The sequence below is a fragment of the Oncorhynchus keta genome, chromosome 34 (genome assembly GCF_023373465.1).
Source record: "Oncorhynchus keta strain PuntledgeMale-10-30-2019 chromosome 34, Oket_V2, whole genome shotgun sequence".
NCBI classification, from domain to species: Eukaryota; Metazoa; Chordata; class Actinopteri; order Salmoniformes; family Salmonidae; genus Oncorhynchus; species Oncorhynchus keta.
In genome coordinates this window covers 68,490,214-68,778,571 of record NC_068454.1, presented here as the reverse complement: position 1 = coordinate 68,778,571, position 288,358 = coordinate 68,490,214, and the positions used below count along the sequence as shown (strand labels likewise).

The 288,358-nt window shown below is 43.5% G+C and overlaps 9 protein-coding genes, 1 non-coding gene and 1 pseudogene across 16 annotated transcripts in view; 4 read left to right on the top strand and 7 right to left on the bottom strand.

The window, feature by feature from the left end:
- LOC118372607 (E3 ubiquitin-protein ligase znrf2-like) overlaps nt 1-41,167 on the top strand; it is an 89,453-nt gene extending 48,286 nt beyond the window's left edge. The window contains exons 2-5 of one of the 2 annotated variants that reach the window (XM_035758540.2): nt 2,179-2,274; nt 26,897-27,002; nt 37,160-37,242; nt 37,573-41,167. In XM_035758540.2, the coding sequence (XP_035614433.1) occupies nt 2,179-2,274; nt 26,897-27,002; nt 37,160-37,217 (260 nt within the window). In that variant the 3' untranslated portion in view covers nt 37,218-37,242; nt 37,573-41,167. The remainder of the gene's footprint in view (nt 1-2,178; nt 2,275-26,896; nt 27,003-37,159; nt 37,243-37,572) is intronic. The other variant, XM_035758541.2, reaches the window with a different exon arrangement.
- Nucleotides 41,168-43,289: 2,122 nt separating this feature from the next.
- LOC118372609 (nucleotide-binding oligomerization domain-containing protein 1-like) lies at nt 43,290-50,247 on the bottom strand. Of its 2 annotated transcripts, XM_052494574.1 has the most exons (13): nt 49,609-50,247; nt 49,249-49,476; nt 48,680-48,854; nt 47,374-48,485; nt 46,664-47,292; nt 46,414-46,497; nt 46,220-46,303; nt 46,049-46,132; nt 45,893-45,976; nt 45,479-45,562; nt 45,281-45,364; nt 45,048-45,131; nt 43,290-44,845 (listed from the first exon to the last, which is right to left on the bottom strand). In XM_052494574.1, exons 2-13 carry the CDS (start codon nt 49,453-49,455, stop codon nt 44,773-44,775), a joined length of 2,784 nt encoding a protein of 927 aa, XP_052350534.1. In that variant the 5' UTR covers nt 49,456-49,476; nt 49,609-50,247; the 3' UTR covers nt 43,290-44,772. The 2 variants fall into 2 exon arrangements, with proteins under 2 accessions (XP_052350534.1, XP_052350532.1); XM_052494572.1 differs by having other exon boundaries at nt 46,664-48,485; nt 49,609-50,246.
- A 15,187-nt stretch (nt 50,248-65,434) lies between these two features.
- On the bottom strand, nt 65,435-75,250 carry LOC118372608 (nucleotide-binding oligomerization domain-containing protein 1-like). Its single transcript, XM_035758542.2, has 12 exons — nt 74,991-75,250; nt 74,537-74,764; nt 73,957-74,131; nt 71,941-73,762; nt 71,734-71,817; nt 71,540-71,623; nt 71,369-71,452; nt 71,213-71,296; nt 68,928-69,011; nt 68,732-68,815; nt 68,499-68,582; nt 65,435-68,271 (listed from the first exon to the last, which is right to left on the bottom strand). Exons 2-12 carry the CDS (start codon nt 74,741-74,743, stop codon nt 68,199-68,201), a joined length of 2,865 nt encoding a protein of 954 aa, XP_035614435.2. The 5' UTR covers nt 74,744-74,764; nt 74,991-75,250; the 3' UTR covers nt 65,435-68,198.
- A 7,887-nt stretch (nt 75,251-83,137) lies between these two features.
- On the bottom strand, nt 83,138-84,982 carry LOC118372610 (gamma-glutamylcyclotransferase-like). Of its 2 annotated transcripts, none has more exons than XM_035758545.2 (4): nt 84,642-84,982; nt 84,282-84,433; nt 83,772-83,904; nt 83,138-83,541 (listed from the first exon to the last, which is right to left on the bottom strand). In XM_035758545.2, exons 1-4 carry the CDS (start codon nt 84,855-84,857, stop codon nt 83,395-83,397), a joined length of 648 nt encoding a protein of 215 aa, XP_035614438.1. In that variant the 5' UTR covers nt 84,858-84,982; the 3' UTR covers nt 83,138-83,394. The 2 variants fall into 2 exon arrangements, with proteins under 2 accessions (XP_035614438.1, XP_035614439.1); XM_035758546.1 differs by lacking the exon at nt 84,642-84,982 and adding an exon at nt 84,584-84,631.
- Nucleotides 84,983-91,093: 6,111 nt separating this feature from the next.
- LOC118372611 (gamma-glutamylcyclotransferase-like) lies at nt 91,094-102,119 on the bottom strand. The gene is made up of 4 exons (XM_035758547.2): nt 101,978-102,119; nt 91,842-91,962; nt 91,609-91,754; nt 91,094-91,289 (listed from the first exon to the last, which is right to left on the bottom strand). The coding sequence occupies exons 1-4, from the start codon at nt 102,001-102,003 to the stop codon at nt 91,094-91,096; spliced, it is 489 nt and encodes a 162-aa protein (XP_035614440.2). The 5' UTR covers nt 102,004-102,119.
- LOC118364079 (sodium- and chloride-dependent transporter XTRP3A-like) lies at nt 102,058-133,257 on the top strand. Of its 3 annotated transcripts, XM_052494576.1 has the most exons (12): nt 102,058-102,184; nt 102,935-103,226; nt 109,552-109,692; nt 112,633-112,724; nt 113,020-113,247; nt 118,445-118,555; nt 120,944-121,185; nt 121,808-121,970; nt 122,641-122,845; nt 123,603-123,762; nt 124,532-124,697; nt 128,417-133,257. In XM_052494576.1, exons 2-12 carry the CDS (start codon nt 103,100-103,102, stop codon nt 128,582-128,584), a joined length of 1,803 nt encoding a protein of 600 aa, XP_052350536.1. In that variant the 5' UTR covers nt 102,058-102,184; nt 102,935-103,099; the 3' UTR covers nt 128,585-133,257. The 3 variants fall into 3 exon arrangements, with proteins under 3 accessions (XP_052350536.1, XP_052350537.1, XP_052350535.1); XM_052494577.1 differs by lacking the exon at nt 102,058-102,184 and having other exon boundaries at nt 102,843-103,226; nt 131,027-133,257; XM_052494575.1 differs by lacking the exon at nt 102,058-102,184 and having other exon boundaries at nt 102,843-103,226.
- A 9,854-nt stretch (nt 133,258-143,111) lies between these two features.
- Nucleotides 143,112-157,784, bottom strand: LOC118367729 (phosphatidylinositol-3-phosphatase SAC1-B). 2 transcript variants are annotated; one of them, XM_035751355.2, is made up of 18 exons: nt 157,654-157,784; nt 156,986-157,083; nt 156,212-156,286; nt 155,926-156,053; nt 155,089-155,238; nt 152,005-152,064; nt 151,855-151,888; nt 151,100-151,201; nt 149,420-149,592; nt 149,101-149,249; nt 148,806-148,904; nt 148,527-148,665; nt 147,495-147,564; nt 147,236-147,308; nt 146,691-146,784; nt 146,500-146,592; nt 146,308-146,365; nt 143,112-146,043 (listed from the first exon to the last, which is right to left on the bottom strand). In XM_035751355.2, the coding sequence occupies exons 1-18, from the start codon at nt 157,680-157,682 to the stop codon at nt 145,907-145,909; spliced, it is 1,761 nt and encodes a 586-aa protein (XP_035607248.1). In that variant the 5' UTR covers nt 157,683-157,784; the 3' UTR covers nt 143,112-145,906. The 2 variants fall into 2 exon arrangements, with proteins under 2 accessions (XP_035607248.1, XP_052350522.1); XM_052494562.1 differs by lacking the exon at nt 157,654-157,784 and adding an exon at nt 157,550-157,568.
- A 172-nt stretch (nt 157,785-157,956) lies between these two features.
- Nucleotides 157,957-158,029, top strand: trnar-acg (transfer RNA arginine (anticodon ACG)). Its single transcript has one exon. It is a non-coding gene; the product is annotated as a tRNA-Arg (tRNA).
- A 1,847-nt stretch (nt 158,030-159,876) lies between these two features.
- LOC118367638 (Wilms tumor protein 1-interacting protein-like) lies at nt 159,877-199,484 on the bottom strand. The gene is made up of 8 exons (XM_052494559.1): nt 197,359-199,484; nt 182,450-182,551; nt 171,032-171,099; nt 170,283-170,345; nt 169,255-169,385; nt 166,512-166,563; nt 162,263-162,331; nt 159,877-161,229 (listed from the first exon to the last, which is right to left on the bottom strand). The coding sequence occupies exons 1-8, from the start codon at nt 198,770-198,772 to the stop codon at nt 161,086-161,088; spliced, it is 2,043 nt and encodes a 680-aa protein (XP_052350519.1). The 5' UTR covers nt 198,773-199,484; the 3' UTR covers nt 159,877-161,085.
- A 9,874-nt stretch (nt 199,485-209,358) lies between these two features.
- On the bottom strand, nt 209,359-257,099 carry LOC118367637 (probable leucine--tRNA ligase, mitochondrial; annotated as a pseudogene).
- A 13,737-nt stretch (nt 257,100-270,836) lies between these two features.
- LOC118367742 (transmembrane protein 158-like) lies at nt 270,837-274,159 on the top strand. The gene has a single exon (XM_035751374.2). It carries the CDS (start codon nt 271,404-271,406, stop codon nt 272,097-272,099), a length of 696 nt encoding a protein of 231 aa, XP_035607267.1. The 5' UTR covers nt 270,837-271,403; the 3' UTR covers nt 272,100-274,159.
- Nucleotides 274,160-288,358: the final 14,199 nt, after the last annotated feature.

Sequence of the window (288,358 nt, the reverse complement as noted above, 5' to 3'; positions counted from 1 at the left end):
TTAAAGGTTTTGAGGCTGACGTTTGGCAACTCGTACCTTCAGCTCCCTCCACAGATTTTCTATGGGATTAAGGTCTGGAGACTGGCTAGGCCATTCCAGGACCTTAATGTGCTTCTTCTTGAGCCACTCTTTTGTTGCCTTGGCCGTGTGTTTTGGGTCATTGTCATGCTTGAATACCGATCCACGACCCATTTTCAATGCCCTGGCTGAGGGAAGGAGGTTCTCACCCAGGATTTGACTGTACATGGCCCCGTCCATCGTCCCTTTGATGCGGTGAAGTTGTCCTGTCCCCTTTGCAGAAAAACACCCCCAAAAGCATAATGTTTCCACCTCCATGTTTGACGGTGGGGGTGGTGTTCTTGGGGTCATAGGCAGCATTCCTCCTCCTTCAAACACAGCGAGTTGAGTTGAAGCCAAAGAGCTCCATTTTGGTCTCATTTGTCCTCAGTTGTTCTCTGAATCATTCAGATGTTCATTGGCAAACTTCAGACGGGCATGTATATGTGTTTTCTTGAGCAGGGGGACCTTGCGGGCGCTGCAGGATTTCAGTCCTTCACGGCGTAGTGTGTTATCAATTGTTTTCTTGGTGACTATGGTCCCAGCTGCCTTGAGATCATTGACAAGATCCTCCCGTGTAGTTCTGGGCTGATTCCTCACCGTTCTCATGATCATTGCAACTCCACGAGGTGAGATCTTGCATGGAGCCCCAGGCCGAGGGAGATTGACAGTTCATTTGTGTTTCTTCCATTTGCTAATAATCGCACCAACTGTTGTTACCTTCTCACCAAGCTGCTTGGCAATGGTCTTATAGCCCATTCCAGCCTTGTGTAGTTCTACAATCTTGTCCCTGACATCCTTGGAGAGCTCTTTGGTCTTGGCCATGGTGGAGAGTTTGGAATCAGATTGATTGATTGCTTCTGTGAACAGGTGTCTTTTATACAGGTAACGAACTGATATTAGGAGCACTCCCTTTAAGAGTGTGCTCCTATTCTCAGCTCGTTAACTGTATAAAATAAATCTTTCTGATTGAGAGGGGGTCAAATACTTATTTCCCTCGTTAAAATGCAAATAAATTTCTAACATTTTGACATACGTTTTTCTGGATTTTTTTGTTGTAATTCTGTCTCTCACTGTTCAAATAAATCTACCATTAAAATTATAGACTGATCATTTCTTTGTCAGTGGGCAAACGTACAAAATCAGCAGGGGATCAAATACTTTTTTCCCTCACTGTACACACACACACACACACACACACACACACACACACACACACACACACACACACACACACACACACACACACACACACACACACACACACACACACACACACACACACACACACACACACACACACACACACACACACACACACACACACACACACACACACACACACACACACACACACACACACACACACACACACACACACACACACACACACACATACATACATACATACATACATACATACATACATACATACATACATACATACATACATACATACATACATACATACATACATACATACATACATACATACATACATACATACATACATACATACATACATACATACATACATACATACATACACTCCCTCCCTCCCTCTGTGCCCACCCGAGGTGGTTGCCATAAACCCAGCTGCTAGTCCAGTCAAATGATAGATACCTCCTATACTACCCCTATCAGTCCTACACTAACCAGATGTTATCATACCACATCATCGATAACAACATTAAACCCTGTCTGTCAGTCTGTTTGGCTGTCTAGTTGTGTTAACTGTTTAGTGCAGAGTTACCAAACACGATCATTAATCATCTCAGTTTAAAGAGCGTCTCTGCCATCTGCTGCATCACAGTGATAATGTCAAGACAAGCTTTGCAATCAGTGTTAAATATCACCTCATTTTATCATCTTTGCTGTTAATATCACAGGGAGATTATTGAGTGTGACTCATAGAGCGTAATTACAGGAGAATGTAATAGGGAGAACTCAGTTTGTAATGTCAGAGAGAATGTTGTGGTGGCTGGGCGGAGGGGTTCAGGTGTGTGATGCTGTGTTATGGTAACAATATACGTAGGTACTTAATGATTTCCCTTTACAGAATTAGATTTCTGATATTTGCCACTTGGTCTTCCTTTCCTCCTCCCTTCTCCCTCCATGCAGGCTTCATGTGCCCTGTCTGCTCCAAGTTTGTCTCCACAGATGAGATGGATCTACACATCGTCATGTGCTTGACCAAACCCAGAGTGACCTATAATGGTAAGACGGCTTACTTTACTCCCCTACCCCTAGACTGTTCTCCTTTGCTGAACGGGTGTGAAGGGGAAGGGCTTAGTGTGTGTGGCCAGACAAGACGTTGCCATGGCTGTCTGTGAGTTAATTGACAAGCTAATTTATTGCAACATGGTTGCTGTCAGACAGTGTCTGAATGAGCTGCCTGATGTTTGGCAGTTACAATACCACTCCTCCTCCCCGTCAGTGACTAATGTGACTAGTGTCACGGCAGGTGTTAGCTCTGTGTCTGTGTAATCATAATGGCAAGACAAAGTGTTTTATGGCAGATCTGTTACAGAGGGGACTGTCACTGTCACCTGACTCCCTGGTCTGTCCAATACTGCCTGCCTAAATTGATCAAAATAACTCTCTCCTCTCTCTGCAGTTCAATTCAAACACAAACTCTCTCTCTATATCTTTCATTTGTCTCCCATTGTGTTGCCGCTTTAATGCCTTAATCAGCCTTTGCACGTTTTCAGTCATTGTCAGTCTATATAAACACCCAGTGGAATTACTACGGTGCCAACACACAGCTAAGTACATCATAACAGGCTGGGTAGGAGCTCAGTGGAAGAACAAGTCATATTACTATGGTTATGAGTGATCTAGTAATAATTGTAATCTAAGGTTCCTAATCAATTGCATCTCCCCCTGGTTTCTTAATATCTTTCTGATGACTGGTCCAATTGATTTATGGGCCATCTCTTCATAAACCAACTGAACAGGTCGCAAGTCTTAAGTGGACAGTGTTTATGTGAATGACAGTGAAAACATGTAATGTATTTGATACTGTAATCTCTGCAGGGGAGATGTAAACTAGGATACAGCAGTGAGAGGGGAAAGTTGGAGCCCCGAGCTTACTTTTAGCCCTGTTTACATTCCTGGTTGAGAAGAAACAGAGTTCTACACACACGCACGCACGCAAACACACACGCATGCACGCACGCACGTACGTACGTACGTACGTACGTACGTACATACATACATACATACATACATACACATACACACACACTCAGAGCTCAGCCCTCCATCTTATATTAAGAAAGGTCCAGTGGTGTTTGTTTTATTAAGAACTATCGCATCAGTCTTAAAGGGATGGCTAATTTCCTCTTGCTTCCTTAAGGGGATATGACCTCATGCTCACTGTGTGTTTCTGGAGCACAGAGTCGCACAGACCACACACACACACACACACACACACACACACACACACACACACACACACACACACACACACACACACACACACACACACACACACACACACACACACACACACACACAAACACACACACACACACACACACACACACACACACACACACACACACACACACACACACACACACACACATTTCTGCCTCCCACACTTGTATCTCCCTGCCTCTCTTTTCCATTCCAACTCTAGGTTTAAATACTTCCTACGATGGTCCCAGGCTCTGGAAGTCATTGCCTAATAGCTCTAATAAGGAGTTTGTAGTGGCCCCTTCTAAGCACTAAGTCAGCATGTAGGACTCAGTTAGTCAGAAAACAAATTACTGCATGTTGTCTGCATCCCAAATGGCACCTCATTCACTATACAGTGCACTAATTTTGACTAAAGCCCTATGTGACCTGGGCAAAAGTTATGCACTATGTAGGGAATAGAGGGCCATTTGGGTGAGGTTTTACAACACTGAGACATAGCGACTTTTGATGCAATAACATGTGTCTGTTTCTTTTCTCTGAGCAGTCCTCGCACATGTCTGGCAGCTCATGTAGCCAATATTATTTTTTTCAGCAGAGGTCAAATTCTGGACACTTCTATGAATGTTATATTATTGGATCATGGAGGAGCTTCAGTCCACAGTGACTTGCTGTAAAAGCCTAGTCAAACAGGCATTCACCTTGGCTCAGGAGTGGGTAAGAGTGGCAGCAGCAGTTTCTCTGTGTCTGCTTGTTTTTAGTGTGACCGTGATGGAACAGCATTGGGCTGATGATGGCTGAAGGACCTGCTTTCTCATACACTAACCCAGACTGAGGGAAAGGCATCCATCATCAAACACAGTGGGACGATGAATTAAGGGGTGGTAGCCGGTTGTGTGTGTGTGTGTGTGTGTGTGTGTGTGTGTGTGTGTGTGTGTGTGTGTGTGTGTGTGTGTGTGTGTGTGTGTGTGTGTGTGTGTGTGTGTGTGTGTGTGTGTGTGTGTGTGTGTGTGTGTGTGTGCGCTTCACTCCTGATATTGTGGTTGTCTGTGTTTATGTGCTATCTGTGACACAATCTCTCCCCTGCCTGCCTGCATCAGAGGAGACCAAGTATATGGTCAAGCCCCAGACGGATGTATCAGTCATGTGGACTTTAAACCGCTTGTTTCGTCTCCCTCAGCCTGAAGAAGGGCTTTTTAAACACACCCAGTTGACAGAGAGGACAAGTGCTGCTGTTTAAAGATAATTCCCAGGTTTTAAACAGCCCAACAGCGTTTAAACAAAACCTGCTGGTCATCAGAGATGTGTCACATTCTCCAGTAATGGAGGCCATTTTACTGGGTTAATAGAGCTTAGAGAAGACTGGCTGGGGTATGAGTGGTGAGTCATGACTCACTCTCTTTACTCCCCCCTCCCATCCTTCTCTGAATAGGTTTCTCCCCCTGTCCTGGCCTGCCCTGGTACCCCTGTAGACAGACTCTTTTCAGACAGTCATTCTCTTCCTGAGCACTGTGGCCTATGCTGTCCTCCAGGCTTTCTGCACTCTCCTCTCCTCTCTAGCTAATCTCTGTGTCCGGAGAGAGAGGGAGAGTATGAGAGAGACAGGGATAGAGGGGGTGGAGGGGGGAGAGAAAAGGAAAATAGAGAGGGAGAGACAGAAGGAGGGTGAGAGAGAGCGATACACTACAGTTTTAGTAAAGAGTGTGTATGTTTATGTGTCTGAATATGGAGAGAGAGATGATTGTTAGTGTTCCCTTTGTGCAGGTCTGGTATGGCTCATCAGTCATGTGAGGAGGAGTGTAATGGAGTTGGACAGGAGAGATTATCACTGATCCCTCTCCTCCCTCTTCTCCTCTCCTCCCTTCTCTCCTCCTCGCCTCTCTCAGCACCACTCTGACAGCCAGCTCTGTGTTTCTACCTCTCCTCTCCTCCTCTCTCCTCTCCTCTCTCAGCACCACTCTGACAGCTAGCTCTGTTTCTACCTCTCCTCTCCTCCTCTCTCCTCTCCTCTCTCAGCACCACTCTGACAGCTAGCTCTGTGTTTCTACCTCTCCTCTCCTCCTCTCTCCTCTCCTCTCTCAGCACCACTCTGACAGCTAGCTCTGTTTCTACCTCTCCTCTCCTCCTCTCTCCTCTCCTCTCAGCACCACTCTGACAGCTAGCTCTGTGATTCTACCTCTCCTCTCCTCCTCTCTTTTCTCCTCTCTCAGCACCACTCTGACAACCAGCTCTGTATTTCTACCTGTTCTATTGCTCTGCAGTATGGGACACGAGAGAGAAAGAGAGGATGAGAATGGAAGCTTCTTTTTCACACAACTGGCCCTACTCCCTAAGCGAATCCCATTACCTCTCTCACTTACCCTCTCTCTCTCGCTGTCTCCCTCTCTCTCCCTCTTTCTCAATCTCTCTTTCTCTCTCTCCCTCTCTGTACTCTCTCTCTCTCTTGCCCTCACGTCCATACATACACAATGTGATGCTGTATGTCCCCCACTGTACTGCAGACAGGAGGACCTAGCTGCATTCTGTTTGCACACACACACACACACACACACACACACACACACACACACACACACACACACACACACACACACACACACACACACACACACACACACACACACACACACACACACACACACACACACACACACACACACACACACACACACACACTTAGATAGGGGAGACATGCTAGGGGAAGGGTATGCTCAGAACTGCCGGGCTGCAGCAGGACATCCTATGGACCACTCTACAGCCCTGTCACATGACGTGACACCACGTCCTAGGAAATATCTACCTACTGTCGTGTCTTTGGCATCATTAACCTGTTGAGTGTAGGGAGCAGTATTTTGATGTTTGGATGAAAAACGTACCCAAATGAAACTACCTATTTCTCAGGCCCAGAATCTATAATATGCATATAATTGTCAGATTAGGATAGACAACACTCTAAAGTTTCCAAAACTGTCAAAATATTGTCTGTGAGTATAACAGAACTGATATTGCAGGTGAAAACCTGAGGAAAATCCAACCCGGAAGTGCTGTTCTGTTCCATTGCCTGCCTTCGCTCCATTTAAAGGGATATCAACCAGATTTCTTTTCCTATGGTTCCCCATGGTGTGAACAGTCTTTAGACATAGTTTCAGGCTTTTAATTTGAAAAATGAGCGAGAAAGATCACATTGCGTCATTGTATGGCTGGGTGCCTGCAGCGTTTTGCATGCGCAACAGCTTGGAGCAGACATTTTCTCTCTCTCCTATTGAAGAAGCCACAGTCCCGGTTTAAATATTATCGATTATATTTTGTAAAAACAACCTGAGGATTGATTATAAAAAACGTTTGACATGTTTCTACTAACTTTACGGATACTATTTGGAATTTTCGTCTGCCTGGTCGTGGCCGCCCTAGCCTGTGGATTTCTGAACATAACGCGCCAACTAAGTTATTGGTTGGATATAAGTTATTTTGGATATAAAAATAATCTTTATGGAACAAAAGGAACACTTTATTGTGTAACTGGGAGTCTCGTGAGTGCAAACATCCGAAGATCATCAAAGGTAAGCAATTCATTTTATTGCTTTTCTGACTTTCGTGACCAATCTACTTGGCTGCTAGCTGTTTAATGTTTTGTCTACTGAGAGAGATGTCCTTACATAAACGCTTGGTATGCTTTCGCCGAAAAGCTTTTTTGAAATCTGACACGTCAGGTGGATTAACAACAAGCTAAGCTGTGTTTTGCTATATTGCACTTGTGATTTCATGAAAATTAAATATTTTTAGTCATTTAATTTGAATTTGGTGCTCTGCAATTCAGCAGATGTTGACGAAAATGATCCCGGTAACGGGATTGGTGCATCAAGAAGTTTTAAAGTGAAGACTTGTTTTATCAAATCAATTCTCTGTAATTATTATTACGTATTTAAACTAATCATGTAAATGTAATTAACTAGGAAGTTGGGGTACCAAGGAAAATCTTCAGATTACGAAGTTATAATTTTCCTAATATAACTCTTCAGATATTTACATTTCTGATCAATTAGTCTTCTAATTAATGAATTATTCTTTACCTCACGTTAATCTCATTCCAAATGTCATAAATTGTTGGTTATCTGCACGAACCCAACCTTTCCTATGAATCATCCATACAATTGTCTTCATCATTTATTTACTAACTAACTAAATAATCACAGAAATGCATAAACAAACAAACAGTAGATATGGTTACAAGGAAATGATAGGGGAGGTTCCCTAACCATTTCCCACCGTGTAGCCAATACTCCACGTGGTATGGTTAGGAATTCATCAACCATTACAACCTGAGGTTTTTGTGGTCTCTACTCAAACCTTTGCCCCTCAGCTAACCGGGGTATGCATGGTCTGAAGAGGATTTCCCAAGGTGGGGGTTTTATTCGGAACAGTAGAAAAGGACTGTCCCATGAGCCAGATCATGTCTGTGTTCATGGGAGTGGGCCAATGACTTAGTTAAACTTGAAAGGGAATGCAATTCTCTCACATTAACAGCATTACATCATTTCACTAATAGTTTAATCTTTACTCATTCCATTTATACAATAATTAGACGCAAACCTCATAATGGAGGCACCTGTATAAACAGAGTTATGGTAATGTGGATGTATTGTCTTTCATGAGGTCACAAACATGAAACAAAACGGACCGGGTCGTAGCTGGCTTCTCCACCGACCGTTTACACATTCTCCAAAACATGGATATTGTTCAGTTCTCAAGTTCTGTGATGTAGAACAAATTCCTTTGTTCTCTCTATGTGTCTCTTTCTGCATGGCCATGGGGAGAGAGTTTCCTCCAGGAATGTACGACCTGAGATAACAGAACCTGGGTGTAGGAGAGGAGAGAGAGGGGGAAGGCACGCGCTATACCCAAAGAGGGCCATGTCATGACGCTACACTGTCTTGTTCCTGAGACACTCTGATTGGACCAGGAAACAGGAAGTAGCAGTAGGCCTGAGCAACCAATGATAGTGAGAGAGGGGACTCTCCCTCCACAGTCCAGGCACTCAAACTGGACACTCCAGATACTGCATTTACTGCCTAGCCCCCTTACTGTCTGTGTGTTACTGTATCATAGTCCTGTGTTGTGTGACACTGTCCTAATGAATCAGGGAGAAGACAGCACAAACCACACTCACATATAGACACAATACAGTAGCCTGTCAGATGTACTACTACAGAGGGCTATTGGTGTTGAACTCTGAGAACACTGCAGTACTGCTGTTAGTGCTGGAGACTGGTGTTGTGTCTGTCTGTCTGTCTGTCTGTCTGTCTGTCTGTCTGTCTGTCTGTCTGTCTGTCTGTCTGGCTGTCTGGCTGTCTGTCTGTCTTTGAGGACAAAGCAGAGGTTGGTTGTATTTGTGAGTGTGAGTTTGTGTCTGTCTGGTCTTGTCTTGGAGCAGATTGTGTGTGTGTGTGTGAAGATAGAGATATAGATCAGCATTAAATGTAGTTTCCCTGAAAATGGCGAATGTCGCCAATGTCTGTGCCTCCCCAAATCGCCAATGTCTGTGGCGAATGTCTGGGCTTGAGGGGGCAGGGGGACATGTCGTGTGTGTGTCTACCTAAGAGGGAAAGGCAGGGGTAGCCTAGCTAGTATAATACATTCCCTGCATCCTTTCTCTGTCCAGCTCATACACAGAGAGCACTAAACCAAGGCTAAAGTTGAATTTAGACGATACCACAGGATCAATGTTGAGCCTCCTCTCATTCTAAACAGTGAACACAACACACCACTGAGCCCTGAGTCTGATCCAACAGCACAGATCCTGGGTAACTCTAAAGCCACAAGGACTCCTTTTAGACCTGGAGGGCCACGCATACACACACACACCAAAGTCCTCTCTGTGTGGCATGGGCTGGGAAGGAAGCCCCTATAGGCTAATTACAGTAAGGACAGGGCGATAAGGCCATGATGATGAGTCATTGTGGACAGGTATCAATTAGTCCCTGCTTTTCAGGCTCTTCTGTTTTTGCTGAAAAGGAAGTTGGCAGTAAGTTGGAATGTGGAGAGTCCCAGTAGAGAACCCTGCTCTGACACTGAGCCAAGTGGAGCAGCTTTAACATGCAGGGCAGCAGACAGGCAGGCATACCCAGAGAGGGAAAAGAGAGGAGAGAGAGAAAGAGAAGGGGAGTGGAGAGAGAGAGAGAGAGAGAGAGAGAGAGAGAGAGAGAGAGAGCCAGACTGCCCATTTAATCAACCAGGCCAAAGCCAGCTGCACTTTCCCCCTCCACAGCCCTGTCAATGCCTGAAAAGAACCACAGGGCTGGAGTGTGGAGGCTGGAGACAGCCCTCTCTTGGCGGTGATCAGAGAGTCTATTGGTCTGACAGATAGAGATAGATAGGCCACATTTTCTATGGTTTGTTCCATGTTAGAATAGGGTTTCACCATTTGATTTATGGTAATATTGTACCATGATTGACACCTCCCACCACTCTTGTTTCTCTGTGTTATTCTTGGCTGGGACATGGTGGAAAAACAAAGTTACAAAAGGGCTTGAGAACCTGTGTTTTGATCTTCTTTGCTGATGGAAAACACACCTTTACTTGTGTGTGTGCATTTCCATGACGATAGAAATCCCCTGCTGAGAAGCCGTCTAGCAGTTCTGTGCTCACTAGTTTCCCTGTCCTAGCACTGTCTCCCTCTACAGTACTACAGTACACTTACACTATTCCCTAAAATACTAATACTAAATAGGATTCGTTATCTATCCTAATACAGTCACATTGGTGTAAATAAAGTGTTTTTGAGAGAAGTTGAATACGTTCTGAACATATTGATGATGATCTGTCGGCTACATTAGAGTGCATTCAGGTTAATAATACACTGTATTAATATGCCATTCCTTCTCTTGGTCAGCGCTCATGGTTTCAATTAGGAATAGGCTGCCATTTGGGGCGGACACTTAGTGTCATGTTTCCTTCCTCCCGTTTCTAGCTAGAGAGACAGTTTTTCCAAAGATTGTTTTGCTAATCATCCGTTCTGTGTCTGTCTGGTATATAGACGACCCATGACACACGCTAACGTCACCGACCCCATTACCACAGTAACATGGTCCTCCATCACGACACAGGCCTCTGACCTGTCGTTAGACTCAAAGATGGTGAATCAGCTGCACATGTTAACGAGGGTTTGTGTGTGTGTGTGTGTGTGTGTGTGTGTGTGTGTGTGTGTGTGTGTGTGTGTGTGTGTGTGTGTGTGTGTGTGTGTGTGTGTGTGTGTGTGTGTGTGTGTGTGTGTGTGTGTGTGTGTGTGTGTGTGTGTGTGAATGTGTGAGTGTGTGTAACTGCTTGCATGTGTCATGAAGTGATTGAAATGAATGGCCAGTGGTCTGTGTAGAGGGAGATGCTAACAATGTCTTTATGAGGCCTGTGTAGTCTAATGTTGATCGAGACTTTTCCCTGGGTCCCTAACTGTCCCTGTCTGTGTGCCCTGAGACTATGACGAGCTGAACTCAGTATAGACTGCCTGCATGTCTTGTCTTGTCTTGTCCAGGTATCCTACTGGCATCAACAGGCACAATAAAACAAGCATGACCCACACACAGGCTTTTCTAGGGCACACACAGCCACCCTCCCCATACAGACCCCACTCTCCCCATACAGACCCCACCCTCCCCATACAGACCCCTCCCTCCCCATACAGACCCCACCCTCCCCATACAGACCCCACCCTCCCCATACAGGCCCCACCCACCCCATACAGACCTCCCAACTTCAGAACCAGGGATAGAAGTGGTTTATGTAATTGGCACCTAAAATCAATCTCCATTCATTCGCATGGTGTGTCGTTTGTATACTGAACAAAAATATAAACGCAACATGTAAAGTGTTGGTCCCATGTTTCATGAGCTAAAAAATAGTATCACAGAAATGTTCCATACGCACAAAAGGCTTATTTCTCTAAAAATGTTGGTGCACAAATTTGTTTACGTCCCTGTTAGTGACCATTTCTCATTTGCCAAGATAATCTACCCTCCTGACAGTTGTGGCATAACAAGAAGCTGATTAAACAGCATGATCATTACACAGGCGCACCTTGTGCTGGGGATAATAAAAGGCCACTCTAAAATATGCAGTTTTGTCACACAACACAATGCCACAGATGTCTCAAGTTTTGACGGAATGTGCAATTGACATGCTGACTGCAGGAATGTCCACCAGAGCTGTTGCCAGAAAATTGAATGTGAGAGAATTTGGCAGTACGTCCAACGACCTCACAACCACAGACCACGTATAACCACGCCAGCCCAGGACCTTCACATCCGGCTTCTTCACCTGTGGGATCGTCTGAGACCAGCCACCCGGACAGCTGATGACACTGAGGAGTATTTCTGTCTGTAATAAAGCCCTTTTGTGGGGAAAAACTCATTCTGATTGGCTGGGGCTGGCTCCCCCATGGCTGCGCCCCTGCCCAGTGTGAAATCTTTAAATTAGGGCATAATGAATTTATTTAAATTGACTGATTTCCTCATATGAACTCTAACTCAGTAAAATCATTGAAATTGTTGCATGTTGCGTTTATATTTTTGTTCAGTATAAATGGGGGGCTGGGCTGTGGGTTGAAGTCTGGGCAGAGGAGAGGGAGAGAAAAGCACTCTATGTTATCATAAAAGGGAGGAGGACAGATGAAGGAGGAAACAGGTGGAGGAAAGAAGGCTTACCCTGCACACTCCCCCCTCCCACCCTGATGCTGAGGGAACCAGAGCAGGAAGGGAGCTGAGGAAGTCTTGACCTGGGTTGGGTCGGAAAGTGTCAGAGGTCATGTTGAGATATTGTCTGATACCCTGCTTGTGCTTTGGTCTGATCACTCCAAGGTCCTGCATTGGCTAGTCTGTTTCAAATCAAATGTTATTTGTCACATGCTGTGTAAACAACAGGTGTAGACTAACAGTAAAATGCTTAGTTACGGGCCCTTCCCTTCAAAGCAGAGAGAAAAATAAATGATAGAAAAATAATAACACAAGGAATAAATACACAGTGAGTAACGATAACTTGGCTGTGTACACGGGGTACCAGTACCAACAAGCTCTCACAGTCTCACGTCAGAGTTAGACATTCATCCATGTTTCTCAGGTGTCAAATTTCAAAGTCGTTCCAAATGTCAAATTTCTAAGTGTTTAGTTACTTCTCTGTATCGTTCCAAGGTTAAGTTTAGGCATTACCTCTGAATGGTTAAGGTTAGACATTAACTCTGAATGGTTAAGGTGAGGGTTAACTTTTGGAACCATAAGGGGCGGCAGGGTAGCCTAGTGGTTAGAGCATTGGACTTGAAATCGGAAGCTTGCAAGTTCAAACCCCCGAGCTGACAAGGTACAAATCTGTCGTTCTGCCCCTGAACAGGCAGTTAACCCACTGTTCCTAGGCCGTCATTGAAAATAAGAATTTGTTTTTAACTGACTTGCCTGGTTAAATAAAGGTAAAATAAAAAAATTAAAATAAGCAGATGTTTACACCTATCCGACAAACCCGTCCACAACGCCCTAGCAAAACTGAAACCTACTCCTCTCTAGGTTTCTTCCTAGGTGGTGGCCTTTCTTGGGAGTTTTTCCTAGCCACCGTGCATTTCTTGCTGTTTGGGGTTTTAGGCTGGGTTCCTGTACAGCACTTTGAGATATCAGCTGATATACGAAGGGCTATATAAATACATTTTATTTTATTTGATACTTGAAGGTAACAGCGATCATTGTTGCCCTAAGTAGCCGGTTTCCATGTCATCTCTCAACGTCCTCAGACATGGATGTACGTCGAATACTGACTTGAATCATGGGTGACCTGCCTGACCAGTACAGAGTGGATGTGCAGGGGTAAAAGGTAAATGAGGTAGATGTGTACATATAGGTAGGGATAAAGTGACATGGCAACAGGATAGATAATACACAGTAGCAGCACCGCGTATGTGATGAGTCAAAAGAGTTATTGCAAAAAGGGTCAATCAGATAGTCCGGGTAGCTATTGGTTAACTATTTAGCAGTCTTATGGCTTGGGGATATAAGCTGTTCAGGGTCCTGCTGGTTCCAGACTTGGTGTATCGGTACTGCTTGCCGTGCGGTAGCAGAGAGAACAGTCTATGACTTGGGTGGCTGGAGTCTTTGACAGTTTTTAGGGCCTTTCTCTTACACCGCCTGGTATAGTGGTCCTGGAAGGCAGGGAGCTCGAACACACTCTGCCTTGCGGTCAGATGCCAAGCAGTTACCATACCAAGTGGTGATGCAGCCAGTCAAGATGCTCTCAATGGTACAGCTGTAGAACTTTTTGAGGATCTCATAGGGCTTTGTACTGTTCACGCTACTACAGTGGATACAATATAAACAAAAGGAATGCGTTATCACGTGATGCTACCTTTGAATCCCCTCTCAAATAAGATTAATTTTCAGTTACCTTCTGACAAAAATGCTACCAACAAAGGTAGCTACCTTTGTAAGCCAAAAGGCTGCAGGCAGCTGCCTTTGGATTGGGACACAACAATGCCGTAACGTCATTCAGGGGTGGAAGAAGGATCGGACCAAAGCATAGCGTGGTAAGTGTTCATGATGAACACCCACCCAAGCCCCCCCCGAAAGGTGCAGAGTCCGGCCGCAAAACCTGAACCTATAGGGGAGGGTCTGGGTGGGCGTCTGTCCGCGGTGGCGGCTCTTGCGCGGGATGTGGACACCACTTCACCACAGTTTTTCTCCGCCTCATTGTCCGCCTCCGTGGCCTCTTAAACACGGCGACCCTCACCGCCAACCTCGGACTGGGGACCCTAGAAATGGATCCCGAATGGACGGGAGACACCGGCAGCGCCAGACAGGCGGGAGATTCTGGCAGCTCCGGAGGGAAGGGCAATTCTGGCAGCTCCTGGCTGACTGACGGCTCTGGCAGCTCCTGGCTGGCTGACGGCTCTGGCGGCTCATGGCTGGCTGGCGGCTCTGGCGGCTCCTGGCTGGCTGGCGGCTCTGGCGGCTCCTGGCTGGCTGACGGCTCTGGCGGCTCCTGGCTGGCTGACGGCTCTGGCGGCTCCTGGCTTGCTGACGGCTCTGGAGGCTCCTGGCTGGCTGGTGGCTCTGGCGGCTCCTGGCTGGCGACTTCTGGTTGGCTGGTGGCTCTGGTGGCTCCTGGCTGGCGACTTCTGGCTGGCTCCTGGCTGGCTGGCGGCTCCTGGCTGGCTGACGGCTCTGGCAGCTCCTGGCAGGCTGACGGCTCTGGCGGCTCCTGGCTGGCTGACGGCTCTGGCGGCTCCATGCGTAAGGCTGGTGCCATGTACGCCGGCCCAAGGAGACGCACTGGAGACCAGATGCGTAGAGCCGGCTTCATGGCACCTGGCTCGATGCCCACTCTAGCCCGGCTGATACTAGGAGCTGGAATGTACCGCACCGGGCTATGCACACGCACCGGGGACACCTTGCGCTCCACCGCATAACACGGTGCCTGCCCGGTCCCTCTCGCTCTCCAGTAAGCACAGGGAGTTGGCTCAGTTCTCCTACCTGACTTAGCCACACTCCCTGTGTGCCACCCCCAATAAATGTTTGGGGCTGCCTCTCGGGCTTCCTTGCCAGCCGTGTTAATATATATAATATAATAATATATGCCATTTATGCCATGTTCCCTCGTATCGCTGGCTCCTCTCTCCGGCTGCCTCTGCTCTCCTAGCTGCCTCCACCTGTTCTCATGGGAGGCGATCCCTTCCAGCCAGGATCTCCTCCCATGTGTAGCAACCCTTGCTGTCCAAAACGTCCTCCCATGTCCAGGTGTCCTGACATTGCTGCTGCTGCCCGTTACGACGCTGCTTGGTCCTTTTGTGGTGGGTGTTTCTGTAACGGCATTCAGAGGTGGAAGAAGGATCGGACCAAAGCGCAGCGTGGTAAAGCTAATCTGAAAACAAGACTCCCTAAATTTTATTATATCGATTGCGCTACCAGGGCTGGAAAAACCTTGGATCATTGCTATTCCAACTTCCGCGACGCATATAAGGCCCTGCCCCGCTCTCCATTCGGAAAAGCTGACCACGACTCCATTTTGTTGATACCTGCCTACAGACAGAAACTAAAACAAGAAGCTCCCGCGCTGAGGTCTGTTCAACGCTGGTCCGACCAATCTGATTCCACACTCCAAGACTGCTTCCATCACGTGGACTGGGATATGTTCCGTATTGCGTCAGACAACAACATTGACGAATACGCTGATTCGGTGAGCGAGTTCATTACAACGTGCGTTGAAGATGTCGTTCCCATAGCAACGATTAAAACATTCCCAAACCAGAAACCGTGGATTGATGGCAGCATTCGCGTGAAACTGAAAGCGCGAACCACTGCTTTTAATCAGGGCAAGGTGACTGGAAACATGACCGAATACAAACAGTGTAACTATTCCCTCCGCAAGGCAATCAAACAAGCTAAGCGTCAGTATAGAGACAAAGTAGAATCTCAATTCAACGGCTCAGACACAAGAGGTATGTGGCAGGGTCTGCAGTCAATCACGGATTACAAAAAGAAGACCAGCCCCGTCACGGACCAGGATGTCTTGCTCCCAGGCAGACTAAATAACTTTTTTGCACGCTTTGAGGACAATACAGTGCCACTGACACGGCCCGCAACTAAAACATGCGGACTCTCCTTCAATGCAGCCGACGTGAGGAAAACATTTAAACGTGTTAACCCTCGCAAGGCTGCAGGCCCAGACGGCATCCCCAGCCGCGCCCTCAGAGCATGCGCAGACCAGCTGGCTGGTGTGTTTACGGACATATTCAATCAATCCCTATCCCAGTCTGTTGCTCCCACATGCTTCAAGAGGGCCACCATTGTTCCTGTTCCCAAGAAAGCTAAGGTAACTGAGCTAAACGACTACCGCCCCGTAGCACTCACTTCCGTCATCATGAAGTGCTTTGAGAGACTAGTCAAGGACCATATCACCTCCACCCTACCTGACACCCTAGACCCACTCCAATTTGCTTACCGCCCAAATAGGTCCACAGACGATGCAATCTCAACCACACTGCACACTGCCCTAGCCCTTCTGGACAAGAGGAATACCTATGTGAGAATGCTGTTCATCGACTACAGCTCGGCATTTAACACCATAGTGCCCTCCAAGCTCGTCATCAAGCTCGAGACCCTGGGTCTCGACCCCACCCTGTGCAACTGGGTACTGGACTTCCTGACGGGCCGCCCCCAGGTGGAGAGGGTAGGCAACAACATCTCCACCCCGCTGATCCTCAACACTGGGGCCACACAAGGGTGCGTTCTGAGCCCTCTCCTGTACTCCCTGTTCACCCACGACTGCGTGGCCACGCACGCCCCAACTCAATCATCAAGTTTGCGGACGACACAACAGTGGTAGGCTTGATTACCAACAACGACGAGACGGCCTACAGGGAGGAGGTGAGGGCCCTCGGAGTGTGGTGTCAGGAAAATAAATCAAATCAAATCAAATCAAATCCAATTTTATTTGTCACATACACATGGTTAGCAGATGTTAATGCGAGTGTAGCGAAATGCTTGTGCTTCTAGTTCCGACAATGCAGTGATAATCAACAAGTAATCTAACTAACAATTCCAAAACTACTGTCTTATACACAGTGTAAGGGGATAAGGAATATGTACATAAGGATATATGAATGAGTGATGGTACAGAGCAGCATACAGTAGATGGTATCGAGTACAGTATATACATATGAGATGAGTGTGTAGACAAAGTAAACAAAGTGGCATAGTTAAAGTGGCTAGTGATACGTGTATTACATAAGGATGCAGTCGATGATGTAGAGTACAGTATATACATATGCATATGAGATGAATAATGTAGGGTAAGTAACATTATATAAGGTAGCATTGTTTAAAGTGGCTAGTGATATATTTACATCATTTCCCATCAATTCCCATTATTAAAATGGCTGGAGTTGGGTCAGTGTCAATGACAGTGTGTTGGCAGCAGCCACTCAATGTTAGTGGTGGCTGTTTAACAGTCTGATGGCCTTGAGATAGAAGCTGTTTTTCAGTCTCTCGGTCCCAGCTTTGATGCACCTGTACTGACCTCGCCTTCTGGATGATAGCGGGGTGAACAGGCAGTGGTTCGGGTGGTTGATGTCCTTGATGATCTTTATGGCCTTCCTGTAACAACGGGTGGTGAAGGTGTCCTGGAGGGCAGGTAGTTTGCCCCCGGTGATGCGTTGTGCAGTCCTCACTACCCTCTGGAGAGCCTTACGGTTGAGGGCGGAGCAGTTGCCGTACGAGGCGGTGATACAGCCCGCCAGGATGCTCTCGATTGTGCATCTGTAGAGGTTTGTGAGTGCTTTTGGTGACAAGCAGAATTTCTTCAGCCTCCTGAGGTTGAAGAGGCGCTGCTGCGCCTTCTTCACGACACTGTCAGTGTGAGTGGACCAATTCAGTTTGTCTGTGATGTGTATGCCGAGGAACTTAAAACTAGCTACCCTCTCCACTACTGTTCCATCGATGTGGATAGGGGGGTGTTCCCTCTGCTGTTTCCTGAAGTCCACAATCATCTCCTTAGTTTTGTTGACGTTGAGTGTGAGGTTATTTTCCTGACACCACACTCCGAGGGCCCTCACCTCCTCCCTGTAGGCCGTCTCGTCGTTGTTGGTAATCAAGCCTACCACTGTTGTGTCGTCCGCAAACTCGATGATTGAGTTGGAGGCGTGCGTGGCCACACAGTCGTGGGTGAACAGGGAGTACAGGAGAGGGCTCAGAACGCACCCTTGTGGGGCCCCCGTGTTGAGGATCAGCGGGGAGGAGATGTTGTTGCCTACCCTCACCACCTGGGGGCGGCCCGTCAGGAAGTCCAGTACCCAGTTGCACAGGGCGGGGTCGAGACCCAGGGTCTCGAGCTTGATGACGAGCTTGGAGGGTACTATGGTGTTGAATGCCGAGCTGTAGTCGATGAACAGCATTCTCACATAGGTATTCCTCTTGTCCAGGTGGGTTAGGGCAGTGTGCAGTGTGGTTGAGATTGCATCGTCTGTGTACCTATTTGGGCGGTAAGCAAATTGGAGTGGGTCTAGGGTGTCAGGTAGGGTGGAGGTGATATGGTCCTTGACTAGTCTCTCAAAGCACTTCATGATGACGGAAGTGAGTGCTACGGGGCGGTAGTCGTTTAGCTCAGTTACCTTAGCTTTCTTGGGAACAGGAACAATGGTGGCCCTCTTGAAGCATGTGGGAACAGCATGTGGGAACAGCAGACTGGTATAGGGATTGATTGAAATAACCTCACACTCAACGTCAACAAAACTAAGGAGATGATTGTGTTGACTTCAGGAAACAGCAGAGGGAACACCCCCCTATCCACATCGATGGAACAGTAGTGGAGAGGGTAGTAAGTTTTAAGTTCCTCGGCGTACACATCACAGACAAACTGAATTGGTCCACCCACACAGACAGCATCGTGAAGAAGGTGCAGCAGCGCCTCTTCAACCTCAGGAGGCTGAAGAAATTTGGCTTGTCACCAAAAGCACTCACAAACTTCTACAGATGCACAATCGAGAGCATCCTGTCGGGCTGTATCACCGCCTGGTACGGCAACTGCTCCGCCCACAACCGTAAGGCTCTCCAGAGGGTAGTGAGGTCTGCACAACGCATCACCGGCGGCAAACTACCTGCCCTCCAGGACACCTACACCACCCGATGTCACAGGAAGGCCATAAAGATCATCAAGGACAACAACCACCCGAACCACTGCCTGTTCACCCCGCTATCATCCAGAAGGCGAGGTCAGTACAGGTGCATCAAAGCTAGGACCGAGAGACTGAAAAACAGCTTCTATCTCAAGGCCATCAGACTGCTAAACAGCCACCACTAACATTGAGTGGCTGCTGCCAACACACTGACTCAACTCCAGCCACTTTGATGGGAAATTATGTAAAATATATCACCAGCCACTTTAAACAATGCTACCTAATATAATGTTTACATACCCTACATTATTCATCTCATATGTATATGTATATACTGTACTCTATATCATCTACTGCATCTTTATGTAATACATGTATCACTAGCCACCTTAACTATGCCACTTTGTTTACATACTCATCTCATATGTATATACTGCACTCAATACCATCTACTGTATCTTGCCTATGCCGCTCTGTACCATCACTCATTCATATATCTTTATGTACATATTCTTTATCCCCTTACACTTGTGTCTATAAGGTAGTAGTTTTGGAATTGTTAGCTAGATTACTTGTTGGTTATTACTGCATTGTCGGAACTAGAAGCACAAGCATTTCGCTACACTCGCATTAACATCTGCTAACCATGTGTATGTGACAAATACAATTTGATTTGATTTGATTTAAGTGTTCATGATGATTTATTCAAAACGAACTGAACACTGAAATACAAAACAATAAACAATGTGAACAAAACGAAAACCGAAACAGTACCGTGTGGACCAAACACTCACACGGAAAACAAACACCCACCACTCAAAAGTGAAACCCAGGCTACCTAAGTATGATTCTCAATCAGGGACAACAATTGACAGCTGCCTCTGATTGAGAACCATACTAGGCCGAACTCAAAACCCCAACATATAAAAACACACATAGACTGCCCACCCCAACTCACGCCCTGACCATACTAAATAAAGACAAAACAAAGGAAATAAAGGTCAGAACGTGACAAATGCTGTAAGCTGTTGCTGCATATATGATATACAAGTAACTGCCAAAATAATGACCTGCCCAGCATTTCATACATGACCTTAAGCATGATGGGATGTTAATTAAATCAGGAACCACACCTGTGTGGAAGCACCTGCTTTCAATATACTTTGTATCCCTCATTTACTCACGTGTTTCCATTATTTTGGCAGTTAACTGTACACACAATGTGTATGTGCGGTTACGTGTGTGTGTGGTGCTGTGCATAGTGTGTGTTCGCCCTCCCTCTATCTGTCAAGGTCACTGAGAGGATGTCATAAATCCAGTCTAAAGCACTGACCATCCCAGTCTCAGCTCTGTGCAGCCTGCTGCCTGCAGCCCAACACATACCCACCACTCCAATGTCATGTACACCAGAAACACTGCTGCTTAGCTCTGTTTACCGTGCACGTACACACACACACACACCTATAAACAGACAGTGCCAAATCTTTCTCTCTCTCTCTCTCTCTCTCACACACACACACACACACACACACACACACACACACACACACACACACACACACACACACACACACACACACACACACACACACACACACACACACACACACGCCTCTCTCACATGCACACACACAGTCAATACACCCAACGTCATAAACTATGTTATTCAGAAATGTTCAACGCAAGGTAGAGACACACACACAGCTGGTCTCCGGAGCTATGCAGCCCAGGTCTATTCCTGTAGCAGTGGAAACAGAGTCCAGGCTAAGCTGAACACATACACACCACAGCAGCTGCCCTGTCACTGGTCTCCAATTGGATGGAGTCTAGAACCCAACTGTTTGCAGCTCCAGCAGGCTTAAAGGTTACATCACACTCAGCTCTTGTCATGCCTGATGGCACCGATAAAGCACACACACACTGACAGTCAATAACGGTCAGCTATGGATTTAGGTTCAACTCCATTTAAGAACCAATGCCACCTCACATGCTCTCATATCAATGTCCCTGTAACAAATTGAAAACAATTTGATCAGAGAGAACATCGTATTGTAAAATAATTGTAATTTTATTGGTCACTTACATGTGTTTACCAGATGTTATTGCAGGTGTAGTGAAATGCCTGTGCTTCTAGCTCCGACAGTGCAGTAATATCTAACAAGTACTATCTAACAGTTTCACAACAAATACCCAATACATACAAATCTAAGTAAAGGCATGAAATTAAGAATCTGTAAATAGATGGACGGGCAATGTCAGAGCGGCATAGACTAAGATAATGAAGAACTATAGCTTCTGGTTACATCACAGCCTATTCAGATCATGAAGTACTGTAGCTTCTGGTTACATCACACCCTATTCAGATCATGAAGTACTGTAGCTTCTGGTTACATCACACCCTATTCAGATCATGAAGTACTGTAGCTTCTGGTTACATCACACCCTATTCAGATCATGAAGTACTGTAGCTTCTGGTTACATCACACCCTATTCAGATCATGAAGTACTGTAGCTTCTGGTTACATCACACCCTATTCAGATCATGAAGTACTGTAGCTTCTGGTTAGTACTGTAGCTTCTGGTTACATCACACCCTATTCAGATCATGAAGTACTGTAATTTCTGGTTACATCACACCCTATTCAGATCATGAAGTACTGTAGCTTCTGGTTACATCACACCCTATTCAGATCATGAAGTACTGTAGCTTCTGGTTACATCACACCCTATTCAGATCATGAAGTACTGTAATTTCTGGTTACATCACACCCTATTCAGATCATGAAGTACTGTAGCTTCTGGTTACATCACACCCTATTCAGATCATGAAGTACTGTAGCTTCTGGTTACATCACACCCTATTCAGATCATGAAGTACTGTAGCTTCTGGTTACATCACACCCTATTCCCTCTATAGTGCACTACTTTTGACGAGAGCCCATATACTGTAGAGCGAGCACTATATAGGAAATGTACTGTACATACTGCACTGCACATACTCTTGCTTGCACATATACTCTCTTTCACTCACTTACTCTCTCGTTGGCTCTCTCTTTCTTTCTTTTTCTTTTTCTTTCTCGCTCTCTCTTTCTCTCTCACTCTCTCTTTCTCTCTTTTTTTCTCTCTCTTTCTCTCTCATTGTATCTCTCTGTGTGTCTCTCTCATACACACACACAACCACACACTGTCTATCAGGTACCTGCCGTTCCCCTGGTACTGCTTATACATTAATTGTCTCTAGGAGATAATAAATATAAAGTGATGATGTCATCATGCCTCATTCTATCACTCTCTCTTGCTCCCTCGCTCCGCCATGCTGTTTGTCATCATAATTTTTCTACCCTCCTAATATGTTGTGCTTGTCGTGTCTCCTATGTCCTGTACTCTCTGTCTTTCCAAATATCCTGCTCTTCTCTCACTCACTCCCCTTCTCCCTCCCTCTCTCTCTCGCTCTCTTTCACTTCCCTTCTCCCTCTCCCCCCTCTCGCTCTCTCTCTCCCCTTCTCCCTCTCCCTTTCTCTTTCTCATATTATCTCAGTTTTGATGGTACTCCACTCAAATCAAATCAAATTGTATTTGTCACATGCACAGGATACAACAGGTGTAGGTAGACCTTACAGTGAAATGCTTACTTATAAGCCGTTAACCAACATTGGAGTTTTAAGAAAAATATCCCCCCAAAATAAATAAATCATTCAAGAGCAGCAGGAAAATAGCAATAGTGAGGCTACAGTATAAACAAGGGGTACTGGTACAGAGTCAATGTGTTAGTCGAGGAAGTTGAGGTAGTTGAGGTAAAATGTACATGTTGGAAGAGGTAATATGTACACCGGTTGGTTAGTCAAGGTAATTGAGGTAATATGTACATGTACGTAGAATTATTAAAGTGACTATGCATGGATAATAACAGAGAGTAGCAGCAGCAGGAGGGGGCAATGCAAATAGACTGGGAAGCCATTTGATTAGATGTTCAGGAGTCTTATGGCCTGGGGGTAGAAGCTGTTTAGAAGCCTCTTGGAACTAGACTTGGCGCTCCGGTACCGCTTGCTGTTCAGTGGCAGAGAGAACAGTCTATGACAGTTTTTAGGGCCTGGTATAGAGGTCCTGGATGGCAGGAAGCTTGGCCCGGTGATGTACTGTACCCTCTGTAGTGCCTTGCGGCCTGAGGCCGGGCAGTTTCCATACCAGGCAGTGATGCAACCAGTCAGGATGCTCTCGATAGTGCAGCTGTACAACCTTTTTAAGATCTGAGGACCCATGCCAAATATTTTCAGTCTCCTGGGGGAATAGGTTTTGTCGTGCCCTCTTCACAAATGTCTTGGTGTGCTTGGACCATGTTAGTTTGTTGGTGATGTGGACACCAAGGTACTTGAAGTTCTCAACCTGCTCCACTACAGCCCCGTCGATGAGAATGGGGGCGTGCTTAGTCCTCCTTTTCCTATAGTCCACAATCATCTCCTTTGTCTTGATCACATTGAGGGAGAGGTTGCTGTCCTTGCACCACACGGTCAGGTCTGTGACCTCCTCCCTATAGGCTGTCTCATCATTGTCGGTGATCAGGCCTACCACTGTTGTGTCATCGACAAACTTAATGATGGTTGTTGGAGTTGTGCCTGGCCGTGCAGTCATTAGTGAACAGGGAGTACAGGAGGGCACTGATCATGCACCCCTGAGGGGCCCCCATTTTAAGGATAAGCATGGCGGATGTGTTGTTACCTACCCTTACCACCTGGGAGCAGCCCGTCAGAAAGTCAAGGATCCACTTGCAGAGGGAGGTGTTTAGTCTCTGGGTCCTTAGCTTAGAGATGAGCTTTGAGGGCACTATGGTATTGAACGCTGAGCTGTAGTAAATGAATAGCATTCTTACATTGGTGTTCCTTTTGTCCAGGGCAAAAGGAACACCAATGTGAGATTGCATCATCGGTGGATCTGTTGGGGTGGTATGCACATTGAAGTAGGTCTAGGGTTTCTGGGATAATGGTGTTGTGAGCCATGACCAACCTTTCAAAGCACTTCATGGCTACAGACGGCTATGGTGGTCTGCTTGAAACATGTTGGTATTACAGACTCAACCAGGGACACATTGAAAATGTCAGTGAAGACACTTGCCAGTTGGTCAGCGCATGCTCGGAGTACATGTCCTGGTAATCCGTCTGGCCCTGCGGCCTTGTGAATGCTGACCTGTTTAAAGGTCTTACTCAAGCCCTGCCACATCCGAGGAACGTTGAAGCCGGTGTAGTACGATTCGAACTTAGTCCTGTATTGATGTTTTGCCTGTTTGATGGTTCGTCGGAGGCCATATCGGGATTTTTTACAAACTTCCAGGTTAGTCCTGCTCTTTGAAAGCGGCAGCTCTACCCTTTAGCTCAGTGCGGATGTTGCCTGTGATCCATGGCTTCTGTTTGGGGTATGTACGTACCGTCACTATGGGGACGACGTCATCGATGCACATATTGATGAAGCCAGTGACTGATGTAGTGTACTCCTCAATGCCATCGGAAGAGTCCCAGGAACATATTCCAGTCTGTGCTAGCAAAACAGCCCTGTAGCTTAGCATCTGCTTCATCTGACCACTTTTTTATATCCCGAAACACTGGTGCTTCCTGCTTTAATTTTTGCTTGTAAACAGGAATCAGGAGGATAGAATTATGGTCAGATTTGCCAAATGGAGGGCGAGGGAGAGCTTTATACGCGTCTCTGTGTGTGAAGACTCTCTTGTTCTTCTCTAATCGTCTGGAGTTAAGGAAGAATTGACAATTTAAATAGGAAACTAACATTGTGGGATAGAAGGTCAGATATCTCCAATACATAATTATTCTCGAAATTGCATCATATTCCAGGCCAAGACACCTCCTGCAGTGTGTGGGTTTGGGTGTGGGTGTGTGTACGTGTGTATTTGTGTACGTGTGTGTACTTGTGTATGTGCAAGGTCACCAACATCAAAAACCCACGTGGTAGTAGATTGTTTATAGAGGAATGCTCTCTCACTCTCTCTCTCCATCTCTCTCTCTTTCGCTCCCTCTCTCTCTCTCCCTCATTTCAATTCAAAGGGCTTTATTGGCATAGGAAACATATGTTTACATTGCCAAACAAGTTAAATAGATAATAAACAAAGGTAACATGAACAATCAAAATGTACAGTAAACATTATACTCACAAAAGAGGAATAGAGACATTTCAAATGTCATATTATGGCTATGTACAGTGTTACAACAATATACATAGCTACCCCTCTCTCTCTCTCTCTCTGCCTGCTGTCCTGCTCTCTGTTTAACACACACATAGTGTGTTGGTCAGTTTTTACAGGAACAGTAGCCTGGTGTTTTAATGAGGCTTTTAATAACCCTCCGGTGTGTGTGTGCATTTACATGTGTGCGTGTCCTTTTTCTGAGTCCCTTGCCCCCCATCTGTGTTTTCTGTAGCTGTCAGCTGAGCCAGTAACATGTGTTTCTATAACACATCAGATAAAAATAACCAACGAGAGAGAGAGAGAGAGAGAGAGAGAGAGAGAGAGAGAGAGAGAGAGAGAGAGAGAGAGAGAGAGAGAGAGAGAGAGAGAGAGAGAGAGAGAGAGAGAGAGAGAGAGAGAGAGAGAGAGAGAGAGAGAGACTGAGAGAGAGTCCTGGAGAGAAGTTTGATGATTTAAATAGATGTACACACACTGCAGAACTGCATGGGAGCAGTTTTCATTCTCACTTGCTTCCAGTATGAGTAAATAATCAATTATTGAAGCAGGATTTGGTCTGAGGGCTGCAGATAACATGACATACACAACCACAGAACCAACTGTTGAAATAAAGATAGTGCCTCTGTTTATGGGGAGATTGTTTGAGTTATGCAAATTATTAACCCAGGCAGACACAATGGCATAAGTATGCAAGGACTAGTGTGAGTCGGACATGGCACCCTATTCCCTATATAGTACACTACTTTTGACCAGGTCTCCTTTCTAATAGGGAATATGGTGGCATTTTGGACTCACCCTTGTGTTGTGTGAAGGCAGAATTAAATGAATTATTTTAGGCGACAGTTATTGGGAGTTATTGGGAATATCCCCTTTGCTCATTCTGAAACAGTCATTAACCACTAAACATTAACCTTGACTGACAATCCATTGATTTGGTTGTGCTAGACAGTGTAGTCTGACTGGGTGAATTATTCCCTGAGTAGAGTCAATAGATGAATATGGAGAATAGATGGATGTAATGCCGTTCTGTGACCTCAGAAGGGATCCTATGACAGAGAAGTGCTGTGTTGTCAGTCTGGAGTCATAATAGACACTGTAGTAGTGGGATTCCTCCTATCAATTCCACACTATGCAGAGCTTGATGCAGAACAGCACTTGCTTTAAACTATGTGTGTTGTTGTTTGTAAGGAAGAAAGACCAAATGCACCTCTCCATATCCTCTCAGCATCACATGTCCCACTGCATTAGAGCCTGCTCCTAATGCCAATTTGGTCCACGGGTTTAACCATGGATATAGAGCTCCCCCTTCAGGAAATGTAGTGTAAACGCAATCATTCTTAGCCAATCATGGCGGTATCATGTTGATGTGTGTTTTGATCCTCATAGGTGTTCTCTCTATCTTTCTCTCTCTCTCCAGCCTCCACGCAGAAGCCCTGTGGTTCTTTGCAGGCTGTGACTAGGGCTGTTTGCAGGCTTTGACAAGGCTGTGGTGGTGGAGAGTGCAGCTGGCTTTGGCCTGATTGATTAAATGGGCAATCTAGCTCTATTTCCTGTTACTCACTCACTCACTCACTCACTCACTCTCTCTCTCCCTCCAGAGGACGTCCTGAGTAAGGATGCAGGGGAATGTGCAATCTGTCTTGAGGAGCTGGTACAGGGGGACACCATTGCTCGCCTGCCCTGTCTCTGCATATACCACAAAGGGTAAGTCCCCCTCTCTCTCTCTCCCCTTCTTTCTATATACCTCTCTCCTTCTCTCCACCTCTATCACAAAATGTTTCTGTACAACCTAAGACAAGAGGGATCTCTCCTGTTTTCCTCAACCGGTACGTGTATGCATAATCTTTCCTGCTCTCTCTCTCTCTCTCTCTCTCTCTCTCTCTGTGTCTCCCTCCCCTTCCCTTCTTGTGTTCTGTATACAGTGCATTTACAAAGTATTCAGATCCCTTGACCTTTCCACATTTTATTACATTTTATTACAGCCTTATTCTAAAATGGATTCAATTGTTTTTTTCACCCTCATCAATCTACAAACAATACCCGTTAATGACAAACCATAAACAGGTTTTTGTTCATTGTTGCTTAAATATCACATTTACATAAGTATTCAGACCCTTTACTCAGTTCTTTATTGAAGCACCTTTGGCAGCGATTACAGCCTTGACTTTTCTTGGGTATGATGCTACATGCTTGGCACACCTGTATTTGGGGAGTTTCTCCTATTCCTCTCTACAGATCCTCTCAAGCTTTGTCAGGTTGGATGGGGAGTGTCACTGCACAGCTATTTTCAGGTCTCTCCATAAATGTTTGATCGGGTTCAAGTCCGGGCTCTGGCTGGGCCACTCAAGGACATTCAAAGACTTGTCCAGAAGCCAATCCTGCGTTGTCTTGGCTGTGTTCTTAGGCTCGTTGTCCTGTTGGAAGTTGTCCTGAGTGCTCTGGAGCAGGTTTTCATCCATGAATTCTCTGTACTTTGCTTCTCTCAGCTTTCCCTCAATCCCGACTAGTCTCCCAGTCCCTGCACCTGAAAAACATCCCCATGGCATGATGCTGCCACTACTATGCTTCACCGTAGGGATGCTGCCAGGTTTCCTCCAGATGTTACGCTTGGCATTCAGGCCAAATACTTCAATCTTGTTTTCATCAGACCAGAGAGTCTTGTTTCCCATGTGCCTTTTACTGAGGAGTGGCTTCCGTTTGGCCATTCTACCATAATTACCTGATTGGTGGAGTGCAGCACAGATGCTTGTCCTTCTGGAAGTTTCTTCCATCTCCACAGAGGAACTCTGGAGCTCTGTCAGAGTGACCATCGGGTTCTTGGTCACCTCCCTGACCAAGGCCTTTCTCCCCCAGTTGCTCAGTTTGGCCGGGCGGTCAGCTCTAAAAAGGAAGTGTCTTGGTGTTTCCAAACTTCTTCCATTTAAGAATGATAGAGGCCACTGTGTTCTTGGGGACCTTCAATGCTGAAGAAATGTTTTGGTACCCTTCCCCAGATCTGTGCCTCGACACAATCCTGTCTCAGAGTTCTACGGACAATTCTTTCGACCTCAAGGCTTGGTTTTTGCTCTGACATGAACTGTCAACTGGGACCTTATATAGACAGGTGGTTGTCTTTCCAAATCATGTAAAATCAATTGAATTTACCACAGGTGGACTCCAATCAAGTTGTAGAAACATCTCAAGGATGAACAATGGAAACAGGATGCACCTGAGCACAATTTTGAGTCTCATAGCAAAGGGTCTGAATACTTATGTAAATGGTATTTTTGTTAAAACCTCTCTGTGATAGGGTCTAGTTTCCTGAATTTCCACCTGACTGATGTGCCCAAAGTACGGCCTGTTACTCAGGCCCAGAAGCCAGGATATGCATCAAATTGGTTGCATTGGATAGAAAACACGTTGAAGTTTCTAAAATTGTTCAAATAATGTCTGAGACTATAACAGAATTGATATGGCAGGAAAAAAATCAGACGAAAAACCTAGATTTCTTTTCTTTTCTTTTTTAGGTCCCAGGCTCTTACAATAGAAAGCTAGGGGTCCTATGTAATTCCGGCTCCCAGATTGCAATTCCTATGGCTTCCACTAGATGTCAACAGTCTTTATTCAAGGTTTCAGGCTTGTTTCTTGAAAAACAAGCAGGAATGTGGAGTTTTGGTGAAGAGGGCACCGGAACAATATCAGTCTTTCGGCGCACGCGGAAGAAGGTGTGCGCTGACTCATTTTACTTTCCTTTTGAACACACTACTTTCTGTATGAAAAATTATTGTTTATTTACATTTTAGGGTACCTGAGGATTTAAATAGAAACATTGTTTAACTTGTTTGGACGAAGTTTAGAGGTAACTTTTTGGACTCCTTTGTCTGCATGTTGAACGAGTGGATTACTGAAATCGATGGTGCCATCTAAACAGACTGTTTGTAACAGTATTTTTTATTGGAATTTCACAATTTTCACCTATACTAAGAGATACAACAACAGAGACAAAGCAACAAATACAGCACTTTCTGTATGAAAATACATACATATACATGTTTATTTACATTTTGATTTTTCAACGCCGATACCGATTATTGGAGGATCAAAAAAGCCGATACCGATTAATCGGTCTATTTTTTTTATTTAATTTATTTGTAATAATGACAATTACAACCATACTGAATTAACACTTATTTTAACTTAATATAATACATCAATAAAATCAATTTAGCCTCAAATAAATAATGAAACATGTTCAATTTGGTTTAAATAATGCAAAAACAAAGTGTTGGAGAAAAAAGTAATATGTGCCATGTAAAAATGTGTGCCATGTAAAAAAGCTAACGTTTAAGTTCCTTGCTCAGAACATGAGAACATATGAAAGTTGGTGGTTCCTTTTAACATGAGACTTCAATATTCCAAGGTAAGAGGTTTTAGGTTGTAGTTAATATAGTGTTTATAAGACTATTTCTCTCTATACCATTTGTATTTCATATACCTTTGACTATTGGATGTTCTTATAGGCACTATAGTATTGCCAGTGTAACAGTATAGCTTCCATCCCCCTCCTCGCCCTTATCTTGGCTTCGACAACAGCCACACTCGACATGCCCATCGCTACAAAAGCCGCGGCCCTTGCAGCGCAAGGGGAATAACTACTCCAAATCTAAAAGCGAGTGACGTTTGAAACAGTATTAGCGCACACCCAGCTAACTAGCTAGCAATTTCACATTGGTTACACCAGCCATTAGGCTGATAGGCTTGAAGTCATAAACAGCGCTGTTTTTGCGAAGAGCTGCTGGCAAAATGCATGAAAGTGCTGTTTGAATGAATGATTACGGGCCTGTTGCTGCTCAGTCAGACTGCTCTATCAAATCAGACTTAATTATAACATAATAACACGCAGAAATACGAGCCTTTGGTCATTAATATGGTCGAATCTGGAAACTATCATTTCGAAAATCAAAACGTTTCTTATTTCAGTAAAATACGGAACCGTTCAGTATTTTATCTAACGGGTGGCATCCCTAAATCTAAATATTCTTGTTACATTGCACAACCTTCAATGTTATGTCATAATTACGTAACATTCTGGCAAATTAGTTCGCAATGAGCCAGGCAGCCCAAACTGTTGCATATACCCTGACTCTGCGTGCAATGAACGCAAGAGAAATTACACAATTTCACCTGGTTAATATTGCCTGGTAAACTGGATTAGTAGTTATAAAAAGTGATTAGGATTGATTGTTTTTTATAAGATAAGTTTAATACTAGCTAGCAATTTACCTTGACTTTTACTGCATTCGCATAATAGGCAGGCTACTCGTGGAGTGCAATGGTTAGAGCATTGGACTAGTTAACTGTATGGTTGCCAGATTGGATCCCCTGAGCTGACAAGGTGAAAATCTGTCATTCTGCCCCTGAACAAGGCAGTTAACCCACCGGTCCTAGGCCGTCATTGAAAATAAGAATGTGTTCTTTAAATGACTTGCCTAGTTAAATCACTTGAGTGGGTTGAGTCACTGATGTGATCTTCCTGTCTGGGTTGTGCCGTGGCGGAGATCTTTGTGGGCTATACTCGGCCTTGTCTCAGGATGGTAAGTTGGTGGTTGAAGATATCCCTCTAGTGGTGTGGGGGCTGTGCTTTGGCAAAGTGGGTGGGGTTATATCCTTCCTGTTTGGCCCTGTCCGGGGGTGTCCTCGGGTGGGGCCACAGTGTCTCCTGACCCCTCCTGTCTCAGCCTCCGGTATTTATGCTGCAGTAGTTTATGTGTCGGGGGGCTAGGGTCAGTTTGTTATATCTGGAGTACTTCTCCTGTCCTATTCGGTGTCCTGTGTGAATTTAAGCGTGCTCTCTCTAATTCTCTCTTTCTCTCTCTCGGAGGACCTTAGCCCTAGGACCATGCCTCAGGACTACCTGACATGATGACTCCTTGCTGTCCCCAGTCCACCTGGCCATGCTGCTGCTCCAGTTTCAACTGTTCTGCCTTATTATTATTTGACCATGCTGATCATTTATGAACATTTGAACATCTTGGCCATGTTCTGTTATAATCTCCACCCGGCAGAGCCAGAAGAGGACTGGCCACCCCACATAGCCTGGTTCCTCTCTAGGTTTCATCCTAGGTTTTGGCCTTTCTAGAGAGTTTTTCCTGGCCACTGTGCTTCTACACCTGCATGGCTTGCTGTTTGGGATTTTAGGCTGGGTTTCTGTACAGCACTTTGAGATATCAGCTGATGTACGAAGGGCTATATAAATACATCTGATTTGATTTTAAATAAAGGTATAAAAATAATAATAATAAAAAACGGAAATCGGCGCCCAAAAATACAGATTTACGATTGTCATGAAAACTTGAAATCGGCCCCAATTAATCGGCCATTCCGATTAATCGGTCGACTTCTAATACATACACACACATACATACACACCCATACATACGTACACCATTTTCCTCTTCCCGCTCGGCGCTTCTCTGACCCCATCCCCATCATTGCGTCTCTCAATACATACATTTTAAACAAACTTACAAACAGAAATTATACAAAAAAGCTCAGTTTAAACCGAGAAGTTAGGTTCCACACATGGAACGTACAGTGTAATTCTGAAATACATAGATCACCACCATTCTAACAGAATCCTTGCAGTATAATAGCTGATACCTCAGGTTCTAGGTAATTTAGATAAGGTTGCCATACTTTGTAGAACTGGTCTGTTTTAGAATGCAATGCACATGTCAGATATTCCAGAGGCACCCATTCAAATAGTATCTTATGCCAATCTTTAATAGAAGGAACCTTATCACTAATCCACTGTAAAGGGATGGTTTTCCTCTCTGCGAAGGTAAGGATGTTGTAAAGCCTCCTCTTACCGACAGAAGTAACATGCCTACTAGGGAGACACAACAGTGAAGAAACTGGGTCCAATTCTAGATCAACCCCTAGGTTCTTTTCAATTTCTTGCAGAACACCAGAACCAGTATCTTTGTATTTTGGTACATGACCATAAACAATGTGTTAGGGTGCCTGTATCAGTTTTGCATTTAAGACACGGAGGAGAAGAGGAAGAGGGGCTAAAAGCATGTCTGCGATTTGGGGATATATGCAATCTGTGTATTATTCTTAATTGGATTGCTCTAGTACGATTACATAAAGATATTGATTTTGCATATCTCCAAATGTCCTTCCACATCTCTTTGTCAATAGTAACAGACAATACTTTCTCCCACACTTGTTTCACCCTCTGTGTGTTGACAGCAGAAAAGGACCTTAAAGCATCATAAAACAGACTTACAGACATTTTCCTTTGTGGGAAAAAAAGCATTCTTTCAATGGCAGACATATCAGGGTTACCAATTAAGGTGATGCTCTTCAGAATATAATGTCTTACTTGTAGGAAGCGGAAAAAGTCCTGCTTTGGGAGTCGATATTTCTCGACCATCTGCTCAAATGACAATAAAATCTTATCGGCAAATAAATCATTTAGTCTGTGTATGCCCTTATTAAGCCAAAAGTTAAAGCCAGCATCCAGCAATCCTGGACTAAAATCTGGGTTGTTAAGAATTGGGGGAAGAGCAGAGGTTAGTTTGGACCTTCCCAGGAAGTGTTGAACTGACCTCCATACTTTGAGTGTGTTAAGTGTAATAGGATTATTGCAGTGATCTTCTACAGACTTGAAACTTCTGAAAAACTTCTGAACCTGATATTGGGCAGATCTAAGCCGCCCATAGAACTTGGCAGCGTTTACTCCATATAAAGGTACTTAGCCATCCATTTACATCCTTTATTACCTTATTGGATAGTAATACTGGGATCATTTGGATTGGGTAAAGTAGTCTAGGTAAAATGTTCATTTTCAAGAAGGATATTCTACCTAACCAAGAAATCGGGAGAGAGTTCCAGCGCTCCAGATCTTGTCTTATTGTATCAAACAAGGGAACAATATTGGCTTTGTACATTTGCTGGAATTTAGGAGTTACAAATATACCCAGATACATAAAGCCTGAGGGAGACCATTTAAAAGGGAAGGGGGGAGAAGTATTAGGTACAGAGTGAAGGTTACCAAGTGGCATAGCCTCTGATTTAGTTAAGTTAATCTTGTAGCCTGAGAATTCGCTGAATAATTCAATAATATTAATAAAATATGTAATTGAAGTCTCGGGACTAGAGATGAATATCAGCACATCATCAGCATACAAGCATATTTTATGGTGAACATCACCAATGAGCAGCCCCTGTATAGCAGGCGTTGCCCTGGTGGCCTCGGCCAGTGGTTCCATAACGAGTGCAAATAGGAGAGGGGACAAAGGACAGCCCTGTCTGGTACCTCTGTGTATAGAGAAGCTATTTGACCTTAGCCCATTAGTAAGGACAGCAGCCTGAGGATCATCATATAAAACTTTCACCCATTTTATAAAGTTGTCCCTTAGACCAAATTTATTTAGAGCAAAGAATGGGTAAGACCACTCCACACGATCAAATGCTTTCTCAGCATCTAGGGAGAGCACAAGACCATCCATAGCACTTTGTTGGTAGGCTTGAATTACATTAAGAAGCCGCCTGACATTGTTGCGTGATTTACGGCCCTTAATGAAGCCAGTTTGGTCTCCTTTCACAATTAGTGGCAGTGAGTCCTCTAGTCTTGTGGCTAGAATTTTAGAAAGCAAATTTCTATTCTAGAAAGGAAATTGGTCTGTACGAGGAACAAGACTATGGACATTTTCCCATTTTGAGAGTAAGTGATATTCTCTCAGCGTTTGAGGGAGCTGGTCATTTGAAAATGAGTGGTTAAACATATCACGCAATGGCTCAAGGAACAGGCCATGGAACTCTTTATAGATCTCACTACAAAACCCGTCTGGTCCTGGGGCGTTACCATTTTGCAGATTCTTAATTGCGAACATTATCTCTTCCTCGGTAATAGGGACATTAAGGAGAGACCTCTGTTCTTCGGAGATAGAAGGGAGCTCAATCTTAGAAAATAAGTTCTCCATTAATTTGGGTGCATCCTTTGGCAGTTCTGAGGCATAAAGTTTTGCATAAAATTTCTTAAATTAGTCATTTATCAATTTATTTTCATATAAATGATTGTCATCAGAATCAGTAATAGTAGCAATTGACTGAGTCAGCTCTCTTTTTAGCTATGTAGTCCTTCTCTTTAGTTCCTAATTCAACCTTTAACGTGTTTTGCTTTTCACGCTCTTTCCGTCTCTTAGTGGCTGTGTATGACATAATCAGACCCCTGGCGTACGCTTTACAGTTTTCCCAAAGGAGCGAGGGGTTATCTGTTGATTGAGAGTTAATAGAGAAAACGCTTTAAACTCTGTAATAAAATATGATGTGAATGTATGGTCTTTAAGAATGGTTGTATTCAACCTCCAATGTCTTGACCGATTGAATGCCCCGCTGAGTTTTATGTCCAGGATCACCTCTGCATGATCAGATATGACTATGCTTCCTATCCTAGTGGATAAAACAGACTGCAAAGATGTCCTGGGCATAAATAAGTAATCTATTCTAGTCTGACATTCTTGAGGTCCAGAGATTAAAGTGAACTCTCTGTTGGAGGGATGAAAAGTTCTCCAAACATCAGCATACCCCAGATCATCACAAATAGCTTTAAGTGACTTAGCTTGAGGAGAGAGTGAAGCTATACCGCATTCCTCAACAAAAATTTACTGAACGTGTCCCTTCAGAATTTTCCGGGAGTCCCACAACACGAATATTGCATCTGAGTCCTCGATTATCCAAGTCGTCAATGTGCTCCGCCATTTTGCGCACCTGTTTCTCAAGTGCTTTTATTTTAGTGTCCATAGATGTAGTTGAAGTTTACACTCTAGCAATTCTTCCTTCCGCCTCATCAACACGTTTGACAACCCTCTGTAGTTCAGCTTAATGGCCTGCTATTGCTTCCAAGACCGTTCTTATCTTAACATCAATCACTTTAGTAATGTTATCAGTCATCTTTTGAATCACCAGGTCCATTGTGCCTGGATCCGCAATGGTGCTAGCTTCGCTAACGTTAGCTAGCTCCTCCTGCACATCTACAAGGATGGTGGTTTTGGTCGAGTTCTTAGTAGTTCTGTTGGGCATGTTGTCTGAGATTTTTGATAAATAGCCGTCAAGACTCATTGTAGGATAACTTATTCTACAATTCTACCACTTTTTCAATCTAGCCTCTTAAGACTCTAGGGGCAGTATTGCATTTTTGGATAAAAAGACGTGCCCGTTTTAAGCGCGATATTTTGTCACGAAAAGATGCTCGACTATGCATGGAATTGATAGCTTTGGAAAGAAAACACTCTGACGTTTCCAGAACTGCAAAGATTTTCACTGCGAGTGCCCTAGAACACAAGCTTTAGGCAAAACCAAGATGTTACTGCAACCAGGAAATGAACAGGATTTCTGAAGCTACGTTTTGCATTGTCTCCTTATATGGCTGTGAATGCCCCAGGAATGAGCCTACCCTTTCTATCGTTTCCCCAAGGGGTCTGCAGCATTGTGACGTATTTGCAGGCATATCATTGGAAGATTGACCATAAGAGACTACATTTGCCAAGTGTCCGCACGGTGTCCTGCGTGGAAATTGGTGCGCAAAACTCAGCTGCTGGTATTTTTCCATGGGATTCAGAGAAAAACCATGCTTCCACGAACGGCATATCAATGAAAAGATATTTGACAAAACACCTTGAGGATTGATTCAAACAACGTTTGCCATTGTTTCGGTCGATATTATGGAGTTAATTCGGAAAAAAGTTTGACGTGTAGGTGACTGAATTTTCGGTTCGTTTCGGTAGCCAAATGTGATGTACAAAACGGAGCGATTTGTCCTACACAAAGAATCTTTCAGGAAAAACTGGACATTGCTATGTAACTGAGAGTCTCCTCATTGAAACATCTGAAGTTCTTCAAAGGTAAATTATTTTATTTGATTGCTTTGCTGGTTTTTGTGAATATGTTGCGTGCTAAATGCTACGCTAAATGCTAAGCTAGCTATCAACACTCTTACACAAATTATTGATTTTCTATGGTTCAAAAGCATATTTTGAAAATTTGAGATGACAGTGTTGTTAAGAAAAGGCTAAGCTTGAGAACAGGCATATTTATTTCATTTCATTTGCGATTTTCAGAAATCGTTAACGTTGCGTTATGGTAATGAGCTTGAGCAGTAGTCACGATCCCGGATCCGGGATGAGGGGTTCTATGAGGCTAGGAGATTAATGTAAAAATATAAATTAACGGATGCCACGGGAGCTCGCTGAAACACAGTGTTCTCTCTATGGCGTCAATTTGTCCCCCTAAACATACTTTTTGGGATATAAACAAGGATTTTATCTAACACAATGACCATTCATGTTGTAGCTGGGACCCTTGGGATTGCAAACAGAGAAGATCGTCAAGAGAAAGTTATTTAATCGCTATTTGTGATTTTAAGAAGACTGTGCTGTTTGGAAAATATGTTGATGTGGGGCGCCGTCCTCAGACAATTGCATGGCATGCTTTCGCTGTAAAGCCTATTGTAAGTCGGACAACGCAGTTGGATTAACAAGAATTTAATCTTTTAAATTATATAAGATACTTGTATGTTCACGAATGCTTAATATTAGGATTATTTATTTGAATTGTGCGCCCTCCAATTTCACCAGATGTCGTCGACTGGTGTACCGCTAGCGGGATGCCTATCCCTAAAAACCTTTTCCACTTTGTCATTATGGGTTATTGTGTGTAGATTGATGAAGAAAAAAATTATTTCATCCATTTTAGAATAAGGCTGTAACGTGGAATCGTTTTGGGGGGAAAAGGGGGTCTGAATACTTTCCCGAAAGCACTGTATGTAGTATGTGCTATGTTCTCCCTGACTGTGTCTCCTGTTCTCTCTCTGTCAGCTGTATTGATGAGTGGTTTGAGGTGAACAGATCGTGTCCAGAACATCCCTCAGACTAGAGGGCCTCGCTACTTTTCTCCACAGGTAAATTCTATATTAATATGTATTTTCTTCACAGGTAAATTCTATATTAATATGTATTTTCTCCGCAGGTAAATTCCACATTTCCTGAGTGTTGTTGATGTTGATGCATTATTGTGATAAGTCACTTTAATATTCTGTGGGAAACTTAAAAGTTTCTGCCGTAGAATTCCCCAAACAGAAATGCAGTACTGTATTGACACAAAACAGGAAAAATATGATACAGTATTATACCCTTTAGTTCAGTCGAGTTCTTTCTTTCTATTGTTCTGTTTCAGCATCCCGTGTTAGCCCTCAGGTTATTCAGATTTCTGTTGTTTTTCCTCGCTGCAGGTTTCTTACTTCCTCGATAAGAAGAGTGATCTGTTCCAATAACAACAGTCCTCAATGTGAATCCCATCCCCTTCCCTGTGACTCTGTGGCCAGTACAGAACTGACCCCTGACCCTACCCCTCTACCCCCACCACCTCCAGTATGTCTCAACAGCCCTCAACACCTCCACTCAAACCAGTCAAGAACCGCAGAGTGCCAAATCTCATTAAAAGCCATTTTCAGGGAAACTACATTTAATGCTGATCTATATCTCTATCTTCACACACACACACAATCTGCTCCAAGACAAGACCAGACAGACACAAACTCACACTCACAAATACAACCAACCTCTGCTTTGTCCTCAAAGACAGACAGACAGACAGACAGACAGACAGACAGACAGACAGACAGACAGACAGACAGACAGACAGACAGACAGACAGACAGACATGCTTATCCGACAGGCTGATGTTGAGGGAAGACACAACACCTCTTTTGCACAACTATCCAATCAGGAAAATCTGTTGCTCTCAACACGCCCTCTCACTCTCTGCTGCATCAATGGAACGGCTGTATATGCCACCCACAGACATTTTGCATTCCATCCCATTGGCCGTGCCTCAGTGATTGAGCTGCTGTGATTGGCTGAGCTCCATGGCTACTGTGACTTGGAATTCCCTCCTCCTGTGTTATTGGACAACAGATTCAAGTCTCCTCCCATCTGTTTGGTCTGAGTGATTGTACACCTGGACATTTCGGGGAGCAAGCTGAGGGGAGAGGGGGAAGTCAGTCCTCATCCCCCTCTCCCACTCTTTCCCCATCCTCACCAACTCTGTCTACCAGTGCCTTCACCTTCGGATCCTGGCCTACCAAGGCAGAGTCAGGACAACAGAACAGTGTGAATGGTGGGTGGGGGACAGAGGGGCGGGAGGTCAGGTATCAGTCTATACTAAATCCTCCCTCCCTAGCCCTTCCCCCCGTGTGTTGTTGACTGGATGACGACAGATGGAGAGAGACCCAGCAGAGAGCCAGACTCAGCTGAATGTGAAACTCTGCTTAACTCTAACCTTTACTCCACTGGGACATGCTGCTACCTGCTAGCCACACTGAAATTAGAAGTGCCCTGCTATATGCTGTCCCGCTCTCTGTTTCTCACGCTCTCCTTTCCCCTGACTAGCTATCAAACTCACAACCCTTCAATGCCTCTGTGGTAGCAACAAGACGTGAACTGGACTGTGCTACCAGAAGCGTGTGGCTCGGCTAGTGGCAACTACAACTCCCAGCAGGCACTTCTCTGGAGTGAGAACGTTAATCTTAGTTTTTGTAGCATTAATAGCTGTCTGACTGGGACATGAGGCCCTCTGTGCTTAGCCTGAATCCCAACTGAATTACTGTGTTTCACTGTGTTTTACTGTACATCTTCAGTTTGGCAATTGTAAAGAGGAGCACTTCAGTTGGGATCCAGGCTACAATGTGCTGACCCCAGATCAGATATCCCCCTCCCCCAGGGGCCCGTTGATATTATGTGGTGTATATACTCTAGCCTTCTACAGGGTTCACACACCCATCCTCTTCTCTCACTCACTCACTTTGACTTTTAATCTTTATTTATCATCATGAGACTTAGCAGTTATTATTATGCAAATTATTTTATTTTAAGTGTGCAGGTTTTGACATAATGGTGTAATTGCATATCTGTGTATGTATGTGTGAGTTGTAGTGAAACTAAGTCGGGCCTTAATGCAAAGAGAATGACATAAATAAATGTCTTCTATTCATGTTTGTCCATTTCAGTGCTGTTTCAAATAGCTGCCTGAGCTAGCACACCTTTTACCCAATCATAATCATCTACCAATCAATCTATCAGCCTATCACAGTAGAGGTGAGAGGGCGGGGCAGGAAGTAGACGATTGGTGGAGCTCCATGCCAAAGCCAATCAGAATAAGGGGATTACTGATGTCTTCAAAAAAGTTATCATTAGAATGATGGATCCCATGAAACTTTGTCAACATGTTTGAAGGTTTTACACATTTCCTATCTAATACATTTCAGCTTCCAGCAACCCTGTGTTGTAATATTTAAACAAGGCCTTGATGTTGATCTCTTTAATGTTTTGAGAGCTTTCCCAGGATGTGCTGCTAACGAGTACACAAGTATACTAGACCTCCATCTTCACCATTGGGTTGCGAATAAGGGCAGAGTAAGAAACTCATAGACAAATTCAATGAATAAGACAAAAGGCTTTATTGGCTATGCTTTTCACAATCATTGTGGAGGTTTTTCATCTCCACAGTTTAGGGATTTTAGATTATAGTATATTATTATGACATATCAAGGAATAAGATCAATAGTATTTATATTGGTTTCCCAATTCAAACTTATAACGACCAGTCAGACAAATTAACAAAGAGCATTAATAGGGGATCTGGGTATTATGGTATGGATATACTAAAGATAGTGTTACCATGGCTACTGGGTCAGTTACACCATATTAACTGTGGTTTCTCCAAAAGTGCCATCATCATGCCTCTAAAACATGCTGCTAACAATTTATTTTTCAAGAAGTACAGCGAGCACTTTGGAATTGGGACAATAAAAATCCCCCACCCAAATGGACTGTTTCCCCATTTGTCATCATGTACTATAGCTAATAAAGTTTCATCTAAATCCAGATTGAAGTTTCTCCTCATTGCACATCAGTGAGGGAGAAACTAGAATGTCTGGTCTAACTGCATGGTTTGTCCCATGGCTACTGTACTGTAAGTGTATTGAAATGTTGTCGAATGGCTCACGATTGTGAAGCATACTACTGTATGTGTACAATATGCCCTTATTGTCATGGGTATGTGTGTAGCACGAGGATCCTCCCTAGCTAGCCTACCAGAACAGCCTTATATGATCTACTGTAGCTAAAATCAGTTTTAAATCACATTTGACCCCCATTTCAGTTTTGTTAGTCTTTTATTTGGGATGTTTGAGTTTCTTTGGGGGGCGAGTGGGGAGGCAGCCTAGCACCTAAACTGATTTCGCTATATTTCACTGTAGAGATCTCCGTTTGGATGTCAGGCCAGTGGTAAAGGAGGGGGGTTATATGGTCATTTTGTGTAAATGTTTTGGTTTTGCTGCTTATGTTACAGTTGCCAATTTGAGCCCATATCAATCCAATCGGAACGATGTCTATCCACATCTACCGTGTTGAAAAGCGTCATATGGATGGACTTGTGAAGAAGCAGTATTTAAAACAGTCAACATATATGAATGTGAGATGTGTTAGAGAACACACATATGTCATCAGGTAGCAGCTATACTTGATGTTCTGTTCATGATACTATAATATACCATGACAGCAAAAATACTGTAGATGATTATTAGTTGGGGATGAGCTTGCTTGACTGAAGGTGGAGGTGTAGTAGGGCATTCATGTAATAGTTGAGAGGTGAAGGAAACTATTTTATTTGGGTTATACCTCCCAAGGTACTTCAGACAGGCCGACAGTACATACCTAGAAATGTTATTTTAGAAACTTTTTAGACATACAGTATGTTATAACATTCCATTTATGTAAAAATATGTACAGAATTTGAAATTAAAAGAGCAACATTTTTGGAGCACATTCTTTTAATTGTACTAGTGTGACTTACAGTGTGTATTGGTGGATGAGTGTTTCACTTTCAAATGCATTATGGCAGAAGCTTTCTCAACAGTCATTGAAAAGTTACATTACCGGTCCAACATTTTAGAACACCTACTCATTCAAGGCTTTTTCTTTATTTGTACTATTTTCTACATTGTAGAATAATAGTGAAGACATCAAAAATATGAAATAACACATATCATGTAGTAACCAAAAAAGTGTTAAAAAAATCAAACTACATTTTATATTTGTAATTCTTCAAATAGCCACCTTTTGTCTTGATGACAGCTTTGCACACTCTTGGCATTCTCTCAACCAGCTTCACCTGGAATGCTTTTCCAACAGTCTTGAAGGAGATCCCACATATGATGAGCACTTGTTGGCTGCTTTTCCTTCCCTCTGCGGTCCGACTCATCCCAAACCATCTCAATTTGGGTTGAGGTAGGGGGATTGTGGAAGCCAGGTCATCTGATGCAGCACCCCATCACTCTCCTTGGTAAAATAGCCCTTGCACTGCCTGTTGGGTCATTGTCCTGTTGAAAGGACAATTCCTGTGGCGGTCCTCATGAGAGCCAGTTTCATCATAGCGCTTGATGGTTTTTGCGACTGCACTTGATGAAACTTTAAAAGTTCTTTACATTTTACGTATTGACTGACCTTCATGTCTTAAAGTAATGATGGACTGTCGTTTCTCTTTGCTTATTTGAGCTGTTCTTGCCATAATATAGACTTGGTCTTTTACCAAATTGGGTTATGTTCTGTATACTCCCCCTAACTTGTCACAACACAACTGATTGGCTCAAATGCATTAAGAAGGATAGAAATTCCACAAATGTACTTTTAAGTTCTAGGTGACTACCTCATGAAGCTGGTTGAGAGAATGTCAAGCGTGTGCAAAGCTGTCATCGAAGGAAAAGGGTGGCTACTTTGAAGAATCTCAAATAAAAAATATATTTAGATTTGTTTAACACTTTTTTTGTTACTACATGATTCTATAGTTTTGATGTCTTCACTATTATTATATAATGTGGAAAATATTTTTTTTAAATAAAGAAAAAGCCTTGAATGAGTAGGTGTCCAAACTTTTGACTGGTACTGTGTATAAATATATATATATCTTTGGGATGGGGGGTTGCAGTAAAATCTCATACACCCAGTTACTTCTCTGCAGCAGCTACCACAACATCTATCCTATGTGATTTAGGTTCCATTTCTGCGGTACAATTGACAAAACCCTTGAATGAGTAGGTGTTCTAAAACGTTTGACCGGTAGTGTATATGGAAGTTGTGTAATGTCCTGTCTTCCTCTATTTGTTTGTTCCTTGTCATCGCCTGCTAACCTATATTCATTAGTCACCATCAACCACAAACTGACCATAACATGACTGTCTGTATGTGTCATACAGATACAGTGCTGGCCAATATACAAGAATAAGGGAATGAGGCAGAGAAATCAGAGGGGTGAGGGTTGATGATAAGGGAGGTTTGAGAGCAGTGGCCTAATCTCCAGTTAATTGCAGGCACCGCATAAAATTCAGTTTATTTACACTGGGCTCTGTTGTGGTGCAGGAGAAATTCAATACTGCAATTCAGCACCAGTAAAGTATTTCCTTTAGTCGACAAAAGCAGTTTCAAATCAAATCAAACTGTATTTGTCACATGACCCGAATACAACAAGTGTAGACCTTACTGTGAAATGCTTACTTACAAGCCCTTAACCAACAGTGCAGTTCAAGAAGAGTTAAGAAAATATTTGCCAAATAAACTAAAGTAAAAAAAAAAAAATTAAAGTAACACAATAACGAGGCTTTATACAAGGGGTACCGGTACCAAGTCAGTGTGCGGGGGTACAGGTTAGAGGTCATTTGTACATGTAGGTAGGGGTGAAATAGCTACGCATAGATCAGGGATGCAAACTGGTGAGGGCTGAAAAAGATGACTATTTTTTTGCACTGAAACATGCAAAAAAATCCCTGCTAGGGGGAAATGCAGGTTTTAACTAATTAAACAACAAAGAATAGGATTTACATTATCAGTCTCTGTGTGTAAAATATAAAGTGGTTCATGTGAACCTAACTCACGACTAAAAAATGTAAAGAAAGCAATTCAATGTTATTTATTGCCTAGACTTTACTGCAAACAACAAGTCTTGGGAAAAAAACAATACAATATTGCAGTTAGCCATGACAGCCTTTATAATAGAACACTTGTGACCTCACACACACACACACAGCTAAATATTGCACTTAAAAAAAAAAACATCTTCACGTAGAAATAGAATGAAACAAACAGGCATTCTATTATAGTGGCCACTATAGGAGACATTGATCAAGTGCACAAGGTTACACATTTGCAAAAATAATGTTCACTGAGTAAAAATGTTAATAATCCCCCCTCACTTACACACAAGTGTTACTGTCAAATTCAGCACAACATAAGCTAAATCTTTGGGCTACACTGCACATTATTACAATTGTACACTTTAAGCCTGTGGACATCTGTTCTACAATGTGCCAGCAGAGCATGATACCCTTTGTTGGCATAATTGATCTCTTTCAGGCAGACAGTACACCTGGCATAACCCTTTTTATCCACTGTATTGAAAAAGTGAGAAATAGGGAAAGTGTGTGGTGTTCCTTTCACCTCTATAGTGGCATCCAGCTTAAGCCAGGCCCAGCTACACTTGATCCCTGAATGGACTTGTTTAACAAGCAACACCTCATTTTCACTAAATTCTCTCATTCTGAAAATGAACCACATGCTGTAGAGGGAAAACATTAGTTCACAGATAGTAGTTCGTTCGTTAGCTAGTCAACATTTCACACAGATTGCCAGGGTCCAGTAAGCAACAAACGCGTTATTGAACGGCAAGGAGTCGTATACGGGTTAGTATTATAGCGAATTGGTTAGGTTAACGTTAGCTCATCTGATGTTGTCTGACTTTAGTAGCCAGCTAATTTTCACACCATAAACACAATTATTTGATCAGTTAAATTGGCAAATGTTGCTCAACATTTCTCTGGCTAGCTAACGGGAGAATTCGATCCAGATAGTAAGATACTTAACAATGCTAATACTTGTTCCATCACACTTTCTCCCTTACCTCAAACTTTCCAAATAACAGCTGTTTTTCTGTTACAGCTCATGAAGTACGCTTCATCACCTTATCACCCCCATCTCCGTCGTCAGGCTTCTCACCTAACTTGACCTCTTTATCGTCCAGGGGATGCGCTGCTGTAACTGACAAAAACTGCCTTTCTACTCTCCGCGGTCTTTCCGGGGCGTGCGTGCTGATACTGTCACTAGCAGGTTGGTTGTCTCTTCTCTCTTCAGTCGCGTGCTGCATTCTGTTGTTATGTGAACGATTGGCTGACCCTTGTATACAGCCAGTATTGCTCCAAACTCGCATCACTCATTCGCTTACAGCCACTAGTCAAGGCTTTTACCCATATGCCAGAATCACCTAGCTAATACAGTATGTTCAAATATTTACAAAATGCAGTATGCAAGAAAACACACAAAGAACTTCTAAGTTTCGGTAACAGACGTGACCAATCTACACACTCCAGCTCAGTTCTGTCTCCTCAGTGGAAGCGTAGCCTTCCCTCAGCCTCAAACAGCTTCTCTTCCTCTTCAGAAAGACAGTTTCCTTTCAAACTGTGGGTGAGTGATGACAGAGCACATCATAATCAGCAATACAATAAAAGACCCACAACCATTACAAAGTGGAAATGGTGAAAGATGTTTTGAAATACAAATGGGTCTAAGGAATATATCAAATACTATTATTAACCTGACACAAAAAAAAGAGTAATGTGCCTTTAAATGAGCGACATTGCGTCACATTGCGTACACTCACCAGATCTCTTTAAGTGATGTGTTGTGGGAGAGAGCCTCTGACAGCTGTCTGATTCCATCCACTGTCAGCTGATTATTGATTAACCTGTGCAGAATGGACCAGAGGGATCGCTAGGTTAACCAGCTAACTTTTATTCACATTCAGAAATAACTTTTGTTCACTTTCTGGTTAATTCCGAGGCTAAACTTCGTTATTGGTTGTTGGGAGTGTGTTGAGAATGGGACCTGCCTTACCAGAGGTGAGATAGACCCGTGTTGGATCTGATCAGCTCTGCCATGTCTGGTGCTACATCATCTGACAACTCGTTTTGCACCAACCTATAACACCACAACACACATTTAAACTGTGTTAACTCCAAAGCACAAATACACATTAAATATCAGAGACAAATACTGTCACAGGAATTTGATGTATGAATAAGATTGTCCTACCAGAAGATTCTGAGCGTAGTGTTGCATTTTAGTGCTTTGGCCAAGTGCCTCCCACCTTCTGAAGTGATGCCATTGGCTGAGAGGCTAAGGGAGAGAAGAGCATAGAAATATAATTACTTTTAGTAGTACATAAGTATACTGTATTACCTTAGGTAATGATATTACTATGAGGCAGAGTGATATGCTGTAAAATACATGTATAATAGACTGTAGTTTCAGTGTTTGTGAGTTAGGGAGTTCAGTAACCCATACTGTAGCTGAATGTGCATTAGGAAAATGACACACCAATGGGTTATACTTCCTTATTTCTGACCTCAACCGCAGTTGTGGGAGAACTGAAATACATGGCACAATCAGTGCCACATACTTATTAAGAGAAGTGATAACGATGACATATCTTGCCATCCATCTCACCTGAGGTTGGTAAGACTTGGATGATTCCTCAGGGCCTCTGCGAATGCTCCTGCTCCTTCATCACCAATACTGTTCCCCCACATTCTGAAAAACAGAAACAATCCATCCCATGCACTCTGTTAAATAAAATAAAAAATATTGTAATAGTGCACTTACCCCACGTCAAAGATAGATGTGCTCTTCTGAATGGCACTGGCCAGATACCTGCCACCCACACTGGTGAACTTGTTGCTGCCAACCCTTTGAACAAATCAAAGTGCCAAAAATAAACATTTTAATTCATACACAAGTAATTATATAATTGATTGGACATACTGATTTACATACTTGACGACTCTTAACTTTGGACATTCCTCAATGATATGAGCAATTAGCTTGGCTCCGATGTCCGTAATGAGATTATTGTAAAGTCTGTAAAATCAAGAAAGCAGAAATACAGTCACGTTATATGAATTTGTCATACAGCATAATACAGTACTAAAGTTCGACAGGCAAGTTGACCCTGATAGACACTGACTCACCCCAAAACCTCCACCACTCTGTGTTTGATAAGCTCCTCAGCCAATACTTCAACGCTGCTGTCTGAGATCTGATTGACACACAACCTGAAATGAAAAAAACTAATTTAGATGAAAAGTTAGAGTTTTACTCTTATTTTTTTATAGCAGAAAGAAATGATTTGTCTATGTTATTTGTAAACAAGTGCACCTTTCATGTAAACAGTGGCATAAAGTACAGTGTTTCCATCTGCATATATTCCTAATTCCTCACCTCACCACAGTCATTTTACTGAATGAAGGCCTGAGCTGCTTGACCCCATAGTCACTGATGTTGTTGTTGTCCATGTCCACCCCGAGCCTCTTCCGCCGGTGCTGCAGCACAAAGTTGAGGGCACTGCAGTCGCCAGAGGACACATTACAGTAGCCCAGCTTGATGTAGTCAGCTGTAATGCCCTTCGCAGTCAGCTGGGCCACCTCTTTACTTCCTGTCTCGAAAATGCAGCGCAGCATCCACAGGAAGTTGGGCAGGACATGCACCTTGCTGCCCTCCTGCTCTGTGCTGTGGAGTGGCAAGCCGCGGAGGTGGGACCTCACGCTGGTGGACAGGTAGGACTTGAGGACCGCCCGCTTCCTCTTCAGTAGCGCTGGAGGAACCATGTGCTCCAGCAGGCCGGCATTGGCCTTAGACAGCAGTCCACACAGGAAGAGGTTGGCGTACTGGAGATGCTCGTTGGTCTTGAACGGGTCCTTTCCCCTGGGTTTGGAGGAGCCACCGATGCAGGGGAAGACACATGATAAACAAGATGTGTTGTCCCTCCTGCTGCACTCGGTGAAGAACTTGAGGATGTTCCCTTCGCTGGCCTGTTCGTCCAGAACCAGGGAGAATGCAGCCAAGAAGGACTGTAGGGTGAGATGAAAGAACTCAAAGGTAGAAGGGTTTCCACAGGCATCGTAGTGGCTGACCGGTCGGAGGAAACCTACCTGAAGGTCGTCCTCAGTCAGGCCACAGGAGGTCACCTCCTCCTGGTCGAACACAAATCCTCCTCTCTCCATGCCCAGCAGAGCCAGCTTGGAGAAGGCTGTCAGTGGCCTCAACCCTGCCCTGAAGGTATCAGCGGGGCACCTGGTGTTTCTCGTCAGGAGGCCCGGTGGGGGAGCAGCCCCCCGGCTGAAGAAGACTTCAGAAAGCAGAAGGAATATGTTAGTGAGGGTCACGCAAGCCTCTGGCAACTCAAAGTCGTCGTAGACTGAGCTCAGGTGTTTAAAGCTCTTGAAGACGATCCAGCAGAAGAGGGGGATGGAGCAGAGGCCACAGAGGTGGGGGCTGGCATCCAGCTGGACTGAGACCAGGTCCCTGTGCTCCTGCTCTTTGAAGTGTAGGTTGGTGTAGGTTTGAAGGTGGGCCGGAGAGAACCCACGCAGTGCCACCCTCTTCCGAATCACCCTGCTCTGGACCTCGGTGCCTGTCCGAGCAGTAAGGACTTTCCGGGAACCATTGAGCAGCTTCCCACAGAGCAGGTTAATGAGCACCAGAAGGGGGTGAGTCCTCTCCTCTGGAGAAACCACCTCAGGCATGTTCTCCAGGTCCAGATCAGCATGGATCTCATCATAGCCGTCAAACGTAAAGAGAACCTTTTCGGGGAAGCGGAGGATGTAGCTAAACACCTCATTGTCTGCATCTTGGTCGGGGTAGCAGTTGTATTTGAAAAGCAGGTCCCTGAGTGAGATCTCGTCTGTCTCCTTGAATGTGCTGAACATCCTACAGCGGAACTTGAAGAAGAACATGGCGTCTGTCTGTTCCAGCTCCCTATTGGACCACAGCCTCTGGAGCTTCTGGAGGAGGATGGACTTGCCCACCCCAGCGTCCCCCGTGATGAGCACCGTCTCTGCCTGTGGGTTAAAGACACCCTGTTCTCCCAGGAGCTGCTCCAGACCCTCCAGGTGGCCCAGGCTCTCATTGCGATCATTCAGGAGCTCCATCAGGGTGCCTGTATAGAGCTCCTCCAGCTGGGTTTCCTCTCGCTTGGTGTAGGATGCAATGAAGCGTGTGTCTCGGCCCAGCTCGTGCCTCAGCTTCTCACAGTACCTACTAACTGAGAGGAGGGGGGTAGGGAGAATACACTGGAGTCTCATTCTCAACCACGGATATTCAGCCAAAATATACAGTAGTTTCCTCCGTGATTCTCTAATAGCTTACATTTTCAATGCACTGTATTTTTTTACTGTTAAGTAAAATTCCAATAACACATATGAAGTGCAGCACCATACAGTTTACTGACATACTTACTAGGGTCCGTGTTCTTCACTGGTATGTCCCGTATGAAGTCTGGTGGCTGGTAGTTGATCTCTTTAAGCCATGGTTGGAGGTCTATGTATGCATCATAAACTTTGTAGAGAATATATAGGAAATATTCACATGCCTGCTCCCCTTTGCTTTGGACCAATTCCAGGATTTTACGCACCTGCGCCATGTCAATCATAAGTAAATAATATTTACTTTACAGTGATTCAATATTTAATAATAATTTGACAGCTAACAGTTCCCCCCTTTTACACACCTGCACGATGCCAATCATATTTACTTACCAGTGATTCATATTTAATTAATTAATTTGATTAATGTGGCCAAACAGGATTTTTCACAGATAAGATTCTGGCAACATACCAAATACCATTGTATTGCAAAATCAAGTTTTTATATTTTCTCATCTTAAAATCAATTAGTCCATTTTAGTTTGGGCCTAGTAAGCTATTTGTGAATGCAAGAGCATGTCTTTGTGATGGGCACTTTGTCATTTAATGTGTGTTGTCCAAATGGACATGTATCCTCTCTGAAACCCTCCTATGGTAAATTACCTGGTCTGTCTTGGTGGCTGAGCGCTGGATGATTTCTGTATCCTCAATACACAGAAAGCCACTTTGTAGGAGGTTATCCAGAATGCACTGCGTGCTCTTCACTTGGGAAACTAGTAGCTCACGGTGCAAGGTGAGCATTTGGACAGTGGACACATGGCCCGTTAGTCCAGCACGAGCTTCTTCGGCACTGGAGCCCATAATATGCATGGCTTCAGCTGCCTGTATTTACTGGAAAATGTAAGAAGTAATTTTAGTCAGATAATCAGTTAGGAGAAAATGATCCAACAGTACGGATAAAATACATTATAGTAGTCTATGGCTATCGCGTACGGTATACGTATACGGGCTGCCTATACATACCGTCAGAACCTTTGATAACATGGTTCTTATCCGCGCTGTCCTAGTCCGCGGCGGAAAAACTCGGGAACTACGTCTCTCTTCAAAAACAAACTCCAGTCTTGGTTATTAAACCATTAAATAGCGTGCGACAGGATAATAACAAAACGTTTATCTATGACCGTTTGAATGGGAAATCTATCTTGTCTCAAACAATATCAGGAGGGAAAAAACACTCAACACAGTACTGGTTCTTTGAGGAAGTGAAACCAAAAACAGCCTCGGATGCGCGTAATTTCGCCTCGAATTGCGTCCGCGCTTTTGGCATGCTGATGTCTGCTTCTTTTTATACAGGGTTTTCGCCACTTGTAATTGCTCCACGGTAAATCAGGATTTCCAAAACATGTCCTAATAATTCGAAATATTGCTTATAAAACCAAGTGTTTTAATCAGCATATGCTTACTTCGATGTCACCTTTCGCCGATTAAAATAAGCAGAGTACGGTGTTTACATGACCGTTGCATAATATTGTCACAATCAGTTTCATATCAAATTATTACTGTGCATGTAAACTTACTCACTCGTAACCAAAGAAAAAATACGGTTTAGCTACCAGTGTGATGTGACACAAACCCATCGTAGCAAATGTATGTCAACTTGCTACTGAGACTAAATGTGTTTTATTTATAATCCGTTTTTTTCCTCAAGCATCCGCTCTATCGTGTTGCATTACTGTTGCCAATTTAACATGAATAGCCCATAGCCTACAGATGACTGTCTTGTCCACTGATTTAATGAAATAGAACCAATACAAATGTTTGTCAGTGTTGGTGTATTCATTTTATAGTTCAATGCACTTGGTAGAAATAAGTACAGCTTCAGAAATTCCCAGTTTAAACTTTACTCTCATTTAGATCTGTCATTGTAAAATAAGAATTTGTTCCTAACTGACTTGCCTAGTTAAATAAAATAAAGGTGAAATAAAATAGAAGATCAGCCTGGGGTCCCTCTTCATGGGCCCCTGAAGGACAGAATCTTCTGATCTGAAGGGTGGAGCCTTTGCTTACTTCACCACAGGTTGTGCAATTATTCCTTGTTTATTTGCTGAGAATCATTTTAGAATACAGAGAGAAAATCAAGTCAATGACATTGAGGAGGACTGCAGAGATTGTTAGTGTTGATGGTGGGTGAAGAGAGACTTGCACCAAAATGTTTGCAAGTCAAAGACACAATTTCCTTCACCCAAAGTACCCATTCATGTGCATTTTTACATGTCGGCCTATATATTTTATAGGAAGTCAGCTATAGTCATCACTGTCATGACACAGGTATAATGGAAGACCCATTAACTATAATATATAAGAATCATAATGTTAAAACACCATAATCCAATTGATAGCATATTACATGTTACAATTACATTACTGATCCTTGACTTTGGCGATGTCATTTACAAAATAGCCTCCAACACTCCACTCAGCAAATTGGATGCAGTCTATAACAGTGCCATCCGTTTCGTCACCAAAGCCCAATATACTACCCACCACTGCGACCTGTATGCTCTCGTTGGCTGGCCCTCGCTTCATATTCGTCGCCAAACCCACTGGCTCCAGGTCATCTACACATTTCTGCTAGGTAAAGTCCTGCCTTATCTCAGCTCACTGGTCACCATAGCAGCACCCACTCGTAGCACATGCTCCAGCAGGTATATTTCACTGGTCACCCCCTAAGCCAATTCATCCTTTGGCCACCTTTCCTTCCATTTCTCTGCTGCCAATGACTGGAACGAACTGCAAAATCACTGAATCTGGAGACTCATATCTCCCTCACTAACTTTAAACACCAGCTGTCAGAGCAGCTCACAGATCACTGCACCTGTACATAGCCCCTCTGTAAATAACCTATCCAACTACCTCCTCCCCATACTGTTTATTTGATTTATTTTGCTCCTTTGCACGCCAGTATCTCTACTTGCACACTCATCTTCTGCACGTCTTTCACTCCAGTGTTTAATTGCTATTAATTGCAATTATTTCGGCACTATGGCCTATTTATTGCCTTACCTCCCTTATCCTACCTCATTTGCACACACTGTATATAGACTTTTTCTATTGTATTATTGACTGTATGTTTGTTTATTCCATGGGTACCTCTGTGTTGTTGTTTGTGTCGCACTGCTTTGCTTTATTATGGCCAGGTCGCAGTTGTCAACGAGAACGTGTTCTCAACTAGCCTACCTGGTTAAATAAAGGTGAAATAAAAAAATAATTCAAGTTTACTGTATCATTTATAATGCTATTGTAGCAGTATAGCTTCCGTCCCTCTACTCGCCCCAACCTGGGCTCAAACCAGGGACCCTCTGCACACATCAACAGTCACCCTCGAAGCATCATTCATTACCCATCGCTCCACAAAAGCCACGGCCCTTGCAGAGCAAGGGGAACCACTACTTCAAGGTCTCAGAGCAAGTGACATCACCAATTGAAACGCTATTAACGCGCACCACCGCTGACTAGATAGCCATTTCACATCGGTTACACTCACTCCCCTTTTGACCTCCTCCTTTTCCACAGCAACCAGTGATCTGGGTCAACAGCATCAATGTAACAGTATAGCTTCTGTCCCTCTCCTCGCCCCAACCTGAGCTTGAACCAGGGACCCTCTGCACACATCAACAACTGACACCCACAAAGCATCGTTACCCATCACTCCACAAAAGCCGCGGCCCTTGCAGAGCAAGGGGAAACACTACTTCCATGTCTCAAAGCGAGTGACGTCACCGATTGAAACGCTTTTAGCGCGCACCACCGCTAATTAGCTAGCCATTTCACAGCGGTTACACTATAACGTGTCTGTCTCCCTCCAGCAGGTGGCGTTTTTTGGTTCTCAATCAGGGACAGCTGTCTATCGTTGTCTCTGATTGGAATCATACTTAGGTAGCCCTTTTTCCCTCCTTTCAGTGTGGGTAGTTGATTTTGTTAGTGGCACTATAGCCCTGTAAGCTTCACGGTTGTTTCTTCGTTTGTTGTTTTGTTGGTGACATATTCTAATAAAAAGGAAAATGGACGCTCATCACGCTGCACTTTGGTCCACTTCTTTCGACGGCCATGACAGTCACCACAGGCATCCTCCATTGCCTGAAGAAGGGCCATGGGGTTTGCAATCATACACCTTCCCCCGCCATGCAGAAAACAACTTCTCAACTGGGTTGAGAAATGGGTAATATGGTGGGAGATAGAGAATTGTAAACCTGGGATGGTCATGGAACCAGTCGCGGACCTCAGCAGACCTATGGAAACTCACGTTGTCCCAAATTAGAATATGGCCCTCACCTGGCCCTCTCTGCTCTGGCTGAAAAAGATTGTCATGTAAGGTGTTCAGGAAATTAAGGAGATGGGCAGTGTTGTATGGTCCAAGGGTGGCATGGCAGTGGTGGGCTCCATTGTGGCCCATAGCTATGACAATTCCCCCAATGTGTCCAGGTACCTCAATGAAGGTGCGTTGACCAATGATGTTCCTTCCTCTCCTCCTTGTCTTCGCTAAATTGAATCCAGCCTACTGTGAATATGAGTTCCTGGGGGATGGTACTCCACAAGTCTCTGAAATGACAATAAATACTGTAATTGCTGTATAGTAAAGTGCACTGGCAACATCAATGAATCTATAATGTTTTAAGAGTGTAATACTTACTTGCACATATTTGTACCGTTTATCCTTCACTCTTTGGGGAATTCCTTTCAAATGGGACTCTGTAGATTTGCTACATCCGTAAATTGATGTTTGATAATTTCACTAGGATGTTATGGAAGATGGCAGGGATTTCAATAATCTGTTGTTGGATTTCCTGTTGTTTTATGGCATTATTTTCAACCACTATTTGCACAATGGCAGCATCCTTTTTGTCTGCAAATTGACGTGTTCTACCACCTGGTTGTCTTTCAGTTCTACAAAAACAAAATAGCATACAGTACAGTAAACACTACAGTAATACAGTTGTCATGACGTTGGCCTGGGGGATAGGTTTATGACAGTCATAAATACCTCTTCCCCCCTTCTCCCTCTCTACCCTACTGAGGTTACATTTAAAAAAATGGTTAACATAGAGATTCTGGGAACATCAGTATGTGGTGGGAAATGAACTATATTCAACCCAAACCTTTTCCTTTGTGTAACAAGCTGTCATATCTGTTCGGCCCGCTAGGGACGTTTTCCTTTATGACGTAAAGAATTATCCAGGTATAATTCATTCTTTGTATATGTAGTTATGTGTGATTGGTTAGGTATTTAGTAAATAAATAATAATACACAATTTTGTATTGTTGATTCAAATTGTTAGCCAGGGTTCTTGCAGATAACCAAGAATTTACAACTTTCAGATTATGAGACTGAAGTAAGATGACGATTGATATTGACTGCTATTGATGTAAAATATTACTAGATTTGAAGAGTTTATTCAGAAGATAACAGCTCTATAAATATTATTTTGTGGTGCCCGACTCTCTAGTTAATTACATTTACATGATTAGCTCAATCAGGTGATATTAATTACGGATAAATTATTTTATAGAATAGCATGTTTTAGCAATTAATCCGGCATAGCAAAAGACACAACACAGTATAAAAGATAAACATGTTACAAAATAGTGTAGTTCCCAATTTCATATATACAGCAATACATTGATTTTGTATCCCGTTATAGTATGTATTGGAATCTACTATCTTTACTGTGCTTTATGTTGTACTATTGGCCTTGTAAGTAAGCATTTCAAGGTAAAGTCTATACCTGTTGTATTCGGCGCATGTGATGAATAACATTTTATTTGATTTCTTCCATCTCTACCTCTACCTCCACCTCTCCCTGCTAAGTTTACTTCCATTGGTCTCCAAACACAGGAGTACTAACCTGTAGACTTTTTATCCATACCAAATGTCTGATTTCAAAGTGAACATTTATGCAATTAGTGTTTGCACATGTGAAGAGAGAAAGTGATCCATTGGTAATTGAGCTCAGCTTGTTGAACAGTGTTGCTTTTCATTTGCACACAATAGATTTTAGTTGTGAATGTTGTGCCAAAGGTAGAGAATTGTGTGTTGTGTTAAAACAAATGTTTGTTATAGAGTTGCAATCTGAGTGTAAAGTAAAATATGTGCCAGTAGTATTGCAGATTTGGTGTATGGTTGTCACGTTGATATGAACAGATTTGGTGTATGGTTGTCGCGTTGATATGAACAGATTTGGTGTATGGTTGTCGCGTTGAGATGAACAGATTTGGTGTATGGTTGTCACGTTGATATGAACAGATTTGGTGTATGGTTGTCACGTTGATATGAACAGATTTGGTGTATGGTTGTCACGTTGATATGAACAGATTTGGTGTATGGTTGTCACGTTGATATGAACAGATTTGGTGTATGGTTGTCACGTTGATATGAACAGATTTGGTGTATAGTTGTCACGTTGATATGAACAGATTTGGTGTATAGTTGTCACGTTGATATGAACAGATTCGGGAGACAGGCGCAGAAATCCTTAATTGTTTTTTAAATTAAGCCCAAATTAAAAGGCACGGGGATGTGTAAAGGCACGGGGACGAAGGCCAAACAAACATGTAACAAAACACAGGGTAGAAAACCAAAACAAAAGACAGAGGAGTAAATAATAACACTTGCGCACAATGATTATTCGCCAAACCCACTGGCTACAGGTTATCTACAAGTCTCTGCTAGGTAAAGCCCCGCCCTATCTCAGCTCGCTGGTCACCATAGCAGCACCCACTCGTAGCACACGCTCCAGCAGGTATATCTCACTGGTCACCCCCAAAGCCAATTCCTCATTTGGTCGCCTTTCCTTCCAGTTCTCTGCTGCCATTCTACCATTCCAGTGTTTAATTGCCATATTGTAATGACTTCGCCACCATGGCTTATTTATTGCCTTAACTCCCTTATTTGACCTTATTTGCACTCACTGTATATAGACTTAGTTTTCTTTTTTTCTACTGTATTATTGACTGTATGTTTTGTTCATTCCATGTGTAACTCTGTGTTGTTGTATGTGTCAAACTGCTATGCTTTAGCTTGGCCAGGTCTCAGTTGCAAATGAGAACTTGTTCTCAAATAGCTTACCTGGTTAAATAAAGGTAAAATGTTAAAAATTATCACACGGGACAAGACCCGTAATCATCTGCGCAATCCACAATGGCACGAAAGCCAAAACACACAGCACAGGTACTCACACGCACCAACGGATATAGTAACAATAAATGACAGCTCAATGGAAACCAAAGGGCGCACTTATTCAAACACTAATCAGTGGGAATAGGGGACAGGTGTGCGTGATGAAAGTTCCGGAGGGATCCGTGACAATGGTTCTGCTAAATAAGTTACGGGTTTGAGTCATTGTGCCTCATTGGCCAGTTTTAGTGTATCAACAACTGGGAAAAATGGTAATGTTATGAGGCTAATAGGATAGCGTTTCTCTCCATTGAATACCGGCAGTTAACATCAACAACCCTCATCAAATATTCAATAAAGGATTGCAATAATGAGATGTATCCACCAATCCAAAGAAAGGATAGGTGGGAGCTAGACAGCCCGCCGTGCCGTTTTTTTGGATGTCTCCCATTGTTAGGGCGGAGAAACGTGTATATTGTCAGTATATCCATCATCTTTGGCAGAACTGAACTTTTTCCTACGCTCTGCTAGTAGGGTTCTCGCAGCACCTTTCCACAATCCCCTGCGCCTTTCCCCGCATGCCTCCGCTGAAAATGAATGGAGGCAGAACTTCGTCTGACTAATTCAGAAGTGTTGAAAACCCATTGCTGCCGCAACTTGAAGAATACACACTAGAACACATTATCAACCGAATCAAGTGCATGTGTGTCAGGCTTCCCAAGCAAAATGGAGAAACTTTGGTGAAACAAAATGCTATGCCAGGCAGGGAGACATGGTCATCCATTTGTCCTTTATTTGGTATCGCATCTAAAATAAATAGCTCACATTTATTACTAATACACTGAACACATGGGAGTGTTTACCAGTGTGCAGATGGTTTTAAACTCTAGTGCATTTTTACTCCAGCTGATTATGTTGCAAAAGGGTACAACAGGATAATTTCATGCGTCTTGGCATGCCCTCCACCAGTCTTTCACAAAGACAAATCTTCCCGATTCCAGCCTTGATGAAGCAACCTCAGATCATCACAGATCCCTCACCAAATTTCACAGTGGGTGCGAGACACTGTGGCTTGTCGGCCTCTCCAGGTCTCTCACCCAATGTGAAATTTGATGGAGAATCGGTGATGATCTGGGGGTGCTTCAGCAAGGATGGAATCGGGCAGATTTGACTTTGTGTAGGACGCATGAATCAAGCCATGTACAAGGTTGTCCTAGAAGAAAACTGGCTTCCTTCTGCTCTGACAATGTTCCCCAACTCTGAGAATAGTTTTTTCCAGCAGGACAATGCTCCATGCCACACAGCCAGGTCAATCAAGGTGTGGATGGAGGACCACCAGATCAAGACTCTGGCATGGCCAGCCCAATCTCCAGACCTGAAGCCCATTGAAAACCTATGGAATGTGATCAAGAGGAAGATGGATGGTCACAAGCCATCAAACAAAGCCGAGCTGCTTGAATTTTTGTGCCAGGAGTGGCATAAAGTTAGCCAACAACAATGTGAAAGACTGGTGGAGGGCATTTCAAGACACATGAAAGCTGTGATTGAAAACCAGCGTTATTCCACCAAATATTGATTTCTGAACTCTTCCTAAGTTACAACATTAGTATTGTGTTGTTTAAAAATGAATATGAACTTATTATTTGAGGTCTGACAACACTGCATATGTTTTGTTATTTTGACCAGTTGCCATTTGGAATTTGGGAGAAATGTTGTCAGTAGTCAAAGAAACAGATAATTTTGCAGTGGTCTCTTCATTTTTTCCAGAGCTGTATATATTCATTATACATGTAAAGTAATCAATCATTTATAGAATGGTAACATTAATAAATATATTTCAAGCTAGAATTCAACACCAGTGATTCCATGTCTCTGTACATGGTGCAGCAGCCTTTAATTGGCAGGGTTGAGCAACCGGGTGTTAGCCGGCTAGTGATGCCTATTTACCAGTCTGATGGCCTTAAGATTGAAGCTGTTTTTCAGTCTCTCGGTCCCAGCTTTGATGCACCTGTACTGACCTCAACTTCTGGATGATAGTGGGGTGAACAGGCCGTGGCTCAGGTGGTTGATGTCCTTGATGATCTTTTTGGCCATCCTGTGACATCAGGTGATGTAGGTGTCCTGGAGGACAGGCAGTGTGCCCCCGGTGAATGCGTCAGACAGACTGCACCACCCTCTAGAGAGCCCTGCAGTTGTGTGCAGTGCAGTTGCCGTACCAGGTGGTGATACAGCCCGAAAGGATTCTCTCAATTGTGCATCTGTAAAGGTTTCTGAGGGCCTTAGGGGCCAAGCCAAATTTCTTCAGCCTTCTGAGGTTGAAGAGGCGCTGTTGCACCTTCTTCACCACACTGTCTGTGGGTGAACCATTTCAGATTGTCAATGATGTGTAAGCCGAGGAACTTGAAGCTTTTCACCTTCTCCCTGCGGTACAGTCGATGTGGATGTGGGCGTGCTCCCTCTGCTGTCTCCTGAAGTCCACAATCAGCTCCTTCATTTTGTTGACATTGAAGGAGAGTTCATTTTCCTGGCACCACTCCACCAGGGCCCTCACCTCCTCCCTGTAGGCCGTCTCGTTGTTGTTGGTAATCAGGCCTACTACTGTTGAGTCGTCTGCAAACTTGATGATTGAGTTGGAGGCGTCCGTTGCCATGCAGTTATGGGTGAACAGGGAATACAGGAGGGGCTGAGCACTCACTCTTGTGAGGCCCCTGTGTTGAGGATCAGCGTAGTGGAGGTTTTGTTTCCTACCTTCACCATCTTGGGCGACCCGTCAGGCAGTCCAGGACCCAGTTGAAGAGGGTGGGGTTCTGACCCAGGGCCCCTAGCTTAATGATGTGTTGTTGTGTTGTTTATGTTGTTGAAGGCTGAGCTATAGGCGTAAAAAACATTCTTAAATCAAATCAAATCAAATGTATTTATATAGTCCTTCGTACATCAGCTGATATCTCAAAGTGCTGTACATAACATACCCAGCCTAAAACCCCAAACAGCAAGCAATGCAGGTGTAGAAGCACGGTGGCTAGGAAAAACTCCCAAGAAAATTCACACTGTTATACAAGCTGTACACTTACTGCTTTACATTGTAGCAAAGTGTCATTTCTTCAGTGTTGTCACATGAAAAGATATACTAAAATATTTACAAAAATGTGAGGGGTGTACACACTTTTGTGATATACTGTATATATCTGTAAACATTCCAGCCAGCTGGTCTGCACATGCTCTGAGGACGTGGCTAGGGATGCTGTCTGGGCCCGGCAGCCTTGCGAGGGTTAACACACTTAAATGTCTTACTCACTCAATTAAAATCGAATCAAACTTTATTTGTCACATGCGCCGAATACAACAAGTGTAAACCTTACCGTGAAATGCTTACTTACAAGCCCTTAACCAACAGTGCAATTCAAGAAGAGTTAAGAAAATATTTACCAAGTAAACTAAAGTAAGGCTATATACAGGGGGTACCAGTACTTAGTCAGTGTGTGGGGTAGAGGTTAGTTGAGGTAATTTGTACATGTAGGTAGGGGTGATGTGACTATGCATAGATAATAAACAGCGAGTAGCAGCAGTGTACAAAACAAATGGAGGGGGGGGGGGGTTGTCAATGTAAATAGTCCGGGGGCCATTTGATTAATTGTTCTGCAGTCTTATGACTTGGGGGTAGAAGCTGTTTGGTCCTAGACTTAGTGCTCCCGTACAAGCAAAGGTAGTCAGCTAATGTTTGCTAGCTACAGTGCTTAATTTAAGCAGGATCCTGCAACCCGTTTCGTTCCAGTACCCATTTGCCAGGATCCAATACCCTTCGTGGCATGAACAATTATTTTCACTGTTTGCAATGTAAAAATTATAGTAAAATCAATCAGAGTTAATTCAAGTTGCCGCTGTAGTTCTCCAGCCCCCTAAAAAACGTAATGTGAAAATGTGCCTGATATTCTAAGAATTGATTAGAGTTATGCCGGCCCGGGTTTACGGTTTGCACAACGTAAAGAGATCTCTTATGGCAGTCATTCATACGTCATCAGAGTGTGTAGCTGAATATTGTATGCTGGAAAACACTTGGTTTGCTATTTTTGATTGAAACAAAACCGCTATTCATTCAAATACAAATACCAAACTTGTTCTTGCATGGATTCCATGATGCGGTTAGCTTTTAATAGCTAGGACCGCTATTTCTTGTCTCGGAATCCCGCTTAGCAGACAGGTTGAGGCCTGCTTGACAGAGACGCTGTGCTGCTAGCCATCGAGCTAACGAAGTTGGTACCAGATGAGTTTTGCAATGGAGCCCTCTTTGTCTGGATGAATGAAAGGTTCCAACACTGTAGGAGCTGTATATACTGCGCTTTGTTTCGGGACAAACCGGATCACTCAGAGTTCCAATGCAGAAATTTCTATAGGCTTGAGGTGGCTTTCTTGATCATGAAGGTCACCAGCCTGCGTAAGACACTGGGGAAAACGTAGAGTAGAATGTTTACATTGTCATGACTGTCCTGATCAGGTCAGGTTACAGGAGACCACAACCCTACAGATTATCTCTCAACCCCAACAGAGGAGGAGATATCTAGGGGCCTGAAGATGTGGGGGGTTTTATGACACCTCACACCTCTGGTAAATCTCAGGCCACAGACAAATTCCTTTGCCCTGTTACTATAGAGAACCAGCCTCAGAACATTAAACATGAAATAAAGGGACTTTGGAACAATGGTTTCCATCAGCCACAATGGTGGTCATGACGATAGATGGAATATGAAAATGTATGTCATTTTTGTTTTGTTATTAAAGGTTAATAGATGACGTTATTATGAAAACATTGTAACGTGAAGAGTTTTCCTAGTAGATGTTTGATGTTTATACATTGTACGTTGTATGGAAAATATCCAAATCAAAGAGAATGTTTTGGGGAAGATGAAATGTTAAGTTAGTTGTCTAAAATTGGATTTGAATATTATCTAGACCTTGCCTCATTAACTTGGTACGCCCAGAGATCAATCCTGCCACTCACCTGTTCATAAAGAGTTCTCCGAATCCCGTGAAGAGTGGAAGTGGGCGGATTTCCAGGGCATTCTCGCCAGCCGTGACTTTGGGCAGCTTTTACAGCATTATAAGGCTGCGTTGAGACAATGATTTATCAATGGCCCAAGCCCAGCTCAGTTAATCCCTACCATTGTGACGCAGAGTTGTCATAATGCTTCAGCAAATGGACATTACACCAGGGGTGTTGGTAGACACAATGTAAATAACCCAATGTATGTTCTTCTAACTGTCCTGAATGCCTCTGCTGATCCTACAGCTATTGTATGCAGTAATCATGTGCCTATGAACCAGATTTATGCTCTTAGCACTGAGCCAGTGAGCCCTAGGAGGAAGTCCACTGTGTGCAGCTCACCCTGCACTAACATAAATAACACGAGCATATCTACTTCTGCTGAGCTTCCCAGTAAAGCAATAAAGATAAGTAAGTATCCCAGAAGACAATTGCTCAAAATATCCCATGTTAATAGCTTAAGAAACAAGGTTCATGAAGTCAATAATTTGCTAGTAACAGATGGCATTCATACTCTGACTATCTCTGAAACTCACTTAGATAATACCTTTGATGAAACAGTGGAAGCAATACAAGGTTATAACATTTACAGAAAATATATAAATGCTGTTTATATTCAGAACTACATTCCTGTAAAGATTAGAGAGGTTCTCATGTTAAATACTGTTGAAGTAATATGGCTACAGGTTCATCTGCCTCACCTAAAGCCCATTCTGGTGGGAAGCTGCTAACAGTCAGTATCTGGATAACATTTGTGAAATGCTTGATAATGTATGTGATATCAACAGAGGTATATTTTATGGGTGATTTAAATATTGACTGGCTTTCATCAAGTTGTCCACTCAAGAAAAAGCTTCAAACTGTAACCAGTGCCTGTAACCTGGTTCAGGTTATCAGTCAACCTACCAGGGTAGTTACCAATAGCACAGGAATCAAATCATCAACATGTTTTGATTACATCTTTACTAATGCTGCAAAAATGTGCTTGAAAGCAGTATCCATATCCATCGGATGTTGTGATCACAATATAGTAGCCATATCTAGGAAAACCAAAGTTCCAAAGGCTGGGCCTAATATAGTGTATAAGAGGTCATACAATAAGTTTTGTAGTGATTCCTATGTTGTTAACGTAAAGAATATTTGTTGGTCCGTGGTGTGTAATGAGAAGCAATCAGACACTGCACTTGACACATGTATGAAATTGCTAATAAGCATACACCTATTAAGACAATTACTGTAAACACTATTAAATCCCTGTGGATTGATGAGGAATTGAAAAATGGTATGGTTGAGAGGGATGAGGCAAAAGGAATGGCAAATAAATCTGTCTGCACAACCGATTGGCAAACATATTGCAAATTGAGAAATCATGTAACTAAACTGAATTAAAAAAATAACTACACTGTGAAACAAATATAAATTACATAAAGAATGACAGTAAAAAGCTTTGGAGCACCTTAAATGAAAGCTCCATCATTCATTGAATCAGATGGCTCATTCATCACAAAGCCAACTACTTTTGCCAACTACTTTAATGATTTTTTCAATGGCAAGATTAGCATTACATGCCAGCAAACAAACACTGACACTACACCTCCAAGTATATCTGACCATATAATGAAGGACAAGCATGGTCATTTTTAATTTTGTAAAGTGTGTGGAAGAGGTGAAAACATTATTGTTGTCTATCAACAATGACAAACCACCGGGGTCTGACAACCTGAATGGAAAATTACTGAGGATAATAGCGGACGATATTGTCGCTCCTATTTGCCATATTTTCAATTTCAGCCTACTAGAAAGTGTGTGCCCCCAGGCTTGAAGGGAAGCAAAAGTCATTCAAAAGTCATTACGAGGGCTGTTTTGTTAGACTTCAGTGTGACTTTTGACATTATCGATAATAGTCTGCTACAGGAAAAACATATATGTTATGGCTTTACACACCCTGCTATATTGTGGATAAAGAGTTACCAGTCTAACAGAACACAGAAGGTGTTCTTTAATGGAAGCCTCCCCAACATAATCCAGGTGGAATCAGGAATTTCCCAGGGCAGCTGTCTAGGCCCATTACTTTTTTCAATCTTTACTAATGACATGCCACTGGCTTTGAGTGTCTATGTATCCAGATTACTCAACACTATACATGTCAGCTACTATAGCAGCTAAAATAACTGCAACACTTAACAAAGAGTTGCAGTTAGTTTCAGTGGGTGTCAAGGAATAAGTTAGTCCTACCTATTTCTAAAACTAAATGCATTGTATTTGGGACAAATCATTCACTAAACCCTAAACCTCAACTAAATCTTGTAATAAATAATGTGGAAATTGAGCAAGTTGAGGTGACTAAACTGCTTGAAGTAACTCTAGATTGTAAAGTGCCATGGTCAAAACATATTGATACAACAGTAGCTAAGATGGGGAGTAGTATGTCCATAAAAAAGCTCTGCTCTACCTTCTAAACAAGGCAGGTCCTACAGGCCCTAGTTTTGTCGTACCTGGACTAATGTTCAGTCGTGTGGTCATCCAATGGCTGACCCTTGGATGTATACAGAGAGTTAATATTAATAATATGCATGTCAATCTCTCCTGGCTCAAAGTAGAGGAGAGATTGAATTCATTACTACGTGTATTTATGAGAGGTATTGACTTGTTGAATGCACCGAGCTGTCTGTTTGAACTACTGGCACACAGCTCAGACACCCATGCATACCCCACAAGACATGCCACAAGAGGTCTCCACAGTCCCCAAGTCCAGAACAGACTATGGGAGGCACACAGTACTACATATTCCACATCAAGTAACTGATGCAAGCAGTAAAATTAGATTTAAAAAACAGATAAAAATACACCTTATGGAACCGTGCAGACTGTGAAGCAACACAAACATAGGCACCGACACATGCATACATACACACACGATAACATATGCACTATACACACACGTACACATGTTTTGTACTGTAGATATGTGGAAGTGGTGGAATAGGGGCCTGAGGGCAAACAGTGTATTGTGAAATCTGTCAATGTATTGTAATGTTTTTAAAATTGTATAAACTGCCTTAATTTAGCTTGACCTCGGGAAGAGGAGCTGCTGCCTTGGCCATTGCTGTGGTGAGAGAAGCGTGCCTGTATCTCTTACATAACTAGAATGACATTCACTTTCTCTTGCTCTCTCTGCTCTGATAGACATGAGCTTGCAACTCTTATCGCTCCAGCGTTGCACATCATTCATTTCCTTACAGAATCATGGCCACGGGAAGGGTGCTGGAGGTACCACAGCACCCCTGATGAATTTAAATACATTTGCCAAAGTTATAGAATGACTGCTCTCTGTTTAGAGAGAAATGAAATCATTCAGAAGACTACACCAGGAGTATGCCTATAATTTAGCCACAGAGGATCAATAGATTATTTAAAAAAATATCCTAGCTGTGGATTGTGTGTATCCAATTCATAAGGCATGCCTACAGTTAGGAAAGTGTGGCAAATCTGTCAGTGAACAAGCACTGATCATATACGGATTCCCGTACTGCTGCTCATTCCGTTCACCAGCTCCGGAGGTCTACATCACCAGCCTTCTAGACGTCACTGAACTGGATTCATTACCACCAACCCCGGACTGTCTTGTCTCATTACACACACCTGGTTCCCATTCTCCCTGATTAGTATGTGTGTATATATGTGCCCTCTGTTCCCCATTGTCCATAGGTTATTTTGACCATGTCCGTTGGTCTTGTGAGCACCTGTGCTGTTGTATCGGCTTCCATGCTACCTGTTGTGCACTTGTTTTACGGCTCTCGTCCCGTGTATTATTTAGAGGTTTACACCTCGCTCTTTTGTTTGGGTGGAGAAAATAAACACCCCTATTACATATTCCTGCACTTGTTTCCTATCATTATACAGCGTGACACCTTTCGCAATATTTCAACAGCATTGTTTTACATAAGGGCATCAGCAATCACGGGTGAGTGAGCTGTGCATCATTGGGTGACTCAGTGAAAGTGGAAAGCTTTTTTACGACTCTAATTTCCTCCTCATATTGTATAATATGGGTGTGTCTCCACACACCTGGGCCTCGGTTAATGATGGATTCCAGACAGGGTCGTTTTTATTGAGCTCAGATTCTCAGCTTGTCAGGGTCAAAGTAGACTGTCATTGCAATCATTTGTGAGGTATAAAAAAAAATCTGCTAAATTATTCAGTCATCTAAAATGACGTAGAATTGCATGAAATGCCATTATAAAAGGCCAACATTTTCCCGGAACATAGGCTATACACTTTTCCCTCCATGTTTGCAACTTTTGCAAGGGCCTCTACTCTACTGCTCTATGCCAGTAGCAAAAGCTATGATAAGGCATGCAATGCTTTTTTATGTAATTGAGTAGGCCTATATATTTGTTTAATCAAATTATTTATCTAACAATAAAAATCCAATGGAATGTCATTTTACAAAACAGTACTAAAGTAGCTGCTCATCTTTACTTTGTAGGTATTTTCACTTGGTAATGAGTACTAAGTAATTTTATAGAAATTGCTCATAGGTAACTATAAAGTTACACTTCACGTTAAATAGCTAAATCCTGTGTAAGAACTAGCGGCAACCTTGTACTTACCCAGATATTACAGATATGTACTCTGTGGTGTATTAATGTGTTTATTTTCTCACTTGCATGGTGCTTTCAGAAGCTGACGATTAGATTGTCAGAATGGGTAACATACTTTGTAGGTACACAATAATTCAAAGTAAGTACACCTCACGATACCCTTCATAACTAAATCCTGTGTAACAACTAGTAATTACATTGTACATATGTAGATATTACATGTACTCTGTGGTGTGAAAGTGTTCTTCTTTTCTCACTTGGATGGTGCTTTCGGAAGCCTTACAATGAGGGCCCGGTTGTAAGGATGGATAATGTACTATATAGGTACACATTAATTACAAGTAAGTACCCCTCATGACACACTTAATTTTAAGTAGCTAGATATTGTGTAACCCCTAGTAGTTACATTTTACTTATGCAGATATTACATGTACTCTGAGGTGTACTTGTGGGTTTAACCTCTCACTTGGCTGGCAAGGAGGTTCTCACTTGGCTGGCAAGGAGTCTTACTGGGTAACGTACACATGAAGTATTTCATTTGTATTTAACCCTTATTTTACCAGGCAAAGTAACTGAGAACACATTCTCAATTACAGCAACAATCTGGGGAAAAGTTACAGGGGAGAGGAGGGGGATGAATGAGCCAAATGTAAGCTGGGGATGATTAGGTGGCCATAATAGTGATAATAGTGAGGGCCAGATTGGGAATTTAGCCAGGACACCGGGGTTAACACCCTTACTCTTACGATAAGTGCCATGGAATCTTTAGGCACCATAGAGAGTCAGGACACTTGTTTAACGTCCCATCTAAAAGTCGACACCCTAAACTTACAACAACAACAAAAATATTAGAATCTGGGATGGCACCCGTATGGCAGACCTTAGTCAGTGAAGTTGACATATGTCCAAGCTGTTATTGTAAACTCCACCAAGTTAACCCAGATGGTACACTTTTGGGGGGCAAGTGCAAGCAACAACATTGAGTGTAGATTTTGAAAAGTGCATATTCACAATAAGGTAATTCAAGTTTATTGAGCCTCCAATCTTTGTAATCTCGGACGCCCAGTGTCCTAAATCTTTCCACAGGATATTACAACCTTGTGACAGTTATTACTGAATCAGATGCAGCTAAGAATTTAGTGGAAACTTGCACCTATCAAGTGCACATGCACTTAGCCTACAGTGCATTCGGAAAGTATTCATACCCCTTCCTTTTTTCCACATTTGTTACGTTACAAACTTATTCTAAAACATTTAAATATGTTTTACACCTCGTCAAGCTAATGACAAAGTGATTTGCATACGTATTCAGACCCTTTGCTATGAGACTCTAAATTGAGCTCAAGTGCATCCTGTTTCCATTGATCATCCTTGAGATGTTTCTGTAACTTGATTGGAGTCCACCTGAGGTAAATTAAATTGAATGGACATTATTTGGAAAGGCACACACCTGTCTATATTAGGTCCCACAGTTGACAGTGCATATCAGAGCAAAAACCAAGCCATGATGTTGAAGGAATTATCCATGGAGCTCCGAGACAGGATTGTGTCGAGGCAAAGATCTGGGGAAGGGTACCAAAACATTTCTGCAGCATTGAAGGTCCCCAAGAACACAGTGGCCTCCATCATTCTTAAATTGAAGAAGTTTGAAACCACCACGACTCTTCTTAGAGCTGGCTGCCTGGGCAAACTGAGCAATCGGGGGAGAAGGGCCTTGGTCAGGGAAGTGACCAAGAACCTGATTGTCCCTCTGACATCAGCTCCAGAGTTCCTCTGTGGAGATGGGAGAACCTTCCAGAAGGACAACCATCTCTGCAGCACTCCACCAATCAGGCCTTTATGTTAGAGTCGCCAGACAGAAGCCACTCCCCAGAAAAAAGGCACATGACAGCCCGCTTGGAGTTTGCCAAAAGGCACCTTAAGGACTCTCAGACCATGAGAAACAAGATTCTCTGGTCTGATGAAAGCAAAATTGAACTCTTTGGCCTGAATGCCAAGCGTCATGTCTGGAGGAAACCTGGCACCATCCCTACAGTGAAGCATGGTGGTGGCAGTATCATAATGTGGGGATGTTTTTCAGCAGCAGGGACTCTGAGACTATTCAGGATCGAGGGAAAGACAAATGGAGCAAAGTACAGAGAGATCCTTGATGAAAACCTGCTCCAGAGCGCTCAGGACCTCAGACTGGGGCAAATGTTCACCTTTCAACAGGACAACGACCCTAAGCAAACAGCCAAGACAACACAGGAGGGGCTTCGGGGCAAGTCTCTTACTGTTCCTGGGTGGCTGAGCCTGAGCCTGGACTTGAAACCGATCGAACATCTCTGGAGAGACCTGAAAATAGCTGTGCAGCGACACTCCCCATCCAACCAGACAGAGCTTGAAAGAATCTGCAGAGAAGAATGGGATAATCTCTCCAAATACAGGTGTGCCAATCTTGTAACGTTCTACCCAAGAACACTTGAGGCTGTAATCGCTGCCAAAGGTGCTTCAACAAAGTACTGAGTACATTTTGTAAAAACCTGTTTTTGATTTATCATTAAAGAGTATTGTGTGTAGATTGAGGGGTGGGGGGGACTATTTAATCAGTTTTAGAATAAGGCTGTAAAGTAACAAAATGTGGAAAAAGTCAAGGGGTCTGAATACTTTCCGAATGCACTGTACATATACAGTATGTAAAAATATTGTAGTATAATGTAGTATGTGCAAAACAAACAAAGACCCTCTAAGACCAATGTACATGTGCGCACTCACACACACACACACACACACACACACGCTCCAGCTCAGTTCTGTCTCCTCAGTGGAAGCGTAGCCTTCCCTCAGCCTCAAACAGCTTCTCTTCCTCTTCAGAAAGACAGTTTCCTTTCAAACTGTGGGTGAGAGTGATGACAGAGCACATGATAATCATGAACCAGCAATGCATTCAAAGACTCACAGACAAAGTAGAAATGGTGAAAGATGTTTTGGAATAACAATTTATTAATATATAAAATACTATATTAATATATAAAATACTATTATTAACCTGGTTTAAAATAGAGGAATGTGCCTTTAAGCGAGCATGAGTGCGACATTGCGTCACATTGCGTACACTCACCAGATCTCTTTAAGTGATGTGTTGTGGGAGAGAGCCTCTGACAGCTGTCTGATTCCATCCACTGTCAGCTGATTATTGATTAACCTGCGCAGAATGGAACAGAGGGGTCACTAGGTTAACCGGCTAACTTTTATTCACATTCAGAAATACATTTTGTTCACTTTCTGGTTAATTCTAAAGCTAAACTTCGTTATTGGTTGTTGGGAGTGTGTTGAGACTGGGGCCTGCCTTACCAGAGGTGAGATAGACCCGTGTTGGATCTGATCAGCTCTGCCATGTCTGGTGCTACATCATCTGACAACTCGTTTTGCACCAACCTAGAACACCACAACACACATTTAAACTGTACTGTACTCCAAGACACAGATACACATTTTCAAGTCTTGTGAACATGAGACAGGCATACATGAAGGTTAATTCAAGTCCTACCAGAAAATTCGGAGCCCTCTATTGTCTTTCAGTGCTTTGGCCAAGCTCCGCCCACCTTCTGAAGTGATGCCATTGGCTGAGAGACTGAGGGAGAGAAGAGCAGAGTGACATAGTGTAAAACAGATACTGTAGTTTCTCTGTGTATCTAAAAGTAAGAGTTCAATAACCCATACTGTATAGCTGATTATACAACAGGTGAGTCTAATCCTGAATGCTGATTGGTTAAAACCCGCATTCCAGCCGGTGTCTATTCCACAAGTTACCACCGGCTAAATCTATCACATTAAAATGCCTAATTACTCTGTTCCACTGACTGCGCAATCCACTGTCTCATCAGCCCAGCTAGACAATATATAAACATGATCTCCACCATAAAAAGCATCTAGACATTATCTCACATTTCTGTTAACTAAATGTTAGTCTTTCATGTCCCATAGTAATGAATGTGTCGGGATTCGAAATCTTGAAATCATGAATCAGCATAATTTTTATGGATATATACAAAGAACTATCCCTAGAAAACAGGTCAAAACTAAACAAAGTGCAGCTAGTTTGCAGTCTTTCCAGCTTCAGTTTGATGTGATTGTGTTTGCTGTGTTGTTGGCTAGCTCCTCTGAACCACAGTGTCCTGAGTAGTGAGCACATTTTCTATGCCAGATGAAATCGTGCCTCATTAGCTCATGTGGAAGGACCAACCAGGCATGTGAGTCAATGAGTCAATGTGACCAGAGGCAATTAAGCACAGCTGACGGTACTAATGACTTATTATCTTTTCCCTACAAGAGGGAGGAGGGAAGATAAACTATCTCTGGAGGATGGCCACCAAGAGAGGGGAGCTATCCAAGAAGAACCATTAAGACGGTGACAAACCTGTGGTTTTTGTTATAGTTTAAAGATAATCTTCTTATGTTCCTGTTTCATCTAAAGGAGATGTTTATCCTTGGGAGATTCTCATTGATTGTGTTGGAGTGTTTGTACTGACAGAAATCCCTCAATAGAGAACTGTGTTCTATCAAGAAAACCTTCTCCTAACTCGTTTATTCCACCTTTCCGCTTTAGAGTGAAACCAAATTACTTGGTCCGCTAACACCCACTATTATGGATGTATCCAAATAAATGTCACTAGAAAACAGCTTAAGCAAATGCTGCTACTTTGTTGTTCTGGCTACACTGTTTGTCTACACTGTTTTGACTTGACTGTAAGTTAGCCATAGTTGGCTAGCTAGCAAGCAAGGGATAAGAACGGAACATTGGAACATAAATGGAACATTTAGGACGAACGACTGGGTCGCGTCCATAGATACGAACGACTGGGTCATGTGCCAATATATCCTCCAAGCACCGGCTTCTCACGCGTCATCACTTAAGTGTCCGTAAGTAAAATTTGCACCAATGGGTTATACAACCTCATTACTGACATCAACTGTCATGAACCACAGGTCTGGGATAACTGAGAATGGCATGGCACAATTAGTGCCACTCGCTAGGTTTCCATTCAATTGGCACAAAATGTGCATGTGAATATCCTAAAAATAAAATATTTTCCCAAAAGTGGTAGGTTTCCACCAAATGGACTTGTTGTGGATAAAAATTAATGCAAGTTGACAGCGCACACAATGTTATTTTTGTTGCTAAGTTTTCATGTACCAAATAAAATTTGAATATACCGATCACAAAAGCTGTTGCGTTAAATAGCCCAATCTAGTCTTGGCAAGTGCACTCTAGCATCAGTTCTCAGATACAGTGAAGGTAGACTAGTCTACATGATGAGATTATTAGGGATGTTTCTATTTGTCAAACGGCAGTCAAGCATCGATCATCATGTTACCAGAATAAGACAATATTTATTGGAAAGGATCATCTAGCTCATCACTGTTCACTTTCAGCACCCTGTGAAGTTCAAGATACTTACAGTATTTCATCTGTAGCCTAGTACACTGCATGGTCTCCCAAGTTGTAGTGGGAGGACCACATACCATATCAAAACACCACTCCAAGTTACTTCGATATGATGGTTATTATATCAATATTTGTGGCGTTTAAACAGCTATTTCTTGCATTATTAATTTTACCGACACTAAAAGATCCCACAATGTCCAACAAACCAATGATGTCTCTGCATTTATAAAGTTGTACCAAAACGTCCTGTTTCCATCACAGCTGTCATGATTGTTTTTATACGGTATGACTTCACCCGCATAAAAACTGTGGATGGGAATGTGGTTACTGTGCCAAATACTCAGTTAAATAAAAACAATAATGAGATATCTTGCCATCTATCTCACCAGAGGTTGGTAAGACTTGGGTGATTCATCAGGGCCTCTGCGAATGCTCTTGCTCCTTCATCACCAATACTGTTCTCCCACATTCTGAAAAACAGGAACAATCCATCCCATGCACTCTGTTAATTAAATAAAAAAATATTGTAATAGTGCACTTACCCCACATCAAAGATAGATGTGCTCTTCTGAATGGCACTGGCCAGATACCTGCCACCCACACTGGTGAACTTGTTGCTGCCAACCCTTTGAACAAATCAAAGTGCCAAAAATAAACATTTTAATTCATACACAAGTAATTATATAATTGATTGGACATACTGATTTACATACTTGACGACTCTTAACTTAGGACATTCCTCAATGATATGAGCAATTAGCTTGGCTCCGATGTCCGTAATGAGATTATTGTAAAGTCTGTAAAATCAAGAAAGCAGAAATACAGTCACGTTATATGAATTTGTCATACAGCATAATACAGTACTAAAGTTCGACAGGCAAGTTGACCCTGATAGACACTGACTCACCCCAAAACCTCCACCACTCTGTATTTGATAAGCTCCTCAGCCAGTACTTCAATGCTGCTGTCTGAGATCTGATTGACACATAACCTGAAATGGAGAAACAAATTTAGCTGAAAAGCTATACTTTATTTGTGAGTGCTGGTAGCCTTTTTTTAAACAGTGGCATAAAGTACATAGTGTTTCCATCTGCATATATTCCTAATTCCTCACCTCACCACGGTCATCTTACTGAATGAAGGCCTGAGCTGCTTGACCCCATAGTCACTGATGTTGTTGTTGTCCATGTCCACCCCGAGCCTCTTCCGCCGGTGCTGCAGCACAAAGTTAAGGGCACTGCAGTCGCCAGAGGACACATTACAGTAGCCCAGCTTGATGTAGTCAGCTGTGATTCCCTTCGCAGTCAGCTGGGCCACCTCTTTACTTCCTGTCTCGAAGATGCAGCGCAGCATCCACAGGAAGTTGGGCAGGACATGCACCTTGCTGCCCTCCTGCTCTGTGCTGTGGAGTGGCAGACCGCGGAGGTGGGACCTCACGCTGGTGAACAGGTAGGACTTGAGGACCGCCCGCTTCCTCTTCAGCTGCGCTGGAGGAACCATGTGCTCCAGCAGGCCGGCATTGGCCTTAGACAGCAGTCCACACAGGAAGAGGTTGGCGTACTGGAGATGCTCGTTGGTCTTGAACGGGTCCTTTCCCCTGGGTTTGGAGGAGCCACCGATGCAGGGGAAGACACATGATAAACAAGATGTGTTGTCCCTCCTGCTGCACTCAGTGAAGAACTTGAGGATGTTGCTGACGCTGGCCTGTTCATCCAGAACCAGGGAGAATGCAGCCAAGAAGGACTGTAGGGTGAGATGAAGGAACTCAAAGGTAGAAGGGTTTCCACAGGCATCGTAGCGGCTGACCGATCGGAGGAAACCCACCTGAAAGTCCTCCTCATTCAGGCCACAGGAGGTCACCTCCTCCTGGTCGAACACAAAGCCTCCTCTCTCCGTGCCCAGCAGAGCCAGCTTCGAGAAGGCTGTCAGTGGCCTCAAGCCTGCCCTGAAGGTATCAGCGGGGCACCTGGTGTTTCTCGTCAGGAGGCCCGGTGGGGGAGCAGCCCCCCGGCTGAAGAAGACTTCAGAAAGCAGAAGGAATATGTTAGTGAGGGTCACGCAAGCCTCTGGCAACTCAAAGTCATCGTAGACTGAGTGCAGGTGTTTAAAGCTCTTGAAGACGATCCAGCAGAAGAGGGGGATGGAGCAGAGGCCACAGAGGTCGGGGCTGGCATCCAGCTGGACTGAGACCAGGACCCTGTGCTCCTGCTCTTTGAAGTGTAGGTTGGTGTAGGTTTGAAGGTGGGCCGGAGAGAACCCACGCAGTGCCACCCTCTTCCGGATCACCCTGCTCTGGACCTCGGTGCCTGTCCGAGCAGTAAGGACCTTCCGGGAACCACTGAGCAGCTTCCCACAGAGCAGGTTAATGAGCACCAGAAGAGGGTGAATCTTCTCCTCTGGAGAAACCACCTCAGGCACGTTCCCCAGGTTCAGATCAGCCTGGATCTCATCATAGCCGTCAAATGTAAAGAGAACCTTTTCGGGGAAGCGGAGGATGTAGCTAAACACCTCATTGTCTGCATCTTGGTCGGGGTAGCAGTTGTATTTGAAAAGCAGGTCCCTCAGTGAGATCTCGTCTGTCTCCTTGAATGTGCTGAACATCCTACAGCGGAACTTGAAGAAGAACATGGCGTCTGTCTGTTCCAGCTCCCTATTGGACCACAGCCTCTGGAGCTTCTGGAGGAGGATGGACTTGCCCACCCCAGCGTCCCCCGTGATGAGCACCGTCTCTGCCTGTGGGTTAAAGACACCCTGCTCTCCCAGGAGCTGCTCCAGACCCTCCAGGTGGCCCAGGCTCTCATTGCGGTCATTCAGGAGCTCCATCAGGGTGTCTGTATAGAGCTCCTCCAGCTGGGTTTCTTCTTGCTGGGCGTAGGATGCAATGAAGAATGTGTCTCGGCCCAGCTCGTGCCTCAGCTTCTCACAGTACCTACTAACTGAGAGGAGGGGGGTAGGGAGAATAAACTGGAGTCTCATTCTCAACTGCTGATATTCAGCCAAAATATACAGTAGTTTCCCCTGTGATTCTCTAATAGCTTACATTTTCAATGCACTGTATTTTTTTATTGTTAAGTACAATTCCAATAACACATATGAAGTGCAGCACCATACAGTTTACTGACATACTTACTAGGGTCCGTGTTCTTCACTGGTATGTCCTGTATGAAGTCTGGTGGCTGGTAGTTGATCTCTTTAAGCCATGGTTGGAGGTCTATGTATGCATCATAAACTTTGTAGAGAATATATAGGAAGTATTCACATGCCTGCTCCCCTTTGCTTTGGACCAATTCCAAGATTTTACGCACCTGAGCCATGTCAATCATAATTAAATAATATTTACTTTACAGTGATTCAATATTTAATAATAATTTGACAGCTAACAGTTCCCCCCTTTTACACACCTACACGATGCCAATCATATTTACTTACCAGTGATTCATATTTAATTAATATTACTTCCCACATTTTGATTAATGTGGCCAAACAGGATTTTTCACAGATAAGATTCTGGCAACATACCAAATACCATTGTATTGCAAAATCAAGTCTTTATATTTTCTCATCTTAAAATCAATTAGTCCATTTTAGTTTGGGCCAAGTAAGCTATTTGTGAATGCAAGAGCATGTCTTTGTGATGGGCACTTTGTCATTTAATGTGTGTTGTCCAAATGGACATGTATCCTCTCTGAAACCCTCCTATGGTAAATTACCTGGTCTGTCTTGGTGGCTGAGCGCTGGATGATTTCTGTATCCTCAAAACACAGAAAGCCACTTTGTAGGAGGTTATCCAGAATGCACTGCGTGCTCTTCACCTGGGAGACCAGTAGCTCACGGTGCAAGGTGAACAGTTGGACAGTGGACACATGGCCCATTAGTCCAGCACAGACTTCTTCGGCACTGGAGCCCATAATATGCATGCAGCTGGACTTCAGCTTTTACTGGAAGAGAGTAGGGGGAATTCAATAGCGGAATGGTTTCATTTCAAGAGGATAAAGCAGAGATTTCACAATTGTCTCCTGTGTGCATATTTATCTCCTGTAGCAAATAACAGAGAATCATCAATTAGGAGAGAATTATGGATCCAACAAAATGGATAAAAGACATGTGAATGTGTAATGTACAGAATCACATACAGTATAATATGGGCTGGAACATTTAGCCTACCTTCAAAAACGCGTTGATTACATTGTTCTTATGGGCACTCTCCTAAAGCGCTGTCGAAAAACTTGGGAACCACAGCTCTCCATTAAAACAAACTCCTATTGCTTATGAAACTGTTGAAAATAGAGTACAACAGGATATTAATTAAACTTTTCTCTAAGACCAGGATATTAACCAAACGTGTCTCTCGGACTGTTAGAAGAGTGATCTAGTCTTGTCTCAAACAGTTTTCTGAAGAGAGGAAAAACACTGAACACTGTACTGGCTCGTTATCGGGTCTTTCCATGAGGAAGTGAAACCCAAAACAGCCTGGGATGCTTGTAATTTCACCTCAGATTGTGTAACTGCGCTTTTGGCATGCTGTGTTATCTGCCTCTTGCCATAACAGGAGCAAAGCATAATAGCAAACACATTATACAGGACCCGGCTCTAGCCTTTTGGGGGCCCTAAGCAAGATTTGGTTGGGGGAACCCGAGCTGGCGGTAAACATTTTTAGGGGCCCGCTCTTCACTGTGGAGAGACGTTTTTAAGGTTACTACAAGCTCCACTCCACTGATCTACGTGCTTGCGTGCACGTGGGCAGAGTGGAATTTTTGGAGTAGTCAACTCCTTTTGGTAAAATTATATCCTCACCGGTTCCACTCCCTTTCACAAGGGGGCAATAGAAAAGTATTTTATTTTTGTCTTTTCATTTTGTGAAAACATGAAGTTGCCTTCCCTTGCTAGTAGTAGCTAGCTGGCAGGCTGGCTAGCTGGCTTTAACCTGGCTAAAAACATAGAATACTAGCCAGTCTTTTTAGCTTCCCATATCTCCATGTGAAATAATCCGATTTATAATAGCAAAATATACCAGGAAAATGTTCTTATATTTGCCAGTGTAACCTAAAACATTATCCCAGTTTGAAATGCTGCTTGTGTATTCATTCCCATATCAGCTAAAAATAGAACCACGTGTTTTGGTTAGGGAGAAAAAAAGCACATACTGTATCTCGCAGCTGTTTTTACCAGTAGCCTGGAATCAGTAGTTATTGCTTCTAAACAAAATATATTTTGGGGGGAATTCAAATAATGTTTGGTTTATTGTTTGAACAATCACTGAGAATATATTTGCTTATCAATGCAAAATAGGCTACTTTGATGCATAGCCTATTAATAGTCTATAGAGAGAGAATAAAGTAGACGGCGCACGGCAAACGTCTTTTTATTTATTTATTTTTTTACCTTTATTTAACCAGGCAAGTCAGTTAAGAACATATTCTTATTTTCAATGACGGCCTGGGAACAGTGGGTTAACTGCCTGTTCAGGGGCAGTACGACAGAGTTGTACCTTGTCAGCTCGGGGGTTTGAACTCGCAACCTTCCGGTTACTAGTCCAACGCTCTAACCACTAGGCTACGCTGCCGCCCCGTCTGATTTATGACCCTATGTCCGGGTGACCCGAACATGCCCAAATATGGGCATCCTGTCAGGACCTCCTGGAGGGAAGGTGTCACGGTTATGGCCATATAAGTGCATCCTGTTGTCAGTGTTACAGTGTGCTTGTTATTTTATATCTATATTGCATCTATTCCTTTGAAGTTGTCATGATGATTGATGTGTAGGGACCTGGTTGAACTGGGTGGGATGTGTTTGAACATTTCAAAGAGGATGGCCCCACACCCACCATATTTTATTGCCCTTAGGGTTGTTGTCTATGAAACAGGAATGTCCGGTGAACACTAAACAAGATTTTAAAAATAAAACCCAGAACATTTAACAGAAAATTATGTCTCCTAGGCAAATTCTCAGGGTGCTATGCCTCTCTTGTCACGAACCCAATGATAAAAGCATCGAGGACGTTTTATATGAAGCCCCTGAATGTTTTAAAGGAGTTTTGGATACGAGTGATGGACATATGGCTTACATATTCCAACCTGAGGATTCTACTGTTAAGATTTTCACAGACAGCAGTCCCAAACCCCTTTATCATGCAAAACCTGGGAGTTTTTCTCCTGCGCTGCGTATGAGAGAATGGCTTAAGATAAGGCTAGTGCTCTGTCAAATTGAACAGGCCCTGAGTGGTACAAACATGCCTGGCTTTGCATTGGAAGAGCTTGTGTACGGGCGCAGTGATTTGAAAGCCATAAGGATCTCTTCGATGGCGTATAGCCCTGACTCCAAAGTGACAATTTTAGCATGTGAACAATTTGATAGTACAAATGCGACGAAGTCTGTCAGTTCATATGTATTTTCCAAAGCCTGCAAGGATGTAAACGTTTTTATGCCAGTGTTTAGCTTTAAATGGATTGATTACCCTAAATTCATAACATGGATGAATAAACTGGACAGTCTTTTCCAAAATCGTGTACAATTACTGGCCGCTTCTATCCTTAAGACATACCCAGCGTCTACATGCCAGACGTTTGATCTATCCCTGGAGTGAAAACATACCGAGCCTTGACGGAGCGTGTGTGGGATATCCTGCGATGAAGAGAGTCTGTCTTGACGATGGTGAATTGGAAACTGATGGCAGTATAAACATATAGCCGGAATAACCTGCCCCTTTATCTGTAATAAAGGAATAGTAAAAATGTTTAAGTAATTATAGCCTGTTTTAAAAGGTCTGTACTAAAGATTTAGAATTAAATGGTTTTAAAGCGGTATCTCACCTTTAGCGAAGGGGAATCTCTTGTTTTTTCTTTTCGTCCCAGTCTGTCGCGGAGAAATGCAATGTCTTATTTTATAGGAATACAGTCTTTCCTACAACGGTTTGTTATAAACATTAAAGGTTATTGAAAGTTTAGTACTGTCTGGTAATGATGTATAACTGTTGTACAACCAATGTTTATAATTAAAACATACATGCATGTTTCAATATTGCGCAGTAAAATTGTTTTGGATTCATTATAAGATGTTTTAAAGACGTCTGTACTAAACATTATGAATTAAATAAATGGTTTTAAATAGGTACAGTGGGGCAAAAAAGTATTTAGTCAGCCACCAATTGTGCAAGTTCTCCCACTTAAAAAGATGAGAGAGGCCTGTAATTTTCATCATAGGTACACATCAACTATGACAGACAAAATGAGAAAAATAAATCCAGAACATCACATTGTAGGATTTTTTATGAATTTATTTGCAAATTATGGTGGAAAATAAGTATTTGGTCACCTACAAACAAGCAAGATTTCTGGCTCTCACAGACCTATAACTTCTTCTTTAAGAGGCTCCTCTGTCCTCCACTCGTTACCTGTATTAATGGCACCTGTTTGAACTTGTTATCAGTATAAAATACACCTGTCTTTTGGGGCGTTTGAAACCAAAAAGGTATGTGAGGCTGTTTAGATTTGGATGTGCGTCTCTTAAAATGGGCACTTTCGATTCATTAACTCACATGCCTTTCAAATACGTATTTATCTCACCCCCAAGGACGTGGGGGGCTAAAAAGTCAAACAACCCCGGCAGAATATATCTTGTCTAGACAACCTCCTACGGTTTAAAATAGATGTTATTTCTAATCAGCCCATATACAAACGACCCCCCCACCCAGGTCTCTAAATTTATATCGGTGATAAGAGAATGATGTTCTCCAGGTACATCACCCAATTTAATTATATTACTCTCAGTCTGCAAACCAGAATGTGTAAGATCCTGGTCGAATGAAACAGATGGAGGCCCAGCTAAATAGTCAAAAAGGTTTATTCACGGGATGTTCTGAAGGCAATAATACAAATCAATTCATTTTATACTGACTTCTCACGCCCACACACACACACACACACACACACACACACACACACACACACACACACACACACACACACACACACACACACACACACACACACACACACACACACATACCCACACACACATGCACACAAACAGACGCACACACATGTCCTGCTACGCACACACTGTCTGTCTCACTACCCAGCCGACAGAGATAGTGAGTGACCTTGTCCTTGGCGTACTCCCCGTTCTCTCCCAAATCTCTAGTCAGGTCGGCACCAAGCTCAGACAGTCTGTGTTTAAAATACCATAAAGACATATTTGTTTTACCCTAATTCTGACTAGGACTACACATTTATTGATTATGATTTTATACTGTAATGACCTGACTAGATCATAAATGAACAATTGTCCAGACAGAGGCTTGAGTTTGCGAATTGACGGTTTATTAAACCAACTTTACACAGGCTACTGTTTGGGCCGTAGCACACGCCAAATAGATGACAGATAACCCACAAGCCAATCGTGACCTTCTCTTGTGAAGCCCAGACGTAAGAGAGAGAGAACAAAGGCTGAACTTGGTCTTAACTTCCAATGCTCCACCCCCCTGCCCAACCCCCCTCCACGCCACTCCGCCAACCACCAGGATGCCCGGCATCAGAACATTCCAGGCATTCCCGTGATTGGCAGATAGCAGGTTGATTGACATGTCGGACCCCGCGAACACCGGGTACTGGTCAGTACAACACAACCACCTCCTAGCCTAACACATAACACACTGTCTGTGCGGGTCGCTACAATACATTCTAATCAATTCCATACAATTATATGTTTCAGGGCGGAATATTCTAATTAAATCGGACCCCCCCAAGCTGCTACCCATGATGTAGGAAATCAAAAGGAAATACAGGCAGACAGAATAGAACCTGTGGTCTCTAAACATTCAGGGTTACTATATGGTATTTTTTTTTGCCGCCCGAAAAAACGTCACCCCCACTCTGTAAGATCCTTACAGAATATCTCTCCTTTGAGCCCCGACAGCAGCGCGAGTGACAACCGATCCACTCTGTATGAACGACCAAAAGCGCAACTCCAGACAAGGCCAGCAGCCCAGAACAGCTGAAAGACCATCTGTGAATCCGTCCTAATGGAGCTTTTGACGGCACTAGGTATTTTCAGGGAATGGTATGGATATTATTGATATTATTGTAATATTAAACAGGAGTTATATGTTTTTTTTAAACCAAAACAAACATTTTTTTAGGTAATATGTCAAATGCACGTATTCTTATAATTTAAAATGTATAGTATATATAGTGTATATGTTAATATTATCTAACGTTTGTAGGGTATCCGTCCTTTACGCAGTTGCTCCAATGAATAAATTATCTGGAACAGCCTTCGTTAGAAGGGGATTCAGCAAAACGTGTGCAACGTGTACATTAAAAACAAAACGTGTGCACCCTATATTAAAAGCTATTTTAATAGACGCGCGCCCTCTACTTTATTCTCTCTGTCTATATATAAGATCAACGAACCAGGCAAGCTTAATTTCCTACACAACACTACCTTCATGGCTACGGAAGGGATGATTACAATATTTTTATGTGGCACGGGAGTATGTCGAATGTCGGAGTGCACTACAAGGAGCCGTCCCTTTTATGACGAAAAATGACATTGCGACACTGCGCTACTCTATCGGCACAGTTTGCATATTCTGTGTGGACCCCTTTAAAGTTCATTTTTAAAGCTAATTTCCTGCAATTCTACACATTTTATAATGACTTATGCCATGTTAATGATATCTGAGTGAGAATAACTAACAAAATCTATGTGGGCCCCATGGAGGTCAGAGCCCCTTGGCACATGCCCTGTGTTCCGGTAGGTATCTGTGCATTAGAGACCTCCCTCTAACTCACAGAAAGCTCTGAATCAAACTCCCATTCGCCATACTTTTGTTACTCACTAAATTTGGAGTTTCGCTGAGCAACTATATCCATTTTCTCCCATTACCGCCAGTATGTATTTCCTAAAAATATCTAAATAAACATTTACAAGCAACCAAAAAGGAAATCCTCTTCGGCACCTCCATTGTATTGAGCTGTTGTAGACTTCCGACCTGTGGCATTAATGTGTGATGTATGGTCCCTTCATACCCCTTGACTTATTTCACATTTTGTTGTGTTACAGCCTGAATTCAAAATGGATTCTTTTTTTTCCCCTCACCCTGGTCTGATTCACCTGTCTTTGTGCTTGTTCCCACCCCCCTCCAGGTGTCACCCATCTTCCCATTATCTCCTGTGTATTTATACCTGTGTTTTTGTTTGTCTGTTGCCAGTTCGTCTTGTCTTGTCGGGTCTTACCAGCATTCTTTCCCACCTTCCTGTTGCTCTAGTTCTGTTTCCTAGTTTTTCCCAGTTCTGACCAGACTACCCGCCCTGAACCCGAGCCTGCCTGCTGTCCTGTGCCTGCCTGACTCTGACCTGATTACGAATCTCTGCCTGCCCTGACCCCGAGCCTGCCTGCCATCCTGTACCTGCCTGACCTTGACCTGATCACGAACCTCTGCCTGCCCTCAACCTGCCCTTTGCCTGCCCTGTGTTTCTACTAAATAATCTGAGAACTATACTATCCGCCTCCCAGTGTCTGCATCTGGGTCATATCCTGAGTCGTGATACACCCATCTACACACAATACCCCATAATGATAAAATTAAATAAATTATATAAATTAAGACATGTTTTGAGAAATGTTGGCAAATTTTTCAGAATGAAATACAGAAATATCTCATTTACATAAGTATTCACACCCTAGTCAATTTTTGTATAAGAACCTTTGGCAGCGATTAAGCTGCTGTCTTTCTGGGTAATCTCTAAGAACTTTCCACACCTGAATTGTCCGACATTTACAAAATTTACTATTTTCAAAATTCTTCAAGCTAGATTTTCAAGTAGATTTAAGTCAAAACTGTAACTCGGCCACTCAGGAACATTCACTGTCTTCTTGGTAAGTAACTCCAGTGTAGATTTAGCCTTTTGTTTTAGGTTATTGTCCTGCTGAAAGGTGAATTCATCTCACAGTGTCTGGTGGAAAGCTGACTGAACCCAGTTTTCCTCTAGAATTTTGCCTGTGGTTAGCTCCATTACATTACTTTTTGTGTCCTGAAAGAATCCCCAGTCCTTAACGATTATAAGCATACCCATAACATGATGCAGCCACCACTATCCTTGAAAATATGGACAGTGGTACACAGTAATGTGCTGTATTGTATTTGCCCCAAACCAAACATCTTGTATTCAGGCAAAAAAGTTAGATGCTTTGCCACATTTTTTGCAGTATTACTTTAGTGCCCTGTTGCAAAACATGATGCATGTTTTGGAATATTGTTTTATTCTGTACAGGCTAACTTCGTTTTACTATCATTTAGGTTAGTATTGTGGAGTAACTGCAATGTTGTTGATCCCATCCTCAGTTTTCTCCTATCATAGCCATTAAACTCTGTAACTGTTTTAAAGTCACCATTGGCGTCATGGTGAAATCACTGAGCAGTTTCCTTCCTCTCTGGCAACTGAGTTAGGAAGGATGCCTGTTTCTTTGTAGACACTGGGTGTATTGATACAACATCGACAGTGTAATTAATAATTTTACCATGCTCAAATGGATACTCAATGTCTAGGTGCCCTTCTTTGCCAGGCATTAGAAAACCTACCTGGTCTTTGTGGTTGAATCTGTTTGAAAATCTCTGCTCGACTGAGGACCTTACAATTATCTGTATGTGGGGTACAGAGTCAGTCTGTCCATGCAATTTATGTGACTTGTTGAGCAGATTTTTACTCATGAACTTATTCAGGCTTGCCATAACAAAGGGGTTGAATACCGTGCATTTGGAAAGTATTCAGAACCCTTGACTTTTTCCACATTTTGTTACATTACTTACTGCCTTATTCAAAAAACTGACTAAATAAAAAACAATCCTAATCAATCTACACACACAATACCCCATAATGACAAAGCAAAAACAGATTTCTTTATATATTTTCAAATGTATAAAAATTAAAAACTTAAGTACTGAGTGAAGGGTCAGAATACTTATGCAAAGTTGATATTTCATTTTTTACATTTGGCAACAATTCTAAACCTTTTTTGCTTTGTCATTATGGGGTATTGTGTGTAGATTGCTGAAGGGGGGAAAACGATATATATTTTAGAGTAAGGCTGTAAAGCAACTAATTTAGGAAAATGTCAAGGGGTCTGAAAACTTTCTGAATGCACTGTGTGTCTGGAACCGTCCCTGACATTGTACCCAATCAATCAAGTATGTGTGTGTGTGTATGTGTGTGTGTGTGTGAGAGAGAGAGATAGATAGAGTGTGTGTGTCTGTGTCACACTTCCCAAGCAAAATAGAGAAACTTTAGTAAAAGAAAATTCTATGCCAGACATTGTCATTCATTTTTCAATTTATTTGGTATCACATCTAAAATGACTGGCTCACATTTTACACAGAACATTTGGGAATATATACCAGTGTGCCACTTAGTTTTTTTTATTTACTCTAATGCATTTTTACTTAAGCTGATTGTTGCAACAAAAGTACAACAGGGACATTTGAACTTAGACAACTGAGTCTTATGTCAATTTCCCTCTAAGGTTGTTACATTAAGTGATTTCTCTTTCATCTTCTTTCCTCTGGTACCATCTACAAGCTTTTTCCTTTATCAGCAGGTTTCAACGCGGTGATGTCATCTAAAATGGACGGACCGCTGTAGCCATTGGTTTCCACTGCCTCCAGCTTCTTAATGTAATCCAGAGGTAAGCCGTTTTGTTTTGCTCCAAGACAAACAACCTGTAGGACAAAGTTAGTTGCTTTTGTTAATAACACGACCCATGGGTATTTGCATAAAACATTCTACTTCTGTATTGGGTTTCGACATTTTCCCATTAAATATAACACAAATGCATTGTTCGTGCATTTGGATATGGCCAATGGAGGCATCCTTCAAACTGGCTATCAAAACTATCCTTATTTGTGTATGATTAGGCTGCTTTATAGCAAAAGACAGACATATAGCGTACCTGTTTGTATGGAGGTGAGGTCTGGTGAACTGTGAAGTTGTTCATCTGGTAGGTGCGACAGAGGACCTCTCCCTCGTCTGTGTTAATGGTAACGTCTAGTGGACTGTAGAATCCTATTCCCACTCCTTCTTGCCTGGAGAACACACAGTTAAGAGCAGATATGAGTTGTTCATCCTTTGGAGATACTGTTGATTGAAGTTACAAATTCATGCCATTCTCTACAGTTTGTAAAACAATCCAGAATGTTATATATAAATGCCATAGACATCAGTTGTACCACTTTTTCCACTGGCACCAGAATTGTATTAGGACCTGCTTGAGGGAAGAGAACTAGGAGAACCAGGGGCTTATTTCCGTTGACTAAGCCTTCCGGGCAAATATGTACATTTGGAATATCCCACTACAGGTCCTAGGACATCATCTCAGCAACAATTCCTATTCAGGGCTGTTCAACTTCACAAATCGCACCCCATAGGGATAGGCCTATAACACTGTAAATGAGCCACCCACTTGTCTAAACTGATGAGGTTGTCCTTGTCCATCTTCCAGACCACTCCCCAGACCACATCTCCCTTGGACTCTTCTATAGTAGCAACACCACCATGCCAAGAGTTGGTGTTGTTGAACTCTTTCTTCCAGTATCCAAATTGAATCACATGATCCTGTCAAATAGAATATTCAAAAGCATACACAGTAACTTCATAATCACATGTACGTAGCCTAATCACAATTATTTGTTAAAGCATTGCTAACAGCATAATTAATAGCTTGCACACGTATCATGGCAAATGAAAACTCCGATGCCAACCTACAATGCTTGGTGCCAACTTCTCAGCATCTTCACAACAAAACATACGCACTGAAGCCTACCTTCAAACTGCCAGTTGTAACAAAAACCGCGGATGGATTCTTCAGCTGCAGTCTTTCCTTCAGCAGATTACTTCCATAAGCGAAATACATAAAGTAGTCAGACACGGATGAGTTTGAAACACTTGTTCCATTATTTTCAGCGGTGGCAGGAACCGCTTTTGACGCAATTTGTTGATGAAACAGTGCAAGTAAAATCGTGTAAGTAAGGTATGACATGGTCTATCCGCTTTGTGATGGTGAGTATGTTAACCAGTTGGTAATGTTGTTATTTTATTACTTGCTGTCTTTAGAGAAAGGGCTCGACCACTGTACCTCAGCGTGACGGCGCGCTGATTGGCTGAGCGCTAAACGAGGAGGGGCATGCATGAACAGACAAAACAGACAGAACACCCTGTCGTCCCCTTCAGTTGATAAGATGATCATTCTTTTTCATTACATTTCTAACATGATTCAGTTATCACAACAAAACATAGTATCCATTCTGGGTGAAATGAGAGAGTTTAAAAAAAATAAAAAAATAATGCAATTTAAACTAGTTTGTTAATAGTGCCACTTGAAGCCCAGTGGTATAAAGTACTTAAGTAAAAATACTTTAAAGTACTACTTAAGTCGTTTTTGGAGGTATCTGTACTTTACTTTATTAATTATATTTTTGACAACTTTTAGTTTTACTCCACTACATCCCTAAAGAAAATAATGTACTTTCTACTATTCCCTGACACCCAAAAGTATTTGTTACATTTGGAATATTTAGCAGGACAGGAAAATGGTCCAACAAACTTAAAGAGAAAATCCCTGGTCATCCCTACTGCATCTGATCTGGCAGACTCACTAAACACAAATGCTTTGTTTGTAAATTATGTGGGAGTGTGCTCAACTGAGTATTACAATTGTTGGGAAAATTACTTGTGTCATTCACAGAGTAGATGTCCTAACCGACTTCCTAAAACGATAGTTTGTTAACAAGAAATTTGTGGAGTGGTTGAAAAACAAGTTTTAATGACTCCAACCAAAGTGTATGTAAACTTCCGACTTCAACTGGACCTTTACTTTTGATACTTAAGTGTAGACTTTTAGACTTTTACTCAAGTAGTATTTTACTAGGTGACTTTCGCTTTTATTTTAGCAATTTTCTATTAAGGTATCTTTACTTTTACTCAAGTATGACAATTGGGTACTTTTTCTTCCAATGTTGAAACCAGACTTTTTTGCAGTGTTGTTGGGCTTATATTCACATCCGTAGCAACAGCCCCCTGTAAATCCTTTCTCAATAGAAGCATTCAGGGAATTGTAGCTTTAAGATTAAAGTTAATAAGTACGATTAGGAGATTAGGTTTATGTTAACTACTATATTTTCCAATACTATACACGTTTCACTTCCAAAAGGATTCTAAAGTTATATTCCACCAATACAGTCATTTTTTAAATGGAATTTGTGCAATACATTGAGTGGATGCATTAATGCATTATTTTGTGGAAAGGGAAGTTAGAAAGAGTGTTAGAGGAATTGAATTCCTCTTCATGCTGGTGGTGCTGCTCCATCAGCTTGCTTGGGAATACCTGCTGGCCTTATGCCACATCATCCTCACCTGGCTGGAGGAGGCTGTACGGAGGCTATTGCTATGATGCCTTTGTATTGTACAGTGGGAGAGAGGAGCGCTGGGTGGTGGAGCAGCTGCTTCCCGGCCTGGAGCAGAGGGGGTCTCTCTGTGTCTATGTCTGCATAGCAGGGACTTCCAATTGGGGAAGGACATTGTGGACTACATCACAGACAGCCTCTACGGTAGGTATCCTGGACCACTAGAAATACTATATACAGACGCACTGGTTAAAAATACCAAGCCTATGGCATTACCATCTAATGATCCTTCTTACTGGTCTGGTTCCAGGCAGTGGTGAGACGTAACAACCTGAACAGTAACTGGTCACACCCTCCGTCTGCTGGTGGAGCAAAGGGTCATCCTTATCTTCCTGGAGGAAATCCCCCCCAGCTGTCTGCCCACCACCGCCTGTCTAGGCTGGTCAATACCAGGTACGTACAGTATGTGGAGAGGGGGTTCTGTGAACTACACTCTATCATTTATTTAACTAGGAAACATCCTTGCGAAAACATACAGTGCGTTCGGAAAGCAATCAGACCATTTGAATTCTTCCACATTTTGTTACATGACAGCCTTATTCTAAGATGGATTCAACGTTTGTCTCTGTGGATGGTTTGTCCTCTGGCAAATTAACTGTACATTTTGGTGATGTTATTCAGAAACATAATGTTAACTTTCACTGCTATGCGGATGACACACAGCTGTACATTTCGATGAAACATGGTGAAGCCCCAAAATTGCCCTCGCTGGAAGCCTGTGTTTCAGACATAAGGAAGTTGATGGCTGTAAATGTTCTACTTTTAAACTTGGACAAAACAGAAATGCTTGTTCTAGGTCCCAAGAAACAAAGAGATCTTCTGTTGAATCTGACAATTAATCTTGATGGTTGTACAGTTGTCTCAAATAAAACTGTGAAGGACCTCGGTGTTACTCTGGACCCTGATCTCTCTTTTGACGAACATATCAAGACTGTTTCAAGGACAGCTTTTTTCCATTTACGTAACATTGCAAAAATCAGAAACTTTCTGTCCAAAATGTATGCAGAAAAATGTATCCATGGTTTTGTCACTTCTAGGTTAGAATACTGCAATGCTCTACTATCCAGCTACCTGGAAAAAGCACTAAATAAACTTCTGTTAGTGCTAAATACAGCTGCTAGAATCTTGACTAGAACCAAAAAATGTGATCATATTACTACATTGCCTCTCTACACTGGCTTCCTGTTAAGGCAAGGGCTGATTTCAAGGTTTTACTGCTATCCTACAAAGCATTACATGGGCTTGCACCTACCTATCTTTCCGATTTGGTCCTTCCGTGCAAACCTACACGTACACACTATGGTCACAATACGCAGGCCTCATAACTGTCCCTAGAATTTCTATACAAACAGCTGGAGGCAGGACTTTCTCCTATAGAGCTCCATTTTGGAATGGTCTACCTACCCATGTGAGAGATGCAGACTCGGTCTCAACCTTTAAGTCTTTATTGAAGACTCATCTCTTCAGTAGATCCTATGATTGAGTGTAGTCTGGCCCAGGAATGTGAAGGTGAACGGAAAGGCACTGGAGCAACTAACCGCCCTTGCTGTCTCTGCCTGGCCAGTTCCCCTCTCTCCACTGGGATTCTCTGCCTCTAACCCTATTATAGGGGCTGAGTCACTGGTGCACTGACGTGATCTTCCTGTCTGGGTTGCCCCCCCCTCTTGGGTTGTGCCGTGGCAAAGATCCTTGTGAGCTATACTCAGCCTTGTCTCAGGATGGTAAGTTGGTGGTTGAAGATATCCCGCTAGTGGTGTGGGCTGTGCTTCGGCAACATGGGTGGGGTTATATCCTGCCTGTTTGGCCCTGTCCGGGGGTATTGTCGGATGGGGCCAGAGTGTCTCCCGACCCCTCCTGGCTCAGCCTCCAGTATTTATGCTGCAGTAGTTTATGTGTCGGGGGGCTAGGGTCAGTCTGTTATATGTGGAGTATTTCTCCTGTCTTATCCGGTGTCCTGTGTGAATTTAAGTATGCTCTCACTAATTCTCTCTCTCTCTTTCTTTCTTTTTTTCTCTCTCTCGGAGGACCTGAGCTCTAGGACCATGACTCAGGACTACCTGGCCTGATGACTCCTTGCTGTCCCCAGTCCATCTGGCCGTGCTGCTGCTCTAGTTTCAACTCTTCTTCCTGCGACTATGGAACCCTGACCTGTTCACCGGATGTGCTACCTGTCCCAGACCTGCTGTTTTCAACACTCTAGAGACAACAGGAGCGGTAGAGATACTCTGAATGATCGGCTATGAAAAGCCAACTGACATTTACTCCTGAGGTGCTGACCTGTTGCACCCTTGACAACCACTGTGATTGTTATTATTATTTGACCCTGCTGGTAATCTATGAACATTTGAACATCTTGGCCATGTTCTGTTATAATCTCCACCCGGCATCACCAGAAGAGGACTGGCCACCCCACATAGCCTGGTTCCTCTCTAGGTTTCTTACTAGGTTCTGGCTTTTCTAGGGAGTTTTTCCTAGCCACTGTGCTTCTACACCTGCATTGCTTGCTGTTCTGGGTTTTAGGCTGGGTTTCTGTACAGCACTTTGAGATATCAGCTGATGTAAGAAGGAAATTTAAGAAGAAAAATAATATATATATTTTTTAAAATGTCAATCTACACACAATACCCCAAAATGACAAAACAAAAACAGGTTTTTAGACAATTTTGCAAATGTACTAAACATAAAAAAGATAAATACCTTATTTACGTAAGTATTCAGACCCTTTGCTATGAGACTCGAAATTGAGCACAGATCTGTGGAAGGGTACCAACAAATTCTGCAGCGTTGAAGGTCCCCAATAACACAATGGCCTCCATCATTGTAAAATGGAAGAAGTTTGGAACCACCAAGACTCTTCCTAGAGCTGGCGCCCAGCCAAACTGAGCAATCGAGTGAGAAGGGCCATGGTCAGGGAGGAGACCAAGAACACAATGGTCGCTCTGACAGAGCTCCAGAGTTCCTCTGTGGAGATGGGAGAACCTTCCAGAAGGACAACCATCTCTGCAGCACTCCACCAATCAGACAAAAGCCACTCCTCTATAAAAGGCACATGACAGCTCGATTGGACTTTGCCAAAGGGTTACCTAAAGGACTCTCAGACCATGAAAAACAAGATTCTCTGGTCTGATGAAACCAATATTGAACTCATTGGCCTGAATGGCAAACGTCATTTCTAGAGGAAACCTGGCACCATCCCTACGGTGAAGCATGGTGGTGGCAGCATCATGCTGTAACATAACAAAATGTGGGAATAGTGAAGTGGTCTGAATACTTTCCGAATGTATATATTTTCCATGACCTTGTGTGTTGAGGAACTTGACCTGAAGACCTGTCTTATAAATTCTATGTTCATTATGACTTGAGTATGTTGTCTTTCCTGTGTTGTATAATGCCTTGGGTGTGATAAAAACACTTTATTCTTTAATTCAAATAATCAGTTATTATTGTGATCCCCAGGACCTACCTGGACCAGGCCATGCAGCCTGCCTTCTGGGACCATCTGTTGACCAAACTGGTCCCTCCTGAACCACACCCTGGCCAGTGACCAGATTCAGTACTTCACTCTTTTAAAAAGGGTTCTAAAAGGAGTCTTTGTTGGGTGAAAAGGTTCTACCTGGAACCATAAAGGGTTCTCCTACAGGGATGAGCCAAATAACTATTTAAGGTTTAAGAAAGCACCTATTTAGTGTACATGTCTAAACAGTGGTATTCTGCTTTGTATGGAACTGTGTTGATACAACGACCAACCGTTATCAACAGCAGAGGGAGACAAAGACCTTCAATCACATACAAGTAAACAGACTTCCATTGTTCAAAATATGTTTTCAAGGAAACACATTCTCATCTAACAATGAAGTTTATGGATTTGCATACAAAGGGGGAGGGGAAGAAGAAGTGATCTTGAATGTAGCCTGGTCCCATATCTTTCTGTGCTGTCTTGACAACGTGGTCATGTCACTGACCCGTACGATTTGGAAAGACACCACAAACAGATCTGAGACCAGGCTATCTTGAATGAGGCTGATTTAATGCCTTTGTACACTATACAGATCAACACAGAACATCCAGGGAGGTTTTATTGTCTGCCGAAGTAGTACAAATACACATGATCTTATTCTACATTTAATCTCTATACAGTCTGAGGGATGCTCAGTGTCATCATCATCATTATTAGTCAGTAAATAACCATTCCTGAAGAGGACTTATAGATGTAATGTTGAGGGTTTCTTTAACCAGTGAGTTCGTGAACACAGTTCTCTCTCTAGGCAGGTTTGAGTTCCTAGAGAAAAATTATATGCTGTCGCTAACTTGCTTTCAAACCAAGGAGCATGAACAGTGGAGCAAACTGGAGATGAGAATATATTCAGCAACTCTTGGTAGGACAATGGAAGATGTTGAAGCAAACCTATATTGTCCTACCAGGAGTTGAGTTCCGAAACATGGCAGTTTGTTCCAGGTGTTGTCAAGCGTCAGATCGGTGGTTGGCTCTCTCTTTGTCTCTTTTCATAATCTGCTCCAGCTCAGCCATGACAGGCAGTGGGCCCTCATACTTGTAGGTCTAGATGGCCTTCAGCTTCTCCTTTGACAATATAGACTATATTGTTTTATTACAATTCATTTGAAAAAACATTTGTTGGTAAATACCTTTTCAGAGACAACTTTCTGCGTTTCTATTCATTGTCCCACTGTATATCCATGGAGAGCACCAGTTTCATTAACAACATTCCTCTCTACACTTTGTAAGGTATCTAACGTCTTACAGAGTTCAGTGTCAAGTCCATGTTCTTAAATGTATTTTGAATAAAAGAGATAACTAGATTGAGAAAGTAAGACAGTGTGTGATAGAGGGGGGAGCATGTAAAAGGAGTTGTGTCTCCTTGAGGTACTGTGGCGATGGTGGAGCATAAACACAGCTGTTCATGATGTAGGTGCGATAGATGAGCTCTTGGCCCCGAGTCTTCACATTCACCTCCACAGGGCTGTAGGCCCCTAGTCTCACGTTCACCTGGCTGCACACACACACACAAATATGAATACACCCAACCACAACTTTAGAACTAGACCACATCAACCACAATGAAGAAGCACTCAGAATGACACAACAGACCCAGTATTTTTTTTAATATTTTTTTTTAACTAGGCAAGTCAGTTACGAACAACTTATTATTTACAATGATGGCCTACACCGACCAAACCCTGGACGACGCTGGGCCAATAGTGCGCCGCCCTATGGGACTCCCAATCATGGCCGGTTGTGAAACAGCCTGGATACAGTAGACACAGTATGTGCCAACTAGGATAAGGTGAACTAGATAAAAGGTATCTTACCTGTCTAGAGACTTGAGGTCAGCCACGTTCATCCTCCATACCACTCCCCACATCTCGTCCCCTGGGCTGTTCTCGATGGTCGCCACACCCCCATGCCAGCGGTCACTGGCCAGACCCTTGTAGTTCCCAAATATCAGCTTGTTGTCCTGGAGAGAAGGAGAGATCGAGAGGGTCAGGTTAAGGTCAGGTTTCCTCCCAGGTCCTCCTTATAGTCAGGTCAGGTCAGGTCGTACCTTGAGCCTGGCCACACAGTGGATGGAAGCGGAGGGGTTCTTGAGCTGGAGCCTTTCCTTCAGTAGGTTGCTGCCGTAGGCAAAGTACAGGAAGATGTGGATTTCTATGTTGTCATCCTTTCTGACAGAGAGGAGGAGCAGGCGGAGGAGCAGGAAGGGCAGGGTGAGGTGGAGGAGGAGTCCAGGGAAGACAAGGAGTGGAGGAGAGAATAGAGAGAAACCACAGTCAGCAAGAGTGCTTGGAGCAGAGACACAAGGAGAGGTCAAGGAGAGGCGCTACTGTGACAGAGATTAAACTCTGCTTCCCCCTCTTTTATACCAGACCTCTCTCCACTCGCTGACTCCCCATTGTCATGCTAATCCAACAGGCCTGGCCTGTGCTGTATCCACCAATACACACAGCCTGCTGGTTGCTGAGCCTTATAGCCTGAGCTGGCTGAGCTCACAGTCACACCAGCATGTCATTCACAGTGTGCTGCAACAAGCCCGCATAGCACTGTCATGTGGGCAGAGAAGTTAGTGATGTGTTGCAGCTGATGCTTTGACAAATAGAACAGTCCATCACTCATGTTTGCTTGCATGCACATGGATTTAGGTTTCCACCGCCAATGGTAATCAGGCAAATCTCAATTATGTACAATGAAATATCATTTGAACTTTGCTTTGAAATTCTGACATTGGAAGGTAAATGCAGTTTACACACCCTTTTTTTTAACACCTTTTTTATTTTGTGCAAAGCTTTACCAATCTTTTGCAGAAAAATGCATTGAAAGTATAGGAAGCATTTACTGGTCACGGGAATGGAAGACTAAACATGGCTGGTCCATCAAGGTCCAGTAGATAACTTTGTGTGTGATCTGACCAAATTCACATAGAAAAGTGAGTTATAGATTGGTAATTCCTATTGAAAGCAAGTCTGATGCGCGGCATATCTCTATGCTTCCCGTCTTTAAGTTTAGCTTTTGCATCTTTTTACTTTTGGTTTTGTACAACAGCTTCAAACAGCTTAACATACTCTTTTGGGTTATTGAAAATAACTTTGCTGGAAACAGCAAAGTTCGTATAGTGATGCAGGTCTAGATGTTTTACACATGAAATTGTCATTCCGGAATGTATCTGCAACATTCTATTCCATTTTGTTGCCACTCTAGCAATACCTCTCCAGCCATTCTACAGGTAACTGCCAAACACTTGAGTAAATGAGGAATAACAAAGTATATTAAAAGCATGGAGTGCTTCCACACAGGAAGTTTCAGAAGCTTACAGAATCTATACCAAGGTGCATTGAAGCTGTTCTGACGGCTCCTGGTGGCCCAACACTGTATTAAGACACTATGTTGGCACTTCCTTTATTTTGGCAGTTACCTGTAGCAATATGTTACAATGACAATGGAACAGCTGGATAGGGGAAATGGCTTGAGTTTCACAAATGGGAATATAACATTGCAGATGTACACATGAAATTGTGTCAAACATCTAAAGACCTGTATTTGGGCTCACGAGTGGCACAGTGGTCTAAGGGACTGCATCTCAGTGTAAGAGGCATCACTACAGTCCGTGGTTCGAATCCAGGCTGTATTGTATCCTGCGGTAATTGGGAGTCCCAGAGGATGATGAATAATTGGCCCAGGGTAGGCAGTCATTTTAAATACAAATTTTTTCTTAACTTGCCTAGTTTAAAATTTAAAAAACACTATACTGAGATGTTTGACATTTCTAAAAGGACATACGTGGACATTTTTGGTGCCTTTGTTCATGGTTCTCTCTAGGCCCCCATACTACTCAATGAGGATGATGAAGTGATTTGCTATTTGGGGTAAGTTTCTCAAAAACATGAAACCGCAAAAAAGGTGGCTGGACCATTCTACAACATTCCATTTACATCAGAAATAAAGATCTGGTTGTAAAAATATATATTTGTCCTTTAACAGTGATCACCATGAAAACACAAGACTGATTGCTATGTTCAACAAGTATATTATTCTTCCTGCTTTATCTAGCTCTATTTGTGATATTTTACCTTGCTGGCTTGATCGGTAATCCATCTCAGATGACATGTCACAACCCGGTCCGAAGTCAGTCCCTCTCCTTGTTCGGGTGGCGTTCGGCGTCACCGGCCTTCTAGCCACCGCCGATCCACTTTTCATTTTCCATTTGTTCGGTCTTTGTCTTTCACACCTGGCATCACTCAACCAATTACTTGTTTATTATTTAACCCTCTGTTCCCCATGTTTTGTTTGTGAGTGATTATTCTTTGTACATCGGTCCGTTTTTGTGGGCTCGCTATGTTGTAGCGGTATTTATTAGAGAGGGGTAAAGAAAGATTTTGTTCGGGCGCCAGGCAGGTATTAACCATCCCAAAAGGAAAAAAAAAGAGTAGAATAGAGAGAGTATCACTACCAGACCCACACACATCAGCAGAAGAGACTGCCTAGAGTGTAGCCTGTTTACCAGATAGCCAGTGGAGAGAAAAGAGAATACACACCATATAAAACCCACATCACAGCACAGGGGTAACCCAAACAAGAATACCTCATACAATAATACTAATACTAATAATGGCAGAGCAATTCAACAGCAACTTCATACAAGAACGAACCCAGTCATCAACATAGGATTTGCAATAATCTGTATTATTTTCTAGTGGGTGAGTGCAGAGGGTACGAATGTGGGGGGTGTTCATCGACACAACAAAGGCCTTAAAATATTCCACAGTCTTCTCGGCCACATGTCATTAGTACACCCCACCTCAATACAGTTCACATAATATACAACTTGCAAGTAACCTACTAAAATGTCCATCCAAATACATTTGGCAGGGAAATAATAGTCCAGCTCTAATGAACTTCAATGGGAAGTGCATTTGAAAAATAGAGTCTGTTGCAGGGTAAAGCACTGGAACGAGAGGGAAGAGAAAGAGAGAGAAAAATATAAATCTTAGCTGTGGTCTTCAGGCCTGCCGGTGTCTGACTGTCCGATGGTTTGTTGGTTTGTTTGTTAAAGCTTCGCAACAACGTTGCTACTAATCCATGCGATCCATAACGGGCGCGGTCCCAAACAAAAACAACCACGATCTAAAGAGATCACACCGATGACTGAGTTAAATACTTTATAAACTACAAACGCTGAACACAAACAAAACTTCTGCAGCACACACAATCAAACTATCGCGCCACCCAAGAGTTCCTCCCCAAAGAGCTGAACGAGCTCTCTTTATTTCCTCCTTCCTTACTGCTCATGCGCTCTTAAAGTGGCAGCGCACCGTGAAGGCTCCGAGCAGATTTCGCCACAATGTGGCTTTGTATTTTTGTCATTTTGAGTAAGTACGTTGATTACTCATATCTGCTGTCCTGCGCCTGACTCTCTACACCAGCTACACACAGGACCATTACATGACATCTGTTATGTGATAAAGATGCAGTCTGGGGTCGTAAGCACTTACAAATGTAACATATTGTCTGAATAATTGGAATATATCTTAAAACACATTTTTTCAATTGGTTACATATATGAAATGTATGATTTTATTGTATTTTTATTTTATTGAACCTTTATTTAACTAATGATGTAGTACACAATCGAGTGTAACAGTATAATTTTAAACCGTCCCCTCGCCCATACCCGGGCGCGAACCAGGGACCTTCTGCACACAACGACAACAGTCACCCTCGAAGCATCGTTACCCATCGCTCCACAAAAGCCGCGGCCCTTGCAGAGCAAGGGGAATTACTACTTCAAGGTCTCAGAGCAAGTGACGTAACCGATTGAAACGCTATTTAGCGCGCACCGCTAACTAAGCTAGCCGTTTCACATCCGTTACACGAGCACAATTTTTTCCGTGACTGTTTATGGCAGGTGAGCACTACTTTACAAACCTCTGGTTGAAATGATAAAAAACCTTTGGAGCACCACTTTAATTTGCACAAACTGCATTTGAAGAGGCAAAGACGTTTCTGATGAACTGCATGCGCAACTTTTAATGACGTGGACAGAAAATTGGTCTAAATGGATGATGGTAATGACCCCGTTGTACTCATTGCTTGAGCCCATATGGATTGCATAGACTAGCCAAAGATAATGGAAGAATTTCTCTGAGCCAGCCTACTGGAATATTTTAACCGCACCCACTCAAAACAGCGTTTCGATCACTGATGGAGGGGGAGAAAGAACTAACCAATAGGAAGCAAGCGCCCAGACCACGTCGTACTCTCGCATCCATCCGCGGAGTGGAAAAATCCATCACAAACAGGAGGACCACAACCTGTAATTGTCTGTCTGCGAAGTCTGAAACAGAGCATGTTTCATACATAAACTAAATGTGCTTGAAGGAGAACATTTGATTACATACTGGAGTTGATTAAAGTAGATTTTTTTGTTTAATTCAAATAATGTTGTGTGCGCAGAACGCCTGATTTCTTTGTGCGATAAAAAGGTAGAATTATTAATAAAACCTATAATTTGCTTGTTTATCATTCAAGCAGATAGGAAGAGAACACTCCTGGCCAGCGTATACAAAGGTAATATCAATCAGATTTTTATTGTGATTTATCATTTTTAAACTTGAAGAATGCTTCTGTAACATTCACATATTGATCAAGAGCATTGTTGATCAATAACAATGATATTTTACAGAACTGAGCCTCGAGGCTAGAATATCTTCCAATTGTGTGTCGCTGGTGTTCTTTGATTTATTGTAGCATGTATAAGTGCATGTGAGGGACACATTGACAAGTGAGGGGGTACAATGAAAGAAACGTAATGTTGGTTACATTGTGGTGGTGGGTGTTTTAAAGTGGCAACTATCAGTTATAGCTGCTTCATTTAGCCATTTGAATGCATTCACTTATTTCTACATTTCTCTCCTTGTTTTATTTATCACGGTTTGTACACAGTATCATTTTTCTTTTACTGTCTGTCTCTGTCGGTCTGCATTAATTCATTCATCTCACCCTTGTTCCTTCCAACAACCTATTGATATATCCATTATATCCGGCATGGATAAAGCTAGAGACATAAGTATGGACAGCCATGGATGATGTTGCCGGGTTTACTGGAGAACATTCTCGGTCTCATACTCAGGCCCAATCATGTTTGTCCTGAGTTGGTGTGAAGAGGGGTGAGAGAGAGCCCCAGTATGGAGCCAGGGAGGGGTCCAGGGTCGGGGTCTGGAGCCCCTTCCTCCATTCATGTCCTCCAGCTCACAGGGGGGTACAACTTTTCACCAATAGAACTGTGGGATAGTGTGGGACTGCAAAGTGACTCAATAGTTCTGCTAGACATGTTTGCAAGATTTGACTGGGGTCTGGATGGAATAGCTAGATACTTAAGGAAGGATCCTGCTAAAGTTGTAGCTGGTAGGATATCCAAAGATCTTAAATGATGCTTAGAAACATTACAGCAGGTTTTGTTTCCAAATGTCAAGTCCATCAATAAACAAGTATAGGTTTATAACTGACCAAGCCTGTTCTTTTTCTATCAGTTGTTAAATGTTTCAGACTTGTACAGAAAGTCACCCTTTGTCTGCCCTATCTGTTTATTCCTGTAGATGGCAGTGTTGCGTTTGAAATGGTCACATACAGTTGATACAGTATCACATTCACCGTTGGATTCGATCAAATCCCCAATAAAATGAACAAGGGAAAAATAACTAATAAAGAAGATGCTGTTATGATTATAGAATTGTATTATTATTATGGAAATAAAACCTTCACCACAATCAGTCAAACTAGCTGACAAACTCTTACTAACTTAAATCCCTGGTATAGAGCTTTGGACATGCTAAGCCTTAGTGATGGCAGCCTCCTCATTGAAAAGCACTGTGTTTTCTGGTTGAGTTGAGCCATAAAACTTTTCATTTCTATATAAAGAGTTCGGCCAGGTTTTTAAAACGGCTGCCATGTTAGCGCCCAAATAGAACTTAATTCTTGACATTTTGATGATGCAACAATACGAGAGCGCCTCTGACAATTCCCTATGAAATTACCTGCTTTAAACAAGAAAAACATAGCAGTGAATTTGACAGGCGTTTTTTATTGATTAGCATTCAATGTGTATCCAAGTCTGTACTGTGTTGTGCTGTCAACAAATTGCATATTTGCTTTCAATGGAAATCTTCATAGGTTTTGAAAACGATCAGAAATAAACAGCACAATGCGGAAGTGTCAAATGATCACTTAGCAACAGCTATGGAGGAGAAAGTGGCGCTGTCGGAATGTTCAGATATATGGCTCTGGTATTTCCGTAGTCCAGTCTTTGCCTTGAAACATTGGTGAATGTGTCAGAACCCCATCCCAAAAACAAATAATGGAAACAAACAACAATATCTCAACACAAAGAGGGGAGCTGACATGGTTACCATGGCAAAGATCAGTTCCGGGTGTTTTGTCACCGAGCAGTAGTACCCCCTCTGGCCAGACTTTCCCACGCGGGGCGAGCCAAGAGTCATGCTGCCCTGATGGTGTTCCAGACCAATACCATTAGCAGCAGCAACACATGGGACTCAGGTACTATACTTGATCTTAGCAAAAAGGTCGATGCAGTAAGCAATTATATTTCATTGTAAATAAACAAGTGTCAAACAAGTGTCAAATTTGCATACACTCATTAAGTGTATGCAAATGCTCCCACCTGATGAACCCATCATGTGACCAGTGTACAAGATTTAAGAGCAGACTGGGCACATTGCTTGGAGAGACAGAACAGCCGTATGTCAAAAACCCATTGAGAGACAAAGACCCATTGAGAGAACTGTTATGTAACGGCGTCTTAACTTTTCAGACAGTCTGTACCGCAACAGTCACTAATTGTCCATTGTTGCCAGGGCTATGGGCCAGCGAGGAGTTGGCTCTCGTTCCTGTAGTGTTCCTGTACTGAGCAGGCATGGGGTCTCTGTTCCTCGCAGCCACAGCGATGCAATGTCAGGACCTGTTAAAGCATTTACCGTCAGAACCCTAACCCAGACGGACTGTGCCTCACTGTGGTGGACGTTTTGTCCAGATCTTTCCGGTCAGATCTGACCCAATCCCAGGCAGCCTCCAGTCTCTAGCCTTTCTGCTTTTTATTTGGAAGGATGTGACCAGTTGAAAGCTCACCATGGTGCATACAGACCAGTTCTGGGTTACAGACAAGAGGATATGATGTTGACATCCCACGAGCAGCTCTTGCTAAATTCCACATCTGTTGACAAAACATGTCCTCTCTCCCCCAACCCCTCTCTGATTGTAAATATGCAAGCTGGGTTGCTTTCCTCTACTGCATTCACTGTCCTTCAGACATTCTCCCTCCTCCCTCCACCCCAATGATCACGCCACACCAGTCCCGTGGGCGTCTTCCTTAACTGTTCAACTAGGACCATTATGAAATCCCAAATAAACACAGCTAATGCATCAGAGAGGGGGATGTCATCTGGGACAAATAGCAATGCATTTGTGTTATGTCAGTGGGGAGCAATGGAAAACAGAATTCAGCTCAATTGTACAGCTGCACCCCTCACTGTGAACCCCACTCTGACCCCCGCCCTCCACCGACCCCCAACCCGCCCATAACCAATCCTGCTGTTCCCTCATAGAGCTCCTCCAACATGGTCCCATGGCCTCCCTCCACGAGGCTCCAGTCCCAACTGGACAGCTCCGACCATTAACTCCTGTTGTGTCCCATTTAGGGCTGAGATGTGAGGTCTACACCTATCGCTGTTTGAGCAGAGCCCAGTCTCCCACCAAAAAGATGGCCACTGACTCCCTAACTTCCTTGACAAACTATTCCACCAGCCTCATCTGGGCCGGATTCAACAACAGTTAAGTGGGATGTGCAGCAAGCAGCAAACCGCACGTGCACCCTTCAGGCGACCATTGCACAACCAGTCTAACCCCCATCTGAGACCCTGGTTTGAAGTGGATGAGTGGAAGGATTGTCACAGTAGGGATTGGAAAATATATGGTGATAATTGTGTTAGACTTGTTCATAAGCTGTTTGTTTCAATTTCAAGTTTGTCACGTGCACAAGTACAGTGAAACTTATTTTTGCTAGCTCTAAACCCATCATTATCAATGTAGTACTAAAAAATAACATAAAGTAGAACAGAAACACAGATATATGTCATTCTGGAAGGTTCTCCCATCTCCACAGAGGAGCTCTAGAGCAGCCATCAAGTTCTTGGTCACCTACCTGACCAAGGCCCTTCTCCCCCATTTGCACAGTTTGGCCGGGCGGCCAGTTCTAGGAAGTCTTGGTGTTTCCAAACTTCTTCAATTTAAGAATGATGGAGACCACTATGTTCTTGGGGACCTTCAATGCTGCAATAATTTTTTTGATAACAGATCTGTGCCTCGACACAATTCTGTCTCGGGACTCTACGGACAATTCATTCAACCCCATGGCTTGCTTTTTGCTCTGACATGCATTGTCAACTGTGGGACCTTATATAGACAGGTGTCCAATCAATTGAATTTACCATAGGTAGACTCCAATGAAGTTGTAGAAACATCTCAAGGATGATCAATGGGAACAGGAGGCACCTGAGCTCAATTTCAAGTCTCATAACAAAGAGTCTGAATACTTATGTAAGTAAAGTATTTCTGTTTTTTATTTTGTATACATTTGTAAAAATGTTTTTTTTTTAAATCTGTTTTCACATTGTCATTATGGGGTATTGTGTGTAGTTTGCTGAGGGATTTTAAATTGTTTTAATCCATTTTAGAATAAGGCTGTAATTTAACAAAATGTGGAAAAAGTCAAGGGGTCTGAATACTTTCCGAAGGCACCATATGTATAGGGTTAAAGTGACTAGGCATCAGGATGTACAATAAACAGAGTAGCAGCAGCGTATATAAAGACTATATGTGGGGGTGTGTCCGTGTGTGTAGAGTCAGTATAAATGTGTGTACCTGTTGTGTGTATTGGAGTGTCAATGTGAGTGAATGTGTGAGTGTGCATAGAGACAGTACAAAAAAAAATACAAGGGTCAACTCAGATAGTCCTAGTAGCCATGTTGTTAGCTATTTAAAACCTCTTGCCACTCCGATCATTTTCGTCTACATACGGTGAATTGCCAAATTAAAATTAAATTACTAAAAATATTACATTTTCATGAAATCACAAGTGCAATACACCAAAACACAGCTTAACTTGTTGTTAATCCAGCCAGCGTGTCAGATTTAAAAAAGTCTTTATGGTGAAAGCAAACCATGCGATTATGTGAGGACAGCTCTCAGCAGACAAAACATTACAAACAGCTAGCAGCAAAGTAGATTGGTCACGAAAGTCAGAAAAGCAATAAAATGAATCACTTACCTTTGATGATCTTCGTATGTTTGCACTCACGAGACTCCCAGTTACACAATAAATGTTTGTTTTGTTCGATAAAGATTCTCTTTATATCCAAAAACCTCCATTTGGTTGGCGCGTTTTGTTCAGTAATCCACAGGCTCGTGTGGTCACGACGGGCAGAAGAAAATTCCAAATAGTATCCGTAAAGTTCTTAGAAACATGTCAAACGTTTTTTTTATAATCAATCCTCAGGTTGTTTTTACAATAAATAATCGATAATATTTCAACCGGACAGTAGCCTTTTCAATAGAAGAGAGAAAGAAAAGGTCTCGCTCCCGGCGTGCGTGCATGCACAAATCTGAGGACATCTGACGAGATGTGATCATTCTCGCTCATTTTTCAGAATAAAAGCCTGAAACTATGTCTAAAGACTGTTCACAGCTTGTGGAAGCCATAGGGAAAGGAATATGGTTGATATCCCTTTAAATGTAGGATAGGCTTGCAATGGAAATTAGTAGTTTCAGGAAAACAGCCCTTCCTTGATGGATTTTCCTCAGGTTTTTGTTTGCCATATCAGTTATGTTATACTCACAGACAATATTTTGACCATTTTGGAAACTTTAGAGTGTTTTCTATCCTAATTTGCCAATAATATGCATATTCTAGCTTCTGGGTCTGATAAATAGGCCTGAGAAATGGGCCTGAGAAATAGGCAGTTTACTTTGGCCACGTTTTTCATCCAAACATCAAAATACTGCCCCCTAGCCTAAAGAGCTATTTAACAGTCTTATGGCTTGGGGATAGAAGTGTTTTAAGGGCCTATTGTCACACCCTGATCTGTTTCACCTGTATTTGTGATTGTCTCCACCCACCTCCAAGTGTCAGCTGTTTTCCTCATTAGTCCCTGGGTACTTATTCCTGTGTTCCCTGCTTGTCTGTTGCAGGTTCGTCAAGTCAACCTGGGTGTTATTCCGTTTGCCTGCTTTTTCCTTCGCTCTGTTTTTGCTAGTCCTCCCGGTTGTGACCCTTGCCTATCTGGACTCTGAACCCACCTGCATCAGTGGATGCATGGTGATAAGGTGAGAGGGGGTTTCAGGGAAATCTGCAGATAAACACAAGGCCAGCGAGGACATACCCCTGGAGGACATTGTCTCCGTTCTCTGTTCTTTTGGTTCTATCTTTCATCCTTTATTTGTAATGTATCGTCACTGTGTGTATATTCACACATTTTGTTTGCTGTCTCTCATCTCTCACGGTTCTTTTTTTCCTTTGCTTTTTCATTTAAATGCAATAAAACTGTAATGGAAATGTCCCTTTTTAGGTAGAATAATGTGCCTTGACTTCTTACTGATTGACTTCTTACAGAAAACAGCTATTTGAATAATTGATACCTTAATACTGGTTGTGCTGTTTTTGCACATCTGTCTCCAGTATTATATTTCAAGTTGTATGAACAGTAAAAAGGAAAATAAATACATTATTTCCAGCACTGAATCTTGTACTGTGAAATCCATTGTACAAAAGCAAACACATGCTATCTGAAACCTACCCTAAGGAATATAAAAGGTATTGGCGATGGTCCACTATCTCTATGACAGGCTTATAAACTCTTGTTTTTAAGAAGAGCTTGGAAAATCAAACATTCACCTGGGTTATGTAAACTCTCTAGCCTATGCCTACATATTGAAACATTAGGCCCTCCCTCTCAAGTAGGGGTACCTCATTAGAATGGGCAAGCGTTCTATAAACTCCATGCTATTTCTTCAGCCATTGCAAATGTGTCTGACTCGAACAGCCTCCTGTTGACACACTTTCCCTGTTTTCCATAGGACGCTGATATTGGATTTGTTCTATTATCCAGACAGAAGTGCCATCCCTACTCCCAGTACTTCAGACTTAGTCTTGCTGACTGTCAAGGTTGTCCACCGGCACCGCACTGCCACCGACTCGACCGGACCTGAACATTGGCTTGATTGTGTGCTCAGGACTCAACAATGGGGAAGGACGCCGCAAGAGCAGAGTGGGACAATCCCATGCAATTTGTCCTGGCGTGTGTATCATACGCGGTTGGACTGGGAAATGTGTGGCGATTTCCATACTTGTGTCAAATGCATGGCGGGGGTAAGCACTATTTTTTTTTTTAGGTGCAGCGCATAGCCTAATTTAGGGTTTAATCCATAATATATTGTACATTTAGGCCTACGGTTATTTTTTATTAAATATCGAACTGCAATATTTGACACTGTGTAAAATGAATGAATACAATTAGTGTTTACTGATTAAAAGTGGTAATGTAGGCTATATGAATAGCCAGTCAGTGTCCAATTTATTCACCTTTATCCATGCGCAATGGCACACTGATCTTGTGCGATTGTAGAATGGGTTAGTTATTATTTTACCCTGGGTGAAACGTTATCAGTTTATTATTCATTTACAGGAAATCGGAACGATTACTATATTGGTTAGCGTCAGTCACCTTGTTAAACATTTCTAGTGAGTGATGGTGTTACTGTGCAGTCTTGTTTTCTTCCTCTAAAAGTTAGTGGTGCAGGAAATGTGCCATGTTTTTGAAACGATCTCATGTAGTTGTTAGTTCAATTCATATTTTTCATATTCCTCCCCATAAATTACTAAGAACAATTAGTCCACTCAAAAACAGAGGGTATGCATGCACCAAAGCGCATACATAAAGGAGCTTTCAAAAGCACGCGCATAAAAGTACTTTCCACTCTAAAATTTGGATTGATACGGAGCCAATTTTAACCCTTAACGCGCCCAGTTGTTTGTCACAGAATAACAATGGATCAACATTTGCTTTTGCATTTCGCTTTTAATGGTCTCAACTGATTGCAAAGTTGTACAATTAGTAGCCTAACAGTAAACAGGTGTTTATGTTGTGTTGTTCCATTCATAGATTCCTAGAAAATGTTCACATACAAGACTCGTTGATGCTTCGGTTGCTTTAAGGCCAATATGTCCAATCCATAAATACAGGTGTGGTATGCTAGTATAGTTGTTCTGTATTTATTATTGTAGAGTTTTTGCCTTAATGTAACTGTCCAGTAACAAAATAAATGTAAAAGTTAATATTCTGTTAACTCATACCCAAATAATATTGTCTCATCCTATACTCGTATTTGTGTCCAAAGCATACATTGAATAAAATACACTTCAAAAACCCAAACGTGTATCTCAAACAGACAGTTTAAAAAATGTTGGCTATTTCAAATCAATCAAATCAACAACAGAAAATGTCACATGCTTCGTAAACAACAGGTGTAGTCTAAAGGTGAAATATTTATGGGCCGTTCCCAACAATGCAGAGTAATAAACAAGGAATAAATACACAATGAATAACGATAACTTGGCTATATACACTAGGTACCAGTGCCGAGTCGATGTGCCGGGTTACGAGGTAATTACAATAGATACTGTATGTACATATAGGTAGGGGTAAAGTGACTAAGCAACAGGATATATCGTAAACAGTAGAAGCAGCGTATGTGATGAGTCAAAATAGTTAGTAAAAAGAGGGTCAGTGCAGATAGTCTGGGTAGCTATTTGGTTAACTATTTAGTAGTCCTATGGCTTGGGGTTCGAAGGAGGGTCTTGTTGGTTCTTGAGCATCGGTACTGCTAGCGGTGCAGTAGAAGGGAGAAGAGTCTGTGACTTGGGTGGCTGGAGTCTTTGACAATTTTGAAGGCGTTCTTCTGACACCACCTGGTATAGATGGCAAGAAGCTCGTCCCCAGTGATATACTGGGCCGTAAGCACTACCCTCTACAGGGCCTTGCGGTCAGATGCTAAGCAGTTGCCATACCAAATGGTGATGCAGCCAGTCAAGATGCTCTCAACTGTGCAGCTATAGAACCTTTTGAGGATCTGACGGCCCATGCCAAATCTTTTCAGACTTCTGAGGGGGAAGAGGCATTGTCTGCTGTGTTGAACCATGTTAATTCCCTAGTGATGTGGACACAGAGGAACTTGAAACTTTTGACCCATGTAACGGATGTGAAATAGCTAGCTAGTTAGCGGTGGTGCGCGCTAAATAGCGTTTCAATCTGTGACGTCACTTGTTCTGAGACCTTGAAGTAGTAGGTCCCCTTGCTCTGCAAGGGCCGTGGCTTTTGTGGAGCGATGGGTAACGATGCTTCGTGGGTGTCAGTTGTTGATGTGTGCAGAGGGTCCCTGGTTCGCGCCCGGGTATGGGCGAGGGGACGGTCTAAAGTTATACTGTTACATTGATGCTGTTGACCAGGGATCACTGGTTGTTGCGGAAAAGGAGGAGGTCAAAAGGGAGGTGAGTGTAACGGATGTGAAATAGCTAGCTAGTTAGCGATGCACGCTAAATAGTGTTTCAATCGGTGACGTCACTTGCTCTGAGATCTTGAAGTAGTGTTTCCCCTTGCTCTGCAAGGGCCGTGGCTTTTGTGGAGTGATGGGTGACGATGCCTCGTGGGTAACTGTTGTTGATGTGTGCAGGGGACGAGGGGACGGTCTAAAGTTATTCTGTTACACCCACTCCACTACAGCCACTTCGATGTGGATGGGGGCATGCTCAGCCCTACGTGTCCTGTAGTCCATGATCAGCTCATTTTTGAGGTTGTTGTCTTGGCACCATACTGCCAGGTCACTGACCTTATCTCTATAGGCAGTCTCATCCTTATTGGTGATCAGGCCTATCACCGTCGTGTCGTCAGCAAACTTAATGAAAGTGTGGTCGTGGGAGTACAGGAGCGGACTAAGGACTCACTCCTGAGGGGCCCCCGTGTTGAGGGTCAGTGTGGTGGATGTGTTGTTTGTTGCCTACCCTCACCACCTGGGGCCGGCCCGTCAGGAATTTCAGAGTCCAGTTTCAGAGGGAGGTGTTCAGTCCCAGGATCCTGAGCATATTGATGAGCTTGTTAAGGCTCTATGGTGTTGAACGCTGAGCTGTGGTCAATGAAAAACATTCTCACATAGGTTTTGCTCTTGTCCAGGTGGGAGAGGGCAGTGTGGAGTGGGTCTAGGGTGTCTGGGATAATGGTGTTGATGTGAGCCATTCAAAGCATTTCATGGCTACAGATATGAGTGCTACAGGGCAATAGTCATTTAGACACGTTTCCTTGGCGTTTTTGGGCACAGGGACTATGGTGCTCTGCTTGAAACATGTAGGTATTACAGACGGGGTCAGAGAGAGGTTGAAAATGTCTGTGAAGTCACCCGCCAGCTGGTCAGTGCATGCTCTGAGTAAGCGTCCTGGTAATCCTTTCTGGCCCTGCGGCTTTTTGAATGTTAGCTTGTTTAAAGGTCCTACTCACATCGCCTATGGAGAATGAGAAAACAGTGATGCTCTCATGACTGGTTCAGTGTTGCTTGCTTTGAAGTGAGCATAGAAGGCATTTAGCTTGCTGGTAGGCTCACGTCACTGGGCAGCTCACGGCGGCGTTTCACTTAGTAATCCTTGATCGTTTGCAAACCCTGCCACATCTGACGAGCATCAGAGCCAACGTAGTAGGATTTGATCTTAGTCCTGTATTGACACTTGGCCTATTTGATGGCTCAACAGATGTTGTAGTGGGATTTCTTATAAGGATAGTGTCCCGCTTCTTGAAAGCGACAGCTCTAGCCTTTAGCTCAGTGCGGATGTTGCCTGTTAGCCATGGATTTTGGTTGGGATATGTACCTACGGTCACTGTGGGGATGATGTTGTTGAAGCACTTATTTATGAAGCCAGTGACTGATGTGGTCTCCTCAATGTTATCGGATGAATCCTGGAACATATTCCAGTCTGTGCTTGCGAAGCAGCCCCTGTAGCTTAGCATCCGCTTCATCTGACCACTTCTCTATTGAGTGAATCACTGGTACTTCCTGTTTGAGTTTTCGCTTGTAAGCAGGAATACGGAGGATAGTGATGCGGTCAGATTTGCCATAGGGAGGGCAAGGGAGAGTCTTGAATGCGTTTCTGTGTGTGGAGTAAAAGTGACCTAGAGTTTTGTTGACTGTAGTTGCACAGGTTACATGATGGTAAAAACGAGTCAAAACTCTAGGTGTCCCTGCATTCAAATCCCCGGCCACGAGAAGCGCCCTTTCTGGATGTGGATTTTCTATACAGCGTGTTGAGTGCGTTTGAGTGCGATCTTAGTGCCATCATCAGTTTGTGGAGGGGCATGAGCTGGCCAATCAGTGATCTACTCGCATTAATATTTTGAATGACCGGTATACACCCACAACATTCTGTTGTTGGGGTATGCCCACACCACAGGAGGTTGGTGGCACCTTAATTGGGGAGGACTGGCTCGTGGTAATGGCTGGAGTGGAATAAGTGGACTGGTATCAAATGCCATTCCATTTGCTCCGTTCCAGCCATTATTATGAGCCGTCCTCCCCTCAGCAGCCTCCACTGGCCCACACCATTCCAACACAGAAAAGCTGCTTTTTATTAACATACAATTTTTGGTAGGAAAACTGTTTCACTCATATTGTAAGTAATTGAAGAGTTTCCTTCCAAAATGCTATATATATTTTTTCCAGAAATGTTGGTAAATTAGGTCTTATTGTTTAAAGAACTAATGAAAGAGATTAGTGTGTTATTTCACCATCTAATCAGGGCATGGGCTTGTTCATTGACAGACATGTATTTGTTTAAAATCACTTAATGGTTTCATTTCAGAGAAACAAATAATCATGTTTTTTTGAAAAACTTGAGAAATAAGTACTACTGCTGGGTTTTATACAGGTAAATGTGACAAATAACGAAAATTTTATTAAATAACTGTACAAATTATACATTTGTAAAATCAATATTATAATTTTTTTTATAAAAAATGAATCGCTATAGTAATGAGAGATCTGTATGTAAAATATTTACATTTGACGTTTTAGTCATTTAGCAGATGCTCTTATCTTATCCAGAGTGGCAGTTAGTGCATTAAGATAGGTGAGACAGCCATATATCACTGTCATATATACAGGATACGAACATTCCATTCCAGCTAAACAGTGGATACATGGTGTTTTGCAAAAAAACAAAAAGATTTGAATATACATGAAAAATCTATGAATAGAAAATCTGACAACAGTAATATTTTACACACGGATGAAGGTACCCATAAGCAATCATTTTTTGGTGAAAAAACACAAATATGAAAAATGTGGGGATATAGCCTTTTGGAACTAAAGTTCAATTATAGGTCATATTTAATTGAATTCTGGAAACACTGGACAGTAACATTAAGGCAATGCCCCCACCAACTTGACACTGACAGAGATAAGATGACGGAAGAAAAATACACTTGAATTACCTCATGAAATGGTATACCTTTGTTATTCTACCATATAAATTGCTCTACCCTTGCATATCCCTATGAGGCTCTGGTTTAGGAGAACCTATTCAATACTAATAATCTACAGCAAGCTTACAGCTAATGACAGGACTTCAAGCATACAGTAATCAATATGGCATGTAGGACAAACAGTACATAATGAGCGTAGACAAATGGAGGTCCCAAAAATCCTATATATGTATTTCTTGTGCAACAATTTGAGGAATCTGAGATTACAGTACAGGAAAAGCTATTTATTCCAATATATCCAACTATTTCAACTTCCGTCTAATCCTTATCCGATTATACATGCTGTTTCTGTGTGAACACTCATTCACAAGGGTTCATTACAGTCAAGGGAAGGTAGCATGAAGAATCTGAGAGCTAGAAGCATGGAATCTTCCATCTAACTGCTAAATTATGGACAATGACATGCTTTTTAATACCATTATGTTCACCCACTGAATTAATTCATTAATTTAAAATTGAATGGACGGATGGATGATTAAATGAATGAACGAGTGAATTAATGAATCCCAAAAGGGTTCCAGTGGCTGACCCTTCTCTAAACTCTCTTTGACTTTGTGTTTGTGTCACTGAGCATGTCCCCCTGCTCCCCTGTCCCTCCTCACCCCCTGCCCCCTTCACTCTCTGCCCCACTGCCTGCTTACTGTAATTACTGTCGACGACTCAGACTAGCAGACTGGAAATCACAGTAGACAGGTCCCTTTGCTTTCAGTCCCATGGGTCATGGGATGACCCAGACCAGACTGTTTTTTTGTGATTGTCATGAATACTGAGAAAGTCAGAGAGAACAGAACCCAGTAGAAACATGAATAAGGCTTTGTTTAGATTTTAGACCCTTGATCAAAGAATAATGAAGGAAGCACTGCACTGCACTGCACCCTTTCTTTCCATTAATATATAGGGAGAAGAAAAATGCAACAGAATACAAGGACCAAGGCCACATTCATTATGTAAATGAAATAGAACTATTAAGAATGAGAACACATTTTCTGGGTGTCATATGAATCTGAAACTCAGTGCATCACCTTATAGATCATGTGTGTGTTTTTGTCTCTGCAACTGCAGGTCTTTTGAATGGTCAAATATACTGTATGTGTGTCCTTTTTCTGTCCTCAGGTGGGTTCCTGATCCCATACCTGCTTATGCTGGTCCTGTTGGGGGTACCCCTGTTCTACATGGAGTTAGCCATTGGCCAGAAGATGCGTCTGGGCAGCATTGGAGCATGGAGAGCTATTAACCCCTATCTGGGGGGAGTGGGTGAGTACTAAATATACAGTACCAGTCTATAGTTTGGGCACACCTACTACTATTTTTACTATTTTCTACTGTAACGATGTGCGCTGAGAGTTGGGAAGCAAGTTCAGGGAGTGAGTGTTTTAATAAATAAACGCAACGTAAAACAAGTAACACGAACAACACACAGACATGACACTGGAACAGAATCAATGACGCCTGAGGAAGGAACCAAAGGGAGTGACATACGTATATATGGAAGGTAATAAGGGAGTTGATGGAGTCCAGGTGCGCGTAACGATGGTGACAAGTGTGCGTCATAACGAGCAGCCTGGTGACCTAGAGGCCGGAGAGGGAGCACACTAGTGAACACTATAATAGTGAAGACATCAAAACTATGAAATAACACATATGCAATCATGTAGTAACCAAAAACGTATGAAATAAAATATTGAAAGTAGCCAACCTTTGTCTTGATGACAACTTTGCACACTCTTGGCATTCTCTCAACTATCTTCACCTGGAATGCTTTTCCAACAGTCTTGAAGGAGTTCCCACATATGCTGAGCACTTGTTGGTTGCCTTTCCTTCACCCTGCAGTCCAACTCATCCCAAACCATCTCAATTGAGTTGAGGTCAGGTGATTGTGGAGACCAGGTCATCTGATGCATCACCCTGATGCATCAAATAGCCCTTACACAGCCTGGAGGTGTGTTTTGGGTCACTGTCCTGTTGAAAAACAAATGATAGTCCCACTAAGCGCAAACCAGATGGGAAGGCGATGCTGGTTAAGTGTGCCATGAATTCTAAATAAATCACACACAGTGTCACAAGCAAAGCACCCCCACACCTCCTCCTCCATGCTTCACGGTGGGAACCACACATGTGGAGATCATCCATTCCACAAAGAAATCCACAAATTAACTTTTAACAAGGCACACCTGTTAATTGAAATGCATTCCAGGTGACTACCTCATTAATCTGGTTGAGAGAATGTCAAGAGTCTACAAATGTGTCATCAAGGCAAAGGGTGGCCACTTTGAAGAATCTCAAAGCTCCTCGCACTTGCCGTGCAAAGTGTGTCATCGAACCGGTACAATTGATGCCAGCTATACTCACCAGGTCTCCAGTGCGCCTTCACAGCCCAGTACGTCCTGTGCCAGCTCCTCGCACCGCCCTGAAGTGCGTGTCACCAGTCCGGTGCCACCTGTGCCGGCTCCACGCACCAGGCCTCCAGTGCGCCTCCCCAGTCCGGTACGTCCTGTGCCAGTTCCACGCACTCACCTTGAAGTGCGTGTCACCAGTCCGGTGCCAACTTTTCCGGCTCCAAGCACTAGGGCTCCAGTGCATATTCCCAGTCCAGAGCTTCCGGCGGCGGTTCACATTCTAGAGCTTCTGGCGACGGTTCGCAGTCCAGAGCTTCCGGCGACGGTTCACAGTCCAGAGCTTCCGGCGACGGTTTCCAGTCCAGAGCTTCCTGCGACGGTTTCCAGTCCAGAGCTTCCGGCGACAGTTTCCAGTCCAGAGCTTCCTGCGACGGTCCACAGTCCGGAACCTCCTACGACGGTCCACAGTCCGGAACCTCCAGCGACGGTCTACAATCCGGAACCTCCTGCGACGTTCCAGAGTCAGGAACCTCCTGCGACGGTCCACAGTCCGGATCCTCCTGCGATGGTCCACAGTCCGGGACCTCCTGCGACAGTCCACAGTCCTTTTTCTTTTTCTTTTTTTTCTTTATTACTTTTAATAATATTTTTTGGGACAGTAGACACTGCACATAGAGTGCTACACATGTATGGGTGCACACTGCCATTGAATAAAGTACATACATTTGCCTTTAATTTATCACTGTAATGCTCCGGGTGTCGTGGGTGTGGAGTCAAATGCAGGAGACAGAGTTCAATGCTATGCGTCTTTTAATAGCACCAACGCACCACAGGGTGCTCACAAAAGTTACGTTCCCAACCACAGGGAATCAAAAAGTACAATGGAAAAAAATCACGACCAGGCACTAACACGTACCTCTAACACAGAGCCGAAGGTTACATTGAAATAATCCCGCACAACAACCAGGCGGGCCGGCTGTCTAATAAAGACAAACTAATTAACATGAACAAGTGCTACCAATAAACATACAAGGAGGGAGAGGAAAAACAATCAGTGGCAGCTAATAGGCCGGTGACGACGACCGCAGAGTGCCACTGGCCCGGGAAGGGGAAACACCCTCGGTCGGACTCGTGACAATCACATTACACACGTTTTAAAAAATGGCTTTGTTACATTTAGGCCAGTATTTTTGTGTAAAATGTACAGTATCGGGAAGCTACTCTAAAAATATAGTTTATAGTTTAAGCTACCAATTTCTTCACACTGGAAGAAAAATATAGTTTACTTAACTAAAGTTACTTTGAAAAAGTAGTTCACTACATACAAATTATCATACGTAAATCTAAAATGTCATTGACTTCAAATTGCAAGAACAGATCACTTTGGGGTCATATGTTAACAAAATGTGTAATTTAGCTTATTAAACACAAAAACTATGCTTCAAGTGAGAATTAGGCAGGTCTGACTGAAAAAGAAAGGAAAGTATTGCCTACATATTGTCTATTCTTTTTGCAAAAAACGTAGTATGTAGTTTGTGTAGTTAACTACACCTCTACATGGCAACAAAGTAATTAACTAGAGGGTTCTACATGGAACCCAAATGGGTTCTACCTGGAACTAAAAAGGGTTCAACCTGCAACCAAAAAGAGTTCTGCTATGGGGACATCCAAAGAACCCTAAAATGTAAGCTACTGTAAAATGTAATTAAATGAATAGTTGAAAAACATGTAGTTTACTTCTTCCCAACACTGCAAATGTATTTCAACAACCTAATAAAAGTATCCTTATCAAAGATGCAAATGAGATAATATCTGCTTATAGTTGAAATGTATCTGTTCCTCTCTCTGCTGGTTCCAGGTCTGGCCAGTGTTGTGACCTCTATGTACCTATGCCTCTATTACAATGTCATCAATGCATGGAGTTTCTGGTACCTCTTTCATTCATTCCAGGTTAGTTCCAGTCTCACAATGGCAAAATCATCTTTATTTTCAATAGAGCAATTCATAATATTTGACCTCCATTCAGATGTATGATGCGATCATAAAATGTAGACGATCTTCAATAACTTGTTACAATCTTATTACCAGATGTATAAACAGGCTCACTCAGCTTTGAGGACACACTATTGGTCCTGTGCAGACTGTTTTGTTTGGAATCTTAGAAGACGCAGTTCATTGCTCTAGTGCTATCTGTAACATCCTGTGCCTGACCTGACCTGTGGTGTTTCCTCCCACTCTGCCCCAGTCGATCCTGCCATGGGCAGAGTGCCCGGTTAACAGCAACCTGACTGGCCATGTGGAGGAGTGTGAGCGGGCCACGCCCACCCAGTACTTCTTCTACAGAGAGACCCTGGACATCTCCGGGTCCATTGAAGAGAACGGAGGGATTCACATGGGACAGGCGCTCTGCCTCCTGCTGGCCTGGATGATTGTCTACCTGTTTATCGTCAAGGGGGTCAAGTCCACCGGGAAGGTGAGAGGTCAGAGATCAGCTCGGTAATGATGGACAGGGTCAAGACAGTTATGGTACCCTTATGTCATGCTAGCTGAAGATCTAGTGGACATAGGTCACTATCGTCTCCTGTGTCATACAGGCAACTGCCAAAATAAAGGAAACACCAACATAAAGTGTCTTAATAGGTTATTGGGTCACCACGAGCCAGATCAGCGTCAATGCACCTTGACATAGATTCTATAAGTGTCTGGAACTCTATCGGAGGGATGCAACGCCATTCTTCCATGACAAATTCCATCATTTGGTGTTTTGTTGCTGGTGGTGAAAACGCTCTTGCAGGCACCGCTCCAGAATCTCCCATAAGTGTTAAATTGGGTTGAGATCTGGTGAATGAGATGGCCACAGTATATGGTTTACATCGTTTTCATGCTCATCAGACTATTCAGTGCCACCTCATGCCCTGTGAATGGGGGCATTGTCATCCTATGTGGGCATAGCCATGGTGGCCAAAATAATGGCCTGCCCAGCATTTTTATACATGACCCTAAGCATGATGGGATGTAAATTGCTTAATTAACTCAACTGCTTTCAGTATACGTACTTGTTTTAAAATAATCAAAAAAATCTAATATGGAAAAGTGGTGCGTGCGTATGTATTCACCCCCTTTGCTATGAAGTCCCTAAATAAGATCTGGTGCAACCAATTACCTTCAGAAGTCACACCATGAGTTAAAGAAAGTCCACCTGTGTGCAATCTAAGTGTCACATGATTTGTCACATGATCTCAGTATGTATACACCTGTTCTGAAAGGCCCCAGAGTCTGAAACACCGCTAAGCAAGGGGCACCACCAAGCAAGCGGCACCATGAAGACCAAGGAGCTCTCCAAACAGGTCAGGGACAAAGTTGTGGAGAAGTACAGATCATGGTTGGGTTATACAAACATATCAGAAACTTTGAACATCCCTCAGAGCACTGTTAAATCCATTATAAAAAAATTGAAAGAATATGGCACCACAACAAACCTGCCAAGAGAGGGCCGCCCACCAAAACACACGGACCAGACAAGGAGGGCATTAATCAGAGAGGCAACAACGAGGCCAAAGATAACCCTGAAGGAGCTGCAATGCACCACAGCGGAGATTGGAGTATCTGTCCATAGGATCACTTTAAGCCGTACACTCCACAGAGCTGGGCTTTACGGAAGAGTGGCCAGAAAAAGCCATTACTTAAAGAAAAAAATAAGTAAACACGTTTGGTGTTCACCAAAAGGCATGTGGAGACTCCCCAAACATATGGAAGAAGGTACTCTGGTCAGATGAGACTAAAACTGAGCTTTTTGCCCATCAAGGAAAATGCTATGTCTGGCGCAAACCCAACACCTCTCATCACCCTGAGAACACCATCCCCGGGGGATGTTTTTCATCGGCAGGGACTGGGAAACTGGTCAGAGTTGAAGGAATGATGGATGGTGCTAAATACAGGGAAATTATTGAGGGAAACTTGTTTCAGTCTTCCAGAGATTTGAGACTGGGACAGAGGTTCACATTCCAGCAGGACAATGACACTAATTATGCTGCTAAAGCAACACTCAAGTGGTTTAAGGGGAAACATTTAATTGTCTTGGAATGGCCTAGTCAAAGCCCAGACCTCAATACAATTGAAAATCTGTGGTACAACTTAAAGATTACTGTACACGAGCAGAACCCATCCAACCTGAAGGAGCTGGAGCCATTGGCAAAAATGCCAATGGCTAGATGTGCCAAGCTTATAGAGACATACCCCAAGAGACTTGCAGCTGTAGTTGCTGCAAAAGGTGGCTCTACAAAGTATTGACTTTGGGGAAGTGAATAGTTATACACACTCAAGTTCTGTTTTTTGTCTTATTTCTTGATTGTTTCACCCCAAAATATATATTGCATCTTCAAGGTGGTAGGCATGTTGTGTAAATAAAATGACACAAACATAAAAAATGAAAAATAAAAACTCCAGGTTGTAAAGGCAACAAAATAGGAAAAATGCCAAGGGGGTGAATACTTCCGCAGGCCTAACTGATTATTGAGTTGCATATGTCCGTGAAAAGCATCTAAAATGTGTGAAGATAATGTGTCTTGAGTATAATTGAAAATGTTGAGACAAGAATAAGGGAACGCGTGTGGTGAAAATATGTCTGCGTCTCTCTCCAGAATGCATGCACTCAGCTCTCAATAATGTGCTCCAATGTCTTCCAACAATTCTTGCACATTCATTGGTTTATTGTGTGAATTGTTTTCCCTTTGTTTATTTTTGATCAATTCCCCATTACAGTATGTAACATGTAAAGCCTTGTCAAGGTGTCGTTAATCCCCTGTCATTTGGTTATGAAAGGGGTTCACCTCGGGGTCATGATAGGGGCTGTACCAAATGTTTGATGTATTATAATAATTGATTAAACTTATGTTGTATTAAGAGAAGGGGAGGGGTTATAAGACCCCTCCCTCCTTACATTTATGGGGTCCAAGACTACAGATTAACAATATATATACATTATGAGGTTTAATATTGTTCCACAGTACTTTTCTAGGCTCTCTGCCTCTTATGAAGAAACTGTCTGAGAAATGTGTGACTGTGAAGACATAACTCTGCAGGGGAGTGTAAGAGATAAGAGATTAGTTAGACATTCCACTATAAATCAACTTGGACATTTACTGCAAAGCTTTTAGATAGCTATATAAACAAGCGTTTTAGTGATGAGTAGGCATGGTTTTGGTCTCGGGAGTAGAAGATAATGACGTAGGCAGTGACATCACTAGGGCTGGACTTCAGGTTTAATAAAATAACTTGGGACCTTTTATATTTTGCAGAACTTATTCAGGAACATGCGTGTTGTCAACATGTTCCTGTTGTCAACTTCTGTCTGCAATTGCATTAATAACGTTTTTTGAATGATTTCATTAAATATATTGTCATAATGCTAATTTCACCAATGAGCCAATGATTGACAAGTAACAAGGAAACAAACCCCAACAGTTACAGACATTTCTGTTAATTCATGTATTACAGTAATTTACTTTTCTCATTCTTGGGGTGGAAACATTGTTTGCAGAGTTCACAACCTGCTATACTTGTGAGAAACAAGTTTTGGTTTATTTAGGAGTTTTGCTAATTTTTTCTATGTATTTTGTTTGGAGTGCTCAATGTGAGAAATGAGCATGTGTATGGTTTCTCTGTCATAACATGGAGGGAGCGCACACATCTGAGCACGCCAACCTGCTGAGTTGATACAATGTCTCACTTCACCAGTGATAGCTCAAATCAAGACAGATAGAAAGGGAGGCAGACAGGCAGAGAGATTAATCCGATTGAAACAGTGTTTTTTATTTTACCTTTATTTAACTAGGCAAGTCAGTTAAGAACATATTCTTATTTTCAATGACGGCCTAGGAACAGTGGGTTAACTGCCTGTTCAGGGGCAGAGTGACAGATTTGTACCTTGTCAGCTCAGGGGTTTGAACTTGCAACCTAACCTTTCTGCTAGTCCACCGCTCTAACCACTAGGCTACCCTGCCACCCCAGTGTGTGCAAATGAGGTAAGATTAGTGGGGTAAGGCAATGAATAGGCCATAGTGGCGAAGTAATTGTCATGACTTCCGCCGAAGTTGGTCCCTCTCCGTGTTCGTGCGGTGTTCGGCGGTCGACGTCACCGACCTTCTAGCCATCGCTGATCCATTTTTCATTTTCCATTGGTTTTATCTTGTCTCCAATCACACCTGGTTCCAATCCCATCAATTACATGTTGTGTATTTAACACTCTGTTCCCCCTCATGTCCTGGTCGGTGATTGTTTATTGTAAGTATATGTCTATGTCTGTACTGGTGTGTGTCAGGTTATGTTACCCATTGATTTTTATATTTTTTTTGTAAGTAAACTGCGCCATTGGAAACACAGTTATTTCTCTCCTGCGTCTGACTTCTCTGCCACCAGTTCACACCCTTACAGTAATTACAATTTAATAATTAAACACTGGAGTGATAGATGTGCAGAAGATGAATGTGTAAGTAGAGATACTGGGGTGCAAGGGAGTAAAAATTAAATAAATAACAATATGGGGATGAGGTAGTTGGATGGGCTATTTACAGATGGGCTATGTACAGGTGCAATGATATGTGAGCTGATCTGACAGCTGATGCTTAAAGTTAGTGAGGGAGATATGAGTCTCCAGATTCAGTGATTTTTGCAATTCGTTCCAGGAATAGGAGGAATTGGCTTTGGAGGTGACCAGTGAAATGTTCCTACTGGAGCACGTGCTACGGGTGGGTGCTGTTATGGTGACCAGTGAGCTGAGATAAGGTGGGGCTTTACCTAGCAACGACTTATAGATGACCTGGAGCCAGGGGGTTTGGCCACAAATATGAAGCGAGGGCCAGCCAATGAGAGCATACAGGTTGCAGTGGTGGGTAGTATATGGGACTTTGGTGACAAAATGGATGGCACTGTGATAGACTGCATCCAATTTGCTGAGTAGAGTGTGGGAGGCTATTTTGTAAATGACATCGCCAAAGTCAAGGATCGGTAGGATAGTCAGTTTTACAAGGGTATGCATGAGTGAATGATGCTTTTTTGCTAAATAGGAAGCCGATTCTAGATGTATTTTTGGATTGGAGATGCTTAATGTGAGTCTGGAAGGAGATTTAAATGAAACTGTTCCATGAAGATAGGTAGAAATTGTGATAAATTGTAAGCTCCCCCAAACTTGAAACTCACGAGCTGCCTATGATGTTAATTATAACGTGCAAGCGCATGCACACGGTCCCTTTAAAACTGATTCGTTCTGAATCGTCCTGAATCGTTCTGATTCGTTCTGGCAAGGGGCTTTTGATTTTTATATGATCTCTCATCTAAAATGACCTAAAAGAGGTACATCAAAATAAATCAAATCACTTTTTAATAATCACATGCTTCGTAAGCAACATGTGTAGGTTAACAGTGAAATGGTTTCATACGGCCCTTCCCAACAATACAGAGAGAAATAATAGAAAAGTAATAACATCGTTATCAATTGATGGAAAGACATACACAAACAAGTTCACTTTCACCTACAACTTCACAGTAAATTCAGCGAGCAATGTTATAAAACCGTAGGACAAGTGGGCCAAATCTGTGTTAGAAAACAGGCAATCAGTGCAGCATAGTTGAACTTTGACCCTGAATCCCCCTGCTGTTTCTGCCCTCTCTAGGTGGTGTACTTCACAGCCACATTCCCCTACCTGGTCCTCATCATCTACCTCATCCGTGGGGTCACCCTTCACGGAGCCATCAACGGTGTGAAGTACATGTTCACGCCCAAGGTACGAATGATTAGATGAATGAAAGAACATTATTGATCAAATACAATACAATTTGATTGTTCACATACACATGGTTAGCAGATGTTATTGTGTAGTGAAATGCTTGTGCTTCTAGTTCCGGCAGTGCAACAATATCTAACAAGTAATTTAACAATTCTACAACAACTACCTAACACACAAATCTAAGTAAAATGATGGACTAAGAATATGAGCAAAGACAGAGCGGCATAGATGAGATGCAATAGATCTACGTTTTCACAGCCAAGGTATGGTAGCATTGTTCTGTTATGTTTATTCCTGCGGCAGCGTAGCCTAGTGGTTAGAGCGTTGGACTAGTAACTGGAAGGTTGTGAGTTCAAACCCCCGAGCTAACAAGGTACAAATCTGTTGTTCTGCCCCTGAACAGGCAGTTAACCCACTGTTCCCAGGCCATCATTGAAAATAAGAATGTGTTCTTAACTGACTTGCCTGGTTAAATAAAGGTAAAATAAAAAAAACATACAGTGGCAAGAAAAAGTACGTAAACCCTTTGGAATTATCTGCATTTATGCATAAATTGGTCATACAATTAGATCTGATCTTCACCTAAGTCACAACAACAGACAAAGTATTGTATTTTTCTTGTCTATATTGAACACATAATTTAGACATTCACAGTGTAGGTTGGGGAAAGTATGTGAACCCCTAGGCTAATGACTTCTCCAAAAGCTAATTGGAGTCAGCTAACCTTGAGTATAATCATTGAGATGAGATTGGAGATGTTGGTTAGAGCGGCCCTGCCCTATAAAAAAACACTCACAACATTTGAGTTTACTATTCACAAGAAGCATCTAGTTTAGTTGATTAATTCGACCATTTAAAAAAACAAGCACACATTAAACCTAAAAGCCATACATGCACATTAATAAAATCATAGAGGATAACACACCATAAAGTCTGGGACTTATTTCCATTGTGGTCCTCTTGAGACAAGATAGAACACAGTATGGCAGTGAAATAATAAAACCTAAACATAACAGAAGAACATCTATCTCATCATTCCAGTTACATCATAGGGGTTATTCATATGGGCACAGAGAACATCAAACATATTTGCCTGAATGAACCATGCCTCGAACAAAATAGATCTCAGAAGACCCAAGATTAAGAATTGTTGATTTGCATAAAGCTGGAAAGGGTTACAGAACTATCTTTAAAAGCCTTGGTGTTCATCAGTCCACGGTAAGACACATGGTCTATAAATGGAGAAAGTTCAGCACTGTTGCTACTCTCCCTAGGAGTGGACGTCCTGCAAAGATGAATGCAAGAGCACAGTGCAGAATGCTCAATGAGGTTAAGAAGAATCCTAGAGTGTCAGCTAAAGACTTACAGAAATCTCTGGAACATGCTAACATCTCTGTTAATGAGTCTACAATATGTAAAACACTACACAAGAATGGTGTTCATGGCAGGAAACCACGGAAGAAGCCACTCTGAAGTTCGCAAGAGAGCATCTGGATGTTTCACACCGCTACTGGCAAAATATCCTGTGGACCGATGAAACAACAGTTGAGTTGTTTGGAAGGAACACAACACTATGTGTGGAGAGAAAAAGGCACAGCACACCAACATCAAAACCTCATCCCAACTGTAAAGTACGGTGGAGGGAGCATCATGGTTTGGAGCTGCTTTGCTGCCTCAGAGCCTGGACAGTTTGCTATCAACAACGGAAAAATGAATTCCCAGGTTTATCAACACATTTTGCAGGACAATGTAAGGCTATCTGTCCGCCAATTGAAGCTCAACAGAAGTTGGGTGATGCAACAGGACAACGACCCAAAACACAGAAGTAAATCAACAACAGAATGGCTTCAACAGAAGATAATGCGCCTTCTGGAGTGGCCCAGTCAGAGTCCTGACCTCAACCCAATTGAGATGCCGTGGCATAACCCCAAGAGAGCAGTTCACACCAGACATCCCAAGAATATTGCTGAACTGAAACAGTTTTGTAAAGAGGAATGGTCAAAAATTCCTCCTGACCATTGTGCAGGTCTGATCCGCAACTACAGAAAATGTTTGGTTGAGGTTATTGCTGCCAAAGGAGGGTCAACCAGTTATTAAATCCAAGGGTTCACATACTTTTCCCAACCTGCTCTGTGAATGTTTACACAGTGTGTTCAATAAATACATTAAAACATATACAGTAATTGTTTGTGTGTTATTAGTTTAAGCAGACTGTGTTTGTCTATTGTTGTGACTTATATGAAGATCAGATCAAATTTTATGACAAATTTATGCAGAAGTCCAGGTCATTCCAAAGGGTTCACATACTGTTTCTTGCCACTGTATGTGTGTGTGCTGCTAATATGCTTTACTAATGTGTGTGTGTGTGTGTGTTTGCTGTCTCAGATGGAACAGCTGGCTAACCCCACTACATGGATCAACGCGGCCACTCAGATCTTCTTCTCTCTGGGCCTGGGCTTTGGATCCCTCATCGCCTTTGCCAGCTACAACCAGTACAACAACAACTTTGAGAAGCAGGCCATCGTCGTGTCCATGGTCAACAGTAGCACCTCCATCTTCGCCAGTATCGTCACCTTCTCCATCTATGGCTTTAAGGCCACCTTCAACTACGAGAGCTGCCTGGAGAGGTGAGGCCCTGGGTGGGGTCACGGTCTGGTTGGTTGTCTCATTGACTTTGGCATTGAACTTTCAACTCAGAGACGTAGGTGACACCAGTCAGCAGCACTAAGCCACTACAAACGTAAAAAATTCTAGGTCAAACATATACAATTAATTTAACGTCTGTAGACTGTAGCAGTTTCTGCAGGCATACAAATGGAAGAAATGGCAGGTGCTTGGACTTGGGAAGGCATTGAAATCTAGATCAGCAATGAGAGGAATTGTATAAGGGGCTAGATATACTGTATGATTCAGATCATAAATGCCCTTTCCAGTGACGTACCATGCAGCGACTGGAAAGGGCTGGGGCGTCCCAAACCAAAAATGTCTAAATGTCATAAGCCATGGCAAAACGTTTAGAATTACAGGAAATTAGCTATAAAACTGGTAAATCTTCTCTCAACCTCATGGCAAAATGCATAGAATAGCAGGAAATTTGCTTTAAAACTGCACACTTTTCTCTCTGCCCCATCTGTAGAATTGCAGGAAGTTACCTGGCCCCCTCCCCTCCCCCACCTAAAAAAAGTTTCAGAGAAACTGCACTACACCACTTGTCCTTTCATGACACTGACATTTCTCTTCTTCTCCCAGGGTGCGACTGCTGCTCCTGAACACCTTTGATCTAGCAGAGGACACCATCAGTCTGGAGAATGTCAACCACTGGATCACTGAGCTGAACAGGACACACCCAGAACAGTTTGCCAGTCTGGGAGGTAGGCTGGAGACCTGTAACCTAGAGGCTGAACTAGACACGGTAGGTCATGATGAGACACAACTCAAATGAACTAATAGGAAAACTTGTGCAAAATACTGATAAGACAACTTAATTTGCTACTTCTCTTAGGGCTCGATTCAATCTGAATCGCAGAAGTTCTGTGATATAGCGAGATTGAAATTGAAATGCATTGTTCCCGCGTTAACGGAGACAGCATTCAGGGTAAATGCTGCATAAGTCGTCTCAATCTGATCTTACCTTAACATTTTTGCGCTATAGCTCAGAATTTCCGCAATATGGATTGAATCGAGCCTTTAATCTAACAACACACCTCTGGTTTCCTGACAATATGTTATCATGTAGCAACAAAATAAATTGATTTTACCGTGAGGCAATAAAAACTTCACTCACCATTCTATAAATATTTAATATTTAATCATAGTTCAATGTCACCTATACAACTTTATTTGACTCTGTGGTGGTGGTAGTGAGATGTGGCAAATATCATGGGCTGTTGCAGTTACAATTAATGCTAATATTTCATTTTCAATGCTCTTCTGGATTTTCCATTTTGTCTTTAATAAACCATCCCACTTAAGTTTCCAATGGAGGAAAGCAAAAAATGTAATACTGACTTCAGAAACTTTTGCACTATGCAGGACTGAATATCCACTAAAGTCTCTCTCTCCATCTCTCTCCCTCCTCCCAGGCTGTTGAGGGTACAGGCCTGGCCTTCATAGTGTACAGTGAGGCCATTAAGAACATGCCCGTGTCTCAGCTGTGGTCTGTGCTCTACTTCATCATGCTGCTGCTGCTGGGCATGGGCAGTATGCTGGGCAACGTCATCGCCGTCATCACCCCCCTCAGTGACTTGAAGTTCATCAGCCGCTACATGAGCACCAAAACACTCAATGGTGAGAGAGAAGGGGTGATGAGGGGAAGGGGGGAAGAGGAGGTTAGGGTTGAGCTAAGGTGTGGTCGTGAAGCTAGGTTTATGGTTGTGGTTGAGGGTAAGAATTGAGCTAAGGTGTGAACATGAAACTAGGGTTAGGGTGGACCCGGGCATGTCTTGTCCTTAGGTTGGTGTGTCTGTTCTGCCTGCTGCTTGAGTTAGGTGTGTGTGTGTGTGTGTGTGTGTGTGTGTGTGTGTGTGTGTGTGTGTGTGTGTGTGTGTGTGTGTGTGTGTGTGTGTGTGTGTGTGTGTGTGTGTGTGCGTGTGCGTGTGCGTGTGCGTGTGCGTGTGCGTGTGTGTGTGTGAGAGAGACTAACAGGTGTGTTGTCCCATCCTAAATTTTACATTTTAGTCATTTAGCAGATGCTCTTATCCAGAGTGACTTACAGTTAGTGCATTCATCTTAAAATAGCTAGGTGAGATAACTACATAACACCATCGTAGTAAGTACGTTTTTCTTATGTCTTATTTGATGAGATAGGTTTTCAGAAGATGGGCAGGGACTCTGCTGTCCTAACTTCGGGGGAAGCTGGTTCAACCATTGGGTTGCCAGGACAGAGATAAGCTTGGAGTGGGCCAATACTCTAGGTTTGGTGTGTGTGTGACTAACATGTGTGTTGTCATAACCTGTAGGTCTGGTGTATGTGACTAACAGGTGTGTTGCCATATCCTGTAGGTCTGGTGTGTGTGACTAACAGGTGTGTTGTCATATCCTGTAGGTCTGGTGTGTCTATTCTGCCTGCTGCTTGGCCTGGGCTTCACCACCCGCTCTGGGAACTACTGGTTCACCATGTTCAACGACTATGGAGCCACTTTCTCTCTGCTCTTCATCGTCCTCATTGAAGTTATCACCGTCTGCTACATATATGGCATCAAAAGGTGTGTGTGTGTGTGTGTGTGTGTGTGTGTGTGTGTGTGTGTGTGTGTGTGTGTGTGTGTGTGTGTGTGTGTGTGTGTGTGTGTGTGTGTGTGTGTGTGTGTGTGTGTGTGTGTGTGTGTGTGTGTGTGTGTGTACAATACTGATAATGAAGAATTACTAATTTCAGAAGCTTTCTAAGCATCATCACCTTTGCTTTTCGAAATCAGAAAAACGAACACATCTTGTCATACAGAACCTTTTCTCCAAGAAACAATAGTTGAGCTGACATTATTTGAAACAGTTTCTACTGGAGAATGTGTAGCCCTACTTCAGTTGTGTTAGCAGCCAGTAGAGTTAAGTCTTTAAAGTACCTCATAAAAGCTGTATTGTGTCCAGTAATGCCAAACAACACTTAGCATAATCATCTACAAATACCTCACATTCCTTTCACTCTTCTCTCAGGATTTTGACTGAACTGCACTGTAGTTTTTTAAGTTGGGCTTGTACTGTTTATTAAAAGCAAAATGGCTTAAGAAGCATATAAGCAATTTCCTTTGAATGTTGAATGAATGTTTAAACTAAAATACCATGGTTGTCTTTTGCCCATACAAAATATATGAATGTATTTTAGGAAGGGAAAGGGGATACCTAGTCAGTTGCACAGCTGAATGTATTCAACCAAAATGTGTCTTTCATTCAACCCAACCCCTCTGAATCAGAGCGGTGCGGGGGGCTGCCTTAATCGACAGAGTCCTCATGTCAATGCTCCTACAACGTTTCCCTCTCCAGGTTTGAGAAGGATGTAGAAGACATGTTAGGTCATCGTCTTAACTGCTACTGGAAGATCATGTTGGCAGGAGTCAGTCCCATCCTCCTCATTGCCCTATTCATCTTCTACATCGTCAACTACATCCAGGGAGGAACGCCCACATACCAGGCCTGGAACAAAGAACTGGTAAGGCCTCTCTTTTTATCTCCAATATCTTATCAATAACCCTGTCATTACACTAACAAGCACTCGGCCCAAAAAACGGGTAAGATAAGGTATTACTTTATACATCCCCAAAGGGAGACTTGATTGTACCAGTCAAATGAAATCAAATCAAATCTAATTTTATTTGTCACATACACATGGTTAGCAGATGTTAATGCGAGTGTAGCGAAATGCTTGTGCTTCTAGTTCCGACAATGCAGTAATAACCAACAAGTAATCTAACTAACAATTCCTAAACTACTGTCTTATACACAGTGTAAGGGGATAAAGAATATGTACATAAGGATAAATGAATGAGTGATGGTACAGAGCAGCATAGGCAAGATACAGTAGATGGTATCGAGTACAGTATATACATATAAGATGAGTATGTAAACAAAGTGGCATAGTTAAAGTGGCTAGTGATACATGTATTACATAAGGATGCAGTCGATGATATAGAGTACAGTATATACGTATGCATATGAGATGAATAATGTAGGGTAAGTAACATTATATAAGGTAGCATTGTTTAAAGTGGCTCGTGATATATTTACATCATTCCCATCAATTCCCATTATTAAAGTGGCTGGAGTTGAGTCAGTGTCAGTGTGTTGGCAGCGGCCACTCAATGTTAATTGTGGCTGTTTAACAGTCTGATGGCCTTGAGATAGAAGCTGTTTTTCAGTCTCTCGGTCCCAGCTTTGATGCACCTGTACTGACCTCGCCTTCTGGATGATAGCGGGGTGAACAGGCAGTGGCTCGGGTGGTTGATGTCCTTGATGATCTTTATGGTCTTCCTGTAACATCGGGTGGTGTAGGTGTCCTGGAGGGCAGGTAGTTTGCCCCCGGTGATGCGTTGTGCAGACCTCACTACCCTCTGGAGAGCCTTACGGTTGAGGGCGGAGCAGTTGCCGTACCAGGCGGTGATACAGCCCGCCAGGATGCTCTCGATTGTGCATCTGTAGAAGTTTGTGGGTGCTTTTGGTGACAAGCCGAATTTCTTCAGCCTCCTGAGGTTGAAGAGGCGCTGCTGCGCCTTCTTCACGATGCTGTCTGTGTGAGTGGACCAATTCAGTTTGTCTGTGATGTGTATGCCGAGGAACTTAAAACTTGCTACCCTCTCCACTACTGTTCCATCGATGTGGATAGGGGTGTTCCCTCTGCTGTTTCCTGAAGTCCACAATCATCTCCTTAGTTTTGATGACGTTGAGTGTGAGGTTATTTTCCTGACACCACACTCCGAGGGCCCTCACCTCCTCCCTGTAGGCCGTCTCGTCGTTGTTGGTAATCAAGCCTACCACTGTTGTGTCGTCCGCAAACTTGATGATTGAGTTGGAGCGTGGAGCGTGGCCACGCAGTCGTGGGTGAACAGGGAGTACAGGAGAGGGCTCAGAACGCATCCTTGTGGGGCCCCAGTGTTGAGGATAAGAGGGGAGGAGATGTTGTTACCTACCCTCACCACCTGGGGGCGGCCCGTCAGGAAGTCCAGTACCCAGTTGCACAGGGCGGGGTCGAGACCCAGGGTCTCGAGCTTGATGACGAGCTTGGAGGGTACTATGGTGTTGAATGCCGAGCTGTAGTCGATGAACTGCATTCTCACATAGGTATTCCTCTTGTCCAGATGGGTTAGGGCAGTGTGCAGTGTGGTTGAGATTGCATCGTCTGTGGACCTATTTGGGCGGTAAGCAAATTGGAGTGGGTCTAGGGTGTCAGGTAGGGTGGAGGTGATATGGTCCTTGACTAGTCTCTCAAAGCACTTCATGATGACGGAAGTGAGTGCTACGGGGCGGTAGTCGTTTAGCTCAGTTACCTTAGCTTTCTTGGGAACAGGAACAATGGTGGCCCTCTTGAAGCATGTGGTAACAGCAGACTGGTATAGGGATTGATTGAATATGTCCGTAAACACACCGGCCAGCTGGTCTGCGCATGCTCTGAGGGCGCGGCTGGGGATGCCGTCTGGGCCTGCAGCCTTGCGAGGGTTAACACGTTTAAATGTCTTACTCACCTCACCTCGGCTGCAGTGAAGGAGAGACCGCATGTTTTCGTTGCAGGCCGTGTCAGTGGCACTGTATTGTCCTCAAAGCGGGCAAAAAAGTTATTTAGTCTGCCTGGGAGCAAGACATCCTGGTCCGTGACTGGGCTGGATTTCTTCCTGTAGTCCGTGATTGACTGTAGACTCTGCCACATGCCTCTTGTGTCTGAGTCGTTGAATTGAGATGCTACTTTGTCTCTGTACTGACGCTTAGCTTGTTTGATAGCCTTGCAGAGGGAATAGCTGCACTGTTTGTATTCGGTCATGTTACCAGACACCTTGCCCTGATTAAAAGCAGTGGTTCGCGCTTTCAGTTTCACGCGAATGCTGCCATCAATCCACGGTTTCTGATTAGGGAATGTTTTAATCGTTGCTATGGGAACGACATCTTCAACGCACGTTCTAATGAACTCGCACCCGGAATCAGCGTATTCATCAATGTTGTTATCTGACGCAATACGAAACATATCCCAGTCCACGTGATGGAAGCAGTCTTGGAGTGTGGAGTCAGCTTGGTCGGACCAGCGTTGGACAGACCTCAGCGTGGGAGCCTCTAGTTTTAGTTTCTGTCTGTAGGCAGGGATCAGCAAAATGGAGTCGTGGTCAGCTTTTCCGAAAGGGGGCGGGGCAGGGCCTTATATGCGTCGTGGAAGTTAGAGTAACAATGATCCAAGGTTTTTCCACCCCTGGTTGCGCAATCAATATGCTGATAAAATTTAGGGACTCTTGTTTTCAGACTAGCCTTGTTAAAATCCCCAGCTACAATGAATGCAGCCTCCGGATAAATTGTTTCCAGTTTGCAAAGAGTTAAATAAAGTTTGTTCAGAGCCATCGATGTGTCTGCTTGGGGGGGGATATATACGGCTGTGATTATAATCGAAGAGAATTCTCTTGTTAGATAATGCGGTCTACATTTGATTGTGAGGAATTCTAAATCAGGTGAACAGAAGGATTTGAGTTCCTGTATGTTTCTTTCATCACACCATGTCTCGTTAGCCATAAGGCATACGCCCCCGCCCCTCTTCTTACCAGAAAGGTGTTTGTTTCTGTCGGCGCGTGGAGAAACCCGTTGGCTGCACCGCTTCGGATAGCGTCTCTCCAGTGAGCCATGTTTCCGTGAAGCACAGAACGTTACAGTCTCTGATGTCCCTCTGGAATGCTACCCTTGCTCGGATTTCATCAACCTTGTTGTCTAGAGACTGGACATTGGCAAGAAGAATGCTAGGGAGTGGTTCACGGTGTGCCCGTCTCCGGAGTCTGACCAGAAGACCGCCGCGTTTCCCTCTTTTTCGGAGTCGTTTTTTTGGGTCGCTGCATGCGATCCATTCCGTTGTCCTGTTTGTAAGGCAGAACACAGGATCCGCGTCGCGAAAAACATATTCTTGGTCGTACTGATGGTGAGTTGACGCTGATCTTATATTCAGTAGTTCTTCTCGACTGTATGTAATGAAACCTAAGATGACCTGGGGTACTAATGTAAGAAATAACACGTAAAAAAAACAAGAAACTGCATAGTTTCCTAGGAACGCGAAGCGAGGCGGCCATCTCTGGCGGCCATCTCTGTCGGCGGCAGTCATACATGAATCAAAGAAAAGCACTGGAACAGAATATGCTGCACCCAAATACAATGTTGATCTCTGCCTGTCCTGTTGTCTTCCCTCTCCAGGGGAAGTCTGTGGTGACGGAGTATCCTCCCTACGCCCAAGCCTTCATCGGCCTCCTCCTAGCCTCCTCTGTCTGCTGTATCCCTTTGACGGCCCTCTACACCTACTGTAAGAAGAGGAACCTGGCCAGTGGGAAGAGAGAGCGCACTGTCAGCACTGTGTCAGCGTAAAGACCGACGTATTGGTTGACAGACAGAGTGACACAAGGCAGAGCTGCTACATTACGGCTCTGAGACTGACTGGACCCTCTAGTTATAGGATCGACTGATCGACAACCTACCGTCCGTATCATGGCTGTCTTAACAGAACAGTACCTCACTCTCCTGGTGCAGTGGTTCATGCCACACCACAAACCAAAGGCCCTCTTTCTCCCCCCGGGGCAGGCTGGCTCTGCCGCTGTGCTGCTGGTGGACAGACCGCCAGATCTGTACCTAGCATTAGCCCCCGTCGTCCTTTGGCATCTAATACTTACTGGGTGATAATAGTGAACTTTTGTATTTTGTATTTGTGGTTCTGAGCAGGGCTTAGAACTACATCCAAAATATTTCAGAAGTGAAAAACGAACAAATAATCTTGTGAATGGTTTATTGCATTGTTTAAAGGCCCAGTGCAGTGAGAAAAAAAACAACGATTTCCTGTGTTTTGTACATATTTCCAGGCTATGAGGTTGGAATAATAAAGTGAAATTGGGAACATTATTATAATCCCCTTTTAGTGTAAGAGCTGTTTGGTGGGATGGAGCATGGTAAATTAGTTAATAGACCAATAAGAAAGAGATCCAAACCTCTGCATATAACAGCTAGTTTTCCATTTTCCCTTCCCCACTCAGACCTCTACAAGACAGTCCTAGCAACATTTTTGCTTGAAAAATAGCTCTTTGCTAAGAAGCTATTTTGGTATCTTTTTGACCATTTTAAATGAAAACAATCACAGTAAGGTACTTAATTGTAACCCATCAATTGTATGATATTGAGATAAAAATGGCTGCATTGGACCTTTAATGTTTAGCTTTCAGTAGCAGATTCTTTGAGACACAGTGTGTCAACCCTCTTTATTTAAAGCGCCACAAAATGTTTAAGATATTTTTTCCCTTGAATGTCATTATGGTGAAGTATTTTGTATCCCATTGGTTTACTGTAGATATTCTGTAGATTACTCAATGAGTTGTGAGATATGTTGAGTGCCTGGATGTACAAGGTAGACCTTCGTCTGACTCGGTTATGACTGAATACAGTCTGACTGGTGTCAAATGACCAAGAACAACTTGTAGCAATAGCTGTATGTGATTTAGTGTTTGCAAACATACTGATAATTTCACATATAACGAACAAATCTCTATGAACAGGACCAAGACCATATCTATACCTATGGGCTTTGCTGTCAATTCACCATCAGTGACTTCTTACTTCTCATCAGTGACTTCTTACCAGATAGATATATATATTATGTAGAACAGACACTATTCTCTGTCATATAGAATAGGAAATCATGTTAGCTCTATAGGAAGCATTTCTTTCTGCAACATTCCAGAGCGTTTCACCTCCTGAACGTGTGAAAGATTGTGTGCTCTTCTAATTAGAAAGTATTGTAGTGTTGCACTGCTGTCATAGAATCCACATCAACTGGACTTAGGATACAGCCCAATGGTTATGTACCAATGTGCTGTGCATATTCACGAGCAAAAAATACAATGTAGACCTACTCTTTTTACAGGAAAATGTATGGGTTTGCACAGAAACAATTGCCAAACATGTTGTAATGCTGTGAGCATTTTTCATGTTAACAATTTGAAACCATCCATTTATAATAACAGGGGCGCAACCTTGACTGGGGATGGGGGGACAGGTCCCCCCCTACATTCTGAAATTGCATTTTTGTCCCCCGCTGATGTTATCATTGGAATGTGATTTTAAAAACGAGGCAATGGTGTGCTTTAGGACCATGCAGAAGCCTCCGAGCGGTCAGGTAGGCTGTTTGGAGTGTTTATCCGACTGGATTTAAAAAACATGTATGTCCCCCCACTTCTAAAATCAAAGTTGTTCTACTGTACAGTGATGGAAACACTGTGTAAATATATTTGTACAATGTTTAATACAGGTACTGCTGTACCACAATGATGTGTTCATGTTTTATAAGTAGTATTTTCTATGGTGAAATTATTAAAGACATGAAGACATTTGAACCATTGGTATTAGTGAACAAGATACAAGATACAGCCTGTTGCAAACCAGGCATTTAATTCAATCCAACTTGCTAGTAGCCAGCAAGGATGACACATTTCAATGTTATGAAATCTGGATTTTTTTTAAGTGTTTGGTTTGACAAGCTGTGTACTTTATAATACCATTAAATGTATAGACCACAAAAATATAAACACAACATGCAACAATTTCAATGATTTTACTGAGTTACAGTTCATATGAGGAAACCAGTCAATTGAAGTAAATAAATTAGGCTCTAATCTATGGTTTTCATATGACTGGGCAAGGACACAGCCATGGGTGGGCCTGGGAGGGTATAGGCTCACTGACTTGGGAGCCAGGCCCACTCACTGGAGAACCAGGCCCAGAAAATCAGAATGAGTTTTTCCCCACAATATGACTTTATTACAGACAGAAATACTCCTCAGCACCGCCTCAGACAATCCCGCAAGTGAAGAAGCTGGATGTGGAGGTCCTCGGCTGGCGCGGTTACAAGTGGTCTGTGGTTGTGAGGCCCATTGAACCTACGTGCCAAATTCTATAAAACGACATTGGATGCAGCTTATGGTAGAGAAATGGACATTAAATTCTCTGGCAACAACTTTGGTGGACATTCCTGCAAGCAGCATACCAATTTCATGCTCCCTCAAAACTTGAGACATCTGTGACATTGTGTTGTAAGACAAAACTGCACATTTTAGAGTGGCATTTTATTGTCCCAAGCACAAGGTCCACCTGTGTAATGATCATGCTGTTTAATCAGTTTATTGATGTGCCACACCTGTCAGGTGGGTGGATTATCTTGGAGATAAGGAGAGGAGAAAGGAGAAATTCTCACTAATAGTGATGTAAACTAATTTGAGCATAACATTTGAGAGAAATAAGCTTTTTGTGCATATGGAAAATATCTGGGATTGTTTATTTCAGCTCATGAAACATGGGACCAACACTTTACATGTTGCGTTTATATTTTCGTCCAGTATAGCATGAGATTTTATTTCTATGGGATAGACATGGGCCATCTAAGAACCACCTGCATTAAATAGCGTGTTTGTCTGAAGTTAAGCACTTTTTTTTCTCTGTCAAAGACTGGAATGTAGTTTTGTCTTCAGCCTAGTGAGCTGAGGTTTAGGGCTGAATATAACGGGGTCGTTCTTCAAATAGAGTGCCTTTTGCGTCTCTTTGATATTTTAAGTAGACATTTTAAAGCCTGATATATTAAATGAAGTGCCCTTTAATACAAACCACATGGAAAATGTAATATATCCTATTTTTTATATGAATAAAGATTCGTTAAGGTGCCAAAGCACTATATTTTGACATGTTTTTCTGACATATATATATATATTTTCTTGCATTAGTGATTAATTTACGTTTGTCCCACATTTTAAGGTCAAGCCTGTTATGTAAACTAGACAAATGTTAATATGCTGGAACTATTTCTAGTTGCGCAGCGGTCCCAAGTGGCACAGCGGTCCCCAAGTGGTGCGGCGGTCCCCGAGTGGCTCAGCGGTCTAAGGCACTGCATCTCAGTGCTAGAGGTGTCACTACAGACACACTGGTTTGAATCCAGGCTGTATCACAACTGGCTGTGATTGGGAGTCCCATAGGGCGGTGCACAGTTGGACCAGTGTCATCCGGGTTTGGCCGGTGTAGGCCATCATTGTAAATAAGAATTTGTTCTTAACTGATTTGTCTAGTTAAATAAAGGTTAAATAAAAAAATATTATAAGCTGGTTCTATGGTGTTTTTCTCTTGTTTTGTGGTAGAAAACTGTTAGCGTTGAGCATAACACTTCGAGCATAGATGGGCTAGAAATGTTTCAAGTTTTTTTTGTTGAGCTTGCAGGGGGTTATGGCTGATTTAAGATAAAATTGTCAACCCTGTTACTTTAATTGCCATTTTTTAAATTAATTTGACCTCTTGAATAGGGAATGTGAATGAATAGGGAATGTGAATGAATAGGGAATGTGAATGAATAGGGAATGTGAATGAATAGGGAATGTGAATGAATAGGGAATGTGAATGAATAGGGAATGTGAATGAATAGGGAATGTGAATGAATAGGGAATGTGAATGAATAGGGAATGTGAATGAATAGGGAATGTGAATGAATAGGGAATGTGAATGAATAGGGAATGTGAATGAATAGGGAATGTGAATGAATAGGGAATGTGAATGAATAGGGAATGTGAATGAATAGGGAATGTGAATGAATAGGGAATGTGAATGAATAGGGAATGTGAATGAATAGGGAATGTGAATGAATAGGGAATGTGAATGAATAGGGAATGTGAATGAATAGGGAATGTGAATGAATAGGGAATGTGAATGAATAGGGAATGTGAATGTGTGCTCCTTATGACAGAATGATAATATTAGGTGAAATATGTTTTTTTGACAAAATAACACTACGCAAAAGTCACTCTTTTTGTGGAACAATCCAAAGGGTAATATAACCAGGAAAATGTTCTCTCCCTAATCTCAATACCCAGTAATAGTTCCATACTTCCAATAGCAGGACCACCAAGGTCCACCTTTTCAGTAGAAATACATTTTGTGTATATGAGATTGAGTAGTTAAATTTGTAATATCTGTAGTCTGTTTCAATATCTGTATGGAAATAAAAGCATTTAGTACTATTTTGTGATGATGTGTCAACAATGTGACTCTGCAATATCAAAAATGTACTGACACAAGCTATGGAAATGTACTGACACAAGCTATGGAAATGTACTGACACAAGCTATGGAAATGTACTGACACAAGCTATGGAAATGTACTGACACAAGCTATGGAAATGTACTGACACGAGCTATGGAAATGTACTGACACAAGCTATGGAAATGTACTGACACAAGCTATGGAAATGTACTGACACAAGCTATGGAAATGTACTGACACAAGCTATGGAAATGTACTGACACAAGCTATGGAAATGTACTGACACAAGCTATGGAAATGTACTGACACAAGCTATGGAAATGTACTGACACTATGGAAATGTACTGACACAAGCTATGGAAATGTACTGACACAAGCTATGGAAATGTACTGACACAAGCTATGGAAATGTACTGACACAAGCTATGGATTTTTAAAATGTATTTGTTATTTATTTCACCTTTATTTAACCAGGTAGGCAAGTTGAGAACAAGTTCTCATTTACAATTGCGAACTGGCCAAGATAAAGCAAAGCAGTTCGACACATTTAACGACAGAGTTACACATGGAGTAAAACAAACATACAGTCAATAATACAGTATAAACAACTCTATATACGGTGTGAGCAAATGAGGTGAGATAAGGCAGGTAAAGGCAATAAAAGGCCATGGTGGCAAAGTAAATACAATATAGCAAGTAAAACACTGGAATGGTAGATTTGCAGTGGAAGAATGTGCAAAGTAGAAATACAAATAATTGGGTGCAAAGGAGCAAAATAAATAAATAAAATAAAATAAATACAGTAGGGAAAGAGGTAGTTGTTTGGGCTAAATTATAGGTGGGCTATGTACAGGTGCAGTAATCTGTGAGCTGCTCTGACAGTTTGTGCTTAAAGCTAGTGAGGGAGATAAGTGTTTCCAGTTTCAGAGATTTTTGTAGTTGGTTCCAGTCATTGGCAGCAGAGAACTGGAAGGAGAGGCGGCCAAAGAAATAATTGGTTTTGGGGATGACCAGAGAGATATACCTGCTGGAGCGCGTGCTACAGGTGGGTGATGCTATGGTGACCAGCGAGCTGAGATAAGGGGGGACTTTACCTAGCAGGGTCTTGTAGATGACATGGAGCCAGTGGGTTTGGCGACGAGTATGAAGCGAGGGCCAGCCAACGAGAGATATAAGCTATTTAAATGTACTGACACAAGCTATGGAAATGTACTGACACAAGCTATGGAAATGTACTGACACAAGCTATGGAAATGTACTGACACAAGCTATGGAAATGTACTGACACACGCTATGGAAATGTACTGACACAAGCTATGGAAATGTACTGACACACGCTATGGAAATGTACTGACACAAGCTATGGAAATGTACTGACACACGCTATGGAAATGTACTGACACAAGCTATGGAAATGTACTGACACACGCTATGGAAATGTACTGACACAAGCTATGGAAATGTACTGACACACTATGGAAATGTACTGACACAAGCTATGGAAATGTACTGACACACTCTATGGAAATGTACTGGGGTGCTGACTGACATGCACCTAACTTTCCCTTTGTGTAGCTCCCTGTCTCTCTTCCTCCTCAAATATTGATTCTTCACATCATTGGAAAGTGTGAAGTTAGTGAGGACATGCTCCAGACATATCGTACAAGTTTCATATTGGCTGCTGATTCAAGAGAGGAATAGCTGAGTATGCTAAATGTTTTTATTTTCTGAATATGGTCCAATAAGATAATGTTCCCAACATTTATTAGGGCTCAATTCAATCAGTAGCGCTGAAGAATTTCAATAGCACTATGGAGCTGACCTTCAGCATTATGGATTAAATCAAGCCCTTAATTAAAGTAAATTTTACCTGAAAACATTTCACAGCTTTGCACACTCCTCTTAAATGAAATGCATTCCAGGTGACTACCTCATGAAGCGGGTTTAGAGATTGCCAAGAGTGTGCAAAGCTGTCATCAAGGTAAAGGGTGGCTACTTTGAAATAATCTGTATTTGGCATTACTGCTATTAGCCCATACAAACACATTGAATAGCAGAATCATTACATAGAACAACAGATAGAAAAGGAAGTTTATTCTGAAGTGTTTGTCCTACATTTGAGTGATGTAAGAAAAATCAGGATTTATTTTTGATTTTTTTACATGCACCTCCATATGTACTTCCATAGATGTTTTCAACTTGTCACACCCTGATCTGGTTCACCTGTCCTTGTGATTGTCTCCACCCCCTCCAGTGTCGCTTATTATCCCCGGTGTATATATCTCTGTGTTTCCTGTCTCTCTGTGCCAGTTTGTCTTGTTTGCCAAGTCAACCAGCGGGTTTCCTTGCTCCTATTTCTTTCCCCCAGTCTCTGTTTGTTTTTAGTCCTCCTGGTTTCGACCCTTGCCTGTCCTGACTCCGAACCCGCCTGCCTGACCATTCTGCCTGTTCTGACTACCAGCCTGCCTATCCCCTTGTACTGTTTTGGACTCAGATCTGGTTTCTGACCCCTGCCTGGCTTGACCTCGAGACTGCCTATCGTCTGGTACTGTTTGGACTGGTTTATGAACTCTTGCCTGTTCCCGACCTGCCTTTGCCTACTCCCTTTGTTATAATAAATATCGGAGCGCTAACATCTGCCTCCTGTGTCTGCATTTGGGTCTCGCCTTGTGCCCTTATACAACTTGTACCGTGGACTTTCAGATGAGTCTTGTGAGGACATTGGGCATCCTAGAGCAAAACAACCAACATGTACTTGTTTGTGAGAGTCTCGCCTTTCAACAGATAGGTCATATTAGTGTGTAGCTTAAACTGTTCGGACACTACAGTTGGTGGATTGGCTGTACCAACTTCAGACGAGTCCCAAGACGCTTGTATGGGTAAAACAGAGAACACCATTGCATTCATGAGTCCCATCTTTCCATAGAGGAGGTAATAATTTTGTAGTCCAAACCGTTCGGATGCTACAGACTATTTTGTGAGAAGACCGATTTTCGTGATTTCTCATGGTCTGACAAACACCCCTCTAGCTCTACCACCTTTCACCGCAGAAGTGAGACATAGGCGGATATGGTGGATTAAACTGACATCTTTTTATGGGGATTAGGACATCGACTTTAGGTGTTTAAATTCACAATTAACCCTGTGTTGTCCGCTGAGCAGTATCCAATACCACACATCGACAACCTTTTCCCTGGCTTAGCTGGGGGTTATAAATTCAGCAAAATCGACCTCTGCCACACCTACTTGCAGATGCATGTGGATGAAAAGTCAAAGGAGCTGCTGACTGTCGTGACAGACAAGGGGCACTTCAGGCAATGGATCAGATCTTGAGTGGCTTGCCAGAAGTACATTGCTGCCTGTATGTCATCCTTGTTACTGGAAAGGACAAAGAGGACCGTCAATTGGATGCGACCTTACAGAGCTTGAACAATCTCTTGAACACCTTTGTTGGCACAGGGAAGAGAATAATCATTTCTGGCCCACTGCAGTGCTATCGAAGGGTTTAGAATGTTACAGCTGCCTCGCTGCCCTAAACAAGTTCCTGAAGAAACTGCAAAGACAAGAATGTCTTCTTTTGTGACAATTTTTCATTGCTGTGGGAGCAATCAACACTCTTTAAAACTCCTATTATGTTGCTGGTCAATTTGATCCATTTCTACTTTTGAGTTGTCTAAAACATTACTTAACCTCTCTTTTTCTCCATTAAATTAAATTACTTTTCCTCATTTAGGGTCATGAACCCAACTTCAAAATGTGGACACACTGATGTGTTGTGGAATGTTGTGGGTCATTTTGACCCGGAGGCTTTCACAGTGTATAGATATTTGCACCGGTCCAAAATAAACAAGTGTCTTCGATGCATTTTGTTTTGACTGGTTCTAGTTGCACTTTTTAAATTATGTTTGGGTGAAAAGGATCTTTCCCAAGCTTCTCCTTCTCAGAGCGAGAGCAGCAGATCTCTGAGCTCCAAACAGAAAATGCTTTGTTTGTGAGAGGAAATATGTTTAACAAATAGTTCTTAAATATAGAGTTTTTGAAATCAAATGTTCTTGTATTTCTTATTTATGACAGGTCTGACAAGACAAAAATAAAGTTCTGTCTGTTTTTACTTGATTCTTTGACTGTCTCTTACCCATCCCACAATGGACGTAATTGTTTTACAGAAAAAGCACAAGGGATGGGATTCACCCCAACCACAGGGGTTCCAGGATTATCTTCATCAACTGCTTAGAGACTGGGTTTCGTAGCACTCCGGTCCTCCCTGTCACAATTAGCAACAGAGGACATGTAAATCATATTATATCCTGGAGAAATAGAAGTGCAGGCAATGTAAGTAACCTAATCTATGTTCCTTCATGCAACAGGTGGGTCTAATCCTGAATGCTGATTGGTTAAAACCACATTCCAGCCCGTGTCTATTCCACAAGTTACCACCAGCTAAATCTATGACTTTAAAATGCCTGTTTACTCTATTCCATCTGCCTGCGCAATACAGTCTCCTTAAAATCAAATCAAACGTTGTCACATGCACCGAATACAAGTGTAGACCATACTGTGAAATGCTTACTTACAAGCCCTTAACCAACAGTGCAGTACAAGATTCAAGGAGAGTTAAGAAAATATTTACAAAAAAAACTAAAGTAAAAATAATAAAAAGTAACACAATAAAATAACGAGGGTATATTTGGGGCGGCAGGGTAGCCTAGTGGTTAGAGCGTTGGACTAGTAACTGGAAGGTTGGGGGAGCTGACAAGGTACAAATCTGTCGTTCTGCCCCTGAACAGGCAGTTAACCCACTGTTCCCAGGCTGTCATTGAAAATAAGAATTTGTTCTTAACTGACTTGCCTGGTTAAATAAAGGTTAAAAAAAAAATCAATAAAATATATACAGGGGGTACAGGTACAGGTACAGAGTCAGTGTGCAGGGGTAGAGGTTAGTTGAGGTAATTTGTACATGTAGGTAGGGGTGAAGTGACTATGCATAGATAATAAACAGCGAGTAGCAGCAGTGTACAAAACAAATGGAGGGGAGGGGTCAATGTAAATAGTCCGATGGGTATTTGATTAATTGTTCAGAAGTTTTATGACTTGGGGGTAGAAGCTGTTAAGGAGCCTTTTGGTCCTAGACCTGGCGCTCAGGTACCGCTTGCCATGCGGTAGCAGAGAAAACAGACTATGACTTTGGTGACTGGAGTCTCTGATGATATTATGGGCTTTCCTCCACTACCAACCTATTATATAGGTTCTGGATGGCAGGAAGCTTGGCCCCAGTGATGTAGCATGCTTCCCTACGTTGAAGTATGGTGGTGGCAGCAACATGCTGTGGGGATGTTTTTCAGCGGCAGGAACTGGGAGACTAGTCAGGATCAAGGGAAAGATTACCACAGCAAAGTACAGAGAGATCCTTGTTAACTTTATGACTTAAATGTAAATGTAAATGTACTAGGTCTGGTCTTCATAGCAGATTTTGAAAAGGCGTTTGATAAAGTACGATTAGAAATGATATATAAATGCTTGGAATACTTTAATTTTGGTGAATCTCTTATACAATGGGTTAAAGTTATGTACAGCAACCCCAGATGTAAAATAGTAAACAATGGTTACTTCTCAGAAAGGATTGAGCTTTTAAGAGGAGTAAAACAAGGCTGTCTGTTGTCTCCATATCTATTTATTGTGGCCATTGGAATGATAGCTATTACAATTAGATCCAAAAAGAACATCAAGGGGTTAGATATCCAGGGGATAAAAACAAAAGTGTCACTGTATGCTGATGACTCTAGTTTTTTCTTAAGTCTGCAATCTGGATCCCTGCATAGTCATCAAATCAAATCAAAACAAATGTATTTATATAGCCTTCTTATATCAGCTGATATCTCAAAGTGCTGTACAGAAACCCAGCCTAAAACCCCAAACAGCAAGCAATGCAGGTGTAGAAGCACCTGCATTGAGCATAGTCTCATTGAAGATCTTGATCACTTTTCTAGCCTCTCTGGATTAAAACCTAATTATGACAAGATTGCCATGTTGCATCGTAAAAAAATACAGTATTTACACTACCTTGTAGTTTACCAATAAAATGGGCGGATGGTGAAGTAGACATACTTGGTATTCACATCTCAAAAAATATAAATTAACTTAACACAATTAATTTCAATAGAAAGTTAGCAAAAATAGATAAGATTTTGCAACCTTGGAGAGGTAAATACCAAAACTTACATTGATTAACGCTTTGGTCCTATCACAGTTTACTTAGTTACTAATGGCATTGCCTACTCTCGATGATTCCTTTTTAAAATCATATGAGCAAAAAACATTTCATTTTATTTGGAATGCTAAGCCAGACAAAATTAACATGCCTATTAATGAGTTTGGGGGGCTAAAATTATTAAATATTAAAGCTTTAAACCTCTCACTAAAGCTTCACTCATACATAAATGATACTTAAACCCCAAATGGTTCTCCAGTAGATTATTAAGAAAAGCTCATCCTCTGTTCAAAAATGGCTTTTTTGCCATCATACAGATTACAACTTCTCATTTCCGACTAATTGAAAATGAAATTTTGTTTAAAGTATAGCTCTTTCTTAAACAAGCCACACAAAGCTGGTTACAATTTCAGTTTTAACCTCCAGAAAAGAGGACAAATATTACAACAAATGTTATGGTTAAACTCAAATATACCGATTAATAAAAAAACATTCTTATGGAATTATTACTTTTTAATTATTACTTATTAATAGAAATGGAGGAGTTATGCAATTATTGAATATATGGGAATATCTGCTCAATCCAAATTTACAACTAAAACTGATTGCAGCACTTCCACAAAAATGGAGGAGGCAAGTGGAAAAAGAAAAGGTAGGGAACTTGTTTGCCTGCAATATATTAAAGATACAAATTGGCTGAAAGGAATTGGCATAAATAGAAAAATATACCAGTTTAATCTGAGGACAAAAATGTTGACAGCTGCGCCATACAGGTTGAAAAATAAATGGGAGGAGATTTTCAATGTACCAATTCCATGGCACATGGTTTATGAACTGGTACAAAAAACTACACTTGACTCAACACTTAGAGTTTGTCTATTTAAATGATTATATACAATTCTTGCCACCAACAGAATACTATATATATATATATGGGCCATACAACAATCTCAGCTCTGTAGACTTTGTTGCGAAAAGACAGAATCTGTAGATCACTTATTCTGGTATTGCCCCTATGTAGCTTATTTCTGGTCACAGCTTCAGGAATGGTTTAAAAATCACAACATGCACTTAAAATGAACCTTACAAACAGCAGTGTTGGGCGACTTGGAAAGACATAGGCAGTCAATAAATAATATAATAATACTTGTAGGAAAGGTTTTCATCTTTAGCTCACAGTCTGTGGATAATATATGACTAGAAAGTTTCAAACATTTTGTGAAACATCACAGCGCAATTGAAAAATATATGGCACATGGAAACCAAACAAGGGCGGTCTATGGTGATAGGTGGGATGGGCTGAGAGTGGCTGAGGTCTATGGTGATAGGTGGGATGGGCTGAGAGTGGCTGAGGTCTATGGTGATAGGTGGGATGGGCTGAGAGTGGCTGAGGTCTATGGTGATAGGTGGGATGGGCTGAGAGTGGCTGAGGTCTATGGTGATAGGTGGGATGGGCTGAGAGTGGCTGAGGGTTGGGAGTAAAATGTTTGTTTGGTAATGTATTGTTGTTATATATAAAAGTACCATGTATGTAAAATGTCTATGTAAAATGTATAGATAAAATGTATGTATATTTAGCATAAAAGCTAAGATATTTGTCCTCCAAACGGGGTGCTGGAGATCTGTATCTTTGTAGTGACTGTGTGTATTGATACACCATCCAAAGTGCAAATGGCTTCACCATGCTCAAAAGAATATTCAGCAGTCAGCTGATCTGTAGCTCAGTTGGTAGAGCATGGCGCTTGTAACGCCAGGGTAGTGGGTTCGATCCCCGGGACCACCCATACGTATAATGTATGCACACATGAGACTGTAAGTCGCTTTGGATAAAAGCGTCTGCTAAATGGCATATATTATTATTATTATTATTAATATTCAATGTCTGTTTTTTTTACTCATCTACCAATAGGTGCACTTCTTATTTATTGGGCTATGTAAATATTAAACTGTGTAGTTTGCAGTACCATTGTTAAAAAATATATTTCTTTTAACCTTTATTTAACTAGGCAAGTCAGTTAAGAACACATTCTTATTTACAATGACAGCCTACCCAGCCAAACCCTAACCTGGACGACGCTGGGCTAATTGTGTGCCACCCTATGAAACTCCCAATAACGTCCGGTTGTGAAACAGTCGGGAATCGAACCAGAGTCTGTAGTGACGTCTCTAGCACTGAGAAGTAGTGCCTTAGACCCCACCCCTCAGGAGCCCCAATATGCATGTTTAGTTCTATTCTTCTATAGAAACCACAAAAATCACTGTGTGTGTGTGTGTGTGTGTGTGTGTGTGTGTGTGTGTGTGTGTGTGTGTGTGTGTGTGTGTTGACTAAGAGAATAAAACTCTGGACATGGACACATCTGCCTGGTTCTTTCCGGACATCTTGTAGTGTGTCAGACCAAAGTAGAATCAGCGGGTGAGGGCTCAGAAGCCAACTGCTCAGACGCTCCAGATGGCTGTTTTAACACAGGTACACAGCGGGAGCGACACCAGTAGCTAGCTAGCTAAGACAACGGGAGTGTCCTTCGCCCCCGCCTGCCGCACTCTGCTATCTAGCAGTTTAACGTTACGGCAAGGGCAGGTGCTCGGCAGGCGGGAGCAAATGACACTGTGCGCTAGCTAGTATTCCAGTAACGTTACACAGGCGTTCTGTTAACGTTACGGCGAGAGCATCTGTGTCTTGTTTATCACAGCTTTCATCACAGCTTGGATAAAGAGAAGGGTGAGGTGCCTGGTATATCTGTTACATCTGCTATCCTACTCCTCAGCAGATAAAACATTACACATTAAAGTTAGTCTCAGCAATGTGACATAGATGCAGAAAAATAAACAGCATAGTGGGTCAATTTCCGCAACAACTCAAAGAGAGTGTTGAAACGCAAGGCTCAACTCCCACGCTGCGAAGGGAACCTGTGCACATGCAGATACTGTGTGACTGTGTGAGAGCGATGTCTTGCATCTCACTATCTGCGGTCCTGCTAATGGCAAAATCATTTTCGCTGTCTACGTTTAATTATACTACAATGACCGCAACACTATTGACTCTGCAACACAGTATCACATATTGTGAAATATACAAATGACTTATTCAACATTTGTAACAGTCACACGAAAAAGTATAGCCCACTGCCTTTGAAATGCAATGAAAACTAAATTGTGTGGCGGACACAATGTTTTTCTTTTTAATAAAAAAATTATTTGTGATAGTTGGTTGACATTTCAAGTGAAAAGCACGTTAAAATTCAAGAGAACATTCTAATGAGATTGATCACTCAATATGAAAATGGACTGTTAAATGTGACCTTTCAGGTATTTTAAATGTCTCTAATTTGTACTTGTCAATGTCTAATGTCTTTTCTGTTAAGTGTCAGGGAATAACACCAAGAGCAGGCTGTATATGCACATCCTCAAACTAAAGTATGAACATTTTGTTCAAAAATTAAACTACTTTCTGTTGTGTACCAGCACTGGTAAGGGTGGGTACCACTTTGTGGCACTATGCCACCTAGGGAAAAACTTCCAAGAAAATAGTTAAGGGCAGTTCTGTTGTTTTCTGAAAAGAAATCAGACAATGATTAACCATTATCTAATAAAGAATACACTTGCTCAAATGGACTGCTAAACACATTCATAAACTACCCCCTAAAGGAAATTGATTTTTATTACAGTACCAATAGTATTTTCCATATTGTCACTTAAAACTTAACTAAACCAGAAAACACTATGGACAATAAATATGCTACATGTTGTGTAAAATAACAATTTCTATAGAACAATATTAGGAAATGGAACAGAATGACTGATACATTTATTACACATTCTTGGACACAATGTTTTAAGTGACAAAAAAAACACAATAACAAATTAAAATCCTGGAAAATAACACCCCCAAATTAAATCCTCTGATAAACAAAACAAGTGACAATAATATAGGCCTAGAAAACAATTAAAACTGGTCCAGCTTGTTTTCTTATTACTGCATTGAGCCAACAGTAGCAACCCATTTTCATTGGTAAAGCTGTCAAACCAAAAATATTTGTCTAAAACCGCTCAAACATGACTCAGCTTAAATAGCACATCATTCTTACAAGCATACAATGATTTGTCATTACATGAAATTGTATCTAGGTTAACATGGCACCTAAATCATCTGTTTAAAAACCCAGAACAGCAAGAGACACTATGCTGGCTGATTCTTGTATTTGATAGGCTTATGGCTGATAATGCACAGCGGAATGTACTGTTGTCCATTTGCATGGCATCCTATGTATACCAAGGGTTATAGCTACAGCAAATGAGCCATTTGAGAAGCATAATAACCAACTTATGCTTCATCATAGTAACCATACCCCGATGTATTATTGAACCACTACATTTAAAGTTGTAGGACATACATACTCTCATTGTCGTTTTGTACCACTACAGTTGAAGTGGAAAGACACATAAGCGGCAATATAATCAATTTAATATTACATACTTAAACATTCTCAGATCAGCAGGTGCCACTCTGACAGCAGGTAAGGTAAGTGTGATCCTGTAATGATTATGTACACTATACACCAGGGTTGGGCTCAATTTCATTTCAATTCAGGAAGTAAACTGAAATTCCTATTCCAATTAAACATGTTCTCAATGCTTTTCAATGAGAATACAATTGTGAATTGGATTTTACTTCCTGAATTGAATTTATATGGAATTGGCCCCAATCCTGCTACTAAACACCCCGTCTCTTACCTGTCGTAAGGCAGCATAATTTGACTTGGGGCTAGTGCTACAGAACAGCCAATAATCAAAGGATAAATAATATAAAGATTGTGTAAGAGAGAGCAACAGTTCACATTCCCATCCAGAGACACACTAAAACAAAGAAATTGTCATAGGGGACAAGTGGCATTTAAAATCCCCAATGCCCCATGAGACTTTGGTTTGTTTAAATGCCCAGTTCAGTCAAAAACTATATTTTCCCATGATTAATATATATTACCAGGTTGGAATAACACTGTGAAATAATAATGCTCTTCCTAGTGTTAGAAAAGACCGCCTGAAATTTCAGCCTGTTTTGGTGGGATGGAGTTTTGAACTGCCTGGTGACATCACCCGACGGTAAAAATGAGTTAATAAATGAATAAGAAAGATTTCCAAACCTCTGCCAATAACATCTTAGTTCAGTTTACCCCTCCCCTAAAACCATTCCCAGACAATTATTTTCTTTTCGACCATTTTAATTGAAAACAATAACAGTAAGGTACTTAGCGGTTACCCAGAAATGATTTGATATGGATATAAAAATGGCCGCATTTGGACCTTTAAATCCATGCTTCATTATTAGCCTAGGTCTGGGCCTCGCAGTCTACTGGTCAAAGACAGATCCTACTCACTATAGTATATAGTTTGATGCTCTCTCACACCTTTTAGTTGTCAGAAACTAATGAGGATTTGTCTTTCCAGCTGTTTCATGAAGCTTTCCATCCCTGGGAAGACTAGACAGCCAGAAAGACAAACATTCCTCTCGTCACATCTCAGAGGAATCCTCATGTGAAACCCTTTGAGGGTCTGTCTGTGCACTCAGAAGTGCAGTGATTGAGAATAGTATGGCCAGTTACAATGGTATTAATGGTGGTGGGACACCATAACTAAAGTTCCCTATTAAAACAGTTCGGCCCATTCTCTCCCCAACTATTGGCCAGCTAGAAAATTCTCTCCCCAATCACTGGCCAGCTAGCACGTTCTCTTCCTGCCTATTGGGCAGCTAGCACATTCTCTCCATGACTATTGGTGAGCTAGTTTTGGGATCATGGCTTGGGCTGGGCCGTCAGACAGCTGACATATTGGGTGCCAGTGGCTATCACACTAAGACACCACGTTCAGATCGACCCTTCAGGGGCAATGACACAAACAATATGGCAACCAACAGAGAAAATATGACATGATGTAGCTAGAAGGCGACAAATCAACAAAAACAACGGCAAAAAGGGCAAGATTTTTGAGAAAGTAGTTCCTGTGTCAAGGTTGCTATGGCAACAACAGCAGTGCCCGTGTCCGTTCATATGCATTCCGTGCAGAGGGGTAACTGTGTTACCGTAGTGGGGTATTGTATCATAAAATCAGACAGTTTTCAGCTTATACAGTCAGTCTATGGACAAGATTAGGGATCTTCCCCAGCCCCAGCCCAAACAACCTGCTTAGTGGTGTGGACAGCAGCAGGCCAGTGCAGAGCGAGTCCCTGTATGCTTCACAGCCCTACATCATACACCTGGCCTTTCTCTCACCCCATCCTCCTCCTCCTCTTCCTCATGCCGTTGGCTCAGTAATCAGTACAGGCTCCAGGCCCGCTGATCCTGAGGGTACGATGATGAAGAAGAGTGGGATGAAGAGGAAGAGGAGAAGTCTGTGGGGCGTAGCTGCTTTCCACACGCACACATTCAGTCCATCTTCTCCTTCTGGACCAGCTTGGGCGAGTCTACAAACTCCCGACCGTTGAAGAGGATGACGCCAGCCGTCACGAAGCTAGCTGTGCCCCAGAACAGCACATACGCCAGGGTCTCCGTCCACGTGTCACCTGAGGGGGGGAGACACACACTGAGGGTCACTACGGGTAATAACTAAGTACCGAAAAAGTTCCCATTGATAGCACATACTTGCCTAGTCAGTACCAGTTCAGTACAAGTAGAAACAGTATTGTAAAATTAAGTACTGCAAAATGTGTTTATGGACCAAATCTTAACTTGAGATCGGTGCAGGTGTAACTACAATTTTCAAATAAATTCCATGCCCCTATTAGGATTCAATGCAGAATTGACAAGGGAGTCCACTGCTGTCTTACCAGCCATGAGGAGGCAGATGATACACATGGAGAATGCCACAACCATGATAATGGGCAACTAGAGGGGGAGAGGGGAAACAGGAGTTAAATAAGATAACGGAATCTCAATCTACCGCTTGTGACTGAAACCAACACATATTGTAGCCTATCAGTATACATAGCACTGATCAAGCCTAGCCAATCAGATCTCACCGTGAGGAACTTCCAGTCTTTGGTCTCGTGAAGGGGTGTGGTCATATCTGCCTCATCAATGGCATAGTTACCCAGGAACAGATCAATAGAGTCCTGATGATCAGGAGAGATGTCTCAATTATCAGTTACCACACACGTCAAGAATTTACAAAACATGACTAATAACTGGCGCACACGCACACTAGACACACCTGTCTGAAGCCGTCTGAGAAGTTGTTCTTATAGTATCTGATCATGGAGTTCCAGCCGTCCATCACCAGCCCCCATTGTGTCCTTTTCCCTGTTCTGAGACATGAGCAACGCTTCAGTCATCCCTGTCATAATCAACTCTCACACATACTACAAATAATCATCATCATCCTCCACCCTTTCATTGAGCACAATCTTACTCAGAGTTGTCTTCCTGGTTATCACAAAAATCACAAGCAGAACATCCCTGTTCTTAGGGCACCAACATCCAGTAGGATGTTTTGATGTAGTTCATAGCCAATAATGCATGGCCAACTTCCTGGGTGTGACTGACAGTGGGATGGTACTGTGACAGCAGAAAGACAACTAGTTCTCTGTCATTGTAGAATGGACAAGTTCTATTGGAATCCATAATATCCTCCTAAAGCCAGGTGAACTCAGTGACTTCCTGATGGAATGGAGTACGTTTCTATGAAGAGAGCTAGTCCTGTGCCTTAGTTTGCTAATCACCAGAATAGCAAGAAACACATGAGCCCTTCTCTCTCACCTTGTGAAGTCTGTCTTCAAGGCCCCTGTGCCAGCATACTGCTTGGCACACGCATTGGCATTGTCTGCCCACGCTGCAGCGAGCAAGGGTGAAAGAGGGAGAGGAAGAAAGAGAAGAAAAAACAGATTTAGTCAGTGGAAAAGGGGGAGGATTTCAATCATGTTAAACCAAAGTGTTGGAATAATCTCATAAGGAAGACAATGCTGTGCTCGTGCTGGCAGAGGGGTACGAAAGTGTGCAGATTTCAGCTGAGGATCACCATTTTTGTAGATCTTCTCGAAGTCGGCCTGATCTTCAATCCTCTGGCCCATGTGGAGAACTCCCAGTCGCTGCAGATAAACAAAGATGTGTGGTGAGATACTGCAGTGGCCTGACTACAGGGGACAAGGTGGAACCAAGATGGTCGCCATCAGATTCAGCACTGTTGTTTACCCGAAAGACCTTGATGCAACTTCACCTTCGTCACCCTGTGGGTCAACTAGCAGCCTTACTACACTATTAATACATGTTTCAATGACAGTTTAACCCACAGTGCTAAAACAGTTTAGGAAAAAACACAATGGTACCTGAAGTATTTATTGTACCTGGGTGAGATGAGACCTGACCTTTTCACAGCCCACATAGGGTCAGATAACTAAACAGCCCACAGTCAAAGTCCACAGAGACAGCAGTCAGAGGCCTTCAACATAGAGTTTGGGTTTTCCCCGTCTGTTATGTCTGTTTGTTGCTCATTTGCAAATATGGGTCAAGTGAGTCAAGGTAATGTAAGTTGTGAAACGTATGACTTTGTCAAGTGAAAAGGTCTATGTTAGGTCAAAATGGACGAGCTCTTCATAAAATGTAGTTTCCATTAAGATTTTTACCATTGTTTTTACAGAATGTAAAAGGGGAGGCTAGGTCTACACCTTTATTGAACAGTAAAACTAAAACTCCTGAGGTAGAACACGGAGGAACATGACATTACTCATTATGTCAAAGACACAGAGAGAGTGAGTCTAGATGTGGTGAACGTTTATAGATCAGGAATGTGAAACTCATTCCATGGACAGCCTAGTGTCTGCTGGTTTTTGGTTTTTCCTTTCAATTAAGACCTAGACAACCAGGTGAGGGGGAGTTCATTACTAATCAGAGACCTAAATTCATCAATCAAGTATAAGGGATTAGAGAACCCGCTGACACTTGGCCCTCCGTGGAATGAGTTTGACACCTGTAGTTAAGATGGAAGTGGTAGAAGTGTCTAGAACTAGTGGGAGTGTCTATATATCGGACATGTCGGATTGGTGGTTCCCACCTCCAGCTGTGACTGCAGTGAGCGTCGTGCCAGCAGACTCTGGATGACGTTGGTACGGTCCAGACAGTCCATGCAGTTACTGCGGAACATCCCTTCCTGTTGCACCAGAACGTTCCCATCCACATCAACCAGGAAGTACCTGACCAACCAATCAAACTATTTGATTCCTATTTGATTTTACAATAACATTTGTCCCAAAACAAAATCAGCAAACCACAGACGGAGATGAACACAAAGTACACAAACTCATCTCACCGGCCATGCAGACTAAATACCTACCCATACTCGTCCTGCATCTCTGTCACCATATCGACTAAGATCTGCAGGCGATGCCACCTCATCCGACTGCATTCCTTGTGGAAGTCAAACGCTATGTACCTAGAGGTGCACGGTACAGGGAGAAAGGTATGTCAAATCCAATTAAATCATTTTCTTTAAGGGGTTATTTGGAGTTATATGGCTTTAGACAGAATGTTCACCCCTAAAAATATATATATATATACATGAATGACGTTAGAAGAAGACGGGCATAGTGGGATCAGAATGAATGATGGGGAAAAGCTGTAGTCCTTACTTGACCATGCCGTTGCCCAAGCTGGACACCATTTTGTCAAAGGCCTGTTCCAATTGTTTCTCTGAGCCTTTCTGGTCGATCAGATTTAAAATCACTTGCTTTCCATAAATGATGATCTGCGAGTCAAAATGCCTTTGGAAGCCATCCAGCTGTGAAAGCAGGACAAGAAAGGTAAGAAAGACTTGACTCCGTATAGTAATACTCAATATCACATACCTCTACTGTATTTAAATGACAACTACTACTCTACATTAAAATGTTTTTTACATTTAAACATTGAATATGAAAAATGATATGAATATTTTAACAGGTAGCTTACATGGTTGATGGTTTTGCTGATCTGAGGTTTTGGTTTGTACTTGAGGTTGGGTCTTTGGGACCAGTAGAAGGGGATGGAGCCTCGGGTCTGTACGAATGAGGCCTTGCCCCCGCTGTACTGGACAATCTGCTCTGTCTCCACAAAGTTAGCTGCATGACCCTCTGAGTCAATGCCTGATGGACCAAATAGACATTATGTAATGATCCGTCTGAACGAGGAGTGTTTGACAGTAAAAATATAAAAGAAGTGGACAGGCCAATATTATCTGCAAAGGGCTGGAGTGTGTGCAGGGTTTTGTTCCAACCCAGCTGTAAAAAAAACGGATTCCACTAATCAAAATATTGATTGAAGACCCAGTTAGCATATAATATTCTGAGAACCATATGTTTCTTGAAGCTTAACGAGAGTGTGGATGTCCTATGGTTATTTAGCAAAACATCTTCCCACAACTATCTGGGAATGGTGCAGGATAGTTCATTGCTTTGGAACATTCTCAGCACATTTAAGATATATATATATAAAATAATGTTATTTACTTGGTATTTCATTACCTTAACAGAACATTTACTAAAAGTTCAAACATGGTTACATTGACTTTCAATGTTTGTAATGTTCTAGGAATGTTCTCCAAGTGGTTTGACATTGGGAATAATTTGAAACTCAAATGAACAATTTTGTATTTGTTAGAAAAATATATGGCATGCTAGCTCCATCCTGGTGGCGCAGTGGACTAATTCCATGGATCGAGACCAGAAGAGCATAGGTTTGAATCTCACTGACGCCATGCCACAATAAAAAATATAAAAAAGTTTGAATGATTAATGCCTAAGCATATGAATTTCCATGTGTCGCATCTGTGCACAAAACAGTTAACCCAAACTAAGATAGCAGTGTTAAAAGCCCTATTGAAATATTTGCTCAGGACATTAATAAAACCTAACAAGAAAACTTTCATGCGTGGTTCCCACCATGAAGCATGGAGGTGTGATGGTGCTTTGCTGGTGACATGGTCTGTGATTTAATTAGTATTCAAGGCACACTTAACCAGCATGGCTACCACAGCATTCTGCAGCGATACGCCACGCCATCCCATCTGGTTTGCGCTTAGTGGGACTATAATTTGTTTTTCAACAGGACAATGACCCAACACACACCTCCAGGCTGAGTAAGGGCTATTCGACCAAGAAGGAGAGTGATGGAGTGCTGCATCAGATGACCTGGCCTCCACAATCACCCGACCTCAACCCAATTGAGATGAGTTGGACCGCAGAGTGAAGGAAAAGCATCCAACAAGTGCTCAGCATATGTGGGAACTCCTTCAAGACTGTTGGAAAAGCATTCCTCATGAAGCTGGTTGAGAGAATGCCAAGAGCGTGCAAAGCTGTCATCAAGGCAAAGGGTGGCTACTTTGAAGAATCTAAAATATATTTTTTTTGGTTACTACATGATTCCATGTGTGTTATTTCATAGTTCTGATGTCTTCACTATTATTCCACAATAAGGAAACCCCTTGAAAGAGTAGACGTGTCCAAACATTTGACTGGTACTGTATGTATTACTGTTTGGCTGGAACAAAACCCCCTGCACCCACACCGGTGCACTGTGGAAAAGATTGTCCATCATCCCTGCTCTAGTCAGAAAGCTCCAGTTAGACGTGCTGGTGGATGTGGAGTCAGTCACCTCTGACGTAGTAACGTACTCCAGCCCTGAAGCAGCTCCGCCTGGAGATGATGTTCCAGTCAAAGATCTTCCCATTGATGCAGCAGGACTTCATAACGACGACTGGACAACACATGGTTAGGGATAATACAGTCTTAACCTTTAAAGCCTAACTTTACCTCCTGAATTCAACCTTTCTCTGCCTCCTTTTCAGAAAATGTTTTGGAGTTGGGCCTGCTGTGATGCTTAGAAATGTGGGCTCCATCACAATATGTCAATGGATCCACTTTCCATTCATTGTCTGTGAATACAATATCCCTAATTTCCCAATTATTATGCGACGTATATGAATCTCTAGCTCCCCCTTGTGGCTAAAGGAGAAAACCGCAAGTTGAACTTCTATTGATATTCATGGTCTGTCAAAAAGTTTTTCTCAGGGAAAAGAATGACTAATCCAGAGTAATGGGCTTTACATCCAGTCACTCAGACCACCAAACCTCGTGGAAAATATGAACGTAAAAATGACCATGTGATGTAGTGTGCTCCCATCACAGAGGGTAGATTTCCAACCAATGACAGATTACAGGGTTTAAACTGCAATGCTGTTTAACAGTTCATTCACTCCAAACAACCGCCCCGTGAATGACATCTCACATGGGTAATATCTGTTATCTTACAGGAAGTGATAATGAGGTCTTCCTGTTTATGAGAATTGAAAATGAGGGAAAAAGTCTTCATCTGGAGTTTGTAACAAATAAAAAAACCTGAAAGGATACAGCCGTGGACAACAGGGAAAGCAAACCTGTGCAGCTGTCAAGAGAAGAACAGAGACAATGCAGTTTAGAAAGATCATAAGATCTGTACTGGAACATATTCATTTTATACTTACCACAAGTGGTTTTAACATGTGTCAGCTCTGTCCTTACCTCTGGCTGTGGCATGAATTCTCTCAACAGGTGACCATTCCACACAAACCGCTGATCTGCCTAAAATGAGGGCAAGAAAACAACACATCTTTATCATACCATTCAACTTGTTTCCACATGCCCTGCATAGGAAATGTCTGCATCTGGACAGGACACACGTACAAACACATTACTCGTGTTTTCATGACTGTATCTCCAAATGGAAACATGTTTTTACATTATTTTCCTCCCTCATACAGTTGAAGTCAGAAGTTTACATAAACTTAGGTTGGAGTCATTAAAACTAGTTTTTTTCAACCACTCCATGAATTTCTTGTTAACAAACAAAAGTTTTGGCAAGTCAGGTAGGACATCTACTTTGTGCATGAAACAAGTAATTTTTCCAATAATTCTTTACAGACAGATTACTTCACTGTATCACAATTCCAGTGGGTCAGAAGTTTACATACACTAAGTTGACTTTGCCTTTAAACAGCTTGGAGAATTCCAGAAAGTGATGTTGTGGCTTTAGAAGCTTCTGATAGGCTAATTGACATCATTTGAGTCAGTTGGAGGTGTACCTGTGGATGTATTTCAAGGCCTACCTTCAAACTCAGTGCCTTTGTTTGACATCATGGGAAAATCAAAAGAAATCAGCCAAGACCTCAGAAAAAAAAAAATGTAGACCTCGACAAGTCTGGTTCATCCTTGGGAGCAATTTCCAAATGCCTGAAGGTACCACGTTCATCTGTACAAACAATAGTACGCAAGTATAAACACCATGGGACCACGCAGCAGTCAAACTGCTCAGGAAGGAGACGCGTTCTGTCTCCTAGAGATGAACGTACTTTGGTGCGAAAAGTGCAAATCAATCCCAGGACAACAGCAAAGGACCTTGTGAAGATGCTGGAGGAAACGGGTACAAAAGTATGTATATCCACAGTAAAACGAGTCCTATAGACATAACCTGAATCACCGCTCAGCAAGGAAGAAGCCACTGCTCCAAAACCTCCATAAAAAAGACAGACTACGGTTTGCAACTGCACATGGGGACAAAGATTGTACTTTTTGGAGAAATGTCCTCTGGTCGAATGAAACAAATTATAACTGTTTGGCCATTACGACCATCGTTATGTTTGGAGGAAAATAGGGAGAGGCTTGCAAGCCGAAGAACACCATCCCAACCTTAAAGCACGGGGGTGGCAGCATCATGTTGTGGGAGTGCTTTGCTGCAGGAGGGACTGGTGCACTTCACAAAATAGATGGCATCATGAGGTAGGAAAATTATGTGGATATTGGAAGCAACATCTCAAGACTTCAGGAAGTTAAAGCTTGGTCAGAAATGGGTTTTCCAAATGGACAATGACCCCAAGCATACTTCCAAAGTTGTGGTAAAATGGCTTAAGGACAACAAAGTCAAGGTATTGGAGTGGCCATCACAAAGCCCTGACCTCAATCCCATATAAAATGTGTGGGCACAACTGAAAAAGCGTGTGTGAACAAGGAGGCCTACAAACCTGACTCAGTTACACCAGCTCTGTCAGGAGGAATGGGACGAAATTCACCCAACTGATTGTGGGAAGCTTGTGGAAGGCTACTCGAAACGTTTGACCCAAGTTAAACAATTTAAAGGCAATGGTATCAAATACAAATTGAGTGTATGTAAACTTCTGACCCACTGGGAATGTGATGAAAGAAATAAAATCAGAAATAAAATCTGAAATAAGTCACTATTATTCTGACATTTCACATTCTTAAAATAAAGTGGTGGTCCTAACTGACCTAAGACAGAATTTTTACTTGGATTAAATGTCAGGAATTGTGAAAAACTGAGTTTAAAATGTATTTGGGTAACGTGTATGTAAACTTCCAACTTCAACTGTATATATGTGTGTGTGTGTGTGTTTTTGCCCCACACACACAGTGGGGCAAAATAGTATTTAGTCAGCCACCAATTGTGCAAGTTCTCCCACTTAAAAAGATGAGGCCTGTAATTTTCATCATAGGTACACTTCAACTATGACAGACAAAATAAGAAAAAGAAATCCAGAAATTCACATTGTAGGATTTAATTTATTTGCAAATTATGGTTGAAAATAAGTATTGGGTCAATAACAAAAGTTTCTCAATACTTTGGTATATACCCTTTGTTGGCAATGACAGAGGTCAAACGTTTTCTGTAAGTCTTCACAAGGTTTTCACACACTGTTGCTGGTATTTTTGCCTATTGATGTTTTGGGACTTAACTCCCTCCAAAGATTTTCTATGGGGTTGAGATCTGGAGACTGGCTAGGCCACTCCAGGACCTTGAAATGCTTCTTACGAAGCCCGGGCGGTGTGTTTGGGATCATTGTCATGCTGAAAGACCCAGCCACGTTTCATCTTCAATGCCCTTGCTGATGATAGGCTTTGTTACTTTGGTCCCAGCTCTCTGCAGGTCATTCACTAGGTCCCCCCCATGTGGTTTTGTGATTTTTGCTCACCGTTCTTGTGATCATTTTGACCCCACGGGGTGAGATATTGCATGGAGCCCCAGATCAAGGGAGATTATCAGTGGTCTTGTACGTCTTCCATTTCCTAATAATTGCTCCCACAGTTGATTTCTTCAAACCAAGCTGCTTACCTATTGCAGATTCAGTCTTCCCAGCCTGGTGCAGGTCTACAATTTTGTTTCTGGTGTCCTTTGACAGCTCTTTGGTCTTGGCCATAGTGGAGTTTGGAGTGTGACTGTTTGAGGTTGTGGACAGGTGTCTTTTATACTGATAACAAGTTCAAACAGGTGCCATTAATACAGGTAACGAGTGGAGGACAGAGGAGCCTCTTAAAGAAGAAGTTACAGGTCTGTGAGAGCCAGAAATCTTGCTGGTTGTGGGTGACCAAATACTTATTTTCCACCATAATTTGCAAATAATTCATTAAAAAATCCTACAATGTGATTTTCTGGATTTTTTTTCTTTTTTCTTCATTTTGTCTGTCATAGTTGAAGTGTACCGATGATGAAAATTACAGGCCTCTCTCATCGTTTTAAGTGGGAGAACTTACACAATTGGTGGCTGACTAAATACTTTTTTGCCCCACTGTATATCCATCCCCTCATTCTCTCACCCTTTCCAGCAGGCTCATCTCCTGGAACTCAGGACTGGTGTTGGCAAGTCTCTGCAGAGTGTGGGTCAGGTCGTAGTCTGTAGCAAAGTAGAAGCCGTCTGTGAGCAGAACACTGTTGATCATGGACAGGAAGGCTTTGTTGTCCTGCATCTGATGGGGTCAGAGGTTAAAGATGGGTCAGGAGGCAGGTTGAACAAGGAAAGCAAAACAAAAGTTAGGTGGAACGGTGGTTAGAAAGTATCAGATGACCACTATATTTCTAAAATAATATATACAAGGAATCTAAACTGAAATACTATAAATAACATTTCCTCCAACAGTAATTCAACTTGAATCCAACATAGAGATGCCAACTAATAGAGAAACACTTGTCTAGACTTGGGGACAGAACAGAGTGTTCTTGTAACAGCTACATGATGATGATACAGTCTGAAAGCAGTACTTGTTCTGTCTGTGAGAAGGGGTCTCGTTCTCTGACTGATAGACAGCTTTGCCCTTCACATACACTCGACTGTCTACAGACACACTGTCTGTCGTTGACCGGCTCCATAGCCAATTCAACACAGGGCATCTATGTCAGCGCAGACGCCTAGCATTCTCTGTCCAATATGCTGCTTTCCTATTGGTCACATACAGTGGTGAAGGAAAGTGACTTCTGCCGCTAGCAAATAACCCAGAGTATCAGGCTAGGCTTTTTGACATCCACATCAAAACAACCCACTGTCATTAACAAGGAATCATTGTGAAACACTCTCTTCTTGGCCTGAAACATTCACAGTCATGTTGAGCTTGGGTGCTGGTGGGCTGGCACTGGGGCCCCAACTCACACCTTCCTACCTGGTTGTCTGTCAGGTGCAGCACAGTCTTCTTGTAAGAGATAACGTCAAAGTCCATAGCCTTCCACACGGCATGGCCCAACAGGTCACCCACCTTCTTCTTCTTTGTGATAACGATGAGGTACGTGCCTGTGGAGGGTAGGCAGAGGAGCACAGGTGTCGCTAAAGTAAACACTCACCCTGTTGAGAACATTTGTGTGTAATGCACAGGTAAAGTCTTCTCAGTGGATAATTTTACTGGAGAGTCTGAACTGACTCACGTTGAAAGAGTGCAAGATTGAACCTACCTGCCACCAGACGGATAGTTCCCATGATCCCACATATTGGCCTGGTGACCGCATGGGGAGGAATGTCCTTCCTCACTAGAGGGACAGAGACAAATAATCATTTTTTAATTAAAAAACAACAACATTTTAGTCATTTAGCAGACATGCTTATCCAGAGCGACTTATGAGTGCATATATTTTCATTTTTTTTTTGTACTGGTCTCCCATGGGGATCAAACCTACAACTCTGCTGTTGCGAGTACAGTGATCTACCAACTGAGCCACATCATCTTTTCATTGCCTTTATGATCACAAACCACCATTTGCTGATCTTTTCAGTCCGCTGCAGCTAGCGACTGGAACAAGCTGCAACAAACACTCAAACTGGACAGTTATCTTAATCTCTTCATTCAAAGACTCAATCATGGACACTTACTGACAGTTGTGGCTGCTGTATATTGTTTTCTCTACCTTCTTGCCCTTTGTGCGGTTGTCTGTGCCCAACAATGTTTGTACCCTGCTTTGTGCTGCTACCATGTTGTGTTGCTATCATGCTGTGTGTCATCTTAGGTCTCTCTTTATGTAGTGTTGACTCTCTCGTTGTGATGTGTGTTTTGGCGTGTATATTTTTATTAAATGTAATTTTAATCTCATCCCCACAGGAGGCCTTTTGGTAGGCCGCCATTGTAAATACGAATTTGTTCTTACCTGACATGCCTAGTTAAATCAAATATAATGTGGACTTTGGTCATCATGTCATGATGAACGCGCACAAACACAGAGTACTCAACATACCGGTGAGGATCATTTCTGTGGACACCCTGTCAATGGACAATACATCATTGGAGCCGTCATCACATGCCTCAATGTAAAACTTCTCTGGGGTAGTGTGCCTATGGGGGGAGAGTAGGCACAGAGGAGAGAGATACAAAATCAGTGACCTTGGTAGACGAACATCTGGCATGGTGAATCCCGCCTTATACAAAGGGAAACAAACCATTGGCTTGATTTAGCAAAGCTCAACATAGTGGCTAACGTCACCACAAGCTAGCTCACACATACTAGCTGGCTCAATGGGCTAACTAACGTTAACAGCTAAGCTAACTCTATTTTTTAGCGAGCTAGCTGCTTCATCAACAAGATCGATTGAATTCTACCACTCAATTAAATCGAAAGGGAGATGGCTAAATAAGTACTGTTAAGGACAACACAACTACACATCATTGACATAACTGTAAACTATCTACAATACTGTAAACTGAAACAAATCCCGCATACGAATGACTGCAGCCTGTAATTGCAGTTGAACGTTCGCGAAATAGCTTATAATCTGCTAGCTAGCTCTAGACGTACACCTACGGCAATTTTCTCTCATCAGAATATGGCAATTTTTTTCAGAAAAGTTGTACTCGCTAGCTTCTGAAAATAAAAGACTGAAAACGATATATATTTTCAAGACTTACAGGTTGAATTTCTCGTAGGCGGTCGCCATCTTTAGAGGAGGTCTGACATAGTGACGTGCCAATGAATGCGCACATTGTATATTATGGCTGACAGGGATTCGCGTCCAGGGTCAGACATTTAGCGTCGTAGTTGCAAACTATGATAAAGTACAGGCAGCTACTTATTATGTAGCACACATAAATACATTATTTGATCAAAGTTACAGTTTAGTAATCGCACTATTACTCTACGAATCCTCATTTCAGACCATGAAATCCATCATCATAACCTTATAAGGCAACACTTCCTAAACCAATTTCAGCGGGCTAGTGGCGCAATGGATAACGCGTCTGACTACGGATCAGAAGATTCTAGGTTCGACTCCTGGCTAGCTCGTTCTTTTTTCTTTCCGGATCTTCTCTGATCTTTTTATTCTACGAAGATTAAGCTATTGGTTTTTTGTTGTCATGATGAAGGAAGACTTTATTCTTGTTTCGATGCTATCATGAGTTGTTTGATTGAGTTCGACTCTTGGCTGACTCGGATCCTCTGATTCGGACCTTTTCCTCGCCAATGGGCTACTGCATATTTGATTCTGCACTGCCGCGAGTTTGTTGAAAAAACAGCGCTGTCTGGTCAAACGTTACTGCTCATATTACAGTTGATCAAACTATTGTATTCATATGTTTTTGTGTCCCAATAGCCTTAAAATGACAATCAGCAGTTGTTATATCCATACTGCCAAGCTTACCCTAGTAAAACTGACTATCCTACCAACTACAAAATTGCTTCCAACACTCTACTCAGCAAACTGGATGCAGTTTATCACAGTGCCATCCGTTTTGTCACTAAAGCACCTTATACTACCCACCACTGCGACTTGTATGCTCTAGTCCGCTGGCCCTCACTACATATTTGTCGCCAGACCCACTGGCTCCAGGTCATCTACAAGGCCATGCTAGGTAAAGCTCCGCCTTATCTCAGTTCACTGGTCACGATGGCAACACCCATCCGTAGCACGCGCTCCAGCAGGTTTATCTCACTGATCATCCCTAAAGCCAACACCTCATTCGGCTGCCTTTCGTTCCAGTACTCTGCTGCCTGTGACTGGAACGAATTGCAAAAATCGCTGAAGTTGGAGACTTTTATCTCCCTCACCAACTTCAAACATCAGCTATCTGAGCAGCTAACCGATCGCTGCAGATGTACATAGTCTATTGGTAAATAGCCCACCCATTTTCACCTACCTCATCCCTACAGTTTTTATTTATTTACTTTTCTGCTCTTTTGCACACCAATATCTCTACCTGTACATGATCATCTGATCATTTATCACTCCAGTGTTAATCTGCAATATTGTAATTATTCCCCTACCTCCTCATGCCTTTTGCACACATTGTATATAGACTCCCCTTTTTTTCTACTGTGTTATTGACTTGTTAATTACATTTACATTTACATTTAACTTGTTAATTGTTTACTCCATGTGTAACTCTGTGTTGTCTGTTCACACTGCTATGCTTTATCTTGGCCAGGTCGCAGTTGCAAATGAGAACTTGTTCTCAACTAGCCTACCTGGTTAAATAAAGGTGAAAAAAAATAAATACATTAATGCTCTGTACTCCTTGATTATTGAAGAATATCATTTATAAATGCCTCATAAATGTATTTTAACTGTCGTACCCCATCAGAACCAAAATATTTTTAAAAATTACCTTTATTTTAAGTGAGTTCAGAACAAATTCTTATTTTCAATGACGACCTAGGAACAGTGGGTTAACTGCCTGTTTGGGGGCAGAACGAAAGATATGTAACTTGTCAGCTGGGGGATTTGAACTTGCAACCTTTCGGTTACTAGTCCAACTAGAGGCCAACGCTCTAACCACTAGGCTACCCTGCCGCCCCCCAAAATAAATAAACTTGTTTTACGTAATGTAAAAATAAAATAAAAATTAAATGTGAATAAACACTGTATAACCTCAAAACATGGAAAAAAACAATTTTGCATCCATAGCTATGTCTATGGATAGGAATTACATTTCTCCAGCCCAATCCATCAATGTTTTACTGAAACAGTGGTGGAGAGGGCTTTGTTTTCGTTGCAACTGCTGATTGCCCCTTTAGGCCTACATTTATTTGGATTATCCTAAATACCCGTGTAAAGATATACCCACTACAGGTGTGCAAAAGCTTTTGTTTTATATAGGCTACTTGTTCATGAAGAAGAAACAGACAATTTGACAGGCTATTACAATGCATTTATATTTATATATATATATATATTTCTTATGGACATCTCTCAAATCATTTTTAAATATAGTAAGCCACTGGAATACAAATGATTAATGATCATGGGAATTGTTTTAAACAAGCATAAATACTGTATAATAAATCATGAAATATGATAGACTAAGCTTACTAAAACAGAATCATTTAGAGTCACTTTTTTAACACTGCAAACCAAAATGGGTTCAGGGCATTCGGGGGTTTATTGGAATAGAATAAACCTAGTTATCTATTTTGGAAACATTGTTGACCCGGACATAACATAACTGCCATATTTGGGTTAATAATGCAATAGAAAGTATATGCTAGGGGTGGTGTGTGACAGAGGACAGTGGGAATATTAGCCAATATTATCAGTGTTGGGAACAGAACATCCAGGGTTCATTTAACAATAGAAATGTAATACTAATTCAACATGATTCCCATTGACATGGAATAATACAGGACCATGTACAGTTTGTGTATTAAATTGCTAACTTTGACTTTCTAGACACTGCCTGCATATTAGCTAAAATGAGCAATTCATGTATTTCTAGTATAAAATGTAATGGAAACACACCTTCATAACCCACACACGGAGACATACAACAAAACGGGGCAATTTCTCTATTAAGCCATGCAAACTATTTCTACTGTATCAGTATCTACAAATACATTGATTCAAACTGAGCAAATGAAATTGGTGGCACACAAAGGGGAAAATGAAGATCAAGATATTTACACATAAGCACATGAAGTATAATTAATTCAAATATAACTGCTTTGGCATTGGTATTTAAATATATATATATATATATATATATATATATATATATTTAAAATAAAACGTTTGTTATTTCCAGATTATTAACATTCGTGTCAGATGAAAGTTCAACACTTTACAACTAATAAACAATGTCTTCAATAGAGAAATAGATTTTTACATAAAAAATAATAACAGGTCATTTACAAGCACACTCCCACACACGCAATCAATCAATCAATCAATCAACAAATAGCACAATTAACCCTAACAGAGACCACACTTACATCAGAGATGTACAGTAAAGGCACACATTATCATCCAAACCATTATAGACAGATTTATTTTGGCAGATTGGTTGTGGTTGGTTATTGGCAGTTAGTTCAGAGGGCCACCTGATGGCACCATGCACTAGATCCTAAAACTAGAACTGGTGCTGGTAGGAGGCAGCGGTGGGCGAGGCGCAGCCCGGCTCGATGTGCTTCAGGTGGCAGGCGTGGCAGAGGAGGTGGCCGTCCAGCGGGTAGCAGCGGTGCCCCTCCTCGTCGTTCAGCTCCATCTGACAGTCCTACAGACCAACACAGAGGGATGAGGAAGATAAAAGGGAAAAGCCTATAAAATAAATAGAATAACACTTGAACATTACCCCAAAAGTGATTGTGATTCCATCGACCCGATTCTATGGGATCTGAACGGCAAAATGTGCATTCAAAACGCTGGTTTAAAATACACATTTGTCTATATCCCAGAGGTATAGCGATCAATGACAGCAAGGTGAATTGTGGGCCATTCTATCCCCCAATGTAAACATATTTGAGAACAAAACCTTGTCAAAGGCGAAATAACTTGATAAGATTCTTAAATCCCCTTGAATTGCCCAGCAGGCTTGACAGACTATGAGAAGGGCAGTTGAGAAGGGCAATTGTTTAACTGGTTTCCACAGTGGAGCAATTCAGAGAGACAGATCCTCAAAAGCTCTCGTCTCCACACGGCTCACTGCTGTTTGTTTTCAAGTGCTCTCAGAACTCCATATGTCAATCAAATGCTGTTGAGGCGGGAGTCAGGAGAAAAGGCACTTGAGGAGAATCAGACAGTGTTGTTGAGCAAAGCAAATTAACATGTGCTTGAGCTCCTCTTTCTAGCTCGCAATTAGGACCAAAGACTGTAATTAAGTACTGGGACCACCTTGTCTATGATCTGTGTGCAGTAAATAGCTTTCCAGAATATGTGACCAAACGAAGTGAGACTATTCTCCTGACACTTTGTTTTTCCTTTAAAATTCTGTTTACTTTATGACGACTAATCTCAGAGGCCATAACCAAATCTCTCTAACGTTTATTTTAAAAGACTAAATGATGACTGAAATATGGAGTTCATGATATGATGAGAAGGCTGACATATGGTATAGGATCTAATTCCTGGTATTTAAGCATATTCATGTGGAGAAATAATGAGGCATTTTATAGTGGATATACTTACTAAGATGACAACTTTAACATTTAGTCTTGTCACCAACAACACAGAACATCCAGTCTCTACAAGGATATAGGGAAAACATCAAGGAAATAGAAAAGGGAATTTGTATCTTAATGTTTACCCACTTCACAGTGATAGCACTCCACGTGGTAGTCTTTATCCATGGATACCACTCGGATGGTTTCATCAGAGCCCTGTGGAGACAGACAGACTTTTCAGTGTCCACTGAACCCGAGTAGCTATCAGTATAGGCTGGATCGGTTCATTTAAAGCAGTTAAACATGGCATGCATGGCCAGGACAACTCTGTTCAGTGGACTTTTAAAATTCTATTTAAAAAATTTTGACATTTAGCAGTCCCCCTGATCCAGAGCGATTGACAGGTAGTGCATCCTAAAATAGTTGAGACCATAGAGATCCAATTAAATGATTCTATGGCTGTGACAACCACTTATCACAATCATAGTATGTACATTTTTCCTCAATAGTTATCAGCAAATATGTTTTGTTTGTTTGTTTAATGGACAAAACCACAAGTAGATGTTGGCAGTAACAGAGTACATTCAATTCAGAGCACTTCTCATCTTCTGTAGGTGCAGGTGACAGTGGGAAATGCATCAGCCAATCAGAGGCCTGTAACCAAAGAGATCCTATTCAAATGGGATTCCATAGGTCGTTATCAGTATAAAAAAAAAGTCACAATAAGGTTCAGAGCGTTTTTTATGTCACCTTTATTTAACCAGGTAGGCTAGTTGAGAACATTTTGATTCGGCTGCTGGGGGGCAAGGAGTCACCCAGCTCCACTAAAAGCATTGACAACTACTGTACATGGTGTTTTTAATGGATTGTTAAATACATGTTATAACTACTTGGTTTTAATATCATCACCTTGAAGAGTATAGTGAGAACTACACATTTCAGATGATTCCACATTTAGCTCTATCATCAGAGTTATGTTTGTCATGATAAAGAAACATCAATTGATCATGTATTTTCAGATTCGTGAGGATAGCCTATCCATTTGGCATGTAGCTAGTTGTTGAAAAGGGTTCATGTTAGCTAACTGGTAGCTTGCAAAGTAAACATTATCAGCTAACAGAACATCGGCAAATGAGCCCTTCTGGTACCTCTCATTCCTGTAAGGTATAATTCACTTATATTTTAGATCACTCAAATATCCAATTAATGGTGGCCAATATTGAGAGATATCATGAGGCTTCCCTCTTTGCCCCCCAGCAGACAAATCAATCGCTCTGCACCTTATTGTGACATTTCATTGATAACGACCTACAGTATTGAGATGCTGAGATCCTTAGATAGCCTACAGTACATGTGTTTTTTAATGCTGAGCATCCATGGATAAAAATATCCCTTTGCGTTATATGCCTCTGTCCATTGCCTTTTCATTTAGCCTGATTCTTTTTCGGCTATAGTTAGCCGTGATTGCTAACAGGTACAGTAAGCTAATTACTGATGATATATCAACCAAGCTAATTAGGCTTTGTCCTGACATCCATATATGTCCTTATTCATCCAACCTTTACAAACTACAGCATTTGAAATAGGACTACACATAGGCCAAGATTGGCAAGATGGTAGTTGTGTAGAAACTTGTCCTTTGGCCAATACCAGCATTCTGAACAGTACTGTGGACCTTCACCTGAGAAAACAGCCAGGTGTCAAAGACCAAGGCTAAACCAACAGTCAGCTTCTGACAGACAGTCTGGGTTCAGCCTGCGACAGCTTCAGAGGGCAGGTACTACAGCTGGAATGTTCCGTATATATTAGACTTGAACTAATTATTACTGTCATCACGCAAGCTATTCATCATGGTCATGTGGTTATATACCATTGTTATGTGATAGTGAAGTAAGGCTGGTCAGAAATGACATTATGATAGAATTAACTATTCAGCCAACTGACTTCTTATATTCTACATCAGCCAGACACACTCTGGAGGGTACATGGAAGACTTTCAACTATCTATCAACTCATTTAAAACCAGTTATACACATTAAATAAAACCTATTCTAAACTCTCCCCCTTGTACTGTAGTGGTCCTACAAACCACCTGCTAGTAGGCATGAATTTATCTGGCCTTTTTCATGACAAAGTACATGCACGTCCAACACAAACTGCCCCCCCCCCCCAGCTCTGAATTCTACCCTTATAGCCTCAGTGAGGAGGGGCCACATTCCTGTAGAGTCAACTCTAATTTTGGACATTTTTTTAAGAGGGAGGGATAACGTTTAGGGTAACAGTCATGCACTGAGTGAGGCATTAGGGTGCAGTGCCTGCATCTGAACCACACACCAAAAGATGCAAACAACACCCCTCCCAAAACCACCCCACGTAGGCCTACACACAGAGGTCTCCAATAGAAGCCCAGCCCTGAATCTACACCACAGTGGATGGTGTCCTAGTAGGGCCTCTGGTTCAAATAGCACTCTTTCAGATACATTGATAGTTTTATTGAGCCTGAATGGAGTGCCAGATCCTCTGGGTTTGCTCTTTTGGGACTATTCCATTGGTTCCATTTGCACCAGCTCAATCAACCACTAAATAAATAAATAAAATGTTTGGGGGGGATGTCTGCTGACCTGCATGTAACTATGGCAGCCATTACAACAAGAGATGTTCCCAGGTCTGTTATCAGGTTGGTTTATTGGTTCAGCCCAGACCTTAGACTGAGTAAATAGCTGTGAAAATTGATGTCTTCCTGAATCCTGACTGCAGCTTGCTTGGCTCAGGAGAGAGCCTGCAATGTCTGGTTCCAACTCACACTCTCAAACACGTAGATCCCCTGAATGCCGCTCACTTTCCAGCCCACTTTCCAGCTCACACTCTCAAACACATAGATCCCCTGAACGCAGCTCACTCTCCAGATCCCAATCACCTGAATTCTGATCACCTGTTCACACACCTGTATGTCATTATCACACACTATTTAATTAAGTTCTCTGCACCCCATCATTGTGAGGTATTGTTTGTTTTGTGACACACTTCTATTCGGAGCACTGGGTTTCCCCTTAATTTACTCCTCCCGTGTATGATAGTTTTTGCCTATTCCCTGCCTGTACTTAGCCTATCGGACCTATTGCCTGATCTCATGGACGACGTTACTATCCTATTCCCTGCCTGTACTGTTGCCTTTTTGGAACCCCTGTGTATGACCTTCTGCCTGCCCCTGGACCCAGCTACCTGCCTCCTCCTGTGGTCTTTTACAAATAAACACCTGCTGCTCCCTGCGCTTGAAACCAGCTCTCTGTCTCCCATTGTGTTCATTACAGAGCGAGACTTCAGAGACAAGTTCCAAATGTTTAAAGAGGGAAAGCTGATCATCATGCCTGAGATCCCTTTCAAGTCCCTCTACATCCAAACAACTGCTTAAAGGGATACCTGCTCATGTGCAACATGTTAAAACACAGCACACCCCTTCCTCCTTCTCCGACACTAGAGCCTGACCTAGGATAGTAGCATACTTGATCGTTTGCTATTTCCCCAGTAGGATCCTGAATCGTTTTCTACTGCCTCAGTAGAATACTTGATCGTTTCCTTCTGCCTCAGTAGGATACTTGATCGTTTGCTTCTGCTTCAGTAGAATACTTGATCATTTGCTTCTGCCTCAGTAGAATACTTGATTGTTTGCTTCTGCCTCAGTAGGATACTTGATCGTTTCCTTCTGCCTCAGTAGAATACTTGATCGTTTGCTTCTGCCTCAGTAGGATACTTGATCGTTTGCTTCTGCCTCAGTAGAATACTTGATCGTTTGCTTCTGCCTCAGTAGAATACTTGATCGTTTGCTTCTGCCTCAGTAGAATACTTGATCGTTTGCTTCTGCCTCTGTAGGATACTTGATCGTTTCCTTCTGCCTCAGTAGGATACTTGATCGTTTGCTTCTGCCTCAGGATACTTGATTGTTTCCTACTGCCTCAGTAGGATTCTTGATCGTTTTCTACTGCCTCAGTAGGATACTTGATCGTTTGCTATGCCAGAGAAACTCTCTCCTGGCTCATGTCTCAGGTTCAACACTGGGGTTGGTTATCAATCTTTACCCTGAGGGACTCAGGTCAGGGGTTGCAATGTGACTGTCTATATTGACATGGGATGGGACTGGAAATGTTTGCATCGTAAACCATAATATATGCCTGAACATTTTGATTATCATTCATCATTACTACAGACAGGAGTTCTTCCTGTTGAAATCACTTTGCAGACAGGAACCATTCCGGAACCATTCTAGTAGTCAACCGATCAATTTGGTATTTTTATCATACATGACATGAAGATGATCAGAAAAACACCTATTTTATGGCTGTATACATGTAAGTCCTTAGGCTATTACTTGAAGATGTTGTGTTCAAAGAGAGCTTACCTCTGAAGGCAGAATGGGCTGGTTACATGCTGCACATTTGGGGGCCAAGACCCTGGGAAAACGAGGGAACAACGAAGATAAATCAATCGATAAAAATAACAGTTTCAGACTGAAAATATATGTCTGGTTTATACTGGTTCCCTACAGAAACAACACCAGGCTTGATATAGATACAGCACTTGTATCTGTTACTCTTTTTTCTGGTTAATACTCCTAACCCTTTTTCCTCTTTCACCAGTCCCCCCTTTGCCCCTTCCCTCCTCCTTTGCCCCGTCTCTCCTCCTTTCCCCCGTCTCTCCTCCTTTGCCCCTTCCCTCCTCCTTTGCCCCGTCTCTCCTCCTTTGCCCCGTCTCTCCTCCTTTGCCCCTTCCCTCCTCCTTTGCCCAGTCCCTCCTCCTTTGCCCAGTCCCTCCTCCTTTGTCCCTTCCCTCCTCCTTTGCCCCTTCCCTCCTCCTTTGCCCCTTCCCTCCTCCTTTGCCCCTTCCCTCCTCCTTTGCCCCGTCTCTCCTCCATTGCCCCTTCCCTCCTCCATTGCCCCTTCCCTCCTCCATTGCCCCTTCCCTCCTCTTTTGCCCCTTCCCTCCTCCTTTGCCCCTTCTCTCCTCCTTTGCCCCTTCCCTCCTCCTTTGCCCCTTCCCTCCTCCTTTGCCCCTTCCCTCCTCCTTTGCCCCTTCCCTCCTCCTTTGCCCCTTCCCTCCTCCTTTGCCCCTTCTCTCCTCCTTTGCCCCTTCCCTCCTCCTTTGCCCCTTCCCTCCTCCATTGCCCCTTCTCTCCTCCTTTGCCCCGTCTCTCCTCTTTTGCCCCTTCTCTCCTCCTTTGCCCAGTCTCTCCTCCTTTGCCCCTTTCCTCCTCCTTTGCCCCTTCCCTCCTCCTTTGCCCCGTCTCTCCTCTTTTGCCCCGTCTCTCTCCTCCTTTCCCCGTCTCTCCTCCTTTGCCCCTTCCCTCCTCCTTTGCCCCTTCCCTCCTCCTTTGCCCCTTCCCTCCTCCTTTGCCCCTTCCCTCCTCCTTTGCCCCGTCTCTCCTCTTTTGCCCCTTCCCTCCTCCTTTGCCCCGTCTCTCTCCTCCTTTCCCCCGTCTCTCCCCTTCAGTGTGTGTGTGTGTGTGTGTGTGTGTGTGTATGAGAGCGTTGAGACTGCTAAGGAAAGGTGGTGAGTCTCCAGATGTGCTGGCTCAGCCTCACACGTGATTCAACCAATCCAGAAAAATACATTCATTCTTTCCCCACACAAACAGACGCACACACCGTGTGCAGCTGGCTGGCACCTGAATGTCTGAGTCTGTAAAACAAAGGCCCTCTCAGTGTAGTGGGCATGACTAGGTCTGATTGAGAAACCACACACATTTCTTGTCCTAGATATATGCGTAAATTCCTGTTTTTCCTGGACTCTGTGCAGTATTTATAAGAGTATTATTGTGTTAATAGCCCAGTGTAATACCACGGACTTTGATTTGCGTTTAAAGGATATTTTACCCAAATTACAAAATTACACATAGTTTCCTTATCCTGTAAGCAGTCTATTGTCAAGGTATAACAGCAATCCATGCTTTGGTTTAGTTTCATTGGCACTGTTTCCACATGCTAACATTTTAGCATTTGTGGCACAAATACCATTCAAGTCATGTGACCAATTAGCATTAGCATTTTTTGGGCATCATGTTCACAGCATCTATAAGTTACTTTGTTGAGGATGCTGGTTCGAATCCCCGAGCCGACTAGGTGAAAAATCTGGTGGTGTGACCTTGAGCAAGGCACTTAAACCTAATTTCTCTTGTAAGTCGCTAAAATATAAATGTAAATGTTGAGCTTCACAACCACTTTTTTATTTTACATTTTTATTGAACCTTTATTTAATTGGGCAAATCAGTTAAGAACAAATTCTTCTTTACAATGACGGCCTACCCCTTCCAAACCCGGGCGACGCTGGGCCAATTGTGCGCCACCCTACGGGACTTCCAATCACGGCCGGTTGTGATCAGTCGGGAATCGAACCACGGTCTGTAGTGATGCCTCTAGCCCTGAGATGCAGTACCTTAGACTGATGCGCCACTCGGGAGTCAAATGATGATTTGGACTTTCGGATGATTTGGACATGATGCCCGAAAAATGCAAATATCGGTTTCATGACTTCAATGGGATTGGCGCCATGAATGCTAAAATGTTAGCATGTGGAAGCAGTGCCAGGGAAACTAAACAAAAGCATTGATTGATGTCATTCCTTGTCCATAGACTGCCTATAGATTGAGGAAACCAATGTGTAATTTTGTAATTTGGGTGAACTATCCCTTTAATCAAAGCAACAGTATGCTAGAGAATGAATGCTAGTGACAATTCACCATGAATAGGCGGGAAAATACATCTGGTGGCTTCAGTACAGTGAGCTCTGATTGCTCTAACATAAGGCCCATGGCTCTTAGTTTCCTGGGTGGTTGCCCTGGTCTGGCCTGGCCGGCTGCTGTGGATTCCATTGTGACCAGATTCCTGATTCAGTGTGTCTGTTGTGCTTGGCTGAGGTGACCCCATGCTGCTACTCCCTTTGCTCTTCCACAGGCGACTCAGCTCTTCCTACCTAACATCTCCCCTCTCCCCCTTCCTCTCCACGTGGCAAAAATCTGATCCTGCTATGTCCAAATGGAACTGCCGCTGACTTCTGTTATAGCAACATGACTTCTGGCCGTATTGTTAGCGCCAGTTAACCTAATATGTTTATGTTTTGCAGTGTTCATAACGGCTGTACCCACATACCTGTGGTAGTCTTTGACACAGTAAATCTTGTTCTCTGTGTCCACAGTGAAGGGCACTCCGTCCAGACTGTCATTACAGATGACACAACGGAAACAGCCAGGGTGGTAGGACCTCCCAAGGGCCTGCAGGATCTATAGAGGTGGAGGGGGAGAGATAGAAAGGGAGAGGAGAGGGAGAGATAGAAAGGGAGAGGAGAGAGAGAGAGAAAGAGAAGGGGAGAGAGAAAGAGAGGAGAGGGAGAAAGACAGAAAGAGAGAAGGGCAGAGGGAGAGAGAGAGAGAGAGAGAGAGAGAGAGAGAGAGAGAGAGAGAGAGAGAGAGAGAGAGAGAGAGAGAGAGAGAGAGAGAGAAGGGGCAACGGAGAAAGGCACAGAGAGAGGAGGGGATAGAGAGAGCAACAGAAGGGGAGTAAGTGCGAGAGAGAGAGAATTTCAATGCTTTATCATATCGAACAAGTAGTGGATCGCTGATCACTCATCCATGGAGCATAGAGTTGATTGTCTTACAGTTAGTAGCTGAGGGAAGCAGTGTGTTGGAGAGAGAGACAGTGATATTAGGAAAACAGATCTGTCCGCCCTGCTACAGCTATGTATGGTTAACATGTGTAAAGCCATGTCATGGTAAATCCTTCATGTGTTACTATACCTGCTGATGACTACTGGCCTTGGGTTTTATATTCTCTCTATGTGTCCTGGTTTTACCCTAGAGTGTGTGTTTGTGTGTGCGTGTGTGTGTGTGTGTGTTTGTGCGTGCGTGTGTGTGCGTGTCCTGAAACCACCACTTCCTCCTAAGCTTTCTCCAGATGTAACCACAGGAAGTTCCCTGAAGGAGGAGTGACTCTATGTTTCTGCTGCCCAACACACTGATGGAAGGCACACACACACACACACACACACACACACACACACACACACACACACACACACACACACACACACACACACACACACACACACACACACACACACACACACACACACACACACACACACACACACACACACACACACAGGCAGCAGAAACACTCACCATATCCATGATCAGATGTCCGCATGCGTTACACTTGTCTGCAGACTGCTGGAATCCAGAATACTGGAACAGGCAGAGGAGAGGGGAGGACAGTGAGGTTACGGCTGCTACATCATCTCATAGGAAACTGCTGGCATCTTAGACTGACTCTTAGTCTTCTTCTCATATGAGCCCAGTCCACCTCATATGATACATGAGGGAATTCTCCCACATCAACTTAATGTTTAATTAGGGATAAACACAACCATGTCCAGAAATAGTCCTCTCTAATACCAGGTGAGATACAGTAAGTTAGACTCATTAGCAGCACAGAGACAGTAGGACAACTGATTGAATCGACTAGTAACAGACAAACTGTAATGTAATGGAGCGTGTTGTTGTGAGAGGGCAGCTGAGTTAAACATGGGTCCTCCTGCTTGTCCTTCTTTATACAAGGTGTCACTGTGTAATGCCCAGGGCCGTATGCCTCTAAAACATGGATAAGTACAAGCTCCAGTTACCCAACTCCCCTCCCCTCCCTAATGCCCCTACAGGAGTAAACTGATCCAGAATTTCTTAGAAACTTGAACCTGGGCCACGAGGTGAAGAAATCAAATTTAAACTATAATCTGGAGTCCACAGGTCACGGTCACATATAGTCACAGTAGCACACGGTGGAAGACATATCTGTCGTCAGAAAGATAATACCCTATTCACATACTGCTAAACTATGCAGGGTTCTAGATACAGTATCCAGACGGACTACTTACCAGGAAGTCCTCTTCACAGAACACCTTCCCACCGACGTAGTAAAATGCTTTCCCCCGTAGCCTTCTGCCTGGGACGAAGAACAGAGAGATGGGCTTTTAGAGTATAGACTTCACTGAAACAACACTGAACAATTTGGGCTGGGCCCAACCATGAGATCAAACTGTCTGACCATGATTAGACCAAATATTACTTTTTCCAAATTGCAGCAGATCACACGGGAGGAATCTGGGAGTATTCGGAGAGATGTGTGAACTCCATATGAAATCCTAGCCTGGTCTCAGATCTATTTGACCGCACAAACTGATCTGGGACCAGGCTAATGAGCCCTATACATCTCTCCTAAGCGCTGTGGTAACTTATTTCAGTTCAAAGGCTCCAGAACGTCAGACAGAATCCATTAAGTCTTGCTAATTCCCAGACACCAACTCAAATAAACACTGAGTCTAATACTGTAGCAGCCTCTTGATTTAATCTGCTTCAGAGAGAGACGGGCCTGGTTGGACAGCTTTCTGCTGCACTGGGAACTACTGGGAACACATCTGGGGCCTCGCTGAGACAATCACTAGCACATGAGGGGAAAATGGTGTGATTGAATACAATGACTAAACAGAGCGTAACTGATTAAAACAGAGTTCTCTAATGGTTTGCTTCACGTGGCAAAGAGAGAGAGAGAGACAGAGACTTATTTATTTTCCCTTGTGTACTTTAACCATTTGTGCATTGTTACAACACTGTATATATATATATATATATAATATGACATTTATAATAATAATAATAATATATGCCATTTAGCAGACGCTTTTATCCAAAGCGACTTACAGTCATGTGTGCATACATTCTACGTATGGGTGGTCCCGGGAATCGAACCCACTACCCTGGCGTTACAAGCGCCATGCTCTACCAACTGAGCTACAGAATGTACATTTGTTATATCTTTATTGTTTTGAAACTTCTGTATGTGTAATGTTTACTGTTAATTTTTATTGTTTATTTCACTTTTGTATATTATCTACCTCACTTGCTTTCGCAATGTTAACACATGTTTCCCATGCCAATAAAGCCCCCTGAATTGAATTGAGACCCAGGCCTCAGGCCCAGAGGCAGTGCTAGCTCTTCTTCTTTCCTGCTTTCTGTCTGTTCTCTCCAAGATCGCTCCACACACCAAGAACACTTCCTGTCTGTCTGTCTGAATCCCCCATAATATACCCCCTTCTCCCCTCCCCTCCCTCCATCCCACAGGAAGGGGAAACATTCCACACATTTTCAGGGAGGAGGTGAAGGAGGGACGGGGGAGGGGTTAACACTAGTGAATGGTAGCCTTAATCTCCTGTCTGCCACAGAGCCATTAGCTACACACGTTAGACTAATCAAAAATGTTGAAAGGCGAGTAGAGAGATGGTGCTAAAACAATCAATAACTGCTAAAATAATCACTAACCGATTAGGAACTGATATGTTTTATTCACAGGTCTCAATGTCAGAAAATGGCTGAGGGAATGGGGGTCTTAGCACAACAGGCCTGGGATGGAGAGAAGAGCAGAGCACCGATTGCAATGATACCAGTGGTGACCTGATCATGGCATTGAGGAGGCAGCAGAGTTCAGACAAACAGCTTGGGCACACTGTAGCGAAACCTTTTGCAATGGAAAACGGACATGTGTGTTCTTACTGACAGTTCAGGTAGTTTTGTCCAATAAGAACGCTGAAGTTCAGGTAGTACCTTCCTGTTTCCCTGAGTTAAGGTTTTCTCCCCTACAGAACATGACCCTAATGACCCCTCCCCCCAGGGAAAATAATGAAAAATAAGACTTTCCACAGATTCCTCCTCTCTGGTACTTTAACTCTAAATCCGTGATAAACCTACATTATCCTAAAAACATCTAACACCATGTTGGACCCTCTCAGGGGTAACAACAATAGACACTAAATCACAGTAGAGCTCCTGAAAGCCCACAGCAGCCATCTGAAAGGGTTTGATCCTCTTACGGACATGGATAGAGCCAAACAATGAGACATCCTACTTCTATCAAGGCTTTGAACCTGCGCATTCAGTAGCATTATGAAACTGGCCAAGTTTCCTGACAAAACTCGGAACTAACGGTCTTATCATGTACAAACTTTAATTGAATTACATTGAACTGATTTAAATGGAATGTAACATTCCTTTGTAATAAGTGCCATATGACATGCCTATCCTGCCTGGGGCGGCAGGCAGGATAGGCATGAGCATTGGACTAGTAACCAAAAGGTTGCAAGTTCAAATCCCCGAGCTGACAATCTGTCGTTCTGCCCCTGAACAGGCAGTTAACCCACTGTTCCTAGGCCGTCATTGAAAATAAGAATTTGTTCTTAACTGACTTGCCTAGTAAAATAAAGGTAAAATAAAAATAAAATAAAAAACTTCAGAGGGATAAACTGACAATATCAAGGTCAGAAAGGCAATCGTTACAACAACAAGACAACCATCTCTGCATCAGGAAAAGGTGCAAAACTGTCCCTTGAATAATCATAATTTAATAACCCTATTTCCCCCTTCATTTCCCTCAGGAACGAAGAAAAGCGTGATGGATGGAATGGGGGGATGAACACTTCCTCACATTCCTGCCTTTTTTAGAGAAAGAGAGAGAGGGAGAGAGACAGAGTGAGAGAGAGAGAGAAAAGGCAGGGAGGGAGCCTTGCGAGAAGATAAGATGAATGAATGGCAGAAGAAGACTGTGCAATGAGTAATGACAGAGTTCCAGAAGAATGATGACTCTGTCCCCCCCCAAATATAAATAATAAATGCCTCAGAGACAGAAAACGCACACAGGCCTGGGCTGTTTTCTAGTGAAAACGTTCTTTAATATGTCAAGGTTGATTCTAAGATCTATATGTCCACTTCTCTAACACCTTTCATGAATTATTTATAAGCCTGTCTATTACTGTACTATAAGCACTAGTACATTCATAATACCCATAACCAACCCCTCCTTAGAAAAGCTGTAATGGTTCACAAAAAGCATGTGAATGAAGGTTCATTTAGTTGAATCCTCTCTAATACTTATTTCCCAGCACAACATCATGTGTCCAATAGGGCCTAGAAGTGTTTATTTGGAGGACATTTTTACTCACAGCAAACTCCTCCCTTACCTCAATCACATTCATCAGATGTAGAGTGTAGGGACACAGGGACAGGGTAGGGTGTTTCAGCTTCACAAACTATCCACCATCTAAGAGTGCCAGCATTCAAACCGCAGCAGTTTTCCGATCACTAACGTCACCTCCAATCCATGTTTGTGTTCTATAACGGCAGAAGATTAATTGGAGAGGCTGATGTTGTAAGTTGGGTTGGGATTGGTTGGGCTCAGGACACAACAATTACACTTCTGTTCCCACAAAAAACCACATCCCCCCCCATTCCCACCTCAGCCAGATGCTCGAGTCCACACACGCACTATGCTTCTCTCCGCTTGATCAAATCATGCCGAATCAAGTTCCACTGGGAAAAGCTGGGCGATGACTGCCTAACTGTGTGTCGTGAGGGCAGATTTAGACTCTACGTTTGTGAGAACAGGGCCTCTTTATTGAGGGAGACAAAGACAACACTTACTGAAACGCAAATATCTCTAGTCGTGCTGGTATTAAAGGTGTTCCATTCTCTCTGGTCCAAAGTTGTGAGCAAGATGAGTATTTGAATGAGAATGAAAGTGCAAAATAAATAAAAGTCTTAAACAGAAAGTAAAACATTACAATTCATGGTGGCAAAAATATTTTAGACGTCACGGCGACCAAAACCACTTCCTGCCCATGTAATTTCCCGTCCAGTGCACTTCCCAGCCGTCCAGTCTGCTGATCTGCTCCTGAGATGTGTAATATCATACAAACCTTCACTCTCATTCTCACCTACTCTGGTCTTTAGCGGCCTGCTGTAGCTTTGCTGTCTCTGCTCACCTTCTGGTTTTGTTGCTCCTTCTAACAGCCCTTTGTCTTGACCAACAGATTATTGTCATAGACTACCTGGAAGCCCACTCTATAGCCAACTTTAATAGACCTGGAAGCCCACTCTATAGCCAACTTTAATAGACCTGGAAGCCCACTCTATAGCCAACTTCAATAGACCTGGAAGCCCACTCTATAGCCACTCTGGAAGCCCACTCTATAGCCAACTTTAATAGACCTGGAAGCCCACTCTATAGCCAACTTTAATAGACCTGGAAGCCCACTCTATAGCCAACTTTAATAGACCTGGAAGCCCACTCTATAGCCAACTTTAATAGACCTGGAAGCCCACTCTATAGCCAACTTTAATAGACCTGGAAGCCCACTCTATAGCCAACTTTAATAGACCTGGAAGCCCACTCTATAGCCAACTTTAATAGACCTGGAAGCCCACTCTATAGCCAACTTTAATAGACCTGGAAGTCCACTCTATAGCCAACTTTAATAGACCTGGAAGCCCACTCTATAGCCAACTTTAATAGACCTGGAAGCCCACTCTATAGCCAACTTTAATAGACCTGGAAGCCCACTCTATAGCCAACTTTAATAGACCTGGAAGCCCACTCTATAGCCAACTTTAATAGACCTGGAAGCCCACTCTATAGCCACTCTGGAAGCCCACTCTATAGCCAACTTTAATAGACATGGAAGCCCACTCTATAGCCAACTTTAATAGACATGGAAGCCCACTCTATAGCCAACTTTAATAGACCTGGAAGCCCACTCTATAGCCAACTTTAACAGACCTGGAAGCCCACTCTAAAGCCAACTTTAATAGACATGGAAGCCCACTCTATAGCCAACTTTAATAGACATGGAAGCCCACTCTATAGCCAACTTTAATAGACATGGAAGCCCACTCTATAGCCAACCTTAATAGACCTGGAAGCCCACTCTATAGCCAACTTTAATAGACCTGGAAGCCCACTCTAAAGCCAACTTTAATAGACCTGGAAGCCCACTCTATAGCCAACTTTAATAGACCTGGAAGCCCACTCTATAGCCAACTTTAATAGACCTGGAAGCCCACTCTATAGCCAACTTTAATACCTTCCCCTTTAAGTATTCTAAGTTCAGGGTAATAAAGATTATGTTATGCAACAAAATAACCATGAAGGTGGTAGAGGGGTGAAGGGGGAGGGAGAGTCTGCTTAACAAGACCGTTGTTGTTGTGTGTGTGTGTGTGTGTGTGTGTGTGTGTGTGTGTGTGTGTGTGTGTGTGTGTGTGTGTGTGTGTGTGTGTGTGTGTGTGTGTGTGTGTGTGTGTGTGTGTGTTCCGGCGTAGGTGGAACTTGACAGTGGGTGGTAGGTAGTTCTGAATGGTCTTCCTGTCCTGCCCCGTGCACCCCTACCTCCCTGGGTCCAGCTGGCATAACACCAGTCTGTGTCCTCTCCTCGGATTCCCACTCGGAGGCCCCCTACGCATGCATTCCTCCCCGGCCCGGTCCCTCTCCCTGTGGAGCCGGCCACAGCCTCTGTGCCCTCAGATGGAGAAGGGTATGGGCGGTATGTAGTCAGTGTGTATCTACCTAACTCCCCCCAGTTTAGACACTACCAGCCTCCCTAACTCTGTCCATTCCATGGCTCTTCTTTTTAGTGCCTCACACAGTCACACACACACGCACACACACACACGTCACCTAGTCAAGGGTTTCCCAAACTCGGTCCTAGGTGACACTGAGTGCACATTTAGTTTTTTTGCCCTAGCACTACACAGCTGATTGAAATCATCAAAACGTAATGATCAGTTGGTAGTTTGAATCAGCTGTGTAGTGCTAGGGCAAAAACCACAACGTGCACCCAGATGTGGGGGCCCCAGGGCTGAGTTTGGGAATCCCTGACCTAGTCCACCCAGTGTGTTGAACAGGCACCCATGCAGCTCATGTTGCTATGAGTTGTATTGTATGCTGAGTTCCTGTTCTACTAAATGGAACTGTCACATCATCTCTCCGACACTCATCCCCCGCCCCAGGCACACACACACACACACACACACACACACACACACACACACACACACACACACACACACACACACACACACACACACACACACACACACACACACACACACACACACACATATACACACACCATCAGCTCCATGATTATAACCCAGGAACTGTGGTGTTTAGTTTCAGGGTGTGTCAGTCTCTCCTTCAGCCCACACAAAGAGAAGAGCATGCCACATCAGAACACACAGACCCTGGGACATGAAGCTAGAACACCACAGCTGCAGTTTAGTGGCTCATTAATTCATCAAATCAATCGATGTGATTCAGTTACTCAGGGATTCTTAGAATCAGTGATTCAGTAGTTCACCAACTTTATGGTTCAGTGTCTCACTGATTTAGTGATGTTCAGCTTGGATGGTTCCCTGGCTGCACCAAATTGGCTTCCCCATGCCCTTGCCTGTCTGTCTCCTCACCTCCCATGACCTTGGCTTCTCTCATAGATGAGCTTGTGTTTTCACTGTGATCTCCTTACTAGAACTTCAGAGGGATTCCAGAGCCATCCTGTCCAGATGGTCGCTGCTCTGGTATCTATAGATGAGTCGACCAATTAAAATCCCCCTGTGGAGATGATCTCTGACCTCTGCCCATGCCCATTAGAGGGCAATGTGAGGCCTCCTGACCCCTGACCTGAAAGCTCATGCTCTACCTTCGCTGATTAACACACCCTGTGTTGTCCTTTATCTGCCCAACCGTGTGTCTGTGTGTGTTTGTTAGTGCGTGTGTGTGTGTGTGCGCATGCACGTGCTTACATGCATGTACACAGAAGGTGAGGAAAGAGTGAGTGAGGCAGGTTGGGTTTGTGTATATAGATCAGTAGGTTTGGGGGAAGGCCGGCGTGGTCATAGTAGCGGTCGTAGTAGTGGTAGTGGTCATAGTAGTGGTAGTGGTCGTGGTAGTAGTAGTGGTAGTGGTCGTAGTAGTGGTCATGGTCGTAGTAGTGGTAGTGGTCATAGTAGCGGTTGTAGTAGTGGTCGTGGTCATAGTAGTGGTCATGGTAGTGGTTGTAGTAGTGATAGTGGTCGTAGTAGAGGTAGTGGTCGAAGTAGCGGTAGTGGTCGTAGTAGTGGAAGTTGTCGTAGTAGTGGAAGTTGTCGTAGTAGTGTTTGCGGTCGTAGTAGGTGGTGGTGGTAGTGGTCGTGGTAGTGGTCGTGATCGTAGTAGTAGTTGTGGAAGTAGTAGTGGTCATAGTAGTGTCAGTGGTCATAGTAGTGGTAGTGGTCATAGTAGTGGTAGTAGTAGTGGTAGTGGTCGTAGTAGTGGAAGTGGTCGTAGTGGTGGTAGTGGTAGTAGTAGTGGTAGTGGCCATGGTAGTGGTTGTAGTAGTGGTAGTGGTCGTAGTAGTGGTCGTAGTAGTGGAAGTGGTCGTAGTAGTGGAAGTGGTCGTAGTAGTGGTTGTAGTAGTGGAAGTGGTCGTAGTAGTTGAAGTGGTCGTAGTAGTGGTCGTAGTAGTGGAATTGGTCGTAGTAGTGGCAGTGGTCGTAGTAGTGGTCGTAGTAAGTGGTAATGGTCGTAGTATTGGTAGTGGTCGTAGTAGTGGTAGTGGCCGTGGTCGTAGTTGTGTTGTCGTAGTTGTGGTAGTGGTAGTGGTCATGATAGTGGTCGTACTAGTGGTGGTGGTAGTGATCGTAGTAGTGGTAGTGGTCGTAGTAGTGGTCGTGATAATGGTCGTACTGGTGGTGGTGGTAGTGGTCGTAGTAGTGGTCGTAGTAGTGGTAGTGGTTGTGATAATGGTCGTACTGGTGGTGGTGGTAGTGGTCGTAGTAGTGGCAGTGGTAGTGGTCATTGTGGTGGTAGTGGTCGTGGTAGTGGTCGGTAGTGGTCGTAGTAGTGGTAACGGTCGTAGTAGTGGTGGTAATGGTCGTAGTATTGGTAGTGGTCGTAGTAGTGCTAGTGGAGGTGGTCGTAGTAGTGGTAGTGGTCGTAGTAGTGGTAGTGGCCGTGGTTGTGGTAGTGGTCGTGGCCATGATAGTGTCATAGTGGTGGTAGTGGTCGTGGTAGTGTCCGTGGTCCTGGTAGTGGTCTTGGTAGTGGCCGAATAGTGTTGTAGTAGTGGTCGTGGTAGTGGCCGTGGTCCTGGCAGTGGCCATGATAGTGTCGTAGTAGTGGTAGTCGTCGTAGTGGTAGTGTTCGTATTAGTGGCCGTGGTCGTAGTAGTGGAAGTGGTCGTAGTAGTGGCAGTGGTAGTGGTCATAGTGGTAGTGGTCGTAGTAGTGGCAGTGGTAGTGGTCATTGTGGTGGTAGTGGTCGTAGTAGTGGCAGTGGTAGTGGTCATTGTGGTGGTAGTGGTCGTAGTAGTGGAATTGGTCGTAGTAGTGGCAGTGGTCCTGGTAGTGGTCGTGTAGTGGTCGTGTAAGTGGTAACGGTGTAGTGGTAATGGTCGTAGTATTGGTAGTGGTCGTGGTAGTGCTAGTGGAGGTGGCCAGTGGTAGTGGTCGTAGTAGTGGTAGTGGCCGTGGTTGTGGTAGTGGTCGTAGTAGTGGCAGTGGTCGTAGTAGTGGCAGTGGTCGTAGTAGTGGCAGTGGTCGTAGTAGTGGCAGTGGTCGTAGTAGTGGTAGTGGTCGTAGTAGTGGAAGTGGTCGTAGTAGTGGCAGTGGTAGTGGTCATAGTGGTAGTGGTCGTAGTAGTGGCAGTGGTAGTGGTCATTGTGGTGGTAGTGGTCGTAGTAGTGGAATTGGTCGTAGTAGTGGCAGTGGTCGTGGTAGTGGTCGTAGTAGTGGTCGTAGTAAGTGGTAACGGTCGTAGTAAGTGGTAACGGTCGTAGTATTGGTAGTGGTCGTAGTAGTGCTAGTGGAGGTGGTCGTAGTAGTGGTAGTGGTCGTAGTAGTGGTAGTGGCCGTGGTTGTGGTAGTGGTCGTGGCCATGATAGTGTCATAGTGGTGGTAGTGGTCGTGGTAGTGTCCGTGGTCCTGGTAGTGGTCTTGGTAGTGGCCGTGATAGTGTTGTAGTAGTGGTCGTGGTAGTGGCCGTGGTCCTGGCAGTGGCCATGATAGTGTCGTAGTAGTGGTAGTCGTCGTAGTGGTAGTGTTCGTATTAGTGGCCGTGGTCGTGGTCGTGGTCGTGGTAGTGGTAGTGGTCGTAGTAGTGGCAGTGGTCATAGTGGTGGTAGTGGTCGTAGTAGTGGAATTGGTCGTAGTAGTGGCAGTGGTCGTAGTAGTGGCAGTGGTCGTAGTAGTGGTAGTGGTCGTAGTAGTGGAAGTGGTCGTAGTAGTGGCAGTGGTAGTGGTCATAGTGGTGGTAGTGGTCGTAGTAGTGGAATTGGTCGTGGTAGTGGTCGTAGTAGTGGTCGTAGTAAGTGGTAATGGTCGTAGTATTGGTAGTGGTCATAGTAGTGATAGTGGAGGTGATCGTAGTAGTGGTAGTGGTCGTAGTAGTGGTAGTGGCCGTGGTTGTGGTAGTGGTCGTGGCCATGATAGTGTCATAGTGGTGGTAGTGGTCGTGGTAGTGTCCGTGGTCCTGGTAGTGGTCTTGGTAGTGGCCGTGATAGTGTTGTAGTAGTGGTCGTGGTAGTGGCCGTGGTCCTGGCAGTGGCCGTGATAGTGTCGTAGTGGTGGTAGTCGTCGTAGTGGTAGTGTTCGTATTAGTGGCCGTGGTAGTGGTCGTAGTAGTGGTAGTGGTCGTGATAGTGGTCGTACTGGTGGTGGTGGTAGTGGTTGTAGTAGTGGTAGTGGTTGTAGTAGTGGTAGTGGTCGTAGTAGTGGTAGTGGTCGTGATAATGGTCGTACTGGTGGTGGTGGTAGTGGTTGTAGTAGTGGTAGTGGTTGTAGTAGTGGTAGTGGTCGTGATAATGGTGTTCCTAGTGGTGGTGGCAGTGGTCGTAGTAGTGGTAGTGGTCGTGATAGTGGTCGCATTAGTGGTGGTGGTAGTGGTCTTGGTAGTGGCCGTGATAGTGTTGTAGTAGTGGTCGTGGTAGTGGCCGTGGTCCTGGCAGTGACCGTGATAGTGTCGTAGTAGTGGTAGTCGTCGTAGTGGTAGTGTTCGTATTAGTGGCCGTGGTCGTGGTAGTGGTCGTAGTAGTGGTAGTGGTCGTGATAGTGGTCGTACTAGTGGTGGTGGTAGTGGTCGTAGTAGTGGTAGTGGTCGTAGTAGTGGTAGTGGTCGTGATAATGGTCGTACTGGTGGTGGTGGTAGTGGTCGTAGTAGTAGTAGTGGTTGTAGTAGTGGTAGTGGTCGTGATAATGGTCGTCCTAGTGGTGGTGGTAGTGGTCGTAGTAGTGGTAGTGGTCGTAGTAGTGGTAGTGGTCGTGATAGTGGTCGTACTAGTGGTGGTGGTAGTGGTCGTAGTAGTGGTAGTGGTCGTGATAATGGTCGTACTAGTGGTGGTGGTAGTGGTCGTAGTAGTGGTAGTGATAGTGGTAGTGGTCGTACTAGTGGTGGTGGTAGTGGTCGTAGTAGTGGTAGTGGTCGTGATAGTGGTCGTACTAGTGGTGGTGGTAGTGGTCGTAGTAGTGGTAGTGGTCGTAGTAGTGGTAGTGGTCGTAGTGGTGGTGGTAGTGGTCGTAGTAGTGGTAGTGGTCGTAGTAGTGGTAGTGGTCGTGATAGTGGTCGTACTAGTGGTGGTGGTAGTGGTCGTAGTAGTGGTAGTGGTCGTAGTAGTGGTAGTGGTCGTACTAGTGGTGGTGGTAGTGGTCGTAGTAGTGGTAGTGGTCGTAGTAGTGGTAGTGGTCGTGATAGTGGTCGAACTAGTGGTGGTGGTAGTGGTCGTAGTAGTGGTAGTGGTCGATGCCAATGGCGCGGTATACGTAGATCCGAATTTCAGATGCTGTCCTCTTGGCCGCAGAGACAACATGTTGCTGTTTTTTGCTCATTTCCTGCCATTCTACACATTATGTCATGGGAAAGGGGGATACCTCGTCAGTTGCACAACTGAATACATTCAACTGAAATGTGTCTTTCACATTTAACCCAACCCCTCTGAATCAGAGAGGTGCGGAGGGCTCCCTTAATCAAAATGCTGAGAGACAAATGTGCAATTTTAAAGCTAATTTCCTAGCTAAGTTCTTATGCTATCTGAGTAACTATAACGTTATAACGAAATCAATGGGGGCCCCATGCCATGACATTTTTAGAATTTTAGGCTTTCCCTGTCTAGTTTTATTTTGGTGATTGTTAGTTCTAAAATGTTTAGTTCTCAAAAGATGATCATATAAAAATATATATAGCTCCATTATATTTCCTACATACTTTATATCTGGTTTAAGTCGTTTAAATTAACACGATTTACCATCCATTAAAAAAATATACAAAATAGTTTTAATAATTATAAAATGTTAAGTATATATATATATTTTTAAATATATATTTTATACATATATATTAATATAGGGGGGAAAGTGGTAGGTTACTTACTTCAGGTGAAGTATGTCATGTTAGAGGTAAGGAGAGAGTAGGTGAGGTAGACAGGGTTTACTGTAGTAGTACTTACTGCAGGCGCTGCAGGTGAAGCAGACATCATGATAGAGGCTTCCCATAGCCTGGCAGGCCTCAGTGGCTCCGTACACCGCCTTGTTACACTTCACACAGCTCCCTGGAACACAACACAACAGCCAGGTCAGAGACATGAACACACACTGTGCCACCATCATGTACTTTGGCACCACTACTGTCTCAGTCTTAAGCAGTTGTCCTGTTAGAATAGAACGTTAGAATTGTACACATTCCATAACATGAATAAAGAGGCTGGATCCATAACAAGCAGCCTGACAAAACCAGACACAAACAATGGAATGAAAAAGGCCTAACAACAGTCAAAGGAAATGAGTTAGCCATGCTGTATCATTGAAAGGGGAAATATATTCCAATCTGCTTGTTTGGTTTGGCTCTGGGTTAGAGGGGTCTGTCACATAAAAGACCTGTTCCTACCAAATGCTGCTCCCTGCACACACTGCAGCTAGACAGACGGCACGCACACACACACACACACACACACACACACACACACACACACACACACACACACACACACACACACACACACACACACACACACACACACACACACACACACACACACACACACACACACACACACACACACACCTCTTTCGCCTCCCCTTTATAGACCACCAGTCAGACAGGACAGGAAGTGAGAGGTTGGTAGTAGAGACAGACAAGAGAAGGAAAAAGAGCGAAAGGGGTGAGAGAAAGAGGACAGAGGAGAAAGGGATAGAAAAGTAAGAGACTGTAATGCAAGTTGGAGAGCTGTCCAAGCATACCTGTGGAGGGTGAGGTTCAGTAGTTCATATGGGCCAACTGTTATTGGGTTGTCACCCAGAACATGCCATGTCTTGATCAATGTATCTATCATGTTGGGTCTTCACAGCCAGTGGTTTGTTCTGTCACCCTCTTCAATCATGCATGTGCATACTGCAGTGCATAGCAACGTACACACACACACACATAGCTAATCATGCAGTATAATCTAGTCAGCTGACAGGCAGCAGAGGTGGAAAGTTCCATAGACTGATAGAGAGTGTGAGAGTGAGAGAAAGAAAGACAGAAAGAGTGAGAGAAAGAAAGACAGAAAGAGAGTGAAAGAGAGTCCAGTGAAAATAGAAAGAGCTCTTGTGTCATGTGTCCTCTGAGGTGTTTTGAGTGCTGAGATCTTCTGACTGAGCTGAGAGGTTGGCAGTGTGCTGAGAGAGATGTGGTAACAGAACAACATGAGCCCACAGCAGCATGGCGTGGCACTGTGCTGAAACAACAGTGTGTTACACACACAACATTCCCCAGGGGGACGAAGACCACGCCAGGGACAGTACCGCCTCGCCTGGCCACTCACAAAGAACCTTCTGTCTCTGGCCTGCTCTCCTGCAGACAGACATCACCAGGCACTACGTCTGTACACCTCCCCTAACCCACTGGCAGCATCCCCAATGCTCCTCTACTCCCTACATTGGGAATAGGGGACCATTTGCAACGCATCCACTGTCAGCCACAGACAAGAGACAACATTAAGTTTCAACTCTTCATACTTGTAACACAATATAGAGCTTTACACACAATATAGAGCTATACACACAATATAGAGCTTTACACACAATATAGAGCTATACACACAATATAGAGCTATACATACAATATAGAGCTATACACACAATATAGAGCTATACACACAATATAGAGCTTTACACACAATATAGAGCTATACATACAATATAGAGCTATACACACAATATAGAGCTATACACACAATATAGAGCTTTACACACAATATAGAGCTTTACACACAATATAGAGCTATACACACAATATAGAGCTATACACACAATATAGAGCTATACACACAGTATAGAGCTATACATGCAATATTGAGCTTTACACACAATATAGAGCTATACACAGTTTATTATGTACACCACCATGTTCACAAAAATGGATTGCTCCTACAGACAGTGAGTCACGTGGCTGTGGCTTGCTATATAAAGCAGGCAGACAGGCATTCAGTTACTGTTTGATCGAATGGGCAAAACGAGGGATCTAAGCGACTTTGAGCATGTTATGATCATCGAAGCCAGGCGCGCCGGTTCCAGTACTTCAGAACGGCCGGTCTCCTGGGCTTTTCACGCAGGACAGTCTCTAGGGTTTACCGAGAATGGTGCGACAAACAGTCAGCGACAGTCCTGTGGGAGAAAACAGCTCGTTGATGAAAGGTCGAAGAAGGATGGCAAGAATTGTGCAAGCAAAGAGGCGGGCCACAAATAGCGGCGCAGTACAACAGTGGTGTGCAGAACGGCATCTCGCAACGCACAATTCGTCGGTCCTTGTCATGGATGGGCTAATGCAGCAGACGACCACACGGGCTTCCTCTCCTATCAGCTAAAAACAAGAATAAGCGGCGGCTCCAGTGGGCACACGATCACCAACTCTAGACAATTGAGGAGTGAAAAACATGAATCCCGGTTCCTGTTGCGTCATGCTGGTGGCAGTCAGGATTTGGTGTCAGCAGCATGACTCCATGGCCCCATCCAGCCTGGTGTTAATGGTACAGGCTGGTGATGTAATGGTGTGGGGAATGTTTTCCTGGCACACGAGTAGGTCCCTTGAAATCAATTGAGCAATGTTTCCATGCCCGAAGAATTCAGGCTGTTCTGGAGGCAAAGGGGAGTCTGACCCGGTACTAGATGGGTGTACCCAATAAACTGAATGTACACAACACATTAGGAACACCTGCTCTTTCCATTACATAGACTGACCAGGGGAATCCAGGTAAAAACTATGATCCCTTAATGATGTCACTTATTAAATCCACTTCAATCAGTTTAGATGAAGGGGAGGAGACAGGTTACACAAGGATTTTTGAGACACGGATTGTGTATGTGTGCCATTCAGAGGGTGAATGTGTCACGGCCTGATCTGTTTCACCTGTCCCTGTCCTTGTGACAGTCCGTCCTGTTTGTCAAGCTTAACAGCATTCGTCCTGTCAGCTTCTGTCTTTTCCCAGCCTCTCTTTTTCTCTTCCTCCTAGTTTTTGACCCTTGCCTGTCCTGACCCTGTACCCACCCACCTGACCACTCCTCCCATCACCGAGCCTACCTGCCGTCCTGTACCTTTGCTCCTACTCTGGATTTTCGACCTCTGCCTACCTTGACCTGTCGTTTGTCTGCCCCTGTTGTTACAATAAACATTGTTACTTCAACACAGTCTGCACTTGGGTCTTACCTTGATACCTGATAGAATGGGCAAGACAGAAGATTGAAGTGCCTTTGAACAGGGTATGGTAGTAGGTGCCAGGCACATCGGTTTGTGTCAATAACTACAACACTGCTGGGTTTTTCCATGCTCAAGAATAGTCCACCACCGAAAGGACATCAAGCCAACTTGACACAACTGTAGGAAGCATTTGAGTCAACATGGGCCAGCATCCCTGTGGAATGCTTTCAACACCTTGTAGAGTCCATGCCCCAACGAATTGAGGCTGTTTTAAGTGTATATACTTAATTGAATCAACATCTCCTGTTAACTACAACACAGTCCTCTAGTCTGGCCTTATAACCTATGACTGGCTTTAAGACATTTGTCCTGTCTATCATGACTCTCAGATACTGTAAAACAATATAGGAATACCTCTGATACTGTAACACAATACAGGAATACCTCTGATACTGTAACACAATACAGGAATACCTCTGATACTGTAACACAATACAGGAATACCTCTGATACTGTAACACAATACAGGAATACCTCTGATACTGTAACACAATACAGGAATACCTCTGATACTGTAACACAATACAGGAATACCTCTGATACTGTAACACAATACAGGAATACCTCTGATACTGTAACACAATACAGGAATACCTCTGATACTGTAACACAATACAGGAATACCTCTGATACTGTAACACAATACAGGAATACCTCTGATACTGTAACACAATACAGGAATACCTCTGATACTGTAACACAATACAGGAATACCTCTGATACTGTAACACAATACAGGAATACCTCTGATACTGTAACACAATACAGGAATACCTCTGATACTGTAACACAATACAGGAATACCTCTGATACTGTAACACAATACAGGAATACCTCTGATACTGTAACACAACATAGGAATACCTCTGATACTGTAACTGATACTTTAAAACAATACAGGAATACCTCTGATACTGTAACACAATACAGGAATACCTCTGATACTGTAACTGATACTTTAAAACAATACAGGAATACGTCTGATACTGTAAAACAATATAGGAATGAGCTATATACACACCTTATTGAATTAACCCTCCCCTCAAAATTACAATAAACCACTGTAGCCTACAGCACAGCCGCATCTACCTTATCCCCTTATATAACAATGTCTGGAGATTGCAGGCTTGTTTTCGAGTTGCTGTGTGTTTTGTTGCCAACCTATTTTGCTACCTGACAACTTTACGGTTTTCACTTTTTAATTACCGTTCATATATTTATTTATTTTTTCCTCAACTTTTTCACTCCGGACGCTTTACCTGGACACGATTCGTCAGGACCTCCAACAGCCGAAACTAAGTAGTAACATTAACATGATGCCTTCTAATTGCAGTCGCTGTACTCGCCTTACGGCGAGGATAGCTGTGCTACAAGCCCAGCTTCAGACACAATCGTTAGGCAAGGGTAATTTCAGTTTAGGAAAGGAAGAAACAGTGTCTGTGCCACCAGTACAGATAGTAGTATAAATCCCCTGGCACAGTCCCCGCAGCCGGACAACTTTCTCACGGTTTCTGGAAGGAAATGCTGTAGGAACGCTCAACCGGTGTCGCTCACTCAGCTGACAGAAACTTTCAACCGGTTTTCCCCATTAAGCAGCGGGTCGGGGTCAGCGGCCGAGTCTTCTCTGGTCTCTACTCCTCCCATTACGGGGTCTGAGACGCCGAAGCTTCCCACCATTAGCTCTGACAAATTGAAAACTAGTCATTGGTGACTCCATTACCCGCAGTATTAGACTTAAAACGAATCATCCAGCGATCATACACTGTTTACCAGGGGGCAGGGCTACCGACGTTAAGGCTAATCTGAAGATGGTGCTGGCTAAAGCTAAAACTGGCGAGTGTAGAGAGTATAGAAATATTGTTATCCACGTCGGCACCAACGATGTTAGGATGAAACAGTCAGAGATCACCAAGCGCAACATAGCTTCTGCGTGCATATCAGCTAGAAAGATGTGTCGGCATCGAGTAATTGTCTCTGGCCCCCTCCCAGTTAGGGGGAGTGATGAGCTCTACAGCAGAGTCTCACAACTCAATCGCTGGTTGAAAACTGTTTTCTGCCCCTCCCAAAAGATAGAATTTGTAGATAATTGGCCCTCTTTCTGGGACTCACCCACAAACAGGACCAAGCCTGACCTGCTGAGGAGTGACGGACTCCATCCTAGCTGGAGGGGTACTCTCATCTTATCTACCAACATAGACAGGGCTCTAACTCCTCTAGCTCCACAATGAAATAGGGTGCAGGCCAGGCAGCAGGCTGTTAGCCAGCCTGCCAGCATAGTGGAGTCTGCCACTAGCACAGTCAGTGTAGTCAGCTCAGATATCACCATTGAGACCGTGTCTGTGCCTCGACCTAGGTTGGGCAAAATTAAACATGGCGGTGTTCGCCTTAGCAATCTCACTAGGATAAAGACCACCTCCATTCCTGTCATTACTGAAAGAGATCATGATACCTCACATCTCAAAATAGGGCTACTTAATGTTAGATCCCTTACTTCAAAGGCAATTAATAGTCAATGAACTAATCACTGATCATAATCTTGATGTGATTGGCCTGACTGAAACATGGCTTAAGCCTGATGAATTTACTGTTTTAAATGAGGCCTCACCTCCTGGCTACACTAGTGATCATATCCCCCGTGCATCCCGCAAAGGCGGAGGTGTTGCTAACATTTACGATAGCAAATTTTAATTTACAAAAAAAAAATGACGTTTTCGTCTTTTGAGCTTCTAGTCATGAAATCTATGCAGCCAACTCAATCACTTTTTATAGCTACTGTTTACAGGCCTCCTGGGCCATATACAGCGTTTCTCACTGAGTTCCCTGAATTCCTATCGGACCTTGTAGTCATAGCAGATAATATTCTAATCTTTGGTGACTTTAATATTCACATGGAAAAGTCCACAGACCCACTCCAAAAGGCTTTCGGAGCCATCATCGACTCAGTGGGTTTTGTCCAACATGTCTCTGGACCCACTCACTGTCACAGTCATACGCTGGACCTAGTTTTGTCCCATGGAATAAATGTTGTGGATCTTAATGTTTTTCCTCATAATCCTGGACTATCGGACCACCATTTTATTACGTTTGCAATTGCAACAAATAATCTGCTCAGACCCCAACCAAGGAGCATCAAAAGTCCTGCTATGAATTCACAGACAACACAAAGATTCCTTGATGCCCTTGCAGACTCCCTCTGCCTACCCAAGGACGCCAGAGGACAAAAATCAGTTAACCACCTAACTGAGGATCTCAATTTAACCTTGCGCAATACCCTAGATGCAGTTGCACCCCTAAAAACTAAAAACATTTCTCATAAGAAACTAGCTCCCTGGTATACAGAAAATACCCGAGCTCTGAAGCAAGCTACCAGAAAATTGGAACGGAAATGGCGCCACACCAAACTGGAAGTCTTCCGACTAGCTTGGAAAGACGGTACCGTGCAGTACCGAAGAGCCCTTACTGCTGCTCGATCATCCTATTTTTCTAACTTAATTGAGGAAAATAAGAACAATCCGAAATTCCTTTTTGATACTGTCGCAAAGCTAACTAAAAAGCAGCATTCCCCAAGAGAGGATGACTTTCACTTTAGCAGTGATAAATTCATGAACTTCTTTGAGGAAAAGATTATGATTATTAGAAAGCAAATTACGGACTCCTCTTTAAACCTGCGTATTCCTCCAAACCTCAGTTGTCCTGAGTCTGCACAACTCTGCCAGGACCTAGGATCAAGAGAGACGCTCAAGTGTTTTAGTACTATATCTCTTGACACAATGATGAAAATAATCATGGCCTCTAAACCTTCATGCTGCATACTGGACCCTATTCCAACTAAACTACTGAAAGAGCTGCTTCCTGTGCTTGGCCCTCCTATTGTTGAACATAATAAACGGCTCTCTATCCACTGGATGTGTACCAAACTCACTAAAAGTGGCAGTAATAAAGCCTCTCTTGAAAAAACCAAACCTTGACCCAGAAAATATAAAAAACTATCGGCCTATATCGAATCTTCCATTCCTCTCAAAAAATTTAGAGAAGGCTGTTGCGCAGCAACTCACTGCCTTCCTGAAGACAAACAATGTATACGAAATGCTTCAGTTTGGTTTTAGACCCCATCAAAGCACTGAGACGGCACTTGTGAAGGTGGTAAATGACATTTTAATGGCATCGGACCGAGGCTCTGCATCTGTCCTCGTGCTCCTAGACCTTAGTGCTGCTTTTGATACCATCGATCACCACATTCTTTTGGAGAGATTGGAAACCCAAATTGGTCTACACGGACATGTTCTGGCCTGGTTTAGATCTTATCTGTCGGAAAGATATCAGTTTGTCTCTGTGAATGGTTTGTCCTCTGACAAATCAACTGTAAATTTCGGTGTTCCTCAAGGTTCCGTTTTAGGACCACAATTGTTTTCACTATATATTTTACCTCTTGGGGATGTTATTCGAAAACATAATGTTAACTTTCACTGCTATGCGGATGACACACAGCTGTACATTTCAATGAAACATGGTGAAGCCCTAAAATTGCCCTCGCTAGAAGCATGTGTTTCAGAGATAAGGAAGTGGATGGCTGCAAACATTCTACTATTAAACTCGGACAAAACAGAGATGCTTGTTCTAGGTCCCAAGAAACAAAGAGATCTTCTGTTGAATCTGACAATTAATCTTAATGGTTGTACAGTCGTCTCAAATAAAACTGTGAAGGACCTCGGCGTTACTCTGGACCCTGATCTCTCTTTTGAAGAACATATCAAGACCATTTCGAGGACAGCTTTTTTCCATCTACGTAATATTGCAAAAATCAGAAACTTTCTGTCCAAAAATGATGCAGAAAAATTAATCCATGCTTTTGTCACTTCTAGGTTAGACTACTGCAATGCTCTACTTTCCGGCTACCCGGATAAAGCACTAAATAAACTTCAGTTAGTGCTAAATACAGCTGCTAGAATCCTGACTAGAACCAAACAATTTGATCATATTACTCCAGTGCTAGCCTCTCTACACTGGCTTCCTGTCAAAGCAAGGGCTGATTTCAAGGTTTTACTGATAACCTACAAAGCATTACATGGGCTTGCTCCTACCTATCTCTCTGATTTGGTCCTGCCGTACATACCTACACGTACGCTACGGTCACAAGACGCAGGCCTTCTAATTGTCCCTAGAATTTCTAAGCAAACAGCTGGAGGCAGGGCTTTCTCCTATAGAGCTCCATTTTTATGGAACGGTCTGCCTACCCATGTCAGAGACGCAAACTCGGTCTCAACCTTTAAGTCTTTACTGAAGACTCATCTCTTCAGTGGGTCATATGATTGAGTGTAGTCTGGCCCAGGAGTGGGAAGGTGAACGGAAAGGCTCTGGAGCAACGAACCGCCCTTGCTGTCTCTGCCTGGTCGGTTCCTCTCTTTCCACTGGGATTCTCTGCCTCTAACCCTATCACAGGGGCTGAGTCACTGGCTTACTGGGGCTCTCTCATGCCGTCCCTGGAGGGGGTGTGTCACCTGAATGGGTTGATTCACTGTTGTGGTCATCCTGTCTGGGTTGGCGCCCCCCTTGGGTTGTGCCGTGGCGGAGATCTTTGTGGGCTATACTCAGCCTTGTCTCAGGATGGTAAGTTGGTGGTTGAAGATATCCCTCTAGTGGTGTGGGGGCTGTGCTTTGGCAAAGTGGGTGGGGTTATATCCTTCCTGTTTGGCCCTGTCCGGGGGTGTCCTCGGATGGGGCCACAGTGTCTCCTGACCCCTCCTGTCTCAGCCTCCAGTATTTATGCTGCAGTAGTTTGTGTCGGGGGGCTAGGGTCAGTTTATTATATCTGGAGTACTTCTCCTGTCCTATTCGGTGTCCTGTGCGTTCTCTAATTCTCTCCTTCTTTCTTTCTCTCTCTCGGAGGACCTGAGCCCTAGGACCATGCCCCAGGACTACTTGACATGATGACTCCTTGCTGTCCCCAGTCCACCTGGCCATGCCTGCCCCGTTTCAACTGACCTGAGCCCTAGGACCATGCCCCAGGACTACCTGACATGATGACTCATTGCTGTCCCCAGTCCACCTGGCCATGCTGCTGCTCCAGTTTCAACTGTTCTGCCTTACTATTATTCGACCATGCTGGTCATTTATGAACATTTGAACATCTTGGCCATGTTCTGTTATAATTTCCACCCGGCACAGCCAGAAGAGGACTGGCCACCCCACATATGCTCTCTCTAATTCTCTCTTTCTTTCTCTCTCTCGGAGGACCTGAGCCCTAGGACCGTGCCCCAGGACTACCTGACATGATGACTCCTTGCTGTCCCCAGTCCACCTGGCCATGCTGCTGCTCCAGTTTCAACTGTTCTGCCTTATTATTATTTATTTACTCCTGAGGTGCTGACCTGTTGCACCCTTGACAACTACTGGTCCATTTGTCATTTATGAACATTTGAACATCTTGGCCATGTTCTGTTATAATCTCCACCCGGCACAGCCAGAAGAGGACTGGCCACCCCACATAGCCTGGTTCCTCTCTAGGTTTCTTCCTAGGTTTTGGCCTTTCTAGGGAGTTTTTCCTAGCCACCGTGCTTCTACACCTGCATTGCTTGCTGTTTGGGGTTTTAGGCTGGGTTTCTGTATAGCACTTTGAGATATCAGCTGATGTACGAAGGGCTATATACATACATTTGATTTGATTTTGATTTGATTTGGAGATTAAGGGCCTACTCCTCTCATGTGTTCCTCCCTCTTCATCTATCCCTCCTCTACCCCTCCTCTATCCCTCCTCTACCCCTCCTCTTCCTCTATCCCTCCTCTCCTCTCCTCCAAAATCTGGCCTCAACCCTGGAATTCTAGGTTTAATCCATCATTAGACTGACTGACAGACAGTCAGTTCTACTATATGGACTCAACAGGTTGGGTTTGTTTAGCTCAACTTTTCGTCTTACTTGGTTGACTTTTCAAAACTGAGAATTGCGTGATTTTCCACCAGAGTTGAAAGTCACAGCTGGTGTTTGTAATGCACATGCCATTGAAACTATAAAATGCACTCAAAAGTAAGAGGGATACATAAAACAACCAAACAAACTGGTTCCTGTTTGGGACAAACATTCTTAGGTAAAGAAGCAACATTTTTCTCCCTGATTACAGTCCCATATTCCAAAATCCCTGTGATTTTATAGGGGAGTGCTTTCTTTATCGGTTATGAGGGCATGGGTGAGGGGGGAATGGAATCAAAACACAGAGCCAAAACTTCACCCCCCATCCTCCCCCTCACCTCACCCCCCAAACACCAGCCCAGTTGTCAAAACGTCTGCCTCTACTGCTTCCCAATGGCTCACAACAAGCCTCTTCATAAACCTCCACAATCTCTGACAGGAACTTGATATTATGGTAGTTGACTTGTCATGTTAGAAGCCAAATAAGACTACTGCACTTAGTAATATCCATATGGTAGTTATTATTTTGTGTGTGTATCATATGGAAGTATTAGAATCCAAGGCTAGGACATTATGAAATCACATCAACACTGGTCCCACCCAAAACAACAGCCTAAAATCACAAAAACATTCTCTCACTACACTCACACACATTTACTAATACAACCAATCAAACACTGAAGCAAGGCCCCAGGCCCAGACACAGAGAGAGATAAAGAGGGAGGAGAGAGAGAGAGAGATGCACACACACACACACAAAGGCTTCCTGCAGGACTTGTCAGGGGTACAGATTGAGTGCCAAAGCAGAAGCCAAGACACCCTGGGAAGAGTTAAGGTAAAGTGTCCAGTCAACAGACAGACTACAGCCTGATAGGAGAAAGCCATCCTTAATCACAACACAATACAAAGCACTCAACCTCTACTATCTGTGTGTGTGTGTGGCGACAGTGATCCCCTCCTCCCTCTGTCCTGTCCCACCACTCACCCTTCCTGTCTGACCTCCCACCCATAAATCTGCTCTCCACTCTGCCTCTCTTTCCCTGCTCTACCTCCCTCCCTCTCTCTCTCACAGCCAAAGACGCACCAAAAGGTTCTATAAATTAACCCGAAGTACCTTCTGCTAATCTAATCATTTATGAAACTAAGTGAGCTCCCCACCCACTCTTTATATTCCTCAGCCCCGTCCCGTCCTCCAGACATTCCTCTGTGTTCCCCTGGTGCAGCCGTTTGGCACGACACTCAGTTTCCCAGAACATCCAGCTACAGCTCTGCCAATCAGAGCAGAGAGTATATGATATGAGAGACCCCAGCCCTAGCTGGCTGGAACTCACTCGGCATGGGTCTGAAATGGCACCCTATACCCTATACAGTGCACTACTATATGGGCCCTGGTCACAAGTAGTGCACTAAATAGGCAACAGGGTATCATTTTAGAGGTGGCCCATATGAGCCTTTAGGATGGCCACACTAATCTCCCTTTTACATGAACCTACTACATCGCTAGGTATATGCCCCCAGTGTAAATATGACTTACATACTTCATACTCTATAGTCACACTGGTCAATAATATACTGTATCATACAAATGAGGCAATCCTTTAATAAATTACATATTGAACTGATAACCCTGGAATAGAACATCATTCCCATAGTATTATGGTTCTTCATTTAGCCATAGTTTGCTTGTTAAAGAGGAGTAACTCAACACAATCTGGCCTTAATGACCATATACTCTTATAAACTTTACCCGACACAGCCACCCCTCGGAGCCTGGTTCCTCTCTAGGTTTCTTCCTATGACCCTGGCTTTCTAGGGAGTTTCTCCTAGCCACTGTGCTTGCTCTTTGAGTATCCAGACCTATGGTTCAGGCTGAAAGAATACTCCTCTCCTTTCAGTGGAAAAAGCAGGTCAGGGATGGATCTTCTCTTTCAGTTCAGTATGTAGACCAGGCCAGGAACTGCATCTGGCCGTCACGCAGGCTATTTTATGGCACGACAGCATAACGCAGAACATTAGTGTGTGCTGGGTGTGTGTGCTGTGAGCGTGTCAGCGTTACAGTATTGTCATACACAAAGGTTCTACCATCTTCCACTGCGGCCCCCCACAGGAATCTCTATAACATGTGTGCTTATGAATCTGTGTGGATGTGTTCAGCATGACAGCGACATACCCCAGAACATCTTCCCTTACATACTGAATGAGTGGACCTCTGGGGGTCTGGGACGGGGTTCTCTCTCTCTCTCTCTCTGGCCTTGCCTCAACATGCCAAACACATCTGGATGAGGAGGAAAAACTCTGGGCCTTACCTTCAGGACATAGTATACTGTACACATATTCTCCACCAGGACTAGCCTGGAACTGGGCTCTCAGAGCAGAGTAATAAACACCTTGTCAGCAGTTTATAACTGCAGCACACAGAGTACAGGTCTGGTACGGTACAGCAGTATAGCTGGGGGAAAGACAGCCAAGCACTTATTTTCTCCCCGTTTTTTCCAAATAACAATTTCCTGAGAGCACGCAAACTGGGTGCTGCGTGGCACTAGCTTAAAAAAAGGAGCAGAAAGCCATGCTCTTGGGCCTTTTATAAATCTGTTTCTGCTGACCAGTTGAATTCCTCCTCCTTCCTCCCTTCTCCTCCTGCCCTACCTCTTTCTCTCTTCTCCTCCTGCCCTACCTCTTTCTCTCTTCTCCTCCTGCCCTACCTCTTTCTCTCTTCTCCTCCTGCCCTACCTCTTTCTCTCTTCTCCTCCTGCCCTACCTCTTTCTCTCTTCTCCTCCTGCCCTACCTCTTTCTCTCTTCTCCTCCTGCCCTACCTCTTTCTCTCTTCTCCTCCTGCCCTACCTCTTTCTCTCTTCTCCTCCTGCCCTACCTCTTTCTCTCTTCTCCTCCTGCCCTACCTCTTTCTTTCTTCTCCTCCTGCCCTACCTCTCTCTCACTCTCTCCTTTTCCTCTTTCTTTCTTCCTCAAAGCTTTTCACATCTGTTGATCAGCCCCACCAAACATGTGCTCTTTCACTTCCACTTCTCCTGTTGCACACATTGGGAACAAATGTTATATTCAATAGTTATTTCTGCATTAAAAGGGAAAAGTGAAAATTTACTCGTAACCAGTTATATATTAATCTGTACTTAAACTAAAGAGACTAATGTCATGTATCCTAGGGCAGCTACAGGCTACATGGAAAAACACTAACAGGTGCTGTTATTCAGTTGTCATTGTCTGTATTCCCCAGACTGTGGCTGCGTACAAAAGGTGTGTGTGTGTGTGCCTTTGTGTGTATATGGATGCATGTGTGTGTATGTGTGTGTGTGTGTGTGTGTGTGCCTTTGTGTGTATATGGATGCATGTGTGTGTGTGTGTGCCTTTGTGTGTATATGGATGCATGTGTGTGTGTGTGTGCCTTTGTGTGTATATGGATGCATGTGTGTGTGTGTGTGCCTTTGTGTGTATATGGATGCATGTGTGTGTGTGTGTGCCTTTGTGTGTATATGGATGCATGTGTGTGTGCGAGCATGCACATGGTGGTTTAGAGCAAGAATTTTCAAGTCCGGGTCTGTGCTCGGCCATGTGATGATGTTATTTGGAAAGACTGAGTCAAACACATGACAAGAGAACGGATGTGATTGGGGAGACAACGGATGTGATCGGGGAGAGAACGGATGTGATCGGGGAGAGAACGGATGTGATCGGGGAGAGAACGGATGTGATCGGGGAGAGAACGGATGTGATCGGGGAGAGAACGGATGTGATCGGGGAGAGAACGGATGTGATCGGGGAGAGAACGGATGTGATCGGGGAGAGAACGGATGTGATCGGGGAGAGAACGGGTGTGATCGGGGAGAGAACGGATGTGATCGGGGAGAGAACGGATGTGATCGGGGAGAGAACGGATGTGATCGGGGAGAGAACGGATGTGATCGGGGAGAGAACGGATGTGATCGGGGAGAAAACGGATGTGATCGGGAGAGAACGGATGTGATCGGGGAGAGAACGGATGTGATCGGGGAGAGAACGGGTGTGATCGGGGAGAGAACGGATAGAGAACGGATGTGATCGGGGAGAGAACGGATGTGATCGGGGAGAGAACGGATGTGATCGGGGAGAGAACGGATGTGATCGGGGAGAGAACGGATGTTTTACAAACAATGTCAAACGCGCAGCGCTGATCTAAAAAAAAAAGCAGCCAATATCCTGTTACGAATTAATTTAGTTATTGATGTGTCCTCCACTTAATCCACCAGGCTTATTATATCTGAGAGGAGAAGACAACCTTCTCCTGGTTGGCCCTGGGCCCAGCCTGAGAGGTAGGTGGGCTGGTGGCCGTCAGTGACATACCCAGACGGGAGGATTTAAGGAGAACGAGAAGAAACAAATTAGACAATTATTCATTCTAGACTAAAAGACGAAGAAGAGAATAGAAGAGGCCTCTGGCTAAACGCTTTGTCTGTCGAGTTCAATACTGAACAACAGTATGAGCCACGATGATCAGAAACATACACAGACAGAATGGCCGCTAGGACGCCTTCACAACTATTCCACTTGATCCGGCACGAGCAAACCAAAACATACACACGCATACACAAAGACAAGGTTAAATGAACGAGGTGAAAAGTTTTGAACAGTGGGCCATTTTCGAACTCAGTGACCCACACAGAGAAATAGTGAATTTGATTAAAGAGAGACACCAGGTCGATCAAAATGTTAAACTAAGCTTACCGAAGTAGTCTGCCTTGGGCTGGGCGTCCATCTCCTTCTCCAGACGCTTGGTCAGGGCTTCTAATTTGATCTCGGCCGCAGACGGCCCCTGCTCCGGCTGGACATGGAGAGTCTGGCTGGGCAGTTTGAGAGCTCTGGGGGTGCTGGGGGCTTCAGACTGGGGCTGGGGTTGGCATGCCTCACCACCAGAGGACAGCTGGCTGTCTAGGCCAGAGGGCACATCCACCCCCATGGCCACTTGCCTGCCCTGCGCCTGGCCTACACCTTGACCCTGGCCAAAGCTTCTAGAGACACTGATTCCAGAGGGAGAGGCAGAGGCAGGGAAGTAAGCTCCAGCTGTGGCTTTGGGCTGGGCTGCCTCAGATGGGGGTGCAGGTGGGGCTGGGACAGCCACTTGAGCAAGGGTGGGGCTGGGGGTGAGAACCACAGGACTCTGAGAGAGCCCGTTCTGGCCTAGATTTCCATGGTTGGCTGTTGATCTTGGGCTCATAGAGGATGCTGCTGAGTAAGGGCCTGTTGGCGGTGTAACAGTGGCAAGTTGGGGAGACAGCTGCTGGTACAGGTCAGCTCCGCCAGTGAAGGCACTCAGAGGGAGCGGTGCTAACAGGTCTGGGTGCCCCAAGCTCCGCATCCAGTCTGCTGCAGCCCCAGCATCAGCCAACACGGGGGGTCTCTGCTGCACCAGTAGGGTGGCAGCCTTGCTCTGGTGCAGCATAGTGGGGCTCGGAGACTGTAGGCTGTCAGAGAAGGGGGGAGATGGTGAGTGGTGTGGGGGCTGCTGAGATGGGCTGCACATAAGGCCTGATGATCCAGCAGGGCTGGAGGATCCTGAGGAGGCCTGGCCACCCCTGGAGGAGTAAGAGGCCGAAGTGCCCGAGGGACTGGCAGGGTGACCAGAAGCATGTGTGTGTGCGTTCCCAGGGCTGGTGGGACTCAAGGCGTGGTGGTAAGAATGCGGCTCAAAACGCTCCTTGTTATCGTAATTGTTTCCGTAGCCATATGACTGTTGACTGGGTGAATGGTGTTTCAGAGCGTCATAGGGCGCGTACTGACTCGCGCCACTGGCGGTGCCTGGCAAAGGGCCAGAGAGTATGGGAGGCTTGGCTGCAGCTTCCCCTGCCGGTCTGTAGCTATTGATAGGCGGCCTGTCTTTGGTGTAAAACGTGCTGTCTGCCGCTCTGTTTTGACCCCCGTTCATTCTCACTACCAAATTGCTTTTGGCAATTTCCTCTTGCTGTTTCTGTATGTGGATTTTTGTCATTTTGGAGGCAAAAACTCTCCTGGTTTCTTCAAAGTCGGAGTTGTTCCGTGCATCCTTCTTCATTCGGAATAGCCCGTCCCTAGATGCCTCATACATATTGAGGTCTTCTAAAAACTTACTTGCCTCAAGATCCAAATCGTCGTATTTATCCATCTTGAAGTGAATTACAAAATGTGTATAAACTATGATCTGATTTAAGGTTCGAGCCACAACTTTCACAAAAAAATGTTCTGTCCAATTTATTTAAAAGTAGGCTAGCCAATAAAAACAACGTTCAACACAGTAAACAATTGAAACGAAAATATGAAATCCAAACTCTCGTTACTCCCAAAGTAAAATATTACCGCAGTCTACTGTCCAGTCAGCGGAGAGAGAGCACTGTCACGCGGTATTCTGACGTGGAGATCCCAACCCGAAGTTATAGTACAGTTTCTCCCGTAGTGTGTCAGCTATCCCGCGGAAGCAATTATACCTAGGTCTACTCCGGAATGGACAAAGATCCGAATAATAGCGAGAATAAGCTCCGTCCTCTCCTCGGTGAGCCAGCTGACTCTGCTCGCAACAGGATACTGTCTGATTATAACGTCAGATCAGATAGCCTACCACCCCAGCCTGCGCCCCCTCTCCGAACTTCACTATGGCTCTCACAGCCGAAGCCTCCATTCAAAAAACGTTGTTTGCAACTTTGTAGCGAGTGCATGTGTTCCAAACTTGTTGCTGAACAAATTCCTCTGTGGTCCTCTCACAACGCCAATTTAGCTCGCCTATAATTAAACGGTTATTACAAGTGGGTTAGCAAAACACTGAACTAAAGCAAACCTCTTGATCCGAATGTGGATAGTGTGAAGTCGACCGTGGGATTAGGGTGCGCTGTTGGATTTTAAAGGCGCAGTGTTCACTTCATTCTGGGGTAGATTTTTTCATGATATCCGGACCACCAGATAACTCAAGACACATAGCATAACAAACATTTACCTTTAGGCTATGTTCTTTTTTTTATCACACATTGTTTATTGATAAGTTTACTTTATACCCACAATCTCTTTGGCTACGTTGTTGGTACAGGATCAACTGAATTCAAGTTCATTATGAATCAACACAGTGTAATAGCTTAGGAATCATGTAGGGCTACAAAGTGTGATTTGCAATCTAAATGAGTATTATAGTCCCTATAAAAATAATTGGCCACACATGGGTAATGTGGATTTATACCTTCAGATGTCTCAAGTTCATATGATGTGCTGACAGATGCATATCGGCTGCTTCGACATGTTCACGTGCATGGTTTTAACAGATGTTATTGCCGGTGTTGCGAAATGCTTGTTTCTAGCTCCAACAGTAAAGGAATGGAATTAAGAAAATATTCATGTTTGGATGAGCAATGTCAGAGCGGCATAGACTAAAATACAGGAGAATATAATAAAATACAGTATATACATATGAGATGAGTAATGCAAAATATGTAAATATTACTAACTGTGTGTGGAAAAGGAGGGGGGGGGGGGTCTTTCTCAAACGGACAAGTTGGGATACATCTGTATTTTTCTGTGTCCTTGGTGGGGAGTTAAAGTACTGTGTATGAATCCCAATGTCTGTGGAGCCGAGCTGTATACATACAGTGGGGAGAACAAGTATTTGACACACTGCCGATTTTGCAGGTTTTCCTACTTACAAAGCATGTAGAGGTCTGAAATTTTTATCATAGGTACACTTCAACTGTGAGAGACGGAATCTAAAACAAAAATCCAGAAAATCACATTGTATGCTTTTTAAGTAATTCATTTGCCTATTATTGCATGCAATAAGTATTTGATACACCAGAAAAGCAGAACTTAATATTTGGTATAGAAACCTTCGTTTGCAATTACAGAGATCATACGTTTCCTGTAGTTCTTGACCAGGTTTGCACACACTGCAGCAGGGATTTTGGCCCACTACTCCATACAGACCTTCTCCAGATCCTTCAGGTTTCGGGGCTGTCACTGGGCAATACAGACTTTCAGCTCCCTCCAAAGATTTTCTATTGGGTTCAGGTCTGGAAACTGGCTAGGCCACTCCAGGACCTTGAGATGCTTCTTACTCCTTAGGCTGTGTGTTTCGGGTTGTTGTCATGCTGGAAGACGAAGCCACGACCCATCTTCAATGCTCTTACTGAGGGAAGAAGGTTGTTGGCCAAGATCTCGCGATACATGGCCCCATCCATCCTCCCCTCAATACGGTGCAGTCGTCCTGTCCCCTTTGCATAAAAGCATCCTGTAACGGTTTTCTTCTGGTGAAAGAGAGGCGGACCAAAATGCAGAGTGGTGGTTATTCATGTTTTTAATAAAGACGACTATACATGAACAGACTAAACAAAACAAGAAACGTTAAAACCTAAACAGTCCTATCTGGTGCAAACACAGAGACAGGAACAATCACCCACAAAACCCAACACAAAACAGGATACCTAAATATGGTTCCCAATCAGAGACAATGACTAACACCTGCCTCTGATTGAGAACCATATCAGGCCAAACATAGAAATAGAAAAACCAGACACACAACATAGAATGCCCACCCAGCTCACGTCCTGACCAACACTAAAACAAGGAAAACACATACGAACGATGGACAGAACGTGACACATCCCCAAAGAATGATGTTTCCACCTCCATGCTTCACGGTTGGGTTGGCGTTCTTGGGGTTGTATTCATCCTTCTTCTTCCTCCAAACACGGCGAGTGGAGTTTAGACCAAAAAGCTCAATTTTTGTCTCATCAGACCACATGACCTTCTCCCATTCCTCCTCTGGATCATCCAGATGGACATTGGTAAACTTCAGACGGGCCTGGACATGCGCTGGCTTGAGCAGGGGGACCTTGCGTGCGTTGCAGGATTTTAATCCATGACGGCGTAGTGTGTTACTAATGGTTTTCTTTGAGACTGTGGTCCCAGCTCTCTTCAGGTCATTGACCAGGTCGTGCCGTGTAGTTCTGGGCTGATCCCTCACCTTCCTCATGATCATTGATGCCCCACGAGGTGAGATCTTGCATGGAGCATTTTCTAATAATTGTGCCAACAGTTGTTGCCTTCTCACCAAGCTGCTTGCCTATTGTCCTGTAGCCCATTCCAGCCTTGTGCAGGTCTACAATTTTATCCCTGATGTCCTTACACAGCTGTCTGGTCTTGGCCATTGTGGAGAGGTTGGAGTCTGTGATTGAGTGTGTGGACAGGTGTCTTTTATACAGGTAACGAGTTCAAACAGGTGCAGTTAATACAGGTAATGAGTGGAGGAGCCTCTTAAAGAAAAACTAACAGGTCTGTGAGAGCCGGAATTCTTATTGGTTGGTAGGTGATCAAATACTTATTGCATGTCATAAAATGCAAATTAATTACTTAAAAATCATACAATGTGATTTTCTGGATTTTTGTTTTAGATTCCGTCTCTCACAGTTGATGTGTACCTATGATAAAAATTACAGACCTCTACATGCTTTGTAAGTAGGAAAACCTGCAAAATCGTCAGTGTATCAAATACTTGTTCTCCCCACTGTAGAAGCATGGAGACTGTGAGAGGGGTGGTTGGCTGTGATGTAATCAAAATAGACTGTTTATAAGGCACAGTCAGTAACTATCTGTACACTAATTAGGAAACAGTCACCACAATCAGCCATCCTCAAAAAGGAGCTCATTACACTTGTTTATAACGTTCTCATGCAAATACCCACCAACAACAGGCAGGCACTACTTTGAGCTCATTAAGATTGTGATGGAAATATTGTTGGAGAAAATCATGTTGTTTTACTGCTCGGATTAATCAGCTCTAACAATTAGAATATGGATATTTATTAAGGCAGAGCTCTCCCTTCCCAGCAAATGGAACAGTTTCTGGCAACAACCATTAGCGGTGCGTGGGTAAAATCACTGGGAAAGCCATAATAGGTTGTTTGCTCTATAACCTGTTAGTTCATATGCCTTGACACTGTGAAATATATGCCTAAGGCCGAGAAAATAAGAAGACACAATGGCAAAATCAATTCAACAACACATTTGTTTCATCACAAAACCAGAGAGCAACATCTGTCCGGTGAAGTCCACAAAGCATATTGCGTGGAACAAACAGTTACATGACCTACAGCATGGTCAAGCAAGTTCATGCTTCCAAAATTTTCTTACCACTAAACAACCATTGATTTAGAACACCAGATAGTTACCGGAAGTCGCAAAGAAAACAGGAGCTGCCTCCATTTTTCCAGCACCATTTTAACATCAAATCACCTATGCTTAGTCTAATACAGTGACATCTAAAAGATACCAAACACAATTTAGTTCAATCAGTGTAAGGTAAATATGATTTAGCTGTCCATGGTTCTGATTTCTGTGTGTGTGTGTGTGTGTGTGTGTGCGTGCATTCGTGCAAATAGAAAAAACATGTTGACAAAATGGTCTATGACTCCATCGTACAGTACACGGTTTTAGTTTTTGTTGTCCTAGACAACCTGGCTAAAATGCTTGGTCACGAGCCTAACTTCCTTTCATGGAGAACGAAAGGGCCAGCTAGTTAACATTAGCCTACTACATCTAGCTACATATTCAACTTCCATCGTCTCAGGCCAGGGGCACAATGTATGAACTTTTGGTTGGATCAGAATTACCGTTATAATCATTGGCCAGTATGGAGAAATAAGTAAAACCTCAAGTCCAAATCGCTATCTCCATCCATGGCTATTTTAGGAAAGGGACAATTTTATCTACAGTACCTAGCTAGCCATCAGGACAAAAACACAAAGAGATACATACATTTAAGTTGTTTCTGTCAATTACATTTTGCTATCAATGTGATGTGATTAGTTGAAGCCAAATCCAAACTGGCTTCACTTGACACTTCTTTTTGGTGCGCCAGGACCATTCACAGTTGAGCTCAACTCTGATTGGCTCTATTCTTTGTCATACTATTTTTGACCAGACAGCATCAGATAGATGAGTTACGCATACAGAGACAAAGGGGGACTGTTTCGGATGCTTTCTCCAGTGAGATACAGTACATTCAGCCTCTTGCGAATTTAAACCTGGCGTCCCTTGGCTTTCATGAATACACGCCACTAGCAACAACAGAGATGTTACATTTTCATTTGGAAAAGGTGAAATTAGCAATAGAACTGAGACCTAATTTCATAATGTATGTACATTTAAACATATGAAATACCAATGTACAGTTAAAAACATGAAATTGTAATGTAAAAGAATTTGAGACAACCTGCTCACAAGTGATGTGTTGCTATGGAGAGGTAAAACAACAAAATAACTGTGGCTTAATGTGGTCCTTTACCATACACACCAATGCTTTAGCTTTACCATCAAAACAATTCAATACAACAAACAAACCTCCTTGGATGACCAAATTACAAGCTACAAGACCGGGGCAGGGACACTTTCAAACCCATTAAAGACTATGTTAATGTAGGCCTTCTGTAAGTCTCTGGAGAGGGCCTGCTGCTAGGATTGTGGTCTTCCTCTGGTAGTTGAGTCACAGTGGAATATTGTTGCCTATTTAATGACTTACAGTAGCCATGGAAACAGCTGCGCTGATGAAAGTGCCAAATGTCTCCGGGGCTGTTGCTAACACAATTAAATGTGTGTTCAGGGGAATTTCGGTCTGAACTGTGTCAATATACTGTATGATAACTGGGCAATGAAATGTATTTATGTGAGCATAAAGTAATACCTGACTTTTAAAAAAAAATCACTAATGACTATCACAAGCCTTCCTCTGAGACACTAGCTCTGTCTCCATTAAATTATCTAGAGATTGTTTTTGTCGACATTTAGAAAGTTTGCATAGAAAATAGACGCGACAATTGCCTGCTATGGTGCTTTTCCATTTAACTATCTTGTGTGTCGATAAAAACAGCTGGACGTAATGACGTCATACCTATAAAAAAAAGTGTTTCCATTGCCCATTTAGGCAAATTGCGCATTAATAAATTGCCACAGCCCATATGTCCTGACACCTATTGTCTAGGTAGACTGCGAAAGTCAGCATGGATAGAATGCAATAATTGACTATATTTGACATATTCTAATGTCTCATGTGCTCACATATTGCAATGGCCCGTGCCATTGTGTAACTTGCAGATCTGAAATAATTGGATGGTGAAACTTCCCGGCCAACCAGAAAAGCAAAGCGAAGCAATTCAGGCAGTCTTGAAAGTCAGGACAATTCTTGTCAGGCAAAGAAAATGTGTTTAGCAAGCAGTAGACTAGGCATTTAGAAATAAATGTGGAGTGGAGTTTATAATTAGGCTACCTGACATCACGTGCCCCGCGTACCTTTAGAATTATTCGTCAATCATCATGTATTCTAAAAACAGCGTTTTCATCGTAATTTGTTTTTAAAAAGTTAGACAAAATAAATCCACCCGTCGAACGTATAAAACTGTTTTCGATCTTTAAATATTTATATATCTGCCGTTTCCATTAGATGGCGCAATGATTATTATTTATTTTTTGCAACGCTTTTGTCGAATAAACCTGGGTCAATGGAAACCTGCTTAGTGTCTTTCTCCTCCACGAAAGCAGTGTGCAAGGAGCTCAAAAACACCATGAGAAAGCTACTGAAGTTGGCTAGCAAGTGTGTCCATTTCACTACATTTGTGTGATATTCAGTGTGGATTCCCGGCTAGAACACTTGTGGATCCAGAGAGAGAATGTAACGGCGAATGAGCAATAACAACACAGAGAGAGGAAGGGGAGGGAATCAGGTGGCTGATAACGATTCACAACCATCTCCCTCATATCCCACACAGCCTTGAGTCATGCCTCAGCAGTGTGAAACAAAACACACCACATGTGCCAAAAGAGAAACACTGATGAGAGTAGCTAGAATGTATATTTCTCTCCTTCCCTATCTCTCTTTCCTTCCTCTCCATTTTGTTCTCTCTGGTGGCATCACCAGTAAAGAGAGTACTAGTCAGGTTGGGTTCTGTTATTTCACTTGTAACACTATGAGAATAAAACATGTTTGTACCTTCTCATAAAACAGCTATGGTGTCTGTCAACTAAAAAATAAATCCTCAGTTCAGCTTGAGTCATTTTCAACAAGAGGTCATAACTGCTTATAACTGCTGATTACTGCTAGTCTGGCTGACACCTAACTCAAAGTCTTTTTCACATCAGTCTGGGAAGGCTCCATGATGTTGTAGGCAAAAGGAGTCGATAATGAAGGGGGCTGTGCCTTTTTACTGATTGGCTCGCCTTTGGGTTTCTCACTCAAACACCCAACATGGGCAGCAACACACAGCCCACGAGCCCCGCCCCCTTTCAATACAACTGTTGGATTTTCAAATCCAAACAATTAGATTTTTCAACCCCCCTGGGAAAAAAACTATGTTTGAGAGAACCAATCAAAGCTCAAGCCAACTTCTGCATTAATGACGGCTCTTGTCCTGTTCAGACCAGTGTGTCACAGCTCTCCCTCGCATCAACCTGACTACATTACTGCAACATTAGGATAACACCTGCTTATTACTGCTCGAAACTGCACCATTAGGGTATCTCAGCCAGTCATTATCAGCTAATAAGTATCCAACTTAAAATCGAGTGAATTGCAACTACTTCAAGGATTGTGGGGGAATTGTTTTCTAAAAGGGCTTTTGGTCCTTAGCTCATCCCTTAATTCCTGGTCATTTTTCTAACTTCCTGTTATTCTGTCTCTCCTGTCAGTAATTTCCTTTCCACCTGATGGTTAGAGATACACATGGAATGTCCAGGGGGTCTGGGTCAAAGGTCAGGTCACTGAGGCAGAAAGGCTTCCTATAGTACACCGCTCAGCCTCTGCTATTCTTTAAAAGCAACCATCTTCCCTCCTTCCCCTATATTAATCCGTCTCCCTTATTCCCTGTAATTTAAATGTTCCACCTGATCACACATCACACTGTCCGATCTTGTCAAATCTAAAACAACATCATAATAGAATGACAGACAGGCTTCTCCTTCTCTGAGCTGACCCAGAGTTTCAGACCATACATTATAAGGTCTGTTTATCAATTACATACATTCAATGTCACCTTGAACATTCACACAGTTTTGTCTCCACAGTAGGAGACAAAAGGAGTAACATCAAAACAGACATAAGGCTATACAATTCATATGAAAGGACCATAGAAGGTCAGGATGGAACAAGAGATGGGTACTGACAGACTGATCTTGAGACTGGCACATCACATAGAGTCCGGTAATCAAATGACAACTTCCTGATTGCTCAGAATGCATGTCTAATCCTGCTGATGGGAGCTGTCCATGTTGTGTTGGACCCTTTAAATTTCTACTGGAATAAAACGTCCTGCCAGCAACATGATCTGAGTGACTCACTTAGAACCAGTAATGGGTCTAGTCAGTAGATGTTAGACAGAGGACTCTGTGCTCAGTCACTGGGGTATCCACGACAGGGAAGGAGAGTCCCATTTACAAGCCATGAGGTGGCTCACTGATAGATGATGTTAATGACCGGCAATGAATGGGCTGTGGTAAGGGGTGACTGGATTCAAATATCTTGTGTCCTCTTCACTTCATGTACCTCTGTCCCATTCCTATGACCTCATCAATCGAACCCAGCCCCAACCTGTATCCATTGGCCAATACACTGATGACATCAGTCAGACCAGATTACCAGCTGTGATTCCAGACACCAGTCAAATTCCTCTGTTCTCAAACAACAGTTTCAGACTGGAATAAACACCTGTTCTGTCTGTTCTCTGGTCTGGCTGACTCACCCTGTCCTTTTGATTTATTTCACCTTTATTTAACCAGGTAGGCTAGTTGAGAACAAGTTCTCATTTACAACTGTGACATGGCCAAGATAAACCATAGCAGTGTGAACAGACAACAACACAAAGTTACACATGGAGTAAACAATTAACAAGTCAATAACACAGTAGAAAAAAGGAAAAAAAAGAGTCTATATACATTGTGTGCAAAATGCATGAGGAGGTAGGCGAATAATTACAATTTTGCAGATTAACACTGGAGTGATAAAAGATCAGATGGTCATGTACAGGTAGAGATATTGGTGTGCAAAAGAGCAGAAAAGTAAATAAATAAAAAAGGTATGGAGATGAGGTAGGTAAATTGGGTGGGCTATTTACCGATAGACTATGTACAGCTGCAGCGATCGGTTAGCTGCTCAGATGGCAGATGATTAAAGTTGGTGAGGGAGATAAAAGTCTCCAACTTCAGCGATTTTTGCAATTCGTTCCAGTCACAGGCAGCATAGAACTGGAAGGAAAGGTCAGCCAAATGAGGTGTTGGATTTAGGGATGATCAGTGAGATACACCTGCTGGAGCGCGTGCTACGGGTGGGTGTTGCCATCGTGGCCAGTGAACTGAGATAAGGCAGAGCTTTACCCAGCATGGACTTGTAGATGACCTGGAGCCAGTGGGTCTGGCGACGAATATGTAGCGAGGGCCAGCCGACTAGAGCATACAGGTCGCAGTGGTGGGTGGTATAAGGTGCTTTAGTAACAAAATGGATGGCACTGTGATTAATTGCATCCAGTTTGCTGAGTAGAGTATTGGAAGCTATTTTGTAGATGACATCGCCGAAGTCGAGGATCGGTAGGATAGTCAATTTTACTAGGGTAAGTTTGGCGGCGGGAATGAAGGAGGCTTTGTTGCGGAATAGAAAGCAGACTCTAGATTTGATTTTAGAATTGGAGATGTTTGATGTGAGTCTGGAAGGAGAGTTTGCAGTCTAGCCAGACACCTAGGTACTTATAGATGTCCACATAGTCTAGATCGGAACCATCCAGGGTGGTGATGCTAGTCGGGCGTGTGGGTGCAGGCAGCGAACGGTTGAAAAGCATGCATTTGGTTTTACTAGCGTTTAAGAGCAGTTGGAGGCCACGGAAGGAGTGTTGTATGGCATTGAAGCTTGTTTGGAGGTTAGTTAGCAATGTGTCCAAGGAAGGGCCAGAAGTATACAGAATGGTGTCAACTGCGTAGAGGTGGATCAGGGAATCGCCCGCAGCAAGAGCAACATCATTGATATATACAGAGAAAAGAGTCGGCCCGAGAATTGAACACTGTGGCACCCCCATAGAGACTGCCAGAGGACCGGACAACATGCCCTCCGATTTAACACACTGAACTGTCTGCAAAGCCCTGTCTTATCTGTCCCTGTCCCTTCTGCAGTCTGTCTCAACAACATACATGGAGTTCTGTGTGGTTATGGAATTAGTGTTCTGAATGGAACGTGATTGTGTTCCCACTGAGGCCAGAGGTCCTGGAATGTTCCTCAGCACTTTTGTTCAAACATGGATGCCACTGATGGAGAGGCCAACATGAGTGGCACCTAATCACACCACATTATCAGTGGACTCTATGTGGCTTAACCCTCACTCACCTGTTGAATAGCTGGGGAGAGATGTTAGAGACACACTGGAGCCATATCACCTCGTAACCATGCATGACTGTATGTTAACATGGTGACTTCAGATCGCAAAACAACTCTCTGCACTGGAGTAGGGTCTGGTGTCACCATGGTGACAAGGGAAAGTGATACACATGTCATCCAGTCTGAAAACACCAGTCTCAGTGTATGACTCCTGGGTTCACAACTGACAGACGCATGTTCTATTTCACTCATCAGCTTTTCATGATGCTAGTTTCAGCACTATGTTCTGTAGGTTCTATAGCACATACTGTGAGCACAAACACCACACGTTCCTCTTCAGCTTTATACATTTCATAAAAGATCAGACCAAATGCAAAATATATCATTTTATTCACAAAGATATTTGTTTGTATTTTTTTAAACAAAAATGTCTGTTGATACTACTTATTGTTTTAATTTACAAATAGTCTTTCATCCTTCCATTCACATGATGTCCCCGCCTTTAAGTCTGTGAGTGGCTGTGGTCTTCTGTTTGACATGACAGTCCACCAATCAGCATCCAGGATTGAATGGTCGCTCCTCTATGAGGAAGTTGATGAGGGCGGTCCTATGGAACAGAATGGCCTTCTTGATGGCCCGGTATCCTAGGAGATGCTGTCCCAGCTTGCTCCCCAGAACCAGTACCTACTCCGTATCCTGGGCCACCTGTTGAGGCACCAACACAGTCCCATACACCTTGTTGTTGATCTGAGAGGTGAAAGGGAGAGATGGAAGGGAGGAGAGAAAATCCAAAAGGTTAAGAGTACAAACCTGAATACTTTGACCTCCATCCCATTAAACACTCTAAATCGCTAGTTAACATTGAGTAAGAGCAAACTTTGGTCCAGACATATTAAATAATGTACACTGACTGAGACAACTCTTAGTGGAGGCTGTGGCTGCATCGAAAGCGCTCTGATTACATCAGGGACTATAGAACATGCATATGCCTTTCCTCCTCTCCTTTCAGTAACCTGAGCTGTCTAAAAACAGCCAGCTTGTGGTGAAAATGGGCTGGGCAGTCAGATCCTCTACAGCCGAGTAGGAGGAACCTTTATGATGACTGTGGAAAGGCAAATGGTTGTGTTTCCTTAATGAGTGTTTGAAAGGATTACAGCTCCCTCATGGGACAGGCCATGAGAGGAGGAAAACATCTACTTCAGATGAACGCAGGCTTTAGCTGGCCATTATCCATTATCGGAGTCAATGTTTCGAGATGTGTGTGTGAGGACTCTGATTCCCCCCAGCAGGGATCTCTCAGAGACTTTCATCTTTGTGACCCTGCCCACCACAGCTGGACTGCCTGCTGATTGCCTAGGCACCCTGGGCTGCACGCACGCACACACACACACACACTTTCCCTATCAAGCCATATGATCATAGGCTCTGTGTAAATTACAGAGAGTGAGCACATGAATGGGGCTACGGCTGTTTTGGTTCAAGGAAGTGTGAGTGCCATTTTGAGTATACACAAGAGTATGTCTGAGTGTGTGGCATTTTATTTCAGTCTGTATCATTTTCTGTAGGGGTGTGTGCCTTGGCATGTGTGTGAGTGAAAGGGGAGTGAGCGTGTGAGACGTGTGTGTGTGTGTGTGTGTGTGTGTGTGTGTGTGTGTGTGTGTGTGTGTGTGTGTGTGTGTGTGTGTGTGTGTGTGTGTGTGTGTGTGTGTGTGTGTGTGTGTGTGTGTGTGTGTGTGTGTGTGTGTCAAATCAAAACATTGTTTAGTTGTTGCGTACACAGATCAGCAGATGTGAAAGCAGGTGTGGGGAAATGCTTGTGTTTTAGCTCCAGCAGTGCAGTAAGTTTCTAACTGTACAATACTAACACACAAATAATCCCCCCCAACAAGAAGAAAAAGGTCCAGAATATAAACACGTGGTGTGCATAGACAGTATGAACAATATACAGTATATAAGTAGGAAGGTATTTTCAGCAGTAGTTATATGGATGAGATATGTTGAGAACACAGTATGTACTGATAAAGTCATCAACTAGCTTAATTTCCCAGCGATCAAAATAAATGATTTCGGAACAATACGATCTCAGAACAATACACATTATATAAAGATTATTTAAGTGACCACTGTTCAAGGACTATGTACACATAGGGCAGAAGTCTCTAAGGTGCTGGGTACAAATCTGTCATTCTTCCAAGGCAGTTAACCCACTGGTCCCCTGGTCCCCGGGCACCGAAGACGTAGTGTGCGTTTGACAGCCTCACCCGTACAACCAGCTCCAGGGTATCAGGGGTCTCCAGGTACAGAGGGTCTGGGGTGGGCCACGGCTGCTGCAGCTCGTCTCCTCCGCGGGAGAGGAGAGGGCTCAGGGGGTTCCTCACCTGGCTCAGCCCTGAATGGAGGGGAAGACAACAAGTCACAAACTAGCAATCAATCAACCAATCATATTTGATTTTTTATAGCCCTTTATAGTACTTTACAGACACTCAGCCTACACACAACTTCACCACACTGACTGACCATCTCACCACTGTGATCTCTATGGTCATGCCTCATGTAATAAGGGACCTTTATAACTTTTGAAAACTCTATGGAGCTTTACAGGAAAGCTTTCAAGAGCTCCCTACAGATTGAGGATTAACAACAGTCCTTCAGTTTGCCCACCCACCGCCTCCTTACGCTAATGTGGGGGGTCCACAGGGGCTTCCATGAAGGATATGAACTTACTCTAGTCCTTTCTGTCTATGAGGGAGAGGTGAAGAGAGAGAAAGTGAGCGAGCGAGAACCACACACAGTTTATCTTGTCCATGTTCATCCCTCAAATTCCCTGACTGTGGCTATCAGCAAGAGGATGTTGCCTTTTCCCAACAAGCCCCTACTCCCTATCCCTGCCCCCCACTCCTCCCAGCCCCCTAGCCCCTCCTCCCAGCCCCCTAGCCCCTCCTCCCAGCCCCTAGCCCCTCCTCCCAGCCCACTAGCCCCTCCTCCCAGCCCACCCCCTCCTCCCAGCCCCTCCTCCTAGCCCCTACTCCCAGCCCCCTAGCCCCTCCTCCCAGCCCCACTAGCCCCTCCCCCAGCCCCCTAGCCCCTAGCCCCCCCCACCCCTCCTCCCAGCCCCCTAGCCCCTCCTCCCAGCCCCCTAGCCCCTCCCCAGCCCACTCCCTCCTCCCAGCCCCCTAGCCCCTCCTCCCAGCCCCCTAGCCCCTCCTCCCAGCCCCCTAGCCCCTACTCCCAGCCCCCTAGCCCCTCCTCCCAGCCCCTCCCTCCCCTCCCTCCCAGCCCCCTCCCCCCCAGCCCCTCCTCCCAGCCCCCTAGCCCCTCCCCAGCTCCCCCCTAGCCCCCTAGCCCCTCCTCCCAGCCCCTAGCCCCTACTCCCAGCCCCTCCTCCCAGCCCCTCCTCCCGGCCCCCCAGCCCCCTCCCAGCCCCCACTAGCCCCTACTCCCGATCCCTGCCCCCCACTCCTCCCAGCCCCCTAGCCCCTACTCCCAGCTCCTAGCCCCTACTCCCAGCCCCCTAGCCCCTCCTCCCAGCCCACTAGCCCTTACTCCCAGCCCCCCTAGCCCCTCCTCCCAACCCCCCCCTACTCCCAGCCCCTACTCCCAGCCCACTCCCTGCCCCCCCCTAGCCCCTCCTCCCAGCCCTCTAGCCCCTACTCCCGATCCCCCCCCACTGCCCCCCCTACTCCTCCCAGCCCCCTAGCCCCTACTCCCGATCCCTGCCCCCCACTCCTCCCAGCCCCCTAGCTCCTACTCCCAGCCCACAAGCCCCTACTCCCAGCCCACTAGCCCCTACTCCCAGCCCCCTAGCCCAGATTTCCTTGTTTCTTGTTTCTGTGTGTTTGACAATAGGGGGATGTTCTACTGGAAAGTAGAGGGGACACTTCCTCTTCCGGCTATTTTTATACCATCAGGTCACATGGGTCAACCTTTGTCCTGACTCAGCATCAGCTACATTGTTCATGTGATAGGGCTGGGGATTCTCAGTTTGGGTCAGGGGATATTTGGTCACAACCACATTCTGGAGGAGATTCCTGTGAAATTATTGTATACTCAACTCGTAGACCTTGACCTTTGCATAGCTCTTCATGTCAATTTTGGTTCATCAGCTCATATTGTTGAAGTATTCACATGGGTACACCACACACAAACAAATTATCTCAATGGACTCTGATGACATCACCAGGGCGTTGCAGAGCATTTTGCGTGTTAGATAAGAGGCCCCATCAACATGACACCCTGAGGTAACTTCCTGTTGGATTCTTTCCAAACCCACATCATCATTCCAGACGGTCCTTTCATCTCCTCTCCAGTCGGTCTCTGTCTGGATAGGAGTGTAGCAGACTATTAGTTTTCCCTCTCTGGAATGGGATCGTCATAGCAACACATCATGTGACACATCATTCATCTTTTGATACAAACAAATATCATTCATATTATTGTCCATTATTTATTTATTAATTAATTCCCTCAATGTGGTGGCCCACCAGAGGCCATCACACACAGCGTGGACAGAGCTCTCTCTCTCTGCACGTCTGTCTGTTTGTCTGCCTGTGTCTCTCTCTCACACACACACACACACACACACACACACACACACACACACACACACACACACACACACACACACACACACACACACACACACACACACACACACACACACACACACACACACACACACACACACACACACACACACACACACACGGGAGGACCTCCCAGCTGCCTGTGATGGTTCATGGTGATGAATGGAAAACAACAATAGGACCAGAGGACAAAGCTTTTTCACCATGTCATCACTATACATGGTTCTGATTGGTTCTGAACTGGTTGGCTCACACTGTGTTTAAAAACAAGAAGGCTGTGCATGTGAACATTCCACAGCTAAGTATTCTGGGAAAGAGAACCCTTTTGGCACGGGCCTTTGGGAGAAGGTCAAAGACAGAGGGCGGATCAAAGGATGGCCGGTGCTTTGGGGGGGCTTAGGGTGGGCCGGGCCATACACACGCGCACACGCACAGGGCCCTTTAACAGCAAGGACTCTGAAGGGCGAGAAGAGAATCAAACCCCACCGACCACACTGAGGGAGTCGGAACAGAAGCCGGCTATTTATAGTGTGAAAGTGTGAAAGCGTCACTATTGGATATCAAATCAATTTCCATTCTCTGCTCCTCACACCCGCTAGGCTACTCTGGGCTGCCAGACCTGAGAGTGGTCTCAGGTTACCATATAGATCCCAGGATGACATGACAACAGCAGATTCTCCTGTTATGCAGCGCTGAGGCTAAAATGTATAGTGTGGATGTAGCCTATAATTCCTCATGCAATACGATAAGGTGCTATAGCTAGCATAGTGTCAATCTTTTCTTATTTTTATATTTATTTATAGAGAAAAAAAATCTCCCCTTTTTTGTGCTTTCCAATTGGTAGTTAAAATCTCATCACTGTAACTCCAGTACGGACTCGGGAGAGGCGAAGGTCGAGAGCTGTGTGTCCTCTGAAACACGGCCCAACCAAGCCATACTGCTTCTTGACACAATCCCTGTTTAACCCAGAAGCCAGCTGTACCAATGTGACGGAGGAAACACCGTACACCTGGCGACCAAGACAGCGTACATTGCGCCTGCCACAGCAGTTGCTAGAGTGCGATGGGACAAGAACATCCCTACCAGCAAAACACTCCCCTAACCCGAACGACGTTGGGCCAGCCCATGGGTCTCCCGGTCGCGGCCGGCTGCGACAGAGCCTGGATTCCAACCAGAATCTCTAGTGGCACAGCAACACTGCTCTACTCGGGAGGCCTCCACTGTCATATTCACACTTCAAGTGAAACCTGCAGCACTAATTGAACATTTGATGACAAGCTCCGCAGCGGGAACATAGAGAGACTAATACTGGTATGACAAACACCCATTTCAGATGTCACACGTAGGAAGACCCATATGATACAAATGTTCAATGCATTTACATGTTCAGGTATAAGGTCTGAGTATGATAAGGCAGTTTCAGTCATCTACAGTGACCGCAGTTAGTGACACCTACTGGTAAAGGTGGGTAGTACAAAACAAACAATAGAATAACGAAACCAGGACTTCTCTGTGTTTAGGAACACCCACAACATACAGTAATTTGACTGCAAAATCAATAATACTATGCCACACAGTCTATTGTTGGTTGGGTAGAGGTGGGGGGTCACAGGATGCGTGTAACTCACTCTTGACGTCCCAGAGGATGTCCTGTTCAGGGGGAGCAGTGTAGAGGATGTAAAGACGGACAGTGTCGATGCCATACTGCTGCTGAGGGTCCAGGCCGTTGTGTTTCCACTTGGATATCTTCTCCCATTCTCCCTTCCCACCTGCACCGGCTCCTCACCTGACACAGGAGACAAGGCAATGGTTAGCACTGGACACCTCTATATATCTACAGCAAACTGTCCATTGTCTGAAATGGCACCCTATATTGTGCACTAGAAAAGTAGTAATAGAGTGCCATTTCAGATTTGCCTGCAGGTACATGTAAAAAACAAATACTGACAGTAGAAGAAAAATAGTTTCAAAAAAAGCCTTCTGAGATACAGACAGATAGACATGAACGATCTTTCAGTCAATCCCTTGATCAGTCTGTTTACTCAGGGCTGGAACTAATTTGTGTGCGTGTCCAGTGTGGAAGCCCTCAGACAGAGTGATATAAAGCCTCACCTCCACGAACGGAGCCATTGTTCGTGTTTACCCAGTTGCCAAGCAACGGGAAGAGGAGGAGAAAAGCTACAAAACAAATCCAGAAAAACATTCAGAGGACAAGAATGAACAAATATGGTTTTTAACCCTCTATACCTCTCATCTTATCTATGAACATAGACAGGGCTCTAACTCCTCTAGCTCCACAATGAGATAGGGTGCAGGCCAGGCTGTTAGCCAGCCTGCCAGCTTAGTGGAGTCGGCCACTAGCACAGCCAGTGTAGTCAGCTCAGCTATCCCCATTGAGACCGTGTCTGTGCCTCGACCAAGGTTGGGAAAAACTAAACATGGCGGTTTTCGCCTTAGCAATCTCACTGGAATGAAGACCTTCTCCATTCCTGCCATTATTGAAAGATTGTGATACCTCACATCTCAAAATAGGGCTACTTAATGTTAGATCCCTCACTTCCAAGGCAGTTATAGTCAACGAACTAATCACTGATCTTGATGTGATTGGCATGACTGAAACATGGCTTAAGCCTGATGAATTTACTGTGTTAAATGAGGCCTCACCTCCTGGTTACACTTAGTGACCATATCCCCCGTGCATCCTGCAAAGGTGGAGATGTTGCTAACATTTATGATAGCAAATTTCAATTTACAAAACCCCCCCCAGATATTTTCATCTTTTGAGCTTCTAGCCATGAAATCTACGCAGCCTACTCAATCACTTTTTATAGCTACTGTTTACAGGCCTCCTGGGCCATATACAGCATTCCTCACAGAGTTTCATGGATTCCTATCGGACCTTGTAGTCATGGAAGATAATATTCACATTTCTGGTGACTTTAATATTCACATGGAAAAGTCCACAGACCCACTCCAAAAGGCTTTCGGACCCATCATCGACTCAGTGGGTTTTGTCCAACATGTCTCCGGACCTACTCACTGCCACAGTTATACTCTGGACCTAGTTTTGTCCAGTGGAATAAATGTTGTGGATCTTAATGTTTTTCCTAATAATCCTGGAGTATCGGACCACCATTTTATTACGTTTGCAATCGCAACAAATAATCTGCTCAGACCCCAACTAAGGATCATCAAAAGTCCTGCTATAAATTCTCAGACAACCCAAAGATTCCTAGATGCCCTTCCAGACTCCCTCCACCTACCCAAGGACGTCAGAGTACAAAAATCAGTTAACCACCTAACTGAGGAACTCAATTTAACCTTGCGCAATACCCTAGATGCAGTCGCACACCTAAAAACATTTGTCATTAGAAACTAGCTCCCTAGTATACAGAAAATACCTGAGTTTTGAAGAAAGCTTCCAGAAAATTGGAACGGAAATGCTGCTACTGGGGGAATTGTTTTAAGATACCATGGATCATTTAGCTATTTGATTCAGAATTTTAAGAAGGTATCAAAAAAATATATCAAAATATTATTTGATGAATCATTGAATTTGACATTACTGCTATAAGCAAATGTAGCGAATAACAGAGTCAATACCTGGAACAAGAGATAGAAAAAAAACTAAAAGTAAGTTTGTTCTGATGTGTCTGTCCTATATCTGAGAGATATAAGAACGATCAGGTATTTACAGTGCCTTCAGAAAGTATTCAGACCCCTTGACTTTTTCCACATTTTGTTAGGTTACAGCCTTATTCTAAAATGAATTCAAACATTTTTACCCCTCATCAATCTACACACAGTACCCCATAATGACAAAGCAAAAACAGGTTTTTAGAAATATGCCATTTACATAAGTATTCAGACCCTTTACCCAGGAATTTGTTAAAGCACCTTTGACAGCAATTACAGCCTCAAGTCTTCTTGGTTATGACACCACGCATGGCACACCTGTATTTGGGGAGTTTCTTCCATTTTTCCCTGCTGATGCTCTCAAGCTCTGTCAGGTTGGATGGGGAGCGTTGCTGCACAGCTATTGTCAGGTCTCTCCAGAGATGTGAGATCGGGTTCAAGTCCGGCCATTCAAAGCCATTGTCCCGAAGCTACTTCTGTGTTGTCTTGGCTGTGTGCCTTGGGTCGTTGTCCTGTTGGAAGGTGAACCTTCCTCCCAGTCTGAGGTCCTGAGAGCTCTGGAGCAGGTTTTTATCAAGAATCTCTCTGTACTTTGCTCCGTTCTGCTTTCCCTCGATCCTGACTAGTCTCCCAGTCCCTGCCGCTGAAAAAACACCCCCACAGCATGATGCTGACAACACCATGCTTCATCGTAAGGATGGTGCCAAGTTTCCTCCAGACGTGAGGTTTTGCATTCAGGCCAAAGAGTTCAATCCTTCGACCTCATGGCTTGGCATTTTCTCTGACATGCACTGTCAACGTTGGGACCTTATATAGACAGGTGTGTACCTTTCCAAATCATGTCCAATCAATTGCATCTACCACAGGTGGCCTTCAATCAAGTTGTAGAAACATCTAAAGGATGATCAATGGAAACAGGATGCACCGGAGCTCAATTTTGAGTCACATAGCAAAAGGTCTGAAAAGTTATGTATTCTGTTTTTTTATTTTTTACATTTGCTAACATTTCTAAAAACCTGGTCTCACTTTGTCATTATGCAGTATTGTGTGTAGATTGCTGAGGATTTTTATTAATTGAATACGTTTTAGAATAAGGCCGTTAACAAGATGTGGAAAAAGTCAAAGGGTCTGAATACTTTCCGAAGGCACTGTATCCCCTTATTTTAGCTACTACACGATCTCCATATACTGTACTTCCATAAATATCTTAAACTGGTACCGGGGACCTTCAGACAAGTCTTGTGAGGCTTATGGGCATCCTAGAGAAAAACGAAGAACACCATCATGTTCGTGAGAGTCTCAGCTTGTTAGCTTTCCTCACACATATTAGTGTGTAGCTAAAAGAGTTTTGGACGCTACAGACAGAAGTTGGCAGAGGAGGCTGTACCGACTTCAGACAAGTCTTGTGAGGCTTGTGGTCATCCTAGAGGAAAACACCACTGTGTTTGTGAGAATCTTAGAATGCTCATAATAGTTTGTAGGCTAAACTGTTCGGACGCTACAGACATTGGTGAGAAGACTGAATTTCGGGATGTCTCATGGTCTGACAAACACCGCTTTAGCTCTACCACCTTTCACCAGATGCAGAAGGGCGATATCTCTTGCTTAAACAGACATATTTTCATGGGTATTTTTTGATTATGTTTATTTGATTTCCGCAAGGACGCAGAAATTGTAGGCTAAGGGTTAAGACGGTGCTCCTCTATTCCTTCTTCTAGGACCTGACCAGGAAAAACTTCTGAGCAACCTCAGGAATCCATCTGTGAGGGATGTCTACTAACTCTAACCTGTGAATGCAGACGTGTAAAGTCGCCACCCTGCTGTGCCCACCTGTGAAGTCCATATGGTCTCTCTTCAGGTACTGTCCTCTGTCTGCAGCTCTAAACGTCTGGCCCTTGTTGAGGCCCTGCACCAGCAGCTTCTTGAAAGGCTCCCTGGAGTGGACATTCAAAGAGCTTATTTCATTTAGCCGTTTAAAAAAAAAAATTCTGCAGGGGATAATTACATAGACGTTACAAAGACGTGTTGCCAATGGTGCCTTCTTCAGTTAGCGTCCACTTACTTTTAAGTGAACATTTTCACTTGATGTCAATGGGAGACTAAGTGAAAATTCAGCTTCATTGGAAGTTAGAATTCACCCCTAAGTGGGTTCAACCTTCTGGCACAATGGTTCTATTGATATCGACTGGTGAACAATAGTTGCTGTACCTGTGTCCCACTAGGCCCTGATCCCTACAGAAGTGACTGAGGAAGCGTGCATAGTACAGGTGCATAACAGCATGATCCTTCCCCCCCCAATGTACACATCCACAGGAAGCCAGTGGTCTGACAGGGAGTGCTCAAAAGGCCTGGGGTGGAGAGAGGGGGGCACATGTTAGTTTGAGTGAAGTAAACTGTTATGACTCCAATTTATATGTGGTGTTTTCTGTCGATTTGTTCTTTTTTAAACTTCTTTTTAAAGTATAGTGAGAGAATAATAATAATAATGTGAAGGAATTCACCAATATAACAAGTAGCTCAACTATAGAAGCTGTTATAGTAAATATGTGTCAGGTGTCTGGTCTTTGATATTACAGTTGAAGTCAGAAGTTTACATACACCTTAGCCAAATACATTTAAACTCAGTTGTTCGCAATTACTGACATTTAATCCAAGTAAAAATTCCCTTCTTAGGTCAGTTAAGATCACCACTTTATTTTAAGAATATGAAATGTCAGAATAATAGTAGAGTGAATTATTTATTTAAGCTTTTATTTATTGTATCACATTCCCAGTGGGTCAGAGGTTTACATACACTCAATTAGTATTTGGTATTATTGCCTTTAAATTGTTAAACTTGGGTCAAACGTTTCGGGTAGCCCTCCACAAGCTTTCCACAATAAGTTGTCTCATTCCTCCTGACACAGCTGGTGTAACTGAGTCAGGTGTGTAGGCTCGCACATGCCTTTTCAGTTCTGCCCACAAATGTTCTATAGGATTGAGGTCAGAGATTTGTGATGGCCACTCCAATACCTTGACTTTGCTGTCCTTAAGCTATTTTGCCACAACTTTGGAAGTATGCTTGGGGTCATTGTCCATTTGGAAGACCCATTTGCAACCAAGCTTTAACTTTGTTTTGAGATGTTGCTCCAATATATCCACATCATTTTCCTACCTCATGATGCTATCTATTTTGTGAAGTGCACCAGTGCCTCCTGCAGAAAAGCACACCCACAACATGATGCTGCCACCCCTGTGCTTCACAGTTGGGATGGTGTTTTTCAGCTTGCAAGCCTCCCCTTTTTCCTCCAAACATAACAATGGTCATTATGGCCAAACAGTTATATTTTTGTTTCATCAGATCAGAGGACATTTCTCCAAAAAGTACGATCTTTGTCCCTATGTACAGTTGCAAACCATCGTCTGGCTTTTTTTATGGCAATTTTGGAGCAGTAGCTTCTTCCCTGCTGAGCGGTCTTTCAGGTTATGTCGACATAGGACTCGTTATACTGTGGATATACAGTAGATACCTGTTTTCTCCAGCATCTTCACAAGGTCCTTTGCTGTTGTTCTGGGATTGATTTGCACTTTTACGCTCTAGGAGACAGAACGTGCTTCCTTCCTGCACAGTATGACAGCTATGTGGTCCCATGGTATAATTGCGTACTATTGTTTGTACAGATGAACGTGGTACCTTCAGGCATTTGAAATTGCTCCCAAGGATGAACCAGACTTGTGGAGGTCTACAATGTGTTTTCTGAGCTTTTGGGAAAATTATTTTGATTTTCCCTTGATGTCAACAAAGAGGCACTGAGTTTGAAGGTAGACCTAGAGATAATTGCAGGTGTACCTGTGAAGTGACTCAAATGATGTCAATTAACCTATAAGAAGCTTCAAGCCATGACATAATTTTCTGGACTTTTCCAAGCTATTTAAAGGCACAGTCAACTTAGTGTATGTAAATTGCTGACCCACTGGAATTGTGATACAGTGAAAAATAAATGAAATAATCTGTCTATAAACAATTGTTGGAAAAATACTTGTGTCATGCACAAAGTAGATGTCGTAAACGACTTGCCAAAACTATAGTTTGTTAACAAGAAATTTGTGGAGTGGTTGAAAAACAACAAGTTAATGACTCCAACCTAAGTGTATGTAAACATCCGACTTCAACTGTATGTGTAGATATATCCTCTAGGGGGCAGCCTGGGCTTAATATCATCTATCCCACAAGTCAAGGAGCATCCTCCTGAAGGCACGCACACACACTCACAAATAAATGTATATCCTGATGATGAGTAATCAGAGCTCAGAGAGGAGAGGTGAGGTAACCCTCCCTCTCAGATAGATCCTTCAGATAGGAATTGTCTGGTTGTAGATCTGATCAAGTCACCAGACAACAATGAGGAAGAGAATGAAGACGTAAGTTTGGCTGGCTGGGAAAACACTGTACCTCGGCTCAAAACTCCCAATGCTCCTTAGATAATGCTATATCACATAATGCTAATCCTCTCTGCCAGTGGATGATGTCTCAGAATAATTGAACTGGCTAAATGAGTTAGACTCACTGGGCAGAAAATGACCTACCCTCCCTGTGTACTGGTGTCAGGCCAAAAACACATGCACACGCACACCCACGCACACAAACACACTAACCTCTTGGTGGCCCCCACCCAACCAAAACCTCAGCCCAGGCCACAGCAAGCCAACAGGATGCTCAAACAGTTTAATTCCTTTTTCAGTTCTGGCATAATCTGTCCAGCTAATACATAAAAGAGGGAGAGGCCAGCACCCTCTTAAAGCAGCTTTACAGCAGGGTAAATCCATTTGATTTCAATCCAATTTTGACAGCATCCATTTTGATGTGTTTCAAGCAGACCACCATAGTTCCTGTGCGCAAGAAAGCGAAGGTAACCTGCCTAAAATATTATCAAATGTTATAAGTCACATGCGCCATATACAACAGTGAAATTCTTACTTACAAGCCCCTAACCAACAATGCAGTTTAAAAAAATACGGATAAGAATAAGAAATAAAAGTAACAAGTAATTAACCAGCAGCAGTAAAATAACAATAGCGAGACTATATACTGAGGGGTACCGAAACAGAGTCAATGTGCGGGGGCACCGGTTAGTTGAGGTAATATGTACATGTAGGTATAGTTATTCAAGTGACTATGCATAGATGATAACAACAGAGAGTAGCAGTGGTGTAAAAGAGGGGGGCAATGCAAATAGTCTGGGTGGCCATTTGATTAGATGTTTAGGAGTCTTATGGCTTGTGGGTAGAAGCTGTTTAGAAGCTTCTTGGACCTAGACTTGGTGCTCCGGTACCGCTTGCCGTGCGGTAGCAGAGAGAACAGTCTAGGGTGGCTGGAGTCTTTGACAATTTTTAGGGCCTTCCTCTGACACCTTCTGGTATAGAGGTCCTGGATGGCAGAAAGCTTGGCTCCAGTGATGCACTGGGCCGTTCGCACTACACTCTGTAGTGCCTTGCGGTCAGAGGCTGAGCAGTTGCCATACCAGGCAGTGATGCAACCAGTCAGGATGCTCTCGATGGTGCAGCTGTAGAAACTTTTGAGGATCTGAGGATCCATGCCAAATCTTTTCAATCTCCTGAGTGGGAATAGATGTTGTCGTGCCCTCTTCACGTCAGTCTTAGTGTGCTTGGACCATGTTAGTTTGTTGGTGATGTGGACACCAAGGAACTTGAAGCTCTCAAACTGCTCCACTGCAGCCCTGTCGATGAGAATGGGGGCGTGCTCGGTCCTCTTTTTCCTGTAGTCCACAATCATCTCCTTTGTCTTGATCACATTGAGGGAGAGGTTGTTGTCCTGGCACCCCACGGCCAGGTCTCCGACCTCCTCCCTAAAGGCTGTCTCGTTGTTGATCAGGCCTACCACTGTTGTGTCATAGGAAAACTTAATGATGGTGTTGGAGTCAACACTGAGGGGCCCCTGTGTTGAGGATCAGCGTGGCAGATGTGTTGTTACCTACCCTTACCACCTGGAGATGGCCCATCAGGAAGTCCAGGATCCAGTTGCAGAGGGAGGTGTTTAGTCCCAGGGTCCTTAGCTTTTTGATGAGCTTTGAGGGCACTATGGTGTTGAACGCTGAGCTGTAGTCAATGAACAGGATTCTCACATAGGTGTTCCTTTTGTCCAGGTGGGAAAGGGCAGTGTGGAGTGCAATAGAGATTGCATCATCTGTGGATCTGTTGGGGTGGTATGCAAATTGGAGTGGGTATAGAGTTTCTGGGATAATGGTGTTAATGTGAGCCATGACCAGCCTTTCAAAGCACTTCATGGCTACAGACGTGAGTGCTACGGGTCGGTAGTCATTTAGGCAGGTTACCTTCGTGTTCTTGGGCACAGTTCTTACTCACATCGGCTGCGGAGAGAGTTATCACACAGTCTTCCAGAACAGCTGGTGCTCTCATGCATGTTTCAGTGTTATTTGCATTGAAGCGAGCATAGAAGTAGTTTAGCTCGTCTGGTAGGCTCGTGTCACTGGATAGCTCTTGGCTGTGCTTCCCTTTGTAACGGTTGGTCGGAACCGGTGTAGCACGATTCAATCTTAGTCCTGTATTGACACTTTGCCTGTTTGATGGTTCTTCGGAGGGCATAGCGGAATTTCCTATATGCTTCCGGGTTAAAGTCCTGCTCCTTGAAAGCGGCAGCTCTACCCTTTAGCTCAGTGTGGATGTTGCCTGTAATCCATGGCTTCTGGTTGGGGTATATGCATACAGTCACTGTGGGGACGACGTCATCGATGCACTTATTGATGAAGCCAATGACTGATGTGGTGTACTCCTCAATGCCATCGGAGGAATCCCGGAACATATTCTAGTCTGTGCTAGCAAAACAGCAGCTTAGCATCTGCTTCATCTGACCACTTTTTATTGATCTATACACTGGTGCATCCTGCTTTAATTTTTGCTTGTAAGCAGGAATCAGGAGGATAGAATTATGGTCAGATTTGCAAAATGGAGTGCGAGTGAGAGCTTTGTATGCGTCTCTGTGTGTGGAGTGAAGGTGGTCCAGGGTTTTTAGAAATTTGGGAAAACGTATTTAAGTTTCCCTGCATTTAAGTCCCTGGCTACTCGGAGTGCCGCCTCTGGGTGATCGTTTTCTTGTTTGCCTTTGGCAGAATACAGCTCATACAATGCTGTCTTAGTGCCGGCCTCTGACTGTGGTGGTATGTAAACAGCTACGAAAAATACAGATGAATACTCTAGGTAGGTAGTGTGGTCTACAGTTTATCATGAGATACTCTACCTCAGGCGAGCAATAGCTTGAGACTTCCTTAGAGATCGTGCACCTGCTGTTATGTATAAAAAAGCATAGACCACCGCCCCTTGTCTTACCAGACGCCGCTGTTCTATCCTGACGGTGCAAAGTATAACCAGCCAGCTGTATGTCGATAGTGTCTCCGTGAAGCATAAGATATTAAGGTTTTGAATGTCCCGTTGGTCGTTTAATCTTCCGCGTAGGTCATCTATTTTATTGTCCAAAGACTGCACGTTTGCTAGCAGAATGGAAAGAAGTGGGGGTTTATTCGATCGTCTACGAATTCTCAGAAGGCAGCACGCCCTCAGGCCCCTGTTTCTCCGCCTCCTCTTCACGTAAATCATAGGGATCTGGGCCTGTTCCTGAAAAGGCAGTATATTGTTTACGTCGGCCTCGTCAGACTCGTCAATGGGAAAAAAGGATTCTGCCAGTCTGTGTGAGTAATCGCAGTTCTGATGTCCCGAAGTTATTTTCGGCCATAAGAGACGGTAGTGGCAAAATTATGTACAAAATAAGTTTAAAAAAATAAGTTACAAACAAATGAAAAAACACAACACAAACGTCTGCCTTCTTCTCCGGCGCCATCTTACACATTACTGCCCCGTAGCACTCACGTCAGTAGCCTTGAAGTGATTTGAAAGGCTGGTCATAGCTCACATCAACACCATCATCCCAGAAACCAAAGACCCACCCCACTTCGTATACCACCCCAACAGATCCACAGATGACGCAAATCTCAATCACACTCCACACTACCCTTTCCATTCAGGCCAAAGAGTTCAATCTTGATTTCATCAGACCAGAGAATATGGTTTCACATGGTCTAAGAGTCCTTTAGGTGCCTTATGGTCAAATCCAAGCGGACTTTCATGTGCCATTTACTGAAGAGTGGCATCCTTCTCGCCACTCTACCATAAAGGCTTGATTGGTGGTGCTGCAGAAATGGTTATCCTTCTGGAAGTTTCTCCCATCTCCACAGAGGAACTCTGCATGACAACGACCCGAAACACACAGCCAGGGCAACTAAGGAGTGGCTCCAAGAAGCATCTCAAGGTCCTGGAGTGGCCTAGCCAGTCTCCAGACCTGAACCCAATAGTAAATCTTTGGGAGGGAGCTGAAAGTCCGTATTGCCCAGCGACAGCCCCGAAACCTGAAGGATCTGGAGAAGGTCTGTATGGAGGAGTGGGCCAAAATCCCTGCTGCAGTGTGTGCAACCCTGGTCAAGAACTACAGGAAACGTATGATCTCTGTAATTGTAAACAAAGGTTTCTGTACCAAATATTAAGTTCTGCTTTTCTGATGTATCAAATACTTATGTAATGCAATAAAATGCAAATGAATTACTTAAAAATCATACAATGTGATTTTCTGGATTTTTGTTTTAGATTCCGTCTCTCACAGTTGAAGTGTACCTATGATAAAGATTACAGACCTCTACATGCTTTGTAAGTAGGAAAACCTGCAAAATCGGCAGTGTATCAAATACATGTTCTCCCCACTGTATATACACACACACACACACACACACACACACACACACACACACACACACACACACACACACACACACACACACACACACACACACACACACACACACACACACACACACACACACACACACACACACACACACACACACACACACACACACACACACAGTTGAAGTCGGAAGTTTACATACACTTTTGTTGGAGTCATTAAAACCCATTTTTCAACCACTCCACAAATTTCTTGTTAATAAACTATAGTTTTGGCAAGTCGGTTAGGACATCTACTTTGTGCATGACACAAGTAATTTTCCAACAATTGTTTACAGACAGATTATTTCACTTAGAATTCACTGTATCACAATTCCCTTGGGTCGGACATTTACATACATTCACTTGACTGTGCCTTTAAACAGCTTGGAAAATTCCAGAAAATGATGTCATGGTGTTAGAAGCTTCTGATAGGTTAATTGACATAATTTGAGTCAATTGGAGGTGTACCTGTGGATGTATCTCTAGGCCTACCTTCAAACTCAGTGCCTCCTTGTTGACATCATGGGAAAACCAAAATAATTTCCCCAAAAGCTCAGAATTTATTTTGCAGACCTCCACAAGTCTGGTTCTTCCTTGGGAGCAATTTCCAAACACCTGAAGGTACCACGTTCATCTGTACAAACAATAGTACGCAAGTATAAACACCATTGGACCAGGCAGCTGTCATACTAATTGACCTAAGACAGGGAATTTTTACTCGGATTAGGAATTGTGAAAAACTGAGTTTAAATGTATTTGGCTAAAGTGTAACTTCAACTGATATATATAAAAAATTAAAATTCCATAAATTATTAAATAGTTTGACAACCCTGTTTATAAGCTTTGAAATGATATCAATCTCAACTGTTTATCTTTTCCAGTGATGAAGTCTTGGATGTATCCTGGTACTGTGCACTATCTTTATCTCTCGATTGTTTGGGCATTCAGGTCCAAAACGCCACTTTCTGAGCACTTCCACAAATGAGCAAATATGTATGTAAGGTTTCGTTCGAATCAAAAGGGGTGTTGTCAAAAAGTGATTGAATTGAAATGGATTTACCCAGCAAGGTCAGTGAAGGAAAGACAAGTCCTGCCTTTGGGGAAATGAATCTCTTTTGTTAAAGCTCTGGGTATCGCCACCGCCCCAGCAGCTAACGGCCAGGAGTTTATCATCTCCATCAGCAGGGAATACAAGTTAACGGTATGAGTGCTTGTTTGCGTGTGTACGAAATTAACTGTTTGAGAGGAAGTGTAAAATGGTGTGCTGATGTGTGGGTGGAAAAAACATTTGTCAGTGATTAAATGGACAATGCATATTACATTTGTAATATTTGTCTAGATTCTTGTTGTATACAAAACTTTTTACCGAAGGTGACTTTTGTCTCTACTTCTGTTTCATTTTGGAACAGTCCCAAAAAATATTATCTCTAATCTTCCCTTTTAAATCAGTCAGTACCAGGTCCTACAACACTCCCTCTCCCGCTCTCTATCCCTCTTTCATGTTGTAGGAACTGCTACTGCCTGATGTAAAAGTAGAGATTATATTTTGGGGGGGATAGGAAGATAGATAAGACAAACAGAGAGAGCGATACTACGGACAGAGGAAGGGAAAATCCCAGATCACCTGTCTTGGTTGTGGGGGTCAGTATCTGAAATAGTACCAGGATGAGTCCACAAACATGTCCATGGTGTCGGTCTGCCATCTGGCCGGCCCTTTACACCTGACAACACACAACAGGAGAGAGGGGTCAAATAGAACCAGAACAACATTTGTTTAATGTGCATTTAAAAGAACGCAACAAATGTAACAGTTAGCACCTCATTTCCAGCAGGAGGGAGATAGCGCTGGAGGGAGATATGACTCCAAATGTCAAACACAGTATAATGATTGAACATGACACGGCTCAAGTCTTCGTGGATATTTTGTCATGTAGCTAGCGAGCTGGTTTGAATCACCGTTTCTTATTTATAGTGACACATGAGAGGTAAAAGTGCAGTCATTTTAGAAATTATAAACATCTCCTCTATTGTCCTATTGTGAAATTACTTTTGTTAGTTTAGTTTGTAAGCATAAAGTGTCCAGAGGACTGGCCTGTGTAGTGTGTATCTAATGTGAGCTGGAACCATCTGTCTGTGGAGGTCATGTCCCGTAGGAGATGCCACAGTCAGGCTGGAACCACTACACTACACAGCCATCAGATCCCTGCTCCTGTGCCCTGACTAAATAGCACTGCCAGAGGGACACAGAACCGGCCAGCACCATGCCAGCTTGGTGGGTGGGTGGGTGTGTGTGTGCACCAGCTTGGTGTGTTTGTGTGTGTCTGTTGGAAGTGCCATCCCAGGCCCTTTTCATCCAATCCAAACAGAGCTCTATGTACACACTGCTCATCTGTCAGCCTCACAGAGAGCAACACATGACACTGGCAAGTGACAAAAACACTTTTTTTTGTACCTACTTTCAACATGCACATTGGAACTGAGAATGTGTCTCACTGTTTAATGAGTCTCCATAGAATAGAACCACCCAGTCAGAATCACCATGCCAGAAAGACCATCAGCAACACTAGAGAAGAACACTACAGCACCCAGTCAGTATCACCATGCCAGGAAGACCATCAGCAACACTGGAGAAGAACACTACAGCACCCAGTCAGTATCACCATGCCAGGAAGACCATCAGCAACACTAGAGAGGAACACTACAGCACCCAGTCAGTATCACCATGCCAGGAAGACCATCAGCAACACTAGAGAAGAACACTACAGCACCCAGTCAGTATCACCATGCCAGAAAGACCATCAGCAACACTGGAGAAGAACACTACAGCACCCAGTCAGTATCACCATGCCAGGAAGACCATCAGCAACACTAGAGAAGAACACTACAGCACCCAGTCAGTATCACCATGCCAGGAAGACCATCAGCAACACTAGAGAAGAACACTACAGCACCCAGTCAGTATCACCATGCCAGGAAGACCATCAGCAACACTAGAGAAGAACACTACAGCACCCAGTCAGTATCACCATGCCAGGAAGACCATCAGCAACACTAGAGAAGAACACTACAGCACCCAGTCAGTATCACCATGCCAGGAAGACCATCAGCAACACTAGAGAAGAACACTACAGCACCCAGTCAGTATCACCATGCCAGGAAGACCATCAGCAACACTGAGAAGAACACTACAGCACCCAGTCAGTATCACCATGCCAGGAAGACCATCAGCAACACTAGAGAAGAACACTACAGCACCCAGTCAGTATCACCATGCCAGGAAGACCATCAGCAACACTGGAGAGAAGAACACTACAGCACCCAGTCAGTATCACCATGCCAGGAAGACCATCAGCAACACTAGAGAAGAACACTACAGCACCCAGTCAGTATCACCATGCCAGGAAGACCATCAGCAACACTGGAGAAGAACACTACAGCACCCAGTCAGTATCACCATGCCAGGAAGACCATCAGCAACACTAGAGAAGAACACTACAGCACCCAGTCAGTATCACCATGCCAGGAAGACCATCAGCAACACTAGAGAAGAACACTACAGCACCCAGTCAGTATCACCATGCCAGGAAGACCATCAGCAACACTAGAGAAGAACACTACAGCACCCAGTCAGTATCACCATGCCAGGAAGACCATCAGCAACACTGGAGAAGAACACTACAGCACCCAGTCAGTATCACCATGCCAGGAAGACCATCAGCAACACTAGAGAAGAACACTACAGCACCCAGTCAGTATCACCATGCCAGGAAGACCATCAGCAACACTAGAGAAGAACACTACAGCACCCAGTCAGTATCACCATGCCAGGAAGACCATCAGCAACACTAGAGAAGAACACTACAGCACCCAGTCAGTATCACCATGCCAGGAAGACCATCAGCAACACTAGAGAAGAACACTACAGCACCCAGTCAGTATCACCATGCCAGGAAGACCATCAGCAACACTAGAGAAGAACACTACAGCACCCAGTCAGTATCACCATGCCAGGAAGACCATCAGCAACACTAGAGAAGAACACTACAGCACCCAGTCAGAATCACCATGCCAGGAAGACCATCAGCAACACTAGAGAAGAACACTACAGCACCCAGTCAGTATCACCATGCCAGGAAGACCATCAGCAGCACTAGAGAAGAACACTACAGCACCCAGTCAGTATCACCATGCCAGGAAGACCATCAGCAACACTAGAGAAGAACACTACAGCATCCAGTCAGTATCACCATGCCAGCAAGACCATCAGCAACACTAGAGAAGAACACTACAGCACCCAGTCAGTATCACCATGCCAGGAAGACCATCAGCAACACTGGAGAAGAACACTACAGCACCCAGTCAGTATCACCATGCCAGGAAGACCATCAGCAACACTAGAGAAGAACACTACAGCACCCAGTCAGTATCACCATGCCAGGAAGACCATCAGCAACACTAGAGAAGAACACTACAGCACCCAGTCAGTATCACCATGCCAGGAAGACCATCAGCAACACTAGAGAAGAACACTACAGCACCCAGTCAGTATCACCATGCCAGGAAGACCATCAGCAACACTGGAGAAGAACACTACAGCACCCAGTCAGTATCACCATGCCAGGAAGACCATCAGCAACACTAGAGAAGAACACTACAGCACCCAGTCAGTATCACCATGCCAGGAAGACCATCAGCAACACTAGAGAAGAACACTACAGCACCCAGTCAGTATCACCATGCCAGGAAGACCATCAGCAACACTGGAGAAGAACACTACAGCACCCAGTCAGTATCACCATGCCAGGAAGACCATCAGCAACACTAGAGAAGAACACTACAGCACCCAGTCAGTATCACCATGCCAGGAAGACCATCAGCAACACTCAGAGAAGAACACTACAGCACCCAGTCAGTATCACCATGCCAGGAAGACCATCAGCAACACTGAGAAGAACACTACAGCACCCAGTCAGTATCACCATGCCAGGAAGACCATCAGCAACACTAGAGAAGAACACTACAGCACCCAGTCAGTATCACCATGCCAGGAAGACCATCAGCAACACTAGAGAAGAACACTACAGCACCCAGTCAGTATCACCATGCCAGGAAGACCATCAGCAACACTAGAGAAGAACACTACAGCACCCAGTCAGTATCACCATGCCAGGAAGACCATCAGCAACACTAGAGAAGAACACTACAGCACCCAGTCAGTATCACCATGCCAGGAAGACCATCAGCAACACTAGAGAAGAACACTACAGCACCCAGTCAGTATCACCATGCCAGGAAGACCATCAGCAACACTAGAGAAGAACACTACAGCACCCAGTCAGTAATCACCATGCCAGGAAGACCATCAGCAACACTAGAGAAGAACACTACAGCACCCAGTCAGTATCACCATGCCAGGAAGACCATCAGCAGCACTAGCAACAAGAAAGAACACTACAGCACCCAGTCAGTATCACCATGCCAGGAAGACCATCAGCAACACTAGAGAAGAACACTACAGCACCCAGTCAGTATCACCATGCCAGGAAGACCATCAGCAACACTAGAGAAGAACTCTACAGCACCCAGTCAGTATCACCATGCCAGGAAGACCATCAGCAACACTAGAGAAGAACACTACAGCACCCAGTCAGTATCACCATGCCAGGAAGACCATCAGCAACACTAGAGAAGAACACTACAGCACCCAGTCAGTATCACCATGCCAGGAAGACCATCAGCAACACTAGAGAAGAACACTACAGCACCCAGTCAGAATCACCATGCCAGGAAGACCATCAGCAACACTAGAGAAGAACACTACAGCACCCAGTCAGTATCACCATGCCAGGAAGACCATCAGCAGCACTAGAGAAGAACACTACAGCACCCCGTCAGTATCACCATGCCAGGAAGACCATCAGCAACACTAGAGAAGAACACTACAGCATCCAGTCAGTATCACCATGCCAGCAAGACCATCAGCAACACTAGAGAAGAACACTACAGCACCCAGTCAGTATCACCATGCCAGGAAGACCATCAGCAACACTGGAGAAGAACACTACAGCACCCAGTCAGTATCACCATGCCAGGAAGACCATCAGCAACACTAAAGAAGAACACTACAGCACCCAGTCAGTATCACCATGCCAGGAAGACCATCAGCAACACTAGAGAAGAACACTACAGCACCCAGTCAGTATCACCATGCCAGGAAGACCATCAGCAACACTAGAGAAGAACACTACAGCACCCAGTCAGTATCACCATGCCAGAAAGACCATCAGCAACACTGGAGAAGAACACTACAGCACCCAGTCAGTATCACCATGCCAGGAAGACCATCAGCAGCACTAGAGAAGAACGCTACAGCACCCCGTCAGTATCACCATGCCAGGAAGACCATCAGCAACACTAGAGAAGAACACTACAGCACCCAGTCAGTATCACCATGCCAGGAAGACCATCAGCAACACTAGAGAAGAACACTACAGCACCCAGTCAGTATCACCATGCCAGGAAGACCATCAGCAACACTAGAGAAGAACACTACAGCACCCAGTCAGTATCACCATGCCAGGAAGACCATCAGCAACACTAGAGAGGAACACTACAGCACCCAGTCAGTATCACCATGCCAGGAAGACCATCAGCAACACTAGAGAAGAACACTACAGCACCCAGTCAGAATCACCATGCCAGGAAGACCATCAGCAACACTAGAGAAGAACACTACAGCACCCAGTCAGTATCACCATGCCAGGAAGACCATCAGCAGCACTAGAGAAGAACACTACAGCACCCAGTCAGTATCACCATGCCAGGAAGACCATCAGCAACACTAGAGAAGAACACTACAGCATCCCAGTCAGTATCACCATGCCAGCAAGACCATCAGCAACACTAGAGAAGAACACTACAGCACCCAGTCAGTATCACCATGCCAGGAAGACCATCAGCAACACTGGAGAAGAACACTACAGCACCCAGTCAGTATCACCATGCCAGGAAGACCATCAGCAACACTAGAGAAGAACACTACAGCACCCAGTCAGTATCACCATGCCAGGAAGACCATCAGCAACACTAGAGAAGAACACTACAGCACCCAGTCAGTATCACCATGCCAGGAAGACCATCAGCAACACTAGAGAAGAACACTACAGCACCCAGTCAGTATCACCATGCCAGGAAGACCATCAGCAACACTGGAGAAGAACACTACAGCACCCAGTCAGTATCACCATGCCAGGAAGACCATCAGCAACACTAGAGAAGAACACTACAGCACCCAGTCAGTATCACCATGCCAGGAAGACCATCAGCAACACTGGAGAAGAACACTACAGCACCCAGTCAGTATCACCATGCCAGGAAGACCATCAGCAACACTAGAGAAGAACACTACAGCACCCAGTCAGTATCACCATGCCAGGAAGACCATCAGCAACACTAGAGAAGAACACTACAGCACCCAGTCAGTATCACCATGCCAGGAAGACCATCAGCAACACTAGAGAAGAACACTACAGCACCCAGTCAGTATCACCATGCCAGGAAGACCATCAGCAACACTAGAGAAGAACACTACAGCACCCAGTCAGTATCACCATGCCAGGAAGACCATCAGCAACACTAGAGAAGAACACTACAGCACCCAGTCAGTATCACCATGCCAGGAAGACCATCAGCAACACTAGAGAAGAACACTACAGCACCCAGTCAGAATCACCATGCCAGGAAGACCATCAGCAACACTAGAGAAGAACACTACAGCACCCAGTCAGTATCACCATGCCAGGAAGACCATCAGCAGCACTAGAGAAGAACGCTACAGCACCCCGTCAGTATCACCATGCCAGGAAGACCATCAGCAACACTAGAGAAGAACACTACAGCACCCAGTCAGTATCACCATGCCAGGAAGACCATCAGCAACACTAGAGAAGAACACTACAGCACCCAGTCAGTATCACCATGCCAGGAAGACCATCAGCAACACTAGAGAAGAACACTACAGCACCCAGTCAGTATCACCATGCCAGGAAGACCATCAGCAACACTAGAGAGGAACACTACAGCACCCAGTCAGTATCACCATGCCAGGAAGACCATCAGCAACACTAGAGAAGAACACTACAGCACCCAGTCAGAATCACCATGCCAGGAAGACCATCAGCAACACTAGAGAAGAACACTACAGCACCCAGTCAGTATCACCATGCCAGGAAGACCATCAGCAGCACTAGAGAAGAACACTACAGCACCCCGTCAGTATCACCATGCCAGGAAGACCATCAGCAACACTAGAGAAGAACACTACAGCATCCAGTCAGTATCACCATGCCAGCAAGACCATCAGCAACACTAGAGAAGAACACTACAGCACCCAGTCAGTATCACCATGCCAGGAAGACCATCAGCAACACTGGAGAAGAACACTACAGCACCCAGTCAGTATCACCATGCCAGGAAGACCATCAGCAACACTAGAGAAGAACACTACAGCACCCAGTCAGTATCACCATGCCAGGAAGACCATCAGCAACACTAGAGAAGAACACTACAGCACCATACCTGGTCCCCTGTAGTATGGCACTTTTAATGGCACAAACAGGCAAAGGTTGTCACACACAAGCATATCAACACACCCTCACACTTTACTCCTAAAGTGAAAATACCCCTCTTCATCAACAATCTCTCTCTCTCACACACACACACACACACACACACACACACACACACACACACACACACACACACACACACACACACACACACACACACACACACACACATGCACTTTAATAAGGCAGAGGGGATGCTTAGCAACAAGGCTGAGGTGTAGCAGGTTAATACCCAGGTGCCATTTCATGAGTTCAAAATGCACCATCATACCAAAGAGCCTTTCATGACAAAATAGCTAAATAAAGAATAAAAAACCCACACAGAAGAGGCATTATATTATTCCAAGAATTCCATGCGGCTGCACACCACTCTCCTGTGGTTTTCCCTCTCTATGATCGACCATTCAGGGTACAGATTATTGTAATTTGACAGACATACAGTTTCAGACTCCTGGGGGGCTGTGATTGTTGGACACATGTGCTATCTATGACTATGGTTATTCCCTGTCCTGCTGTATATAGGCTGATTTCAGGAATGACAGAGTAGCGGAGCTACAATTCCAACCAGATAGCAAAAATCAACTGAAAGTGCATTGCGGGTGTGTGTGTGCCAGATTGGGGGAGAATCAGACAGATGTGGCATCAGAAGCAAGAACAATTTAGTTCCTTACTGTTAATAGTTTTGCATTAGAATGGTCAAAAATAAGAAAAATATATTTTTTTCCCCCAAGCAAGAATTTATCTACAACATAAGGGAGTGAGGGACCTAATTGAAGGGGGCCTGATGGGAGGGATGTTTAACCTGATAACTAGCTGTTATTGGCAGAGAGGTTTGGAACTTGCTTTGTTTTTGGTCTATTAACTTATACCGCCTGGTGATGTCACCAGGCAAGCCAAAACGGGAATCAGAAACACTATCCGGGTGTAGCAAGCTAGCTGGACTAATTACACACAGGGTTCAACTGAGGGGCCAATTCACAGCAGTAGGCAGACAGGGAGCAGAGACAATATCAGTGGTGGAGGAAATGACTTCTCAAGGACGAGACAGACAGATAAAGCTCCATCTCCCCCACCATCTCTCATCAAACACCTTCTGTACCCTCCACCCGACGGTTAATTGGACATGATTGTTGAGTTAAGAGAGTGAATTTCCTCAGACGCCGTCAACAAGAGATGTAGAGAAAATGAAGAGGAGGAGAACGTCTGGATATAGCCGTCAGACCAGACGACCCCATCTCTCTCTCTGTATGACTGTCTGACTGAGCTGTTGAAACAGCATTTCCTAGTTACTGTATCAAAATTTCACTTCCAATCATGGAACTATCATTTTTTTAAAGGAGGAATCTCCCCATGAAGAAATCCTATGTTGGTGAGGGTCTTGGTCATGAGAAGCTGGGTTTGCACGGTGGGCCTTGGTCAATAGTAGTGCACTATATAGGACATAGGGTGCCATCTGGGATGCAACTGCCGTTTAACAAGCAGCATTTCATTGACAGTCACCGTCTGCCTGTCTTTGTGTGGTGGGGGCATAGACATGCCCGGTATGTAGGCCTCAGCTGGTTTATATAACCACGGTGACATCTGTCACTCATTACATAACCCTGGTCCCTGTGTGAAAAACTAGCCGGTATTCATATCCTCAATACACAGTGGTTGAATCACTAATAGCACCTTATTCACTTTATAGTGCACTACCTTTGACCAGAATCCATATGGGATGCTTTCTGTATACCCTCTGAAATCACAGGGAGGGTGTCGGTACTCAAAGCTGATCTGGCCTTGGACTCATTTATCCTGACTTTTAGTACAGGCAAAAAGGGGAAACTGACGGAGTAGAAAACTGTAAGCATCAGAAATAATTGCCTGAACCTAAGAGCAAGAGAGCAAGTCGCTGACTAACCATTGAGAAAGATATACAACCTTGGAAAAATTATTTGGTTTTAATATAAGTAAGTGGAATAAAGGGAACTCCGTCACTTATGTTTGTGAACTAGCTATGAACTTCCAATCCAAATGACAGCACCAGCATTTATTTCCAAACTGGACATTTGACCAGATGGCATTAGATTCTGACCCAGGCTGATGGGTCCTGGTCAAGAGCAGTGTGCTACGTAGGGAATAGAGTGCCATTTGGTATGCAACTGAAGTGTTCTCACACCTCACTCAGAGTGTCAGTGTGTTCTCACCTGGGACAGGTACAGCTGATCCAATCATCAGCGTGCTCCAGAGGGGATACCCCCTTCCCCGTGAGGGACAGTAGTTTGGGGAGGGTGACTGGAAGTTGCTCCTCAGGGGCCGCCACAGGACCACAAGACCCACAATGCACCATGGGGATGGGCGTGCCCCAGTACCGCTGCCGGGAAATCAGCCAATCCCTGAGCTTGGTGCTGGTCAGGTGGCCACCCACTTTTCTCTCTGGCCTTCTGGGTAATGGAGTCAAATGCCTCCTCCCTGCTGAGGCCTGTGAACTACACAGAAGAGGGGGATGGTCGGAGAGAGAACAGGATGACAGCTTATGAGCTCAAACAGACACGAATTCACGAAAACAAAACAACTATTTGCCGATACTTAATTCAACCATAAATAAGGGTCTTCCATTAATAGCCATAAAAAAAAATTGGTAGAATGACTAAAAAGCTGGTTTACTGGTAACGTTGTGTAGAGTGACAGTGTGTGTTGCTGTGTGTCCAGAAAGACCTCAGCAGAGTTGAGCAGTGTGTGTCCTCCATCCTCCTGGCTCCAGCTCAGACCCAGAGCCCTGGCCACAGAAGCATCCTCTACACTCCTGTCGGCGATTCCTGCCAGGGACACACACACACAGTACATTTATCAAACCCAAACCCACTTGCTCCTGAGATGGCATAGCAGTTCAGACGTCTTTTGTCCTCGTCTTGTCGTGTCCTGTATATATATATATACAACTTTTTTTCACATACATTTTATTTTTAATCAACTCATCTTCAAAACACTCTCCTGCAACCCGCCTCACCAATTTATATTTATAAATAAGTATTATTTACCTCAAATCTGCAATCCTCCAAGAAGCTAGCCAGAAGCTCCAAGAAGCTAGCCAGAAACTAACCAGAAGCTAGCCAGGAGCTGCCTAGAAGCTAATCAGAAGCTAGTTCAGAAGCTACCGTTAGCTTCTTTACTGGCAAATCGTTAGTATTCAGCTAACCACGGTTTGTGGTCATCAGCTATCCTTTAGCTCATATCCTCAATACACAGAAAATCTATCGCCAGTTTTTTTGTTGCACAGGGAGAACGGAACATACCGGACCAATTTTTAAGAGCACTCCATGTCCATTGAGAAAGATTTACAACCTCTGGACAAATTATTTGGATCTCACAGCTGTCTGGCTGCTGTCCGTGTGTCTGTCTGCTAGCTATGATCTCAACCCCCCAAATAAATTCATTAAAAATCCTAAATGTGATTTTGACCAGATGGCATTTTTTTGACAGGCTGTGGGTCATAGTTGAAAGTGTGCCTATGATGAAAATAGAGGCCATTTGGTATCTTTTGAAGTGTTCTCAACTTCACTCAGAGTGTCAGTGGCTCACCTGGGAATACAGCTGCCCCACTGTAGCGTGCTCCAGAGATAACCCCTTCCCAACCTACATTTTTTTGGGGATGGGCTGATTGGAGTGACTGCTGATGCACAACCAAATTTCAAAATTGCACCTTGTGTATTCTATTATTCCATTAACAGTAAGTTGGACCAATTTCAACTCAGTCGGGGTCTCAAGGGCCTAAAAAAGAGGGGGCCGTGGGTTGCTGGGATATGGCTAGTTCCTCATGGGTATTGCCCTCCTTGTGGACTGGTCGTGGCTTAGTGAGAAAAACACCAAAAACAAAAACACCTAGCAGATACTTAATTCAACCATAAATAAGGGTCTTCCATTAATAGCCATAAAAAAAGTGTAGAATGACTACAAAGCTGGCTTACTGGACACACCGTACAGTGACAGTCTACAAACTGTGTGTCCAGGACACAGGAAAGGCTGAATGGGATTCATCCATCCTTTCCAGCTCAGACCAGAGCCCTGGCCACAGACATCTGTATTGCTCCTGTCGTTTCCTGGCAGGGACACTGTACAGTACATTTATCACAAACCCACTTGCTCCTGAGATGGCATTTATAAAGTTCAGATTATGTCCTCAATCAGAGAGACCTGAACAAAAGCTACAACCAATTTCACATACAGTGAGTACATACTGTATGTGCAAGCCATGTGGACGTTCAAACCCACACACACATCCACGTACCGATGACAGTGTCTAGATGACCTTCAAACTCCTGCTTGCTGAAGATCACCAGGGGAAGTTCCTGACCGGTAAATAGGTTGTGGGCTGTGACCTCTGTCAGGCAGTCTGGGGGTCAAAGGTCAGGAGTTAGCACTTCTCCCCTGGTGCCTCATTATCAACACACACACACAGAGACAGAGACAAGATAGTGAAAAGAGTGAGAGATGTGGGGGAGTGAGATAGAGAGAGAGAATAGTGTGTGAGAGAGAGAGAGAGAGAGAGAGAGAGAGGGAGAATAGACAGTGAAAGAGAGTGACAGAGTTGGGGGAGTGAGAAAGAGAGAGCGAGGGAAAGAGAGAGAAAGAGATAGATAAAGAGAGCGATTCAGGGGAATCCCAATAAATGGCAATTTGAATGCATAGAAATACCATGAAGTGATCCAGAGGCCCATTTTAATGTATCTGTGACCAACAGATGCATATCTGTATTCCCAGTCATGTGAAATCCATAAAATAGGGCCTAATAAATGTATTACAATTGACTGATTTCCTTATTTGAACTGTAAATCAGTAAAATCATTGAAATTGTTGCATGTTGAGTTTATATTTTTGTTCAGTAAAATGTGCCATTGCTCTGACAGAGTTACAATGGGCCACATATACTAAATATTTATTGTAAGCCACTTTAGATTAAAGCAGCACTTAAAAATGATCACAGACTACCAGGTCTGGACAGTGGTTCCTTCCTACCTCTGCCTGTCTGCAGGACTCTCTCCAGAGCTGAGCGGACTGGGCTGGTACCATGCAGCAGTCTGTGGGAGGAGACAATGGACAGGTAGGCAGCCCCAAACACTGCCTCTGGGCTGGAGGTGTAGCCTGCTAGTCTCCCCTGTCTACTCCCCATTCACCTTCATGGAGGGAAGGATAGAGAGACACACAGTTTATGGATAAATACATGGAAGGACAGTAACTTGGCTACATTTGTTGTTGATCAGGGTAAAGGAGAGTTAAAAAAACAAACATAACACTAGTTGGTAAGAAAAAAGAAAACACCATAGCAAGGTTTGTATGCAATATTTAGCAATTGATCATGTTTTAACGTTAATACGTTAACATGCTATCGCCTGACAGAAATCCCATTAAATTGGGAATACAGAATCATAATACAGACACTCTGGGAGTCATTTAGTACAGAACACCCTTGTCAATGTTAAATATGTAATGGGACTGGTTCCTGCTTCCCATCTACAAAACCACCGATGGCACTCATTTTAATTACCCACTCTGCCAGGATCTGACTGATTTATGAGAATCCCCCCCACTCACACACACACACACACACACACACACACACACACACACACACACACACACACACACACACACACACACACACACACACACACACACACACACACACACACACACACACACACACACAGTGAGAAAGAGTCACAACCCCCCTTACCATAAATATGATTACGATTTTAATAAGGAAGGAAGGCATCAACCTAATACATTTCCTCCGTCTGTTGCAAGGAATTCTGTGACTGGGGTGACTGGAGATCACAATAGGCTTTTAGCAAAACCATTTTAGAATGTCAATACTCTTTCAACATTCTAAAAGTTCATTGGATATTTCAATGGAAATAAACACAGAGTCACTATGTTTGATTAAATTGCTGGTTGCAGAGGGATGACTGGTGCTGCTAGCTGAATGAGAATGATGTAGCAGGTGAGAATCTATGCGCTAATCCTAGTGATAATCCTAGAATACCTTAAAATGTTTATACCTGGAAAACTAAGTAGTCTAAACTAAACCAGGATGGACTGACAAGAAGGAACAGATGAGACATGTGAGTCTAACCTTGAGGTGGAAGTCGAAGTAGCAGCCGGTGCAGTCTCCAATCCAGTTGGCCTGCACGGCCTTGACCCCGTAACACTCTGGCAGCTCCGCCAGGGCGTCCAGGAGGGGCTGGGAGAGAGAGAGATACATCATACTTTTTTACATTTATCATACTGATGCAAAATATATCCTAAAGATGTTCAATCATATTGTAATGTTAGATGAAGATACTGTGTACATTTGGGGAACACCCACTGGGTTCAAGTCCCAGATCAGCACATCATCGACTTTTCCTCTTTACCCCGAGAGGCTCTTCCAAAGCTCGGTCAATCTCCTGGCACAATACCACAGTCTACCTCGTCTCATATTATGTAGTCAAAGAGGGATTTTAGAAATCCTGACCTCCACAAGGCCTACTTTTGCATTTATCGCAAAGCAATCGCTCATGACTCAACAGTTTCATAATGAGAGGGAGATACAGATGTAGAGAGAAAGAGAGACACACACACACGCACACACACACATCTTTAAAAGGAAGCTATGCATAACAAAAAGGGACAGGCCAGAAAGACCCAGCTGCGTTCCTCTTCTGTCTGAATGGAGAATATAAAAAGGCAACAGCACCAATTTGATATACCTCTCCCCCACTGTCACAACCCATTACTAAACCACCCTCTGAGATCTCTACCCAACACACTGTAATAACACCAATAACAGCAATACAACCAATACTATTAATGGCGATAAGGATGATTGTAATTGCAGTGTGTATCAATGTTATTTCACCATTTCTAAAGCATGGATGGTGAGAGAGACAATCAGAGAGAGAGAGAGAAAGAGATTGGTGTCTTGCCATAAATGCTGGTGTCTGTGTGTCAGTCAAGCAGGCTAGCAACAATGCCAGTGAGAGCATACAGCCTGGCTGCCAGCAGGCTGTGGTGTCTGAGACACCCTGCCTTGAAGTGTCACAGCGATGTCACCAAGAACAAACGCCCGCTGAGGGGAACGGAGGTGAGGTGGTACTCTGCTCAAACCATGAGATGAAGAGAAAAAAACTAAACTAAATTGTGTCTTTGTCTCCAGAAAAGAAACAACATCATTGGAGCCACATAAACCCTCAGGTTTAACCAGAGATGTCGGCCTATGGCTGGGCCAATTCCAAGGGTTTCCATGGCAACCGAGTAAAGCTGTAAAATTCTATATCAATAAAGTGAGGGTGGCTAAGTTATTTTTGTGTGTCCGTGTCAATGTCCGTGCGAGTGTGTTTCCCTGCATCTTTTGTAGCATCTCTCCTACATGCGTTCATACATTAAATATTTGATCACCTTAACACATGCATGTGAATATATCTGAGGCTGCCTATGGAACAATCTAGCAAAGCTTAATAGAGCGTGTATGTTTGTATGCCTGTGTAAAATGATGAATCTATGTGTAGCCTGTGCGAGGCTGGTAATTGAAGTGAATGCCATGTTGTTGATTTACATGACACAACAGTGTGATGTGTTCAAATGAGAATCCCATCAGTGTGTGTGATTATGCACGAAATAGAAAACATCTATTGTCAATGTAAGTATTAATTGTGAGCGGACCAAGTAATTGGGCGTCACTCTAAAGCGGGAAGGTGGAATAAACGAGTCAGGAGTAGGTTTTCTTGATTGAACACAGTTCTCTATTGAGGGCATTTGGTCAACACAAACACTCCAACATAACCAATGAAAATCTTCCAAGGAACAACATACATCTTCTTCTCCAGATGAAACAGGAACACAATAGGCTTATCTTTAAACTACAACAAAAAGTCACGGGATTGTCACCATCTTAGTGGTTCTTCCTGGATAGCTCCTCTCTCTCTCGGTGGCCATCTTCCAGAGATAGTTTCCCCTTCTCTCTGCTGGTTCCATTCTCTCTCTTATAGGGGAAGGAGAGTATGTCATTAGTACCGTCAGCTGTGCTTAATTGCCTCTGGTTACCTTGTCTCCCATGCCTTGTTGGGCTACTATCCATGAGCCCAGCCTGCCCTCTGGTGGTCCTTCCACATAATTGTGTCCATCGTGTGTGTGTGTGTGTGAATCTCAGATGTAAAGTGCAGTGACAGGTAAGGTTGCACATTTTGGGGAATATTCAGAGGTGGAAACTTTCCGTGGGAATTAAAAGGAATATATGGGAAATAATGGGACTATATGGGAATTAATGGAAATATATACAAATTAATATTAATACCATTTAAATGTAGATGTTTTTTTGCATAGGATATATTTACCATACCATATGGAGACAGAAACATAAACCTTTTAACTTAAGTAGACATAACTGCAAATTATTCCAATTGAAATTTTAAAAAACTATTTAGTTATGAATTTAAATTTGATGAAACGAGTTCTGTTCACATGGGGTGATTTCACTGAACAACAAAAGAAAGGGAATATTGAATGATCTCCAATGATACATCGCATCTCCCAAAAACCTTTTCAACATACATCTGTAAAATGATAGTCTAGAAACAAAAGCTTTGGTTGTTTTTTTATTTAACCTTTAACTAGGCAAATCAGTTAAGAACAATTCTTATTTACAATGACGGGCCAGGAACAGTGGGTTAACTGCCTTGTTCAGGGGCAGGACGACAGATTCTTACCTTGACAGCTTGGGGATTTGATCTAGCAACCAATCTAGCAACCTGGCCCAACGCTCTAACCACTAGGCTACCTGCCGTCATCCTCTCAGGCTTCCATGTCTTCTCCCTGGACCTCCTCAATGTCCACCTCTTGAACATCAGGCTCTGAGACCTCATCTTCACTGTCACTTTCCAACCTTGTTGAGGATGGCTCATGGTCAGGCTCAAAAAGCTTCAAATTTGCCCAGATGGCCACCAATTTTTCAACCCTTGTATTGATCAGCCTGTTGCGTGCTCTGGTGTTCCCAAACAAGGATCAGTTGCACTCTGAGGCGGCTGATGTTGGTGGGATTTGGAGGAGGATGGAGGCAGCAGGGGAAAGAGCCTCAGAGCCACAAAGTCCCTATGACCAGGTGGCTGATGAGATATGTTGGCACGACTTCCATATTGCATCTCCATCCCAAAGCCCTTGCTTGGAAGTGAACTTCGCCAGCCTGCCAAGAACCTTGCCTTCATCCAGGCCAAGGTGGCGAGACACAGTAGTGATGACACCATAGTCCTTGTTGATCTCTGCACCAGACAGGATGCTCTTGCCAGCATACTTGGGGTCCAACATGTATGCTGCTGCGTGTATGGACTTCAGGCAGAAGTGTTCACACTTTTTGATGTATTTCAGAACTGCAGTTTCCTCTGCTTGGAGCAACAGTGAAGTGGGCAGGGCGGTATGGATTTCTTCTCTTACATCTGCAAGCAGAGTCTGAACATCAGACAGGATGGCATTGTCTCCCTCAATCCATGCAATGGCTACTGCTATAGGTTTCAGGAGTTTCAGGCTGCTTACCACTCACTCCCAAAATACATTATCCAGGAGGATCCTCTTGATGGGGCTGTCCATATCGGCAGACTGTGATATGGACCATTTCTTGGAGAGACTCCTACTCCTTGAGTAGATAAAGCATGTCTGGTTGGAGGGTTGTATGCTGGGCGAAGACCATTCAGAAATCTCTTCCAATACACATTGCCTGTGAGCAACAGAGGTGAACCAGTTGTATACACAGCTTGAGCAAGACATTCATCAGCATTTCTCTGACTACGTTACTCCATTACGTTAAAAAAAACTTCTGATTCCAGCCACCCGGGTGGCGCAGTGGTTAAGGGCGCTGTACTGCAGCTGTGCCACCAGAGACTCTGGGTTTGCGCCCAGGCTCTGTCGTAACCGGCCGCGACCGGGAGGTCTGTGGAGCGATGCACAGTTGGCCTAGGTTAGGGAGGGTTTGGCCGGTAGGGATATCCTTGTCTCATCGTGCACCAGTGACTCCTGTGGCGGGCTGGGCGCAGTGCATGCTAACCAAGGTTGCCAGGTGCACAGTGTTTCCTCTGACACATTGGTGCGGCTGGCTTCCGGGTTTGATGCGCACTGTGTTAAGAAACAGTATGGCTTGGTTGGGTGGTGTATTGGAGGACGCATGACTTTCAACATTCGTCTCTCCCGAGCCAGTACGGGAGTTGTAGCGATGAGACAAGATAGTAGCTACTAACAATTGGATACTGTGAAATTGGTGAGAAAAAAGGGTTAAAATTCAAACAACAAAAAAACCTCTGATTCCAGGAGGACCATGAGCTGTTGCTATCAATTTTTTAAAATTAATTTAAGAAAAATTCCCGGGCTTTACTTCCAATGGAAAAATTCTGACCATTTTACAACCCTAGTGACAGGGTCATACTGCTGAAGCCTGCTGGTTAATGTGTGAGTATGTCTTTACCAGGGGAAGTGGGGAAGCGGGAAATGTTACCAGCACGCACACATCAAGCAACCCTAACCAATCAAGGCTCTAGCAGCATAGGGAACCTGACCTTCTGGCCCACCAATCAGAGAAGTTTGGAAGGCTTCCACTCACAGCCTCTCAGTACCAACCATTCCTCATCTGGAGAGGTTTGAATCAGTGCACCTTCAGTTACTCTCACTCCATGTGCACAGGTTCAAGCTGCCTGTGTGTGTGTGTGTGTGAGTGATTGCATGTGTTCACGCTCTTCAGCCTGTGAGTGTGCCGCCTAACCCATGGGTGGAATAAATCTCCAGAGAGGGTCATTTCAACCACGGAGCGTAGCTGGTAGTGGCTGGTAGTGATTATGAGACCCTGCTGCTGGAGACATGGAGGTTTCTCATCAGTCAGACTGGCCAGGACCGGCGAGGCCAGCCTGGGAATGACACTCTCAGCAGGCTGCTGATTACACAGCCAGGGCTGGGTTCAAGTAGTATTTATTTTCTTTCAAATACTCTGAGCATTTGATTGACCCAGTCTAACATGCCAGTTGGGTGGGCTTTGCAGTTTGCACTTTTGGAGCTATTCCATTGGTTCCATTGTGCCAGGTAAGATCACTCAATCACAGCTAAAGTATTTGAAATAAAACAGATCCTACTTGAGCCCAGGTTTGTTCCACAGCCAGGGCTGAAGTGGCTGCCATGGTTTCTGCAGTGATTGATGTCAGAGGGCCCCCCCCCTCTTCCATTCTCACACAGCCTCTAATGTAGCCAGCGAATCAGATTATGCCAAAAGTCGCAGGTGGTGAGATTGATGTTATAGGACGCCCTTTGACCCTTGACGGGCTTATCACCAATACACCCTCCATGCGCACGAGACACACACACCTACCTTGGCGTAGTTGGTGGTCTTAATGAACCACTGCCTTAGTAATTTCTGCTCCACCAGAGCTCCAGACCTCCAGGAGCGCCCGTTGTCATCCACCTGCTCATCAGCCAACACCGTCTGGTCCACAGGGTCCCAGTTCACCACCGCCTGGAACACACACATGCACAGATTACAATTACTACAACTACACACAGACACAAAGACAGACATAAGCCAACATCACAGGAGCTGATCGAATCAGAGAAAGAGACAGATGTCTACTGATACAAGTGCCAAAATACCTTGCATCTGATTAAACTACATGACCTCTCCACTACAGCATAGATTTTCCGATTGTCTGTAATCTACTATACAGAATGTGTTTTCCTCACAAAGCCACAGGAGGCTCCATAGTTACTGAAGACTGTTCCCCAGGCCACTGAGCTTCTGTGGCCTGCCTGAGAGTCATCCTCCTGGGGTGTGTCTCCCTCATCCTGCCTCCCTGGAGCTCTTACACACAGCCCATGACAATACCAGGGGCATGACTGCATCACATTAGTTCAAAGTGTTGTCATCTCTTCGTCAGCAGAGATGGAAAGGAGATGAAGAGAGGAAACCACTTTGGAAAATTGAGACAGCCTATGACAAGGATTGGACAGACTCAGACTCAAGGACCCCGAACCTACCTCTTTCTGATAGGCCGAGCTTGACGAACAGCCACTGGGTCCACCTGTAATAGTCTGGCAGGCAGGTGGTCACCTCCTGGTCAGAGGAGAGGGAAGCAGAGGGATCCACAAGATGATTCATACACACACGCACACACACGAGAGAAAAGAGTCATCCACCCACACAGAGCCTCCCACCGGAAGGTTGGAGGTGGTGCTCAGCTCCTCCCATTACTCACCTTGTCCCAATTAAAGCAGAGCCCTAGGCTGTCGAGCTGCTCCCGCATGGACTGGATATTACTGGGGACGGAGACAGACAGGGGAGAGGAGGACGTTAGGGGGAATGAGAGCGAGAGCGAGAGAGAGAGAGGTGTTTGTGTCGTATCTTGTATTGTACCTCTTCGTCCATTCCTCCAGGTCAAGGCCTCTCTCGATGGCAGCGTTCTCTGCTGGGAGTCCATAGCATCCCAGCCCATCGGGTTTAGCACCTAAAAACAGCTACACAAAAATCAGTTACATATCACACCTGGCTGTTCTTCCCTGCCCATTGGGTTTCTACATGTTACACACAGCCCCCAAGACAACAGTTCAATTCAATTTAAAATACTTGATTTGTCCCCTTGGGCCGGGCAATTACTAACACAGCTATAGCTCTCTGTTCTATGCCAGAAGGCATGTAATATACGTAGAAGCTGTTAAACCCAACCAGAGTGTAAGGCAGAGAGGTGAGGGAACATAACATCTAATGCATGTAGAGTGGCTCTGCACAGGCCCATAAAGGCCTAATGTTGTAATGTGAGTTATACAGGGAACATACCGGCGCTGGTCTGATTGGATGTGTTAAATGGAGGATGGTAATAGGAACCAGGGCCTCTCTGTTTGTATCATCATCATCTATATTTCATTCACACTAGAATGGGGATGTCGTGTTGAAAGGCATTGTACTTTGCAGCACTGACAGATGTGATCAGAGGTTTACACAGGCTTCCAGCTTTTGCTTGCTGGCAGTCAGTCCAACCCTTCTCCTCATAATGTGTTTTCTCACTTACTTCCACTTCTTCATACCAGTGTCTCCCTCCTTCCCTCCGCTTCTCACAACACTATTAAGAATTGATAACCTCCTTTCACGCTTCTCTATTCCTTCTTCATGCTTCGCTTTCTCTTACTGAAGAGAAAGAAAACAGAGGAGAGGCAATAAAGGGAGGAGTGGAGAAGAGAAGAGAATGGAAGAGAAGTGGAAAGAGAGAGAGGTGAGGGGAACAGGAGAGGAGAGCAGGGAGCATCAACTAACGAGTCTGACGTTTCAGACAAAAATCGGTATCCTTGGTAACTGCCTGGGCCTAATTTGTAAAGCCGAGTGCTGGAAAATATCAGTCTAAGTGAGCGCCTTCGTGCCGAGGTAAAATATACAGACATTGACTAGAGAAATGAGTACCTGTCGATGTATAAATATAAAGAAGTCTCTACGGTCATTAAAATAGATGTGCTTGCTGTGTTAATACACCGTTTTATCAGTTTAAATGTGCCCATTATCTAATGTAGTGAGGAGGACCTTTAGCTGATCTGTTGTCGAGAAGAGATGAACTCCTGACAGACAGGGACAGGCTGTCTGCCTCGGTTCATTTCTCAAAGTTACATCAGCCCAAAGAGACTGTCAGAGGCAAACTATCATCCCTTTTTAACAGTCGATGCTCCACAACAACCCCAGGGCCAAAGTCAAGTCTCTAACTCCCCCACTATGACTGTATTGCCTACATTTAACCTATGGATATCCTATGGATAGAGGAGGAGCTAAGAGAGAAACCTGTCCACAGAGTGGAAGAATTAGATGTATATTAGGGAGTGACTTGTCCATCCAGGCCAGCAGGACAGCCAGGAGTCCCAGGGGAGGGGGCTGATTTTGGGCATGCAACACACTAGCACGGCTATGCTAAAGTGTATGTGTGTCCACCCACACACACATCCCAAAAGCTCTGGTTCCATCTGTGAAGAGACGAGCTGCAGGCTGAAAGCAGAGCAGAGCCACAGGCAGTATAACCACTAAACATCACACCACAACTAGGCTGCAGGGAAGGGATTTTGTCTCTACAAGTGTAATCTTGTTGAATGAATGAACTACGGTAGTTGAAGACAACTTGTTCTCTCTCTGGTGTGTCTGTGCTCGCATGTTTGTGTGTGTGGACAAAGTAAATGGATTATCTTTCTCTCTGACAGATGCTGACAGACAAATATACCCTTGGTCAGCAGCGTGTAGCTGTCTATCCATGACGGTCCATACGACAGCTGAAATAAAAGTGGTTAGGAAGACAGCATTACTACAGCCCTACTGCTGGTAGCCCAGATGCTACAGGCTAAGAAAAATAAAGTCCATATGAAGACAGAAATGTAGCCAACACTGTGACCCTTTGAGTGGATGAGGGCATTTGCTTAGTAAACAACCAGCTGGGCAAAGCTATGAGCAGCAAATACACAACAAACACACCTGCAGATATATTCAGTCACAGTCACAGCTGCATGACATACAGCAGGTTGTTAATGGATTAGTAAACCCTGAGGGCTTATTGAATCAAGTGTGATGGATGAAACATCAGGGTTGTGTTCATTAGGGCATGCAACGGAAAACAAAAATGTGTTATTGCACCAGTCACCTCCCTGCTTCAATATGAACACGACCCAGGCGATGGTGCTCAGAATTACTCTACTCCTCAGTCTCCTCTTTGCTTCTCCTGAACCTCAGTCTCTCTCCAACCCCTAGCCATCTCTCTCTGAGTGGGAGGAAACGAAACCCTGCTGCTTACAAAACAATGACAGGCCTGTTGTGCTACACTCACACAACATTGACAGCACTTTGTCAGGCTCCATTAAATCAAACCCTGAGGACTCATCCAAAATGGCACCCTATTCCCTATATATTGCACTGCTTTGGACCAGAGCCCTATGGACCCTGGTAAAAAAAAAAATCCCTATAAAAGGGAATCTGGTGCCATTTGGTACGTAGCCTGAGAGAGGAGGGCCTACAACACAACACACACCAAAGAGGTGCTGTCCGTCTCGCTAAGGAGCGGGAGTGGGTTGTTATTGTGACAAAGAGAAAAATGGCTGGAGTAATGGTTTAGAACAGTATACAGAGGGAGGGAGGGTAAGAGAGGAGGGAGAGAGAGAGGAGGGAGGGGAGGGGAGGATGAAGAGAGAGAGAAGGAAAGAGAGAAAGAGTGAGATGAGTGAGGGTCACAGTGAATTCTTTAGTAACCATTTCAAGCTGTGGGTGACTGGCTGCATTAGGGGACACAGTGACAAATCCGAATGGTGTCTCTGTGGAGTCATTTGTCACCAGTGGTTTGTAGGACACCAACAGTGTGATCATCATATCTCTTAAACACCAACACACATCTTTCACACTTTTCTATGAGGTGGAGAGTCATCAACACCTTAGAATGCATAGTGGGAGCATCCCTCCCTGTTTTACCCCTGCAGAAACACTTAAAGGCAGATGTCTTAGAGGGATTCACCAACTGAAAGAGTCATTGTTTTGACATGAAACCCTTTTATGCCGTAATCCCGTCTGGTAATGTGCCACGCGTAGGTAGTCCCACTGAAAAGTGGTCTTGTGGCAAAGAGCACTTAGGTAATTCGCACAGTTCGGATTACCACTTTATTTTAAGAATGTGAAATGTCTGAAAAATATTCGAGAGAATGATTTATTTCAGCTTTTATTTCTTTCATCACATTCCCAGTGGGTAAGAAGTTTACATACACTCAGTTAGTATTTGGTAGCATTGCCTTTAAATTGTTTAACTTGGGTCAAACGTTTCGGGTAGCCTTCAACAAGCTTCCCACAATAAGTTGGGTGAATTTTGTCCCATTACTCAAATCAAATCAAAGTTTTATTTGTCACATACACATGGTTAGCAGATGTTCATGCGAGTGTAGCGAAATGCTTGTGCTTCTAGTTCCGACAATGCAGTAATAACCAACAAGTAATCTAACCTAACAATTCCACAACTACTACCTTATACACACAAGTGTAAAGGGATAAAGAATATGTACATAAAGATTTATGAATGAGTGATGGTACAGAACGGCATAGGCAAGATGCAGTAGATGGTATCGAGTACAGTATATACATATGAGATGAGTCATGTAGGGTATGTCAACAAAGTGGCATAGTTTAAAGTGGCTAGTGATACACGTATTACATAAAGATGCATTAGATGATATAGAGTACAGTATATACATATGAGATGGGTAATGTAGGGTATGTAAACATTATACACTGCTCAAACAAATAAAGGGAACACTTAAACAACACAATGTAACTCCAAGTCAATCACACTTTTGTGAAATCAAACTGTCCACTTAGGAAGCAACACTGATTGACAATAAATGTCACATGCTGTTGTGCAAATGGAATAAACAGGTGGAAATTAGAGGCAATTAGCAAGACACCCCCAATAAAGGAGTGGTTCTGCAGGTGATAACCACAGACCACTTCTCAGTTCCTATGCTTCCTGGCTGATGTTTTGGTCACTTTTGAATGCTGGCGGTGCTTTCACTCTAGTGGTAGCATGAGACGGAGTCTACAACCCACACAAGTGGCTCAGGTAGTGCAGCTCATCCAGGATGGCACATCAATGCGAGCTGTGGCAAGAAGGTTTGCTGTGTCTGTCAGCGTAGTGTCCAGAGCATGGAGGTGCTACCAGGAGACAGGCCAGTACATCAGGAGACGTGGAGGAGGCCGTAGGAGGGCAACAACCCAGCAGCAGGACCGCTACCTCCGCCTTTGTGCGAGGAGGAGCAGGAGGAGCACTGCCAGAGCCCTGCAAAATTACCTCCAGCAGGCCACAAATGTGCATGTGTCTGCTCAAACGGTCAGAAACAGACTCCATGAGGGTGGTATGAGGGCCCGACATCCACAGGTGGGGGTTGTGCTTACAGCCCAACACCGTGCAGGACGTTTGGCATTTGCCAGAGAACACCAAGATTGGCAAATTCGCCACTGGAGCCCTGTCCTCTAAACAGATGAAAGCAGGTTCACACTGAGCACATGTGACAGACGTGACAGTCTGGAGACGCCGTGGAGAACGTTCTGCTGCCTGCAACATCCTCCAGCATGACCGGTTTGGCGGTGGGTCAGTCATGGTGTGGGGTGGCATTTCTTTGGGGGGCCATGTGCTCCCCAAAGGTACTGAGATGAGGTCCTCAGACCCCTTGTGAGACCATATGCTGGTGCGGTTGGCCCTGGGTTCCTCCTAATGCAAGACAATGCTAGACCTCATGTGGCTGGAGTGTGTCAGCAGTTCATACATCAATTTCCATTATTAAAGTGGCTGGAGTTGAGTCAGTATGTTGGCAGCAGCCACTCAATGTTAGTGGTGGCTGTTTAACAGTCTGATGCCCTTGAGATAGAAGCTGTTTTTCAGTCTCTCGGTCCCTGCTTTGATGCCCCTGTACTGACCTCGCCTTCAGGATGATAGCAGGGTCAACAGGCAGTGGCAAGGGTGGTTGTTGTCCTTGATAATCTTTATGGCCTTCCTGTGAGATCGGGTAGTTTTCCCCCGGGTATGCGTTGCGCAGACCTCACTACCCTCTGGAGAGCCTTATGGTTGTGGGAGGAGCAGTTGCCGGCCTAGGAACAATGACGGCCTAGGAAAAGTGGATTAACTGTCAAACATTGTTTATTTTTCATTTAACCTTTATTTAACTAGGCAAGTCAGTTAAGAACAATTTCTTATTTACAATGGCGGCCTAGGAACAGTGGGTTAACTGCCTTGTTCAAGGACAGAAAGACAGATTTTTACCTTGTCAGCTCGGGGATTCGATCTAGCAACTTTTCGGTTACTGGCCCAACGCTCTAACCACTAGGCTACCTGAAACCCCAAACATGATGACAACACCACCCCAGTGGGTGTTGCTGGGCAGCTTCAATGTAGTGCTCTTATTCTTCTCACTTTGCTTGGTGAGGTAGATTGCTGCTATAACTTGATAACCCTTCACATAAATAACCATTTCATTGGCTCTCTTGTAGAGTGTATGCATTGTTTTCAGTGCCATGATGTCCTTGAGGAGCAGATTCAATGCATGAGCAGCACAGCCAATAGGTGTGATGTGAGGGTAGGACTCCTCCACTTTAGACAAAGCAGCCTTCATGTTCACAGCATTGTCTGTCACCAGTGCAAATGCCTTCTGTGGTCCAAGTTCCTTGATGACTGCCTTCTGCTCATCTGCAATGTAGAGACCGGTGTGTCTGTTGTCCCTTGTGGCTGTACTCTTGTAGAATAGTGGTTGAGGGGTGGAAGTGATGGTTAATTATTCCTTACCCACGAACAGTCGACCACCCATCAGAGATGATTGCAATACAGTCTGCTTTCTCTATGATTTGCTAGACCTTCACTTCAACTCTGTTGAAATTTGCATCCAGAAAATGAGTAGATAAAGCATGTCTGGTTGGAGGAGTGTATGCTGGGTAAAGACCATTCAGAAATCTCTTCCAATACACATTGCCTGTGAGCATCAGAGGTGAACCAGTTGCATAAACAGCTTGAGCAAGACATTCATCAACATTTCTCTGACTACGTTCCTCCATTGAGTAAAAAAAATAATAATAATTACAGGAGGACCATGAGCTGTTGCTATCGATAAGGTGTACGATTAATCATTTTCACCTCGAATAGCAGTAGAGGGACTTTTGTCAGAGGTTGCTTGTTGTGAGTGCTGAGGGAACTTTATGCACTTGGCCAGATGATTCTGCATCTTTGCTGCATTCTTCACATATGATTTGGCACAGTATTTGCAAATGTACACAGCTTTTCCTTCTACATTAGCTGCAGTGAAATGTCTCCACACATCAGATGGTGCCCGTGGCATTTTCGTGTAATGATGATTTAAAAAATGAGTAAAAAAACAATACAATTCCAGGTACAGATAAATAGTTAAGCAGTTAGATTAAACAACTTCTTTGTAAGATAAATCTTTTTAAATGAAACAGGTGAATTAACACTCATCAGTTAGCAGGCTCAAGCAAGCTAAAACTCACATGGTAGCAAAGACTTACTAGCAGAAATTGTTAATAAGTTAGAAATATTTAAACACACTTTGCTGTAGGCTACTATTTACTAGTTAACAAAAAAATCATGTATGCCATATAAAATAGATTCACCCCGCCCAGTATCATAATCAAACCTTACCAGGAAGCATGTAGTCCTTGTCTCAGACAGTGTAGTAGTGTGGGCTCAATAGCATCTCATTCGTGTGAAAAATCTTGAGAATCAGCTGTACAGTCATGGCCAAAAGTTTTGAGAATGACACAAATATTATTTTCCACAAATTTTGCCGCTTCGGGGTCTTTAGATATTTTTGTCAGATGTTAATATGGAATACTGAAGTACAATTACAAGCAAGTGTCAAAGGCTTTTATTTACAATTACATGAAGTTTATGCAGAGTCAATATTTGCAGTGTTGACCTTTCTTTTCAAGACCTCTGCAATCCGCCCTGGCATGCTGTCAATTAACTTCTGGAACACATCCTGACTGATAGCAGCCCATTCTTGCATAATCAAAGATTGGAGTTTGTCAGAATTTGTGGGTTTTTGTTTGTCCACCCGCCTTGACCACAAGTTCTCAATGGGATTAAGGTCTGGGGAGTTTCCTGGCCATGGACCCAAAATATCAATGTTTTGTTCCCCCCAGCCACCTAGTTATCCCTTTTGCCTTATGGCAAGGTGCTCCATCATACTGGAAAAGGCATTGTTCATCACAAAACTGTTCCTGGATGGTTGGGAGAAGTTGCTCTCGGAGGATGTGTTGGTACCATTCTTTATTCATGTCTGTGTTCTTAGGCAAAATTGTGAGTGAGCCCACTCCATTGGCTGAGAAGCAACCCCACATGAATGGTCTCAGGATGCTTTACTATTGGCATGACACAGGAGTGATGGTAGCACTCACCTGGTCTTCTCCAGACAAGCTTTTTTCCGGATGCCCCAAACAATCGGAAAGGGGATTCGTCAGAGAAAATGACTTTACCCCAGTCCTCAGCAGTCCAATCCCTGTACCTTTTGCAGAATATCAGTCTGTCCCTGATGGTTTTTTCTGGAGAGAAGTGGCTTCTTTGCTGCCCTTCTTGACACCAGGCCATCCTCCAAAAGTCTTCGCCTCACTGTGCGCGGATATGCACTCACATCTGCCTGCTGCCATTCCTGAGCAAGCTCTGTACTGGTTGTGCCCCGATACCGCAGCTGAATCAACTCAGTCCTGGCACTTGCTGGACTTTCTTGGGCTCCCAGAAGCCTTCTTCACAACACAAGATCAATGATTCCAAGCACCACACTCCTGTTGAAGCTTCCAGTCTGTTATTTGAACTCAATCAGCATGACAGAGTGATCTCCAGCTTTGTCCTTGTCAACACTCACACCTGTGTTAAACGAGAGAATCACTGATGTTAGCTGGTCCTTTTGTGGCAGGGCTGAAATGCAGTGGAAATGTTTTTGGGGGATTCAGTTCAATTGCATGGCAAAGAGGGACTTTGCAATTAATTGCAAATTCACCTGATCACTCTTCAGAACATTCTGGAGTATATGCAAATTGCCATCATACAAACTGAGGCAGCAGACTTTGTTCAAATTAATATTTGTGTCATTCTCAAAACTTTTGGCCAAGACTGTACATGTGATAGAAAAGTGCACTGCACGTGATGGAAGAATGCACTGTGCATGTAGAGGGTTGCAATTCCATTGAATTGGGGATAGTTTAACCAAAATATGCCACAAGACCTAGAATTGCCTTATGTGTATCCCACAAAAAAAAGGTTCACTGTTATAAGCTAACTTTTTTTAATGAATTTTAGCAAAATTCCCCAAATTCCCAGACTTAAATTCTCATGGAACAATTATGGAAATTTCCCAGAAAGTTTCTGACCCTTTGTAACCCTAGTCTGTATGTCTGAGTGCAGCTGCAGCAGGTTTCCAGAGTGTGTGAGGCAGCAGTTCTTTAATGATTCCCAGTGTCTTTGAGAAAGGCCAGCCAGACCAGATAGATGGCAGAGTGAGGTGCTATCTGGACTACTCACAGCCTGCATTCTGAATGGCACCCTATTTCCTACGGTCCATGGTCAAAAGTACTGCGTTTTTCCTCATGAATCTTGTTCTGGAGGCAGCTCTGCATAGTGGTAACTAGCTGGCACAGACACACAGTCATAAAATCTGATTTTAAACTTAATCTTTACCCTAACCTCACCCACACGGCTAATCCTAATGCCTAACCCCAAATTAGGAACAAAAAGCACATTTTTGTTTTCATACGTTTTTACAAAATAGCCAATTTTGACTTTGCAGCTGGCCCATCTAAGGGGCAATCGCTCAGTTCTGCCTCCATGACAAAACTCATGACAATAAATGTCAACCTGCGCAATAAATAGGAAATAGGTTGGCATTTGGGACTTCCCTCTGTATGAATCACCCAAGGCCAAGAGGGGCCTGAATAACTCAATGAGCTCAGACTGACTAAACAACCTTTATATAGGCAAAAACAACAGTTTTGAAGGAGCTCATTGATGGTCTGAATACTTTTGTGTGGAAAGCTTGGGCTGAATCATGGCGCATTGTGGGTTTGTAACAATGTCGTAACACAAGGTTGGATGTCAGGGTCAGCTACAGTACTACTTGCCTTGGAGGATGGTCATGACAACAGTAACCAAAAAACAGAGACGGACAAACAGGAGACTGTGAATAGGTTACTTCATTACTAAGCATATTACACCTATGAGTCAAGAATATTAGACAGTAAGTTAATGATTTAATGAATGTTTTAGAGTCTATGCAAACCAGAAGGCCTCCCAAAGGGAACACTAAACAGGGTTCAACCAGACAGACACACACATATAAACATAGCAATAGGGCCAGGTACTAATGTCCCATGATGAGTATGGTTATTCTGAAGGATGCTTAATGACCAGAGTGTGGTTTAATATTAGGCTAGATTATAATTGGAACTAAAGCCAGGGGTGTTTTAAAATATTAATCTGACAATCTTTCCCAGAAGCCTCTACTAAGGGCCAACATAAAGCAAAGAGAGAACTTAAGAATTGCTGCCAACTCACCTCCTCCAGCGTATCCCTCTACCACTGCTCCATGATACGGGGGGTGCCACCAGCACTCCACCCTGTGTCTGGTGTCCGCTTTATAGTCCCTGTCCCAGACCACTGTCTCGCTGAACAGGGTCCGAGCCCTGACTCTGGGGCAGGGGGAGATGAGGTGGGTCATGGGGGCCATGAGGGCACAGTCAGGCCTGGACCTGGGTCTGCCCAATCCCAACCTGAACAGGCCACTGTCACGCGGGCAGAGAGACACATTGTACGCTGCCATCTGCATGGCTCTGTTACCTAGGCAACACAAGGACACAGTTCTATTAGTCAGTGCTCTGCTCACAAGAAAAGACAGCAGAGCACACAGTAGCTGCAGCCAAAGCCTCAGTCAGCTCGTACCCATTCTTAAAGAAAATAGGCTGCTAGGAACAGGATGAAAATAACAGTCTGGAGTTTGATTCTGGTTAACAATAGCTGGTGAGTAATACCTGTTCATTAACACAGTAATAGATGTTCATTAACACAGTAATACCTGTTCATTAACACAGTAATACCTGTTCATTAACACAGTAATACCTGTTCATTAACACAGTAATAGATGTTCAATAACACAGTAATACCTGTTCATTAACACAGTAATAGATGTTCATTAACACAGTAATACCTGTTCATTAACACAGTAATACCTGTTCATTAACACAGTAATACCTGTTCATTAACACAGTAATACCTGTTCATTAACACAGTAATAGATGTTCAATAACACAGTAATACCTGTTCATTAACACAGTAATAGATGTTCAATAACACAGTAATACCTGTTCATTAACACAGTAATAGATGTTCATTAACACAGTAATACCTGTTCATTAACACAGTAATAGATGTTCAATAACACAGTAATAGATGTTCAATAACACAGTAATACCTGTTCATTAACACAGTAATAGATGTTCAATAACACAGTAATAGATGTTCAATAACACAGTAATAGATGTTCAATAACACAGTAATAGATGTTCAATAACACCTGAAGGCATCAGATGGCATAAGGCAAAAACTTTGCTGCAAAAAGGCACACACATTCACACAGTCACCAAGGTAACACAAGAAGATATTTTTAGGGTAAATCCATTTGAATTCAATCACTTTTTGACAGCACTCCTTTTGATTTCAACTAAATCTTCCATACATATTTGCCCAATGTAAAAGTGCTCAGAAAGTGACCTTTTGTACACGAATGTGCTCACAGTTGACTCATTTTTCATACCCAATAACTCAATGTGTCACGATCGTCGTAGTGAGGAGACCAAAGTGCAGCGTGATATGAATACATGTTCTATATTTAATGAAGAAAGAACACTGAAACAAACTTACAAAACAACAAATAAACATGACGCTATATATATATATATATCAACAGTGCAGACACAGGTAACTAGACATAGACAATAACCCACGAACCACAATACAAAACAGGCAACCTAAATATGGTTCCCAATCAGAGACAACGACAAACACCTGCCTCTGATTGAGAACCATATCAGGCCAAAACACATAGAAACAGACTAACTAGACATGCAACATAGAATGCCCACTCATATCACACCCTGACCAAACAAAACATAGACACAAACAACGCAAAAAATGGTCAGAGTGTGACACAATGCCAAGAGTGTTCAAAGCTGTCATTAAGGCAAAGGGTGACTAGTTTGAAGAATCTCAAATATAAAATATACTTTGATTTGTTTAACACTATTTTGGTTTCTACAAAATTCCATATGTGTTATTTCATAGTTTTGATGTCTTCACTATTATTCTACAATGTAGAAAATGTAGAAACAAATGGAATGAGTAATTGTGTCCAAACTTTTGACTGGTACTGTATATATCTAAAAATAAACGTATATCCCACGGTGAGAGAACGATATGAAAATCTGGATACTGCCCATCCACTTCTTCCATGCCAGGCAAACAAGTATAGAAAGTTATTTAAATCAAAAAGGGATGCTGTCAAAAAGTGATTGAATTCAAATAGATTTAGCCTATATTATTATAACAACAACCTTGGGAACAGAGTACACACACATAGCCTCTCAAGTGACACCGATGCTGCTGACATGACACATCATGAAAATATTTACCAAGAAGTGTTCCATCCCACACAGCATATAAATCAAGGCCCTTGGTAACACAAGTGGGTCAGACGTGTCAACCTACAATTGCCCCTTGCAACTGCCTCTAGTAGTAGGGTATTTTCCTGGTCACTAAATCATCATTGCAAGACTGCCATAGAAGACAGTGAGTGGTTCTCACTTTATACAGTATGCTAGACTATATCCCTGAGCTGGTGGACTGGGCCTATGGAGGGACCCCCTGGGAACTTCTCTAAAGAGCCTATAGCCTAGTGGTAGTTAGCTCATCCATATATATACAGGTGACGACACACTCAATGAATCAGTAAGCCTACTGATATGGATAACTTGAAAGAGTTGTTTCACATAAGCTATCTGTCTTTGAGAATTCAACAAAATGTTTAGTACCTCCAAATATGACAAACAAATCACACACAAAAAATCACTAAATGCACAAACAGTAAATGTCAGTATCTTTCATGCACAACCAAGTCAATAATATTGAAACATTTCAAATGATGATTGCCTGCAGACTGTAGAGTAAGTGTCATTCTCCTCAAACACCCACTCAAACCATAGATAGAGACATCTTCTCTGCTGTAGCCTAGCTACTCTATAGTCTCTATGGGACATCAGTGGAATGCAACAAACACACTATCCTCCAGCTAGAGCAGAGAGAGAGAGAGATATAGTTAGAAAGAGATATAAACAACGTTGTGTCTATGCATATGATAGTGTGTAGGAGAGAGACAGATGGAGAATGAGATGTTTCTATGGTTACGTTGACCCTTGTGAATGCCATATCTTTACCATGGAGAGCCTTTCATAAACCTTGAGAGATTCAGGCGATGCAAATCACGTTGTTCCAAGTTCACATTGGGTAAACACATTAGTATTTGTGTAAGATAATAGTTTTATGTGCTTGTTAGTTATTCAAGAAATGAATCACGAATACCGTTAATAAGAATTAATAAGAAACATAGCTAGCTAGCTAAGTTAGATCGCGACTCAAGCTATCCATTCTTGACATGACACTGACAGCCACATTAACTAGCTAGTGACATTTGTAAGCTAGATGCATTGTTGAACGTCTGTTAAAAAAAAAAGCTTTGATCACAGGGTTTGAAGTTACTCACTGTGTCCAATTTCCAAATCCTTGCGTTAAGCTATATGGATTTTATCATGATCCATTATCTATATCAAATTCAAAATGTTCTTGTGCACGTAAAGTCGTTGTATTACCCCTGTTGTCATAGCTCACACATCCTCCATGTGTGCCGCTGTGTTTGTTTTTAGAAGCTTTATTGACAGCTTCCTCTTAGAACATTGTAACAGGGTGGATTCCAAAGTACTTTACTGATAAACACTAATGTTTTTCGTTTTTTGTTAATTACTATGAATTTTAAATTAAGAGGTTAAATATACGTTTGAGATATCATTTTCTACATGTAAGGGTTAATGGGTTCTTCAGCTGTCCCCATAAGATAACCCTTTGAAGAACCCTTTTTGGTTCCAGGTAGAACGCTTTTGGTATTAGGTCAAACTCTTTTGGGTTCCATGTAAAACCCTTTCCACAGAGGGTTCTACATGGGACCTAAAACGGTTCTACCTGGAATCAAAAAGTGTTATTAAAAGGACATCCAAAGAACCTTTTAAGAACCCTTTTTTTCTGAGTGTAACATGTTACATGTCATCTGTGTGGCACACTTTTGCAGGACCCTAGACATTATTTTATACCCAACAGTCATCCAAAACGGGTCTGGTCTGTTCCACAACTCAACTGTTTGGGCAGCCAGGGGAGTTAGGGGGTCTCTCCTACAGTGTGTGGCTATCTCTCTCTGCAGCTGTGCTCATATATTTATTTTGTGTGTGTGTGTGTGTGTGTGTGTGTGTGTGTGTGTGTGTGTGTGTGTGTGTGTGTGTGTGTGTGTGTGTGTGTGTGTGTGTGTGTGTGTGTGTGTGTGTGTGCGTGCGCGCACACACACAGGGCAGGCGGGCAGGCAGGCAGGCGGGCAGGCGGGCGGGCATGTGAGTTCATCTGAGTTCCTATGTGTGCCTACCAGACAAGACATCTTGTCATTATCCCCAAAATGAAAACAAATCAGTTAACTGAAACCAATCAAAACATGACAGATGAATGTATATGCAAATGTGGGCATTTTGGATACTAAGAAATAGAAAAGTCTATTTGAAGCTTTGGATGAAGTTAGATGGGATAGGATTGAGACTATTTTCTCAAGGTCAGCATGTCCTAGTTGCACAGTCAGCTCTACTTCTCGTTTGTTCATTGTTGTCGATGTGATGTGAATATATTTCAAACACCTCAACTTTTCTCTGTTTCACTGTCATAACAGACACCATGCCGACTGATACAAATTCAGTATAGTCATTCTCAGTGCCGCCTTGATGCAATTTGTCCCATAGTTGTGATCTGAAAGGGAAAAACTTGCAGTTGCATTCTAAAATGACATGGTTTCTGCCCACATTGTCAACCTGTTTTGTCACATGATGATATCCTCAGGCCACCAACTGAAAGAAATACAGTCACCTTGACAGGACCAGTTAGCAATGACCAAGATATACTGTGTAGTCAACCCCAACTTCTATCTTCTAATTCAGTCTGTATTACATTCAGTGAGTCTGTATTACATTCAGTAAGTCTGTATTACATTCAGTGAGTCTGTATTACATTCAGTGAGTCTGTATTACATTCAGTGAGTCTGTATTACATTCAGTAAGTCTGTATTACATTCAGTGAGTCTGTATTACATTTCAGTGAGTCTGTATTACATTCAGTAAGTCTGTATTACATTCAGTGAGTCTGTATTACATTTAGTGAGTCTGTATTACGTTCTGTGAGTTTGTATTACATTCAGTGAGTCTGTATTACATTCAGTGAGTCTGTATTGCATAGGTTATGGAGTGTTTGGTGTCAATAAAGGGAAATTGTTGACTTTAGGCTACACATAAGTTATTGTTCTCATTCAAATTAAATAACTTGGATCTAACAGCTAACTATTGAGCTATACATGTAAAAGGTTCAAACTTTACACCACAGCATTTGCTTTATTTTATTCATTGCAATGGCTGGCAGGCACGAGATGGTTCTGCTGGTTACCTTAGCAACCATTTTATCTCCACACCAGATTGTTTTCAGTTAAAGGATTTAGATTTGTGGAATGGGGAGTTAGGCGAACCAACACACACACACACACACACACACACACACACACACACACACACACACACACACACACACACACACACACACACACACACACACACACACACACACACACACACACACACACACACACACACACACACACACACACACACACACACACACACACACACACACACACACACACACACACACACACACACACAAAGGCTCTCCTTAAACTTGTTACAGAGCGAAAGTTATAAAATCACTAACTACTACACAAAAACAGAAAGGCCTTCTGTTATATCTTGCAGTAGCACGTGCCTCTTTGATGTCGACTTCCATGGTAATATGATGACTGTACAGAGTATAGACTAGTGTTTCCATGCACTCCATCTCCATTACAGAAGAGATAGATCCAACATGTAGGAGGATGCCTCGTCTAATCAGAGGCATTTCTCTATGAGAGATCCCCTGAGCATGCACCTTTGATCTGACTAACTAGCAGACAGAGGGAAGGAACACAGAAAAGGGGAAAATAGAAGTGAAAGATGGAGACGGGTGGGTGGTGGAGGTGTGGTGGGGTGGGAGGGATAGTGAGAGGCAAAGAAACAGCACAGAACAGAAAGTCTCTGTACTATCCATAGTCTGACGTCAGTGTACTAAACTAACCTGGGGTGCCGTGGCCGGTCTCCTGTCACGTTGTATATCACAGTCAAGCGGACCACGTCCCTGCCCAGGACACAACTCACAGGATGTGGTTATGAGGAGAAAAGTATGGAAGAGGAAAATGGGTTTTTGACACTATTTAGACAGTTTCCATCACCTGCCCTATTAAAGAATACACTTTCTTCAGCTGATCACTGATGAATGAATGAACGAACAGGACACTGGGCACATAAGTACAGTACTTATGTACTTGATACATTCATGAAGGTCAAAATTCTCCTTCGATTCAAGGTGGATTGAGTACTGTTCTATCATCTGATTTTAAAAATAAAGAAATAAGGCCAGTAGGAGGATTGTTATGAAACTATAAGGGCGGCAGGGTAGCCTAGTGGTTAGAGCATTGGACTAGTAACCGGAAGGTTGTGAGTTCAAACCCCCCAGCTGACAAGGTACAAATCTGTCGTTCTGCCCCTGGCAGTTAACCCACTGTTCCCAGGCCGTCATTGAAAATAAGAATTTGTTCTTAACTGACTTGCCTGGTTAAATAAAGGTAAAATAAAATAAAAAATAAAATAACAGGACTACATATGAGTTGTATAGATAGACAATGGATTGTAGTTAGAAATTTGAGAACAGGATGGGTTTGTCTGAGGGTCACTAATCCTAGTCAATTAGTCAATCTCCATTGATGTGCTTTGATGTTGTGGTTCAATACAGACCCTTAGCTAAAGACACAAGGTGAAACAGCCTGGGAATTCACTTCACAGTGTGAATTCTCTGTGTTCTCTGTGTGGACAAAGGATTTATCTTCCTGGACTCTGTACTGTTAAAATAGAACGACTCAAAACATTATCATTGTGTAGTGAAACCATAAATAGTGCACTTAAACTGAGATCTGGTGTTTGGATGTAAACGCAATGTAAGTGTTCTGATACAATTGATTTGATGGAAGCACCCTGAAACACCCAAAGTGGTTCTTCAATCTGAGTAATTGTGTTTTTAATAGGGTTTTGTTGTGTTTTTAAGAGTGTTGTGAAAACCCTTTTTGGTGTTTCAGTGCAGGTAGCATTAAAACACAAAAATAATGTTTTGTTAGACTGTGTCTCTCATTCAATCAAATAGTTTTACATGTTTAATTGGTTTATAGCATAAATATTGATGGATAATTACAGTCAATATTTTGTTAACATTTTAAAGAAGACTGTGAAATGAAATTTGTTCCTATATGGTAGACTTTGGGACTTGTTATAGGCAATAGTTGCCAGACCCATTGTGAGATTATAAATAATGTTACAATCAAAATGTTTAGGACTATGTAAGTTATAGCAGAGGTAACACTGGTATGCATGTGAGAAGGTAGATGCGGTAGACGGTAGAAACACCGCCTTAGTTAATTTTAACAGTGTGGGAGGTTATGTGAGATCAAAGCAGGAGGACTGTGGGTTATTTCAATGGCTGCAATGAACCAGGAATGTCATCTTATTGTGGTTGTTGGAAGGTTGTTTTTGGTTTGGAGGGAACACACAGGATAAGTTGCTCAGTGGTTGGGATAAGACTCTCTTTTACCCTTCATCTATTTTTCTCTCATTCTCTCCATCTTAGTTTCACAATTATTACATGATTCTACTTCTTTAATTTGCAATTTAAGTTATAGATCTCAAACCAATAAAGGAAAATAACACAGCCATCTATTCATCTACAATTACTCTGGGATGAGCTAATGACTGACAGATTTGATCAGCTCCCTCTTTGCCTTTGAATGTAATTTCAAACACTTTCTCTGATGCCTGTTTTCAAACTAAAGTAATCTATTCTGCAAGCAGAAGTCTACCTCCACCCACACCCCTCCTCCCTCCCTCCCACCTCTCAGGCTCAACCATGACAAACAACCCATGTTAATCACACCCTCTCGCCATGTTTCGGAGGGGGTTACAGTTCACACACACACACACACACACACACACACACACACACACACACACACACACACACACACACACACACACACACACACACACACACACACACACACACACACACACACACACACACACACACACACACACACACAGACAGAAGACAACCGATCACACAGCATCAGAGAGAGAACGTTCCTCCTCTGTGTGACTGGATAGAGGAGAGGATGCGGTGGGGTGGTGGGTGGAAGGTGATGTGGGGGACTGGTCGGTTCCCAACCATCAAAAGGTGACCTTTTGGAGGACGGCCATGTGATTCACGTCCACGTCAGCCGTGCTGAGAAGTGGCGGCATCGGCGCAGGCAAGAAGCAATCTCACACCATCTTGGCTCCCAGAGTCCAATGAGGAAGGGCCTGATCAGCCTCTGCCTGTGACCATTGTTCAGAGGGTCTGATAAGTGTGATGTTATTTCCAGGTCCTATTTCACGGCGACAACCACTCAGCATGGTCCCGGCCTCCTGTGCACTGTGTCCTTCATTGATCTTTTCCCAGAGAAGACAAAGATAGAAAAGGAGGAACACGGTGGTATGGTGAAGCCGGACGGTTCTGAAAGGCAGAAGGAGTAGAATTGTTAGTTAGAGACCATAGAAACGCCTGGACACCGACATCCAAGCTCATTAGCATGTCAACTGTAACATTTGCCTTGGTGTTCAAGCAAGTGTGTTAACTATGACCCTGGTGTTCTTATTTGTCAGATGGAACAGCAAGATCAGCTCTATTTTGAGAACGATTACTTCTCAGAAGCATTGTTTTACAGTTTCTTACTTTTCACTAACAGGGGTATGCATTCTGACAAACCATCATAGTACTGTAGTAAGAAACTGCATTACAATAAACTCAGATACATAACTTAACGAAAAAGTAGTTTGGTATTAGTGCCTATACCTCACGTGCCAATACATGAGTTTCTAATCAAATCCATAATTTGCCCCAAACTATATTGCCCCATACTAACCCATCCAGCCCACAACAACCACTGAATCTCCTGAGAGGGCCTCATTAAGAAACACAGAGACATTATAGTTGGTATCGTTCCTCTGATCTTTCCCATGCCATTATAACAGGTTGACATGGGAGTTCAGATTCACATCGTCTTGTTTTAATCAGTGTCTTGATGTTGTGTGTCTAATAAACTGTGCTGCTTTGCCTCATCAAGGCTGATAGTTCTGTTTCCTGTGAGAGAGATGAGCACTTCCACATACAGTACATAACAACACAGCGCTTCCTTCCTTCCTTCCTCCGCCCGCCATCCCGCCCGGCTCCTAACAGAACTCCTCGGTAGTTAACGCTACTAATTAGTGCTCCTCTCTCCTGTGGATCCCTCTGCAGTCTCACAGACATGGGGGGTAGGGGGAGGGAAGGTGGTGGGTACCCTGATCTCTGCCGATCGAAACATTTTGTTACTCACCAAAATCACAATATATGCTGGGTGCATTTGAGTCTGCCTGTCCAACACTCAATCTATATAGTAGTCCATTTGATTTGATTTGTTTATTTCAATCCCAATTAGTTTTCACAGGGGCAGCAGCTGTTCTTCCTGTGGTCCACATAAAACACAAAACATGATAAATAAGAAAACACTGCTACACTGATAGACAAGGACAGTCACACAAATGTAAAATACATTCATATACAAACAGTACAACAAGAACAACAAAAATAATGTATGTGTTAGTGTCTGTGTGTGTGTGTGTGTTGGTGTGTCAGTCCCCTCATTTGTGTTAGTTTTGTCGCTGTTGTAGTTTTTTAAGGCATATACAAATGTAATCATATCAAACTTCTCATTCACTGTATGAGTACACACGAAACCACTCCAGCCACATTGTCTCACGTCAGATGGCGTCACTTTTCCGCGATGCTCGTCCCTCAATCCGTGCAGGTGGAATCAACGTGCTATCTGATGTAAGTCAATGCACCAGCCTTGCAAGTAGCTATAGAAACTAACATAAACCCTAACCTGAACACACATCCTACCCAGAGGAACTTTTCACATTTCTCCTAAAAATGGACATTAATAATATAATTCCTCTCTAAATCTCTCCACTTCTAAATTGTCCCTCATCTCAACCAATAAGTAAAGGTCAGCTGGTTACCATGGTGATGGGTCAGGGGACTTGCCTTGCCATTGTTGGAATGAAAAGGAACAGCAGAAGTAAGAAGTATCAAGGGAGTCAGTCACAAGGCTCAGATCCACAGAAGGAGTGAGAGCACGGAGGATGTGAAAACAAATGTGTCCAATAGCCAATATCTAATTAAACAGGTTGTCTATGTGAGCAGCCGAGAGTACAGAGAAATAGTGCCTGTCTGCTCCTGCACAGTGAGGGTGGATGGAGGAGAGACCAGGAGCCACGAACAGGTCTCTTTTTAGCAAGGTCCCCGGTAAAAAGAGATACACTCTGAGAAAATGAATCTTTTATACATTCTCCTTTGGCACAAGAGAGACTTTTATCTCTGTCCCATTAGCATTTTTGGCGCTGAAGCAATTTACATTTTTATAGCATAATTAATGAACAAGAAAGTAATTTACATTTTCGCTCCATTCGCCGGGCACATTGTCTGGAGCATATTTGATATTTGGAGGGGGCCAGTATTTGGGAATGTGTGGGTGAGTTGGTGTGTCAGTGTCTCTGTAATTGTGTGTTTCGATCAGTGTGTCAAGCAGTGTGTGTGTGTGTAGTGGAGGAGTGTGTGTGGGAGTTTCCAAGGAAAAGATGGAACAGAATAGGACCTAATAAACAACAGGGGAGGAATAAAGGAGGAGAGGTGTTTTCAGGTGCAAATTGAGGCCAGAGGTGACCTGTCTTTTACTTCAGCTGGTGCTCACATCAAAAGGCTGGAGGCAGTCCTTCACAGCAAATTAAACCATTCAAGCAGCTCAAAGGGAAATATCATTCATACAAGTGTCATACATATTCCCGACAAATAAAAAGAGAAACTGTGTCATTATTGTTTTGCTTTTTTCACTCTCCAAGTTGATGACCCTTGTGACGGTTAACCCTGTAAAGCCTGGCTCTTATCTTTTGAAAAGGGCTCTCACGTTAATAGTGGTTTTCTGGCTTAAATATTAAAGGGCAGTCAGAATAAGGAATATCCCATATGACATTAGTGTATATCAGTGAAAGACAGTGATCCGGCTCCAAGTATTTTACTGGTTTGTGACTCAATGGCATCGCCCCCGGTTAGAGGGGAATAAAGCTGCCTAAGAGTTAACACACAGGAACTTTATTTAAACACACAGAGGAAGGTTAATATGGGGATGCACATAAGGTGGGAAAGATTGTGAAATGGTACACTCTTAGAAAAAAGGGTTCCAAAAGGGTTCTTCGGCTGTCCCCATAGGAGAACCCTTTTGGTTCCAGGAAGAACCGTTTTTGGGTTCCATGTAGAAACCTCTGTAGAAAGAGTTCTACATGGAACCCAAAAGGGTTCTACCTGAAACCAAAAAGGGTTCTTCAAAGGGTTTTCCTATGGGGACAGCCAAAGAACCCTTTAAGGTTCTAGATATCACATTTTTTCAATAGAGTGTAATGGTTCTGTAATGGACAGAAACAGAGGTAAATAATACACACATACCGAACGAATACATCAGGGCACAAATGCATAGATACAGAATCTTACAGAATATAGCAGTAGTAAATGTGAAAGGACTGTATAGTATCACACAGCACAGTAAACTCAGAGGAGTGACATACAATAAACAATCATAGCAACTAACTATGAAGAACAACATACAAATGTCAAACAACTCACTTTGGACACCCACACCATCCCACCGGTCCAGAGATATGAGTGAGTCCAGTTGTTGATGGTCAGAGACAGATGTTGCCACTGCTTGAGGGAGACTGACAGTATAGTGTAACCTGCAGAGTCAAGATGATGGGCAGATGTCCGGACCTCTAGTAACCTCCCTAGCGATCTATCAGGGCACAGGTCACACAGGTCATACAGGTCAGAGGGAGTTTGAGGGGCAGGTTTTTGTTACCCCCTAGAGTCTAGAATCTCAGGCTCCGGTCATGGGGGATGGGGAGTGGAGTGTGGAGCTTACAGTTGTGAGGTGCTGATAACAGTCACCTGCAGGGAATTCGTAACAATCATCTTTAGTTTATTTCACCCTGCAATGAATGTGATTTATGCATACCTGTGGTCTAAATGATGAAGTGTTTTGTGGGATAAATTCTCTGTTTTGAAACTGTCAACTACAACAAGACAAGCAGTCAGAATGTGTTTTTTTCTCTTCAGCCAGTCTTCAAGCCAGACATGTGATATAGACGTCCATGGGACGTCTTCCATTGAACTCTGTGACACAGCAATGTGTGTGAGCGTAATCTAGTCAAATCTATACAAAACCCGAAGGCACAGAACAGAACAATAGCCTACATGGTGGCAGATGAGAGGTTTCGGACATTGTCACATGCCAAAGTAGAACAGGTGTGTCAGTAAAATATGTAAACCTTGATTAAAGAGCCCTGCCAACACTGCAGCCAGCTCTGCCCCAGTACTGTGGCTGTAATTCTAATCAGGTTTCCCAACTCACAAAATGGAGGTGTTCCTAACACATTGAGGTTCTGTCAACGGTGGGTGTAGCTGGTGCATAGAAGTCAGGCGCAGGAGAGCAGAGATGAGTGAACACGAAGTACTTTACTGAGGCAAGTAGTAAGACCAGAACGCAACAGCGTCACCAATACCAAATGCCCAAAACAAGTAAGGCCGGTACAGTACCACAAACAAAGTACAAAGTACCGGCTGCCACAAAACACAGGTATACATAAAACCTGGCGCTAACCAGCCGGGAGCGTGCCAACCTCGACAATAAACAATACCCCACACAAACATGGAAAGAACAGAGGGCTAAATACACATAGTAATTATGAGGAGACGTAAACAAGGTGTGCAGGAAAACAAGACAAAACAAATGGAAAATAAAAGATGGAGCGGCGATGGCTAGAAGACCGGTGACGTCGACCGCCGAATGCCGCCCGAACAAGTAGAGGGACCGACTTCGGCAGAAGTCGTGACAGGTTCATTGTATTTTCCAACATTAAATACAGTCAAAGACTATTCCTATGTGTCACAGAACAGCTGAGTTACTCTCACAAGGTGCCCTACCGACACTTATAGAGAGAGACAGATGTTCACTGATGTGCCTGGCTATCCTTGATTGCACCATAGCTACTCCATAACGGCTGTCTGTCACAAACTCTATATAGCCTCGTTATTGTTATGTCATTTTGTTCTGTTACTTTTAGATGTACATTTTTTAAAACTTTAGTTTATTTAGTAAATATTTCTTGAACTGGAATTGGTTAAGGGCTTGTAAGTACGCATTTCACGGTAATGTTGTACATTCGGCGCATGTGGCAAATACAATTTGATTTGATCCCAACAAATGGCATTACTGAGTCTGCTGGTGGTAACACATCTAAACATGCACTCTAAGCAGTCTGACTGGGGCTGAAATATAATTAATTAAGACTAAATCCATTATCATAAAGAGAGATAATCTAACTTGATTACTTCCCCTTAAGGCAATTCATCTCCGGCACCTGCTTTGATTTGACATGCCTTGCTCCTGGCATCCCAGGGGGGATTTCATTGCCATCTTATGCTTGTGTAATTACCATCAACTGGTGTGCACACAGACTCACCCTGAAGAGTAATTTGAAGATAATCAATGGATTGACTGGTTCTGTTGAATGAGCACCAATTATGGGACTCTACCTTCTCATAGAAAGGATGAGGTAGCGACAGGCCAGGAATCACTGATGGTGTGGCTGGGATTTAAAACAAACAACATTTTTTGTTTATTTGCAGATTTATACCTTATTATTTACTATAATATAGGTTTATTGTTTTAAATATGGCTGAACAGTCTAGCATGGGAGCCTTCCCCTTCAGGACTTCTTCTTAGCAAGGCCTTCTGATTTGTAGGGCTTCTTGGAGTAGGGCGAAGACAAGTTGGTCCTTGACGCTGATCTGGGACAGTTTAGCATTTTCCCCATTAATGGAGTTGGGGGAGGGGAAGCTGATCCTAGGTCTGTACCAATGGGAAATGTCACCCTGGAAGGGAATTCTCCCAGTCCATTGTCCAGCGGTGCTGAACTGTGGAGTTCATGGGTTGCTGTCCGGTTTAATGGTGCTGAATCTCGCATCCGCTTTAGCACCATTGAACGTATTACTCTTTTGACAAAGTCAAAAATTTGAGGAGACATATTTTCCTGCATCACAATTCATATTAAGAGGCTTTGGGCATAGGGACTCAGTTGGCCAAATAGAAAGCAAGGAGCGAGGAAGAGGAGGGGGAATGCCTTGTATTTGCGCATATCATCTTCCACCCACCCTGTCCTTGAAGCCGCGTCACGCATTAACTAAAGAGAGGCGAGAGAGAGAGAGAGAGAGAGAGAGAGAGAGAGAGAGAGAGAGAGAGAGAGAGAGAGAGAGAGAGAGAGAGAGAGAGAAAGAGACTACCAGGGTCCTCGCAGCACACCACAGCCTATCTCTTGCAAAGTAGTGCCCAGTAGCAGTTTGGCAAGAAGCCAGTTACTTTCTTAACCAAATCGAGGGAGGGGGCGCGCACGGTGCGTGTTACGGGCAACTGACGTTCCCAACTGTTCTCTCCGGCAACGGAAGATGCACACTATGGATGTTTGTGTAATCGCTGGAGACCCCAGTTTTCTGCATTTTTTTAACGACGGACACGCCTCGTCAGTTGCCTTGCGTCCCCACGGAACATCATGCGAGTAGGAGCAACGCACCCAATGCCATGGTGAGCAACTCCCCGACTTTTCTGCTGGCTCTGACCACCGTAGCCGGACTACTCCAGCGGTGCCACGGCTGGAGCGACGAGGACCTCCTGTTACCCCCCATCAACTCCACCAACAGATTCTTGGCCAACTTGGAGGTAGACGTGCACTACTCGAAGAGATCCGTGGAGGAGAGCGAAGCCTCCTCGTCAGACACTTCGTTACAGCCGTTGCCACAGTGCAACGTCAGCGTGCAGAGCCTTTTTCCCACCTCGCTAGTGGCTCGTTGGGACAGCAACTTCGGTTTCCAGTGCGATGTGTTTATATATACCGCCAATAACCATGGAAGGGCTTTTTTCTCTGCTGCTATCAACAGAGCCATCTCACCTGTTCTCATCGAACACCTCGGAGTCACCGGCGGCCAGCAGGAGTTTAGACTGTGTGTTGGATGTGGCATGTCACGATACCGGCGATTCGGCAAGTCAAAGGCTCAGCAGACGGGGGATCCCATCAATTTCTGCTGTGTTGACTTCAGCCTTAACGAACTAAATGGGGACAAAAGTTGGAGATTGAACCGTAAACCTATCGAGTCAACTCTTGTGGCTTGTTTCATGACTCTAGTGATAATAGTGTGGAGTGTTGCTGCCCTCATATGGCCGGTGCCTATTATTGCAGGATTTCTGCCCAACGGAATGGAACAGAGAAGGCCGAGATAAAGAATTCTGGAGATAAGCCCCCAAGCCAAGAGGCAAAAAATACTGTAGAATACATATTTCAACGTTTTTTTCACATTCTACCCGTATGAAAGAATGCCCGTTTCCCAATTTTACCGTTTAGAATGAAAGAGTGCTTTTTGGTTTTGGTCTATTTCCTATTTATAGGCCTTTATAGTAAGAAGACCAATAGTTTTAAAGGTGGGCTGTGTTACTGTATTACATTGGCTGTAGAATAGGTGCATATGTAGAGTGTGTTAACAACATTTCACTGTAAACAGTGTTTGTATGGTTTTACATATTTCTAGGATTATTGCCTATAGGCAAGTGGTGTAGTGGTGCCTGAAGAATAGGTATACTCTTAATTTTGGAAAAAAATGTCCCAAACGGCCTGCCCGGTGAAGGAAAGGCGTTCTGTGTGGAAAATTCTATGCGAAACAGTGACATTCATTCTGTATTACCTAAAATGATAAATCCCATATTGGTCTTTCACAGACAGGACAACCCAAGCTGTACTGTGCAAGGAGGCTAATTGTAGGCGTACTATTGAAACAGATAAATTAGGCTGTCAACTAAATCAGACATTCAAAGGTTTCAGATGTATTTTTTCAGATTTTCACTCTCAAAATCACACTTTGTTTTATAGAAAAACAACACAATTGGATGTTCTAAGTCCATAAAAATGCTTAAACTACATCATGAGACCACTTTTGAGGTCTGGGAAAAATCTAAGATAAAACCATTTTTGTGTAGTTCAAATCAAAGTTTATTTGTCACGTGCGCCGAATACAACAGGTGTAGTAGACCTTACAGTGAAATGCTTACTTACAGACTCTAACCAATAGTGCGAAAGAAAAAGGTGTGTGTGTGTGTGTGTAGGTAAGTAAAGAACTAAAACAACAGTAAAAAGACATTTGAAAATAACAGTAGCAAGGCTATATACAGACACCGGTTAGTCAGGCTTATTGAGGTAGTATGTACATTTAGATATGGTTAAAGTGACAATGTATATATGATGAACAGAGAGTAGCAGTAGCGTAAAAGAGGGGTTGGCTGGTGGTGGGACACAATGCAGATAGCCCGGTTAGTCAATGTCCGGGAGCACTGGTTGGTCGGGCCAATTGAGGTAGTATGTACATGAGTGTATAGTTATAGTGACTATGCATATAAGATAAACAGAGTAGCAGCAGCGTAAAAGAGGGGTTACTCTTTAATTCAAGTGTGCAGGCACCTAGCACTATTGTTTTGTTAGTGGTGTTTGTGTAGCACATGAGATGGAGTTTGCAAGACAAATGGCCACTGGATTAATGCAAATAATCATGTTATCATTCTGCCAGGTAGGCGTAGGCTACTTTGTAGCTAGTTAACATTTAATAGGTTTTTGGGAAAGCCTTTCCATCTACCAGAAGACAGTTAGGCCTATCATTAGCATCGCTATAATTTTCCTGTTCCTTAATTGTTTGAAACCTGGACATTTTACTTCATATTATGAGGCATGTCTTACCATTGCATAGAAACATGGAGGTAATCATTTTATAAAGACTTCCTCATATGCGTTCTCCTGTTCTGCTGGTTTTCGTTCAACTTTATTTATTTGTCTAGCAGCCAAATGCATTATCCTAGTCATATTAGCAACGGATGAAGGTTGTTGCATCTTTAGATCTCCCTCATATCTCATTTTCTTATGGATATTTCAATCTCCATCCATCAAACCTCTCACATATGCTGTGCACATTTTAGAGTGGTGTTTTCTTGCTAATTGCATTTTGGAACATTCCCATGTAGGCCTACCGCCATGTGCCCATTGCCACATCTAAAATGTGAAGAAATAATAGTTTATCAACATTTAAGCGAAACATGAAGAAATATACGCATGCCCACTGAAAAATAAGTGGGTATACGGTGTAAACCTGCTCGTACCCTTAACTACACACACCACTGAGGCCTGTTATTTGTTGTGTTTATGTAGAGAGAAATTGCAGTTTTTCTCATGAACTTGAGTTAAAAAGTGTGTTGTAATACATGGTGGGTAGATCTTGTCAAGAATAAATGCATAAATGTCATAGGCCTACCTGAATTTATTTTGGATGTTGTATCAACTATTTTGACGTATTGGCAACCCCTCTCTGATATGGTTTAATATTATTTATAATGTTAGATTTATATATATAACACAACTAAAACTAAGCTGATAATATATTTGTATTTATTTGTATGAGATAACATGAATTAATAAATAAATCAAATGGATTTGTTTTATATAATACGGAGGTGAGGAGACCTATTTATTTTTAACTAACTGCTTAGTGACCGATTACGCAAATAGACTGGGTCGGTGAAATGTGCTATGGTCTGTAACTGAAAGAGAAACGACAATGCTCCATTCTCTGTTTGAGAGAGCTTCAGGGAATAGCAGCTGGGAATTTGCATTCATCTTTCAAATGTGAGTAGGCAATGAGAATATTTAGGTAAGCAAGTTGATGTGCTTATGTGTTTCTGAGTAACACACAATCTACTGTGCACAAACTGGTTGAATTTTTCAACATATGGTGACATGGAATCTACAGCTATTGTTTCAATTCAACCCAGGGTTCAACTAAAACTAGACCATACATATAGTCCTAGGGTTTCAAGCTTTGGTTGAGTTCAAATTTAATCTTCAAGTTAATCATTGAAATGTTGGAATCATGTCTACATCTCAACCAAAAATAATGGTTGAAGAACTAAATCAAACTAAACTTTATTTAAAGTGCATTTAAACTTTGATTAGATTAGGTCTTATTATTTAACTTAGATTTTTGTTTGAGATGGAGACATGAATCCAACATATAAATGATAAATGTTTCTACAAACTGGACATTGACTTGTGTTCGGTTGTCAACGCAACCAAATATCACCATTTGAAGGACATGTATCTTCTGCTTGGATAGTTCCGTCGTGCCACTGGATAAGTCTGCCTTTGATTCCAGTTTGTCTACAAATGTATCATTTATATGTTGGATTCAAATCGCCATCTCAACCAAGAAAAGTTCAAGAACAGGACAAAATCAAATCAAACATTAATTGCACTTTAAATTGTAACGGCTCTCTTCTATCTCCTCCTCTGACGAAGAGGTAGAACAAGGATCGGACCAAAATGCGGCGTGGTGGTTACTCATGTTCTTTAATGAAAATTGAACGATACATGAAATAACTAAATATACAAAACAACAAACGAAACGCGAAAACCTATACAGCCTATCTTGTGACAAACAACACAGAGACAGGAACAATCACCCACAAAACACACAGTGAAACCTAGGCTACCTAAATATGGTTCCCAATCAGAGACAACGAGAATCACCTGACTCTGATTGAGAACCGCCTCAGGCAGCCAAGCCTATGCTAGACACCCCTACTCAGCCGCAATCCCAATGCCTACAAAACCCCAATACGAAACACAACAAAATAAACCCATGTCACACCCTGGCCTGACCAAATATATAACGAAAACACAAAATACTAAGACCAAGGCGTGACATAAATAAAGTTTTATTTGATTTAGTCCTATTCTTTAACTTTGATTATTGGTTGAGGTGGAGACGTGAATCCAACATATCAATTATTAATTTGTAGACCAACTGTAATTAACAGCAGACTGTCAGGGGCACAAAATATAAATCTCCTTCAAATAGTGATATTTGGTTGCATTGACAACAAAATACAATTCAATATCACTTTTGTGATACAGTAAATAGCCTATTAACTTGTCTACAAATGACCAAATTGTTTGTTGGATTCCCGTCTCCAACTAAACCAAAATTAAACGTTAAAGAATAGGATTAAGCCAGTGGCTCAGATGAAACTATCAAAGCATTCGATATCCTTTAAATGTTGATATTTGGTTGCGTTGTCAACCAAACACAATTCAATATTACTTTTGTAATAGAGTAAATAGCCTAAAATTAAGTATATCTTACAAACTAATGGAATTCAACTTAAAATGAGTAACACATCCATGGTCGCAACGTGAGGTTAGCCTTGTCACGCTTGTCGAAATCGTGGAAATGACCGGACCAAGGTTCAGCGTGGTGAGCGTACATTTTTCTTTATTATAAATGTCGCCAACAAAACAAGAAACAACAAACACAAACGTGATGCTTACTAGGGCTTTACAGGCCACTAATAAAGACAACTACCCACAAAATACAAAAGGCTGCCTAAGTATGATTCCCAATCAGAGACAACGATACCCGGCCAAAACATAGAAACACAGAACATAGAGTTTCCCACCCGCGTCACACCAAACATAGAGAATAAAAAGATCTCTATGGTCAGGGTGTAACAAGCCTACTGTAATTATCAAATCAAATCAAATGTATTTGTCATATACACATGGTTAGCAGATGTTAATGCGAGTGTAGCGAAATGCTTGTGCTTCTAGTTCCGACAATGCAGTAATAACCAACTATAAATGTCTTCTTATGTAATCATAAGAAAGCGTGCATGTTCAAGATAGCATGCAAAGGATGCAGGTCTGTGGAGATCTTCACAATTGCTATAATAATCTGTGCAGATTCTCGAAAAGCATTGATCATTTGCACTATGTACTTTCATGTCATCTCAACTGCAATCCAGGTAATTTGGTTGTGCTATGAGATTAAGCATTTAAATGTGCTTTTAAATTGTTGAAAGTGCAGTGATAACACATTTAGATGACAACTCAATAAAAAATCTGACATTTTGTTTCATTGGAATTTGGTTGTGCTTATAAAATGGTTGAAAGCACAGTGATACATTGGGAATTCAAACAAATTATGGCTGTCATTTTGAGTGGGTCAACATCTCAAACGAATATTACCCACATTTCCACATTGAAATGATATGGTGTGCCCAGTGGGAAGCGTCCTTGTGTTAAATTATGTTTGTGAAAGGAGAGAAGAATCTCTCTCAACAAGCTCCTTGCACCCCCTTTTGTTGATCCTTCTTGCTGCTCCTGTTCACAGTCATTATCCCCGTCATCGCCTATACTCGCAGGGAACACTCCTGCATCTCAGGCCCTCACCACCATCTAACACTCTGGTGAATTCACGGATGGTCAATTACATTGTTTGTTCAATCTTTTTTCTTTCACTGTCAGTCCCAATCCCCAGAACTGTAGCTATTGCGTTGTCTAGGTGTGTGAGGTGAATTCAGCACATGGCTCTAATGCGTAGATGGTATGTGTGATATATTTGCCATGTGTGCTTGGGTGTTACATAAAAATGGCTTCTGCTCTGCTGTATAATCTAAAATGAGGTTAAATGGCATTATTGAGTTATTACGTAATAACAAGTAATTGATTTCGACTTTTGAGCACCAAGTAGTCTAATGATGATCACCCTATTTTCAGTTAAGTTGAACTTGTTTGGTAAAGAAAAACAACAGTTCATAGTATGGCCAAATGATATGTGCCATTGGTCCAGTGAAACTTGCTGCCGAGGTCTAAAAGGCCAGATTTGACTAAATACCTATAAGACCCCGGTCTGTTCATTTTGAATTACAGTAAAGCTTATTTTCCTAGAAACGTTTTAAAAAACGTCACCGAGTTCAAATATGTTGCAATTCTTCAAGCAACAACTGACCTGTCAAAATGACTTCGAACAGGAACGCCTTACCCGAGAAATGATGTCACACAGCAGGACATAAAATGTAGATGTCACCCATTTTACTCAAAGCGAAAGAACTACACGGAGGTCCGAGGCCATAAAGTTGAGCCCATTTGAGTTCCGTTAGCTTATCGTTTGAGATACAGACGCTGAAAATAAAGGTATGACTTTATCAACGGTCGGCTGTGCTCTGCAGCTTTTGGGGATTGCGTCCGCCGTTTTCGTGCTCTCAGGTTAGTCACTGCTTAGCCCTTGATCATGACTCTCAGTTCCATTACATTACACATAATAGGGGAGTTTTATTAATCAAGAGCCGCGATGCTCCATCTAAACATTAATAAGCGTCGCTTGCGGTACGGTTTTGGAAGCATAGACCTTGTCTTTCATTTCGGCTAAATTGATACACACCTTTATAGTGTTAGGATTCCCACACAGTCATACTTCCTTGTTATAGATTGAAGACATAGTGGACTACCTGAGCTAATTAACGTAAACTCGTACATCGCCTTGGTCCGTTCAATTGCCCTTATTTTAGCGCCCCAAAAACGTAATACTTCCAGACCAACTGTAATATCAATACCATTGCAAAGCACAATTCTTCCCTTTCCAAACGAATCAATTACATAACCTAAATGCTGCCCGTTTCTGCATAATTCAAGCAGGCAATGAGCCCCATCCGGTCTTTTTAAAAATGGCGGGTGGGGAAGTGAAACTAATGCGTGATAGTGAGAAGGAGAGATGTTGTGTGAGAAAATAGCTTTTTTTCACTCGATCTGTGATATTCCTACTGATATTTGGGGTGTCCCTGGGCACTTTCACATGGTTAATAGAACAACAAACACATACTAAAGCATCAACCCCTCTCACCCCAACCCCTATCCCTGATACATTCCTAGCACCACTCCCTTCAATCTCACACGCACCAAACGTAGCAATACACCTATAGACCCACCATGCACACCAGACAAGGTTAGGAGCACCACCTTATGTATACCCACGAATGCAACCACCACCATTGCACTATAGTTTTCACGTCTAATAAGACGTGAAGAGGGGGATTTGTTATATAAATATTCATACACATAGCTCATATATTATACAGCGCTAAGCTAATCCGCCTGACTCAAGTCATCTTATGTACCCCTGCTAAAACAGGAACTAGCTCACACAGCCAGCAATAAAACTATCCCCCCTAACACTATCTCCTCAGCTTTGTTGTCTCCCGACCCCAGGAAACAAAGACATTCCATCGCATGAACACATACACCCAGCCATAAAAACTGCCCCTCTACCTCACGAACCCCTGACACAAACATCTCCTAGAATAAACAGTCTTCTCCCCTTCTACTGGTCGGGTGCCCAGAACAGAAGACTGCTGTGCACCAATGGGGGCTTCTACTCTGGCTAGAGCGGGTCCGCCGCCAACCCTACGGGACCATTCAGAAGGCGTCACAACAAGACTCTACCTACTTTATTATTATTATTTATTCTATGTATAAAAATGAATGTAACCTTTGTATAAGTTCTCTTTTTCACCTGACTCCTTATCGGGTTATATGAACTAGATCCGTGCACGATGTAGAACAAGATATCTTTGACCAATAAACAGCCTTTTTGTTACAACTGAAATCCACTCTGTCCAGCGCCCATGATTTGGTCTCGACTCTCCACTATTTAAACACTAACAAATGTCAATACCATTGCAAAGCACAATTTCTCCCCTTTCCAAACGAATCAATTACATAACCTAAATGCTGCCCGTTTCTGCATAATTCAAGCAGGCAATGAGCCCCATCGGGTCTTTTTAAAAATGGCGGGTGGGGAAGTGAAACTAATGCGTGATAGTGAGAAGGAGAGATGTGTGAGAAAATAGCTTTTTTTCCACTCGATCTGTCCAACTTATCACCATATCATCTCTAAAATGTAAATAAAACACTATAAAGAGTTTATATAATGTGTCATTACATACCTATTTGAAGGTTTGTGTCGAATTTGAATCTGGTTTTTAGGGCGGTGCTAAAGTGATCTTCAGAAGTAAACAGCGGCTTTGAGAGTGATGATTGCATGCAATGATGACGAAAAAAATGACTAGGTATCCCCCCCTTACCCCGTCACTGTCCATTTCTTGTTTTTAAAGGATGATAGAAGTGCTACACCTGGTGGAGAGAGATTGTAAGACAGAAATAGTTGCTTTATGCGTGCGGTACGTTATGACATGACATGTCAAGATATAATGGAGGGTCAGTTTATTAAACTTTTCTCCAATACTATAGAGCCATTACCATGTCGAATAGAAACCTAGTTCACACCCCCGATTTTGACGTCAACACAGTCGCTACTGTCCCATTAGTTTTCTTTGTAGCCTCATTTGAATGTTGCGGTTGCGCACATTTGTACGGAATGGGGTGAGTTTACATTAACTAACTTCTCTGAACACCTGTGTGTAGATGGAAGACAGATGCCACACACATGTTGTCATTGAAAATGACTGTCTGCTGCAACAGTGTTTAAACCAATGAAAACTGTGTACAGTACATTAACTGTATTTTGCATTTGTGAAATTTTTTAATGTGATGTGAAATTAGAGGGATTTATGTTTCTAGAACCGTACCGTAATTGAGATTCGATTCACGTTTAGATGGAGTATTTGGTTGTTTTGGCTTCCAGAGCCAATTCACCCATTAAACAGAACATGTAAGGTTCTTGGGCTAGTCACTGCTGAGTGTCAGGAAACAGAATTATAATTTTGTCATGACTTCCACCAACGGTGGCGCCTCTCTCTGTTTGGGCGGTGCTCGGCGGTCGTCTCCGCCGGCCTACTAGCTGCCACCGATCCATTTTTCCTTTTCGTTTGTGTCTGTATGTTTTTGTTATCACCTGTGTCTGATTAGTTAATTTCGGTGGGTTTATTAACCTCCACTGCCTGCTAGTCTTTGTGCAGGATTATTTTGCTGTGTGAGCTCTGTTAGGGGTGCATGTTTGCGCCACAGGGTTTTTTTCCCCTCACAGTCGTTGTACCGTTGGTACTGTATTAGGAGTAGATGTTTCTCCTCCGTGTGTTTCGTGATTTTCCCCGCCTGTTGTTGGTGGGTTGGGACTTATAATAAACAACTGTGCCAACTGGAATTCCTTGCTCTCCTGCTCCTGACTCCTGCACCTACCTCTTCTTAGGAGGCACCTAACACATTTTAAGATTTTGGTAATTTGGTAATAGTTTTAAACATTTAGAAGTGAACCCTAATACATTTGTGATTATTTTGATTCTGTAAAAAACAACTGAAGAATAGGGAAATTATTTGAATTCCTTTATATTTCATGACTAGGTCATTGCAATTGTCCCTTTACTATATAGAATGAAATGTAGATATGTATACAATGATATGTTCTATGAAATGTTGCCCATGATAACACTAACAGTATTATGAAGTCGCAGGGATATTCTAGAATTGGAAGATGATGTATTCTACAGGTAGACAGACTATGCATGTCAGGATAGCTAGGAGTGGTGGGTGTGGAGTCAGGCGCAGAGAGCAAAGTTCCAAAGAAGAATGTTTATTCCAAATATGGGTCAAGCCAAAAACAACAGGCACACATGACCACAAAAAAACAGGACCAAAAACAAACCGTAAGCAATAAAACACGAACCTCCACTGACAGCAAAATAAACAAGCCTGCACAAAAGCAGGCTGGCCCTGAAGACTTAAATAGCCCGGAAAAAATGGTTAACAAGAAACAGCTGAAAACAATCAAGAAAGACAAAACCAACAGAAAAGGGAAAAATAATCGGTGGCAGCTAGTAGACCGGTGACGAAGACCGCCGAGTGCCTCCCAAACAGGGAGAGGACCCACCTTCGGTGGAAGTCGTGACAGTACCCACCCCCTGACGCGCGGCTCCCGCAGCGCACCGACACCGGCCTGAGGGCGACCCGGAGGGCGAGGTGCAGGGCGTTCTGGATGGAGGCGGTGGAAATCCCTCAGCAGTGATGGATCCAAGATGTCCTCCACCGGTACACAGCACCTCTCCTCCGGTCCATACCCCTTCCAATCCACAAGGTACTGCAGGCCCCTCACCCGGTGTCTAGAGTCCAGAATGGAACGTACCGTGTACGCCGGGGGCCCTTTGATGTCCAGAGGGGACGGAGGGAACTCCAGTACCTCACCTTCCTGCAGGGGACCAGCTACCACCGGCCTGAGGAGAGACACATGACACGAGGGGTTAATGCAATAGTAAGAAGGGAGCTGTAACCTGTAACATACCTAGTTTATACTCCTCAGGACTTGAAATGGCCCCACACACTGCGGCCCCAGCTTCCGGCAGGGCAGGTGGAGGGCCAGGTTTCGGGTCGAAGCCAGACCCTGTCCCCCGGTGCAAACATGGGGCCTCACTGCGGTGGCGGTCAGCGCCCACATTCTACCGCCCACCAGCCAGTTTGAGAGATTCCTGGACGGCTCTCCAGGTCTCCTTTGAGCGCTGCACCCACTCCTACACCGCAGGAGCCTCGGTCTGGATCTGATGCCACGGTGCCTGGACCTGCTGGTAGCCCAACACGCACTGGAAAGGCGACATGTTCGTGGAGGAGTGGTGGAGTGAGTTTTGAGCCAACTCCGGCCATGGGACGTACCTCGCCCATTCTCCTGGCCGGTCCTGGCAATAAGACCGCAGAAACCTACCCACATCCTGGTTCACTCTCTCCACCTGCCCATTGGGTGAAAACCTGAGGTCAGGCTGATTGAGACCCCCAGACGCTCCATGAACGCCCTCCAAACTTGGGACATGAACCGGATCCCGATCAGAAACGATGTCCTCAGGCACCCCGTAGTGCCGGAAGAGGTGGGTAAACAGGGCCTCCGCAGTCTGCAGGGCCGTAGGTAGACTGGGCAACGGGAGGAGACGGAAGGACTTCGAAAACCAATCCAGAATGACCAGGATCTCCGTGTTCCCCTGGGACAGGGGAAGGACGGTGAGAAAATCTACCGACAGATGTGACCAAGGCCGTTGTGGAACGGGGAGGGGCTGTAACTTCCCTCTAGGCAGGTGTCTAGGAGCCTTACTCTGAGCACACACCGAACAGGAGGAAACATAAAACCTCACGGCCCTCGCTAAAGTGGGCCACCAGTACTTCCCCCTAAGACCCTGCACTGTCCTCCTAATTCCCGGATGACCCGAAGAGGGTAGAGTATGGGCCCACCGGATCAGTTTGTCGCGAACACCAAGTGGCACGTACCTACGTCCCGCTGGACACTGTGGGGGCGCAGGTTCCAATCATGACGCCCGCTCGATGTCCGCGTCCACCTCCCATACCACCGGTGCCACCAGACAGGAATCCAGGATTATGGGAGTAGAATTAATGGACCGCTCCTCGGTGTCATAGAGATGGGACAGCGCATTGGCCTTAGTGTTAATTGAACCCAGTCTATAGGAGATTGACCTAAATCTGGTGAAAAACATGGCCCACCTTGCCTGACGAGGATTCAGCCTCCTCGCTGCCCGGATGTACTCCAGATTACTGTGATCAGTCCAGATGAGAAAAGGGTGTTTAGCCCCACTATCGTATCCTAGCAGCACATCCCTTTGTTCTTTTTTTCTACAATCTGTAGGAGCAGTTTGGTTTGTAATGATATAGCTAGGTAGGCAGAATAATGTTTAGTCAAGCACCCGGAAGTTGTGGTTTACACATCTTATCCCAGGGTCAACAGTGACAGCTGGACTGTAATAGCTGTACATGTAACAGCAAGGGACAAATAGGGCTTCTGTCATGCCCTGACCTTAGAGATCCTTATTATTCTCTATATTTGGTTAGGTCAGGGTATGACTCGGGTGGGAAAGTCTATGTTTTCTATTCCTTTGTTTTTGGCCGTGTGTGTGTGGTTCCCAATCAGAGGCAGCTGTCTATCGTTGTCTCTGATTGGGGATCATATATGAGTTGTCATTTTCTTTTTGGGTTTTGTGTGATCTTGTTTTCTGTTTAGTGTTTTTTGCCTGACAGAAATGTTTGCTTACGTTTTCACGTTTGTTATTTTGTTTGAGTGTTTTTTGAATATTAAAATCATGAACATTTTCCACGCTGCATCTTGGTCCACTCTTCATTCAACAAACGAGAGTCGTTACAGCTTCCCAGTAACATCTCCATTGTATTTTCTGAAACTTCATCAACATATCATTGTCCCTCAGCATTTGCTGTCCTCAAAGTGACTTTACCGGAAGGGACGTCATCTTCGGAGTTGCTCTCTCCAAACTACCAGAATAGTTTCCCTGACGATGACCTGATGGAGTGAAAGTTTGTGGTCCCTCCCAAACACAACACTACGGTTGTCTTCCTGGGTCAGACCCAGCCACTGTGCCTGAAGAAGGATCCGGCAATAGAGTATCACCATGGTAACGGTGGTTCGCAGTGGTGAAGAAGCTGTCGGACCTCCAGCCGGTCAAACACCGGGACTCCTTCTCCCTGATCCTAAGGAACTGTGAGATGAACAGGATCGGAGAAGGCTCCACTGGTCGGAGGCTTTCTCTCCATATTGAGAAGACCAACCCCATGTCTGACCGTGAGCTGAAGCTGAACTCTTGTCATCCAGGAGAAAATCTATGTTCCCTCAGGGAAAATCTCTCAGTTGTCCTTCTAGGACTGCCCAAGTCAGGAGCTGCTACTGACCGCCATCAGAATCATAGGTAACTAAGGCCTAACGAGCAACACTGCTCTGATCTGAGTTATACAACCATAAGCATTATTATTAACACTATGCTGCTCAGCCAGTCACTAACTTCTCATTGTGTTGGTCTGGCTTGATGTCGTAGAAGAATAACATGATAGACCGTTCAACATGTGTGTGACTGTGGCCTTAAGCCCTAACTAAACTATTACTGCAATTCAATGCTACATTTTTGGCTTCCCTTACACTTGAAACAATATCTGGAGTGTGACAATTAGGATGAACAAATACTTTGTCCTTCTTTAGATCCTAAGGCACCACAAACTCATTGTATATATTCAACTTTATTTTGGTTTGTATCCTTTAACTCTTCTCCATTTCTCAGAGTGCCGTCAGTGGAGGGACTGCCCAGCAGCAGCCCCTGTCCCTCTGACAGTGCCCGTCCTGGAGAGGTGTCTTCCCGCCCCCCTGGGCAGTGTCACCTGGATCCTCCGTCCCTCTCAGCATGGCACGGTAGAGCTCTTGCCCACTACTGGCAACCTCAGGCAGTCCCTGCCAGAACAACCCTGCAACGGCTCTGTCACTCTCACCGTGGCCGAAGACGATGACGGCACCACCGTGGGTCAGTTCTGCCCTCAGGGAGCCATACACAAAGTCCAGGTCCACACCAACGTGTCCATCACAGCTTCAGCCTCAACAATTGGAGGGAAAGAGAGGTGGCCATTCTCTCACCCTTTACTCAACATCTCCTTCACCAGGGAGATTGCAGGTAATATGTTTTAATTAAAGGTGTAACTGTGCTGTTATTGTGAAGTGAAAACGCCTAGGAAAAACAACAGCTCAGTGGTAGGCCACACAAGCTCACAGAACGGAACCCCAGAGTGCTGAAGCGCGTAGCGCGTAAAAATCGACTGTCCTCGGTTGCAACACTCACTAACAAGTTCCATACTGCCTCTGGAAGCAATGTCAGCACAAGAACTGTTCGTCTGGAGCTTCATGAAATGGGTTTCCATGGCCGAGCAGTTGCACAATGCAAGATCACCATACACAATGCCGAGCATCGGATGGAGTGGTGTAAAGCTCACTGTCATTGGACTCTGGAGCAGTGGAAAGGCATCTTCTGGAGTGATGAATGATCCTTCACCATCTGGCAGTCCGATGGAAGAATCTGGGTTTGGGGGATGCCAGGAGAATGCTACCTGCCCGAATGCATATTGCCAACTGTAAAGTTTAATGTTTAAAGTTTAAAGTTTTCCTCCATTTCCGCTCGGCTGCCCGGAGCCCTGTTCTGTGAGCTCGCAATGAGTCGTCGAGCCACGGAGCGGGAGGGGAGGACCGAGCCGGCCTGGAGGATAGGGGGCATAGAGAGTCAAAGGATGCAGAAAGGGAGTAGAGGAGGGTTGAGGAGGCAGAATCAGGAGATAGGTTGGAGAAGGTTTGAGCAGAGGGAAGAGATGATAGGATGGAAGAGGAGAGAGTAGCGGGGGAGAGAGAGCGAAGGTTGGGACGGCGCGATACCATCCGAGTAGGGGCAGTGTGGGAAGTGTTGGATGAGAGCGAGAGGGAAAAGGATACAAGGTAGTGGTCGGAGACTTGGAGGGGAGTTGCAATGAGGTTAGTGGAAGAACAGCATCTAGTAAAGATGAGGTCGAGCGTATTGCCTGCCTTGTGAGTAGGGGGAAGGTGAGAGGGTGAGGTCAAAAGAGGAGAGGAGTGGAAAGAAGGAGGCAGAGAGGAATGAGTCAAAGGTAGACGTGGGGAGGTTAAAGTCGCCCAGAACTGTGAGAGGTGAGCCGTCCTCAGGAAAGGAGCTTATCAAGGCATCAAGCTCATTGATGAACTCTCCGAGGGAACCTGGAGGGCGATAAATGATAAGGATGTTAAGTTTGAAAGGGCTGGTAACTGTGACAGCATGGAATTCAAAGGAGGCGATAGACAGATGGGTAAGGGGAGAAAGAGAGAATGACCACTTGGGAGAGATGAGGATCCCGGTGCCACCACCCCGCTGACCAGAAGCTCTCGGGGTGTGCGAGAACACGTGGGCGGACGAAGAGAGAGCAGTAGGAGTGGCAGTGTTATCTGTGGTGATCCATGTTTCCGTCAGTGCCAAGAAGTCGAGGGACTGGAGGGAGGCATAGGCTGAGATGAACTCTGCCTTGTTGGCCGCAGATCGGCAGTTCCAGAGGCTACCGGAGACCTGGAACTCCACGTGGGTCGTGCGCGCTGGGACCACCAGATTAGGTGGCCGCGGCCACGCGGTGTGGAGCGTTTGTATGGTCTGTGCAGAGAGGAGAGAACAGGGATAGACAGACACATAGTTGACAGGCTACAGAAGAGGCTACGCTAATGCAAAGGAGATTGGAATGACAAGTGGACTACGCGTCTCGAATGTTCAGAAAGTTAAGCTTACGTAGCAAGAATCTTATTGACTAAAATGATTAAAATGATACAGTACTGCTGAAGTAGGCTAGCTGGCAGTGGCTGCGTTGTTGACTTTGTAGGCTAGCTGGCAGTGGCTGCATTGTTGACACTACACTAATCAAGTCGTTCCGTTGAGTGTAATAGTTTCTACAGTGCTGCTATTCGGGGCTAGCTGGCTAGCTAGCAGTGATGATTACGTTACGTTGCGTTAAAAGAACGACAATAGCTGGCTAGCTAACCTAGAAAATCGCTCTAGACTACACAATTATCTTTGATACAAAGACGGCTATGTAGCTAGCTATGTAGCTAGCTACGATCAAACAAATCAAACCGTTGTACTGTAATGAAATTAAATGAAAATGTGATACTACCTGTGGAGCGAAGCGGAATGCGACCGGGTTGTTGAGTTCTATTCGGAAGACGTTGGCTAGCTGTTGGCTAGCTAGCAGTGTCTCCTACGTTAAGGACGACAAATAGCTGGCTAGCTAACCTCGGTAAATAAAGATAATCACTCTAAGACTACACAATTATCTTGGATACGAAGACAGCAAAGACAGCTATGTAGCTAGCTAACACTACACTAATCAAGTCGTTCAGTTGAGTGTAATAGTTTCTACAGTGCTGCTAATCGGTGGACGTTTGCTAGTTGGCTAGCTGCTGGGCAGAGCAGTGAAGACTACGTTAGGACGACGAAATACGATAATTACGCAATTATCTTTGATACAAAGACGGCTATGTAGCTAGCTAAGAAGAAATTGCTAAGATTAGACAAATCAAACCGTTGTACTATAATGAAATGTAATGAAATGTAATGAAAAAGTTATACTACCTGCGGAGCGAAATGCGGATGCGACCGCTCGCTCCAACCCGGAAGTAGTTGTGATAAGCAGTGTTGTTCTCTCCTCTCACTCCCTTCTTCCTCTGGCCCTCTCCATAAATTGTTTGTTTAAAGTGAATTTGAAATTGCAATGAAAATCTAACGCTCCATGTTTCTCAGCATTTCTGATATTTTGTTCATTCTGGTCTTACTACACTGAGTATACCAAACATTAGGAACACCTTTCCAATATTGAGTTGCACCCCTCCATTTTCCCCTCAGAACAAACTGAATTCATTGGAGCTTGGACTCGCTCAGTAGGTAGGATTATGCAGCTGCCTATGGCGGCAGATTGACGAGGGTGGCATTTTATGAGCTAAACTGACCATTTTATGAGCTAAACTGACCAAACAATGACATTTTCTCTCAACCAGTGGCATATGGGATTTTTAGGTGAGCGTTGATGCCGCCCTGTGATAAGCAGTGCCCACTTTGCTTGTCCATTCCCAGTGAGTTTGTCCAGGGTTCTGTTGGAGACACATCGCTATGGCTCTGTATCATCATTCCGTCCAAAACATTATCTGACATGAGTCATGTAGCAGATATAGGATATGATAGAACGAGTATGTGGCCTTTTCTGTAGCATACAGACTGGAGAGAAAATGTATGATAATGTAATGTGACGGACACTTTTTTACATCATGCAGGTTTCTCCCATCAAATAGCCTGACCTAAATGGCGCTCAATCA

Coding starts and splice junctions, on each gene's coding strand:
- LOC118372609 (XM_052494572.1), bottom strand. CDS start 49,455: ATGCATATTATGGGCTCCAGTGCCGAAGAAGCTCGTGCTGGACTAACG. Junction 45,365..45,478: donor ACTACGCTCAGAATCTTCTG/GTAGGACAATCT, acceptor GTGGTGTTATAG/GTTGGTGCAAAACGAGTTGT. Junction 45,132..45,280: donor ACGGGTCTATCTCACCTCTG/GTAAGGCAGGTC, acceptor CATTCTGCACAG/GTTAATCAATAATCAGCTGA.
- LOC118372608 (XM_035758542.2), bottom strand. CDS start 74,743: ATGCATATTATGGGCTCCAGTGCCGAAGAAGTCTGTGCTGGACTAATG. Junction 71,818..71,940: donor AGTAAGATGACCGTGGTGAG/GTGAGGAATTAG, acceptor TCTCCATTTCAG/GTTATGTGTCAATCAGATCT. Junction 68,816..68,927: donor AGAGGGCTCCGAATTTTCTG/GTAGGACTTGAA, acceptor GTGGTGTTCTAG/GTTGGTGCAAAACGAGTTGT.
- LOC118372610 (XM_035758545.2), bottom strand. CDS start 84,857: ATGTCATACCTTACTTACACGATTTTACTTGCACTGTTTCATCAACAA. Junction 83,905..84,281: donor AACCTCATCAGTTTAGACAA/GTGGGTGGCTCA, acceptor TGTGTTCTCCAG/GCAAGAAGGAGTGGGAATAG. Junction 83,542..83,771: donor CCTCACCTCCATACAAACAG/GTACGCTATATG, acceptor TTTGTCCTACAG/GTTGTTTGTCTTGGAGCAAA.
- LOC118372611 (XM_035758547.2), bottom strand. CDS start 102,003: ATGAGGAAAACAGCTGACACTTGGAG. Junction 91,963..101,977: donor AAAACAGCTGACACTTGGAG/GTGGGTGGAGAC, acceptor CCTCTCTGTCAG/AAAGGATGACAACATAGAAA. Junction 91,755..91,841: donor ACTGTGTGGCCAGGCTCAAG/GTACGACCTGAC, acceptor CCTTCTCTCCAG/GACAACAAGCTGATATTTGG.
- LOC118364079 (XM_052494576.1), top strand. CDS start 103,100: ATGGGGAAGGACGCCGCAAGAGCAGAGTGGGACAATCCCATGCAATTT. Junction 109,693..112,632: donor CCCCTATCTGGGGGGAGTGG/GTGAGTACTAAA, acceptor TGCTGGTTCCAG/GTCTGGCCAGTGTTGTGACC. Junction 122,846..123,602: donor GAGCACCAAAACACTCAATG/GTGAGAGAGAAG, acceptor CATATCCTGTAG/GTCTGGTGTGTCTATTCTGC.
- LOC118367729 (XM_035751355.2), bottom strand. CDS start 157,682: ATGGCGACCGCCTACGAGAAATTCAACCT. Junction 147,565..148,526: donor CACTGCAGTCACAGCTGGAG/GTGGGAACCACC, acceptor GTTTATCTGCAG/CGACTGGGAGTTCTCCACAT. Junction 147,309..147,494: donor CGAGAAGATCTACAAAAATG/GTGATCCTCAGC, acceptor TGCTCGCTGCAG/CGTGGGCAGACAATGCCAAT.
- LOC118367638 (XM_052494559.1), bottom strand. CDS start 198,772: ATGGATAAATACGACGATTTGGATCTTGAGGCAAGTAAGTTTTTAGAA. Junction 170,346..171,031: donor TCTGTGAAGAGGACTTCCTG/GTAAGTAGTCCG, acceptor TGCCTGTTCCAG/TATTCTGGATTCCAGCAGTC. Junction 162,332..166,511: donor AGCCCATTCTGCCTTCAGAG/GTAAGCTCTCTT, acceptor CTGTCTCCACAG/GGCTCTGATGAAACCATCCG.
- LOC118367742 (XM_035751374.2), top strand. CDS start 271,404: ATGGTGAGCAACTCCCCGACTTTTCTGCTGGCTCTGACCACCGTAGCC.